Raw genomic sequence first — 288358 nt, 5'->3', positions numbered from 1 at the left:
TTCTTAGGCTAGTGTGGTTAGACACTCTTAACTATGCTGTAGAGAAGGGCCTTTTCTATAAAGAGAGAAATACAACCCTGAGTTTTAAAAGAATGTAAACTTAGAGAAAAATGTATCAATATGATACAAATGTTTCATGCAAATCCACAAGGGCGAGTGTGCGTGGAGATGTTTCTTAAAGTTATGTGATATTCACAAGATATATGCACAAGACATTGATCAAAACGCACAATTAAGTCGAAAATGTCCTCACATTTTATTTATTACATTCAGTGCCATGTTCCATTCAGCGCCATTGTATGCAGGGCAGATGTTCAGCAAACTCTGAGCTCTTCCGCATGTCTTGAAAGCATGGGAACATTTTTGTAAGCTGTTAGAATTTAAGGTTAATTTGTCAAAATCAGCTTCAATTTAGATACAGATGGAAGTAAGATATCTCTCAGTACTCACATCAACATTACTAAAAAAAAAAATCATTGATCTGGGTATACCAGAATTAATCCATCCTTGTCACCTTGACATCCATATCTGAAGAAAATTTCTTAACAGTTTTGAAAAATATAGAAGAAGACTTTGAAAGATGGGAACACATCATAAAAATTCAAGTTTTACGCAGAATCGACTTTACATGTTCAATGATACCACTTGCTCCCTGAGTGGTATATTAGAACAAGTTGGACTACTTTCTACAGCACTTTGTTTGCAATAGTGGTCAGCCCTTCAGTTAAAAAAAAGAATCAGATGGTGGGGTGAGCATGTTTGAATTGTAAATTATATCGTTCAGTTATTGGTTGGAGGATGATTGAATGACATCATGGAAAAGGATTGGATGGGAGATGGTGGCTCCAAAATGTTTGAGGGATTTTCTTATTATACACGTAAGTGTAAAGAAATATAATGTTATGAAGGATCCAGTCCTAAAGCCTATGCAACAAGTGTTGAGAGCAGTGGAGAGGTTCCTTCACCTTAAGTGTTTGGTTTAAACCATCTATTTTTGGGGTAACTACCATCTTGGAAACGGAGGATAATTTTTCACTAACAAGGCTTAGAAAAAAGGGTAACTCAAGATATTAATGGAGCAAGCACAATCCTCACCCTCCTCAAGAGGGTTAGGGTTAGGGTTCACTGTTCTGTTATTTCAGCGTAAGGTCAACCTGTAAGCCGACAGAGTGCCACAGGGACTAACGTAACAAAAACACACTATTTTAAATCAGATATGCTATGGTCCAAGAGGAATGGCATCATACACATAGGACAAATTGGTCTAACGGTATGAAGGCTTCGGTGAAAGATATAGCTAAGGTGGGACAAAGCCTAGAGTGGGATGTGGTTTAAAACAATGTAGCTGGTGCTTCAAAACCCCAAATCACAATAATATTTTTTTCTAATAAATGTAAACGTAAAGGTCTTTGTTAAGATCACACGTTGAATGTTTACACAAAAAAATGTGGAAAAGTTGATGACTAATCAAAACTAATCATTCTTTTGATAATAGACAATTTGACACACTATGTAATGAGGCCACACATGGGTGTATTTATGAGTTCTCTCGCCTCATAGCGAGATTCTCATGGGTTTGAGTGCAAGTCAGGGAGTCATTGTGCTGGTGTTTTCTCTGGGTTCTCTAGTTTCTGCCCAGAGTTCGAAAACATATATTTGAGGTTCATCGAGGACTCTGGATACCCAACATTTGTGAATGTGAGTATATGTGTGGTTGTCTGTCTCTCTGTGTTTGTGCTGTGATGGAGTGTGACCTGTCTAGGATGTGCCCTGAATTCAATAACGCATTATAGAAGATAGATGAACTTTGCCATAGTGGTTAGCACCATTAACTCACAGTTATTGGTTTGAACCTGCTGACCAATAGGGCCTTTGGTGTTTGCATATTGTTCTGCCTGTGACTTTCTCTGTGTGCCTTGGTTTTCCCCCTCAATCCCAAGATATGCTTGCTCGGTTATTCGGTTACTTTAAATGACCTGCAGATGTTAGTTAGCGTTTTCGTGATTACTTTGATAAATTTATCCTTGAACAGAATGATTTGATATTATCAATTGCATTGGAGCATGAATGCCATAAAAATGCACAATATTTAAATGTCACTGGCGCTGGAGCCACTGTCTCTTGACAAGATATCTTTGTTGGAGTACACAATTAAGAAATCTCCATGACTTATGTTTACTTAAACAATATTCTTGATAGTAGAAAAATACTAGTACAATAATCTCTTGATTACAAATTGGCTGGCCAATTACAAATTGGCCAGCATTGAGCATTGCATTAGTTATTATGAAAGTTGCGTAATGCCAGATCATTCATCAAATCTGCATGACAGTCAAATTTTAGTATCAGAGTAAAGCTTAGCAGGGGAAAAACATTTCTCCATGTAGTCAGGGCAAAGAGAATTAAAGTGCAAACCCACCTCAAATACAACATTTATAGTTATGTTAAAAGTTGCATCTCAGATCAATTGGAACTCAGTGAGATAGTGTGTATCTGGATAACATAAATGTGAACTCAACAAAAAAAGAGTGGTTGAAATTGGTTTGTTAGAAAGAAATAGAAAATTACTTTACTGATGGTGCACATTTGACTCTTTCAGCTGTCTGAACATGCTTCACATGATCAGTTAAGATCTCCATTGTAGGGTGCTATGTTAGGCAGCTTGGTGTTTACTTTCTTTCCTAAGGACATTGGGGGAAAAAACGACAGGGGACTCAAACATGACATGATCCACCATCTGAGCAAACGTCACCTAAGTGGGCTCCAAATTCCATGTCACAGTGGACCTTTCCTACAGCACACATGTTGAATTACCTCCTAATAACAGCACCACAAGTATCAGTCACAACATTTATGTGTCTCTTTTATTCATAATCAAAAATGTCCATAATATCTTCTTGATGAACAGCCAAAGAACTCAGCTATTGCTACTGTCACTATGAACAACGGCCAGATTCAGAAATCTGTAAAAATACTTTGTCAAAAAGTAATTTATAGAGGATAAATTGAAATCCTTCAGTATAGAGTTGATGTACAAGGAGGAAAAATGAGACGGCATTCACTGCAGCGAGAGACGAGTTTCATTAAAGCAGATTACTGTGAGAAGTGAATGTTGACTGAGGTCAGTCGTCTTCAATAAGCAGGCTGAAGAAAGACACTGAGGCTCTGTCTGTGTTGTGTGCCTCTAACTGTGGAGAGGTAGTTTGTGTGGATCATACCATCATGACTCATACTCACAAATATACCACTGGATCATTCATCTCCAAACTAAGTGCCATTTTAGTACACCCACTGTTTCTATTATTAATATGTCAGTCTCTATAATCGCTGTTTTTTCCCCTGTACATCCACGTCAGGGTAACTTTTTACTCTTTGTATTCCCCCTCTCAGCTCCCCTCTCTCCGTGAGTGGTTCGCTCCTCGCTCCAGCTGATCGGCCCAGGATCCCCGGTGCTTCTGTCCGTCGTCGCGTTTGACGGCTCGGGCGTCTTAACGTCGACCGAAAACTGTTCTAATTTTACGGAGTCAGTGGCCGCTCGTGTCGGCAAGCCGTTCATCTTTCACCGGAACCCTTACGGATTATTTCGTCCGGTTATTGACTGTGTATCTGTCAAAGCCAGGGGGATCTAAAAGGCAAACAGCGAGGCCCTCACTCCATCCACGGATTCACCTGCTACGCGGAGAGAGACCGACACGGGAGACCGACATGGGGGACACGGGGAGCGAGGGCAGCAAGCCCCCGAGTAACGTTAACGTTATACCCCCGCGCTGCCCCTGTGGCTTTTGGGGGTAAGCCAAAAAAAACCAACCCAAAACTAAACCCAACATCCTCGTTGTTTCTGCTTTGTAAAACGCTTTCTCTCTCCGGCGACGGCTAGCAGAGTCGGTAGCCACTAGCATTAGCAGCTCAAACAGGGATGAGCTGCTTCTCTTGTTATTACCCCCTCCCCATTGTTTTGTAGCATTAGCCGCTTGCTAACTCCCGTTGGCCTCGTTAACCCTCCCCCGTACCGGGAGGAAAGCAGGGTCGAGGTGCGGGATAAAACCCTCCAGGTAGCGTGGCAGGTGCGACAGCGAGTGTTTAAAACAGGGGAGCTAATGTGTTAAGTTCATACAGTAAGGCAGCTGGTTAAGAGATCTCTCAGCGAGCAGCTCCTTCACCAGCCGATCAATGCTGAGCACCAGATACGCTGCTCAGACTGAGCGCACGTTGACACAACATGTTTGTTTTTTTGTTTATTTTCTCAGCACATTGATCCCAATGAGATCATTGTATTTGTGATTGTGTTGGCGAAGGCCAAATAACTTTGTCCAGCCCAGCAAAGCCATACGAGTACCCCCCCCCCCCCACCCCCTCCCCATTTGATGGCATTTAGCATACCTTTAACTCGAGTTATGTACCAAAAATACAGAAAATCTATACATAAAGTTACCTGAAAGACTCAAAATAAAAAACCTATCTCGATTCTCCTGTCTGCATTTGTTTAATTTTAGTTTGATTTTGTATTTATTTGAGGATAGTTTTGGATTATATGTAATTACAATTAAAAATAAAACAATATTTAGAATAAAAAAAAATATATTTCCCAATATTAAGTAGTTTACATATTTTACGACTGGATTACATCATTATTTGCACTTTAACTTTAATTGTGCGTGAACATTTTTAGTTTATATGTTATGGGTTTGAAAATATTTGACAAAACACCAAAAACTGCTAGCTTTAAAACCTTAATTTTTCTTTTGTCCATCATTACGACAAAACCACATTTGGTCTTTAAAGTGCACAATTCACTCATTCGGTGTAGCTATTATGTATATTATTATTTTCGGGGCAGTCATTGCCTGGAGGTTACAGAAGAGAGTTTAACTTCAGAGACCTGTGGGTTCAAATCCCACTGTCTGCCTGAGTGCCTCCTTTGGCACCATGCCTCAGCAGCCCACTGCTACCAGCATGGCGAGACACGGTTAACTATGGATATGGAAGTAAATTCACAAGTATGCTTATTCTTGCTTGATTAATTTTTTTCCCCCCATTGTGATAAGCTTGGAAACAATATAGTACAATTAACACAAAGTGACTATTTTCTCTGAAGCAAACATGTTATTGGTATTATCCTGGGCTAAAAATATTCTAGCAGGTTCCTTATGTGACTTTTTGCACCACATTTTCATCCTTTTCAAGATCATGGCATTCAATTACACATTTTCACATTAACTTCAAGACACACATCTAATAATTAGCTTCTTGAAGATCTTTCAGTATCCTGCTGTGGCATCAGACACCATTTTGTTTTGGTTTTGTTTTGGCTTTATGGGGTGTAGTGTCATACAGTATTTGTAATTTGACCAAAATTGATTCTAGATGAAAGTTGGACATATTGATGTCTGAGCTCTTTGGTATGTTGGATTGATCATTGGTTTTGTTAGTCATGTACTGGGCGAAATGTAAGCTGACATTGATCACAGTGTGCATCAGTAACCACAGCAATATGAGTGCAGGATATGGTTCCCAGTCTGATATGTTGTCCACCCTTTTAGATCTTCTGTCTTTACACGGATGAGTTGCTTTAGAAATGCTTCAGGTGGAAGTAATACGGTTTCAAGGACACACACAAGACAAGTTGTCTCCTGATTTTCAGGTTCTCGCAGCCACAGCCAAAAATCAAGCATCCTTGAAATGTGAAGGTCAAGCTGAACTTTCCTTCTGTCCCCAAAAATGATCAAGTGGCCACACAGAGTGAAAGTATCCCACTGAAATGTGCCTCTTGATCACCCATCAATATATGTGCAGCTAAGAAAATGTTAATAGATTCAGGGGGAAAAAAGACTTCTCCACTCCATATTCTCCAGTCATATTCTTAAACATTTATCACAACATTTTTGTGCCACTCAAACTGAATCACCAAGCTGACCAACCTCCTTTTCCTGTCTCTTCTAATCAGATATTCTCATTAGTGACAGCAGTGGGCCAACTTTGAGATAGAAAAGTTGGGCGTACTCTTCTCACACTCCACTCAGCATAGCAATGCTGGAGTCTTCTCTGCATGTTATTTTCTCACCCTTCCTCATTCCTTTTTTTCCCCCCATAATTAATCCGTGGGTTTACCTCTGTTTTGAAAGGCAATAACGGGATGTGACTTGCTGTTTACTTGGTGTTGGTTTCCTCCCTCCCTGTGTCTCATTGACTTTCTTCAACTCCTCGCTTCTTCTTTTCAAACCCAAAATGACACGCTACAAGACTGACAGACAACCCTTAGGTTGACTGCAGCTGACCCTACATCTAGAAATGGGGGCAAAGGTGTGCAACGATGCGCCCCAAATAAATAGGACGTGACTGATCATAGCGACCATCACGCTTGATGCACAGACAGTAATGGCAAGGGCTGGAGAGGAAATGAGAGAAGCTTTCTCCGTGGAAAGCCAGAGCCATCTGTTGTGAAAGCGCTGTGCCACCAAATCAGCAAGGTGTCGGTGATCAACCCCATCACAACAATTTGATATCAAAGATCTTTATTTGTGCTCAGGAAATACAACGAAGCATATGGAAACGTTTGGAATAGCCCATTAAAACTGTGACTTAATGTAAAGAGCTGTTGCTGTTTCTAAACAGAGGAAATTGTTAATTATTTTCATTTCAGCAGCTATTTTGGGGACAATGATCACAGCAGTTTAATTGTTTGTCATCTTGACCGTAGAAGTGTTGTAATTGCTGTGTTCCAGCAGTTTGCAAATTGAGCCTATTTGTTTTATTATGTCAGGTTTTAAATACTTGCGTCTATCCTAATGCTATTGACAGAATCTGGCATTTGTGCTTCTCATAACCAGAACGAGACCATTTCTGATATATAGAAAATTTCCAAGCTACCGAAATGCAGAGGAATCAAATTCTTCCAGCAACGTTCCTCTCTGGGGGTTTGTAAAGAGGTCAAATTTATGACATTTATTAATGCAGGTCAAAACAGTATCGAGCAATTTGTTGACCACAAGGGACAGAAATTGGTCAAATCAGAGTTTTAATAACGTCTATATTTTGAACAAACATAGAGGTATGCACACCTCAAAAAAATCAGCTTGCCCAGTTGAAAGAAAAGCTATGTTGTAAGGTAGCACTTGTCTACCTTTGGAAATGCAGCCATTACACAGGAACTTTGAACCTGGCTCTATCAGTTCTTTAATTCTTCCATCCATCAGCTACTACTGCTTTATAAAAGTTGGACTTGATAGAAGAGATCCCAGCTGACTGGGTGAATGCGAGGTGCACTCTGGTCAGGCCACCGGTCCATCACAGGGCAAACACAACACAAAGAGACAAGAGACGGTCATGTCAGACTCGCGAACAACCACAAATACATATTTTGGACTGTGGGAAGAATCCAGAACACCCAGAGACAACCCACAGAGAACAAGCTGTAGTTTGGCCGACCATTGCCCGGGAACAATACGCAGACTACACTTGTGTTTGTTCACCAGCCAGCAGTGTAGAATGTGTTCTTGTCGTTTTGTTACAGGAATATTTTCAGTTGAGTGAACATGTTTGCTTGTTTGAGACTCTTTGCAATTTCACTGTTTACTGAATGAAAATGTGACACTTGGATGATTAGATTATAAAAGTCGTTCAATGCATTTGATGAATGTATATGGTTTGGACTATAACTTTTGTTTTGCCCTCTGAATATCTTCAATTAATTGTGAGTTACTGAAGCTCAAAACAGAAGTCACAATTGAGTACATTTATCCCTTTATTTAGACCACTGCGTATGCCTGGACAGTCTCATGCTGAAGCATTCTGGGATCCTCTGAATGATTTAAAACTAAGGCCTGATTCTCAATCCTCCTTGAATTTTTCCTTACCAAGCACCCAAATGAAAAATGAAGTCTCGCCCTGCGACTCGGGGCCATTGAAACACGTTGTTACATTATTTTTGTGCTGTGTGAGAAAGCACTCACACACTCTGGCATCTGCATATTATTATTGTTGGGTGTTTTTTTAAGCTTATGTGAACATTAGACAAATTAAATTGGATTTAAGTAACACTTGTCTTTCCTCTCTTCTCCCCAGGTCGAGCAAAACCAAGAATCTCTGCTCAAAATGCTTTGCAGGTAAATGAACATTGTGCTCTGTGTTTTGGTGGTGGGAGGGTCGAGGATTTGCTCCACTGTATCTCCTGACAAAAAGTCGAGAAAGACGTCAGCGGAGGTCAACTCTGGGATAAGAACGAGTGCTTGTTTCACCTTGAACTCTTTATTCCAGAGATTGTTATGGAATTCTTAAAAGCATAGCTTGCTCAAGCTTATTGTATGCCGTTATTGTATCCACCTGCAATTTACCTTAGTGACTGCTTATTAAAACAATCCAACTTAATGCCATTTGTTACCAATAAACTAACAATAGTAAAAACATTGCTTCAGCTCCACATCTCATGAACGTCCTTCCATGCACAGAGCAATCTTCCTTATTTATACATTCAATTTTGCCTAATTTTATGTATCAGTCTTTCTTTTTGAGCTGCTGAAGAAATTATTCCGTCTTGATTGCTTTTTCTCTTTGCTAAAATTTGGTATGAATCCATCTTCCTGTCTCACTCGGACTACAATCTGTCCAAATAAGTGTGATAAATTTGAAGAGGAAGCTCTGCTTCTTTTGGCTGCTCCCTTCAGAGGTGGCCATAGTGCATCCTCTGCCCCTATCTCACAGTACCCGCTGCCTCCCAACTATCTCGATGTCCTCCTTCACCACGTCCATAAATCTTCTTTTATGTCTCCCTCTTCTCCTGCCTGGCAGCGCCATCTCCATCATACTTTATCCAATATATCCTCTATCTCTCAGCACATGTCCAAACCATCTCCACTTGGCCTCCAGGTTCATTTTGACTTTACCCATCCCTCTGATCTGTTCATCTTTAATTTTATACATCCTGACCTCCCTGTTTTCATAAAAATTCAAAAATACTCCTCTGGAGCACTATTATCATTAAAAAAAAAAAAAAAAAAAAAAAAAATGCACTTCTATGCCACACTTCTTTGAGCTGCCACACGTTGGCTTCATGTACTAGAAACAATGATGGATCCATTAAGATATATATATACACTTTAAAATGTGGTGTGGCTTTTTTTCCCCCAGATATTCAGAAGAAGCAGCCAAATGATGATTGTGCTCCAAAGTCCTCTCCGAGCTCCAGCAGCAGTCAAGCAGACATCTTCTGTAATGAAACAAACAGCAGCATTAGTCAGATGTCAATGCCTAATGCATCAGAAGACCCTTTGCCTGCAGAGACTGGAGGGACATCTGTACCTGTTCAAGACGGTAAGACGGTGAAGCATGAAGGGTGGAGCGAAGAGTATTCCCCACTTATAAATGTAGAACTGGCAGAAAGTAATATGGTGTGCAATCTAGTGCTTACTGTACATGTTAAAATGTACATTTGTGATTGTTGTCAAAACTAGACACTTTTCGTGAAGTGCTTCTTACCATTGAAGTTTGCTACAAGCGTTTGCCAGCTGAAGCAGCAGCTGCAGTGCCCCTGCCAGGGCTATATTTGTCCTCATGGCACAGATAGAGAGAATGATCGGAAAGGGTATCTGTTCAGAAGTGAAGGTTTTAAGAGGACACCTACAATTGCCAGGGCATCAGTCATTGCTGGAAAGTGACAAGGTTATTTTTAGAGGTTGACTGAGGACAGGACAATAGAGTGGCCACCAAATGCATGTGGATACATGGATAAAACAAGCTTTCAGACTGACCTGATCCAACAGGGAATTTACTAAAATACTGAAGTGCATGATTGTCCATGCTTTGGCTGACTTTAAAAAAAAAAAAATTTTTATTCTAAGGTCGCACATCTATGGACTTTTAACTCAAACTGAACTCATGTTTACTTACTGATGTACCACTAGTTATCACAAATGCATGTCCATTCAAAGTATGACGAGACAAATAAGACAGCTGCTACATTATACAGGCTTTTTTTTTTTTTTATATGGTGAGCTTTGCTAAATTATCAGATCAACTTAATGCCAGCAAAGATCATCTTACTGCAGCAAGTATTCACCAGTATGGTTTTATCTAAATCTCTATTACAAATGATAAATTTCCGGACTATAAGTTGCTACATTTTTCACACGCTTTGAACGCTGCGGGTTAAATGACAACACAGCTCATCAGCTATCAGTTTTTACGGGTTCACGAACTTCATGCCACCGATACATGGGCGATGCGTTCAAGTACATCACGTAACTCTGAACTGCTGCGCTCCATGGCTACGCTCTGTGGCAGACCATTTGTTCTCAGGAAAATCTTCCACCTAAAAATCACAATCAGCAAAAAAACCGATAAAAGTACTTTATCAACAAAGATAAAATCCTCAGTGTTTGTGTATTTGTCAAGTGATTCTCTTGCTTTATCCCCCCCCCCCCCCCCCCCCCCCCCCTCTCCTCAGCCCCACTACAGAATCCCTGTTTAAAACTTGGTCAAAAAAAAGCAACAACAAACAAACAAAAAAAAGACCCGTAGTGAAATTCATGCCATGTTACAAAGTGGACACCTGCGGCTTATTGCGACCTATATGTGCAATTCTTTTTTCTTTTTAAATTTGGTGGGTGTGGCTTATTTATATTCAAGTGCGCACAATAGTCCGGACATTAAGATATAGAAATGTTTTACCATATTCAGGGTCGTAGTATTTAAAAAAAAAATTATAAAGTTCTCTAATGTTTTTATTACTCACTCTCCACTAAATTTTAAAACAATATCAGGAACAGGTGATTCATATAACACATTTAGTACAACTGTAATGTTTTGTTTTTTTCCCCCACAACCAGCCAGCCGTTGCCGGGCTGGCTTTAGAGTGGACACTGTGGGCTCCTCTTCACTGATATCTATCATGGTTGCTGCGTAGAGAAGAGAAAAAAAAATCACAGTATGATAAAGGATTTGTCACACTCTTGTCATGGTCTTTTCATCCTGCTACCCTGTGAAATATGGTACCTGTTTGGTAGCAGAGAGTCAGATTTTCACAATTCTAATCTCCGGGTGTTTCAGGATGACCAAGTACATCAATTCAACAAGATTTTCTTTCCAGCTGAATGGTTTCTACATTAATTTCTACATTACACAATACTACGGTTGTGAGTGCAGATTGTTTGTAGGTCCTTGCCTTGTTTTGGCGTTTTGTACAATTTAAACTCGTCTTCACTTATTTTAGATATTTAATATTTTTAGAGGAATACTATCTTGTAATGGAAACTACGGTCTTTCCACATTCTGTTTTATCATTGTCCTCTCTCATGTCCCCGCTTCCTTTCCTTTATTTTGCTGACCTCATCCGTCTTTTTTTCCAGGAGCATCTGGTACAGACAACGTCTTGAGCTCACTATCCACTCCCACAAAACGTTCATTTGAGTCAGGTATGTCTCAGCTGTCCTTCTTCAAGGTCTGTTGTGTGTTCTGCATTGCCGGCTTGTCATGCTCACTTAAAAGAGAACATACAAGCAGTCACGGGGCTGAATTGATCCTTAATGGTGAAGTTAATTGTTCTTCAAGGGAAACCAGTTGAGGAAAGGACATTGGCGATCAAGCAGAGCGTGTCTGCTGTAATGTGGGCATGTGAAGGCTGAGCAAATAGACCAAAGATGGCAAATATAAATAGAATCAATGTGAGAAAAACCTTAATGAAGAGAAAACTGTCGCTCTGTGGTTAGCATCATCACATCACGGCAAACAATTGCATTCTATAGATTAAAAAAAAAAAAGGCTTGAATAATGAAAGGGGAACCAGGTCACAGTCACGCTCTCAAGCCGAGCTCAAACATGTGCATGTATGGTGTAGAGCTGGTGTAATTGATTCATTCTGACTGAATGAGAAGTGAAAAATAACTGGAGAGTCTGACCGCGTGTGGATTTTCCTTCATTGTGCGTTCACCCTGAGGTGACACAACCTGTTGCTTGACTTGAGACAAGTGTGGCGCCAGGCACGGCTCGGCAAAAGTGCGTGAACACATTGATCTCTCGTCCAAACGCAGAGGCATCATTTGAGAGGACACCTGCACACTCGGCACCATTTAAACCTTTTGCTGTCAACTGTGCCCCCCAATCCCCCCCCATTTTTTGTTTACATTTAAATGTTTAACAACCATAAACATGACCTGGTTTCAAATGCTTTTCTTGCTTTAAAAAAAATATTTCCTACATACGTACTTATTTTAAATATGATTTTCATGTTTTATAGTTTTTCATTCCATGTCTACTATTTTGATTGTTTTATATATTTTCAAATACATTTGATTTAAAATATATGTATTTCTGACTTGCCCCCACATGAATCACAGCTCTCGGAAAACAAAAGGTGGTTAGAAGCAATAGTTTTCTGTTTTTTTCTTGTTTTTTTTTTAACATGTTATTGCACATACATAGACACAGAAGCAAAAAGAAAGGGATCGATGTAGCAGGCTGGGGGGAATCGGACAGCTAAGCTTGGCCTAGTTCTCAGAGATTTATTGAGCGCTGATCTGCATTTCGGCCGGGCCAGGGGAAAAAGTCTACAGGATTGATGAGAAAAGCCGAGTTGAAATTTTAGCCAACCAGCAGAAGCTCGCCACATACCCCTGCTGTCTTAGAGGCGAGGCTGCATGCAATGTGTTGCAGGAGAGCTATTTAATCTACCTTTATTTTACACAAAAAAGGGGTTTTGTCCCAGTGTGACGACATCCGCTTTCTACCACTAATGGCCCAGACTGAATCCGAGAAAACACTTCATGGTTTGACGTTTTCACTTCAAATTCTTATCAAAGCTGGAGCAGAGGCATTTATCCCTACTAAAAATGTATGTGCGTACACAAGGTGGCTTGTATACAACAAAAAAAGGTCTAATTTACAAAACCTTTCACATACACCGCCTGAAGTATTTCTATATACATCACAGGCTTCCTGAAAACATTCATTCGTAGATAACCATAATAATTTTGAGGCAGGCCCAAATTCATCCAAAGCACAACAACTTCATGGATTTTACTTGGTGGTCATTGCACCCAGTATATTCACTCTGAATAATGCATGTCAGACTTTCCTGGATTCATCTCCATTCTACACCCGAGCATCATCCGAACATGGTAACAGCTGCAGGGCATTCCACATCTGACCACGACTGTCAGCTCCAGTCTGGCCGCCTCTCTTATCCTATGTTGAGAAATGCGATGGGGGGGGTGGGGGGGGGGGGGTTGTTTGCCAGTTTTGAATGTTAGAATTCAAATGTGGACCGGATGGTGGGAAGTGCAGTCTTTCATCTCCCCCCCGTTTGCGTTGAAGACACTTAACCCTCCATGCTCCCTTTGTGAGCTCATGACATAAGACCATTACAGCTGAAAGTAGTATGCTCCTGTAAAGCTCACGGATAATTTTTTTTTTTCTTTTGTATTGAGCGCTTTTGCGTTGCATTATTTTTGGTCTGACTTGTGCTATATAAATAAAGATTGATTGATTAGATTAAAGTGGTAAAATGTGCCATATATACAGTATATACAGTACAGACCAAAAGTTTGGACACACCTTCTCATTCAAAGAGTTTTCTTTATTTTCATGACTATGAAAATTGTAGATTCACACTGAAGGCATCACAACTATGAATTAACACATGTGGAATTATATACTTAACAAAAAAGTGTGAAACAACTGAAAATATGTCTTATATTCTAGGTTCTTCAAAGTAGCCACCTTTTGCTTTGATTACTGCTTCGCACACTCTTGGCATTCTCTTGATGAGCTTCAAGAGGTCGTCACCTGAAATGGTCTACCAACAGTCTTAAAGGAGTTCCCAGACATGCTTAGCACTTGTTGGCCCTTTTGCCTTCACTCTGCGGTCCATCTCACCCCAAACATCTGGATTGGGTTGAGGTCCGGTGCCTGTGGAGGCCAGGTCATCTGGCGCAGCACCCCATCACTCTCCTTCTTGGTCAAATAGCCCTGACACAGCCTGGAGGTGTGTTTGAAGTCATTGTCCTGTTGAAAAATAAATGATGGTCCAACTAAATGGAAACCGGATGGAATAGCATGCTGCTGCAAGATGCTGTGGCGCCATGTTGGTTCAGTAGGCCTTCAATTTTGAATAAATCCCCAACAGTGTGACCAGCAAAGCCCCCCCACACCATCACACCTCCTCCTCCATGCTTCACGGTGGGAACCAGGCATGTAGAATCCATCGTTCACCTTTTCTGCGTCGCACAAAGACACAGTGATTGGAACCAAAGATCTCCAATCTGGACTCGTCAGACCAAAGCACAGATTTCCACTGGACTAATGTCCATTCCTTGTGTTCTTTAGCCCAAACAAGTCTCTTCTGCTTGTTGCCTGTCCTGAGCAGTGGTTTCCTAGCAGCTATTCTTCCATGAAGGCCTGATTCACACAGTCTGCTCTTAACAGTTGTTCTAGAGACGTGTCTGCTGCTAGAACTCTGTGTGGCATTGACCTGCTCTCTAATCTGAGCTGCTGTTAACCTGCCATTTCTGAGGCTGGTGACTCTGATGAACTTATCCTCCGCAGCAGAGGTGACTCTTGGTCTTCCTTTCCTGGGCCGGTCCTCATGTGAGCCAGTTTCTTTGTAGCATTTGATGGTTTTTGCGACTGCACTTGGAGACACTTTCCCAGTTTTCCCAGTTTTTCGGACTGACTGACCTTCATTTCTTAAAGTAACGATGGCCACTCGTTTTTCTTTAGTTAGCTGCTTTTTTCTTGCCATAATACAAATTCTAACAGTCTATTCAGTGGGACTATCAGCTGTGTGTCCACCTGACTTCTGCACAACACAACTTATGGTCCCAACCCCATTAATAAGGCAAGAAATCCCACTTATTAAACCTGACAGGGCTCACCTGTGAAGTGAGGACGATTTCAGGTGACGACCTCTTGAAGCTCATCAAGAGAATGCAGAGTGTGAAAGCAGTAATCGGAGCAAAAGGTGGCTACTTTGAAGAAACTAGAATATAAGGCGTATTTTCAGTTGTTTTACACTTTTTTGTTATGTACATATTTCCACATGTGTTAATTCATAGTTTTGATGCCTTCAGTGTGAATCTACAATGTCAATAGTCATGAAAATAAAGGAAACTCATTGAATGAGAAGGTGTGTCCAAACTTTTGGTCTGTACTGCATATATATATATATATATATTCAGTCCACGATCAGTACTGTATATGGCGTTTGTCGTTAATAGCCAACACCCCCCCCCCCCCTTCTTTTTTTGTGCTTATGCGTCTAAAGCCTCAGAGTCGGAAAGTGACGTTTCACCGGAGAAGCGAATGAGAGTGGGTGAGGACCAAGAGGGCGAGGAGTCTTCATCGTCATCATTGCCCGCTTCATCGCCATCCTCGTCTCGCAGTGGCTCCAAACAGCGGAGCCGCAAACGTTGCCATCGCTGCCAAACCAAACTGGAGCTGGTACAGCAAGAGCTGGGTTCCTGTCGCTGTGGTATGACCATACACCTCTCTACTTAACATCCATTAAGATCTGTGAGGAGAGACGCACTCACAGACTCACTCGCATGCTCGAGGAAATGCATCATTTAAACATTAGGTAGGATGTGATTATTACTTATGTTGCTTCCAGGCAAACATTGTAATATGTGACTATAGCAGGAGCCTCACAAAAACGCGATTTTGTATGATTTTCTTCCCATTGTTTTTAGAATCTTCCATCCAGCGCGGAGAAGTGTTACTATTACTTGTGCATGTGTTTATGTGTTGACGGAAACGTCGATGACGAGAGTGCTTTTGTGAGCCTTGAGGGACCGATGCAGAAAGTCTGAATGTTTCACATGGCACATAAAACATAAGCCAATTACCACCAACACTAATGCAGTTTAAACCAATACTTGGCTGGCTAATGAACTTGTTTGCATACAAATTAAAGTACTTAAAAAGTCACAGCTCTTCACTGCTTAAAGACCAATCTGCTTAAACCAATGCAATAATTTCTAAATTGGAAATTGACTTGCCTTTTTTTTTTTTTTCCACCAGGCACTGCTTAATGCATGAGCCATCCATCCTTAATAGTCCAATGCTTACTATGAAAACATGCTTTTTACAGGGGAAATGACGGCAATTATAGTGATTTCTAACTCTTGCAGTAATTGCAGATTACGTTGCTAATGGTTCTGCAGAACGCTCCACAGTTTAAAGCCAAGAAGGTCTGATAATGAGTTGAAAGCACGAATGCTTTTCAGATTGTAAATGAGGGAGAAAAGATCATTTCAGCGGGTAATGTGATCCATTGTTGTCACACACGGGGGACTTGCTGTCGCACAGAGCCTCTAATATTCTAAGTGTTAGTATAACACTGAATAAAGGTACATAGTTAGGAGTTGATCAAGTGCTCTACGTTTTCATTACGACCCAACAAAAACTATACCTATTCGCATCCACCTTGCTCAGATGTTCTGATTGAAGGTCACCTTTCCAACCACAAGTACAGTATTTTGAATCTTTGTTATGAATGTGCCTGTACGGCCATTGTTTTACTTTGTTCCAACTCAGAAGGATCAACCAGTGGATGTGAGCAGACTTGGGTCGCAAGGCCAAAGTTAATGATGTTGTGGGCTTAATGACCTCACTCGAAAATCAGAAAATAAGCTGTAACAAAGTAAGTAAACTATATTTTGGTTATGTACAGCACAATATAATGACCACTGGGCTGTAATGTGTTTGCCCTTGTACAGTAAGTGGCGAGAGCCACTGTTAATAAATGTTGTCACTTCAATAACTGGTATCTCGTTGACTCATCAGTCTTCTGAACCCGAGTCATAGTGGCTGTGTTAGGAGGGGCATCTGCCAGGAGGAAGAGGGGTCAAGGGCATTCCAAGGTCAGGTGGGAGGAGCAGGTTTAACCAGAACTAGTTGAGGAAAGAGGAATAAACTGTGGACACTGGTGGTATTACAAGACTATTTGAAGAGCAAACATCTGAGTGGTTCAGCAGAGTGGCACTGTTGGGAGCACAGGCATGTGTCGAGGTCACATTACGGCAATAAAAAAAAAAAAGACAGCTGTTGAATTCATTGTTTTTAAACTTTCTTTCTTTCATAATTTTTTTTTTTCCATGGAAGTACATTTCATGACTTCATAAAAAATGGTTCTACAGAACTTGTAAAAGATGGGGCCTTCTTATAATCAGTTGTCTGATAATTGGATATGATTAAGGCTTTGTTTTGTACAGCATGTGTGTGTTACCTTTTTCACGAAAAGTCTCAAGTCTCAATGAATCATCCAAATCATTCCTATTGATGTCTGAAAAATAATTTCATTCACCTTTTAGGTTAAAAAGAACTGTTCGACAGTGAGATTTGTTTTAAAAAAAAAGTGGTAAAGTGGTGTTCTCTGATAAGGAGTTTTGCGTTTCATGTTGCGCACCGTCCCCTCCATCTGCGCACTGTGATCGTATAGGTTTTAATTGCATGGCAACCAGATGTCAAACTGGGCTTTTAATCACCACTTATTGAACGCCAGTCGTGTTATTATGTGTAGTAATGAATGAATTTGAGACGATGAGGGCTAACGAGCTTCTCTGAGCCTAACGAGCCTCCAACAGAGGCAAGGTCTTTTGTTAGAAGTGCTTCAGTGCAGACAGAGAGTCAGTGAGAGAGATGAGTCGTCTGCTGAAAGGAGTCAAAAGAGGAGGCTATCTAACAGAATGCTACAAAAGGCCTCTATAAAGCCGCCACTGCACATATCGGCCCTTTTTAGCTGTTTAGTTATGTTATTTTTTGATTTTTTTTTAATAACTTTTTTTTGGCATCAAAAGATATTATCACCTACTGTGTGAATTAAAAAAAACAAACCAAAACAAACAAAAACAGTTTGTATCCTGTTACCCTTCTTTACAAGTAAAGTGAACCACAAATCATTGCGTTAATTGTTTTTTTATTTTTGTTTTGTTTTTTATGTTATGCATTAGCCATTATCTTAACTGGCTGCAGTGAATATAGATTGGACCCAGCAGGTTAATGACTCTGTCTCCCTCCGGCCCTGCAGGTTACGTCTTCTGTATGCTCCACCGTCTTCCTGAGCAACACGAGTGTCTGTTTGACCACCTGGGTCGCGGGCGTCAGGAGGCCGTGCTCAAGATGGTGAAGCTCGACCGCAAGGTGGGCCGCTCATGCCAGCGCATCGGGGAGGAGTGCTCTTGAGCTGCCGCCCCACTTTCCAGAAGAATCTCTGTGTTCAGATGGCGTCTCAGCACCAACAGGGATATGATTTTTTTTTTTTTGTCAATTTGATTTTTCAAGATTTTTGTGGGTTTTTTGGATACAAATCTTTGCCCTTTTCGTTTTAACTTATGCTAAAATTCCACTATTACCCACATCCTGGGCGTTTTCTGCTTCTGTTGGCTTGATCATATCCCTACTGCTAAGATGCCTTTTGCCGGGGGGGAAGAAAGAGCAAACCCAGGAATTATGGAACAATAAAGAGCAAAGGAAATACTCGATTTCTTCACTTTTTTTGCAAGCTCTTGATTACACAGGTCCGAATGGAGTAAGAATGAATAATAGCGACAAAAAGGAAAAATGCAACGCTTTATACAAATGTTTGTCTTGGAAGCCAGACTATACTCTTTACCTCAGAAAAGAAAAGGAAAAAAAAAAAAAATCATAAGAATGATTATGTGAAGGATAAGAATGAAACACTTATCCTTCATCTCCACTTGGGCTTTGGCGCTGTTTATAGACTGTGCTCCTTACCTCAGAATCAGAGCAGAGCTGCTTTGTACTCTGCGCCAAGCATGGACTTTGTGAAGCAAACAAGCTAGCCAGCCTCTGTTGAAGTCAGTGTCTTACCCCCAGGCCGTCCAACACTGATAATCCTAAACCTTTAGAAACACAAATAAACACCTGTTAATCATCCACCTCAGGATATCGGAGCTCGAGCTCTTCTCCTTCTCTGCGTCCTCCCACCAACTTGGATCCCTCTCTTCTGCTCTACGGGACACTATTGACTCCATTTTCTTTAAGATTGTCGTGAAGATATTTCTGGCTGTGTACGTTAATATTCAGATTTCTGCAGTGTGCCGAGCGCAGACGCACAAGTTGGTGGTGAAAACAGTGATGTGGTTGTCCTCGGATTACACACAGACTCGTCTTCAATGTTGGGATCTGACTGAAGAAGGCTTGCATTGTTGCATATTTTCTCTGTCTTCCTCTTTTTTGCCTGTCTTTATCTCCTTATTCTCTACAAACCTTCCACATGATGACATTTCCTCTTCACCCCCTCAGTCTAATTCAGTGTGGCTTTTGTGAGCTGGATGTAGACAAACATCAGGAAAACATTCACTGGACTTGAGGGCCGGCGTGCTTTTGATTTTGTGACTGGACCTGGAAAGCCTGTGTTGTCATACAGCACTGCACTTTCCTGCAAATACACACAGTCTGACTCTTGTGTTATTCCATGTGTTCAGCTGTCGTTCACACTGAGCACAAACAGGTCAAATCAGACATTGCTGTACACTTTGAGTTTGGACTGAAGCTGTAATAGCAAACTCAGAGGCTCCTGTTCAGGATTGTGATAGCTGTTCAGGCTCTCATAATGTTTTAGACATTTACTTCAATGATCCACATTTTAAAGTAAATGTTGGTGCCAGCTTTGAATCAACTCGATGTCTTTAGGGTTTCTTTCTTTTCTTCTTTCCCCAACATTATAATAACCCTGACAACATGCTTTGATTTCCACATAGCATGATGAGGCCACATGCATTTTTCTCCTCTTTCCTTTCACTTTACTTTTCTCATCTTTCCTTGTATTGATTGCTCTATTTCTTGCCCTCTGTCTCGCTTCCTCCCTCTTTGTTGTTATACTTTAGATGAGGGAATAAGGCTGGGGTGAGCAGAGTGCTGAAAGTCGAAATCAGCAGATAATTACCTTGAAGCATTTTCCTGATGGACTGTGGAAGGACTGAACAGAAAATGCATAATGAATGAATATTGTGTATCTTAAAGAAACCTTATTTAACCTCTTTTGTGTTTCAGACTTACTTACAATTAAGTGGAGAGCTGCGTTTTTGGTTGTAATGTGGTTGGAGAAATGGGACGCTGAATGTGGGAAATTCTATATTTTTGTTTCTCTTGCTTTTTGTTTTGCTTCCCCTTTGCAAGTTTTTGTTTCTTTTACTGAGAAAGAATAAACTGGATTAGAAAAAGTGCGAACATCTCTTTTGTATTTCATGACACGATGGATGAAAAGAAGCTTTTCGACAGCTTCGCAATCCCAATATTTTTCTTCTATCAAAGTTCTAAGAACGAAAGAATGCATGAAGTCAATGACGGCTCAAGCTCTTGGTGACAACTCAGTGGTTTATTTTATGTTAGCCAGAGATTCTTCCTTTCAGAGGACCATATTATTGTTCAAGGCTTGATCTGGGGACACTTATTCAAGCCGTCATGTCACTATTGCAGATTTTCTTTGCATTCTGAACAACAAACCAACCAAATGAAGAGCCAAAAAGTCAAAGGACTCGTCACCACCACTGACCGTACAACAGTGGGGGTCTTTTAGGGTGGATTTCACACTTGAAGGAATTCTGTATATATTATTGTTGTATGCGTTTCGAATAAATGAATACAAGAGTTGAGGCTGCAACATATTACTGAGTCACAACCTGTCAGTTATGCAGCAATATCAATATTTTTTTTTTTTACAATTCAGAAAACTGCTATAAATCCTCCCATTTACTTACCAAATGAGAGTGCATTGGTGTGTGTCAACATTTCTGCTAGTTAAAGAAAGTTTGACTATAAAATGCCTGGCATATTGGTGTTATGGCTATTTGCCTGTTCTTTTCTCATGCAGTCCAAAAACACAATTTTCTCCTTTTGCATGCTTGAGTGTCCAAAAACATGCATTTGAGGTTAATTGGTGCCCCCAAACTATCTATATTCACCCTGTGATGGACTGAAGACTTGACCTGGGCTGTTCGGCCGTTGCTCATAGTCAGCTGGGATCAGCTCCAGCACCCTGAATTAAATAAAGCGGTATAGAAGATGGATAGATCGAAACATGTAGCTATGATCAAAACCCATCTTCAAAAGATGAAGTCGGTCAGCCATCAGTCTGAGAGTTATGTTATCCTCCCCCCTCATCCAAACTGAGCCAAAAATATAAAAGTCAGCACATAAAAGTGAGTTAGAGGAGAGAAGTGTCTATACCCTCTCAGGTAGCTGGAACTTCAAACAGACCTACAGTGGATAACAGACAGCCTTTAGATTTCTTAAAACGCCCTGTTGTGTTTCTGTACGGTTCACATGTACTCTCTTGTCACTTTGTCAGATTTGGGGTCCGACCCCAAATCTGACAAAGTGACAGAGAAGATTTCTATTACTTTTAACACCTTAATATGAGCTTGTGTGTGTGTTTTAATTAAAAAAATGACCTTAACATATTGAACTTGCTAAATGATTCAGCTGAGACTCGGTATTATATGTACTGAAGTGAGTCACATGCTGACACACAATGTCTGCAGAGACCCTTCAATGTAGAGATTTAGACTTTTACCAACACCGTCGCATTCATTTTGGTTAAGAAATGCATATTCTTCAGCTTTGTATTCTTTACCATTTAGCTGGGGTGTATTGCTTTTATTTGTAATCTTTTAAGTCTCCCTTTGGCTTTCCAAAGCCGCCTCTTTTGTTTTGCTTGTCAGTGCCTATGCTTCCCTTTATGTTTTCCGTTGTCTTGATTATATCCTGACACCCAGGATGCAGCGCAGCGCCAGGATTGGGAGGCAACGAGGACCATGAGATCTGTGTTTGCTGGAGGCTGTCTAGTATTAGAGACGGATTTAAAGGATAAGATGTTGTGGCCGGTGGTAAGTAATCTCCTTACAGCTCAACAAACAAGGAAGCCTGTCTTTCTCTCTGCTTTCATTGGCTCCCATCAGCTGTACACACTATTCGTTTGCTAAGTATCGCCTTGTTGAATGCTCTGTCCTTTTTAGTTACCTCTCGGTCTCGCCTTTTCTGTCTTGACTACCTCTCTCTCTCTCTCTCTCTCTCTCTCTCTCTCTCTCTCTCTCTCTCTCTCAGGCACACGGCCATTTCCCGTCTAACGAATGAGGAAAGCGCTGACCTGTTTGTTCCAACTTCAAAGAGGAGACACTAGTTTGAGTCAAAGGTTGGAGAAAACTCGGATCTCAGATACACAGTAAATGCAATCGAGGATAACGATGTCCAAAGTGAGCACAGGATCACTTTCACTGCCTGATGCGTCACAGGCGGTTTTCCAGGCAAAGCCGGTCTTATCCGGTGTTAATGGTAAAGCCACTTATTTGTCCTGTTAAATTTGATGAACAGGCGTCAGTGTGAAAGCATGTCTGTAATTACATCTGATATATTGGAAATACTTCAGCACAGACGATGTGTCCTTCTCATTTAGCATGCAAATACATGATAGACACGAAGAACCGATGTCAGGTTAAGTCAATAAATTGTTATACATCCAGGGCAGGTCACCAGTCTCACAGAGCAAACACGGAGAGACACTGATAAAGACACATTTGGGCAATTTAAAGTCACCATATCACCTGAAATAGTGGAGTTCCCAGAGAAAATCTACATATGTATTATTAAAACATACCAACTTCACACAGAAAAGCCCCAGCGTCTCGCTGTGTTATAAACACTGCACGTGAGAATGCACATATCAAAAGCATGTAAAAATACAGAGTAAGGATTTCGGCAAGTTTGACAAGAACCTATTTATAATGGCTATGACTTTGGTCAGGGCTTCTCCAAACCGAAGGTTTTGTCAGCTGTTGTCTGTATCTTTTAAAACTTGTCAGAGTGACCAACAGTGATGGACCTGTAACGGGGTCTTGGGTGACCAAGGCTTATTGACACATGTGAAGAGTGAAGCATGAGATGCTGCTGTAGTTAAAATTGCTGCCAAAATTAAAGCTGCTTCTGATACAAATTCATCAAACTACACAATGTGTTGCAGTTTGTTTGATTTAACGAGCAAAGAAACCCCCAAACTCATACAATAAGCAGCTGATGTAAATAATCGCTATTTCACTTCACTATATTTTACTTGAGATGAAATTGAACCAATATGATATATTAATAAAATAATACTGTTAATTCAATTCAACTTTATTTATATAGCGCCAAATACAACAAAGTCATGTCAGGGCACTTTTACGGAGAAAGCCCAACAAATTCACATGAGCAAGGATAAGCGATTATGGAAAAGAAAGAAATCCAGTTGTTTTTTTTCCTGCAGATCAAGGCTCAGATATGTCTGTTACATTATATAATAAAGTTACATGATACAACTGTTTAATGACATGTGTAGCCTGTGTGTTACTCTAAATAAGAGTTAATCAACAATCAAATTAGAATTGTCTGTCTCGGATGTGAAAAAACCTGAGTATCTCAACCATAATTGTGGTTCCTGTGCAGTTTAAATCGATGCATTTTGAGCCAATTGGTGTATTGAAAACACCATTAGGTGTGAATTCGAGTGTGTGTGTTCAGTGTTTGCCCTGTGATGGACTAGTGACCAGACCAGAACCGGCCTTCTCCTATTGTTAGGTGGGATCGGTTCCAGCACCTATTCACCCTTGGATGGAAGAAGCAGTATAAAACATTTTGGGTTTTTTCTGGGGTTTTTTTGTGGTAAATTCACTATGAGCGTATCCCTGTTGGGCTGCAAAGCAAAAAAAAAAAAAGTTTGCAAATAGCACTTTGAAATCAGACTGTCATTCATTTTTTAGTAGTTGGCAGAGGTTGAAATCCAGGTGAAAGAAGGTGCAATATTTGACTCAAATGAATGGATGAATGTGTAACGTAATCTATGATTCCAACCGTAACAGCGTTGGGAAGGATGCCTGAACTCATCGTTATTTTATCATTGCTTTGAAGATAAATTAAGACCTACTAATATGAGTTAAGGTGAGTTATTAGTATGCATCATATGTTGAGGAATTATTTAATATTCCTCTAGTGTAAGTCCCTGAGACATGTAAGGTGTATCACCCCCGATACCATTGCTAATGACATTCATTACCACCAAAACCAGATTCAACCAGCAGAACCTTCAAGCTTCAAACCAGCATACTGGTGGCATTTGGTCGGCTTTCACAGGAAATTAGCAGCTGCAGTGGAAGAGTCAATCCCAATATAGCTATTACTGTCTGCTGAACATCTTTTTTTCAACCTGACCTTTAAGGGAGAAGCTGACTGCACACTTCTCTTCTGTCGCTCGCTGGCTTCAACTGAGTGAGGTGAAGAGTGAGTGGGTGACAATTTAATGAAGAATTTCCAAGCAATTTAGAAGTCCGTAATGCAGCGAGAGCCGCGACAAACGATGGCAAGCCAGAGCAGTCCTCACATAGAAGTGTTGCATTTTGAATTTCACAGATGCCCTATTCATATTTGATAAACACGACAATGTGAAACCATAAATAAATTAATACAGCAGATTTGTTGTTAATTTAGTGTGTACCACCCTACCGACTGCTGAAAATGGGAAAAAAAAAAAAAAAAAACTTGGTAAAACCTTCAGTTGTTCCATTATGCGCAGCAGGAGTCTGGCAAACTGTGTCAATTAATTTGTGTTAGTGTCACTTGTGGTCTAAGACTAAAAGTTTGAAGGCTACATTAGTCACTACTTGCATAAGTCACAGGAGGGGACAGGGGCAGCCTTGTTTTGACAAGAAGGGAGAGGAGTGATGCTGACGGAGTGCTTTTGAATGGTAAACCACTGACATAGACCACTTTTCAGTGACTGTTGCAACTTGATGGCTTCCATATCAGTGTGCAATTTTAATGCCAGTGAGACATTTTTATGTTATACTGCTGTAATTAATAATATGTTTAGTATCCCTTTCCTTGACATTTCTGACCAAAGAAATGCTTTTAAAATCACCGAAAATGTAGATTAGCGTTTGTTGTGTTTTGTTAAATGCTTGTGATTATGCCAAACAAGGCTGTAATTTGCCCAACTAATGCAGTGTCATGAAATGAATCGTATAGAAAACCTTCAACCTAATATATACTTTGCATTTTTGATTAGAGAGTAAACTGCACAAGCTCGATCACAACACAAGCAGGAGCACCAGCATCACAACATAATAAAAGGTACGGTTGTATGAACACGTATGATTACCTTCATCTTCAATTAACACATTTGCAAGGTGTTTAGTTTGATCACACTTATTGACTGGGCAGATTGGCAACAAACCAAAGCAAATTCGTTCAGATAATTGCGGATTGATTTCAAGACTTTGACTGAAGACTTTGCAATAAGCTCTGTGGGATTTTCTCTGCTCAACATCTGCTTTTCAGGTTTGCTCTGTCATATTGGCTTCGCATTATTGCTATTAAGCATTCTCTTTTCCGCCAAAAGCAGACATTGACTCTGAGATCAGCCAATGGCTTTAAATGTGCCGACAGAGACAGTCTTACCCAAGTACCCAAAGAGAAATGATTGTGCTGTGAATTTTACTCTCCACCCTGCTGGAAGAGGATAAGTTGAGAGTCATCTACAGCAGGTACATGTGTGTCCTGGAAGACCATTAATAATACAGCTGAAAAAGTTTTTTCAAGCTTTCACAGGAAGACTTTTGCTCTGTTATGGTTCAACAACAACCAACCACCTTTCCATTGTTTGCACTCCTACACCAAAGCACATGGATAACACTTTGGTCTTCTCAGACCCACAAATGGAGATCATCACAGAAAAGACAATGGTGTTTCCCACAACTGACCACAAATGATATCACACCACAGATGTAACCAAAACCTTTTCATGTTGTTTTTTCATTTAGTTTTTGACTTGTTCATGTCTATTCTCCCCATGGTCACCCTCATAAATCTTGATTTTAGATCTTTATTGATCTTTATGTTTATAGGTCATTCATTCTTTTGCATGTCTGTTTTTTTCATTCCAGACAGAAAGCAGAATAAGATGGCATCTACTACCTGGCCCCTAAAAGTGTGGTCATCATATGTGATGTGCCACCTCAAAGTCACTGTTATGGGACTGCTTTGCTTCTCAGTCCTGCTCAACTGCAAGCAAACTGGTGGTAAGTTTGAATTTTCATCCCTCTGTCTCTCTCTGTTTCTTCGGCCGGAAGACCGAAAGCGTGGAAGTTTGCGTCATTCCACCTTTTCCTCGTGCTGTGTGGAAAACCCACCAGGAACCTTTCTACTCAAAAAGCCCCCCCCCCAAAAAAGACAAAAATACAAAACAAACATACTTGCATTTCCTCCGAGAATCAAAGATTTCTGCTCAAAGAGATGTGGCATATGGCAGATCATCTTTGTCCTATTTTAAATATTATTTTCAGTTTACACATTTCCACAGGCAGAGGGACACACGAGTCAACCACGTAGGTAAAATATAACCACCGAAGTAAAATGTTAACATTGGATAACAAATTGTGTTTTATTGATGTGTTAATCACAAAATCTCTCTCTCTCTCTCTCTCTCTCTCTCTCTCTCTCTCTCTCTCTCTCTCTCTCTCTCTCTCTCTCTCTCTCTCTCTCTCTCTCTCTCTCTCTCTCCCCCTCTCTCTGTGGCCCCCTCTTTCACCCAGCTCTCGTCTCTTCCTTGGCAGGGGTGGAAACAAAATGATTGACAATGCTGGAGTACACCACCAGTCTATCTATTGCCATGGTGGTTCAGGGGTTCAACCACATGCCTCAGATCAAAGGTTTACAAATCTTGTTGGGGCAAGGCTCTGAACTTATTTTTGAAGAGCTTACCAAGTGAAAATGACTCGATGGGGCGCGTTGACAGAGCAGCAAACCTTGAAATGTTATTAGCTCTTATGAACATCAGTGTACTCTGTAACTATAATGGATCAAGAGTGTGGGTATGACGAATCGTTCTCTGCTGCGAGTAAAGTAAAGCAGTGCTGATTCAGTATTTGGAGAACACCTTGCTGTGAGGTTCTGGCAGGGCAGATATACAGCCATCCTGCTGTTTGCTGATTCTGACACAAGAATCCACATTCAACATCTTCAGAGAGCATGACAGACATTGGAAGTGAATGTGTGGCAGTGCAAACAGAAGTGCATCCAACGTTGGAAGACTCAATATTACTGGATGTCTCAAAAATAAGACTTGGGAAGGTAACTAAGTCAGTGACTGAAATATCTGATACTTGGCCATCTTTTCTTTTGAAATATGTATTTTTACTTTTATCACAACAGCAGCTATTTTAATCACGTTTTGCATTTGAACAAAAATATGGTTCATTTGTTTTAATGACCAGAAAATCTTTGGCTGACATTGGCCAGCATTAGAAAGTAATAAGTTATCATAACACAACCACTCATGACAGGAACCGCAGAAATCTGGATGCTACTTCAACCTAATAGTGCAGTTACAATTACTGACATTTGTAAGCTTGATTACTGCCGTCGTAGAGATGTTGTCATCCTGGTCCCGTCAGCTTTGAGCTTCACTTACCATTCCAGGAGCTTCCCGCTGCTGTCGACACATTGTTTATCTCGGTTGTCGTTCAGTCGATAATTTGTAACTTTAAAAAACAGGAAACAGGTGCCAGGCTCAGTTCTGCATGACTTCTAAAAACTTGATCCATTCATGGAAACGCTTTCCAGGAGAATATTTTTTACTTTGATCACAAATGATTAACTCACTATAACCCCCAAAAAGTAGTTATGTAGTAAGCTTTAATCTTGAGGGCTGCAGTGGCTCATTTGGTAGAGCGGGATGTGGTCCAATGGCAAGGTTGGAGTTCAGTCCCAATCCATATGTTGAAGTGCCTTTGAGCACAAAATTGAACCCCCGGTTTCACTCCCATGGGAGATTGAGCAACTTGCATTACTGTGTGTGAGTGGGTGAATGTGACTCGCAGTGTCACGTGTTTTAGGATCACTGGAGAAGGGGAAAAAGTGAAGTCCATTCATTTAACAACCTTTATTTGTCCAGGAAAATCTCACTGTGATCAAGAATTTCTTTTCCAAGAAGAGTCCTGGCCAAGAATGGAAGCAACACAAAAACAGCTCCAAAAGAACAGTCGTCCCAGCACAACCCGCACTCTTTTTATCAATAGAAAAATGCCAGATGTCTCTTGTACACAACCTTTTAAAATGGCCTTCAAAGCATTCAAAGAGACCGATTCATTCAGGTTCAAATCCTTCTCAAATTAATTTGAGTCTGACAGAGCAGAAAACAAATGTAAAGTAGTATGTGTTTACTGAACTACACCTACACCGTCTAGGTATTTTAAATGAGATATACATTATGTAAATGTGTTCTCTGTTTATAAAAACTAAAATCTGACGTAATTTATAAGAAGACACTCGCCTGATTTTGACCTAAGCAATGATTTAGTTTTCAACGTATTTGTTAAAATCTTTCCATTTGTGACTCAGTGAGCATTGACAGCTTGTAGAAACACAAAGTTAAACCACACTGGTGATTTGAGGGGTATTATCATTTCCTTTTCTTCAAAAATCTCCAAAATATGAATGATTCAAAGTCACCTGATGCACTTCAGATTCAAGATTATATCACTCTCAAAAGTATGTTCTCTTGGAAGTTTTTTTTTTTAAAGCATGCACATTTTTTTTTTTCCTGCACGTTAAAATGTGCTCCTATCACAGCAGGGTGCTGCCTCTGTCCAGCTGCCACACTGCTCCACTGTTAGCAGCAGTGCAGAGCAGCTGGGGAGGCCGCTCCTTAGATAACACCTGCTGCAGCAAGAGATAATGTTTCTCAGCCACTCGCTCAGCCGTGCGCTTGATACAATCCTGTGACCTTTGATACATTGATGTATGTATGGATGTATGTATAACATTTCTCAAGTGCTGAGAACACCTCCTCCACAGACGGACATACAGTGAGATGCCCTTTATTTGGAAGCTGATATCAAATAAAAGAGTCACTCAGGAGTGTCTGGCTTCTTTTCAAAAGGAAACTGCGAAAGCAACATCTCTCAGCATGGAATTCAAAATAAAGTCAAAGGTACCATGAAAGAAAACAAATACACTTTAATGGCACAAGTGGAGCCTGACCAGAGATCATCTTGAAGAATCATAACAGAATGAAGAAATGCAGTTTTTATTTTTTCAAATTCACACACAAAATAACATTTTGAGCTTTTAAATGTTTTCTTCTTTTATAATTTAATCTGACGAGTCTTACAAATGAAATTATCATCATGAAAATGTTTCAGAGTGCTTTAAATATTTAATATCTTATGTTATGAGGGTAAAAACATCTGACAGAACAGAGCAGAACAGCTGCGTGGCAGCAGACAGCACAGATGTGGGAGTTGAGTGTCTGGACTTCTGTGCAACGTTTCCATCTTCTCCTTCTACCTGTGTGTATTTTCTCCAGGTATTCACGTCTCTTCCACAACTCAGACCGATTGTCGTTGGGGGATAATAATGACTTGAACAAATGACTTGGTGATGAGCTTTGTGTCAGCCCTGGTGTGAACTGTTGACGCTGACATGGGCGCACGCTGCAGCTTGGCCAAGTGTTAACGCGAACAGGCTCCATCACTGTGACCCCGGCTTGGAAAAAGCGGGTAAAAGAAGAGATAGATAGACAGGAAAGTCAGGTCACACAAGTGTATAGATCACGTTCATAAAAAAAAAATCTGTTTTGAGATTAAGTATGCAGTACAACTGAGATCTGCTTATACCCTCTTCTAGTCACATATCATAGCCACAGTGAAGATTAATTTGAAAGTTGATAATGGCTATCTTCCAAACAGTACTAAAAACAAACAAAGAAACAAACACGAATAACCCTCCAGCTGCAGTTTGCTTTAGTCCTGTCGAAATGGAGTTATAATAGTCCAGTTTGGAGAAAATAAGTCTCTGGATTAATTATTTGTATTTTTTTGATTCACTGACAAACTATTGAAATACAGGGGATAATCTAATGTTTATTAGGTTCCTCTGTCACATTGTGTACTGACCTGACACTTGGTCACCCCCTGCCATTCTATGTTACAATTGAACACTGCTTCATGTTGGAGTTTATTGATAGTAAACTAATTCTAGACAAGCTAAAAACTCATTTAAATTGTAGACTGTTGATTTTAGGAATGCAGCCAACTAGTGACTGTGACAGGTGCAAGGTTAGGAAGACTGTGGAGCAGGCCCGGGTTTCATGCCAGATGAATGAGGATGAGAGAAAAGTGCCTTTGGAGAAATTGCAGAGATCGGACTGGTGGAAATGAATCAAACGACAATAAGTGTTTCTTTAGGTTTCTGGGCACAGTAGGACAAATGACACTAGCAGAAGACAGAAACCAGCACTGCAACATCAGGGATGCCGGCTGTTATTAAACGCTAAAGAGGAAGAATATGCTTCAGGCTGGATCAGGAAGCTTATGAGCTCCCACTCACAGGTACTCACAGAAACTGAGAGTAAAAGAAATGGAACTGAATCCAAGTATAGACTCATGCCAGTTTACATGAGCAGCAAATGTTATCCCCAGTAAGACGAGATGAAAGTAACAAATCAAACATACATGCAAGTACAATTTACCATAGTGTGATATTTTTTCTTGCAAATGTGTGTGTGTGTGTGTGTGTATGCGTGCGTGCGTGCGTGCGTGCGTGAAAAACCTTTAAACAAGTGTCACATAGTTTTTCCATTATTGTGATAGTTTCATCTAAATAACTGAACCAAATCAGCAAGCAAACCTTGGAATTGTCTATGAATAGATGTTTGTGAGTCGATATAAATCTAATGGCGATATCATCTCATTTGAATTGCAGATCCCTAAATTAGTCAGGCAAATCGTGTTGTGGCACATCTTGCAATTACAGAAGTGACAGTGATCCTTTCCCACAGCAATTCCCCTCAGCTTCTTTCTTTCTTTCTTTCTTTCTTTCTTTCTTTCTTTCTTTCAGTGCCAATTACTGTTAAACAGACATTTTACTTGTTCCTGTCAACCCAGAGTTGTGTAGTACTGCTTTAAGATCTGTGAGAAGCAACCAGCAGCAGTAGTAAAATGCCCTTTGCAAAACAAAATAACTCTTGTGTGATGGGATATTCTTTTTAGACATGCAAGACTCGAGAAAGGAGCCATCCCCATTACTCAATCCTTGAAAAGAAGAAGCCTCCAAAGGGCTGAATGAAATATGTGTTGTACACATACAAATGCAATAAGTGTGTAGCAAAAACAAAAATGGAAAGAATATAATGTAACTACAGGCTCACAACTTTTTTTCTGATGATTACCAAGATTCCAGAATCCCCTGAAAACGTCAGTGAATAGAATAGAATTGTACTGTGGAAGGAAACTGGAGTACATGGAGAAAATGCACACTTGCAATGAGACAAGAGCAAAAAGAGGGAACGTGTAGCACCTTATCATATAATCTCTCAGTCAATCAGTCAGCCAGTCACTCACTCACTCACTCACTCACTCACTCACTCACTCACTCACTCACTCACTCACTCACTCACTCACTCACTCACTCGTTATAGTTTCCAGTTGAGCATGGTCCGATTTGATTTGAAATGGGAACTCAAATTCTGTGATGAATCTCTGTGTATCAAATGTCTTTTTTTTTTTTCATTTAACCACTTATTTTGTATTTGTGTTTTGTATTGAAAATGTTTTTACCAGCTAAAACTAGAGTTTTTCTGTTTCCCACATAACTGCATTATTGCTATGTATAGAATATGCTACAGCACTGCAGCAAACATAGTTTCTCATGGCGTTAAGAGGTCAAGTTTATATATCTTTTTTTTCCGTTGTGGCTGATTACATACCTCCACTGTTGTCATTGAAATATTATCTGTTATTAGCTGCTTCCATCACTGTTTGAATGATGTTGCATTGTAAATAATAAGGAATTACTCAGACTTGATGAACAGGTACCATTTATGATCTTCCATCATTGTCAAAGCATCTTAAAGGTCTTTGAAAATATGATTTTTGTTTCTATTTCAGATTAGATTTGTTCGAACAATTGATGGAGCAAATCTTCCAGGGAATATTTTCATATGTACAGATCCAGCAGACACGAGGCAGTCAAATGTCAAATCGTTCAGTTGTACTAGAGTTGAAGCTGTGTTTTTAAAATGTGAGACAATAATGCTAACAACTGCACATATAATACAACCACATGATATATCTAATTAATTCTGTGCTGTGTTGTCCCTATAAACAGTTTGTATTGAAAACAAACATGAATAGAATATCCAAACACATATTTGTTGATTTTTCAGAATTACTTAATTATATCTATTTGCTGGGGGGATGGGAGGGATACACCATCCCTATCGTGCAACTACTCTTCCTTCTAATATTCACCAGCAGACCACACAAAATGTGTTTCTATGCATTTGACTCATCTTATTCATATTGAATGTTAGATATATATTGTATGCTAGCAGCAGCAGGTTGCTGTAGTGCAGTGCTTTTAGAGCAGTGGAGGGTTAATGGTCTTATATCAGGACTAATAAACTGTCAGCAGTGAGATTCTCTCTGCCCACAAATCCTGCCAGTCTGCCACAAGGCCACCAACCACACACACATACAAACTCAAAAATGTTAGAATCCACCCCCTTCTGTTTTCTTCATAAAATACACCGACAAAAGATTTCTCAAGTCAGGGTTTAATGAACTGTGCTGAAAATAAAATAAAGAATGCAATCTGATTAGTGATGCTACTTCATAAGAAAGTCAAACATTGACTTGTTAAAGATGTGTTTATTTTAAACCCAAATGAAAAAATACACTTCAATGTAATGTACGGGGTAATACATTTTATAAACAAGGTTATCTATTGGAATAATATGTGGAAACCCTTGATGTATTTTCTCAACAATTCATAATTTAATATCTCCTCACAGAAAAAAAACCGCCTTCCTGTACCCTAGAGGCAGAAACAATAACACTGCTTTCCATGAAAAGAAAGAAAAGTGTTTCATCAGCACACAGGAACCATTACTCTTCTCATCATCTGGTTATTTGCTTTCATATTTATAAGCTGTCATTTTGCTGCAATCACTCCATTATTCTGTCCATTTTTCTCTGGTGTGAGCACCAAATGTTTACCTTACACAATATCATGATTGCAATTGTTCATAATTACTTAGAAGTGTTGCTTTCCTTTGCAATTTGAAAGTGAGCAGAGAGACAGTAGGAGGTCGAAAGGGGGGAGGAGGAGGATGACGGTGAGAAGGGTCTGCGAGGAAGAGCTCAGCTCGTCTGTCAGGAAGCTCTGACAACACAATCTCTCTGACCGCTCCCTCCTCTCTCCTCGATTCCATTACCCATCCCGTGATAAAATTTCCCTATGACACCCAGCACCATCGGCTCTACAAGAGCCCGAGACAGCAACATAAATTTAATGTACCACTGTTGTATGGTGTCTAGCTGTTAATTGTATGCAATATCACATTACAGGCATCAGGTTCTAACAGTTTCCAGTGGCCCTGTGGTGTGTGTGAAGAGACGAGTGTGAGTGGGGAGGAAGTGGTGGAGAAAACGTATTTATCTGTGATATCAGACAACACAGAGCAGGTTGCGTTTCGCACAGGCAAGCAGTGCTCTTACTGTCTTGCCTGAGTGAGAAGATGATTTGTTTTTCCAAGGAAATCATAAACTGGGCTCATAAATTCTGAGCTGACATTAAATAAATAGCATTGAAAATAGTGTGGATCATAATGGAAAATAAAGGTTAAGCTGCACACGCAGACTCTATGTAATCAAGCAAAACATTCTCAAAGTATTGCAAACCTTTATTGATCCAGGGAAGGTTACAAAGCGTAGAACACCTCCTACACCTACATGCAATAAAACAACGGAGAGATTTGGAGTCGAACCACTGCTGCTGCTGTTTCCCCCCACAGAGGTAAATCTCCTCTTTGCTGATGGGACAGAGCAAACAGAGACGCTCCTCAAAAGCTGCAGGTAAACCAGCTGAGTATTAGCAATGTAGAAGTTTCTCATACCACAGCAGTTAGAATGAAGTTGATGTCTTCAAATAAAAGAATTAACTGTCCTTGAGGCGGAAGCCAATGCTAAAATTTGTGGAAGTTTGATTTGGTTAGTCAGCAATAAGACTAACAACACCAGGTTTTTAGATACTAATGAGAGTGTGGCTTTCTGCTAATGTGGATTCAAAACAACACATAGATAGTGTCATTGTTTGTTTCATATCCACGCTGGTGTTGTTTTGTAGTTGAGTTACCACACTGCTTATGAAAGCAAATACCTATGATTTGGTGACTGTCACAGTTTAAACTGTAGGGCTACTTAGGATTAGGCTGCTGATACATATTTTAACCTTTGACCTTCATTCTTTGTTGTATTTATATCTGACTCGCGCTTTTTTTTTAAATCACATTTTTACTATTACTGGTATTTATTTACCAAGAGATGTAGTTGTAATCTGTTGCTGCACTATTTATTTATTTATTTATTTATTTATTCATTTATTTATTTATTTGCACTGCTTGCTCTATGCAAACTTTTTATTGTCCCCTGGGGGACAAAAACAGTTTTCCATTGATTGATTGAGCGATTGGAGAAAAGGGGCAGGGCTTCTTGCCAATGTATCTTTATGCTCAGGAAAATTACAAAAATAGTGTAATATCTCTGCAGTAGTGTAATGATTGCAATGACAAGGTTTATTTATGATGTTTTTTGGTTCTGATACTTTTTTCACCTGAAGCGCCATTAGAGCGAGTTGGCCTGTGATTGGCAGGGAGTGGAGAAGGGGGCGGGTCAGGTGAGCGTACAGAGCCTGCATGAACTCTGCGTGTGTGTGTGCGTGTGTGTGTGTGTGTGTGCGTGTGTGTGTGTGAGTGTGTGTGTGTGTGTGTGTGTGTGTGTGTGTGTGTGTGTGTGTGTGTGCGTGTGCGTGTGTGTGTGTAGAGTAGAGGCCTGGTTCTGTTGAATAATAAAGTGGCTGTACAGACAAGAAACTTGTCCTGCTGGACACTACAATAGTAACGCACAGTGACTTGGAGAAGTAACTTTAATCTGATTACTGATTTGGAAATAGTAACGCGTTAGATTACTTGTTACTGACTGAAAAAAGTGGTCATATGAGAGCAGCACGTTACTAATTAATGCGTTTCCAGCATCACTGCTTGTCAGCTCTATGTTTTATGCTTTCTTGTCGTGATTGTGCTCCCCAGTAACTCTGCCCTTGTTTTAGGTGAGTCTTGTGAAACTCCACTCGATTTGACCCTCGCCTGTTTATTGACTCAGTTCGGCTCGCCCACTTGACTCTCTCTGCCTTTGTGTTTGGGGCCTGTGTCCTCTGACTGTCAAATCAAGTCTGGTGCAATGCCATTTGGGCATGAGCCATCAGTATCATTGTTTACTAAAATAACTGAGTCTGATATCCAGGGCACTCAGTAATCCATAATGACACAGTTACAATGGATTTTTGCATAATTCTTTCTGTCAGTTATGAAATAATGTTAAAACTTTGGTCAGCTGCCATTCCTTTGTTTTTAATAATGGTTAATACATATGGAGAACTCTCATTTCAGACAGATTTAATAGACTGGACATAGCATACCAAAGCACCTGGTTATATAAGATTCAGAAATTCACACTGCATGTCAGGGCAAAAAACCAAGCCCTGAAGTCTAAGAACTCCCTGTGGACCTCCACAATAAAATTGTGGTATGGTGCAGATTAGAGCGAGGGTATGAAACCATTTCTAAAGTGTGGGGTGTTCTCAGGACCACAGTGACCTCAATAAATGTGAAATGGAAAAAGTTTGCAACCAGCAGAACAGGACTCTTCATAGAGATGCTTGGCGAAACTGAGGAAGCGGGTGAATAGGATGACCTTTTAAGTAGCACTTTAATCATGCCTTTATGGTAGAGGAGTAGCCAAATGCCACACTGAGCAAAAGCCATGATAACCTGTTCGGAAATGTCCAAAAATATTATCTTGTGTGATGAGCAAAAAAAAGCATATCTCCAAATACTATATCTGGCATACACCAGGCAGTGCTTATCATCTGCCTGATGCCTTTAGTTCAGTGAAAAATGGTTATGGCAGCATCACACATAGAGGTGCTTCTCAGCTGCAAGGACATAGAGGCTGGTCAGATCTGAAGAGAGAATAAATGCAGCCAAATGTAGAGATGACCTGCTCCAGAAGTCATGCACCCTCAGACTGAGGTGATGATTCGCCCTTCAGCATGACTTAACACACACAGCCAAGACAACAGCAGGAATGACTTTAGGACAAGTCTGGAGCGACAGGAAAAGGCCACACATGCCAGTTTTATCCAATTAAAAATAAAGGGTATAATGAATGACAGGCTCTAACAACCTTTGGAAGTGACATATCAAACTTGTCTTTTGGTTTCATTAAGCAACAATTAAGAGTTTGTATGGATCGGTAATGTAGCTGTAACTAAGTAGACCTCTCTTTTTTTTTTGGGGGGGGGGGGGGGGGGGGGCAGTGTTGGCATAACAATTAGAAGAGGAGTTATTGCTCTCAGCCGTTTCACCGACATCTCAGGCTTCCAAGGCAAAAGTCCAATTCTTGACTCAGGTGCTAAAATATTACTACTTATTTAACAGCTGGTCTATTTTCATCCAACAAGGCTTTCTCCATCCTGTGCTTGTTATGCTTGTAACACTATTTGTCATAGTTATTTAATAGAAAAGTGTGTTACAAACACACCGAAGCCCGCAGCGTGATGAACCACACTTCTGGTGCACACTTCTGATTAACATAAGCCTGTTATGAGTTCTGGATGGACTTTTCAATTTTACTGCCCACTGAGGCGCCACTGGGCGATGTCTACTAGCTTTCTAGAGAATGCAAGTTTAAGGTTACCTTGGAAACTAAATGAGTGCCTGAAAAGGAAAGCAAGATTTCTACCTGCTGCTCGGACCTGCAAAGCTTTCTGCTTTTTTTTTTTCCATGAAGTCGTCTGACCATGTAGTCAGAAGGGCCTGAAAGACTGCTTTTAAACCCCAAATGGAAAACACCTGACAAGTCCTCTGCAGCCTTTTAACTTCAGTGGACAGTCAAGGCTTCTGTTTATACCGGCTAGACAGGAGTGAGGATGGCCAAGCAGAGAAGTTGCTGTTACATGTTATACTTGAATGCATGGTGCTCGAGAACAAAATGATTAGAGAACAGTGCAGTGTTCTGTCCCTGACCCAGCACTGTGACTGAGTCATTTGTAGAAAAAAATATGAATACAGTGAAAAATTCAACATGCTTGGATGCTCATAATGAAAGTGTGTTGATCTTCAGCTGGGAAAACAATGGCTTATTAGCTGATGCTGAAGTCTTTACCTTTGCAAGTACAACTGTAGATAAGCATACATTTTGACCTCGTTATGGTTGGCAATTATTTCTCATTATATATGATCAATTTAATGTCAGTCCAACCCTATTTCCACACAAGATGAGAGATTATGTGCAAAATGCTAATTAAAAACAGGATACAATGACTTGCAGGAACCCATAACATATTCCCTATAAAGCACAGACAACACATTAAATGTTGAAAATATTGGACTGTGTGTCATCCACAGCGTGAACATGCAAACTCAACACAGAAAGGCCCCAAGGTCAGAATAAAATCAAGGATATTCTCAACTTAAGGTGAAGACACTGACCACCATCAGGCTCAATGTTGAAAGTAACATATTGTATTACATCGTGAAAAAACATGCCGCAAAAAATTGGAAAGGGCAATATTCACCATTGCTAGTATTCCATCTTCTTTTAAAAAATAATCTGGAAACATTGGGATATTGAGATTACCAGTTGGAGTTAAGTTGCTGGAAGGTGTAAATGTGAGAGTGCTTGGTTGTCTCTTTATCTGTGATGACGACCTGGTCAGGATGTACACTAGATTTGCCTAAAGTCGGCTCATTCAGTTTCAATGCCCCACATCACTAAGGTGGATAAACAAATAGACAAGATTGATGGAACAACTTCAGTTTCATGAAAGGAAATTGTCTCATCTGATGTCTGATTCCGGCTGCCTTTCGTCTTTTTAGCTGCGTTCTCCTACTGCAAAGCCACGCTGTTGTGATTGATGCATATGGCAACATTGCCCCTGTCTTTTTAGTATATGGGGTTAAGGTATGAGATATTACACATATTCACCACAGAACTCACCAGATTCGGGAAATAAATGTAGGGATTTTGTAGAGATCGACTAAGAGCTGCCCAACAATTTTACTCTGAACAACAAATACATGGAAGGTTTGGCAGATCCTAAGAATGAGTAAGATTCACCCATCATCTGTTCAACACAAGGAGCTGCTGCTGATTTAAAACTGGATATTGTATTTAGTTGCAGACTGAGCAAGTGATACATACTATACCATCTTTGGAGACAAAATGACAAAAACGAGGCACCAAATCGAAATGTCAGAGCTTCCTTAATACCATCAAGTTACTGCCAAATTCAAAGCTGAGGTCTGAAGTGTGACCCAATAACCACCAATTGAAGGAAGCCAGCCTCCCACCCTCCAGCCTTCTGTCTTCCCCACATCCTCAGCTGAAGCCCAGCATTCATTTGCCCTCCTGAGGTCCCCCTGCAAAGCTCCCATCCTGTAACCAGCCTATTCCCAGATGGGCTTGACCTTTATTTCTGGCCTCCTGCCATCCACCTTGATTCCTCCACCTGTTGTCTTTCTGGTGAGGTCCCTCGCGCACCTGTTCCTCTGTCACCTGGATCTTTCTCATTCTGGTCCATGCCCAGTCTACTGTCTGCCACTTCTATCTCACTCTTTCTTGATTTCCTCAATAAGCACACCTCCCGTTCACGCGCACAATATTTACATCCCCAGTTTGCCCAACTCATTTCCCAAATTGTTGATAGTGATGTTGTTATTCTCGAGAAATTGTTTTTATACTTTGTGTATTTAATATCTGTGGTGACTTTGTTTCTGATCTTGCCTGTTTTTGAACTCTACCTTTGTTTACTCCTCATGTCTAGCAGCCTGCATAGTGCTACAGCCTTGTTTAATAACCTTTTGCAACACCAAATAAATCACTGTGAAACATTACCTGCAGGTTTCTACATCATAGTTCCAGGTCCTTGAACTGAACCTTGATTTGAACACATTTCTTTTTTGACTTTACTTAGCCTAACACTGTTGTCAAGGATTTATAGCATTTCTCTATTTTATTTCTATCATCTATTTTCACAATTTCCACCACATTGTTATTCATTGAATTCATTCATTTTATGAAGCTGCATTCACCTGTGTGATTGTTTGGTTAAAAAACAATAACAGTCAGAAAGAACATTTCTTTATTTTCATTAAATGGGTGTGTGTTGGTAAATCTGTGGTTCCTGCAGTATAATGCACTTAATCTGATCTGCTAATTAGCGATAACATAACAGATAGGCAGCTGATATTTTGCTTTGGTTCATTTCATTTTGGTAAATTTTGATACATTTCACTGCAACTTTGTCAGTAGTGTTGTGTTATAATTACCTTGCTAAATTAATTCAAGCTGTCACCTTCATTAAATTCATTATCAAGCAAATTATATTGTACTTAATTAAATTAAATAATATATAAACTAAAAGTAAATATTACAAAATAAAATCTTTACTCAAATAATGCTGAAGGACTCAACTCAGATAAATTTAACTTTTAAAACATTATTCAAGTTGTCTGGAACACTTTGTATGGCAATAATTTTAATTCTCCATTCCACCATATTTTCCCCCATAAATGACATAATAAAATCACCAGTATATTTGTTTGTCTGTCTGTATGCCTGTTAGCAAGATAATATCAAAACTACTGCACAGATTTTGTTGAAAAATTCCATAAAATTCTGGAGGTGATCCAGAAACTTCAGGTCCAGGTCAGCCTTTGGCATACATCAAAAATCTCTGATGGCTCTTGTTTTTAACTTTGCATCACTGTGTTTTATAGCTGCAGTAATAAAGTAATACTATAACATGCATGCCGGCATCCAAGATAAAATTCCATACAACGTGATGAATAACAAATATGCTCAGAAGTGTGAAAGGTGATATTTTACTATGGAAGTCACACAGAGTCCAAAAAAATTCTTGCAGGGGATGTATTGAATTGCAATATTGTAACTTTTGCCATTCATTTTCACACATGGTCCATGAGGCTCTTGTGAAATATGTATAATTCATAAATGTTTCCAAACTACAGAGTATTGACTTTCTGCAACAGTCTCAGCACAAATGCATGTTATATCTCACTTCCGACTCAACTGTTCTAAAAACTTTCATTTCTCAAAGTTCGTTGTGAAGATACAGACATACTTCTGGTCTGCGCCAGAACAAATTCAAGTTTGCTGATGAGGAACACTCTCCATGAAGCCAACGTGTATACAGTTCATCTCAAGTAAACAAGAATTTTGAGAGAAAAACATTATTTGTGTAAAAGCAACACTATATTTAGTATGTAATTTACCCAGCGGCCCACAATAGAGACGGGCAGATCAGGTTCATGGGCTCAACCGACTCCACCTCATTTATTGGTCACGGAGACAGAGACAAATACAGTTAAAGAAGACAATAGGTTATTCAAACCAACATCAGCCCCCTGGTGGATTCATGTCTTCTTCTCTCCAGATCTAAGTGAAGAGAGAGAAGCCACACTGTGATTGCTATTGGAAATTGAGACTCTCAGTTGATTCTCATCACTCTCTCATCGCTGATCAAAGCCTGAATGGGAAGGTCTCATCTGAGTCGTGCTTATTTGTTGTAGCGCTCAATTAAGACATGCTCGATACAGTTTCCTGGGTGGCTTGTATTCATATTATTCTTCCACCTATCATTTCTGTCAAAACCTGGTCTTGAGTTAGTGTGTTACTGTTTTTTGATTGTGCAATGAAAGCAAACCCATAAATCCTGCAGTATAAGCAAGGAATACCACTTTATGGTAAAATGGCAAATGGATTTCACTTACACTGCGCTTTATAGCTGCGCGAGCAGCCCCAAAGTGCTTTACATAGCTCATCACATTCCCCCATTCACACACATTCACACACCATTGGAGGCTGCAGCCGTGCAAAGCGCTGTCACTCCAGTGGGAGCAATTTTGGCTTCAGTGTCTTGCCCAAGGACACTTCAGTATGTAAGCATGCAGAGATGGCAGAGATGGGAATTGAACATGCAACCATTTGAGGTCTTGAAGTTTGAGGTCTTGAAAGACTGCTAAAAACTCAAAACCACAGACAGACTGGAAGCAAACAATACACATTTTGTGTCCTCAGTGAATATGTAGCTTCTTGGTATTGTGGCTTTGCAGTTGAAGTCTGTTGAAATTATACTGTATAACTAACTAATCAACAAATTATTAGTAACAAAAGTACATTGTGGTCTAAGCGATGTCTGTTATGTTTTCAGAAATGGGGGGGGGGGGGGGGGGGGGACACAAGAAGAAAGGAGTGAGTCAGCCTTTTTATTTCCCTTATTAACTAAGTCTAGCACACTAAATCATGAGCCAAACTCCTGGGGTAAGCTTAAAAAACTAATTTGGGGCTCCGGTGTGGAGAAGTATGACCACCCCTGGGCCATGTTATCAATCGTGAGATTAAAGTCAATGTTTCTAAACTGGTCAAATCTGATCCACCATGATCATGAGTGAGATATGTAATGAAAAACAAAAATCCATGTAATGAGAGCTGAAGGCTTGGGTTTAGAATTTAATAAGTAAAAAATATATATCATAAAACTGTTCTCCTCACTTGACCTCACTTCCAGTGTCAATTGCAGACTGGCCCAATATTAGATTTTTTTTATGATACCCTAAAAAAAAGAGTAGGCTTTCAAGAAGGACATTCATGCCTAACAGGCACTCTGGGCAAAGAGCCAGCAGCAGCTCGGACTATCTGGAAGATAACCCGCCTTTCTGTGAGGTAATTGACTGTGTGGATTACTATTGCAAGGATGCCATTGACTTGACTACCATCAATAGAGGCATTTTGAGAAAGTATGTCTCCACAAGTACACATACACACACGTGCACGCACGCATGCACGCATGCGCACGCACGCATGCGCACGCACACACACGCACGCACACACACGCACACGCACACACACACACACACACACACACACACACACACACACACACACACACACACACACACACACACACACACACACACACACACACACACACACAGGCAACTGCACATCTGAGAGATGGGAATGTGGGGACCTAGACAGTCTTTGTAGCGAATCATTATTTATTAATGCCTGAGTCAAATTCACACACAGTGTTTGATGTTGAAGCAGTCATGCCACTTTGGGGGCATGATGGCTGTTCAGGATGCTACTGAGCTGATAGAGCTAGTGGTTTATCTGTGAGGTCAAAGGATGAGAACCGCCAAGGCTCAGCACTGATGACTTTCTGTGTAAATTCTTCTTTGTGGACACTGTGCCCTTTAGCTGGCTTATCCCTGGATCTGCAGGCTGCCTGGTAAGGCTTTGTGTGAGTTTGAGAGTGCATGTGTGAATGGCGGCAGCACTGCACTGCATTGGATGGATGGAGGAATGTAAAGCTCATCAGAAAAATCAGTTTCTCTTCACTCTCTTTCTCATGCTCTTCTAGTTACGATGCAGGATGCAAAGGGCTGACCCTCAACATGCCACAGAACAAGGATTATCCCCTCAGGGGTTGGCCTCTCCAATTTACTGGCTTTTTCTTCTCCTTCTCTGCCCTGCTAACAGGCCTATGTGGGGATAGTGAGCATCACAATAGCATTGTAATTGAAAGGGAGTGAAGAGTGTTGACTGCTTGTTTGTTGTCAGTGAACAAGGGCAAGTGAGAGGGCATCAGAGACGAGGCAGGGTTGAGGGCATGAGCAAGAGCAGAGTGACTGTTTTATTAGCACAGACTCCTCTGCTGTCAGCGTGGGCTGAGAAAAGTAGGGATTTGATTTGAAGCTTGTGTAGTTTCTCCAAATATCTTTTATCCAGGCAAAAACAGACTCAATTCATGCTTAAAAGTAATAAACAGAGTTGTGGTTCTCTTCTAACATTTGTATAACAAGACTGATCCAATATACTGTACTTGTCCTTAGTTTCACAGTACAATATTTTGCAGTCAGGTGCAAAGTCATACACCAAGTTTATTCCCTGTGTGTTGCTCAAGCAGTGAAGAGTAAAGCAACAAATCCCCCCAAAATACGGGACATACATTTCCAATGATTTCCAAAACAGCGTTCTCCATGGCTGATCCATTTGAAGGAGAGCAGGTCATGACTGAAAGCACCAGTGACAGCTGCACTCAATAACAAAATACAAATTGCTTATAATGTCAAATCATTGTAATTTAGTTCACTCTACGTACCACAAACATTTCATTTAACACAGCTTAGTACAGTTTTCAGCCTGTTAGCCTCGGATCCCCGATATCCTCTGCAAGACCTCCTGGAGATGGTGTAGGTGCTGTTCCTGTGAGCCGCTGTACACAACCGTTACACAGCCATAACATTACTGTAAATACATTCCATTCAACTGGGTCAAACCATTTCAAACTCCACAGGTGACAAAAGGTAACATTAGTCAGTTAAAACTATATGCCATTTACTTAAAAGCCTCCCAAACAATGCCCATAACCATAAATTAAATAAAAGAAAGCTCATATTAACAAATAAACCTCTAGGCAAAACATCTAAATAATAAAAATAAACCTAAATAATAATGGCTTTGATTTATACAGTGCTTTTTTTCAAGCTGACTTAAAGTGCATATAGAGACCATTGCTCATTCACACCAGTTCCACCAGTGGTGGCAAGCTACATTATAGCCACAGCCGCCCTGCAGCATGCTGACATGGCAGTCATTTCGCACCAACGCCTCCTATGACGACCACAAACCGAACCGCAAAACCCTCCAGTTATTGGACGACCGAATGTACCACTGAGCTACCGTCACCCAATGCCCAATGCAACACCCCCAGCTTACTCTTCCTCCCCTTCTGGTCGGGAACTAAAGTTAAACTTAAACTTAAAAGTGTCTGCTCCCTGTGGGAATTTTTTGTGAAGACAGGCCTGAACACAAGAGTTAAAAGATTACACTAACACACCACAAAACATTAAGCACATGCACATCACCACCTGCAGGAATCAACTAGTCTCATATCACATATAATGCACAATGCTCAATCAATTAAATGTCATGTTGCCTCCACGTACTCGACTAGACCTGTGACAACAACAAAAGCTTCCAATAAATACTTTTAAAATGACAATCATATGCAATCTTTTATATGTGCAAAACTTAGCATTATCTTCTATGTGTAAAAGTGCTGCGAGCGTTCACGTGGGGAATGAATTGGCTGTTCCTTACGTTGCATTAAACCCATAATGCATAAAAAATATTCAAATACTGTATGTTCATGTGTAAAGCTGATTAATAGTCACGCATAGCAATTTATCACCTCTAAGTCATTGCAAAGATTGATGTGGGGAGCTCATCATGTGCCTGTCAGATCCAAATAGGCTTTTATGATATATTTGAATGCTATCTTGTATCCATTTTCTTCTTTTTGATATTTATTTTCTGACAATCAATGAACAGTGAACAGTTAGTATTACATGTGCTGTTTGATCTGGGAGCAGGCTGGCCTGAAACATGATAGAAGTGACAGCTGCAAGCTTTGCAAGTGTCGCAGTGGGATTTCCTTTACTGTTAAACGGAGTCATCTATCTGGCACTTTTTCTTTCCAATCTTTCAGCCCCAAAAGCACTGTACAGTATTAGTTGCATTTACTAATTCACATTTGGATTTGGCTGCAATGTATGGCGCTCAATGCATTCATTTGGTGAAATTGGGAATTCCATAGTGTCTTACTCAAGGATACTTTAACATACAGGTGGAAGATCGTACCTGCAACTTCCCGTTTAACAGACAAGATATATGACATGATCTATTATTATATATGATAGATGTTTTGTTGCAGCTGCTTCACCAAAAATGACAAAAGATGAATATATAATAATAAATTGAAAATATATATATATATATGTATATGTAGAAATTATAACTATGTGGTTACAGTATAAAACAAGCTGAAGGTTTACTGGATATATTGTTGAATGGTGTTAAATCCATCCATCCATCCATCCATCCATCCATCCATCCATCCATCCATCCATCCATCCATCCATCCATCCATCCATCCATCCATCCATCCAGGTCAGGGTCTCAGAGTGCTGGAGTCGATCCTGGCTAACTATGGGTGAGGGCAGACTATACCCTAAACAGGTCACAAGTCCACCAATAAATCAATTGTTAAATCAATAACCAGAATCAATTTTTTTTTTTTTTTTTTACATTTATAGGTTAAAGCTAAATCAAGAGTAGCATCATGTTGAGAGTTCATGGGACTAATGAAGAGTGCTGGGCTTATTTGTTTTCAAATTAGTGTTGGAACACCATTAAAAACCATTAATTAGGGACTTTATTATTAATTCATCACAATCAATTGCAATCAGATTGCATCAGAATGTTTTTCAGACCATATTGATTTGGGTAGATGAATGAGTCAATGAATAGACTTAAATATATTTACACAGCAAAATCATGTTTATTTATTCTGTGTTCTAATGACTCCCATTGGTGTGTGCGTCCATGCATGTGTGATGAACAGTGCAATGCACTTTGAGATAACTAACACAGTGAAAAAGTGCTCTGTATGTCCATATCTGATTTAAATCTAACATTTGAGAACAACCTTAACATCAGGTTGAATGACTATGATTGGCGTAATTAATCATTAATCACTTTCAACAAATATTCCTTTCTGTGATTCATTCATCATTCCTACTTCACATTCCACATGTTGTGCTCCTCCCTCCTGTTCTTTGCAGAGGATGTTATTCATTTAACAGTGACATTCTTCATTTGACATTCTTCAATACTGTATACACTGGGACAGTTCTCCAGCAAGTTGGTGAAAAACTCCAAGTATCACTAAACAAATTGCTTCTCAAATGGACTGCTGAAAAAGCTGTTGTTTTTTCCTTCACAAGTAAGGTGGGGATGTCAAGATTTAGGGTGTTATTCAATAACGTAATAACAAAAAGAGAAATTGGGAGATTGTCCACAGGTTCCGACAAGTACCAGACTCTTATAGAGAACAGGTAGCTGAGCAGTAAAGCAAAAAAAAATCCCATCTTTACCTATAGTCACAAACCTTTGGTCATGACTAAAGGAATATTATCATGTGTCAGGATTCTACAGAGGGTGGTGGAGATAGAGGGAGGAGATCAACCATCTGGTAGAGTTACTCTACTAGTTGAGGTGGTTCCGGCATCTGATTAGGATGCTTTGTGGTTGTGTCTCAATTAGAGTTGAAAAAGAGCAACAATCCCAATAGCAGAAGTTGTAATGGTTTTCTACAGTAGCTGTCCTATGAAGATTTTCTATTATATTGTCATATTCACCCCACACATAGTTGGATTGTTATGTAGGTTGTAAGTGGCTAACATCTCTGTGCAGCTATTTTAAGATTCAGGTAGAAGGAAACATTTCATAGTTTGGCCCAGATGCCATTTTCAACCGGATTCACAACTTGATTAAAAATGCTTCTTCTAAAAGACATCTCACGACTGCATTCATGGGCCAATTGGACACGCAACTGACCTAAAGATGAGTTAAACAAACACAGAAATTAGTCACTGAGTAATTGTAAATACAGCTTAGAAAGGAGGAAGAAAAGGATCCTCCAGCTGTTGTGTTGGAGTAGTTTGATCTTGCAAATTACCCTCTTCTAATAAATACTCAAATTTGGAGGAGTCAAGGAGAGAGTAAGGAGTGAGGGAGAGAAAAGACATTAGAGCTGGTTTCATACCACTGTTGCAGTAATGATAGTGTTTGCCGGTGGCCAAACACACAGAGAGCACTGTGTGTTAGCAGCTAAGAGAGGATAATAGCGCAGAGAATTATGAGACAGATCCTCGCAGTCTGTGTTCGAGTCAATTCCTTAGTCTTATTACACACTGCAGGGGGTGGGGGAGGAGAGAGAAACTGGGGAAAAGATTTAAACAAGTAATTCTGCATTACACGCATTAAAGTGTGACAGTAATTACTTATACCACTCAAACTGGTGCATTAGAACGGCAAGACACAAGGGGTTCAGTCACTTTCATCTCTTCCCCCTTTACCCAGCTTGTTTCCTTCCTTCCACCTCTGTCATTCCCTTCCTCTTCACTTCACATATTCCCTATTGCCCCTCCCTGCTGCCCATCTCACCTCGGTCTCCTCTCATCTCATCTCGTCGTGTCTTTCCTCTCTTCCTTATCAGGGCAGTTGCGGCTGCCTGGGTAATGAGGATCAGTGTTGTTTTAAACATGAAATGGTGAGGGGGCCCAGCGGGGCGGAATCAATAAGAGCCATTACTTCTCCTCTCTAATGATGCAGCCACCCCCTCCTTCTCTCTCCACACACAACACCCCTTGTCTCAGCCCATTTCTACTCGCCATCCGATATCGGATGGGAGGAGGTTATGAATTATCGAATCCCAAGGGCAATGTGCCTTGCCGCCAATTACCCAGTGAAAAATGACCCTTTCTTGGACATAAGTGTGTGTGTTTGTGCAGATGTGTGGGTCTGGGTTGGCTGGAGAGGAGAGTTTGACACGGACCAGCTGGTGTCATGCAGTGGTGGACAGCCATACCTCCTCTTTCTGTCTCTAAGTCACACACACACACACACACACACACACACACACACACACACACACACACACACACACACACACACACACACACACACACACACACACACACACACACACACACACACACACACACACACACACACACACACACACACACACACACACACACACACACGCACACACACGCACACACACAGAATGTGACTAATGATGGCCATTTCTTTCTCTGGTCGCTTTTTTGAAAGCTATGCGGGTACAACAAATGATCCATAGCTTTGGAAGACCAGAAAATTCCTGTGGTTATGGCATGCTAAGGATTTCTGGCTGCTGGGGGTCAGTTTTGGGTAACAAAACATTGCTCTCATGGGCAACAAGTTCAAGAGAAAACATCAGTCATGACACATCTATCTGTAATACACTGATCAGTGTGCTCATATGTTGAATCTTTTGCTGTTTTGCTCATTAAAAATAGTAGATTATACTTCATATCTTAAAAAAAAAACAACTACCCTCATGGATCACCAATTGAAGAAAGCTGCCAATGTGAGATAGTGTTAACACAACAATGGCGTATTTGATAAACCAACTAAGCAGTACCATTCATCTTCTATATTGCTTAGTCCTGTGCAGGATTGCAGGCTACTGGAGCCAATTTCAGTTAACTGTGGATGAAGGCAGGACACACCTTGGACAGGTTGTCAGTCCATCACAGGGCAGATAACCACACACACTCGCATTCACACCAAGGAGCAATATTGGGTAATCAGTTAATCTCACGTGCATATTTTGGGACTGTGGGACTAAACTGGAGTACCTTTTCCATTAATTCTTATAGTAAATGTCAAAGTGTTTGGATTCATTAACTTCACAAAGTCCAACCACACCTGAGCTCTGTTGTTGTTGCTCTGGACATTCCATGTCTTTAATGTCCCCTCCTGCTTCATAACAACAGATTGAATTTAATGGAGTGTTATCAGACCAATCGTGTGGCTTTCATTTGGATGAGAACACATGTCTAAATGCATAAACGCACAATGAATGAGTTCAGGATATTCCCTAGAGCTCTACCAGTACTTTGTATGTGTCAGTTTTAGTTGTCAGGACATCACTGCAGGAAATTAACAGAATTCCATCACAGAAAGGACCATCTTGGAGCAATTGCTCTGACTAAATATTTTCCTTAGGTCCCAAAACATGCTAAATAAATTAATTATGACCAATTTTTGCTACATTTCTGTTGTAACTGCAAGCTAAATTATACATGTTCATGTTAGGTGCTGCACAAAAACCTGCATGCAAACGGTCTGATATAGAAATCAGTAACAATAATTCCACACTAAAACTTATAGTATTTGCTACATTGTTTACTTATATTACATTGTGTAAATTTCACATTCCTGAATCTGTTTAGTTCATGCAGTTATTGAGTTTTTCTATTTTACTTTCTATTTATATTGATATTTGACAACTTAGTGAAGCAATGTATATGTGTGCTGCAGAGGATTGTTGCAGCAATGTTACCAGTTGTAAAGGTCAAGCTGAAATAATTCAACACTGAACAGATGTTGCCCATTCTGTGAAATATTATTGTGAATATATGTGGTGCAGTGAGCTCAGTAGGCTGATATCTCTCGAAGAGCATTCAAACATTTCTCAGTTGTGCACACCGATTAGGAGCAAGTGACTTCACTACCTGTTATCATGTCAAATGTGTTGGAGCAATGAGCTGTGGGAGTGGCAAAATGCGGTCACAAAATTGGGATCTTGACAAAACATGACAGGCTAAATGGAGAGCATGCTAAGCTAATGAAAGATAATGAAGTGTTGAGGGGAAAAGCACACGAAAAAACACACACCGGTAGTGTAAGGAATTAATGAGGCTCAGGTGGATACTATTGAGGACGGAAGCCGTAACCAGCAAGGGGAGGACACAGAGGCAGAATCACACCACTTCTGGAACAAAAAGAAGTAGGTAAGTAAATATAATAAAATGTAGTAATCAATATATTCAAGTAACGAAAAGGAAATAAATCACTCACACACACATGCACCCTGAAGAATGTACCATTTAAGTTGTGAAACATTTGCAAGATTTGTTTGAAGTATTGAAATGATCTTTAGGTATTCGTCATGGAAGGTGGGAGAATGTCGCCCTGTCATTTATAGAACTACATTCTCCCATTGTTATGCATTTTACTTAGAAATAGTACTTGATTCCAGTTAAATCTCTCTCATGGTACATTTGGTTAAATCTTGATGATTCTTGTGGTCATTTAATTGCAAGTTGGAATTCAAAATGTCTCTCTCACTAACGATTTTAATCAAACTTTTGATATTGTGCACATATTTGTGTTGCTGTGACACGTGAGCAGAGCTGTGAGTACTCTGGGGGTGAGTCTAATGACTGAGTCACACATTAAGTTCAGCTGCAATTCCACCAGTTAGTTGGAAGTCAAATGGTGTTGCACACTCTCTTCTTTGGTCTGTTTATGTTTATCAGTCATGATCAAAATTTGGTATTTTCAGCTGCAAGTAATCCAGTATTTTTTTTGTGGCAATATTGCAAAACAAAGCACAAGATGTGTTATTAAAAGAATCACATTTATGAACTTATGATGGTGAGAAGGAGCATTAACACAACAGCTGAGCTAAACTACAAACCATACAGACGTCAGCAAAACAAAAAGGTTTCAAAGTGTGCTCATGTTTTTCTCACAGCTGAACATCTTTGGTGTTAGAGTCAGTCGAATTACCTGTAAGTTTGTTCCCGATTCATGAGGCAGAGTTCTTTCAGTAATTGTAACGGCGGTCTTAGTTTTATTATGGGTGTCAGTTACCGGACCTTACTACTGACAATAGTGGCGTTAGCGTAATATGTTATTTTCTAAGTTAGAATATCAGACACCTCTGTCTAATTGTGCCATGGTCAACCACATAGGGGGGCTAATCTCTGAGAGACCAGTCCAGTTGTCATTGGTGGTCTACTTTCATGTCCGTTTATCATCAGCTATTGGTTACATGATAACTCGGTTGACAAAAGCCAAGGTGTTGTATAAAACTTTGCAAATAATGGATAGTTGCCTTGAGCTTCAACATGAAGGGAAATTAATACTGTCTAAGACTTTTTCAGTCTCGGTTATTCAGATTCAACAGCATTTATTGCACTCTCCACTTTGCTTGGCTGGTTTTCAGTGTGTTTATTTGTCAAATTGAGACACTTGTTATCACATAACTGTTTAACAAAGTTATATTGGCTTCTTTGGCCAAATTTATCTTGCGCGCACAAACACACACACACACACACACACACACACACACCCACGCACACCCACGCACACGCACACGCACACGCACACGCACACACACACACACACACACACACACACACACACACACACACACACACACACACACACACACACACACACACACAGCACAATACAATGAAATTATCGGCAGTCTCAAGTGTATCTTTTCTGTCCATTTAGCTGTTTCTATGTGGGAAAGTGCTTGGCGCTGATATACAGCACTTTGAGCTCTGATTGAATTACACTGATGGGAACATCAATTACAGAGCATGGTACCAGAAAAAAAAAAAACAGAAAGTCCCTCAGAGCACCATAGATCAGATTACAGTCTGCCTGTGGTACGCTGATGGGGTGCCAACATATTAGCCCTGGGAGATGTTTTTTTTTTTTTTTTTTTTTTTAATCGCAAAAGTTTACATTTATAATAAGCAAGTTTGTCACATGTACTTTTTATATGAACATTTTTATATCTATATATCAATATATTTATATATGTATATATGTGTCTATATATAATGAACAACCACAACTTTAAACCTGTCCCGCCCCACGACGCTCTGTGACAGAAAGTGCTGTGGCACTGTGCCTATACAGGGCTCTGACATGTGGCAAAGAGAGGAAGTACTTCCATCCTCTTCCCAAGATGGGCATGTGTGGGCGGAGTCAGTCCAGCTTACACAGACACAGCAGATTTTGAATACAGCTCGTATGATCCAACATTCAAATGGCACAAAATCTAGGAAAAGCTGGATTTGGGGCAAATACCTTTGAATACAATGTTTCTGGACCAACAAGACCCCTGTAAGTGTTGGAAAGGTGTATAATATGACCCCTTTAAATAAGAATAAATATGGGTGTAATTTGAATTGGCTGTGTGCTCGGGTCATACTTAAGGCATGAATTCAGTGAATCACAAGTAACTCCAGCCTACACTCCTTTCTGCAGTACAAACACAAGGTTATCTCTTTGGTGTACATTTTATTTATTTATTTTTTTAAGTTTTAGCAAGTTAAATTCATAAATCTGAGGTAGTTAACTTGAGTATGGGAACATTTGCCTGTTTTGATCAAAACTAAAATAAAAAAAAAATGCAAATACATGTACATTAGTTTACATACATGGATTTAATAACACTTATTAACAAACAATTCAAAATATATGACACTCATCAACTCACTTGTGACAAAGATACAAGCAAGTTAGACATAAACCCACAGAATACTGTACTCGCTGGGAATCAGGTGACATGGACTCCTGTAATGTGTGTCCTTGTCATGCTCATTGTGCAGCTTCACCAAGTAACTAAAAGGTGTGAAGTGAGTGTCTGTGATAATGTGCAGTGCTAAAGTTGTGAAATTGGCTTGCGTGTTCTTTTTGTCCATGTTCACTTCTTTGTTGGCGCTCTACACCCCTTGTAATTACCGCTTCTCTCAGAATCCCGCAGCAACTCTTGGGAAAAACATGGTTTCTTGTAGTGTGAGCGTGCGTGTGCATGTGCACGTGGGTGTGTGCGAGTGCGTGGCTCCCACCCAAGGTTGTTGCTACAACATGTTGTCTTTTGAGATTCATTGCCTTAAGCAGCAATGATGCACTCTCAGCGAGACATGCCAAGACTGCTGGCTGGAACTCAAATGAGGGGCAAAAAAGGATGAGGAAGGAAGAAAAGAGACTTGAGCCAGCTCCCATGATTTTGTTTACTCTCAATAAAAGATTCATTTGAAGCGAGAGTGCTCGGCAATTACCAAGTGTCTTGATTCTGTTTAGGAATGTCAGATGAAAATCCCCCAAATGTTTACTGCTGACTGTTGCCCAGAGATGATTGAAGTGCACAAATGTTATTCCCATGTTTCGCACTGAACAATCCATATAAAAAGTTTTCTCTTCTAAAAACTTTAATTTATGCCATCATGATACAGCCGCATAAACAAAAAATGATTTGGTTCAATAAACAAAAACTTCACTTTCGACACTTGTACAATATAAACACAAGTTTCGATTCTTTCTTTTTGCGCGTGCTGCCACAATCAATCTTTCAAACTCCACATTTATAGGCCAATAAGCTTAAAAGCCTGAAAAAAAACCCAGCCTGTTGCTGTCACACAGGTAACATTGCAGATGATTGATTCACTGATGCAAAAGAAATCATTTGGAAGATTTTGTCTCGAGAAACTTATTCCAAACTGTCATGTGGGATTAATTAACATTGCCTGTCTCAGCAGAATTAATCACTCTGTGCAGAAGCCATTCAGAGTTCTGCAGAAGAAAAAGCCCACTTTGAAGTTCAACATCAGAGACTTTGAGCGCCTGCAGATTAGACAGATGGACATTTGACTGGAGGGTTGCCGGTTCTAAAACGAAACAGTCTGGGAAAGTATTGGTGCCTCAGCAGAATGAGAAGTGTGTTTCACCCCAACAACTACTCATGATCGTCCAGCATAACTCTGAGAACTGCATATGTGGTCTGGCTGCTTGAAACAAACACGTCCATATATGAGCACTTCTGTTGCAGATAACACTGAACTGTGTGAAAACAAAAGCATCATTCATGGCAGAAATTCCAGATATGATAAGATGTTCTGACAATATCTTGGAAATGAAAACCATGAAGACCAATAAAATGATGGATGGAAGAACATTGAGCACTCTGAATGCTCGAGGAGGAAGCGGATGGAGTGATAAGCAAGAAATTATTTTGTGTTCACGTCTCAGCTGAACTCCCCTGAACTGTGGAGAGCCTTCCTGCTGCACAATGTGGTTCTCCAGTGGTACATTGGAGAAGGTGATGGAGAACATCACAAACAGATCTATAATCCTCTCAGACACTGACAGACAGTGACAGACAGTGTCTGAGAGGAAACTTCATTTGTATTTTGAAGGACCCCACCCATCCTAAACATCACCTCTCGTCTCTGCTGCCTTTCGAAAAGAGATGCTTAAATGCCTCAACAAATAAATAAAAGTAGCTGCTTCAGCAACCAAGGTGCCACAAACATCTCACTAAAGGGCTCCTCATTGAATAGTTCCACTGCTAGTGAGAGCCACTTTAATTTATTATGTTCTATTCATGTGTCCTTATATAAGCTTGGAAGGCTCAAACAAAATACTTTAAACATGAAAAAAAAAAAAAAAAAACATAATAGGAAATGCTATTCTTTTTTAAAATCCTATGTGAACTATCAAGGTATCATATTTGGGTTACTCATTCTTTTACATTAATTGTTAATGTTTGCAGGGGTTTGTGCTTTTAAATGAATCACTGCACCCTGTTTTTCTGTTTGTTTGTTTTTTCACAAATGTGCGTTCTAAACATTACAGCACACTTAAATAACCTTACAATCCACCCACATGGTATTTCAGGCAGACTAGAAACCAATGTGCAAACAGAAATTCATCTGAAATGCATCCTCAAGGTTAAAATGTGGGTTTATTTCTTTGTCAGACATAATTACCAGGATAAGCAGTCGGTCACATGAAAAAGATGAGAGAGAAGAAAAAGAAAAACTTGGTGGTTTGAAATCCATCTATTTATTAGACCACTTTATTCTTTTCAATATTTCAGTTTAGACAAACTAGCGGTGCCTTTATTCCTATGGCTTCTGCTGAAAATTATACATTTCCCATGAAAAATTTAAATTTTTCTCCCACTTCTATGTTGTCATCTGGCAAGACTAAATTGGGTAATCCAGTAATATTCTAATTTGTATTTTTGAAGACTCCAAAAGTTGCTTTCAGCAGCTGTATTGCATAATATTCGTTTCATCAATATAAAAGCTTATTCTTCTCTGTCTTCAGATAAGAGCAGGCTTTTTGATATCTGAAGTGTCTATTTCTCCATCCAGCTGCACATGGAGATGCAGCTTTACTGATAAACCAACACTCTTCGCAGGAAGACCAGAAATACAAGGGTCTCTAAGACACACTGTTTGCAGACCTCATCTCCATGTGCGCGCACGCAATACACACGCGCACGTGCGCCCCAGCAGCTGCGGATGAGCTGAAACGCGCCCTCCGGTGGCGGCGCTGGGAACACACCGCGTGAGCAAAAAGCGAGGAAAGTTGCGTGCGTGTGTGTGTGTTAGAAACTGTGAATGGTAGTGGTGGGTCGGGGCTGTTCAACAAGCTCACTGTTTTTTTTTTGCTGCTGTCATAAATAATTGGTCCACGCAGATGGGTGGTGATGTTAAGGGCGCCTCCATTAAGCTGGGAGGGAAAAGAAGAAGAAGAAAAAGAAAAAAAAGAAAAACTTTGGGAGCGCGTTCCTGACTTTTAAATTGGCACCAGCTATTTGGTGGCACCGGGGCTGGCAAACTCCACCTTGGAGTCGACAACAGAGAAAAACACACAAAAACCACTATTACCCCTTCGACATCCTGTGGCAACCCAGAGGGGCTTAACAGCTATTTTCAAAAAGTGAGTGAGTGATAGGCACGGAGTTGGAGAAGAATAAAGGAAACGGTGGTGGTCTTCTCGACAACCTGTTCAGCTCTCTCTCGCTCTCTCTCGCTCTCTCTCTCTCTCTCTCTCTCTCTCTCTCTCTCTCTCTCTCTCTCTCTCTCTCTCTCTCTCTCCCTCTCTCTCTCCTCACAGACAGGGGCGGTCGTTCTCAGTCTGCGCACATATTCTACTTGGCCAGCCTCACTTGGAGTCCACAGACACAGCCCTGATTGAACGAGCGGAGCGGAGGAGCTCATTTTCTGAGCGCATGAATGTGTTAGAAAGGCTCCACTGGACTGTCAACGGCCACAGCAAAGAGGGACAGACAGTAAAGCCATTCTAACAACGCATTTAAGACTAAATGTTTTATTAAATGGGGCGTCTGGGTGTATAGAATTTCCCCCACACCAGTGCTTGAGTTTGTTTTTTTTTGTTTTTTTCTTCTTCCAAGGGGAAAGTGCTTTTATCTCCATCTCTGGGAAGAGGGACTGTTTGGGATCGAGCAGCGGGGAGATTCTGCTGACTGCTTTCTCTGTGCGTAAAAGTTTAACACTCCGTGGAGATTATTTCAGAGGTTTGGGAGCGCGACAAAGTCCACATCTCACTCTCCGGGAATTGTAAACCCCCCCTTTATACGCCGAGTGGAGGAGGATATATAACTTTTCAACAGTTTATTTATTTTTTTTTTTATTTTTATTTTTTACGGAGAGGCACGGAGGCGGGCTGGTTCAGTGGAGAGCGGAGGCGTCGTCGGAGCTGAAGCCTGGAAGAGTGCGCGCCGCTCTCCGTGGCGCACTGACCCGAAGCACGGCACCTTGGAGACAAGGTACGACCCCGCGATCATGGGATTTCCACCGTCTTCGCGCGTAATTTCGTTAGACGAATTACACAGTTACTTCGAGGAAGCCCGAAGCTGAGAATAATTTCAGGTGTTAATTTCTTGACCCACAACAATAAGTTGATCATCCCCATCCCCGGCGCCAGTGAGATCGCACTTCAATGCCGGGGTTACTCCACTTAATGCACACAGGAAATGTTGTATTCCCCGCAAATGGCACCGTGACCAAACATGTAGAATTTTTTTTTTTTTAAACTTGGATAACTGCGAGCATTATAATGTAAGCTGTCAATACAGATGACTGAGTCATTACACTATGAGTCAGGCGTCTGAGGAAACCCCAGAAGAGAGGTTATTTAACCAGGTCGTCCGTTACTTTTGATTTGAATCTTAATCTTGCACAGAATAGACTTAATAACTGTGCACACCTGACAAATAATAAAAAAGAAAATAGGTGCTGCAAGGGATCATATTAATGAAAGTGCATTATCTCCTTTAAGGGCAGTGTCACTTATCGCCTCCTATGAGCAGAAACACCATCATATTGATCTGAAGGGAAAAGTGTTGTGCGTGTACATGTGGGCGTCTGGGGTCTAAAGTGCACGACCCTACTTGTTGTAGTTAAGCCTACCTGACAGCTACAGTCTAATTCTTAGTTTTTCCTCCTGTCTGGACTAAAAACAATCCTTAGTTGTTCCTCCTGTCTGGACTACACACCTGCCCTCCACTGCGCCTCAGCCAGGGAGAGAACAGATGAAGTTTAGTCACGCCAAAACAGCAGACACCGCCAATCCTGTCAATCTCGGATTCTCCAACACACAGGCTTCTTGTAAACTTCCGATAATCCACGATTGCCCTGACTGAATTACCCGCCCTTTAAATTGAGCGGTGCCGTCTGAATTGCTCGGTGGTTGTTTTCACTGGACGCACGGTAAAGTGATTCGTTGAGTCACGAAACAACAGTTTAAAGCAGGTTTAACCCTTCTTTTCCAGAAATCCCAGTGCTGTGCCTGTGTGTCACCAGTCTGTCTCCCACTCTTCAGGTAATGACGGCACGGAGCTGAACATGGAGTTTTTCTGGATTTTGTTATTTTCTAGTCTGTGTCCGCTTGCCTCTGGCCAAGGAGTTTACGGTAAGAATGGAGTATTTACTCATGCATTTCTAATTATTACATCAACCAATTTTTTTTTAATCAATACAGAATGACCTAGCTCTATGGCAGGAGTGACGGCAATTAGTTCAATTATTAGACTATAAGCTTAATTATAGTTCCTCTGTGTCCCATACTATCGGCCTTTCAGCACCAGACACAAATAGGAGGCGGTGTAATAACTGCTGTTTAAACCACTGCACGGAATGCTTCAGGGAGATGGACAGCAAATTATCTTGAAAGGGAGATATTACCTCTTAGAAGTCACAAGAGAAAGTCGGGAATACATCCAACAATGTAGTGAAGGGGAAACTCACATACTGTAAATCCATTTTAATTCCATTTTTATGCAGGAATAAATCTTTGCAGTCAAAATTATGCATTACAAGAAGTAGACTGAATGGGATTAGCCCTATATTACACAAAGTGTGATTATAGTTGGCCAAGGTTTACGATAAGAACCGAACAAAGGTCACACTTTGGCCAGGATTTAAGTTACCATTTTGTCTTGAAAGAACTAAATCAGCTGCACGGAAACACTTGCGTTTCAACAAGAGGATGAGAGGAAGAGCTCTCTGAGACGAAGCCCATCTTTGCTGGGTTGAACCGGACAATCAGCCTGTGCTTTTGAGGATAAGACTGAGATTTGTCCCTCCATACGACAGTCTCACTGTATTACAGAAGCAGAGTTTCTTCAGCTCCAGGCGTCTGGCCAGATATGCATCTTCCTGTCCCTTTGGGCAAGGCAAACACACAAACTGATCTGTCAGCTTTGATACTTTGATTCTGACATTTGAAGGCATGTGGCAGCCACTGAAAGCAAGGTCTGTTTAGTCATAGTAGCACATAGTGCTGTTGTCATCAGCAATCCCGCAGTTCTACTGTCACACTGAGAAATGCTGACAATCTGTCATTTGCTGAAACATATAGGTGCATGTTAAAGTCCCTGCTAACTAATATGGCTTGTACCTAATACCTCACATTGACACTGACATGTTGGTATTAGTGTAAACTGTAACCACTGGACACGGGCAGTTTTCAGATCCTGTATTTACCTTCTATATTATATTATATTATATTATATTTACCTTATAGACTTTAAATGCTGCATTGCAACTACCATTTAACTGATTCTTTTGGTCCGTCAAGCTTAAACATCTTGTTTATTTAAAAAAAAAAAAAAAGGAATTTTGGAACTGCACACAGAGCAGTGTCTTTCTTCACTCAGTGAGATGGGATGTATTTGCACAGGTGATTTGATCTGATTTTAGAATATGTTGCAAGAATTATTAAGATTTTCATTCCATCAAATATAAGCCTCGTTGCAACTTCAAATTCTTTCTTAAAAAAAATAAATTTCTTTGGTGAGACATTTTCCCAAACGTATTCGTTTGACTGAGAAAAGATTTGTCTTTTAGTGCCAGCTGCCACTTCATTAGTTTGGTAAGTTCCTTCCTAAATTATGGCTGTATGAAATAGTTATATATATATATATTTTTTTTCAGGACAATGTGACTGACATTAGACATGTGCATCTGTGCCTCAGGGGCTCTGTAACAAATATGCATGGGTTTGAAGCAGCTATGCAGTCAGTGGTCGCTGCTCTCTCCAGCATTGTAGGGCATTTGTCTCATCTGCTACAGCATCCTTTCAGTCACTGCTGAGGGAAGAATCCCAAGGGTTTGTGGGAATTGTACTTCCTTGCAGGCTCCCTGGTCCCCCGCGGATCGGGTGGTGATGATGCTCAGCTGTGCCTACCTATGTAACAACAGTTTGGTGTAGGTAAGTCATCATCACTAAAAAGAGTCATTCGGAAAGCGCGAATTGTTTCGCAATTCACACAGTTTCAGTAAACAACTCGAGCAGGGAAAATTGGGAAGGGAGCCAACGACTTTGGCACACCGTGTATGCAGATACGCATAAAATGGTTTCCGTCACTTTGGAATTGTTTAGCACTTGCTCTAGCAGACAGATGCGACTCACCGTCCGCCGGGAGCCCGACGGTGAAAGCATGCCTGATTGATGTCAGCGCTTTGGACGGTTGCGAGGTTCATTTACTGTAGCCTTCTCGGGGGTGTGTTGGGGTGTGTGTGTGTGTGTTTTTATCAGTTCACGCCTATGAATCTGTGTGTGCAAGTGTTTATGCATGTGTATGCGAGTGTGTGAAATGTGCCCGCGTGTGAGACCGCAGAGTGTGTGCGTAAGTGGGATGTGTGCAGACACGCGATTCTTCCCATTGCAACAGTTCGCTGGCTCAGCAGGGACTTGTGGATCAGTCGCTGTTTCTCTCGCAGCGGTGTAGTATTGATTGTGCGTCTCTGAATTCTGATAGGCTGTCAAAAAGCTTGTAACACCTGTCTGTCAAGTTGCAATTGGGCACTGTGGCACCAAGAAAATATAGGCGTGGAGGAGAAGACACACACAACACGATTTGTCACGTTCACAGGGTGATTAACCATGCAAGTCTAACAACATGACTTCAGATATGTCTCTTTTTTTTCTGGTCCCTTTCCTCTTTGTCAGTTTGTTTACTCTTGAGAATACATATGAATCTGTACACACTGATCACACACATACACACACACCCACCCTGACATGTAGTTATGGTTTTTTAAAATTCCATTTAATCAGGATATACTTTAATCCAAGGGGTATTACAAGCTTGATGTGGCATTCATGTGCATCCGCACTCGCCACACTTAAGGATTAGGGGGAGGTTCAGAAAATTTCGAGACACTCTCGCAGGATTTGACTCCTCGGCTGAAGGACTCAACACACACAGTGTACCAGAACTAGTGTCTCTCCGACTTCGTGGAACTACAAAGCATCAGAGGGTGTGAAGCAACAGAGTTCACAGAGACACCAAATTATTGATCGCTTGACAAAGTCACACAAAGCCATTAGCTGGTTGGAGCAGATGGAATCCAAACTGGATAAGCCTGCAATGTGATGCTTCATTATGTTCTTGTTAACAGGAAATTTAATGAACTTAAATCAATGATTTTGCTCAACAGTGCTTTTTTATGAGGTTTGAGCAAGCCCTCGCAGCAGCAAAGATGAGGCCTTGCCAGTGGCCATAGAACAAAGTACTACGAGAGATGCACAAAGTTAAAAAAAAAAAAAGTTTGATATCCTATAAATTGCTCACAAATTTAACATCACTTTGAAGATGTTGCCCAAGGAACAATGAAAGTCTTGGAAAACATTTCTCATTTTTTTTTTAATCTTCAAACAGTATTTCTTAATCTGCGATCATCACCACAGTAATGGGGACTAATTTACTCAAATACTCCGAAGTACACATTATTGTACTCGACTCAGGCGTTTCCCTCTTCAAGCCTTAACGACAGTTTAAAATGTTCTTCCTCCACTACATTTATCATCCATCCGCATCAGGCTGACACAATATGTATGTGGCTGCAATAGCCATCCCATGAAAGCAAAAGAGACCTGAGTACTTCTTCCTCCACTTGCCACAGTACATTAGCTTGCCATGGTGCATGGTTTGCATGTGGTGACCTAGAAAGGGATCATTCTAGGTTTAACTGGCCTGGCCACTTGCTCCCCTGTGACTTGAACTTCCTCCCCGCATGTCAGCACTTTTTCTGTTTGCGCGCATCTGTGTGTGTGTGTGTTTGTGTGTGTTTTGTCTCATGCAGCTGAGCTTATTTTTGATGTTGAATATTGCCCTTTTCTAATAAGCATCCATAATTTATTGGTGGCTTTGAGGCAATAGAGGAGAGGAGAAGGGGAGCAACAGTGATGAAAGGAGATTAAGCCTGAGATGATGATAATCTCATACCTCCCACAATTTGCAAACTGTGCTCCTCCTACACCCTGCCAGACCCCGCCCACCACCGCTGCCTCCACCACCCCAGCTGGAGCCAAAGCAACAAATCTAGCACGCACGCACGCACGCACACACACACACACACACACACACACACACACACACACACACACACACACACACACACACACACACACACACACACACACACACACACACACACACACACACACACACACACACACACACACACACAACCTTCCCAATTTACCTTGTGAATCCGATCTGCTCTGTCGATAATTGTTGGGTGACCTTTCTGTCCACCTTACTTTTAATTAAAAATCCTTTGGATTTAAATGGTCCTGCTTTTTCTAACCGTACAAATGAAAGGGATGGAACCAAATTTACTGAAATTTTAAAGTTGTAATAATGAAAAGTTCAGTAACTGCAAAGATGTAAACGACATCACATTCTCAAGCTCATCTTGAGTTTTTCAACTCATTGTTCTGGGATCTTTGTGTCTGTTGTCACTCATCTCTCTGTTCCCAGCATTTCTGAGATGATATATATATATATTTTTTTTTTTCTTTCTTTCTTTCTTTCTTTCTTTTTAGTTTGTGTGTTGTAGCATAGACCTTGCTGCTAATAATAAAAGGGTTATCCACTGAGAACATCCATATAATATAGTACACAACCTTCTGTGTACTGAGATGCTCACTCATCTGATTTTTTTTGGGCCCATGTGGCCCTTGATCCTCTCCTCTCCTCTCCTCTCCTCTCCTCTCCTCTCCTCTCCTCTCCTCTCCTCTCCTCTCCTCTCCTCTCCTCTTCGGCTCACTGGATATTAAAGCCTGACAACATTTCAATTAACCTACAGGTCAGCAGCAGAGCCATAGGCTTATAGCCACGGTGATATGTTGACTCTGGTTTACACCAGCTTTGCTACCTGGGGGTAAAGGATAAGAGCACTAAGACAATGTCGTGGGGGGTCTGATTTATCACCCTTCCTCCAACACGTTGCGCCCTCGGCCCAGGGTGGGCACGGGGCAGCAGGTAGAGCTCGCCAGCTTCGGACATGGAGGCCCTGAGTGAAGTGCCTCAATAGAAAGCGTGGTCAGGCAAGTCTTGTTTAGAAAGGTATACATCTGTGCTCACACTTGCTCATTTTAGTTATGTGTGCAGACAAACAATGTGAGGAGAGCAAGGACGGGACATGGTTTATACATAATTTTATAACAAACTCAGAAGAACAATCTGAAGCACACAAAATGGTTTTGGCCTTCAGAGAAAAATGTATTTGCATTGAAGATACATTAGATAATTAATATAATTCTCAAAGATGTTTAGCAATAAGAGTAAAAACACCTGGGTTCACTTGCAACCTTCTGTTTTGTTTTGTTTTGTTTTTTTTCTTCCGAGAGTTGTGTCCTGCTATTTGGCCATATATCCAATAAACTGCATGCCACTGAAGGCTCTGTACCAATTTTGGACCACCAGTTTCTAGTTTGTCCTGAAATAAGCAGATAAAGGTGCTTATTCATTTACTCTCACCTGAAATCAGATTCAACATATAAACTGCTATATTTGCTTTAAGGGGCAAATGCTGTTTATTATTTTTCTATAAACCCCTTTTGCAGGCACATAATTGTAAAACAACCTCTCTCACTATTGTTGGAATCGAAAATATATGATATGACAACATTATAGGACGAATAATGTGCATTCTATAGTTTAATTGATTGTATTATGTACATTCATTATCATTAAATACAAAAAAATAATTGAATGGTATCAGATAGGGACATTAAGGGTGAAATGTTGAGAACCACTACAGGGTGTAGCAATGTGTGTGGATTAGAATTTGGTGTTTCAACTGTTCATCCATTCTCTTTGATATTTATTTTTGTGTTCACAGGAATCTCATTTTGTCATATGAACAAGAGCCCATACAGTTTTTTTCCAAGCACAAATAGACATGCATTTGCAAGAAAAACAAAACAAAACATTGTTGCCTTTACCACGTGCTGAATTAATAGATCATTACCTTAAGTCTCACCCACTCTCATTTCTTTGAAGAGATGGTAATCAGTATCGCACACTGACAACAGTCAGCACACGCATGCACACGCTCGCACGCACGCACGCACGCACTAACACACACACACACACACACACACACACACACACACACACACACACACACACACACACACACACACACACACACACACACACACACACACACACACACACACACACACACACACACACACTTCTTTCAATAAGAGTGGTCCAGAGCTTAACAGGACGACGTGAGTGCCCTGTGGGTAGCAAAAACTGTCAGAGAAACTTCACTTTCCTGCTCTGTAGTCCTGTCACTCTGTCAGACATTATCAAGCACCTCTTACTGGCGGTGCTCCACACACACACACACACACACACACACACACACTCACACTCTCTATTTCAAAACTGAGAGCCTGTGAGGAAAAGCTTATTGGCATTTAAGTTTGTTTAATGATGATTTATTGTGTGTTTGATCTAAATGTCTCAGGAATTAAGAAACTGTAAGGGGTGTGTGTGTGTGTGTGTGTGTGTGTGTGTGTGTGTGTGTGTGTGTGTTGTCGCTGCGTGGACATGAGCGGGAGGAAACATTTGGCATCTAAGTTATTCATGAACGCGACAGGACGGTTGTGAACAGCGGTGAGAACATGGCTTACATCAGAGACCGTCTGCCTCCTCTTGCACATCTCTCGCACTGTCACTCTCTCTTCCGTCACTTCTCTCTCTCTCTTTCACTGTCGCCTCTTTTGTCGTCAACATTTGTCCTCAGTGCATTTTTGTTTCTTTGGCTTTAGACTTTAGACTGCTTTTATGAAATGGTTCATACTATTTAGTGTTGAAATCACAACATTTGTGAACACGTGTCCAAACTGTCCAAGTCCAAGTAATATAAGGAGATGCATTTCGGCCTTACACTGATACAGTTTAATATTTTTTTACTGATGTGGTTTTGTTATGCAAGATAGAATGTAGCTTGACACGTCCATACATGTCTACAATAACCAGTAAAATAGCTGTAATGCTGCAAGAAAATACTCAAACACATATACATTTCAGACAAACCTTTTTTTCTCTTCAGCAGAGCAATTTGCATGCAGCCATCTGTTACACAGTCGTTCAAATACATTATTCTACCAGGTGAAGTTCATGCACTCTGCTGAAGCAATGGCAGAAAATCCATGTTTTTAAAGTATACATATCCTGCACTTTAATTTATTCAATGAAGTGTTTGTCTTTTTTTTTCAAAGATTTTTGAGAAAACGTTTTTTTCGTTTTGTTTCTGTTATAACTATAAGTTTATGACATTCATGAACTAACTTTATGAAAATACTTAAACAACAATAAAGGAGGTGTATAAAGTCGAACTTGAATACTGTTTATTTTTATGGAGCCGTCATTTAATTTAAATTTCTTTGAGAGTGGGCCTGAACTAATCTGTTTTGTAGTTTTGAGATCGACTAAAATAAGTCCAGTTTGACAGCCAATAAAACCTCACTCAACAAAGCTGTTCTTGGGAGTTTTCGCACTGTGGGCTTATGGAAAAGTCCTGCTGGTGAAGATAATCGGTATCTCCGTGAAGCTTGTCAGCAGATTTGTGGGGTTTCCTCAGTCTGCAGTGTTCAGTCCCTATCAGACTTGGTCCACAAAAGAAAAAGCTTCACACCGACACCGGGGTCGCCAGACGCCATGTCTCACTGATGCATGTGGGGAGTAAAGGTTTGTTTTTGTTGGCCAATTGGCCAGACAATCGATCATACCTTAAATAATAGCAGAAGCTCCTGCTGGTTCTGATATTTGAAGCTATGAAAAATTGTTTGTTTTTTTTGCACTCAGGAGATGGAGCCAGAGAGGACACTCCCACACAGAAGGCATACGACATCTCCTGTTGACTGTGTATCATCTTTCATATCATTAATTAAACAATATCACAAATACAAAAGCACAAAATTCGAAAAAAAACAACAACCAAACGTTACAAGTCAACAACTGTTTTGTTTCTGAACTGACGCTGATACTTTGATCAAACTGTGCATCATAGTTCATTGTGTCCTGATCTGTTAGTGGCAAACTGGCTCCAATGATTACATTTGGTCTTTACCTCATTAATTTACATTTTCACTTATCTTTTTTTCATTGGCACGCTGTGTCCGACATCTCTTACTCATCTCCTCCGGGAGCTTTGAAGGATTTGAAACTCGCATGATAAAAATATTAGGTTATCACAGATTATGAGAGCATGCACAGTGAAATCTGTTTAGTCACTACAGGAAAACCCCAAACTCACTGGAAACGTTGGAATATCCTTAAGACAGATATCTTTAAAAGGAAGCCAGAAGCACACCCTCTGCTAAAACCACATTCTTTTACCCTTCCCTGTGTTATTCAGCAAACCCACCAAACAATAACAAAAGGGTTGCATTCGGTGGGGCTGGCCAAGGGAACTTTCTAATGGTGGGAAATGATCAACGCCGGAAATCTATCTTTTACTCCGACACACGTCGGGCCTCAATAATTCAGTGATGCATGCAACACTGGGATCTCGCCCTCTCCCTCTTTCTCTCTCGTTCTCACTCAGTGTCTCAAACTGACTCTCCCTCTGTGGAAAACCCCTCTCTTCCCCCTTGTCAGTTCATGGCAGTTTTAGTAAAAATTTCTGGCACTTTAAATGTTTGAAATTTTAACTTGCTGCTCTCACACCTTGCCGGTTCGTTTTTACCATGCGTCTCAGCCGGCTCAGAGGAGATGGGGGTATAATCTGTCGGAAATGTTGAAACCTTCCCATGTTCTCAGTGTAGCAATTTACCTGCCACCAGCTACGCATCCCAATCCCTCTCCTCCTCTGCTGCCTCGTTCATCCTGTCTTTACCCATCTGCTAAACTTTTATCTGTCAAAAAAGATGCCATCTTTCTCTCCTCCCTTTTTTGCTCCCCTCAGTGATTCTCCTTTTCCATCCTTATAGCTATCCCCAGCATGTCAAGTAAAATGTTACCATTCTGTGCTTTCCATCCTCTTTCCACCCTAATTCCTTCCCTTCATCCTAACCCTTTCAGCAGATGCAACTCTTTAATTCTCCTCATCACTTCTTTCCCTCGCTTCCTTGCCCTCTCCCTTCTCATCCTCTCTCCTCACTATTCCTCTCTTTCTTTACACCCAGCATCCTCTCCTCCAAAGCCCTGTCATCTTCTCACTATCATACTCTGATTCAGTGGCAAGCATCCACCCACCAGTCCACTTACTGCATATATAGGACATAGAGCACGCTGTCATTGCAAGCTGCATGTAGGCTTTCGGGAAGTGGGTGGATGGTTGACACCAGCGAGTAAGGAGACATCCCGGGCATGCAGCAACTGCTGAGAAAAGAGGGCAGAGGTTAAAAAATAGTGCATCAGAGAAAATATGGTTTGAATTTAATGCTGGGTAAGGGTGTGAATACTTAAAAAAAATCGGCAAAAGAGACAAATGACATTGATGTAACAGTTGGCTTGTTTGTAAAAAAACAAAACAAAACAAAAATCACAACAAAGAAAGAAAAACCTTGTAAAGCACGAATGGTTGTACCCTTGACATTAATTTCTGTTACTTAAATAGTCTAAACAGTAAAGTTACAAAATGTACATGCATCCACCACTGCTATGTTTACATGACCGATCTGCATTTACCTGATTTCTATAATCCTTATTACATAATCATTTCATACATAGACACTACTGTGGCTGCTTTTATTTCCTTTCAGATGTTCAGTCAGTCGTCCCTCTTGGTTGTTTCTGTGCTTCATTTTTCCCCCTTCCACAGTCCTGTCTCCTCGCTGCTCTTTCTGATTGAGTTTTTGGCATCGCTGTCTCTTTTCCTCCTGCTCTCTTTGTGCATTTTACTCGCGTCTTACCTTGTACCCGTTGCCAGCTTGTCTTTGTCCTCTACATCAAGTATTCCATCATTTTCCTTTCGAATTTGTCTGTCTGACAGACTTCCTGTGAACCACACCCTGCTGACCCTGTTCTGACCAAGACATTTTGTGACTTAAGACTTTAATCCTGTAGAAATTAAGGAATATATTTAAAATGTGCCACACCAGAGTACCTTTTATTAAATAGTGAAGTTGGGAATAGATAATCTGGTCAGATTGTATAGCTCAGAATCCAAAGTCATACTTATTCGGTTAATTAGAGACTCTCACTTGCCCTGAGGTGTAAGTAAGTGTGGGTGATTCCCTTTGTTGAACGTCGGCTGGGATTGGCTCCCACGGCCACCATACTAACTTGTCAAAATGGGGTGTAGAATGATAGTTTTTGTCAGAGGACTACGGACCACAAATTCACGAGAATCGTAGTATCTCAACTTCTGCTGCATCTGTGAAATCTATATGCAACAAAGCATAGGAGAAGAACTTTATGGTTTTACTTCTAATTGATTTTGAATTGAATGGTCTATTGTGAAACCGGCCCAGTGCAGCAGGATAAAACTTGTCAATTGACTGACTGGTCCATTGGGAGCTATGTGGATCCATGGGGTCCAATACAGAACAAATTCTTCTGACTAAGCAAAGTTAAAGCTGGTTCTGATTTGTGATTGAATGGTGTCACAATAAGCAGCAAATTTCAAGGTGAACACTGGCACAATATTTGGTAGGTGGTCATAATGTTGTAGCTGATCAGTGCATGATTTTGGCGTTTATGTTTTATCTAAAAGGATTTGTCATTCATCCGTGTTTTCCTACATGTCCGGAATAAATAATCTACAGCAGAGACCACTGCAGGCCGTCTGCAAATCATGCTGCAAAAGCTTTTATTGGTCTACCTTTCCTCTTTTGACATCATTTCTTTTTTCTATGTTGATGAAATTTTCGGAAAAAATTATTTGTTCAACTTTTATAGGCTTCAACCTCAATAGAATTCGATCAAATGTAATTTGCTGTCACAGCTGCAGAGACCAATGTGCCAGCTCATGTTTTCATAGTTTAACTGCAAAGCAATGCAGAACTGCAGATCCTCACGGCAGCGTAGACAGCTGATGTACAACTGTAAATTAACATTCGGGTTCAGTCCTCTTTGCTTAATCAAATTTTTCAAAGATGGTGATGATACTAGTCTTAATTTGTGCAGGTGTAAAATGGAGCTCAGGCGGTTTGCCATCCTGTGGAAAGTTATTCTGTGAGGACAGAAAACTAATGAGATCTGCTATTTCCAGGATCATGTATAAGAATATTATTTTGAACTCAATCACATCAATGCCGGTGGCTCTGTTAGGACTTGCTACCACCCATTGAAAAAATTTCTTCCCACAGCCTTCATTTATGGGATGAGTTACAGAGAGAAATAATAATGCATCAGGTAAATTCCACACTTTCATCCTTAGAAGTCAGCGATATTGACAGTGTCGTCTTTTGTCAGCTGATCTCACAAGTTCAGCCTCGATGCAGACAGAAGCAAAGACTTCACTGCAAATAGAGAGAGGCTAGCATTTTAGATATTTCAAAATTTGATTGTTTAAGGAAGAAATCTGTTCTATAATTTAAATCAATACAACAATGTTTAGGCAACAGCTGATCATTTCCGAAAATCTGCCAAAAATACAATTGAATTTTGACATTCTTGAAACGGCATAGACCTGACTCATGGAAGAAAGGGAAGAAGAAAAAAAGGACACATGGCCGAACAAAAGGCTCATTTTAAAAAACAGGGAGAGAGACTGTGAGAATGACATTGAAAAAGGCAGGGCCAGATACAGGGCAGCTAAAAGAAGAAAGGCTTCCCTAGAGACAGAGAGGTAGACTGGCAGGAGCTCAAACAATGAGACAGAAATGGAGGGAACAAATCACTGGGAGAGAGAAAGTGCTATGAGGGTAAGATCCAAACTTTATTTGCTTCAACTTAGACCAAAATATGAAAAAAAAAAAAAGTACTTTCACATTTGGTTCCTTTGTGTAGAATAATGTTTCAAAAGAAAACATCAATCAAAATGAAACAAACTTACCCTTAATTTATTGTTTTCAAATATCTTCAATCTTTTAATGTACATTTTTTATGGACACTAATAATATTTGTTGTCACAGCCAAGGTTCAGAATAACATGTTGCTATAATGCGACTACTGTTGGCGGCAACATGCCAACAACTGTTAAATACATTGGAGTTTGTATAAGGTTGTTTCTCATCACTTTTGTTGAAAAGCTGCCGTCTCTCTTCACACTGCTTCTTTTGGTAGCTTTAGCATTCACCATCATTTTCCTGCCTCTCCACAAAGCCTCAAAAGTGTTAACTTACCTTTTATAAAAGCTGTTTGCTGCATTTGCTTTGTTAGTATTTTATCTTCGTTAATTAATTTCGCTTTCACGACCAGGTGTTATGCTGAGTTTGGTTTTGCATGACTGCTGATAATTGTATCCTGCCTCCAGACATGCATGCAGTGGAGTGCTTGCAGTAGAAAATACTGGACGTCAATGGTGGCTGATTAACTCACACAGTTCAAAAATGACATGTGTTACCCACCATCTGACTTCCAACTAACTGATCAGTACTGAGAGCTCTCTTAATTTGTCACAGCAACACACATGCAAACTATTAAGACATCCTTTAGGAGAGAGAAAAATAACCATAAAATAAACGTGCAGGAGCTACTTTGCCAGGTAACTATTAATTTTATGATCAAGTAACCAGAAACATATGTGCGTTCTAAGACTAATACTTCTTCAAAGACATACCTGTATTCAAGTATTAATCCTAATAATTTGCCCTATACTGATTCCAATTAACTTAACCCCCCCCCAAAAAAAAAAAAAACAGAAAAAAAAAATACATGAAATCTCAGCTCTGATGATATCAAAAATAAGTAATAAGAATTCATCATTACTCTTCCTTTAATATTCAGTTCTGTTGCCTGGTTTTAGCCAAATTATTTAGAATGAATAGGTGTCAATGTCAAACCCGCATGTTGTTAAATGTGTTAAATTTCACAAAAAGCAAACCAATATATATATATATATATATATATATATATATATATATATATATATATATATATATATATATATATATATATAAAACACTCTCTGTGAAGCCTTCCGCTGCTTGTTGTTAGAATATAAATATTTTTCTGAACATCAACAGCCAATTCATGGTTTAGTCTCTGTGTCAGTAAGAGTCCAAAAGGATCAGTGTGACATCAGTTTAATCATTTCCTCCTAATCCACAAAGGCCTGTGGGGATCGTTGTGCAGATGTTTGACTGCCTCTCAAAATGTATAACCATGCAGACTGTATGCAAGTGTACAAGACAGCATGTGCTCTGGGAAAACCAAATAGATGCTTGTTTGGGATGTACATCATGTCATCATTGAATTTGTTGGATTATAACATATTAGAACGTTTTACAACCTGAAACAACCTGTTGTACATTGGTGATGACATCGTGTGGAGGAGAAAGTGCACAGTAGCCTTGTAACAATGTGTGTGATTCCAGTGTAGGGCCTCATTGATGCTTCTCATCTCTCACACCAGTTTGCTGTGTTACATGTGTGGAATATGTCTGTACAGGAAAATAATTGGAAATACTGGAGAACGAAATCGACCGTCATAATGACGTCAATAATACATTTTATTTTTCAGTGCCTTCTATGACATCCAATCATGAACATGTTAAATACTGGTTAATAAAGCTACTGTTCTTGTGAAACATATTTATTGATCAACATATAATTTTTTAAGTTGAATGCTTCATATTGGACAAGCGGTTGCAGAACAGAAGCAGCTGGAGGCAGGGGCTTCTGAGATTCACTGCATGATGGTGGGGTATTCACAGGTTCCAGCACAAATAATATATCATTGAGCGATGCTGGCATATTGCTGCTGCGGCTTCGATCAGATTCTCATCACTTCTATTTTCTGTCTGCAGATGCTTTCCTTCACATTATATAACCTAATAGGACAGACCCCCCCCCCCCGCCTCTTTTTTTTCATTATCTTACACTTTGTCAAATTTTAAAACAAACAAACACTTGGGAGTACATGTGTTCCAGGAAGCATAGATGAAACTAACTTATCCCATATAAACTGCTTACTTTTTTTTCCACATTATGATTACTCACAACAAGGTTTCTCCTGCACTGCATTCTTTTACAACTTTTGTTCCATCTTTGTATTCAAAGTCTTCACCCATTTCAACTTCATTCTTCATTCTTCCTTGTTTTTAATCTTTCTTCCTCGGCCTCTCTATTCTCGCCTGCAGCACCATGCAATGCAAACACAACCTGTACCGAGGGGAAGTGAATTATTGAAGCTGCTGCTGCCATTCCCTCTGTGCAGAAGTGGGCTGTAGAGGAAAGACAGAGGGAACAGAGAGGGGAATAAGGATGGATAAAAGAAATGGAGAGGATAGATTTGTAAGGATGAAGGTAGGAGGAGTTCAGGGCACAGAGATGCAGAGAAATCCAATATTGTTTACTTGGCTTTTATATGGCACAGTGTTGAAAATAGGAACAGAGACGTGATGGAGGGAGGTCAATTATGGAAATAATGTTCAAATGAATCTGTTTTAGATCTTCTTCTACACAGGGTTTGCCAGATATATTTATACAGGCCAAAATATGAGACAGCCTTTTGTTTTGTTTTATGGAAACGCTTGGTAAAGTGGGGCTGACGCTAGACGCCGTGACTCATTCAACATTATCTATCTTTGTCTGCGATACTGTTGCTGTCTGTGCCATTTTTTGACATTATGGGGATGGGCCCCATTTTTTTGTTGTGCACTTTCTCGTGTGTGTGTGTGTGTGTGTGTGTGTGTGTGTGTGTGTGTGTGTGTGTGTGTGTGTGTGTGTGTGTGTGTGTGTGTGTGCTTGTGTGCATGCTTGAAAAACCTTAACACTTTTAACAGGCGTTACAGTTTTTCCATTGTTGGGATATTTTAACCTAAATAACTGGGCAGAGTCAGCAAGAAAACCTTGGGTTTGTGTGTGTGTGTGAGAAATTCTGATGGGTAATATATATACAATTAGGTATTTTCCTTTGTTCTTCTTTTTACGTCACTATTTCTGCTCGTAGTTTCATTAAGAAGACTTTTTAGCAGAATGTGAGTGATACACAAATACAGGTTATTTGATTAAGGTCATGAAAAGAGAGGTCGATTTCATGTAAGTTAAAAAAAAAAACCCAACAACAACAAAAAAAAACCCTCCTTTTTTTCCATGTTATTGGTATTGGTGCACCCAAAGCCATCAGGTGTATCCTATACTATGTGCAGTATCTGCAGACTCAAATCTACCTGAAGTTGAGATGCATATTGCACCGTGTGGATAAACTTTCCATCTATTCGACATGGCATCATAGGTTTCTTAGCATTTTTAGATTTACAAATCAACATATATACACATGGACAATTCCAATGTAATTCTAAATGATGAGCTGGTGGATGTACTGTTTCGGAGTCTCCTGTTATTCACTGTGATCTCCTTTGGGTGTTGCTTCCTCCACAGGCCTGTACGTGCAAGGGGTGTGCAGCCTGAGAGGCGAAGCCCAGGGCAAGAAAATTTTATTAGACACTGGCTACATTGCTTTTTCATACTTTTTAAGCTTATTGCTTTTAAATTTAAATTAAATTAAAGGTGACTTAAATGGCTTTATGAACATTTTTTTTAATCAACTTTTTTCTTTCATCTTCTCTGTGGTGGCTGAACAGCAACAACAATTTTTATGAGAAAGAAATAGAAGTAGTCAAAAAATAGGATCCTGAAAGGATAGGGGGCATGTCTTCCATCCTCAGTGGAAATTACACTATTTTTGTAACCACAGATGAGAAACACCTTTGCACAGGAATCCCTGATTGCAGGGTGTGTCAGTGCAGCGTTACGCCAAGATTTTCTTTTGCATACAACTTGAACAAGTGAAGCTGGTGCCCATTTTTTATAGAGTATGTACCTCTCTCGCTGTAACATCCATGTCAAAGTAGTGATGTGAATAATGGCTGAGGTGAACCACAGAGTGGATCTGTGCGCAGCTCATGAATGCACCAGCATCCACTCTATTTTCTGCTGGTGGTGCCTGGACTTCAAATGCACAGGTGATGAAAATTTGCTGATGTGAAAGAGACCAATGGATCAAAAAAAAAATAAAATAGAAAAGAAAAGAAAGAAATCAACAAGAGCTGTTCATGTATGATGGAGAGTATCATATTGTGGTGATACGAATAGACTCCGGGGGCTATATTATGACACTGCAAGGGTTTGGTTTAATGTGTGAGCTGCGGAAGCATATACCAGCCTCAGTGCTCTTTTCTTTAGAGCCTTACACATTCAGACAGTAGCTGTGATGCGATCTTCTATCAGACTTCTGGGTTGGTAGGAAAACACAATTCTTCCTGCACTCATCTTTGTTTTCCCAGCTTGGATAGGAAAAAAAGATGTTTATATTTATATATATATATATATATATACATATATACAGATACACACACACACACACTGCCACAGAGGTCACTGACTTGAGCATTGAGGCCTTCCGATAACACAAACACGCTGCATAGACACTTTGAAATTATGCAGCCTAAAACGAAAATAACTGTTAATAACAAAGAGCTACTCAAAAGCGATTTCCACTTCATAACTTAATAATTGTGGCTGAAGGACATGACGAAGCTGTGCTATGACTCTAAATTTCCTTTTGAGCCATCGGAAGGTGGGATTTTCTTGCTGCTTAAAAACGGTATATTTAAGCTGCCGCTCTGAGACACTGATGACCTGACCAGCGGAGATCATATTGTCTCTCATTATGGCTGATCTTATTCCAGCAGTTTTAAAATTGTTGGGTGGACCTCCCATGGAGGGCACCAGAGAGCTGCAGGGAGTATAAAGACATCTGGATGTTGGGGGTCAAGAAATCCCATACCTCCCACATTAAAAAACCCCATAAAAAAACTAAACGTCTTCATTGTGAGCTGGTCAATTCTCCTGAAAACCAAAACTTTAATGATTTAGATTGCTTGACTATTTTCTCTTCATGATGAATGCAATGAATGCTTACATTGATTGATTGATTGATTGATTGATTGATTTATTGATATTAATTTCGAATGGACCGCATAATATGTGTAAATCTGAATTTATATGAATAAAGAGGAATAGGAAGAAGTATAAACTTATTCGGTCCAGTCCTACACCTTTATTGAAGTGAAGACACTGAAGTTGGAGTTGCTCGATGTTGTGAGGATACATTTTGAAAGTTTCTTCATTCTTCCAAAGCTTGTCCATTTCTACAAACCCTCTCATTGTGAATCCAGTGTCTTTCCAGACTGATAGTTCAATCATCGTCCTCTTCTCCCCTGAAATATTTTTTGATTATAGCAAATTGTACTGCTGATGAGTTTTTGTAGACAACTGATGCTTCTGAAAACGGTGCTTGATGATTTGATTGAACTGGGGGCTACTGATGAGGTGTGTGTGTGTGTGTGTGTGTGTGTGTGTGTGTGTGTGTGTGTGCGTGCGTGCGTGCGTGCGTGCGTGCGTGCGTGCGTGCGTGCGTGCGTGCGTGCGTGCGTGCGTGCGTGTGTGTGTAGGGGGTTCTTGTCCAGCTTCAACCTGTTATCAATGCAGTTTATGAATTCCAAAGCTTATCCACCGACGGTTTTCAAAAAGACCCTTTCAAATAGTCAGAAAGCTGGAATTTAAAACTCATAGTTGGTTTTGTTGGATGAATATTTTTTAAATTTTACAATGAAGAACTGGCAGCTTTTTATGAGATACAAAATGAAAAGGATGAAAATAAGGAGGATATGAATTTTCTTTTTTTTTAAATATATATATAATAATCTATTATTTGGAAAGAAAAAAATATGAAAACAAATCCACCAGAGAAGACGGTGAATGAATGAATGAATAAATTATTTTTTTATTTCAAATGTGTAAAAAAAAGAATCAAACAAAGTTAAAAAGAAATAAAACATCCAATGACCCTGAAGGGTGAAGATGAGGGACGCTTGTCCAAACTGCCATGAACTTTTTGCGATAACATAATTGCAGACACTTGACACAACATAAACACCTCCGGATTTGGGGCAAAGAAGAACAAATGCTATATGATTACATGGTGAACATAAAAAGATGTGATTTATGTTTTGGTTATTGAAAGCCTGCTGAGACTGAGAGCACAGTGCCCATAAGAGATATGCATGTTGCAAATGGTCACTGTCTTCCTCTCTGAAGATTCCCACTTCTCTAATTGCTACTTTTTGTTTGGCAGTAAGCTGTTTGAATCCATGCCCAAGAAAATATGTTTTTTTATTGCTGCCAAATTGAATTGAAAATTGTTGATGCAATATAAATGTGCCTCACCACAGTCCCGGCTATGTGCCAGAGTGTTGATGAATGTAGTTTGGCTCCGGTTAGGAACAGATACTACCTCTTCAGATGTTTGTGGGCATCCTGGGTCAACTTTAGGCATCAGTAGTTGTCCTTGAGCCTGACAACTGATTTCCAACAAAGTCTTGTATTAAAGCTCATAAAGCTAATTTAATATTTTAGTTGTGGAGACTGGGTGAAATGGGTGTCTTTATTGAAAGTCCTATTGATGTGTGATTGATTTATCATCTTTGTTATACAGTACACATCATACACATATGAGGGTCCATGGGCCCATGTTGTATCACATAGTCGGATACTGCTGAACATAATCTCTGTCTTTGGAGACATCACTCCTGGAGAAAGATCAATACAACACAATGCAATCACATCATTATTACCATTGTCAGTCACAGAGGAACTGTTGCAGCTGCATTTGTAGTGTTTTCATCTTGGTTCCTGGCTTGCTTTGTGGGCTTGTGAAAGTCAGTATCTATTTGTAGTAAAACGTGTGTGTTCAGTTCTGGAACGTGTTGGATTAATCTTCTCTTCTCCCCAGGCACCTTTCTGTTTTATCCTAGTTTTTTGAGCTGATATTATATCATGTGGTCTCAATGAGCCAAAGACACTTTGGTTGGTTGATATCCATGATGATGTCAATAACTACTAACCTGAGGTGGGGAGTAATGGAATACACCATTACTTTATTACTGTACAAAGTGTACAGTAACTGTAGATTGTTTTGCAGGTAACCATACTCATCTCTGCTGTTTCTACTGTAATGCCATTACTTTCATTCTGCACATTTGAAAACAAATATGTGAAACATTTGACTTACATCATCATAGCCGTCTCATTAGGAAAAGTCGAATTCATTGGGTTACAGTTTGTGATAAAGAGAAGCACAAGCAGGCACATGGACATACAACACTGAGTATCGAAGTCAAAGAAAGCTTGTACTTTAAAAAAAAATGTTTCAATGTCACAATGTTTTCAACAGCAATATACAGCTTATCTGTTTTCTTTTTGTTTAGAATGTGACTCAAAAGTGTGAGATATTTTCAATTATTCCCCCATCAACAAAATATGCCTCGAAAGCTGTCGTGTATTACAATTACTTTTTTACTTTTGCGCTTAAGTATATTTCCAAATCTGTACTTTCTTACTTTTGTGTGAGCACTTTTGATTTGACCATTTTTGCCCCCGCAAATTGATGTGATGCTTGTTTCATTAGACTGCTGTCACGTGCAAAGTTTTACTATATGTATATTTGCTTGTTTTTGCATATTTTGAATGCAGTGGTGTCAGTATGATTGCTTTTTTTTACCTGATTTGCACTCAAAATGGAACCAAAATAGATTCAGATCTGCAAGTTATAAATAGCTCATATTAATGCTTGTGATATGAAGAGGAGGTGGTTGGACCTCAACAGAGTCATGGAAACGTATTTAGCTAATTTTCAACTCTTATTTTCTCACATTTTGTTGAACGTGTGCAACTTTTGCACTATGCTAAAAAGATGTGACAACTGCAATGATGTGGCTGCGCTCATGGGGCCCAACATCAGAATTTAATGACACAACAAGCTTTTGTACTTCACACAGCAGCCACAACAGCTTGAAATGAGACAAAGAGAAGTTCAGTAGCCTGCCTGTGACACTCCCACTGTCTGTCATAATGAATTGTCTTTGAGGCTGAATTTTCACTTTTACTGTCTTATCACATAGCTCAAAGCTGAACTGGGACAGACGTGAAGCCAGCCACTAGCGGTGGGGGTGTTTGAGGGGTGGGGGAGTGTAAAGATGTCTTTACACAAGGGAGCTGATCACAGAGCAGCTATTATCAGAAGCAGCAGGGGGTGACAAGGTCATATGTACTGTCTTTATGGTGTCTTCAACACAACTAAGCACACTTTTAGGCTTGTGAGCACCTGCCTTTTTTTTTACCCTGATAACTCATTGGTAACATTTGTAAAATATATCTTAACACTGCTTTTGAATTCCTGCTTTCTGTACTTTTTTCTCATATATATAAAATCCACGCTTCATATTTATGTTACCTCATAAAATATTAGTTACAAATCTCAAAAGGCATGCAAGAGTAAAAGGTGCTTCACATATCACAGTAAATACAACACACTCTGTTGCTGAGCTCTGTTGTACTGTATTTAATGTGTGTCTCTTTCTGCCTGTCCCACACACAAAGACCCACTACCCGCGTTGTACTTATTGGCATATGTGGCATTTGACCACAGTGTTATCGCGGTTGTGAGGAATGGTCTGCACTCAAACCTGAAGTTTTGCCATTGATCCCAAACAATGTCTACAAAAGGGCAATGTCTGACTGTTTTCCAATCCAAAGTGCATAACTCATGTAAAGCAGACTAAAGTGGAGTGCAATTGTGCACAAATGTGGTCTTAAGTGGGTACTTTCCGTAAATATAACCGTATTTGTATCTCATTTTGTTTGCTATAGGTCTTGACATTCAAGCACATGTGGCTGTACTTCAGAGACTGACTTAACTGGAGCAATGTTGCTGGTCCTCTAGACTCTAGAGTCTAGAGGGCAGGAGGTATTTTGAATTATGGGACAAGGTTACAAATAGGTGCTAGGAAAGGTAAACTAAGGCCAAGGGTGAGGAATATATTTTAGGCAAATGTCTTTGAAAGTGCATAAAGGTCAATGAATGCACTCATGAATACATAGGTGTTGATTTTTAAAAACTTTTAGTTATTTTCAGAAACACTTTTGAAGAAACACACATGCAAGTCATATTTACGAATTATCCTCGGGACTTATTCCATAAACTATTAAATTACTTTTGATGCTCCAGGAGGAATGTTTTATAAGGAGAAAACATAGAGGCCATCCGGCACATTGATTTGGAGGATTGCACACACGCATGCACACATACATGACTGTGCAACAGGCATACACACACATTATTGAATGGGAGCAGGAAGGTGTTCTGTGGTCTGCTGTGGTTGTAATAGCCTCATTATTCACTGTGTGCCCTGCTTATACACTCGGCAAAGGGAGCAAAACCTGGAGCTATTATACACACATGCACTAATACACATACACTGAAATGCACAAATTGTTTTACGGCCCTTGCTTCACTTGCAGGTCGTTCTCTCTCCCAGACTCTCACAGCCAGCCAACGGCACAGAACCAGCAATATTTGTCCAATCGTAATCTGCCACCAGTTGCCTCTGCTCGCTAAAATTAATGTAATCCAGTGCAAGACCCCTTACAAAAAAGTTTTGTTTAAAGTAATTTTGTAGTGATATTAGATGATATTATTATATTATGATATACCGGTACTCACTGGCATTTCCACGAGTTTGCTCACCCAATTTTCATGCTGTGAAAAGCACAAACTCCAAACACAACAGCATCTGTACCTCATTGAAAATGATGTTCGGGAAACTAAATAAGTTACTAAACCAAATAATAAATCTTCTAATGCCACTTTTGTACTCCTAGCGTCACCATTGAGGGCTAAAGTGCTGCCCAATAAGTCCCACCCACTAATGAATGTCATGGTAGAAAGAACATCTGTGATATTTACTTCATATCTTTACACTGAACCAAAACAATAATATATTTTCCACTGACGGCTTTGAAGACATCAGAAAAAATGTGCTTCCTGAAGGACATCACAAAACAACTGCACAATAAGACTTTTCCTTGCTAAAGAGTTTGTGCAGTAGGCATACTGGCATATTGTAACTACAGTTAACAGAGAAAAATAAATCCTGGCTACTATGTTAAACTATCTCTGTTTGACTGGGCTGGAAGTCCCAGTACATCCTTGTGCTCCTTCTATGCTTATTCATAGCTGGGTTTTTAGTTGGAATATGCAGGTAGACTACAGTATTGTTGTATTCACTCTCTTCTTGCCTGTCCCCTTGCGTCCCCTGTAAGGTTTCACTTTATCCTTAGTGTGAGGTGGGTTCCCTTTTATGTTCTTTGGTTTTAAAATTTTTATGAAGACTTTGAGGTTTCCTCATTCTCATCTTTTTGACTGCGGTGTAAGTTGTTGCCTTTGGCCTCTATTACCTTACTATCCCATTGTGGCGCCATCCTCTCCTGGCATCCTCTTCTGCTCTTTGTAGTACACAACAATACCAGGTTCTTATTTGCTTATATCATGATAACCATAGATATTAGCGCTTGCAGTATATATTAAGTGGGTCATATTTCCTATTGCAAAATCAAACCTTGATGATCGTATTTCACCTGTGTACAGGATGGCCAGACAGAACTGGGCTAACCATTTCTCCCTGTTCTCAGACTTTATGCTTAGCTAAGCTTCTTTCTGTCAGAGAAGAGGAAGACATATAGGACAGTACTGACCTTCCATTTTTTGGGTGAAAAAACACATTTTCTATAATATTCCTTCAATGCTACAACCTAGTCCTTAATCACATCACTTCTGTAAAATATATGACTTTGAAGACTTCCATGCAGATTAACTAGCGTGAAAATAGAAGAACATAGAGCTCATGTTCCCCCACAGAAATAATAAAAAAAAAAAATATATATATATATATATATATAAATATATAAAACACCTGGGAATACCACTAAAGCTGTAAAATACAGATGCTGGTAAGACGGCTCCATTTTAGATCATGGGGAATGTTACAAGTACAAATTCCTGGGTACATGTAAGTTGAAGTTTTGATTAATCCATCTGTCAGCTGAATGATCTCCCTGTGTGAAAGTCATAAGCCTCTTGTCTGTGTGACTTTGATTTTCACAAGTCATGTTAATCGCCATGGCAACATATTCTGTTGCTACAGTGAATTAGTATGGTTCAAATGAAAAACTGTCTTCGGCCAAAGCATATGCACCTCCAATGCATCTCTCAGAAGTCCATTGGCATTGGAGCTGTTCAGTGATGTTATGGTCTCATGCACGGGTAGGGAGTTTTTCTCCAGTGATGACACGTTTTGTCATTGCTCTTCTGTCTCTTACCTCTTGCTGCTCCAGCAAACAACACTAGAGAAAATAGCACATAGTGTTGTAAAAGGACCTGAGAACAACTTCTTTTTCTCCATCATCATTGTCATCAGACAAGTCCAGTTTATTGTTCAGGGGTGCACACAAGAGTTCACTCTGCCAATGTCCATAGATGATCACTGGCATCAGGGGGATTGATTGGCAGAAATCCGCCACCAACTCTTTGGTTTTCCCTTCATTGAGCTGTAGGGAGTTCTGCTGCCACCAGTCTAGAAAATCCTGGGTTAGTTCTCGAACCTCGGTCGAACCTCGGATCCAAGAGGAACAATGCGGTTTTCGTCCTGGTCGTGGAACACTGGACCAGCTCTATACCCTCCACCAGGTGCTTGAGGGTTCGTGGGAGTTCGCCCAACCAGTCCACATGTGTTTTGTGGATCTGGAGAAGGCGTTCGACCGCGTCCCCCGAGATGTCCTGTGGGGGGTGCTCCGGGAGTACGGAGTCCGGGGTCCCTTGTTGAGGGCTGTTCGGTCCTTGTATTCCCGGAGCAGGAGTCTGGTTCGCATTGCCGGCAGTAAGTCGGACCTGTTTCCTGTGCACGTTGGCCTCCGGCAGGGGTGTCCTTTGTCACCGGTTCTGTTCATCATATATATGGACAGAATTTCTAGGCACAGCCGGGGGCCAGAGGGGGTCCGGTTTGGGGACCACAGAATCTCATCTCTGCTATTTGCGGATGATGTGGTTCTGTTGGCCCCATCAAGCCTGGATCTCCAGCGTGCACTGACACGGTTCGCAGCCGAGTGTGAAGCAGCTGGGATGAGGATCAGCACCTCTAAATCCGAGGCCATGGTTCTCGACCGGAAAAAGGTGGCTTGCCCCCTCCAGGTCGGTGGAGTGCCCTTGTCCCAGGTGGAGGAGTTCAAGTATCTTGGGGTCTTGTTCACGAGTGGGGGAAAGATGGAGCGTGAGATCGACAGGCGGATCGGTGCAGCGTCTGCAGTCATGCGGACGTTGTATCGGTCCGTCGTGGTGAAGAAGGAGCTGAGCCAAAAAGCGAAGCTCTCGATTTACCGGTCGATCTTCGTTCCTACCCTCACCTATGGTCATGAACTATGGGTCATGACCGAAAGAACGAGATCTCGGATACAAGCGGCTGAAATGAGCTTCCTCCGTAGGGTGGCTGGGCGTACCCTTAGAGATAGGGTGAGGAGCTCAGTCACCAGGGAGGAGCTCGGAGTAGAGCCGCTGCTCCTCCACATCGAGAGGAGCCAGCTGAGGTGGCTCGGGCATCTATTTCGGATGCCCCCCGGACGCCTCCCGAGGGAGGTGTTTCGGGCATGTCCCTCCGGTAGGAGGCCTCGGGGCAGACCCAGGACACGCTGGAGGGACTATGTCTCTCGGCTGGCCTGGGAACGCCTTGGGGTGCCACCGGAGGAGCTGGAGGAAGTGTCTGGGGCGAGGGAAGTCTGGGCAACTCTGCTCAGACTGCTGCCTCCGCGACCCGGCCCCGGATAAAGCGGTAGCCAATGGATGGATGGATGGATGGATAGTTCTCTGTACTCTCTGTCATCATCATGCAGAGTTCTAAAATTTTTTAAATCTGCAGTGTACAGGGTAAACATGAAATAGCTGTGGTGCTCCAAAGCACCATGTCTGAGACAATTCTTCATCCTCACCTCCTGTAGACAATTGGTGAGCTACTCCATAAACTAGCATATGAGAAGCTGGTCCACACCACTGACCTCCAGCTCGTCCCTCAGACTGAAAGGTGTTGAAAACTCTAGAGTCATTCCAGGCTCCTCCAGAAGAGGAAGAACTTGGTGCAACAAGAAGATAATGGCATCTATCATCCTGATGCCATTCTGGTAGGCAAGTTGCATTGTATCCAGTGATGAGCTCACCAGGCGGCAGAAATGGCCGAAGATGAGTTGGAGAGTCTACATCTGGAGGAATCTTAATGAAGCTTGAGCTGTTTAATTCCTATGGGTGTAGCTTTTTTTGGTAATGGTGCCACATAGGATGTTTTCCACAACTCCCTAGCTTCAGACTCAGTTTGAATATGTGCTTCACAATACTGCACAGCTGGTCGGGACTGGAGGAGTCTGGATGTGATGCTTTCAGGACCCGCTCAGAATCATAGAATCGTGTATTTTCTGGTATACCGTCTGTGAGGTTGTCAGTATCCTCCCTGTGCCGATTACAGACTTCTTCCCAACACAGTCATCTTAAAACAGTCTTTCAGAGCTGATTTAGTCTCTTTGGACTGTTTTCTTACTGTGCGGGCCACAGCTGGTTGCCTGTTCACTAAGGATGTTTCCACAGGTAGGAGATTCAGCAGGTTGTGGTCAGATCCCACTGGTAGGAGGTAGGGGTAATGAGTCATATGCCTCTTTGATGCTGGCATGAATAAAGTCCAATGTTTTTCTGTTTGGTGGGCCAAGTAACATACGGTGAGAATTTGGGCAGGGGAGAGGAAAGAGATGTATGATTGAAGGCTCCGGTTATAAGAGTGGGACTCTGTGGGTGCTGTATCTGCAGCCTGCTCACCGCTCAGTGCAAAGCACCAGCAACTGCATTAATACTATCAGCAGGAGGTTTACATACTGCCACCATATCCATATGATCCATATGTGAAAAATCCCTGAGCAGATATTCTGGCCTCCTGCCAACAGTTAGCAGTTCAATTTCTTTACAGCTCTTTAACAGAGGTGGGTCTGGGATGATGCCACTTGTTTCTCCCAAACACATTCAGCCCCTCCTTCTTTCCTCTTATGGCTCTCCCATGCCCCGTCCCCCTGTTTCACAGTAAATCCTTCCAGAGTGGTGTTAGTGTCCAGAGTTAATGAGTCCGGCCATGTCTCCGTAAACGCCATGTTGCTGCTGTTGCTTTGCTCGCTCTGATGCCGGGTCAGCCCTGTTAACCCATCCATCTTGTTGGGGAGAGACCTTACATTCCCTATAATAATGGACAGCAGAACGGATCTGGAGCAAAATCTCTTGCTTCGGCATAGAGCTTTGGCGCAGCCCCCTCTTCTTTTCCTCCTCAGAAGAGACTCTCTAGACACAGAGAGGGGAAAGAAGAAAAACACCCAAAAAACAACAGCTTTGGTCTTTTTTGTCCTGCAAAAGCAGGAAATTAACAAACAAAAGTGATGCCATCCATCCATCCATCCATCCATCCATCCATCCATCCATCCATCCATCCATCCATCCATATATTTTTGCCTCTTAATTTCCTGCTTTACCAGGACAAAAAAATGACACAACATGGCAGTAATGGAGGTGGTATTATAGCAGATTCTGTCATACATCTACAGCAGCCGTGGGCTGAACGCACAGTGGCCAGAGCTGGACAAATAAATGAAAAAAATCATGTTTACCAATGGTATTTACATCTGGACATGGAAAACGAAATGTGTTTTATACACCAGTGCGACTTACATACTTTTTTCCTCTTTATGAAATATCTTTTATCATACAATTTATACCTAGATGCAACTTATAGTCCAGATAATGTGGTATATATTGACAATATTTGTAATGTCACCAAAAAAAATGTGGACTTCTCAAATTTGGTTTGTTCTGGTGGGGAAAACAGTGATCCATTTACTAAAACGTGAGCTTTTCCACTCTATGCTGTAATCAAAACAAGCTAAACTTAAGTTTTTGGATTTTAGCCTCCTCAGACTACTTTAATTGTAAAGAAATCCAGTCTTGACCAGTTCTTTAAAAACATTGAACGGGGAAACATAAACATTGGTGAAAAAGCTGCTATGTGTCTTTTGTTAAGAAGGGCTGAAGAAAATGGTTTTAGCGATGAGTCTCAACATTAACTAATTAAATGACTTTTTATTATATTCTTAAGCATCTTTTTTTTGCAATGATTGCAAAATACCACATGTTCTTGTGGACCACTCATGTTTTAATATTTTCAACAAACAGCAAAATAGATTGAAGAATAATTTAATACCACTTTCTACATTTTTTTTACTCGTGCAGAAAAGTCTGACCTTTGAAAACAAGACATTCAGTACTGATACAACTGCAAAAAGCCCTTTGAAGATAGAAACCACTTTTGCAATAAAATTCAAAATACTAATATTTTCTTTGTTGGGGTCTGCCATCAGCATCCTTCAGACAGCTGCCGGATTCAGTTAACAGGCCTGTTTTCATTAATAGCATTTTAAAGTTAAAACAAAAATGGTTTTGTTGTTGTCACAGTTACTGAACATCTAAGTTCCTCTCTAAGACACTTGATGGTTTTGTCATTGTTGTCTTGACCTTATTCAACGTATCATCAGTTGGAACAGAGCAGCTCAGCTAATTAACACTCCAAAAGGGACTTAATCAGATGCCAGTGCTCTAATAAAAATGAAAGTCATTGGGAAAACGACAGGCTCCAAGGGGATTCAGGGAAGGATATTTGAAGACATGGGCAGTTATATGAGTGTGCGTGCGTGTGTGTGCGTGCGTGCGTGCGTGTGTGCGTGCGTGAGAGATAATTCATAACCAATATGTAATCTTTTGACCTATAGTATGGTAAAGATAGTCTGTCAACTAATAAATGAAGACCGGACAGTATCTGTAGGAGTTCTGAGTTTTCTGAGTTGTAAAAGATGTACGTCCTTGAGGTTTGAAGTCAGACAGAATGAGTTAATATTATAACCAGTGTGACAGGTTAATTACCAGTTTTAAAAATGTTATTATCACGATTAGATTTTTTTTTTCTTTATTTAATCCTGCAGGCAGTTCAGGAACTGCCACTGCAAGAGTAGCTATCTTGGATCCAAGAAATTACTTTTTTATTCACCAATGTTGCCACTGACAGGAAGGTTTAAAGTGACGTCATTCAGAGTTGTAAACGGCCAATTCCAAAATGACTGGAATGCAATGATAGCCACATAATGTACTTCAAGCAGATAATGTTTCAAATACCTTGTCTCACTCTTAGCTGCTCATATGAAAAATAAAATTTGTATCTTTTAGGATGTCCAAATACTTAAATCACAATGAACATCCTTCATTTTTACTTTAAAAGTATAGCAACACATGGCACTTTTTGTGTGCATTTAAATTTTATTGCTTCATATTGATGCACGAAATCCCAAGAAGCGGACTAATGCTGACTGATTTAAATGGCTACTAAAAAGACAGGCAGCTAATAGACCAGGTTGTTGTGGCCCCAAGCGGTGCTCAGAAGTGTGTTTATACCAAAATTGATGACCGTTCATCGAGACACAATGACCTCGACAATGGCAGCATTTTCCAGATGAGTTGGGAGAGAAACTGAGCTGAGAATGAGGTGATTACTGGGCAAAGAGAGAAAGACAGAGGGCCAGACTTAGTGAGAGGATGTGGAAGTGTAATGACTCTATAGGTTATGGCTCAATGCCTGCAAGGATTCTTGTCAAACCGGAAAATATATGCTTGAGTAAGTAGATTGTGCATGCATGTAATTATCTCTCTCCCCCCTTTTCTCTTTATGTGTGAATATTTAATCGTTTCATGGCGTGTTAAGCATGTGCTGTGAGTAAGTGTGTTTAAAAAGTAAAGCGATGGTAGCTGTGCTTCCTGTGTCATCTACTGACATGTGCTACCTGGACTTATACAAAAACAAGTGAGACTTTTAAAATGCTGAAAGCTATAAAATGGTTTCCACTTACTTTACAGTGGTAAAATGAATGCCATGATGCTATCTAATTTTTTTCTGTGAAAATACCTGAGATGTTCCCCCGAGACCATTTATAGTGTGAGCATTTCTATCTGCTGCTACTTTAGAACTGGCTCTATATTTCAACTACAGAAAAAAATAGCTCCTGCACCCCCCCCCCCCCCCCCCTCCCCACACCCCAACACCTCTCCTTCTTTCTCTCGCATCATATCTTTTTGTGTTTTAGTTTCTATCTTGTTGCATCCAACACTTTTCACCACCTTGTTACCTTCTTCTCTTCCATCTCTTCCTGTATTCTCAGCTCAGCGTACCTGTTGTGTACACTACCAGCCACCAGTAATGCATATTTATCGTCTTCAGCGGTCCTACCTCATCCAGCATGTGCGGCATGTGAAAGTAAATCTTCTCCTTCCCCAGGCTTACAAACAGCCTTGTCTACTGTCGCCAGCAACACAAACACCTATTATTTACTGAGTGATTTATTTATGAATTAAGTCTTTTAACTTTTTACTTACATCCATTTCCCAGGGAGGGAATGATGACATGTCTGATTAATTGTGAGCAGGGCTACACACACACACACACACACACACACACACACACACACACACACACACACACACACACACACACACACACACACACACACACACACACACACACACACACACACACACACACACACACACACACACCTGCTTTAAGAGACCCTTATTCACACGAGGATGCACACACGGAGCTGCTTTACCGAGGGAACACGCACAATGCCATCACAAATATGCATTCACTTGAAGGACAATGCCATTATTGCCTCAACCTTTTTCCAGGAGAGTGGGTTTTTCTCATGGGTACTGGCCTATCTGAATGTTTAATCTTGGAAAAAAAAGAGCTTACATGCAACTCACTTCTCTACTGAGACCATTGTGTGTGCGTGTTTACATTGCAGAAGCCAAGGTTGGGCTGTATAAAATGCGGAATAATTAGTGTGATATATGCTGCTTCAGCTGAACTTTCATAATAAGCAATTGTGTATGGCATTGTACGAACACAAGAGGCTTCAAACAAACATACCTTTCATGAGAAAACTTACATCAAATGTTAACCCATCACAACTTTGAATATCTAAAACTTTGTCATAGTCGAGAGAGGCATATTTGTTTTGTTGGATTAATTCCTGTTGTGACACAGTATCCTTTAACTGCTGGCAAGAACAGGACCAGAGGACATCTTTTATATTCATGCCATGTGATGAATGATTAAGTCAAAAGAGTAGTCTTTATATTTTGTTTGTTTGTTTATTTATTTATTTACACTGAATCGGTATACACACCCTCTGCAACACTGGCGGTATACTGTATTTCTGCATCTAGTTAAAGGAAGGTAGATCAAATAAATTTTTTTCTCACCATTGCTCTGTGGATTAACCTATGGAAACATACAAGAGGAGACTATAGTCACAGGTTCAGTTTATAGTTCAAGGTTAGCGCTTAGAGATTTTTAAATGAAAAGTTTATTATTAGTATCAAGGAGGTGGACAAGTGTTCATCAATTTCTTACTGCTATTTTGTGCAGATACCAACCAGCCCAACAAACTGCAGAACTACATAAGCCATTAGCAATGCTCTCCAGAGTGTCATTGAGAAGCATTCATTGATCCTTAGCACCCACTGGCAGGACAACATCATCTGTCATCTATGACTTCCAAACCAATACAAATCACTCTTAAAGAGTAAATCAGTTTTATAGGGTGGTTGTGCTCTGGCTGGGGTTTTGCTTAGGCATAAAGATTCTTATGATATACTGTAACTGAGACAAGAACAAATGTGTGTACTTTCTTACTCTGTATGGTTTTGTTTTTTGCCCGACTTGCTAGTGCCTTTCACTTCTTAACATATTAATGATAATTGATGTTGGGATTCTTACTCAATAAAAGCATCAAACGAGGCTTCATGACAGTATGATTTATGCAATTGGAAATATATTTAAAATCTTTATGCCTGTGACTGCAGCAACTTTTACACTAAATGTCATTTATGGTTTGGATTTATCTCTGTTACAGTCACAGTACATCAAGTATAGAAATCTTTGTTTGACTAAAATAATATTTAAACCCTAAGTTATTTCTTTAAGATTCTTTTCAATTGGAAGGAAAACTTAAACTGAGAAAAGGCCTCCCTCTTGACCCCAAGATATTCCTGCTGTTGATCAAAATTTCTCTCCAACCTTTGAGAAACACTCTTGCTTGGGTTCCTCATAAAAGTTCAGAACAGTTCAATATATTGTTTGTCAAATACATCTCAGAATTCCTTTTACTTGGGTACATTTGAGGACTTAACTCAACACAAACTGCCAGGAATAATTATTTCAAGTAGTATAGAATCAGAGAGCTGGTGCAGTTTAGTCACAAAGGTGGAAAATAAGAGCGACACGTTGAGGTAAATTCCCTTGGTTTTTGTTAAAAAATCTTATTACATTACATAGATTTACACACAAAGGGCTTAACCTTGAGCCAAAAGACACAGTATGTACTTAAACACAAGTGTGTTTGCACACACACACGCACGCACGCACGCACGCACGCACGCACACACCACACACACACACACACACACACTCACCCAAAGGAGTTGTGAGTGTCTGCACGTCTAAGTCTAAGTACAGGTGAACTCAACTTTCCTCCTTCAGGTTCCCTTTGGAATTTCATTACCTGTACTCGGTGCTTATTGATCCTGTTATATACACTAGGCCAAGCAGCTGCTAAATTATTCACTCTGGTTAAATAGAGCTGTTCCATTATTCAGAAGTGTGGCACAGTGTAATTAATATTGTAGAGATATGTGACAGGCCGGGTGGCATTTCACTCAGTGACAGCACATCGCTCGTTCTCCACTTACACTTTCCCGACTCTCTCCTTGTTTTTGTCATTGCTTTCTCTCTCGTTGTAGTGCCCTGTCTGCTCTTCTCCAGCCTCCTTTCACTCAACTTCTTCCAACTTCCATTTTTTGCACTCTTTGTTTCTGGACCTTCAGTTTACATCTTGTTTCTCTGGCTTTCCTTTGTTCCCCCTTTTAACTTATCTGTCTTCTTCATCACAATGTTTCTGCTATCGTTTCTTCCAATAGTAGTGTTTAAAAGTTTCTTGTGGGACTTAAGTAGTGTCTGGATGTGTGTGTGTGTGTGTGTGTGTGTGTGTGTGTGTGTGTGTGTGTGTGTGTGTGTGTGTGTGTGTGTGTGTGTGTGTGTGTGTGTGTGTGTGTGTGTGTGTGTGTGTGTGTGTGTGTGTGTGAGACAATGTGCAGTAGAACCTGTGAGGAGCGGACCTGATGAGAACAGACACCCTGTACTGGGTGTACATGTTGCTGTGCATGGACATATATTTAACACTGTTAGGACACCTTAATGAGTGGACAATCTGCCAAATGAGGACAACGGACAGGTTGGGGAAGCAGGGGAAAGGTCACAAAGAGTTAATACTGCAATAGATTTTTTTTATATCCTGAACTAAATCACTGCCAAGAGGCTCAGTCCCAATAAACACATCCACTTATTTTGTTAGTTTCTTAAGTTTAAGTTGAACTAGTGCTATGTGCCAGTTGGTAACAATGCAATTCTGCAAGAGGCACTTCAGGTGTGTCTTTCGTGAGTTGTGGGTGGACGTACACATCGATGTTGTCAGTCATAAAAAAGGAAATGTTCCCGCTTTCTTCATTCAGTCAATTAGTGAGAAAGAGGGAGCCATCTCTTGCTCTCGTCAACGTTCCTTCTCCACTCTTGTCAAATTTTTTGACAAAATAGGTGAGTGCAGACATCAAAAGGCTCTGTTATACCCCCGCCTTACTTTCTCACTTACACATACGCAACTTAACCTGAGGTAAACCACAGTGGTTCGTTGATGCACAAGGGTCTGACAGAAAATACCAGAATAGAGGTGAATGCATATTTATTATTTGATCATTTGCATGTATGAAAAAAGAATGGCCAGTGTGTCCAGACCAATTCCCCGAATTGTGTCTGTCCTAGTATTTATCAAGATTAGAGAAGGAGCACAGAAGATCTATTTGGATAAGCATATATTTTAGAAACGGATGTAATGGAAACATAATTTGGGGTCGGTGGGCCAGCCTGGAAATTGGCCTCAGTGAATGGAGGAATACACTCCTCCTCCTCTATAGCACATTTACCTTATATCACCACACCCCATTCAACTATAAGGCTTCGTGAGGCGGTGCCTGGAGTCAGGGGCTGAGGCTACTTAACTGTGGGCTGGACCTTCATCTCAGCCTTCCTCTCCTAGGAGCTCCGGGTCCTGTCCGGTTTGCCCGCCCCACTTATCTTTAGGTCTGCTCATCAGTTTGTTTATGTTTGGTAAGTGCTGCCCAGGCTTGTCAGGTTGTCCAACGGTTCTTGGTTGAAAGGTGTCTGCATCTGTGTGGTAGCTATAACTGTGATGTCATCAACGAGGGTATTGTCTGTTGACACCTTGATGATAGGAAATTACAATCGTCTACTCTGGAAGAAACAAATGCATGGACTGATTTCTCAGCATCACTCAAAGTGTTCCTTATTGTAGACAGTCTGAATCACAGTGCAATTCCAGCTGTGAAATCTCCAATAGATAAAATAGTCTATAAATGAGACAAGCAGCAGTATAACTACAGGACTATGGAGCTACCACTTGAAAGACGAACTGATACAATTACCATAATGTTACAGGACATTTGTCTTACTCCATTTAGCTCGTTTCAGTAGTTTTCTTTGTACGATCATTGTTAAACTGCTTCTTGGCTGTGTACTACACTGAAATGTAAAATTTTTGGTAATATGAGGATTAAATATGATTCAGTAGCCTTGTGGTTCTCTCTGCACGGATTCACACAATCTTTTATTTCATTACAGGCCTTTTGACTGATGCAGAGTGGCATTCAGTGTGATTTCTCCTTCAGAGAAGCATTTTCTCCTTCTCTATTTTGTAATTGGCAACTTTTGGAGAGCACAGTGTTAATTGCCTTCAATAAGCTTTCATGATAGTGTGCTTTTACATAATTTAGGTTTTAACCTAACCACAATTAACCAACTCTTGGACTTCATATCGGTAGCTATGATATTTTGTTGTGGTTTCTGGCCTTGTTTCATCAAATGCTCAAAAACAATCTGCATCTGACATGGTGGTGCACAGTAAATATAAACAGGTCCATAGTTTCTCTTGTCTTAAATCTCTTGTCTTTATATTGTAATTTTACTATTTCTGACTTCTTATTTCTACCATCGGTCCTCTTGTTGCCTTTCTCTGTCGCTTGTTATCACAACTTCTTCCTCAATTCCGTCAATCTGTTATTGCCTTACTCTGCACCCTCCTCAGAGGTCCTCAGGCTGACTGTTCTCAGCTGCTAGTTAATATTTAATTTGCTGTTAAATAACACATTGTTGATGACTCGCTGATGCATTTTGTTACAAGGGTGTGTTTTTTTTGTGGCTTATATTGCAAATCTGGGAAATGTAATTTTTTTTTTTCATCCTCTAAAAACGGCCTTGGGAAACATGTCGGAAATCTTTTAAAGCCACCGGGATCCTCCAGGCACCGATTCCCCGCAATGTTTGGGCTTATGAACCACAGTGTTAAAAAATACACGAGAACACAAGAAAAGTTGTTCTCCTGAAATACTTGGTGCTTTGCTTCTTTTGTTATTGCTCATAATACACATAATATTCTTACCATAAAGCCAGCATAAAAAGACACTCTTAGGGAGGGAAATTATGGTGAATAGACTCTGATAAATACAGTATGTGTGATGTGAAAGTCAATTTATTCCCATTTTAAAAATATCAGGAGAGAAAGGATGCAGAACATATTGTCACAGACTGTGACAGACCATGTGCACAGCATCATGCAGTCAATTAAGAAGCACAGATGTCCATTTTTTATTTGTGCTTTCACCCCCCCCCGGCTCTAAGCCTTGTTTGGATGTGCTAACTTATTCTGGCAATGAATTTTTCGGCTTGCGTTCCTGTCGGCTAAATCAGAATGTGATGCATCTTCAATTGAAGTAATCTGCTGGGACCTTTATACACCCCTAGTGTTAGTCTCTGTGTGCAAGATTGCAGGTTGGCTGTTATATATTACATCTAATATGTCATGGAGGACAGGGACATAATCACATATAAAAGATCTAATGTACCTGCAGCAGACAAAGACACTGAAAGGAATATTTTCTCAGAGTGTCAGACTTTCTTTCCTTGGATTCTTTTTACCCCCCCCTCCTCACACTTGCACACATTTATTCTTTCTGGAGTGATACGAGATATTACGAAATATATTGTGTTTTGCCAATTTTAACAGAGAAGAAGCTAAAACTCAGTTCCAAGGTGATTAAAAGCTTATTTCCTGACTTGGTTAAGGTAGCTGTGGCTTGGAAAGGGTGGATTGTGGTTAGTGCTCCTTCATCACAGTGGTTCAAGTCCACTGGAGGTCTTCCTGCAAGGAGTTTGCACGTTCTCTGGGAGTCCACAGTTGAAAAGCATGCGTCAAGGTTTTGCATTTGAGGAAAATTGAGTCTGGATGTTTATGGGTCTCTGTCTGTCTCCGTCTGTTTTCCCTGTGATGGACTGGTAACCTGTCCAAGCTCTTCACCCACGATCAGGTGTAATCAACTCCCCATTATACCATGACCCGCAATTGTTTTCAGTGTAGGATAGATTTGCTTGGATGAAATGTTCCAGCTCTCGATTCTTACAGGTTACTCATGCTTCGTGAGGGCTTATCACATGAAGAACAAATTAGGATTTTAGAAAAGACAGGAAATTAATCATGTTTTTGGTTCATGGAGGACAGGCTATCGGAGGACTTCCTTAATCTGTCAATTCCATTTTCATGTTATTGCTGTTTTATACCATGTTTTCTTCTACCATAACATCTATGTTAATTTGACATTTTGATTGACAAAGCTTGAGAAATGTAACAACTGTCTCTCTATAGAATCAGCATGTTATATTTTAATTATGTGTTAATGGCCAATAACATAATACATGCTGACAATGTAATAATTTTTGCTTTTTAAGTGTAATATATCCCATAAAAAATAAATTACCAAAGTTTTTAGAATATTTAATCCATTGTGGTAATAAAATGTTTCCTATAATATAATAAGTTATTAGATGATTGAAGTAAGAATCCTTGCAAAATGTAATAACTGCAGCCAATAAAGTAAGAATGCATCAAGACTGCATTTCTTGGAAATGAAAGCCATTTCCTGCAGGTTTTGTATAGTCTGCTTATAGAAAATAGGTATAGTGGATAGGCAAATTCTCATAAGCATTAACAACATCTCAATCGCTAGTGTAAAAAAAGATTTTACTTCCTCACTACATTATTGACTTTATTAACTTCATAATGACCAAAATTATTACGTTATTGGTTGTGGTTACATCATTTTGTCGGCATTGTGAGAAAAGTATTTCCATTTATGTCCCACTATGATGTTGCACAACGTTTATAACAGTGGCTTGCCAACTTTCAAGAAGGTTTCATGCTTTGTGCTGTTGTTTTTTGCCTTATTTATTACCAAGCAGGGCATTCCCTTCCTGGGTCGAATTTGATATTTGTACTGTACTTATGGGAACATAGACGTTGTACTGTGGTATTTTCAAAATGTCCGATTGACAATACATTTTATCTGTTTAAAAATTTTTTTATTACAGCTGCCGCATTGAGATGAGGGCTCAAATCATCCTATGAGCGCAGTGACTTCTATTTAGTCTTGTTAGTGCATTTTTATGCTAAAGCAACGTGGCACTTCCTAATGAATATTGCAGTTTTGTTTAATTTGTTTAAATTACCATCATTGCGGAGATATTAGTTCTCTGGAGAAACTGACTGTAGATTGGAAGAGTCATTTCAATAAGTGGCTGCATGAAAAAAAAAAAAAACTATTAACGACTATTGTGGAACATGAACTACATATACTACAACTACGCAGGGGGGCTATTTTAAATAACAGCAAAGCATCATATACTTTAGTTGCCATGATTTCACCTCAATCTGTTGGGGTCTGCTGTGTCATTGTCACTGCTGCAAAACTCAGTTTTGATCTTACTATACCATATTCTATTCTTTATCAACAAATACTAACCAAAAATATGAACAAACATAAAGGGGGACAAACACCACTTTTTTTTTTTTTTCCCAGTGACTTAAATTTGGCTTTCAAGCTAAAGCAATCAAGGTTATTCCCGCCAGCTTTCAGATTTTGGTGCACTGCTTATTGCTCCAATTCCATCTAAAGGCTCAAACACAGAGCCTAGAGTGGACATTTCACCCCAGCTGATGGTACTGCCTGCCACATGTGTACTGTTTCTTACAAAGTTTTGTGTTTTTAGTGATTCACAGCAGGTAAATCACAAAAATATAGTTAGAAATAGTGTCGATATGTATTGGGTGTGACATTTTATGTTTTTAAAGTACATTTTCTTATGTATTTTCCTCACCTTTTCCTTATTACAAAGAATTCAATTCACAAAGCACAATACATGTATTGTAACTTGTTTTTAAGGTAGTTCATAAGACAACTCACACTTGCAGTTATTCTTTAAAACTGCTCCTGCTCTCTGATTCGTCTCTGCCTTGTTTTGTCCACATAAACTCTGACATTGTTCATACTGGACATCATGCAAAAGAAGTGGGGCAACTATTTTTAGAAGAGTTATGTTTGCAGTGAATTATAAACCTCTCAGCCATGTGGTGATTTCAATAATACTCATACTTAGCTCAGTATAAGAGGAAGAATTTTCTCAAGCGCACTACATGCTAAGTTGTTTTCAGTTGATTTACTGATTTCTGGTTTAAAAAAAAAAATTGTTGTGAACATGCATTGAGTTTTTTCCTTTCTCTGCTCTCCTCCACACACACCTTCAGTAACTAATTATCACAGCTTGTCTTTGCCAAATACACCAGATGTTATCCTCCCGTACACCTTAACAGTCTCCCACCGTTCTCTTGCTCTGAATGATAAACAGTTTGGCATGTGTATAAACAGCATCACTTTACACGCTTGTCAAAAAATATCCTCTTCTTACATTAATGTTTTTAGCTCTTTAATTTACCAATAAATAAATATCAGGTAGAACAATTTGATTGGTTGTTTTGTTTAGCATTGGCTTAAAGTAGATGGCATGTGCATCTTCATTGCAGTCTGCACTACACTCATTTATATTCATATTCATTTCTAGCATCTTCCAGTTCGTCACCTTTCAGCTGTGTCACACAGTTACAAAGACAGTGTTACGACCCGGCTCTGCTAAGAGAAAGATGTAGATGTAGGAAGTAACAAACATGTGAGTGGGTAAAGTGTGGTCTGTATTGGTAGTTCTCAGGTTTACCAGACTCAAACAGAACCCCAAAGACTAGGGATGCTCGATATTGGCTTTTCTACCGATATCCGATATTCCGATATTGTCCAACTCTTAATTTCCGATACCGATATCACCGATACCGATATATGCTGGCTTTTTACATCAAAACTGTTAGGTAACAACAACATAAAATAACTCCTACTGTGGAATTAAGACATTATGCCCAATTTTATTGTGATGCCCCACTGGATGCATATGTGAATCAAACATGGCTTTCCAAATGTACACACTGAGAAAAATAAGAGAACAACAACTTAAATTCTGGAAAAAAGTGCCATATTTATTTAGTGTTAGAGAGAAACCTCAACAACAAACTCAACAACACCATAGACAATATTAAAAAAAAAAGGAAGAGGCATATCTGCAGTCCATTAGTTGTAAACAGTCAATGAATGAATAACTGGCCATAACTTGTCAAATAATATACTTAAACTGGGCTCAATCTCTTTTAAGAGTAACAAAATAGTGTAAATATAAACAAGAAAGGCACAGAAATGCTCACAAAATTAAAACAGCCCTCCTTTAAAGTGCAACAAAAACAAAGACTGAAGTTGACTCGTCCATATAACTGGTCTATTTCTTTTTCCCCATATCCTAATGTGTAAGAGGTAGATTTTTCTGTATGAATACAAGCATCTCAGCATTGTGCAATGTATGCGATTTTTCTTCTCTCAATGATGTGGGCAACAGTGCTGAACAGTATTTCACTGTCAACACTGGTGCAGGGTGCAGTCAGGTACTTGCGTGCAACACGAGCACCAGCAGGGAAGAGGGCCTGGTGGAGCCTCCAGTCCTCCACGGACATTTCATTCACGGGGCTTCTCCTTCTTAGCCACGAGTCCAGCGTGTTGTTAAACGTCATCAAGCGCGCGCCCATAAACGTTCCATGCTGCGTTCATGCAGACTCGGAAATTCCAATATCGGTTGTAAAAATCCGATACCGATATTTCCAAATGTTACATTTTTAAGTCAATATCGGCCGATAATATCGGCCCGCCGATATTATCGGACATCCCTACCAAAGACACAAAAATACAACAAAGGAGGGCCAAACTTGTAATGCCCAATAACTATACAATGTTTGACTTAATAACAAAAAGGCAGCTTCTTCTCCAGAAGGCCATGCACGAGAAGTTTCTACTAACCCCTATTCACTAAACAGGAGAGTGGCAAAAATGTAAATAATCAAAACTGCTGGGCAAAGGTTCAGGTTGACCAAAGTTCAACAAAGGCACAGATATATAAAGGTTATAGTGGAGCTGAGTTCAGAAGGTCACACAGCAATCGAAACACACACATAGGGTACGTCTGAAAGGTCCCTCCTTTCTCCTTATCTAAGGACTTTACCTTAACCCCGTGGATGATGTCACAGGGTCAAGGAAAGGTGTTAGAAGCCTTCTCAAAGGAGTTAGTGAAAGGCGATCACATTAGTCTGGCAGTCGGACTGCACTTTCACTTAGTGACATCGGAATAATGCGACGGCGGCGCAAGTAGTGACGTCTGCCGTGGTGGGGGAAAGAACTACAAGTTTCTGAAAATGGACTATAATAAACACATTTGGATCTTGGATTATTGATTTGGCAACTTACATGATCTACGTCGTTTTTCTGACATTCTGAGTTTCCCTGAATGCCGGGATGGGCAGGTATCTTTAAATGTTTTCGCCGCAAGGAATTGTGGGGCAGCATGAAGCGAAAGGATGCATCAGTGCTTCCTAAGCTAAAGGAGGCACTAAAGGAAGCAACAAGCCTCCTTTCCTTTGCTTATTGAGAATTCGGACGGTCCTTATCATGGCTGAAACACACAACTTCCGGGGTTAAGGAGAAGTCGATAGATAAGGAGACAGGAGGGACATTTCGGACGTACAACAAGGTTCTGTGTGTAGACTAAACACACACTTCCTGCTTCAACCGCCATGATGAGTCTGCCTGGGCTGGTTAAATCGCCTCAGCTGGTGGGCGGCACTGAACCAATCAGCAGTCATCCTCCAATCAGAGTACTTCACATCAATTACAGGAGGAGGGGAAGGCAGAGATGGTATCTCCTGTCAATCAGCACACTGTAACAAACACACGCACATGCACGCACACACACGCACACACACACACACACACACACACACACACACAGACACAGACAGAGGTGAAGGCGAGGCCATACAGCCTGTGGGATGTAACAACAGACTAAAAGATAAACTAAATGGAGTGGGCCTTCTTAAATCTGCGAGATGCATCATGTTAAAGAAAAATGTTATTTATGTGGCACGTCGCTGCATCTACAAACCATCAGATTGACTGTTGATAGGAAACAGTGCAACAGTGACCTTGAATTATCTTCCAGTAATGAAAAAAGAAATGTAAGACTGTACAGTATGAAAGAAATTTAATGTTATTCTCTTTTGATCTTGATGCAGGTTGCAATAGTATCCAAGATCCAATTCAATTCAATTTAACCAGCTAATTTTAACTAAAGTAAATCATTTTCAAATTGTGAGCTCAGTAAAAAAAAAAAAAGTGAGGTTTATTAGTTGCATGTTGTAAGAAATTATGCTTTGAAACAAAAAAAGAGAGGATGCAGAGATTTGAGGCACACTTGCTTATTGACTGAACAGAAATGAAAGGTAAATTAGCCAAGTACCTGCTCTGGAAATGTTATTACAGCAGAGCTTAAAATGAATTATGGTGAAGTCGAACTAGGAGATTTTTTCCTTCTTGGTTGCTTCGATGTATCCACAACTCTAAACATACATTAACTCACCTGCTGTTGGCTTTTCTGAGTGGTTCATTAATCGACTTCTGAAAGAAAGCGGTGTTATGTTGAGTTCTGCACGGCAGCCAAGCAGCGTATCCCCCTCATGGAATGGCTGTTTGCAGTTCATCATTCTGAACTTTATTAATGACTGATGAACTCGAACAGACCAAATTAACTGTATGAACCAAGATCGGGTTGCCAACGAGCTGATTTAACCTGAGTCACAGCAAGAATACATTGATAAATACATTTTCAAAGAATGTAGCTATATTCAAGAACATTTTGTCATTTAAATTTTCTATAGATAGATAGATAGATAGATAGATTGCGGTTGCAAGTTCGATTCCCATCTATGCCTGCCTACATGCCGAGTGTTCATGGGCAAGACACAACCCTGAACTGCCTGTGTGAATGCAGTGAGAGAGTGAGTGGTTGGTGGTGGTCAAAGGGGCCGATGGCGCAGATTGCCAGCCTCGCTTTCGTCAGTCTGCCCCAGGGCAGCTGTGGCTACATACGTAGTTTATCACCATCCAGTCTGGAGGGAATGAACAATGCAATGTAAAGCATCTTTGAGTGTCAAGAAAAGCGCTATTAAAAACCCAATGCATTATTATTATTATTATTATTATTATTATTATTATTATTATTATTGTTGTTGTTGTTGTTGTTGTTGTTGTTACAAGAAAAAAAAGAGTTAAAAAGCTACTGTCAATAGTGATGTAAAATGTACATTACAGAGGTTTGTTGTACAGTTGTTTGGCCACCGGGACAAACGGCCTCCTACACCTCTCAGCGCTGCAGCACGCGGAGAGGAGTCTGTCACTGCGGCGGCTTCTCTGAGCACCACAGTGTTGTGCAGGGGGTGGCCACTGTTCTTGAGAATGGCCTGCATCATGCTCCTCATCCTCTTCTCCACCAGCTCATCGACAGTGTTCACAGATGCCCACCCAATGGGTAGATGTGAGCGGCTAGGACTATAACGTGTTTTAAGAGAAAAATAACAACAACACGCATACAACCAAGCCACAACTGTGTGAATTGAGGACAAGAGAAACGGTACTTAGAGTTGGAAAGACAAATCGAAAAAGCAAGACGACAATGAAATCATGTCCTTCAGTGTGTTTATCACAACTCATATCAATAATTGACGAAAGTGCGACATATTTCAGGCTCACTTGATAGTGATGTGTTTGGCTCATGTGTGTGGAGACGAGCAGAGCGACATGAACTTACCTGAACCTTTCACAAAAGTTTTAAAAATCATCAAAATACCAAACATTAAAATATAAATACAGCCTGTTTTCATATATTTTGATTGAACTTTAAAAAAAATTCTCTTTAGTTTCTATGCTTCTTTGCTTTCCTTCCCTATTGCTGCTGAGCATGAAAAACTGCTCCCTCTCTGTCTCTGTCTCTCTTTCTTTTCACGGGGAGACTTGGCCCCACCTTAATCGTATGCCGGCACTTCATTAAATCTCAATAGCAGCTGAAAAAGGCCAGCGTGAAAGGAAGACTGACACATTAATGAAGTATTATTTATCAATGAGTCAAATAGCTCCTGCGGTTCAATGTGAAACCAATATCAATATCCAAAGTCTGGCTGTTTTGACAGGCTCATAAGGAGTTCCATTCGAGATGTGTAATAATTGCAGTCTTTCTTATTTTTTCACCCACTCTCCATGCGGCCATCATTAAGTCTTTGTCTGTGCCTGCTGTTAATGTTGTCTCCTTTTCACCTTTTCTCATTCTCCCTCGCTATGTGATGTACCCACTGCACTGGTTAGCATCACTTCCTTTCTTCCACTGTCTGTCTATCTGTGCTGCAGTCCACCTCAGGATTTCTCCAATGCTTTCTCTTTGTCTGTCTTTCACCCTTTTGCCATAAATTTCAACTTTCCAATTTCAGTCACTTTATTGGCATGACCGTTAAAACAGATGAAATGCATAATATTCTCCCTTCGCTCCCCATCATGTCTCTACTCTGCTTGTGAGGTTTCCCGTCCACACGCTCGCACTCCTGCCTGCTTCCTTACCTCCAGCTCTTACTCTGACCTTTTATTCAAGCGTTTCTTCTCGCTCTCTTCTTTATCGACATCCTTTCTTGGTACCTCCTTCCTTCCTGCCGCTTCACCTGGACTGACCGCTACGCATTGTCGGCTGCTCTGATGCAGTTTCCTTGGAAAGGCACGCACGTGCGCAGGCACGCACAGCCTCTCTCATGGTTCTAGCTTTATGAGACAATCTCATTGACCTAAAGCATCCTTTAGGTTTTAACGTCTCACCACTAACCTTCACCATCGTAAGTAATCGTTTGAATTTGTTTACACACCCTGATTCTAACCTTAAACAAACTGCATCGACACCTTAACTCTTAAATATATAAAACCTTTTGATGGGCCTTGAAAGACTAAGTGCATAAAGTTTTATGGCTCCACACATTATATTTGGAGTTGTGTAGGAATGCCTTTTGATCCTGATTATTTGGTACACTCATTCTCTGTATGAATTTTTTTTTGGGAGCTGAAACATGGTGATTAGGTCAGGTCGACAGATGACGTGAGACACACGACCCCCACACTGCACTGATTTGTCCTAACTTCTTTTCATTTTGCGTTTGCTCTCAATAATGCTCTATTTTTTTTGTTCTGTGGGAAATATCCTCTTCCTGCCCCCAGTCCTCGCCTCTCTTCTTTATTTCAGAGAGCAGATATATCCCCCTCCTTCTCCTCTTTCCCTCATCATGCACATTGTGCTCCAAATATGCAACATTCACTTGAATAACCATATGTTACACCCAAGGTGCTTTGCATATAACCAAAGAAAACAGCAAAACACACATAACACACTGTGAACACACACATGCAATAAGAGAAGTCAAACCTTCAAAGGAACTTCAAAACTTCAGCCGCTGTCAGTGGTCTTTTCTTGTGTTTCCTGTCTCTTCTGTCACTGAATAATCTGATATTTTCTGGTCTTAGCAGGTGTTTGTGTCACTTTAAAAGGCCATGGGGTTAACTGAAATGAAGTAAGAGCCAACTTATTCCCAAGTTACTTGGATTTCTTCAGTTTTACAATCATTCTATTTTTACTGTAAGTAATGTGGATTGTGATGGGACTGCTAGCATCATACAGGGCGACAGTCAAGAGAAGAGTGCACATTAGATAGCGGGGCTTCTCAGTTTCCCCATCAGGGTGCCCAATTAAGCTCAGTCTCAGACTATTAAAATATGTCAATGAGGATATATCCCGAAAGCCCCCTGTGGCGAGCTTAGTGTTTAAAAGGAGAAATACATGTCTGTGAGGCAGGTCAGGTTGAGACGTCCAAATGGTCAGGTTGAGACGTCCAAATGATACAGTGGGTTTAACATCAGAGCAACAACATTTCATGCAATTAAACTTTGGTTCAGCTAAGAGCAACTGTCACACACTTTAAGGAGTACCTTTACTTAGTGTGGATTTTATTCAATGTGGAGTTCCTACATGTGAGGAAAACAATAAGTTAATCACTTCAAGGTTAGTTGTTTGGTTTTTATACCCTGAGGCTGATGTCTATACCACTGCTGAGCTCCACAGAGAGAAGTGTATGTGTGGAGTGTTTTGGTATTTTTTGTTTGTTTTGTTTTGTTTTTTTTGGAGTGTGCATGAGCAGGGATCACTCGATTGCTATATCCAAACATTTTAAAGTCTAATCAAGGTACCAACATGTCTTGTTTTAACAATGATGCTTTGTTGAGTTTCAGATTAATGGAGATTGAAGATCTTGTTCAGTTACAGCTAAATTGCATCGACAACTTCAATATCCACAGTCACGCTAATCAATATTTTTTTAATACCTATTATATTTATGAAAAGCATGTTCCGACATGTTTTGGTCGATCTATTAATCTATCCATCAGTCATTTAATTTAGTTTTGGGTCAAAACAAAAGGTGAACAGCTTTCCTGCTAATGGAAAAAAAAAAAAAAAGTTTAAATGACCAAACAATAGAATTAATGACTTGAAAAATACTTTCTTCCAATACCAGTGAAACATCAGATGAACATCTGCAGTGAAATTCAGCATCATAGCATGCACACTATCCTCATAGGTTGTATAGTCAAAGTTGCACGTAGCAGAGAACACGTGTCTGCTACGGTGTTATTACAATATTACAGGCAGGTTTAAAGATAAACCACTTTACGCTGAGTTGCATTTATGTGCATGTCCTGTGGTAAAATGAGAGCCATTACCGGCTCTGCATTGACACCCAGCCTCAATCTGTTGCCGCTCCGTTGTTCGATTGTTAATACGCTCAGGTGCTTTTTGAACCTGTTGAATTAATGTAGCAGATACAAATGTGGCCATTTAGTTAGTGCAAAGCTTTTACCAGCATATCGACATGACTGCTAAATGACGCTCACATTATGCTAAAAGAATAAGTCTGACAAAATGAGAAAAAAACTCTCTTCTCTTCTCTTCTCTTCTCTTCTCTTCTCTTCTCTTCTCTTCTCTTCTCTTCTCTTCTCTTCTCGTCTCTTCTCTTCTCTTCTCTTCTCTTCTCTTCTCTTCTCTTCTCTTCTCTTCTCTTCTCTTCTCTTCTCAGTCCATCTATTCCAGCACAGCATATATTCGACAGGACAGGCTTTGTGAATGGTGCGCTAACAAAGAGAATGCCAGTCACACATTTCTCTTTACTTTCCCGTCTTCTCCATCCCCCCTCCCTCCCCCTCCTTCTTCTCCTCCCTTCTCTCTCACTCCTCTGTCTGTGCCAAAGATCTAAGCGGTTTTCATCTCTTTGTCCAAACTCACCCTCTCACTCTTCTCTCTATCTTTTCATCTTGAGAAAGTTCAAGTGCGGCAAACACACTCCTATTGAGGAGTACAAATCATGTTTGACCGCGCTCTACAAACCTCCAATCACTTCACATCACTCCAGTCCTCCACCGCAGTCACAACCCTGACTTCTCCACCTCTGGCTTTTTTGTCTTTGGTCTTTCTGCATCTTTCTGTCTACATGTAACCACTGTCCTTTTCAGAACATCATAAATGTGGCTGCTTATAGGCGAGACAGTGACCTCATATCCCTTTATCTTCCAGCATTATGTTTCCCTCTGCTTGCTTGAGTTGAATATATTGTTTTTTTTTTTTTTTATTGACTTGATTTTGGTAACTTCTTGGCCCCTCTGCAACAGTCCACATAGCTGGGGTGCAAAAAGATTTTGTAAATTGTAACAGGGTGAAGCCGTTCCCAGCAAAGGTATGAGATAATGTATTTAAAAAACTGTGGAGGAAACGTATTTTACTTTTTTGTTCTTCTGTCCTTCAATAGTTCAGTGAGTTCTTAATCATTAAAGAATGATGTTGAATGTCATACCACTGCACTTTCTGATATTTACTTTTATTTCATTCTGGCTGTCACTTTATTTAAATTTGTAAGTTTGTAATATGTGTTTCAACAGGTCTATCTTGTAAATGAGAATTTAAATAAAAGGACACACACACACACACACACACACACACACACACACACACGCACACACACACACACACACACACACACACACACACACACACACACACACACACACACACACACACACACACACACACACACACACACATATATATATATATATATGGAAATTCAATCAGAAAGTATGTTCAATCCACAAACATGTTGCTAAGAGACAACCATGCTAATCATTGCACTGCTGTGAAGCAGAGTCTGTTCGCTTTAAGTAGATCATTTTGTCATTGTTATGTCTTAAGGGCATTTTCTCCCCTTTCCTCTCTCATGGGTATTTTAATCCCATTATTTTTCTGAAGGCAGTTATTATATATTAAGCAGTTTGAGCCAAGCATTTAGTTTTTTTTTCACTATTTCCTTATTGAAATGCTCCTGCCCCGTCTATAAATAGGTCAGGTCTAACATTTAACATGCACTAAATTAAATTAAAAAGGAGGAACATTATAATATACTGAGTGAATGTGTGTTGTTTGGCCCCAACATGAATGCTATCAAATATCAGTGTTATCATAGATTCATACGATAGTTAATAAAAACAAAAAACAAACACAGGTAAACATGCACTTTGAATAAAAATACTTTGATTTTAATGGCATTTTTAAATAAATATCAAAGCTGGATGTTTTTTCTATGGATATTTGTGCAAATGAGGAAATAACATTAATTAGCACAAATGTTATGCAATGGTTTTCTTCACTCCAGATCTGATAGTAACTAACGGAAGAAAACTTATATGACACATTTTCAAAGCGCGTCAGAGAACATCTTGTGTCTTTTCTTGAGTGTCTCTTTTTGTGTTGACAGTAACTGACTTCAGTGATATTCCTGCAAGTAATTATCTTCCTTTGTAAGGCATCTTTTTTATTGTTGATTCAAGTGAGACCGGCCAGGAAGAGAATTATTTATAGGTACAGTTGATGATACATAAAACTTGTTCAAATGAGACACAAGACAGCTGAAACAAACTCAATTTGCCTTCATCTTTCTTCCGATCCAGACAGTCAAGATTTTTGATCAGTCAACGAATCTAGCAGCAATAACATATATATATATATATATATATATATATATATATATATATATATATATATATATATATATATATATATATATATATATATATATATATATATATATATATATATATATATATATATATACATATACATTTTATTGTTTTTTGTAAGTCTTTATTTGAGTGTGTTAACAGGCAAACAGCAATTTAGTGTTGATTGGAAGGATCAGAGAGGGAGCTGAAGGTTAGTCCTTTCATTTATAACAGCCATTAAATGGTCAGGTCAAAAGTTAAATCAATGTTCCTGATGCGTTTTGATATCTGGAGCTCCAATCGAGCCAAAATGAAAAGGACGAGGTCATGACATCAACCATTTGATCTCCCATCACCCTGTCTGCACTGAGGAATCCTGATAAAATGCTGAGGCAACGTGAGTCCCTAGGACTTTTAGTCATAAGCCTGTTTTTTTTTTCCTGTGTGTGTGTGTGTGTGTGTGTGTGTGTGTGTGTGTGTGTGTGTGTGTGTGTGTGTGTGTGTGTGTGTGTGTGTGTGTGTGTGTGTGTGAGAGTGTGTGTGTGAGAGTGTGTGTGTGAGAGAGAGTGTGTGTGTGTGTGTGTGTGTGTGTATGAGAGAGAGAAACAAGTGTTTCTCTGGGTCAAATGAACACTTCCCTCCATTGCAGTTAATCAATAAATTCTTTGACTTTTCTCGTGGCTACGCACTCTCCAGCACTCTTATCTCGCTTTTGCCTTGTAGTTTCCTTTTGCCATTCTGCTTGTGACGGCAGAGGAAGGGCCAAAGCATCTAAACGATCTCTGGTGAATGAAGCGAATTGAGACAGAGCTCATCTGCATGCATGAGCAACCCCCATAAAGTAACTACGCATATCAATCATGCTCTGCGTGGCTCTATGTTCGACAGGATTCATGACCTTCCGTGGGATTCCTCAGGCAAGATACAGTGTAACGTCCACAGAGATGCACACGCTCACGTATGCACACTCACATTTCACCAGCGTGTACGCATTCATTCACTCTTTCAACCACAATCACACACGCTGCTCAGCACTCCGTCAAGTTGTCAGTGTGGTTTGACACCGGCTCTCCTGTCTCATCATTAGTTTTACTGAGAGATGTCCTGTCCCCTCAACAAAAACAAACATGGCAGGCGCTGACAAATCAATTAATCAGGCAGGGCATTTGCCGATAGTTATATTTCACTTACAGCTAATGTGCATTGAGTGTCTCAGAAAAGTTTCCAATAATGCATGGGCAACACTTTCAATCAGCATCTCCCAGAAGAGTTTTGATCGATGGCTCATCAGATCTTGATAGATTGCCGTCAAAACAGCAGCCCTTTATGACTGATGATCAGCTTCTATACTCACTGAATTGATGCACTTTCAGCAGGACAAAACATTTGTCCAGTATTTGTGTTAATAACTTCCTCGAGAGTCTCTCTTTCTCCGTTTGGACCTTTGCTGTTTGCTTGGACTGCTGGGCTCTACAATACCTTACTGCCTTTCATATTGTGTTTCTGTGTTTATATACTACTGTAACCATAATGCTGAACCCTTTTATTGTATCTCAAAAATTCAGACACTAGCCGAAAGTGGAGTGTGCTCATGATGTTCAATCATCAGTAAGTTTCACTGCATGCCACCAAATTTATGTCACACAATCAAACCCCCTTCATTAATTTCAATGTTGAAAATTAAGAAGAAACACGTAAAAACCGACAGAAGTGTTTACAATTCCACATTGCATATTTAATGACACTGTTACAGCCAGAACATTGAAATCAGTCCAAACATAATAAATAGAACAATACTAGTAAAAGTGCTAACCAAATGAGCATGTTCCAGCTTAATTGTTGGAGGAGGATGTCCAGATTAAATCTATGCAGAGAAAAGGAGTAGAATGAAGCTGCATGCAGAATGGCATTGGCCTGGAATTGAACCCAGGTCTTCTGGCTCATTGCTTACATGTACATCACCCTGAAGAGAGATGTGTCTCCTCCAGTTCTATCATACAATGTGTATTTGGAAAGCACGTCTATAACAGAAGTTAAGTGCACCGTTACCATTAAGTCTGCAGGTATGTTAAAAAAGAGGGATAAAATGATTGAGCAAATTCATTCACTGACTAATTTAGTCCTTTTCAGTACTTTGTGCTGAATTGATCATAAAATGAGATCAGTAATGTGTGTTTTATGTTGCTAAGCAACAACACACCTAAGCAGTGGATGCAATGTACTATAGATACTCTGTGAATCCATTGTTACCAGTCCAAGTCTGGATTTTGTTATGCAGCAAATAAGCTGACAATTGTCATCCAATTGTAATCATGTGGATTAAATTACTGTGTTGACGTTGTGTGTTGTTAAGTTATTTCTCCTTGTCGTTCTTAATTATACCCAGTTCATCCTTGCGAGAGTAGACAGAAAGATTCTCTTGTTTGCATCATACTTTTGCTTTCCTTTTGGCAGTTTTTAGCCCGCAGTGCTTCGGGAGTGTTCCACCTTTCCAACCTCTTCTTACTCAGTCTCCTTTCTTTGACTTTCTCTCCCTTCATTTGACTGTATTATTACCATCCGCCTCTATGCTTTTCTCCCACAATAAGTGCTTTTACTCATTGATCCCTTCTCAGTTTCCTTCTCAAATCCCTCGTTTGCCTCTTCAAGCCTGCCTCCTTTTCTCATTCTCATTCATTCTGACTGTTTACTTCTGCGGCATTTCTATCTATCTTCACTTCCCTCACTGGTTTTACTGTTTCCGTTCAGTCTTTCCTCACCTGTATTTCACTGTTTGCAGTTCCCTTTGTTATTTTGTCTTCCTCTTATTTCACCCTTTCCTCCCGATCTTGCCTTTTCTTCTCCTCTCCTTTCTCTCCTCCTCCTCTTTCTCACTGCCTTTCTCTAGTCGATCAGACAGTTGAAGCAGCCAAGCTGCCGGAGGCGAGAGCAGACAGAGGAGCCGCTCTGTCCGACCTCCCTCCCTCTCCAGAGAGGCAAACTAATGCAGACACGCCAATAAGCTGTAAGGAGACAATTATTCACCATTTATATCAGCCCTCCGTCTTTCAGAGATGTGCAACACACCACTGGAACAAAGCTCCATTGAGCCCACGCTGTGTCTTTAGACTTTAATCTTTTCATCAGTTACATTTCCTTTGATTGATTGGTGGAGATTTGCGAAAGAGAAGCTGTTGTCCAGAGGTTACAGTTTGCTCGTTACTGAAAAGTAAACTAACTGGGGAACTGTTAGAGAAGGGGAAGAAAGATAAATAAGACATGATCTCCTCTCTTACGCCAACAGCTTTCAGTGTGCCCTTCAGCAAGGCACTTAACCCCCATCCACTCCACTGCATCCACTCCGAGTCCAGTATAAAGCCTGCATTTACACTGAGCAGCTCCCTTGTGTGAGAATGAATTTGAGGCAGCAGTATTATTGGAAAATACTTGTTCTGATTAAACTGTGGGTAAATGTGAAGTTTATACCTATAACTCAAATCGAATCAGTTAAAATCTCATATCCCATATTAGGTGGCTCACCGTTTAAACTCGACTCAAATTTACAACTTTTTTATCTGTCTTGGGATTTGTCGCCAAGTGTAATTGAACTTTCTTCAAATAATTTTTTTAAGCAAGTTTCCCAGCGATAGAAAGACACAAAAAATATGCACCCAGAAAAGATAATACATCTGTGCATATTGCAACAGCAGTGAAGAAATGTCTGTGGCATGGTGAATATAATTTGGGAATGGCTGTAGTGGCATGGTCGTTTTCAATCGGAAGGCTACAGGGTTGATTCAAGAGGTTATTGAAGCTGACTTCTGATTGGGAGTTCCCAGGTTTGAATCCCATGACTGAAATATCACCACTGTGGGTCCCCAGGACCCTTGACCCCCATCAGCTTCCTGGAGCGCTATAATGAGGCAGTCCCTCCCCATGTGAGAAATCGGATTAGTCAATGCCAAGGAAGAAATATAGATATTTTCCCAAGGGGATTGATAAAATGTGATTAGTTTAGTTTTGTCTTAATTTGTCTTTTGGAAAAATAATAGAGAGATTTGAGTAAATGATCAACTGCTCTGTTGCCGACCTTGTGGATTATAATTTAATATGGATTTCAATATAGTTTATTATCACCCATTGTCAAAATGCATGTGCTCAAGCCAGCCAACATTTACTTCAAATACATGGAGCTCAACAAAGACATACTGGCAGCGGAGAGTAAAGAATACCACAAATAGCCATGTGTTGTGGTTTTTTTTTTTTTTTTTTTTTTTTTTTTTTTTAAACATACCCATGCAGAAAATTAGGCTACAACAGCTGTGCAACAAAAAACAAAAGACTGGACGGATTTCTTATAGTTGTCAGAAACATTACAACGCAGATGCTTTGATTGGGCATAGGGTTTGTACATTTTCCAGGCTGGTTTTAAGCCAACTGTACTGGATCTACAGTCGATTTCCTTTACTACTTCTGGAGTAGGAGAAATGATCTCTTCTCGAGTTAAGCAGACATTTTTAAATGTATGTGGGTAGGAACACTGTGTCCTGACACCTGAAGCTATTAGCAACTCCAGCTTGTTCCATAAGAGAAAAACATGCAGGAACAGATTTAGATTTAGACCTTTTTATTTATATCTCGCCCCAGATTGTGCCAACCGTCGTTATGTCCAATTGCGTTGATGTTTAAGGTGAACAGGTCACCCACTTTCTTCCTGTCTGTTCAATAGTAACAGTTGTGGAGTGCAGTGAAGATTTGTTCTCCCCATGAATCGATGCTAATCACATCATCGTGCCGCCCTGTCCCCCCATGCCTCTCTCTGGGGTTTCATGCTCTTCTCTGGCCTTTTCCTCCTCACCCGCTGCTTCTCTCACTTGGTCCCCATCCCTCCCCTCTTCTCTCTTGTCTCCCCTCATCATAAGGGTGGTGAAGCCATCTGAGGCTACTCGCACGCAAGACCTCCATGAGGGTCAGCCCTGTGCGGACTCAGATATTGTTGTTGTCGTTTGCAGAAAGCTCACATCATTGCATCTATCGTCTATTATTTTTGCAGCAGCTTGCTGTGTCCACGGTGCTGTGGAGTGTGGAGTGAATTTGTTGAAGAATAATTTGATAAAGTCATTTAAACTTTTGCTGCGGATTATATTTATTGAGCAAATTAGATCAAAATAGTTTTTAAAACTTTTTGAACATCGTCAAATTGAAGTGGCTCGAAGACAGTAATATTTGACTTTATACAGTTGTTAAGTGTTGCCTCACATAAGTTGGTATGTTAGTGGCCTTCAATTGCCCTTTGAGTCTTCTCAGACTTTAACTCCGATCTTTAGGATCTCAATTCGCTCTGCAACAAACTTGACAGCTTCAACAAAGTTCTCAGTGCGAAGGCAGCTCTGGCCTGAGGTCAAAAGCGAGCAAACTTACCGCGATGCAGACTGTACTTTCAAGCTATAGCTTGGAATCACTTTCAGTGTAATGTCTGCATTCTATTTTAGCCTCTGCTGCATCGTCTCTACTTTCATTTATCACAACATCTGACGTGCTTGGATGTCATGTCGTACACATCTATGACTTCATTAGGTGCATTTCGTAATGTGAGACAAGCGATTAACTCATTAGATATTTATCACGCAGACAGTACATTAAAAACTTCATTTTCACACACAATAGCATCGAGTCACTAAAAATTCCACTTTTCAAAGACAGCTTAAATGGAAAAAAAATGCACATTTTCTGAAACATGCAGCACTGCATTTGCACACTGCAATCACGTTTAATAATCTTTCTGCTCATGCGTGGGTATGTGAATGGTTCCAAAGTAACTCTTATGCTGCTCACGCTTTTCAATTTACTTCTCCAGCAATGTCTATTTACTAAAGCATTATTCAGATAACATGTGCAGACACATTTCCTACCGAGGCCTCAAATACAGTTTGCAATTTTCGGCTGTTGGAGATGAAAGATTGGATCATGGGAGAATCGTTATCAAAATCTGTGGTCGTGGCTCTAATTGGCAAACAACGTCACGCCGTGGGCAAGGCTCCTGTGATCGATACTAGTCAGTGCCAGATATTTGGGGCGATCGTAGCTGCTGTTGCCTTTTTGTTTTTGTTTTATTTTTACATGGAGAGTGTTTTACAACTTTAAAGAGCAATTTCCACAGAAGACCATTGTTTTTAAACAATTTCTACTCATTTCAACCTTCCAGGACCTGACGTCCACATATATATGTACATTATTTTGGGACCACAATACTTCACTAGTTTGGGTCTTCGGAGGTTAAGACAACCTGCAGAGTGTGCCGGAGCAATGAAAGAAGGCAGTTTAAAGAAGCCTCAATGTATATAAAGTACTACTTTGCTGTGTTTGCATGTGTGGTTGTATGACAACAAACACATGCAAAGTGGCTGATTATGCAAACTACTGTGTTTCCATGCGTATGGCGATTGATTGACTGTGAAATTATTCTGGAACAAAAACTGAAAAATAACAGTCAATGGTTGCCAGGTGAACAGTGCCATGGTGTACATAGCTAATTTTTGCTGGAGCTTTAACTGTCTTTACTATGCAAGCAGTTATCAACTGAGAAAAATTTTAATTATGAGAAAGCAAAGACTGATGCAGTATATTAACTTTTTTAGCGAGACATGGCGGGTTGGTGGTGAACAAGTTGATTAATGCAGTTCTCAACTATGCAACATTCTGCTTTTTATTCACTAAAGGCTCTAACCAATGGCTCCAGCCTCCACTTGTACTGTCGGCTCCCTCAGTAAAAGGAATTTCCCACCCATGAATGAATGCCAACATTTCAATTCCCCAATACCTGTCAGACGGTGATATTTGTGTCACTCGGGCATATTTTATCAAAAGCTCTGTTAGTGTGATGCAGTAGTAATGTGAAACATTTATCTGATTTCTCAACACAGGCACTCGTATTATCCATGTACAAGGCAATGCCATTATTTTTCTTCTGTGGAGATGTTACTAAATATGTAATGTGTTTCTTCTCTCTCTCTCTGTGTGTGCACATCCATACATTAATTCACAGCTCCAGCCAACGCCCAGATCGTGCACTCAGGCGCAGCATGTAATGTCAAGGACGATAACATCAGCGAAAGAATCTACACTATAAAAGAAGGAGACACGCTAGTGCTTCAGTGTATTGTTAAAGGACACCCGCGACCACAGGTAAGCTCCTGCAACACCTGCCAAACAACATTTAATAATGCACAGCTTCATATGTATGTTCATAGACTTTTACTGGGCAAACAGATGTGACTCCTGGTCAAGTACACCTTGTGAGAGATGCTTCAAGTAGCTGAGACTCAGAGTTTGGTTACATACACATATATCAGTGCAAACGGAATTGGTGGGTAAATCTCTGAAATAATTCTATTTCATTCTCCATTCAGAGCTGCTTGTAGCTTTTTGCAGTTTGATCAATCACTTTTCAACAGTACTGACAACAATCTCAGTGTTCACTAATTATTTAGATCCCACCCACTTTTTCCATCTTGATGTGGTCTCAGTTTCAAGCCTGTTTTTTTATTTTTTTTTTTTATATATATATATATTTACATTAGCCCAAATTACATAACATGAATATGGCAAAGCCCAAGGTCTGATCAAGCTGCTGATGTTGTTATCATGCTCGAGCACCTCCTTAAATCTGGACAAATTAGCCTTTGTTTACAAAGTGCACCTGTTCTCACACAAGCACTTCAGGCCAAACACACTGGTGACTAAAAGTACTGCAGGCATTGTGGACATTGTGTATGATTGGCTTCAGTTACACAACATAATGTGAACTGGCAAGAACACTTCCATGGACATGTCCACTCTGATATCATGTTTTTAGTGCCATAGATTTTTGTATTTGTGTTACATTACATCCCTACCATGTCATACCCACATTATTACAACCAGCTGAACACTGATGTAGACTGGCTCGGTCCTCTGCCCATTGTGTTGTTGGTGGCATTACCAATTTATTTGTTTTTTCATTGTACATATGAATAGGGGCAGCACAATGAAGGCAAGATGTTTCTTAAATGTCAGGGGTTTATCTCCACAGCACAACTGGCCGGGCTAATGTGCTCTCTGCTGTAAACAGTTGCAATGACATCATTCGCCTGTAGCAAGGGAAATAAAAGCAGCTGCAATAATAATAATACGCAAGTGTGACACACAGATGATTGTATGTATACGGATAAGTAATTAATTAGCATATGAACAATCGCAGCATGAAATTATTTGGACTCCACTTCAGTGCACTGCTGATTTCAGTCTGTTCCTCTCAACACCATTAGAGAGCAGTGAAGAAGAAGAAGAGTTCAGCTCCTGCTCGTATAGAGTCATTAGTGAATATTTTTAATGTGGATACTTCCTTTAATTCCACTCAAGAAATATAGGCTACTCTAATATTGGTTTTTGCATACTGTATACATCTCTCTAGTTCTCTGTTGGTCTATCACTGGTGTGTGTGCACACACGCTACTTCTTACTCATCCAACACACAAGTGGATGAGGGTCAAGTCCAGTAAAAGCAGGACTCGGGTGTGTGTGTGTGCTGGTTTTTAGAGGTAGATGTAAAAATGAATTGAGGCGACTGTGGAGGGATTGCACGCGCACGTGTGCGTGTGTGTGTGTGTGTGTGTGTGTGTGTGTGTGTGTGTGTGTGTGTGTGTGTGTGTGTGTGTGTGTGTGTGTGTGTGTGTGTGTCTGTGTCTGTGTGTGTGTCTGTGTGCGCGTGTGTGTGTGAGGTGAGAAAAAGCAGTGTTCCTCAGGGGTGCATGTCCACTGGCATCACATCAGAATGAATAAAACAGGGCTTGTGTGTAGGCATAGTTGACTTCTGTTTGTGTCTGTGTGCACGTGTATGTGTGTGTGCATGTTTGAGAAGTTCCTTGATAATGCGATTTTGCTGATGCCAAATCATTTGTTTGACACTTCAATGTTTAATTACACCCTGAACCGTTGACTTCACCTGTCTACACACACTATTGGCATCATCTCTCTCTCTTATTAAACTCATCCTTCTCCATCCTTTTCACATATGTATTCACCCCCATTTCTCCCATTCACAACCCATGTGCGGAAAAACAAATACAACTTTAAATAGAACTTTGTTTTCACCAGTTCTAGAACAATGATCATTATACAAAACATACTCTGAAAAACACACACTACATGAGTTCATTCCCCTGGAGCTGTTCAAAGATGTAGGAAATTGCGTCAGTGATTGCTTGTTCTCCAGGTCGGAGGTGGGAGTGTATTTTGAATAATGATAACTTTTGGTCACATTGTCAGAATGTAAAATATATGATGCGTAAGCAAACAAGACTTACACTGCCGCTGGCAGAAAGACATTGGTTAAGTAAGTGCATGTGCTCATGCTTGTGTGTATGTGGGTGTGTGTATGTGTGGGTGTGTGTATGTGTGTGTGTGTTTGTGTATGTGCTTGTGAAGATGTGTTTTGTAGGCACACACTAACAAAAGAAGACAAACAGATAACATTTCAGCTCCACATTCATTTGGACTAAAAACATGAGCAGAAGTAATACATATCATTCAAATCAGGTCTGTATTCTGTGAGTGTCAATGGAATATGAAGCTTGCTTTACATTTCAATGAAGATATATTGTATTTTTTTCACCTTAAGGAAGTATTGGCCTTCAAGGATTGTTTATTTAACTAAATCAAGCTTGACGAAAGCAAAGATACCCAAACTAAAATTAACAAGTGTGCAAATCACAAAAGATGAAAGAACAATGCACCTTCGTGATATTCATCTTTTTTTTTTTTATCATCATAGCATTTCCAAACCAACAAGTCATGAGTTTATTTCCTATACGTATATAGTGATGTGCTGGATTCAGGTCTGTTGAATTGCAAGACCATTGATGGCACGCTGAATTACTATATGCACCGTGCTGCTGCTGCCACATGATTGGATTGTTACAAAAAACAAAGTGAACCCATACATATAAAATAGACACACTGGTGTTCATATTTATTAATTCATAAATATATTACTCTTCTTCAGTGTCTTCATAAATGCCACCAAGAGGCAGATAACCCGCAATAACAACAATGAGATCGTTAGGATTACAAGCCTGTGACAGTGGAAATAAACAGTGAGTGTGCTGACCTCTGTCCTGGTACTTTCTGCATGAGCAGCACACTGCAGCACTCTGCATTGGGTCCCATTGGGCTTACAGAGTTTCCACTGCACTTCACTGGCTGTATTGATAACCTGATCCTTGTCACCCCGACTTCTCCTTCATCCAGCCTCACATCTCCACATCCCTTCTTTTTCCTGCACTCAAGCAAACAGATTTTTTTTTAACATTGCATCCATTTGTGTTTTTTCTCCATCATTTGTTTTTTTTTGTTATTCTGAGTTACTGTAAGATGACATATCATAAACTATGTTTCTTCTGTCTGCATGTTTTTTGTTATCTTTTTTTTTACTTCTTCACAGATTTCTTCAGAGGTCTGAGTGACAGAAGTGTGGTTGTCAGTTTTTGTTGTTTTGGCAAAAGTGTAAAAAGTTCTTTCTTTTGGATGTATGTGGTACATCTAGTGGTTTGCATTTGAACTGTTTGGTGTTAGGTTCTTTAGGAAATTACCCAGCTTTAAACAGAAGAAAATAACATCACTTCGAGTGATACAAAATGTTGAAATTCTGACAAAATAGTTTTATGACAAAGCCATAGAAAGTAACATTATTTTATTAAAGAAATAGCATCTAATGTGCCCATCAGGATGCATGTTGGGAAAGTGTAACAAATTAAGAAAACAGCAGCTGGAAAATTCACTTTTTCTTGTGGGCGAAGATGGTCAGGATTGAACAGATCTTCCTCATTGAACTTGCACAGAAGCTTCATTAGCATGGATCTGAGACAAACATCTTGTTTACTTGAGACTGTAAAAACCCCCAAACCCAATGCAACTTGATGAAAAGATTATTATTATGAGCTACATTTTGAAAAATGGCTGACGTGACATTTTGTACAATGTTATTGTGATTATGAGCCAGACGAAGGGCAAGACAGACACAAGTTGTGGCGAATGCTGCATTGAGCTCTGCCTCACTGAGAAGTTTGTATTAGCCGCCAGGTGTTGGCAGACTTTTACAGTGTTGAAGTTTCATGGCGGCTCTGTTATCATTTATGGATGTGCTTTGTTCCAGCGTGGCTGTCCTCCTAATGCTCTCTGCAGACACTCTTCTGAGAAACAATATTCTGACAAATTTGTGCTGACGACATTTCATAACACATTTATTGATAAACACACTCACTGAGGAGAAGACCACACCGACTCTTTAAAAAACATTAGAGCTTTATCTTTTATTAATCAGATGAGCTGTTTCCTAGCAGTTCAGAATCTTTTATCTGTCTCTGGTTTCTGGCTTTGGGAGGGAGCGGCTCATGTCCCACATTTTGATGGGTCTATTTAAGATCATAGGAATATGATGTATGAGTTCTGATTGGCAGAAGGTTTTCCTGCATTTTCAGTCCAAACGCATTACGGGTGCAGACTTTTATAGTCTGTATTATTTTTTAATGCAGAGACCGTCATCTCCACAAAAACTTTCATATGAGCCATCGCGAGGTGTAATGATGAAGACTTTACTTCCACTTTTTGTGCTCTTCCTCTCTCTTGTCACCTCTCCCAGTAAAAAGGGGGGAATCCAATTTGGCCATGTGAGGCCAGACCAATAAACTGCTGCTTTACTCAGAATGAGTCTGATTGAGGATTTATCCAGTCCTTTATCAAGACTGATTGTTTACCTTTGCCTGAGCTAGATTGGATTGAAAAGGGAGCCCTCACCTTGATCCATACAGTGAAGAGAAAAATCTAATCATTTCTCTCACTTTCTGTCCTTTGTCTGTCTTTCTTCCTCTTTCTATCGCAGCCTTTACCTTCATATTATTTCTGTATCGGCTTCTTTTTCTTCTCCCACCATAAATAGTCTGCTTTTTGTTTCTTTCTCCTGTACACTTTTCTTTCATTCTTGTCTTTTTTATTTTCTCTTCCAAACTGATCTCTCACTCCTTCATCCTGTGCCCACCGACCTCTCCTAATTTCTCCATCCCCCTTTGTCTCTTTCTCTGTTTATTTTAGGCTTCCCTGCTCTATCTTCTCTTTACTTCACACCAGCTGCAGCAAACCATACATCAAGTCAGAAACACGGAGTTCACCTGAGGAGCAGTTGGGATTGGGAAAAGTGGATTTTGTGTGCATACGGCGTTGGTAGGAAGCAAAGTGCCGGTCCAAACTGACGCTAATGGATCATTTAAAAATGGCAGCAAAAAGATGGAAGTGATGACCACCTCCCGTATAGTCCTGCTGACGAACTTATTGATTATATGCCTGAGAACTGTAGAGAAAAAGAAAAAAAAAATCACTAAGAATGAAACCTTTATGTTGGAGGTCACCTACAAGACGTTTGTAGCATTGCTCAAGTTAACTCCAGGGACAGCAAGGCTTTTAGTTAACAAAGCACTGTAGTCTTACCAACAAAGCTTTCCTTGTTGCACGCGAGCGCACGCACACACACACACACACACACACACACACACACACACACACACACACACACACACACACACACACACACACACACACACACACACACACACACACACACACACACACACAGGCTCTCCTCGTTTCTTCAAGAACACAATAGGAGAGTAAATGGTTTTTCTGAAAGTGATTCCTACCTCCTTATTATTTATTCATGGGTCTGCTGGTCATTGCAACCTTGAGACTTGCATGAGTGTGTGTGTATGTGATGAATCCTATACAAGAAAAAAAAGAGGTGGATGGAGCTATAGATGAAAAAAGTGGAGAGGTTGAGAAAAGGAAGGAGTGGGGAAGAGGGAGGAATGGAGGGAGGGAGATGAGGCGCTGCGGTCTGGAATACGGGTTTGGATTTCCGTCCTTGAGGGGTGAGTGGAAGGCGATCGATAGTGAGGCTGAAAGCAAGGCTGATCGGGTGGCAGCATGAGGCTGCACAGGCACTCAGTGAGAACACGACCGAGACACAAACAAGGTCACTGTTTGACCCCTAGGAGGATGAAGAAAAAAACTAAACAGGAGAGGGGAATGAAAAGAGAAAGGATCAAGATGGAGATTTTCAAAATTAAAATGAATGATGCGTGATGAAAGAAATAAACATATACTGATTGAACAAAACATGCTCCATCTGAACATAAAACAATTAGTATAATTTATAGTGAGCCATGTTTTAGGAAAAGAAAGAAAAAATCTCAAAAGGGATTTTTTTGGGGGGGCTGGCTTTGAGGAGACTCCTTTTTAAACTGAAGAAAAAACCTTCAATAACATGCTTCAGAAAAGAAAAAAAACCCAAAAAACATCCATGTTGTTTTTTCCACAACCATATGGCGAGTTTATGAAACATGAATTTGTTTTTGAGTATAAAAAGAAGCAAAGGCTTGGACAATGGAAATATACGAAAGAAAAATGTTGATGAATGGCAGTGATGGGCTGAAAAAAAGTACAGACTGGCCACTCATGTAAGGTAAAGATGGGGTCAAGGCAGAATGAACGAGCTTGTGTTTCTTTGGGGTTTACTGTGCTCGCTGTTTGTTGTCCACTGGGCCACTGGAGTGTTTCCAAGACTCAAGACCAGATGACAACATATCTGTGAGTAGTTCCAGCAAAGCTCTTCAAGGAAGTTAAATGTTCAATGGAAGATACAGCAGGATGCAACATCTGCTTCGTTTCTATTGGCAGATCTGCATCTTGTGTACTTGTTTTGCTCCACAGAAAGACATTGTTCACTCGTCATTCCACGTTTTGGTGGGTTGGTTTGCTGCTAAAGAACCTACAGACATACAATCACAGCAGAAAGGTCAGTTGTGACATTCTACAAAACATTTAATTCTTTTTACTTAAGCTGCTTTTCTGCACTTCAGTGCATTTTGAAATCCTGTACACATCAGACTAATTGTACACGGGATCATGAGATCCACATTGCACAGACCGTAGGAGACATTAGTCGCATGCTGTGCTTCACTGTCATGTATAAAGGTGAGCCATTATTCCAGTGTCAAGTCTCTTTATCCTGAAATCAAGTTCCTCTATGTATTTTGCTGAATTTAACCTCGCTTCAACTCTGACTAGTCTCCCTGTCACTGCTACCAAAGAAATATGTCGGCATCATGCTGCCACCTCCATATTTCACTGAGCTGTATTAACCAGACAGTTATTTTCCTCACAGAGCAGAACAGATTAATTATTGTTTAAAAGTAAAAAAAACATAGCCTGTCTTTCTTTTCATTGAGAGTATCTTTATTTAGCTGTTGTACCTGATGAAGTCTTACTATCCCTGCAGCAAACTTGTAAAGATCTTAACCTACCTGATGAAGACCATTATTATTCACTTACTCATAACCAGAAAGTCATTAAAAGATCTGAACACCTCGAGTTGATGGGGTTTAAATAATTAACCAGACAATTTGCAACTTAGTAGACAAGATTTTTGTTGACCTATATGCGTGACTCTCAGTCAGACACCTTGTAATTGGAAACAGCAGGAGAAAAAAGTTTTGTGATGTTAAATTTTTGATTGTGAGCATAAGGCTTTTTTAAATTCTTATTATTGCAGATTTAAGTTTGTAATGCAACTTCCAAAGTACGATTCAGAATGAACTGTTCTTCTATTTTTTTGGCTATTTCTTACTGAAATTGTTGGTCTAAAAACCCTCACTAACAACTGGAGTGCAAATCATATCATTCGGAAGCCAACGGTTTGAATAGGCACTTTTAAAATCACTTTTTTTTTGTTTTCATTGGCTTTCAATCAACCTGCATTCGCAATGAGGGTTTTTATCACTTATCTTAATTATCACCGTACTTGAGTTTTTTCTCTGCTGTATTTTAAATTTGATATAATGTTCCTGATATATTTCCTCCTAAAGCCATGTGTATCTTTTTAAATCAAGTGCTTTTATGCCGTCAACTTGCTATCCCACTTTTGCCGCTGCAATTAAGCGTCTGGAACTTAATGACGTTCATGTGAAGTTTTGATGTTGATATTTAACTTTTGTTCAGGATTAAAACACATAAAGTGCCTTTTGTGTGAGCATGAACGGTGTGTCCTTGGCTACTCCAGGCAGACAGAAAGTCAACAAAGACCAAATCAAGTTTGATCTGAAAACAAAAACACTGGTGCTTGGTGATGATGTGTCTGGATGCACAATTTCTGAACTGGACTCTGCTATACCTCGTCTCTATGTTTGAGTGTCTCTGGAGTGTCTGCTACCGTGGTAACGGACTGTACTTTGTCGACAAACCCCTCTGTGAGACTAAAAATAATAAAGAAAAGGTCTAAATGTCTGTACTGTATGTCTGTGCTCACAAACTAAAATGGAGCAGTGGAAAGGAAGTAGACTATTAAAAAAGAAGGTTAGCAGAGAGAGTGAGAGAGAAATGAAAAGGTGCTTTATGTGGATTTTATGTATTTTTCTTAACCATATGTTGGGGAAAGTGACCATAATTGACAACCTCAGCAATCCATTAAGTCGTAAAATGCGAGGTTAATTATCTGCGATCCTTTGACTGTTTTTTGTTAGTCGAGGAAAATAATGACAGCACATGACACTACTGCTTTAAACTTCTCACGGTAACATAAACACTGTTGTGCTTTGTGTTCCGCTTTGGAAAATCTTTTCATTCAGTGCATCTGTTTGATGCGTCACATTAACATTTGTGAGAATTTGGAAAAATGTAACTGATATTTCCTCTGCGGTAAAAACTACTGTAAGTACCATTGTCATTTTTGTTTTGCAAATTACACATCGTATTTTGCACCACATAGTTCTTCAATGGTTGTCAGTCCCGCCTCAGAGCGAGCACATACTTGGTTCAAGTCCTGTGGAGTTTGTATGTTTGCCTCAGGGTACATTGTTTTTTATTTTTAATCTCAGTTCAAGTGTTTGAGGCGAATCGGGGACTCAAACTTGCCCATAAGTGAGTGTCTGTGTTTATCCTATGATGAACCAGTGATCTGATGGCTCAGTTTGTCTCCAGCACCATGTGACTCTCAGTGGGAGATAACATTTTGGGATATTATATTTTGTGATAGTTAACTTGAAAAATGTATTGGATTTGGTGACAGGATTGTTGAATATTTGACAAAAACCTGCAAAGACATAATTATGTAAATCTTTTAATGAATATCTACTATACGTGTGTGTGTGTGTGTGTGTGTGTGTGTGTGTGTGTGTGTGTGTGTGTGTGTGTGTGTGTGTGTGTGTGTGTGTGTGTGTGTGTGTGCGTGTGCGTGCGTGTCTGTGTTCTAGCACGCGATTGAATGGCTTGTCCTTGATAGTATTTAAGGATTATAAGAATTTCCAAATTTGTTAACGTGCCCTTAAATGTTTAAGATTCATCAATATTAATGTTTTGTTTCTGCAAGTACAAATATATAGTTTGTCAAGCATTTAGTTGAGAACTGGGATCATTTTTCTTGAGTGTTTTTGATGAGTTTTATAGATGAAAAGTATTCTAGCACAAACTTCTTTGCTTGTTGATTTAGTTGTCTGTACATTTATGACAACTGGTGCATTTAAAGGTCGGCTATCAAAGATGTGATATTTGGGCTGAGTTACTGTTTGATTGTTCTCTTCTTAGCCACAATGGCATTAGCTGTGTCAGAAACAACAACACAAAGCTGTAGTAGATACAGGCACATGTTTGTAGGTGCAACAAAAGAAGTACTTAATAACTAAATTATTATATTCAGATCCTTCATACAGTGAGGGACTTGAGTTAAACAGTTGTCTCCTTTAACTGGATACTAATGATGTAATCTGTACTTCTGTAGCATGCATTGTAACACTGTTACCTCTCTGCCTTTTTGCTTTTTTTTTTAAACTTCCCCTGTGTATTCCCCTCCTATTATTTCTCATTTCTCAGCAGCTTGGCATCATCATGCCACTCAGCAATGACATCACCATCTCTGCACCTACTCCCAAAAAAAGGAAAAGAGAAGGGGGCTCACATTTCTCTGTCTCATGCCCTGCTTGTGCTAATTAGCCGTTGCTTATTACAACTAATACATTTAACATGGGCAGAGCGTGTATGGTAGCGGCTGACACTGCGGCTGACACTGCAGCTGACGGCTGTTGACACGTTGGAAAGAGCAGCGTGTGTCTGCTGAGTATGTCTGCCCCCGTTTGTTCTGCTCTGACTCAACCAAATGATGGTCAAGCAAACGTTGGGAAAACCCCTTGAAACATTTCCAAAAGCATGAATTATTCATAGTTCTTTATACTTTAAAGACAGCTCAATAGTTTTTATGCAACTGTTGGCTTTTTGTCTCAAATAGTAGCTTATTTATTATAATTACAACTGAAATTGTCAACATCTTTATTCTTTTCAACATGATTATGTTATTGTGAATACTGATGATTCAATTGCTTCCTGTAATTTGGCCTCAAACCTGGTTTCATATTACCGAGGCAAAAAAAAAGAGCGATAAAGACATTCATATTGTGTGACAAGGTTAGATGGCGTGTTCAATATCAATGAGTCAGGTTTATTGAACTTTTTTCTCTGTGATGTTTGTGCTGAGACTGGGAGGAGGGACACACACACACACACACACACATCCATACACAGAAAAAACTGCAGCAAATCTCCAATTGTCCTATAGAGACAAGAGCTGATACAGTAAACAATATGCGTAAGAGCTTAGTAACAAGCTTATTAACATTAATCAAGTTATGCTTATGGTTCAAAGTATCCTTGTCAATTGCTTTGAGTTCCCACTGAGATCACATAATGAAAATGCCATTTAACTTTGATCCTCTCCACTTTCTTTGTGTTTTCTTGCAATGGTTCAGTTTATTTTTTATTTTCACATTGTTTTTAATTTTTGTTTTGCTTTATTACCAATGTCTCTTCTCTTTGTTATAACGTGACTTCTCTGCTTCACTCCTTTCCCGAATTTACAATTTTTCTGGTCTGACCCCCTTTTTTGTTTTCATATTTTCTGTTTTCTCTACACTTGTTTATTTCTTATAAACCTACCTACCTACCTTACCCTGCCTGTTGGACAGACAGGCAGGGTAAGTGCGCATCGATAGGTGAGTATCAAAGTAAAAGAGGAAGAGACAAAGCAGTTAAGACACGCAGACTTTACAACAGACACAAGAGAGGACCTGACATGATGTGACCTTAATTGTGCATAAATTAGCAAGATTTACATTACCAAGTGAAACTACAACATCCTTCACATGACACTGAATTCAGTTGCATATTTTAGTTTTTGCATATTGTGTGAGTTACTCTGGTAAAAAGTTTTTTGTTTTTTTTTGTTAAACCACAAGCTTATTTAAGTACTTCTGACAAAACTCTGAGGAGCTGGACATACAATCAACTGGACCAACAAAGAGTCATTTTACAAACCCCACCTTTAATCGCGTATTTTCAAGCTATACTGCTCTCTTGTTTTGTTTATTTATTGTAGTCATCTGGCACACATTTCCTCTGATGTTACGTCTTCTGAGTTTGGACACACATTATTGTACGTAACTCATTGTGTGTGTGTGTGTGTGTGTGTGTGTGTGTGTGTGTGTGTGTGTGTGTGTGTGTGTGTGTGTGTGTGTGTGTGTGTGTGGTGTGTGTGTGCGTGCGTGCGTGCCAAGTAGTATCCCCCGATAACAGGATTACCATCTTAAGCCTATTCACGGTAAGTGAGCCAGTTGGACAGATAAAGCACCGTATCGTCAACTCTGCTGGCGTTACATCAAGAAAAGAGTTAGTAAAATTGTAGTAGGCAGGAATAGAAGGCTCACTTAGAGCTATTGAGGGCAAATATAAGAGAGTCCAACTGTGTAATGCCACAGGAACCAGTCATGCTGGGGAGAGAGAAAAAAACCTTGCAAGGTAAACGTTGCTTCCCAAACAACAAAAGGTTGAACTTCTTATTTTTCTCTCTGGTTATGCTTTGTGTATTTGTGACAATTTTCTCATCTCATGGGAGAGATATTAATTATCTATTAATGTAGATTTGCAAACTTTGATTTTTATGTACTTTTAATTAGTAATTTAAGATAAGATCAGATTTGATGAATCCCATATGGAGAAATTCAGTCATCACAGCAGCGAAACATTGCGTAAATATTTAGAAACAGGCAAGATAGTTGCACCAAGAGCGTAGACAATGTACATATAAATAGATAATTGATTAAAAACATATCTATGCACATATATACATGGGGATACAAGAGGGGAAATATGAGGGAAAAGTGTTCAGTAGCATTAATAATATTTACAATATTTTTAGTGCAATAGCACCAGGACAGTGATAATTAAACTCAGTTCCTGCTGCTGAACAGACTCACAGCAGCGGGTATGAAGACCTGTGGTAGCTCCTTCCTAGATGGTGACTGCAGTAGTCTGCCACTGAAGGAGCTGGTTGTGAGACCTTGTCCCCGAAGGATTTAAGCTTTGCCCGGATCATCCGCTCACCCACCTCCTCTATAGTCTGCAGCGGGGTTTCCAGGACAGAACCTGCCCTTTTCACCAGTCTGTTCAGTCTCACTGTCCCTGACTGGAGCAGAGAAGTGCCAGCAGACCATTGCATAGAGAATAGCTGATGCTACCACAGTGTCATAAATTCTCTTTAACAGAGTCCTGCAGTCTCTGAAGGACATCAGACACCTCAGCAGGTAGTCGGCTTTGGCCCTTCTTTTACAGGGTGTCGAGGTTTAACATCACGGGTTAAAAAAGGATCAGATTAATTAGTTTTTTTTCCTACTGTGTCGCCTTAAAACTGAAAACATACTAAACCTGAACACCACAATGTGGAGCCCAAAATGCTGGACTCCTCTGTCTATTTGTTTTTAAGGCTGACAATATTACATGAATAAGCTTATTGTTGGATTGATGTTATGGCAGATTGAGGACTACATACTGAGCCTGATTTACTACTTATATAAAGCATGCCACATTGCACACTCGTGTTAACAGATTGTGGTTTCATTTTGCGTGTGGTTTGATCTGCGAATAGCACCATGAGCATTATGTATACAACCACTAATATCAGAATGACAATTTCACATGCATGAGGACCTACCCAAGATTCAGAAGGAAACAATATCACTGCTGTGTTATTTTTTGTATTTGGTAAAAAAAATTTTTTTTTGGGGGGGGGGGTCACCATGGATTGATTGAAAGAAGCTGAGCCCTCACAAGCACCATAATGTGGTACTGTGGATTCTTACGGATTAATGAAGAACATTATCGAACTTTATGAAAATAGATAACAATTTGGCTCAAAACAAAAATTGGGGTACAAAATATTTCATGATAAAGTCCACAAACTAAAATTGTGGCGAGACAGCTGAGAAAATGCCTCTCAGCACAAAAACAGCAAAGTGATTCACACTTCATTTTCCAACCTGGTTAAGTCTCGTGTTTTTCAGACTATTTACCATTTTTATATGTGAAAATTTTTAGTAGAGCAGATGCTCAGGAAAGGTTAGGGTAAGGAAATGAACTACATGGGGACGTGTGTGCGGACGTCTTTGGGAAAAATGTTGCCTGAATAAGGTTTTTTTTTTTTTTTTTTTTTTTGCAGATTCACAATTCAGTTTTGAGCATATGTGTTTTTATTAATACAAGATCATCATTTTCAATTTATTTGTATGAGTGTGCTTTATTTCACCATCTGACTATGTCTGACAGCTGTGCTGGATAATGAAGGGCAAAGATGTAAGAACCATTGCACCCTCCTTCTCCAAGGCCAACTAACATTTTTTAGGGCCTTTCATGTATTGTTGTGTATCGTTGACACTTTCTGGTTTGGACAGCAGGGCAAAGGGGTCTGACAGCCATCGGACCATGTCTGCCTGATGCCGTTGATCCTATGTGATGTGTCACTCCAAGACAGACTTGGGCTGAGAGACAGACCAGGAGAGGGAGGGATAGGCTGTGCATGCAACAGACGGAGACGGGGAGGATGGAAGGTAGATGAAAGAGGTGAACAGCAAGCAGACTTGTAGATGGAAAAGGGGGAAGAGAGAGAGAGAGAAAGTTGTGAACTCCACACAAAGGGAGCAAGAGGATGGAGGAATGCAAATTTCTGCAGGCCACTCACCTGTCAGTATAGTTGGGAGACATTCGTTTTCTCTTTTCTTTTCTTTTCTTTTCTTTTCTTTTCTTTTTAAAAACATGTAATGTTTAGTTGTTTTTATTTTACAATGTGTTACGGACGTGGTCATTCAGCTCCACTTGCATTTAGGAGCCTGAACATTGATAATATCTAGTAATATGTGCTCTGAACATTATAAGCTCCATAAAAATGTGTTTTATCGCAAGGGGGTATACACCTAATAAAGTGGCACCTGGTGTTGTCAAAATATCCAGCTGTGTTGTTGAGTACAATGCATTGAGTCTGACTGGAGCTGCTCTGAAAATGTTGACCTGCTCCTCGTAGAGCAACATGGTCGACAAAGACAATGAAGCTGTTTATTTGATTCCTATAATGATCTGGACATCACAATGTATTCAGTAACAAAAAACATCTGCTGCTGTATGGGCATGGATGGAGAGGCTCGCTGCTGATTCTACCAAAATACTCCAGTGAGAACCTTCAAATGTGTTCATCAGTATTTACTGATAGAAGAGGCACAAGTACTTCAATATAAATTCAACACCAAATGTGCTCTAATCTGTGTGAGTTTGTGATAAGGTTTGTAAAGGATCTCCAGTCATTGTTGACATTTCCTACCAAGTTTGTTCTTGTGTGTTCATATTGCAAAGTTTAATGGTGGGGATTTCATTCTTTTATAGGTTAAGTGACAAATGTATCTGGTGAATATCCACATATAGGAAGGGAGAATTATGGAAAGGGGAAAAGAGATTTCTGTGAAGGAGGATTTAAAGGAAAACAAGATATTATATTAGTAAATGAATCTGTTTTGAGTACATTTATTTTTTTAATTCACTGATATGATTTTTGGAAGTTCAGAGAGCGTGGTCTGCCACTGTGACCCAAAACGGGCTAAGTGGAAAAGAAGATGGATGGACTGATGCCATTTGACTTACATTATTAACCTAAATCCCAGAGGACTCTGTGAAAAGGCAGGTTACAGCCTGGACATGTCACCAGACTTCAAGGTGTTTAAGCCCTAATAAAGTAGTTTGATAAGTGAGCTATTATGTATTTGGTTTGTGTATTTCTTACTTTTTGCACGTTTATCAGATGTTGCTCAAAAGAACAGTAAATCATGTGTTCTGACTTTCACATGTCACAAGGTTCAAGGGAGAAATCATCATTGTTTTCCAATTATTGCGCACAAGGATCAGACACATGAGCGATAATGGAGTATTTACCAGTCCATCGAGTTGTGGCTGGCTCCAGCAACTCAGTCTCCTGAAAAACAAAAAAATAAAACAGAGAGTGATCCTCGCAATCCTTCCTCATTGCTCTGACAAAGATCTTCTTTTCTCTGTGCTGTTTCTGTTCTCCTCTTGAAACATCTGTGTCCTAGACAGCATACAGATCCCCAGCTGAATACAGAAACAGCGAACAAAACCTGCTGCTTTTCATGTCGAGCAGGATCCCAGGGGACACCAAGACGTCCCCTCGCATTACACTTCTAACAAATTGTAAGAGGCATTATTACAAAAGTGTCTTACTCAACAAATGTATCTTTATCTCCCAGCGTGTGTGTGCGTGTCTGTGTGTGTGCGTGCGTGTGTGCGTGCGTGCCGGTGGGAAAGAAAGTCTGGGGGAATTAATGTGTGTTTAGGTGCATCATTGAATAAGTATTTCGACCCAAGATGTAATGACAAGCATGTGTTTGGCTTTCCTGTACTTTGTAAAGAAATAAAAGACGAGGTATAGGAAGGCATTCAGCCTGGGATAAGATGAAGGAGAGAAAAGAGAGACTGAAGGAGATATCCAGACAAATCCGTCAGGACCTAAGAATAAAGATAAAAAAAAAAAAAGAAAAAGCACCGTCACACGTCTATTGATGGCAGGAAGAAGAAAGGGGTGTGGAGGTAGAGTGAAAGAGGTCAAAGAAAGAGAGCGCAGGTGATGGTTTTAAGCTGCTGGTGTCACAGGCAGATAAAGGCTCCTCTGCCGGCTGGCTGTCATCTGCATCACACACAATATCCCCTTTATTCGCTATATCACCTCTCTCTATTTTGCTTTATCTGCCACCCTGGTGGAGCAACTCCCAGTGTGATGTACTTTTTCCCTCCCCATCACACAGCTGCCAGCAATACTCTATATATCATTCCCTCTCATTTTTTCCTCTTGCTCTCACAGAGTGGGAAAAAAATAGACCTCTCTTATACATGCAGGTTTTTTTGTTGTTGTTGTTTTTTTTAAATACAGAAATACCTGCTGCATTCGTCATCAGCTCTCGCTACATTTACTTGCAGATCTTGTGACCTTATCCAAGAATATACCACAGTGTATAGTATGGCAACATCACATTGCTTCCATGTCCAGTGACTTCATGTCCTATTTTGAGGGTAGGCCATCAAGATGATTTCATGTACATACTGACTCCATGTTGTCATACACTTAGGAAAGCAACAGATTCTAAAGCTGCTTTTAACTCAAATGTAGAATTACAACTCTTCCTTTTATCCAAAGCCCTTATCATACAATGCTCTCATTAGAAACTTGAGCCAAATCTTACTGTTCCTAAACTATAATCCTATGGATTCACTCTAAAATGCTCTCTTTTTAAAGCCGCAGCAAACATAATGTCCATAATTCGTAAGATTTTCCACTCATCTTTTAATCCATGAATAGGAAAGGATAAAAGCAGTCAAACACAGATGCACACTTCATACTCACTTTCGCCCTCTCCCTGTTTGTGTCTCCCGCAAAGCTACACACACACACACACACACTGAACAGGAGTCACTAAACCATGGAGAGACAGGGTTCGGTTCATTGCTCACCTTGGCTGGTCTGATCAATGGCAGGCTGCCTCCTCCAAATCCCTCCTACAAACAGAGCTGAATAAACAGGCAGAAAGAATTTACACAGCCCCCGATAATCCGCTAATCCATATAACCTGCTTTCTAATCAACACACATATACAGATGCACGCACACTCACGTGCACGCAGCAGTGATTGAGTGCAATGATACGGTAGACGTATCCAGGAACACAGGCAGATGAGTGCCCATGAAACCTGAGATGCACACAAACATTTGCATTTTTGCATACACACACACACACACACACACACACACACAGTTATCAGTGACTTTTGCCTATTATCCTCTGTGACCTCCTCAGTGGAACACGGTTGATAGTCTCATTGAAGTTGATAACAGACAGACGGGTTAATAGGGATTAATGGACTGTACACACAAAGTTGTTTCACACACACACACACACACACACACACACACACACACACACACACACACACACACACACACACACACACACACACACACACACACACAGAACAGAATAATATTCCAATGCTGATGACTTTTTAGGCTTTCATGTATCTCTGAAAGTGTGTGTGTGTGTGTGTGTGTGTGTGTGTGTGTGTGTGTGTGTGTGTGTGTGTGTGTGTGTGTGTGTGTGTGTGTGTGTGTGTGTGTGTGTGTGTGTGTGTGTGTTGGTAAATTTGATTTGTGTGGAAGTATCGTGTTGCTGTCGGCTGGGCAGCGTTCCCATGGCTTGATGGGCTAATTGAAGCGTGAAAAAGCCGTATAGAGTTTGTCAAAACTCTTAATAGTGTAAGCGTCAGGGATACCATGAGTACAGCACTTAGTGTCATTAACTTCCACTCTGTGGAGGAGACAGAAAGATAACGACATTCATAATTTTGATCAGTTCAAATTCAGACAATTTAATCACTTGCTTAGTGAAATTAAGACTCTTCCTGCCCCTCTTTCTAATGCACTTCCTCTTAATCTTTGTGTCATCTAATTTTCTTCATGCAGCAGACATGTGTTTCATCAGCTCACAGCCACTTTACAGTAATTTATGATAGAAAATATTTTCATACAAGATGACTACGGATGGACTTGAATGTGGGGTGGGGTGCACTGCAGGTTAGTGCAGTCTTCTCACGGATTAAATCAATCCACTGTCTAATAGTACTGTTTAATATGGAGTTTGCATCTCTGCTTGTTTTTTTTGTTTTTTTCACTTGTGCAGGTCCCCCTCAGTTACTGTGGTGCTCTACCACAATGTAAAAACATGAGCTGAAGTTGCCTCAATATCTGCGAAAAACAGGATACACATTGATCATGTTGTCATTTTATGTGTAAATCAAACATAAAAGACAGACAATCATGCACACATACAGGCAATTTAGAGTACAATAAAAAAAAAGTTCAATGTGGAATGACACAGGCAAGCTCAGATAAAATCCATTCATCTAAAGGGAGAATGTAAAAAGTCTGGACAGAAAGAGATCCCAAGTCCAGAATAATAGTTATTTAAAAAATAATGAAACAGGTGAAAGAAAAAGAGTACTGTGTAACCCTATACACACTTTATATTTCACCTGTTTTGTCTAGACACAAGCCCCCAATCAACCCAAGACTGCATATAGCTGTTCCAGAGTTATTCATGCTGCATGGGTGCAGTTCAGTGTGAGATTCTCCTTTTGTAAGAATGTTATGTTGATTTTGCTTAATTTGTTCTTTGGACATTTTTCTTTAAATCTTGTTAAACCTTTGGTAAGCCCCATAATCAGGGTGCAGCCTGCGGTCAGCAGCTTGCCAAAATAAGGGTTATACTTAAAGCTCTCAATTAGAAAAGGCAGTGAGTCATTGCTTTACATCTCATTACTACTTCTCAGTGTCAGTGGCCAAGCGTACCTTGTTGCATTTTGTATGACAACAATTATGTTGTCTTAATAGTTCCTCACGCGAGCTTTTTATGTAGATATGCCGACATTTGGTCCATTTTTGCTGATGGAATTAATAAAGGAAAATGCCTTTTACCTTTTCACAACTTTTCACACTCAACAAATCCTGTCCTGCAGTGCACATTCACAGACAGCTTCTTTGTCTTTTTCTCTCCTTCATCCCTCACAGGTGCGGTGGACAAAGACAGCAGGCAGTGCTTCAGACAAGTTCCAGGAAACATCCATCTACAATGAAACACTACGCATCGAGGGCATCCAGAGGGTGCAGGGGGGTCGCTACTACTGCAAGGCCGACAACGGGGTGGGGGTGGCTGCCATCAAGTCCATCCGTGTAGATGTGCAGTGTAAGTTGGCAGGGAGAAGGAGAGAGAAAGAAATAAAACTCCTTCCACTTCTAGACTTCTAGATGACTTTCACAACGGCCATTCCCACTGTTAGAGAAGGCCAAGATGGGCTGAGATGAAAAGATTGCAAGAGGAAAGATGAAAGACTGATTGGATGAATGATGCGATTTCAGGTGGGAATGGTTTCCAAGAGTATCTGATGAATTACAGTGGAGAAGCATGACGGGAGGATTAGGGGTGCGGAGGGATGTACCCAATAGAACTGTTTATTAAGAGGGGGTATAGATAAGGCACAACAAATTATAAACTAACTTTAATTAAAGGGTAAAAAATTAGTTTTGTTTATTCAATTGAAAACATGTGATTGCTAGTTTCCTCCACCAATTATGGTAATTGTGTAAGAGGTCGGATACTCTTGGTAAAAGTGAAATCTGTTGGACATATTGAGAGTTTGTTAACAGTTAGTCCAGGCAGTACGAGCTCCCTAACACACTGCTTCTCAACGTATTCACAATGGTCCCTACATTATTGTATGGAGAACCATTAACACCCGTAAATTCTTCAATTTAGATTTGTGACCTCTCTAAATGGACACTGTGAACAAAATTATAGTGCAACTTATCTACAGTTTGATAAGTCAGAGATTCCTTTTCCCTTTCAAAAATGATTTGATATGTCTCTGTAATATGACTCATCAAAATGGGTATTGTTTTTAACATAGAAAGATGCTCCTTTTTATTGAAAATCATTTTTATCCTGGGCAGGCACCAGTACTTTCCCAGATAGTCATTGTCACAGGTTAAACACTTGATTCTGAAGTGTCTGTCTATGACACAGTGATTTGATGGAAATGAAAAAGAAATCTATCTCCTGGCATTCGTGGAGAGAGGCAAGAAGTGACTCACAAGGCTGTGTAATACTAGATCGGCTTGTTTGTGCTGCTGCTGTAACTGATTAAATAGCCTGAATATGTCAAGATAAGACACCGTTTCTTGACCTTGCTTCAAGTTCTATCCTCATTCTTGTGAAAAAGTTTTTAAAAATGTGCTCTCATGTAGTCAAGGATAACATTTCAGAAAATTCCTTCAGGTGAGTTTTCGAGTTGCAGGTTAACAGATTAACAATGCTACCAATTATTAGAAAACATCAGTGACAGTGAAGCTAAAAATCGCAATTAAATTAGATTTCACAACAGTACCATGACTATCTTTATATGTTACTTGATTTTGGTATATAATCTTGACAAATTTTAATTGTACCCACATTTCCTACCACGTGAGAGTTGAGAAGCAGCATTGTGTTGTAGGGGTCCCGTGCTGCTGCTTGTTTCACTGCCCCACTGTCCCTGTGAGTCAGCGGCCATGTCATGGAAATCGGCTAATTCACATGCAACCTCATGCTCACCCCATCAATACCATTATACGCTTTTATTTCATTGCCAGTACCCCAAAGTCCTTACCCATTTGTTTCCACTGCTTATTGTGTAAATAGAGCTTTCCCTCATTGATTCAATCATTGTAATGGTGCGTTTATAGACTAATAGAAAAAGGCTGCTTTCCGAAGGGCCCTAAACATCAATTACATGCATTTAATTTAGTAGATTCATCTCTTAGCTTTTTTTTTTTCTTTGTGCAAAGTACAATACTATGGCCTATATCATTTAGCATCAAATCTCTAGAGCTTTTTTTTAACTATACATACCCAATCTTACAGAGATTTACAGGCATGCACACAGCCACAGGCGTGCCCGACGCTTTTCCCCAAAGAATTTGTCACACACACACACACACACACACACACACACACACACACACACACACACACACACACACACACACACACACACACACACACACACACACACACACAAACACACACACACACACACACACACACACACACACACACCACCCTGCATCAGCCCTTAGTGGAGCAGTCGCACCCTCCTCCTCCTGTCCCTCCACCCTTTCTGATGATAGTGTTAGTTCTCCCCAGGCGCTAGCTTGGCCTCTGCAGGGGAGCTGGTAATTGCAGGGAGCCTTGGTAGTAAACAGGTTGCATTGTGAGTGTAGTTGTGACAGGAGCTCTGTGAAGCTAACCAGCTCTGACGGCCAATGCTTGTTCAATTCCCCTTCCCCCATGCTGTGTTAGACCCAGCGGCGATCAGCCATGCTTCCTACACTGGGCGACTTTAGTGTTAGAACGATGTAACAATTAGCCCATGCTACTGGGTAGAAACGAGAGAGGGCGAGAGAGAAATAGATGAAAGTGAAAGGGTGGATGAATTGGTGAGTGGAATGGGAGGGTGGGGGGGATTTCCAGGCAAAAAGAGGCAGAGAAGCACCAACCACCTTTGGCTTAGGCTTCGTTTACATGACAACGAATACAAGTGTATAGGCAAAACTTCCGACAACTTCTGACACTGGTGTGCAGATCCACTGTATCCATGAAGGGCTTATACAGATTCCCAAGGTGGAACAGTTCTTTCTCGGTCGCAATTCCCCCCGGCACAGACTGCCAGAGGCGATGGAGTGTTGTTACTGCGCGTGCGCATATCTCCTCTATTCCCCTCCCGTTGTAAATAGTTCTTTCTGCTCATGTGCCAGTAAACAAACATGGCAGCCGCTGTAGTGGTATGACTCGCAGTGCATATTCTAGCTTTGTAGTCCATATTGGTAATTTTATAGTTGAGACTCAACCCTAATAGCATCTGATTCATCATTTGTCAATACAGATGTAGGGTTCTCTCGATTTTATTCACGTTTATAGCATATTCATCTCTGCACACAAGTCTGTGTGGTTTCATTACAAAAACAAGTGACATCACCCTCCCGCAGCAGCTGGGTCTGCTGCTGCAATGTAAATGCACTTTTTTATGGATTATGTGTTGTCACACGAAACGTTGTCATGTAAGCGGGACCTTAGTGGTAACATGATAATGAAGCTTAAAAATCTCCTGTCAGTGCTCTTTTTATTGAATACGCAACACTGCCAATACTCGAGTGTATCATGTACATTATTATAATAATGATCAAACTATTCGTTGACCTGTTGAAACAAGGTTGGGCTGATTTATCAGCCAGAGAATCTTATTGACTATAAAACACCCCTCTCAGTAATTGGCTTTGTCATAATCATTTAGAGGACACAGAAAATATTTGCCTCACTAAAACTGAAAAGCTGCTCATGTAGTGTCATACATTGTTTGTCATTTTTAAACACCCCTTTCAGTATCAGCCTGAAATCAGATTATGACTAAATATTTTCTGTTTGTCTCCTAGAATGTACTCTTTTTTTTATTTTTTTTTTATCTGCATTGTGCCCCATAGTTCTCACAGAGAATGGTATGGTCATTTTTAGCATTCAAGCATTATGTAATTTGATGATTTAAAATCCTACACAACTGTCTTTTCAAGATTTGTTTGGAGCCTAGTCTCAAAAAATAAAACAAAAAAAATTAGATAGACCATCCAAATTGTGAGAGAAAGATAGAAAGATATGTGTAGCTCTAACAAGCATAAGCATGGGCAGTGTGTGGAAGAAAAATGATGAAAAGGATGTTTCACTTTAACACCATCACACAGTGAGAGGGGGGAAAATATTATACACAGTGAGTGTGAACGCTGACCTGAATGCTGTCTATTGGATGTGTAGGTCAGACCATATCTAAGGAGCTCTTGACCTTTTCAGGATAAACTGAACAGCAAGCTTGGAGAAAAAGCCGAGGTAATGGTGATAGATTGCAGCTGAATAGATTGTAGTATTAAATTGGTGAAATTTTCACCCAAGGAGGGAAGGAGAAGTAAAAGAAATATAAGGCAGATGGATAGGGAGGCTAAAAGACAAATGAAGACACCGAAAGGGAGAAATAGAATCTGAGGAGGGAAATGAGAGGGAAGGAGCGACATACATAATAAGGTAGACGCACTCATGCTTTACCATTTGGACGCATCCAACAGACCTGTTATTGGACGAGAGGTTAGAACATGCTGTTATCTGCATCAGGCTCTCCTTGTCTCCTATTTTACAATCACACTATTTCCTTTGTCTGTTTCCATGTTTCACCTTATAAAAAAAAGAGAATAGAATGACAAAAAAAACTATACTTTTGATCCTATTTTTATTTTTCCTATCTTTAAAAAATGTTATGGCCTTTGTCTGTGAAATACATACTTATGCACCAGCACATGATAAAACTGTACATGTCTGAATGCATAAGAAGTGAGTCAGCTGGAGTCTTTTTTTCTCTCTGCGGTAAGGCTCAGTCAAACAGAGCAGTGGTTTTACTGGAGGTTATTTATCCTGTATGTTGGTTATCTCTGCTCCAACGCAGATGTCGGCGGGCATCCACAAAGACGCCTGCACTTCACACATTTGCATGCAGCATACATATGTTAAAGATTTACAGCACATGTACAGTATGAACATGCACATCATATCACACTCCTATCACCACTTTTGCAGGTATACAGTGGGCTTGACAGCACACACAGCCAAACCTCAACATGTGAGAGGCAGTGGGAAATTATTATTTTTTTAATATATATATACATATATATAGTGCACTTACGAGACCATTACCCGACTAATTATAGGTTAATTTAATTATATGGGTTTTGTTTTTTCTATGCAATATAAAAGCTTAGCTATTTCTCTTCTTTTTACTAATTCCCCCTCTCCCATTTCCACTGAAAGAACACACAGGAACCTTTTCATTGATCTACTGCCACTCAGATTGACTTCTCCTGTGCCGGCCACCCAGCTATCTCCCATCCACCCCTCGGCCATTATAGCTGACGTCCTCGTCACACCTCAATCACTCCCATCCACCAGCCGACCAATGACCTGGCACGCTAACCGCTGAGACAGTGGGACAGTGAGCAGGCGGGTTTAACTTTGAGTAGCCTCTACTGATGGGATGGACTTGGTTCAGAAACCCAACTGGTGAGATTTTGGTGGTTATCATAAAAAAAATTAGTTGATAAACAATAAAAGTGGGTGTTTCAGCTCGGATCACAGCTCATAGTCCTCTGTGGATTTAACATTCTCTCCAGGACAGAACAAGGTAAGTGGAAAATTGATGGGGGGCAATCAAAGTGATGATGACAATACTGATGTTAATCACTGTGATGATTATATTAATGATATTGGCAGTGTTGTGACAGCTTGAATGATGAATGATTCAAAGGCGCAGGTGTGTTCTTGCTTGACTGGTTTAAACTTGTCGGCTACGCCTTGCTTTTGTGATGCTCTTAATCTGGTCATCATGCTCATGGTGACCAAATGAATGCTTTGTTCATTTTTTGGGTGAAATGTGTCTTTTCCTGAGCTCTCCATCTTTATTGCTACATGCTGCACATTTGCAGGAGAGAAAAAAAAAAACAACAAATCATGCTTCTCGTTTAATATACACAGTCAGGTTTGCTGAGCTATATTTCTATAGTTTGGTTTGAATTTGACATGAGTATCCAACAACTTGATCAATAACTACAACAATTTCATGGTGTTTTTCATTTGGTTGCAATATAAAAGACTTGAAGTGTATCAATGCAGTTATTTTAGCTGATGTTTTCCAGGCATCTGAAGAATCAATAGTGTAATAAAATAGACACAGTAAACTAGGAATATCCACCAAGGTTTACAGTTATTGTAAGAAATGTGAAATGAAGTGAATTTTAACAAGAGTGTTAGAAAACCAAAAGGAAAATATAACTCTTTCAGCGACTCTGACTTTTCACTGAAATAGACACTAACCTGCCGTGGCACTGTCAGTAATGACTGCAAGTGAATGAAGTACAAAACCATGAATCTCCAAACGTACACAAGCTCTTTCACAGCCTTGGCAGTTATCACCCGAACTGTCACTTGGCTAAGGGAGTCAGTAGAAGAATGTGTAATCTATTATTCCACCACTGTGGCTTCAGAAAGAGTCTCAGTTCAGCAGTACAAGTACTCTGAAATATGTGTTTTTGACAGCAGCAAGCACACGTGCACATTTTCTCACCATAAACAGCAGGCTATGCATGGAGTTAATTTTGTCCATTTGTGGGCCAAACTGCCACGAGAAACTGTGCTTCAGGGTGACACAAAACCCATCTGAAACGATAGAAATGGGCAACATGACACTGCCGGTGAAAATTGTGATGCATTCATGCATGCACAGAATTTATTAAGAGACAAGGCAACAGCAGTAGTTAATCCGATATTCAAAGGAAAGAAACAGAAACAGGTAGTTTAAAAGAAGCTTTGACCTTTCAGTGGGACTGAAGTTGAAGCCACGGGGGGAATCACTGGGACACTGCGCCACTGTCTGAGTCACACAGCATGGCTAATGCTCACACAAAGTTTTTTTTTCCCCACTCTGCCCAGTGTCACTTTCACATTTTCTGTGGATTTCATGTATTTTTCACTTTCTATCTTTCTGTTTTTCCGTGGCCCTTTGTAACCCCCTCAGTGAGTTCCCTCTCATTCTCTTTAAGTGTGTATTTCTGCTTGTGTATGCGACATTGTGATATCCTCAGCCTGTTTGTGTTTTCTGAATTTAGAGGCCACTTCTCTGTAGAATTAACTTTTGCAACATCATTCTGTATGTTTAATCCCTTGCCTGCTTTCATTATTCTGTCCCCCTTGTGAAGAAGTGACAATTGGTCTGGGCAGTTTTTGAAGTGACAGTTGGATAGATAATTCATTGTTGATTTTGCAAAATATATTCTATTCCACATAGTGAAGTCCAGTACTTTTAGAAATGTGCACTACTGGGGCCAGACTGGTTCCTCTAAGAAACCTTTATTGCCCTGAACAAGAACCTCACACAAACGTACATTGGTTATCTAAGGTTAATTTCCATTGCTGGTTTATGTCTCTTCTTTTGTGAGTGCAACCGTTGCCCTGTGTTGATGACTGTGATGAAGAGACAGGGGGAAAAAAAAAAGTTGGCCTCTTTTGGTACAGTTTGCCGAAAAGTCGTAAAAAGTCAATTTTGAGACTTGCTGTGTGTTTGAAGTTCCATGCGGCTGGTTGAATGTGCACCATCTGATACAACTGTGGCATTTGTGGTTTGTTTTGAATGTTGAATCTTTGAATCTTTGGTTGTGGTCTCTTGATGTCGTATGGAATGCATTACACAAATACATCAAATAGACATAAAGTTGATGGTTTCTTCGTATGATCGATGCACAGTGCACAGACACACATCTCTTTTTATATTTATCTGTGCTCTACAATCACACTGTGTATTTTAGACCACTTTATAGCAAAGTGAGTGTTCATATTTGGTCTTTGTGTAAATTATATCATGCACTCACTTTTGAGCATGTATCGACATGAACTGATAAAACATTGTTGTAAACCTCTTTGCCGAAGTAATAGATTAGAGATGTGACACTTTACGAGCTGCATGTCATTTTGCTGACACACACACACACACACACACACACACACACACACACACACACACACACACACAGACACACACACACACACACACACACATACATGGAGGGAACATGCAAACTCCACACAGAAAAGACCAGCCACTCGGGAATTTTCTTAATGAAAATATATAATTGGATGTTTTCACTGGTAAAATATTGGGAGGAGCTAACAAACTAATTCAACTCATCCTTACAGTGCTCAAAAGCAATTACACTGTTTATGATTTTGTCTGTACGTAACATGTTTCATATGACGTAACATTTATTACGTAACATACGTAACATTTATTCATATGAACTGCAGTGTCCACACTCACAAGTCATGGGTATTACATCTCATTTTATGCTTGTGCACAATTGGCTCTTTATCCAGTCTTGCAAAATTGTCTTTCAAGTAGCTCTGCCTCTGAAAGAGTACCCCAATAATGCACGCAAACTGAATGTGCAATCATTAGTGTTAGCACGTATAGTCTCTATTTGGGATCTTAGTAAATCAGACCCTTAGTCTTCGGAATTCCGCAGAAATTCATCTCCATGCTGTGATTTTAGCTATAGTTCCTTCCACACGGCATCACTCCACCTTAAAATCCAGTATATATTTAGTCCAGCAACAAGCAATGCAAAGAAATAAGGTCTTTCTTATAGCAATGTTCCCTTTTATTGCTGCCATATGTGAAAACATCTGCTCATGTTATAACATTACTTTAAATGTGGTTACATTTAATAGGTTTAGAGATATAAATTGTTCACTTCATTGTTGGTGAGTGGTGTCAACACATTCCCAAACTTCTTCATCAGTGGTGTAACATGTTTTCATGTTTTGTCTAAACTGATTTACCATCATGACAAAGCAGTAATCTTGTTTCAAACATTTTTATTATTGTCAAACACCAACTACAGTGTTTTAGTCAACATTAGATATACCTAACATATAATGAAATGCACATGTATATGTTACTTTTTTCCTCCTAACATTTGGGTAACATAAACATGTATATTTGTCGAAACAAACACTTTATTTAGAACATTTCAATCATCTGCCCAAGCTGAAAAGTTTGCATTTTCTAGACAGTGTGTAATGAAGAGAACCACAGAGACTCAGGGGTTACCAGTGTCACTGCACTGCACCAGAGTTATAGATTTGAACCAAAATGCAGCACTTGTGTTCTCCTCATGGCCCTCCCGATGATGGTCCACAGTTATGGAGGTTAAGTGAAGTGGATACTCACAGATGCCAATGATGAAATGGACCTGAAAGAGTAAAGAGCGGAGGGAGACGCAGAGTTTGAAAATTTTTAAAAATGCCCTTAAGATGAGTGGGTGCACTTCTTTTTACATGGATACGCGATTATTTGCCTCAGAACACTTGAGATACATCTCAGTGTTATGTCTTTACAGTGCAGAAGGACATAAGAGACAATGAGTAGAGCTGAATGACTGCTGCTCTGTCGACATAGCGATTGTGTTTGGGAACTTTTTGTATAATTCATCCTTTGACAATTTCAGAATAACATTAACTAACAAAACAGTCCATGAAGGTTGCACACGGGTGGGTTGTTTTTTTTTCTTCTTTTAAATGCGATAACTCAATTTAAAATATAAAAAATATCTAACGTCCATGTTAAATACAGTGAAAATGCTGTTATTTTACATGTGCCCTCGTGTATTGATCTTGCAGGGGTTTTTGTTTGTTCTTTGCGGGTTTGATTTGCCTTGAAGGTCCTTCACAATAAAAGAAAATTGGGTTTTCCTTGTTTTCATCATAGATTATTATTATTGATTTGTTTCAGTTTTGGGAAAGATGTCGTTTCATTCTAGTACAGTTTTACAGAATTATATACAAAATGTCGAATGTGAATGCAAACATATCTTGCTGCAGCTCAGACCAGTGTCGAGACTTGATATTGAAACTGACAATTACATCTCAGGAAGACAGTGTTTCATGGGAAGTGGAAGTAACTGGTGGAAGTAGTGAGGAGTTGTAGGGGGAATACCAACAGGTTAGTGGCTGGGTGTAGGAGTGAAGTAACCGATGTAAAATTAAACTTTGGTGGTATTTGATTCACAGATGAGTAATAGAAGTGGACCACAAAACACCAAAGAAGTATAATGAATTTAGAAGAAAAGTTACTAGATAAACACACACACACACACACAAAGAAAAATATTCAATTTAATTGTCTCTGGTGGTATTTTTGGTAGTTTTATTTATTTTAATTAGCACTTCTACATGAAGTTTATTTCGACAAACTTTTGAAAAGTACAAACGCATAACATTTGTCCAATAGCCAATTTAAGCCTGTTAATGCATATTTTCATACTCAGACTGGGCATAACTTTTCAAACTATTCTAACCCATTCATTTATATGTTAAAAGTAGCTGAAGTATGTTTGTATGATGATATATATGTGAATAACATAAAAAGAATGGTGAATTAAACAAGGCAAACCTTGTTTTCAGTGGAAATTATTCCTCTTCCATTCTGTATTAGACATATCTGGATGTTAGACCTTGTTTTTTGTTTTTTTGTTTTTTTTTTAAAGATCTATGTCCAGATGAAAGCGGCATCCACAGTTGAATAGTGAGAGAGAACATCTGCATTGTGATGCCCACATTGTGAGCTGTCAGAAATCTGGGGCAGTCAGTACCAAAGGCTACATGCTTCAAAGTAAAATTGTTCCACTTAAATGATATATGGTGCTTCTGTTCAGTAGCTCAGTGAGTTTAATATGGTGCTAACACTGTCAAGGTTAGAGGTCCTGGTCCCAGTGGGCCGTCTGCCAAAAATGTAAGCACTCGTATAGCTGGACGGCACTTTGGATTAAAACATCTGCATTAAGTGGAGTTCTGTATGCTGAGTGCGTTGTTAAAACTCAAAGTATTTATGCTTCGATATAAATATATCACACATCTCTCCAGTATATCAAGGATGTTGCAAGCATTGATTATTACTTGAAACAGCACAGAGGCAAAAGTTAGAGTTACAAAATAGGGTTAGAAGAATAGATGCATTACTTCTTTAACCGATACAGAAAAATAACTGTCAAAGCATTTTGGTTTATTCAGTCCGCTGTCTCCTTAATGCTTTGTTTGAGTTGCCCAGCGGTTGATAATACATGAACAGCTTCAAATGGCTGCCAGTAGGATACCGTTGAAGTTTAGCCAGGAGGTGCAAAATCTGAAGGAGGAACAGTCTCAATACAACACCACAAAACGAGACGGAGTCTTTTTTATGGTTTCCTCTGGCATCCAAGGTTTATGAGAGGTGTCGTCACCCTGTTGATAAAACGTGTTTCAACTTTTTGGTTTAAACCACATGAAAGATACCGCAGTAGTTGCGGTGATTCATATGTTCACTGGTCTGCAAATGAGTTTTTACATACAGAATCCCACATTGACAATAAAAATGATATCTAAGGTTATTTTGAGGTACTTTTCTGTTGCCTCCTGACAAACCAATGACCCTGTAGTTTCTGGTGAGCAGTCAGTTGATGGTGTCAAACAATATATTCATCTCAACACTGCAATTGATAACAACTTGACCTTTGACCCACACGTTCTTAATTTTATTTCACAAACATTTGAATGAAAATGTTTTGTTTCATTGTTATTTTTAGTCTGAGCTCACTTATATACTGTTTTGGGTCAATCAGCATTTTAATAAAATGAAGACCTCTGAGAAGATGCAGTCCTGACTGATCGCTGTCATCTGATTTTCAAGAAGATTAGTTGTTTTCCATCAGGCTGCAGATTATGCAATAATATATTACCAACAAGTCAGAAAACATTTGAATTCTTACTGTTATCTGCCTTTTCGACAATACAGTGTGAGCTTTGTTTGTTTGTTTTTTTTTTATTTCTGTATAATTGGTTTTCTTGCAATTCATTTATTATTGTTGATATTTGATACGACCATTCAAAAAATAGACATATCCAATAGCTATATTATCTTAACATACTTAACATAACCGCAGATCCTCCCTTCCTTCAGTATTAGCAGGTAGAATATGGAGTGATAGACGTGCTCGTTGGCCCTCTTTTCTACTCTTTCTGTGCATTTAATAGATTCTCATTATCACTATCTCACCTCCAGTCAAATTAAATAATTTGGTTCACAATATGAAATAAAAATACACCTGCATCACTCGCCGTTCTCATTTAATCTTTGTAACAAGAAGAATATGATGATTATCAACTCCACTGCTCCCACATTATCATCAGATCATTGTCAGATCCACTTGAAAACTAATACGAGGGAGTGTTGGGGTATATTTCAGACTCAATCACACATATTTCCACACTGTCTTCCAAATAGATGGGCTTGACTCATATGTTTGCGCAAGTCTTTGTGTGCAGGTCCTGGTTTATGAGCAAATGGGGCTGCATGTTTAATAATGTGTCTCAGAAAGACACACATTTGTTCAGTCTGATCTCGTAAGTGAGTGTGTGTTTGACAGTGTGTATGTAAACCAGCTCCAGGAGAGCTTTTGTTGTGGGGTTAAAAAAAGAAAAACCCATACACCTCTCTTTCTATCAAATCTAATTTAATTCTGCACTGCACAGTATTCTTTGACTCAACGGGCATAAGATGTTCCACAGATATACGAATGCAGAGAGGTATGAAAAGGTAGGAAGGAGCTATTGTCCTGATCTTCATGAATACATATTTTTTATTAAGCTCATCTTTCTAATATTTAATGTTCTTTGGGCTTTAATATTCAGTTTCAAGGTTTTCCTTATATTTGTCTTCTCGCAAAGCTCATCATTTATCCTGCTGTTTACTTGACCAGCTGTGCCTCTTGTGTTAGCATGGTTCAGTGCACAGCACAAAGCAGATTAAAAAACAAAAACATAATTCTTGCCAATTAGTTTACAGTTGACTTGTAATGAAGCTATTGACAGAAATTAATACAGCTTGTGTGTCGTGATGACCACCTGCAACATCCAATAAAAAAATTTAAATGAATTCAAGAATGCTTGAAACAAAATTAACGCAGCTATGTTAACCAACAGAGACTGACCAAATTCAGAAATCTTTAACTTGAGAGTTCGTAAGTGACAAATATCTTTTTTAGGTCAGCTGTTAAAACATGTTTATGTAATGATCGCATACATGTCTACCATATATTTGAGATTCCACTTGCAAAATATATCAGCTTGTATATGGATTTTTAAGAACAGAATTTCTCATGTTTCATAACAGAAATAAATTTTTTTGTAAAGCAAAACACTGAGGGTGGTTTCATACCTGCTAGTAACCAAGGTCTTCATTTAGTGCAAATATGTAAACTCATTCATTGTAGTGAGGATGGTCTGCTTTGACACTGACTTTGCCGCTCTAGTCCAAATGACATACCAGCTGGCAGAGCGACATGTTCTCATGACAGTGTCCTGGTCATGTGGTTGAGATGAGATTTGTGAATCACTTTAAAGTGCATAGCACTTTTTGATACATTCCAGTTCAGGTCTCATGGGTCAAATTGGGTCTGCGAAGTCCAAGTTACCTCGTAATACAGTGTATATTAAATAAATTCAAAAAAGCATAATCTAATCACAACAGGGGAAGGAGATCCCGGCCAAAACTAACAAAAATTTGAGCAAATCCAGCTCTTTCTCTCTAAACCTAAAAAATCCTGACGAAGTCGACCAGGAAACCAAAGCCCAAAAACAGGACAACCGGAGACCTCCAGTCCAGGATAAAGGAAGAAAACTAAAGCAAACTGAGAGGGACAAAAATAAGCTGCTGTAGCCAAAGACTACCCCCAGGAAGACAGTGCCAGGGAGAGCCCCCCACCCGATCTCCACGCCTCATCTCATTAACTCCTGATTGCCATTTGTCTGCAGGCTGTAAACCCGTGAAAAACAGAAAGAGGGAGGAGGAAAGAGAAAGCAGTAACCAAGACGTGGGTAGTGCCCCTGCAAGGAGCACACGCCAACAATGGACCACACGTCATAATTCAGTTCACACTTCTTTGGTGTTTTTTGCTGCCGTGTTTGACGAGGTGTCTGGAGTGCCTTTCTATGAGGCATTTACTGAACACAGCATAACTGTTCTTGTGAGTTGTTGGTAGTTGTGTGTTAATACATTTATTGATTTATTCTCACTTTGGCCATTTGTTGTTAAACACCTTCACCATGTCTAATTATATTTTTAGACATCATGCATACCTCGTGAGACTACTGGAGCCTTTTTAGTCGAATCTTGTGAAGCACGCAGGACAGTTGAAGCACAATCTGCAGATGATGATGGAGCCTCACTGAGAGAACCACTTCAGGTTGGTCCTGGTGAGGTGGGCGTGAGTGAGTTGTTAAAATCGATGCTGCCACTGCACATTCCTGAACCTCAACTCAGTCAACCTAACAACGTCATGTAGAAAAGCATCCCACCCAAACAGTGATGCCAGTTGTGTCACTCTTACCTAATTTCATTACTACATAACTGTTCTCTTCAGGCATGTTGGCTGGAAAACTCATTTCCCAAATGATACAGTGAAGCTGCTCGTCCATAATGTGAGATTACTGAGGCATGACCGCAAAACAGTGTGAAAAAGCTCACATGCTTACAAGCACAATTAAGGCAGAAAAGGGTTTAATTTGACCTAAAGTCGCTCCTGAAGACGCAGCAGTGCATTGCATTGTAATTCCCACAATGGAGAAAGTAGACATTTCCTATGTTTCACATTGAAATTAATTAATTAACACTTTGCTACAGTATAAACTGCTAATGGAAGCTTGCTGACCTTGAAGTTATTTTTCATCCTGAGAAGGCAGATACAGTCTTCTCCTGGGTGTGTTTATTGAAAAAAATCTTCTGTATTATGCGAAGCAAGCTCGTGTTTGTGTCTTTTGGGATTGAGTTCAAGAAGTTTTATGTAATGAACTAGCTAAAAACTCTGAGTCTAAGTACTGGATAATTATTTTATTGAATACTTTTGCATGTTTTCTCTTTTGTTCTCCCCTTAACATACGCAAGTTGCATGCTTAACTAAATATCTTAAATTTCTGGAAAAAGACAATAATTTTATATTTATGGATGTCATTTTGTGACGTTAAGTCTTGTATACCCTTTTTGAGTTTGACTTGTCCAAAAACATAGATGGACAATCATCATGATATCTCTTTACTGAGATAATATTCTGAATTTGTCAAATTTCAAGACTTTAAGAAGACTATGTTGTGACACCTTATACCTCCTTAGACCTGCAGGATGGATGGATGGATGGATGGATGGATGGATGGATGGATGGATGGATATACATATGCAATCTGGGATGGTGTATTTATTATTAGTTGCCACTTTATCTTTGGTAAATTCCATGCACATATTGTTAGCAGGAAAAAGAGCCAGACAGTTAACTAAAAACCATATTTTCTAATGGCGTACATGGATCCTGCACATGTTTACAGACTGCTAATTCAGATCCAGTGGAGGGAAGCATTCAAATATATTGTTGCGCCCACATTTATAACATCCATGTCGCACAGTGTGTCAGATGATGAATCTTTAAGATCACTTCAATCACAGTCTGAGGGTCAATTTGACCTCAAACGTTGACTTTCAGTAATTTAGTCAAATTCAATATCATATTGTGTCCATCAATCACAGTAGTTGTAGTAATCATCAAAACAGCTTGATTAGATGTTAGAAGCAGCAAATTACAAAACTCCCGGGTTTCCAAATACCTGCAATTTTAGTTTCCAGGTATAAATATGAAGGTAATACATGGTTGCAGAAAAGAAATTATGACATAGCACCTTCAAAGTTGCAGCCTGGTTAAGTCTTTCTTGGTAATTGGTAGCAGGTGTAGATGTGTTCAAAAGTCAAGAGAGATGATTCTAAAAATGGATACTATGATTTATCTGGGGGTGGGAGTGTTGAATGTGTCAAGCTAACCATGTGTTTTGCATTTACATTGATATAATATTCATGGGTCTGCTGCACAGATTTAAAAAAAAAAAAAAACCTAAAACGTTTTAACATGGAGAACATAGACTGAAACCCGACATCTTCCAACAGAATGTGCTCTTTTATGCTCGCCCTGCTCATTGGTCCCCAGTTACCTTTGAACAGACAAACTGTAACGTGTAAAATCTGTCACTAATGGATTAGCATGCTTCAGACAGCCACCTTGGTCTAATTATTTCTTCCTGCTGCCAGATTCTGTGTGTGAGCGCACAAAGGTCGAGAGGGAGGATGAGATTGAGTCTTTTGCAGAACCTTTGCCTTCAAGCAAAAAGCATTTTTGACAGTCTGACATGTGCATACCCTGACATGTGTGTCAGTGTCACCTTGATGGAAGAACATACGCAGAGACACTAAGGAAGCCCCAACAGCAGATAATGGCTTCTCTGTGTCCATAGAAATATGAATCAAGCCAAACAGGGAAAAGCACTTAAATGCTTCCTACAATTCCTCTTGATCACAAAAAAGAAGCATAGCTTCTTTTTTTTCTTTTTTTCGAGAAATAAGAAAAATGTCAAACCATGTAACTAAGCATGTTCTACTCTATCTATGGCTAAAGTAGGAATTTCTGTCATGTTACAGATACAAAAACATGTAAAAGAGTTATAGCTATTGTACTTTAAAGTTTCTCTGGAGAGAAACATTTAGTTAAATTCTTGCTGTGTAAAATATTCAGCAGAGACAATGTCTGCAAAAGAGGAAGCTTTTACTTAGATAATGCCATACTCAGTCTGCAGAAACGTCTACACAAAGGAGGCCAATGTTGTATTTCCTGCCAACATTTTACATCCAATATACTCCTAGCTCCTTTATTTTGTTTTCATTAAATGTTTTCTTGATCAATATTATTCCAACACTAATGGTCTCTATTTTGTATCGAATGTGAAGTCACAGGTTATGCTGCGTTTTAATGGCATAATGGTCTATTGTATTGTGACATGACAATAGAGATTTTTCTTCTTCTTTTTTTTGCTCAATAGGGAGCTACATAATTTCTGGTCTCTGTTTTAATCCTCAGAAGGCAGCAATTCTTACTGTTTCAAATTGGCTAACATTGAATTTGCAGCTCACATAAAGCTGTGCTTTCAAATTAGTGTGATTTGCATAATGGGGCTGCTATAGGTCAAACTTTTAAAGGTATGTATTTGATTTTCAACCTCATTTCCATGGAGGCTGCATGCTAATCTCAGGTTAGACTCTTTAATGAACTCTCTTATTTGTTAATTTCCTATAGTCATTTTTTAGGGAGCTGCATGTTTTTTTATCAGTCCATTAAGCACTCAACGTACCTAACTGTACATTTGCACGCCACTTTAGTACACTGAAGAAACTTTTAGTTTGTTTATTGTGGCCGGTAGCTTAAAGTGCTGTTGTGTTCTCTTTTGAGCACCCTGAAAGAATGAAGTTGCATTAAAGTCCTGCAGGTGAAGTGCTTTGCAAGCAGCCTTTAACGACACACGCTGAGCCCGCACATGTCCATTGCTCTGTCCTTTCAATACATTATTCAGCTAATTTTGACACAAACTTATAGCCTCACCAGCTTCTCGTTGGTGAAAATTCAGTGTCATTCTGTCTGAGAGAATTTTCATGGATTCATGTTTTGGATTCATTTGAGAATTGCTCCACATCTGACACTGTTCCTTGTTTTGTCTATGACCCAGCAACAACAAAAAAAGATGGATTTTTCAATGCCTTCTTGTCCCAGTTTAAATGGTGGAGAGGACAATCTAAAATGTTAAATACAAAGAAATGGTCTCTTAACAGCACTGCTTTAAGATGCTGTTATTGTAACTACAGCTGATGCTATATCACTCTTGTCAGTATTGAACTGTATTGATTCACCTCTCACAGACTGGGTGTGAGCAGCTTGGAAAACAGCCCGTGACATTCATGGAGACACTGCTGTAATTAGGTTGGTGCCATTTCCTCAATGAACAGTGTGACATAAAGTGTTAACGGTCACACCACGTTATATTAAGAAAATTATATGGTAAACCCTTTGCGTCACCTAGTGAGTGAAAATGTCTTCAGCGATAACAGTGTTATTAGTAATCACTGTACTGCATGTAGAATACTACTATATATCTATACTACTGTATCGATATCCTTGTTCAAGGGCCTTGTCTTTCAACCTGTGTCCTTATTTCTTCTTTGTAGCCTGAGCTATAGAGATACTCTTCCTTAAAACGTTGTCCTTGGAGTTAAATAAGCACTCACACAGTATTGCTCTGCTCCTTTTTTTTTTTAAAGTGCACATCTGCAATCAGCTCCAACGCGGCTTGCAAAGATTTTCTATGCTCCAAGTTAACTTTTCCTCTTCACACTCACTGTGCTCCTGTTAGCTCATGAAACTTCTGCCCTCAGATATCTGTCCATGCTTGCATGCAATAAGCACGCTGTTGTTGTAAACACCCCGAGGAGCTAAGTACCTGGTTCCATCTTTGGCCTGAAAGACTTCAACGCCTCTCCATCTTTATCTCTTTGGTGTTCCATGTTGAATTTGCTAGACTCCTTCTTGCAGGACTTCAATGAGCTGTAGCACCATGAAATAAAAACCTCTACCAGCCACATCAAAATATCTCAAACAGTACAATACAAAAGTGATAAGTATGGTTTTGACTAGTGATATATGCATCCATTGTCGTTAAGTGCATTTGGGCTGTTTCAAGGGGCGTACCTTAACATAAGCAATTTCCTGGTTCAATCTTGAGCCTTTGGGGCCTTTGCCCACGGACTTTGCATGCGCCCTATTTCTATGTGTTGGTTTCCTTTGGGTACTCTGTTTTCTCCAAGGAACTAAATATAGGGTAGGTGGTGACAAAGGATTACCCTGCTTTCCCATGAATTTACCTGGGATTGGCTCCATTGCCCAGTGACGCTAAGCTGGATAAAAGAACATAAAATATTTGATGGTTTCAGTCTTCATCTCAATGCAGAGGTCAAGGTAAAATGGCCACTATGTGCCTGCATGGGAAAAGTCAATGAGAGTAATTAACAATATCTAACAGTGCAAGCATGTAAACATGCCTTTGATGACACAAATTGAAGAAAATGGCATTTTCCTGACATAGCAAGATGTGTTCTTCACACTCTAACCATGATCTTTTCACGAGGATCATCCCCTAATTTAGTTTTGGGGTTTTTTTTGGGGGGGGGGGGGCAATCCAAGCATAGGAATCCAACAGGTAAAGTGATATGCTTCTCTGGCACGTCTCAGATTTGTCAATCAGAAAGAATTTTAATGCAGGAGACAAATATTTATGAAAGTTTAATGGTCTTTGTCCCTGACCTGAACTGAGTTTAATGGCATATTTATTTGATGTCTATAAATAATTTTCCAGGTCTCAATGAAAAAGATAGGAAGAGATAAAAGACACCTTCTATTGTATTCTACAGTCTAAATATTAATTTTTAAAGTTTTATTTGACCTTTGTTTATACAGGTAAACTCATTGACACACAAGTTGTCATTTTCAAGAGGGCCCGTTAAAAAACACAGAACACAGCATCTTATTTTATTATTGGGGGGTAAAAACTGCATAACAGCAATATTTAAGGTTATGTTGACACCAACCTGATCAGAGGTCCCCAATTAGTGTGACTCGAGAAGTTTCATAGTTTGCTTGCAAATCAGCTGTTTTGTTTTTTTTGTCAAGCCAGATGGATGAACAGATGGAGGTGATGAGCACAAACCACAATCAGCCTGCCATTACTTTCCAGCCATATGCTTAATATGACACGTTACAATTACGCTGCCATAATAGAGTCTCATTTATCCACATTTCAGGCCCCATCTAGCTGTGTCAGAATAGCAGTATGTACAGAGATATTTGACATTACAATCTGTTTTTTTTTCCATCTTAACAGCTGAACAAAATGTAAAGATACTTTAAGGTGAATTTAGTTCTTTAAAAGTGAAAGACTTCGCTGTGTCTAAAGTGTATTTAGCCCTCATTAATAATGTACCTTTCAAAATTTTTAAATTGCTTATGCTGTTCAATATAAGTTCCTGCAATTTGTTTTCAGTTCAGATACAATAAAATGAGAACAACGAAGAGCCTATTTATGATATTTTGTGAGGATTGATGTTTATATTAAATGATAATAATAATAATAATAATAATAGTATAACATATGTGCCTTTAGTGATTGGTTAATGTTATGAGGTTTGTTCGCAGAATTAACCACACTGTATGCATCCACCGTGTGGCTAGCACTGCAATCTCCCTCATTTCCTTAGCTGAGGTACCTGGTGGTAGAGTGAGATAAGTCACTGATACCATGGAACATGGTATCATGACAGTTTGGGGTCACTTTTGTCCCTTCATCGAGCTAATACACCACACTTAGCTCCTTTAGGAATACAGCAATGTCAACGTTTTATGAAACATTGGATTGAGACAAAAGTACATTGTTGAAGGAAATGTAAAGAACTATGTAAAGCAAGGACGTCAGAAGGAAGGAAGAGGGGGGAAAAAAAGGCAGGTTTGAGAAGAGTCGGGGGCAGGATTCAAGGAGAATCTTCAGCTCCAGAGTGGTGAAACTGACACCAAAGACAGCCGAATTGTAATATGTCTGAAAAATCATACAAGCCAATGTAAGGTTTCAAGCATCATACCTTAGCTGTAGATAACATAAATGGTCAGAAGGAATGTGTATTTTATTTGGCCAATTTCTCATCTGCAGTCAAGTAAGGTGAGGCTTTCATATCATTTTGCAGGGTAGAGACAAGATAAGAAAACTGTGTTTTGCAGATCAGAAAGGCTGACTGTCAGACAATGATAGAGTGTTGGGGAGAGGTAGAGTGACATAAAGGAATATATCAGCCAGAGATATTCTGACAGACAGAAATAGTCATATGTAAATGTATTAAATCCAATGATATAGAATACTGAAAGACTGAAAATACTGTATTTACTTCTTGAAATTTGTCAATTTTTTACTTTTACTTTTACTCTCATTGACACAGAAACCATCAATCATAGAGTGCACAGACACACACACACGCACACGCACACGCACGCACGCACGCACGCACGCACGCACACACACACACACACACACACACACACAGACAGTGTGAAGAACAGTTTAGTTTTAAGCTGTCCTGCCCACCATGAGCAGATAAGACCACTCCACTTGTTCGCATTGTTTGGCACCCTTATCTAAACTGCGGGTGTGTGTTTCTCTTCCCTGTTTGTTTTTTCATCCTTTATTTATTGACTCCCTCTTCTCTATGAAGGTTATACAATGCAGTGCAGGCTTGAAATTATCTTGACCTTACCATTGGCTCTTGTATCCCACACATATATTTTTTCTCCAGGAAAATAGCCATTACACTGGAATGAAGCATAAATCTAGTGTTTATAGTGGGGGTTTTTGTGATGTTGTCAACATCACACAAAGACAGGTAAAGGAACTGTAAGAAAGACGTACCGGTATATGTAATGGAAGAGTTGTAATTATGTGTATGTGATGGATTAGTGGTTGTACTTCACAGCAACAATATACGTTTGAGTCCTGTCGGGTGGTGTTTCAGCATGGAGTGTGCATATTGTTCCCATGTTTAGTGGGTGTTTTTATTTGAGTTCCCAAGCTTTCTTCCAAAAAAAGTAGTAAACATGTTCATTATAAATTGCCCGTAGGTGGCAAATGTGTGTGTGTGAGATCCTCCGGCACACTGTGTTTGCCCAGTGATGGACTGTTGGGCTGACCACAGTGTCAGATCATAGACTTCACCCATCGTCAGCTGCCCTCATCTCCAGAATTGACCTGAATTGGATAAAGCAATATTGAAGATGGATGGAAGTAGAGCATTGCAAAGGTCTGTGAAGCATAACGTTGTTTTGCAACCAAACATGCCTTGAGATGCATCGGGGGGGTTATTTCGGTTTTTCCATGAGTTCATACAGAGTTGTTGCATTTACTTTAATTCACAACAATAACATGTGCATATATAATTTCTTATTTGGCATAACCCCTCAGTTTTTTTTTCCGTTAAAAAAAAAAAATTAGATTACACTCTGCACCCTGTCCCTTGTTGGTCTCCACTTTGTCAGTCAGAGATTGTGCCATTGATTTTTGCAAAGAGGACATCAGGATTGGATGTCGTGCTGAAGGCCATCTCTAAATCTAGTTCAAATGTGATAAAATGGGCATTACCACGACACTGCAGTAATTAAGATATCCAGCTGTCTTTTCAATATTCTCCAGTCAATATAGCTGATCAAATTGCAGCTGGTCCCTTTTCACTCAGCCGTCATCAATTTGACAGTATTCATGGTCCCTCTGGGCCAATTATTGACACTATGATGGAGGAGCATGATGAGGGAAAAGGCTCTAATTTCAGTATGCAAGGTTGAGAGAAAGTTTAATTCTTGTCATACATTATAATTGTTTAAGGCAGCCACGGGTCCATGGTTCTTCAGATTGTAGTTTCCTTACATAGCTATTAACAATAAATCCTGCACATATGGCTAAATTCCCTGCCGGTAGCTAATTTCAGTGAGTGGATCTTCCGCCTGACGCCTGAACCTGCTAGATTACATGGAAATGTGCCGCTATAAACTAAACAACTGACAGCGAATCTTTTATTTCATTTCCTTTAATATTTTTTACTCCCCTTTCAGGTAGGACGGCTGCTCAAATTAGCGAGTTTCCCACAGCCAAAGTCCCCGCCGAGCAGCATCTGTATTCATCAACGCCATGAGGCCAGACCAATTCTAATATTATTTTATGGCCGTGGCATTTTTCATCCCGCCATTCTCCAATAACTTCCAACTTTTATGGCTTTGTTCTTCCCTTCTTCTTCCTTGCTCCTGCATACCTTCTGCTCACTCGTATCTACTTAATTCTACATCTCTATTGCTCTCTAACCTGCATGACTTCACAATTGACACATCATATAGGTTTTGACCCTTTTTCTCCTCTCCTATTATGCTTCCTTTGTTTTTCTACTTTTTTCTCCTCTCCCATTTTCTTTCTTTTCTTTTTTTTTTTTTTTTATATATGTTTTTTTCATTTATGACCAGCTGCAGCAGCCTGGGTAATGAAGGCTGTGTTGTAAAGTATGGGATGTGCCTTGAGGCAGGCTCACACGTCCATATCGGCAGATAGAAAAAAAAAATTGAAATAGGATAGAAACAGAAGGGCCGAGGCTGGATGATTAGAAGGCCATGAAACATGAAAAAGATCCAAGATTAGAAAAAGTATGAAAGGAAAATGGATTGGCAATGCTATTATGAGGATGGTTTTCATTTGTTGTTCATCTACTGTAAACTCACTGTAATTTAATTAGGAAAGGAGCAGGACAATGGAAAAATCTAACAAAAGATCAATACATCTTCAATACAGAAAATACAACAATACAGTATTGACATCACCTGAGAGAACATTTAGGCATTAATTGATCTGTTTAGTGTTGTAGGTCGAAGACATTTCTGTCAGTTCGAGGAAAGATACAGTTTGGAAAGAAAATATGCAGAAAGAGTGATGAGATTTTAATGAACGATGACTGAGAAAGATGTACTGTTTTGGAAATGTAAGCTTTGACTGTAAAATGTACATTAATTTTAGTTCAGCAAAAACAAATACATACATACATACGTACACACACACACACACACACACACACACACACACACACACACACACACACACACACACACACACATTGTAAACCAGATCATACCTGGACATATACTGGAGCTCATCAAATAAAAAATACACCACATTAACTGTTTTGTATAGCTATCAGCATGGGGAAGAGTCTCTGTAGAAAACATAGGGAGAAATAGCTGAGAAACACAAACTAAAGAAAATGTAAAGAAAGGAGTTAAGAAGCCAGAAAAGAGGGTCAGCAAAAGTGTGAACTGCATGGGTGCACCACGACAGACTCAAGGTGTTAATTTTCTTTTGGCGTGGGCTAACTCAGCACTTTTTGGGTGCAGGCGAGAGTATCACACAAATCAGTCCGGAGAGTAGGTGATAACCATCACAGCCACAGGCAGGTGTGGGTATTTACTCTCAAATCATTGGCTAATAAGCTATGTGAAGGGTTTCAGTGTGGGTATTTTCCAAACGACCACTTGCATCTTAACACGTAAAAACAAAGTTTGAGTTTAGGGAATATTCTGACCGTTTGACTCCACTGGCGACTCGATTTTGTCCTATTTGTCTGGTCAATCACACTTATATTTCGTTATCATTTTCTTGTCATAGTCTTATAGGTAGTATTGTCTGTTATACAACAGTGAGTTGTAATAAAAGGATGCAGATATTCACGGTCATGTTTAACCCTTTACATCGTTGCACTTCACAACAATCTCAAATGTTAATATTATATCTCTTTTTTGCTTACAGAATTCTAATGTCATGGCCATTTTGTTTTACTTTTTTTTTTTTTTTTTTAAGGGGGGGGAGGGGGGGGGGTCCATAGTGATAGAAATGTGGGCTACATTATTCAATGGAACAGAACAGTGAATTATGGGGAAGGCTCTGTGCCAGACTCGTGAGTCCAGGTTCTGTAATCACGAGTAGACCACGTTAGATCACTTTTTCGGCTGATTGTCAGCTACTTTATAAAACTACCAAGTCCCAGGAGAATATGGACTGGGAGTCATGCTACTATGGAGGCTGCCATTGTTGTTGTTGTCCATCTACTCGACCATGTGCAGGACAACTATTTACTACAGTTGCGGTGTGCATGTACAGTAGCAGTGTTTCAAGGAAATTGCATTTTTTGTGGCTCCAAGTGCCAAAAATGCAACTAAAGTTTTCTTTTTTCACTTGAAAATGTTTAAATGAGTCCTCCTTCTCCTGGAAACGTATTGATATGCAAGCTTACACTTTGCAGTATTGCCAGTAGCCATGGGGGCAGTGATTAGATTCCAAGCTATTAAACAAAAACTAAACGTTTTAAGAGCAGCCTAATAATGACTAGAGATATTTGACTTTCTCTCAGACCAATGATGCCTTCAATGCTGACTTCCCACTTCATTTGTCTGGAAACAAACTCTGGTCTTTTTTTTTCCTTTGGTATATGGCCAGTATGTTGATCCTCTCTGGTGGATTAAATGCCAAACCCTCATTCCAATGCATGGGATGTATGGAAGTAAAGGCAGTGACATTTACACCCTGTGGAGCAAACATATCTGTCCTCACGCAAAAGTATAAACAAATCCTAATAAAGAAACTTTTGAGAAAAAAACAACAACTTTTGTTTGCCTCATACTTACAACCGAATCACAGCTTTATCCACAGCAGTTCCTCTTGATTTGTATACCCAAATTTGTGATGTATTTACATGAAATTATAATAGCAAAGGACAAACAAAGTATAAATTGAGCAAGGAAGCTCATGTGTGCATGAACATTGCAATCCACTCAACTTAAGAATCTCATTGTCTATCATTTAATCAGACACAATCACCAGTCATAAATTCATTTTATGTTCTGGCATTTTCCTAGAGACTTTATTTCTCTGGCACGAGCATCCACAACTGAGCTCATAATATCAAATATACTGTCATAAACTGACATTTCTTAACCTTTATCCTCATGAAAGTTACACTGGCCATGTGTAAATCCCCTCACATTCAGAGTAAATACAGGGTTTGAGGGCCATATGATTGAAAGACACAATGAGACTGACTGTTATCCCTGAAGGCCCTCTAATGGTCTATTTGACCTGAGCAGAAACTACTCTCATCAAAAGCAATATCCAATATAAATGAAAGTTACATATCAAGTTGAAGTTAGATAGCATAGCACATCATTTATTATGGTCATTTAAACTCAAGTGTACATTTCAAGGATTTTAAAGTGAGTTATTGAAGATGAATTGAGTTATCAAGTGAGGTTTTGTCTTGCATGAAGTCTTCTTGTAACAATTTGTTATCCAGTGAACCTTTGACCTCCCACCAGCTATTAAAAGGTGGAAATCAGGCAATTTGCTCATCCAGGTCAATGACCTTTGCAATGCTATAAAAGTATTGCACATATAGTCATTATTAAGAAAAGAAAAATGTGGTAAGGACTTACACAACTGCTAGATCCGTGTTTATCAGAACAACAATAAAATCAGTCTCCGCGGGCTATTCACTGCAATATTTACCAAGCTGCCATTATGATTTTCAGTAACTCAGCTATAAGAGCAGATTGGTTATAATGAACTATCTGGTAAATCGTAAACATGATAAATGTAGACCATTTGAAACTGCTTACGTTATGAAGGAACCCACATACATTATAAATGTGTGGGGACACTAACTGGAATATGGGTTAATGGATATAGCAAGTGGAAGATAAACTGCAGCCAAAGAGAGGCCGAGGATGTGGTCACTCAACAAAGAAAGAGCCCATCAACTGACTGAAAGTTCAGAACAGTCATGTGTCCTTATTCACTTATTATAGCAACCTTTGCAACTTTGTGAGGCCAGCTTATGGCTGTGGTAAAACTAGTAAGAACAAAACACACCACATGAACTTTGCTTTTAGTATCCACATAAACTCTGCAATAGTATTTCTTTAATGTGTTTTTTGAAGAGCATGGAGATGTGAAAGTTTAGTCCTCCACAGTGTGGGTTTTCCTTACACAGCATACATGGCATTTCTCTGCAGCCTTTATCATGTTATGTTTTGTTTTAATTACTTCCATATAGCAAACAATCACTTCTTCTTTATAAGGTCATGTTCCTGCCTTGTCCCAACCAAAGTTCCAAAGACAAAAATCGCACTAGGTTTGTGCTGATTGATTTCTTTTAGCCGTTTTCAGTTGTTTGTTTACATGAGAATGACATTGTTTTGCCCTGATTTATTACACATAAATCAATGTTTTTGAGGCAAACTGTTCATTGTCTCAGTGTAATCAGGGAAAATGCAAGTTTTCTGAAATGCGCAGTTTTGTGATCATTTTCAGAACATTGCTACCTGAATGTAAAACCTTTGTGAAAATGACAGTGTCCAATCAATTGTTGTTGTGTAAATAGGGCTGTACAGATCAGGTCTGCCACTAGAAAAACCTATAAATATGAACAGTTGAGTTTGCAAAGAAGTAAAAGTGCACTCAGCAAAAACTCCAAGTGAAAACTTAAATCTTCAAGGACTGAATTCAGACGTTTGTGAAATAGTGTCAGAGATGGCAGCCTATGGATGGATGCATCAGTCCACAGTATTGAAATGCTTCTGTCTCAGAAGAGAGACACCAGAGATTCCAACATGAATACAAGTCTCTTTTAGTTTTTTTCAAATAAATCCATACCTTTAGCTTACGACTACTCACTTTAATCAGCCAACTTTAATTTAAAGGTCTATAGTGCCTATACACACCAGAGCATGCACGCACTGCCCATGAATACCAATCAGATCAGTTATTGGCCCCCTGTACAGGGTACCGATATGAAGATACGAGTGAAGACCAATGATTAGTCCACACTCAGCTTCTTTTCATTTCACATGTATTCTCTCACAGCACAACAATGCTGTGTGGTGAGCTCAATGTTAGTAATTATTTTGTACATTAATCATGATGAACTGTTAGTGGGAAAAACTTGGAACATAGTACTTTAAATGTCACTTTCTGTTTGTGTTGGTCCATGCTGCGTTTAGACTCTGATTGAACTTTAATTAAACTGCGCCACAGTACACATACCTTTCAAATAGACTCGGCCCATTTCATTGTTGGCACCATGAGTGGACGGCAGCATTCACACTTTGTCAAATACACTGCAGTGAGGCATCATTCCGACACAATGTGACAAGCGTGAACCCACGAAGGCAGGTGGTAGAACTTCAATGCCCTACATTATCTTGGACGTCTATCTGTTGTTATTTAGGTATTATCTCACGTTCTTCTAATATTCATGAAACATCAAAAGTGAAGTTCAGCCAGAGTACCACTTTTGTATCTGAGCAGGATTCCACAGATGTGGCTTTGAGTTGTTTTAATAAAGCCACTGTGTGAATTACCCCTGAGTGTAGCATTCGTCCCGTAACACAACACAATAAAACCCATGCAATTTAATATTTTGGGGAGCTGCAACAGCCTATATTACGAGGTATGTGTCTATATATGTTCTCCATAAATATTATTGCTGTTTTCCATAGTGCCCTGCATGCCATAGACTTTATTACAAATACAGCAAACCAAAGGGTTGGGCAGCATATTTACCTGGACACTGCATCCACAGAAGTGTGGCATTGTGGTATGTTGTTGTCCGTCCTTTCTTTAGGAAACAGCTGCAGGTTAATGCTAATGCTACATCTGTTAAATCTGCCTTTATGACAGTCGCACTGTCATCCTTGAAGTCCCTCTCCCATACCATGACCCAAGGGTCCTCTAAACACAGTGGGAGTAGGAGGGGCATCCTTTATCCACTCTGCTCCCCACATATAACTTCAGAAGGCTCTTACAGGGACACAGAAGGACTTTCTTGTTTCTGCCCTTGGGCATTGTAGCAGAGGAACTGAGATTCATGTGTTGTTTTGGCCCTCAGGAATTTGTGTGTTTGTTGCTGAGTGCAGAGTTGTGTGCAGACTAATACATGTCTTGGAAGTGCGTGTGCATGCTATTGCATAACTGTTTGTGTGTCATTGAGCAACTTCTCTCCTGTGTTTTCACATGTGTGTTATTTCAACCCAGAGGCTGAGTGAACTTTGCCTTTGTGTCCCTTAACACCCTACTTTGCTGTCACCACTGCTGTACAGCCACTGTCGCATTCCCAGTAAATAACCGTGCCTATATTAGTCTTTTTATGGCCTAAAATAATAGAGTTACAGCATCATGAATGTTTAATACGTTTTCCCAGGCTCTCTGCTGACAAAGGCATAATTAAAGCTTGTACGTAACACGCTGGCTCAACGAAATCGCACCATTTTCAGCAGATTCATAGGTGTTTGGTTGGAAAAACACTCACTGTGTAATTCTTCTTAACAAATGTTCCCGTTCCTCGCAAGTAAATTTAACAATACAAGATGCACACAGGATGCAATGTAGGTAGATTGTATTATTCTTTGCTCTTTTTGTAATTATAGAAAAAAAAATACTTTAAAATAATCTCTTCCATAAAACATCTGAAGGTATTTCATGCTTTGAGGAACGACAAAAATCTGGAAAAAATCGCTGTCATTCATTCCACAGTCAAATTTATTTAAATGTTTATACTTGTGTAAACCCTGTTTCTCTATCATCTCTCCTGGTCTTATCATTTTCTAATGCTTCACTGGAAATTTTCCTTAGCTTGAATAATTAGTTCATGAAAGTGGTGGTGATTGTAGGAATGCACAGTGATATAGTGGTGAGCACTTTGAGGTCACCGTGACAAAAACACCAGTTTGATTCCATGCTTGAGGGCCTTTTCCAGCAGATTTTGCAAGTTGCTCATATGCATGTGAGTTTTATGCAGATTCATGCCATTTTTCCTCCCAGAGTCATATAGCATGTATATGAGACCAGAGATTCTTCTAATTGGACCATAGGTGTGGATGTGAATATGTGTGGCTTTCGCTCTCTTGTTTGTTGGATGGATGGATGGATTGATGGATGGATGGATGGATGGATGGAGTTAAGCATGAGCATCACAATGATGAAAAAACAATTTGCTTTTGCTGTTCCTTCCAGACAGGTCTGATTATTTTCGATCTGCTGAGCTCTTCAACCACATCACCCATGGTCTGCTACATTTGGCTCCAGTCTCTGAGAAAGCATATAGGGATAATAATTGCCAGCTTCAGTTTTGCATTACTTCACTCATGTCAATGGGTACCATTTGTAGACTCAACCATTAGAGTCAACAAAGGAAAACTAGAAACACATAGTGAACATCTGATTATTTATGCAGATTTTGTTCAGTTGTTTTATCTGAAGACGTCCATCTGTCAGTTCCACATAGCTGATTGCACGTATCTTCACAACTATTGAAATATAATTGAATTAGGATTAATTAGTGTAAAATGATTACTGTAGTGTAATTACCACATTCCTGAAGCTTCTTCTATGGGCATTGGTAATCAACAAAGACTGATAGAGAAGAAACAGATGCAACATTAAAAACTATGATTTTTGTTATTACACCAACAAACTGAGCAGGGAAATTCAGTCAAAATCAATCTTTACTTCTGAACGTAGGAATTTTAAACACAGGCAATGTTCTTGTTATTTTAAAATGTGGGCCTCGTGCATGTTTTATGCCATCTTTAAGGCGATGTCTATGAGCAGAATCCTGAATAATTGACGAGATGCGAAGCTGGATCAAACAGCAAGTCTGCCTCTGTTTGTGCCTCTCTGTATGCACAGACTTTTCTCTGTGCACGTTTCTGTATGCATCCGTCAGTGTTCGCAAGTGGGGTCGATCATCTATAAGGATGTGTTTTCAGTCTGTGTGTGTGTGTGTGTGTGTGTGTGCACGCAAGAGATAAAACGACTGGGTTGTTTTTATTTTTCGGTTTGTGGTGTGATAATCACCTACTAATGTATACTGAAATATTACAGTCTGTTGTCTCACTGTTTTTAGCTGACAGTTGTTTTCTCTCTGACAAACAATATTTCATATCTGATTTTAGCTCTCATGCCATTATTTAATTACACACAAAGAGACATCTCTTGTCAGAAAAGTTCCATATATCTTCCGTGCTTTATTGACATAGTTTCGATGACTGAGCTGCTTAAATTGCATATCTTCAAGGCAAGACAAAATATATGATGTTCTGAAACAACCTACAATTTGAAGTTATAATCTGTTGATCCATGGGAATCAAATTCAGAATTTCTATACAGAACCAGAATTATTTTAGATCAAATGTACTATGTAAATTAGCATTCCATTTAAAAAAACGGATCTCATTGTTAAGCTACGTTTAAATAAAACCACCAACATGCTATAGTTTTGCAGGTAGCATTCCTTTCAGTCAAACGGACCATAAACAAGTTTGCAGTCGTGACTTATTTCACCCAGTGAATGAGAAACTAACAGAGTTTGAAGATAAATCGATTTGCAATACTGGAGGGCTTACACTGAAAGCAGGATGTGGAATCATGTGCACATGTCACAGAGGGCCAATATCATAGTGCAAAGCATTATGAGATTGATCCATTGCATGAAGTGCATAATATTTCTGATGCATATAAACCAATGTGATGATTTCAACCAATGATTATATAAAAGAGATCATTTGATCTCAATCACAAAGAATTCAATCACAAAAAAGGAGAAAAGGAGAAAAACAAGGAGAACAAGGAGCAAGGAGAAAATAAAAAATAAAAGTGACCATGGAAACAGTTAATGTCTCAACAAAGCATCTCCATTCAGTGAACTTCAGCTCTCTGGTACACACTTTCTCTATTTTGGAGAAAACCACCAACTGTTAATGAGTATCTCAGTAGACCAGGATTACTTAGATTAGCTTGAATGGCGGCAGCAACAACAATATTACGTCCCTTCTTCCCTGTTATGATGCTCGGTTTTAACTTCATCCAGTCCTCTTGAGACACACAATCACATTGAAACCTGCGTCCATGTTTTCGCACAGCACAAAGAAACTGGAGAAAATCTGTTTGTATATAGACTTATCCACATGTCTACAGACTGATATAAATACAGTTTCTGTCCACTTGTCTGGACACATATTTGCAGTGTAGACCAATTGTGACCAATAAGAGCACCAAGTACAAATACCTGTGAGTGACAACATTCAGTGTTTTCTAAATTGTACACACTGATTAACTAAAAATAGTAAATAAAATACAGTGAAATAACATTTCATTTTCCAAGGTGTGACTTCCAGTTATTAGAAAACACAAAGCTTGACACCGTTATACTGTATTTGCTCACAGAGCTGCTTCACACAGCTATTGTCTGGTACATTGTTGATTGTCTGAGCAGCATCAGCTGCAAGGAGTAAATGAAGAAAAGCACAGTAAAAGTTATTTTAAACATCATCACAAGCTGACCAAACAGTTAAAAAACAAATATCACCTGTATTTTTTTAGCCTTGGTTTAACAGGCTTAGTTGACAATGTTAGTAGTGTTGACAATACTTCATTGTATTCAGTGTGATTAAAAAAATGTATGGTGTTGCGATGTGACACGTATGAAGGCAACAACACGTCCTCTGGCCTGACACCAGTCACATCCTTTGGAGTGGTTTGATCTAAGTATAATGGCATGATAGACCCAAGACAAACAAAGTTTGCTTGGAGGTGGACTGTGACTTTTTTTTCACGGGCTCTGATCTCACTTGTGTGCTGGTTTGGATGGCAGCTATCAAACCTGCACACACCGACTATACAAACACAACCATTGGGCCAAGTTTCTTTTAATCAAACCAGAAAAGAGTTGCTATGCCATTAAAAAAGAAGAAAGAAAAACTGCTCTTGCGTCAAGTGTCAATATATACTTTTTGGAAGTCACTGAACCCCAGGTTACTCACATTGGTGTGTGCATTCATGTTTATGAATGAGTGACGGTTACTGATCATGTAAAACCTTCTGAGATGGATCAAATGGTAAAAATTTGCAGTTAAAATAAAAGTTTGCTCATCTGAGGAAACTGTATTTGTGGCTCTGCTGAAGGTGGAAAACATTGTTTGTGTCCAGATGCTCAGATTGAAATGGTTAAAGCACTGAGAAACAAGTTTCTATTGATTGCATGCAGACACATTGTGATGTGCCCCCGCCACAAACAGTGAAGTGCTTAATTAACCGCAAAAGGTTTTTAAAGCGCTCATCAAAAACTGCAGTTCACTCACGACAAGATCAGCCGTCAGCATTAAAACCACATACTGAAACATATTCACAGCCTTGTAGCTTAAATGTGCTGCGATTCAGATCTGGTAGATAATTGTGGGTCAAAAATACAAACAGCGTACCTGTTTGTTTTTTTGTTTGTTTCATCAACTCATTATTATTTTGCAGAAACACAATTTTTTTCCAATGTGACCTTCAGTGGTTTATAGCAATTACAGTTCTGTTTTATTGAGGATAATACTCTTGCTGTTCTACGCCATACAATAGGTACTGAACCTATTACTCTCGCCATCACATCCACTCACCTGACCACACACACACACACACACACACACACACACACACACACACACACACACACACACACACACACACACACACACACACACACGCACGCACACACACACACACACACACACACACACACACACACACACACACACACACACACACACACACACACACATGCACACACACACACACATGCACTGCACGTCCTCCGTTGCACACTCACACTCAATTGAACCTGTCATCTTCTCTTTGGTCCCCTAATGGCCGTCTACTCCTGGAGAGCTATTAGAGTACAGGACATGTTATTGGAAATCAAAGAGGATTTGGAGTCCAGGGTGTCCTCCTGCAGGGGAAAGTACCCAGCAGAGGTCAACTTCTTGCAGAAACACACTCGGTCAACTCTGACCGGCAGGATGGATTGCTTCTGGGTAAACCTCTGATTCCATCATTTGCCATGGTTGGTTTAGTTATTTCAAAGGATGGGGGGATAAGTCACTATTGAATTTTGGATTTATAAAACATTCATGCATGCAGCTTTATTGTTAAACTTGATGATCTCCTCAATTAAGTTGTATCTGTATATCCTATTAACATTGGGTTAAACCTTAAAAACATACATACATGATTATACAGATATAATCTATCTTAATTGTTCATTGTGGTTGTTGTGCCAATAAAGTGTAATTTATCTCAGTCCTCTAAAAACAAAATTTGTACAGGAGTATGGCTTTCTTATAGGTTTACACCATTAAAGCTTTAACGACGGGCATCTTTCGAGGAATACCAAAATTGCAATACTTGATGAAATTTACTATTTGCCCACAAAATCTTTAGGGGACACCTCCAATGAGTTTGTTTATTTTGAAGCACAGTTATTATCAAGAAAAAAATTGGTGCCCAAGGAATTTGGAATAAAAAGAAGAGAAATACTTTTCTCTCTGCTGGTTTTAATTATGAAAAAACAAATGTCATTAGCAGGGAGCTGCTCCAACAGGATCTGGTAACCTGATCAAAACTGTAGAAAATGCGACGTTGAAACTCCCTTTTGAAATTATATATGTAAACTACATAAGACTGTGCTCAAGAGTTGTATTTTTCTTTTGGCTTTTTTTTAGTACTGTAGATTTTGCACTGTAATAGTGTACACTGGACTGATACACAAATTGGATTTTCATCCATCCATCTTCTATATTACACTTTAATAAGCAGTTCAGTACACACTAGTCCATCACAGACCAAACACAGAGAGAAAATGACACACCTGCACACCCTTTCAACCTGACAAGGAATTTTGAGTGGCCGATCAATGTCAAATTAATGATTTTTGTAATCATGATACCCAGAGCGGAGCCACAAAAGAAGAAGGAACACTTTTTTTTAACATTTCATGTTTCAGGATTAGATCCAGATTTAGTCATATGCTCCTGTCCACACTTAGGGCCACTCTAAATCTATACCAATCTGTGTGTCAGCACTACTGACTGGTGTCTTAACACAAAACAATCCAAGACCTCCAGAGTAGCTTGGAATTTGAAAGTGCAAATGTACATTAGAAGCCGTGGATAAACAAAAGCAGCGCGATGCAATTGATCTAAGCTGTTTGCAAAGGCAGGGCTATGGGGAAATCAGAGGCTTCATTAAAGTTTCATATTGTATTTCTGTACACTTGCAGATTCATCTCATGTCTCTGTTTACTTAAAAGCCCAAACTGAGTAAAGTTAGACTCACCCAGGGAGTTAACAGTACAACAGCGTGAACGATACGGATGTTGTGTAAAAAAACAATCTATTTAAGTTTGGCTAATGTTTTATAAATGAACTCAGTAAACAGATATGGAAAATATACCAATAGAAATGTCTTTTTTTTATTTTAATGGTACATTCACATAATGACTAAGCCATCTTTGAAGATTTTACTTTTACTTAAGCCATGTGCTGCACCTTTTATTTGGAGAATCTACCTGTTTATGTCTGCTTCTCCACATGTCTGTCACTTTGCACAATCTTCACATTTCAACAGTGTCATGAAATAAACATGTTGACCACATAAGCTACACATAGTTTGTTTATAACACACATTATCTTCTTTACCTGTTCTGTCCAATAACAAAATAAAGATAACATTTGTTGTACATGTTTCTTCCCTGAAACTTCCTCTGGCCAATCTATAAAGAGCCCAAGAGGTTATTTGACAACTGAGAGATATCATTTATCCAGTGAGTTTTGAACCAACCGCTGGGTCTCCTACCAGGTTGCAGAGCCTGGTATGATCTCTGACTGAAGCCAACCAAAGGGCATCTTAATGAGAAGCCTGTAGTACTTTTAATGGCCCCTCAACATTCAGGTTCTACTCCGATTTCCCCCTGAGAGCTCCCCTTCCGTCTCTGCTCTCTGTTACCGTGAGTTATAACCATGTGTAGATGTTCCTCTTGGAGCTACTTGTTTCTAAAGTTTTAATCTTTCGGTCAATGCTTGAAATTTCATGGCCAGAGGTGAGAGTAAGGATGGAGACTGACCAGTTTTCCTTTTCTCTCAGCTTCCTTCCTTTACCACAGTAGTCTGTAACAGCAACTACATTACTTTTGCCCATGGACAGTCTCACACTTTTTTCTCCCAGTACTTTAAATAAGATTCAGAAACACTAGGGTAGTTTCTCTCCACCTGTGTGAAAGTGACATGCTCCTGCCTTGGCCTGAACCAACCAACCATTCCAGTTCATACTGGCTGCTTCATCCTATACACAGGGGACTCAAACTCAGGTCTGGGAGCGCCATAGCCCTGCATGTATTCCATATCTCCCTTCTTTAACCTCAATATCATGATGGTGCCATCGCCACGCTCAGCCAAAAACCTGATTACGAGCTGCTCATTACAATCACCCATGCTGAAGCAGAGAGACATGAAAACATGCAGGACGGCGGCCGTCAAGGATCAGAGTTTGACACATGTGATATGCAGCATACTTTATATAGCATTCCCATAACCTTGTGTGTTGCCATGCTGAGCCTGCAGACATATACACGATTATTTGTTTGCTCTTCCATGATGTCAAAGTCAGATTCTTCTGTATAAAGAAAAAAGTTTTATTGGATTTAAATCTGCTTTTTGAGTCAAGTGGACTCATTGTCATGCTTGAGCTTTGTGACGTGGTGCATTATCACATGGGCACAGTCAGCAAGTATACTCAGGTCAGCTTTGGTTATCAAATGAAGCTCAATTAATACTAAGATGGCCAAAGTATGCCACGGATACCTGATACCATGATCAATGTGTTGGAAAGTCAGTGAAGGTACTCTACATAGCTTTGTTGTAACAATTTAAATTGGTATTGCTTTCCTGTTATCTGCAAAAAGTTTGGCGATTCTCCTCTGATCTCCACCATCAATGAAGTATTTTGGTGCATTTCTGCTGCTCACTAGATATTTTCTCTTTTTCAGACTATAAATTATGAATCCAAGAAATGGTTGTGCATAAAAATCCCAGTAGATGAGGAATAATAATTCCCTTTTCCAGGTTACAGTGGTATAGCCACAATACAATGCTCCAGAGAAGAAATGGGGTTAAGGGACCCACAATGGTGACCCTTCCTGCTGTGTGATTCATACCATCAAACCCAAGAATCAGGCTCCACTTCTTTAACCACTAAGCCACCACTGTGCATATCACTGAGACACTCAACCGGGATTTTACCAACACTTTAGTGACTTAAATCAACTGATTTCCTCATGTTCATGCTTGTTAAACATCTCTGAATATACAAACACACGCACACACACATTCTGTTTGGCGTTTGCATATTTTTCCAATAATTTCTGCCACAGTAAAAAAACATACATTTGAGGTGCGTGCGTGCGTGCGTGCGTGCGTGCGTGCGTGTGTGCGTGCGTGCGTGTCTTTGGTGCTTTGGCTTCTGCCTACTCCTCACAGTAACAACACACACAGAGACAAGCATAAACATAAGATTTTTCTTTTAGAGAGAAATCCCTAATCACACAAACAATTAAAGAAAAATAAAATTCCCCCTTCCTGTAAAATATACAGTAGATTCAAGGAACTGAATTAGCTACACTCATATTTGACCTCTTTTCTGTAGCTTGCACTGAGCCTGTTTGCTAAGGTGAGACTGGTTATGTGGGACAGTAGCAGCAAAGAGGGAAAAATGGAGGTAAGTGAGAAGAAGTGCGATAAATGGAAAGGCGGGGAAATGGAGGAAACCATGGTGTTGGTACAAATTGTTTCCGGAGTGTTTGAAGTTTGCAACAGTCCAATTAGCCTGCAAAAATAAAAAGTCAGGATTACACACACACACACGCACACACACACGTAACAACTCTGTACTGTGAAAGATAGAGGCATACAGAGGGCATGGAGGATGGGTGGGCTTGTGATGTGGAGTAAAAGTGGCAGTGAGTTTTGGAGAGATGGCAGAAACCAGGGGAGAGCCGCCTCCGTGCTCGTGACAGCGGCTGGAATCCTATCCACTGGAGGAAAAGGAAGACGACACTCCTATGAAGGAAATGCACGGGAAAGCGAGGCGAGTGGGGGCAAACAGATAAAAATGACAGAAAAAATCCACAGATGCAGCATGTGCAGGAGTCTCAGCAGGCGAAGGAAACGGCAAAACGCACAGATTGTTTGGACATTTGCTCGTTAGACGCAATGATAAATAGATGAATGTTTGGGCAGTTTTGGCCAGTGTGGGTGGACAATCCAATCCACAAACTATACTTGTTTGCCTTTATTCACAGCTGTGTTCCAGTTACCAAATCCTATGACTGCCACACTTAATATGTCTATTTTTCTTTCACAGAAATGAAGAAAAAATAACAAAATATAACTACACAGTATGCAAAATGGTGTTTTTTCAAAACTGTCTCTTGTGGTTGGATTGTATTTATGCACAAGGTGCAATATGCGCCATTGGTTATTTTTTTTTCTTAGATTTATTTATTGTGTAATATCCCCCAGTAACAATATCAAAGGCTTCATAACCTTTGATATATATTTTCTTTCTTTCCTTGTGTTTTTTGCAGACCTTGACACACCAGTTCTGACGGTGCACCAGACCATCAGCGATGTACGCGGCAGTTACTACCAGGAAAAGACGGTGTTCCTGCGCTGCACCGTCAACTCCAACCCTCCTGCAAGATTCATCTGGAAACGTGGGAATATGCTCATCGAGCAGAGCAAGGACAATGGAGTGGACATCTACGAGCCTCTTTACACTCAGGTACACATGAGCACATCCACAGCACAGACACACTGGCAAGGATTCAGTCACTCCCAGCTGTGCTTCACTCAAACTCGCTCATCTTGATTGTTATTGTCCTCACGCTGGAAATTTTACTCCATAATGGATTAAAATATCTTTGTTACTGAGTTTTAGAACAGACAGGTAGATACAGATAGAACAAGAGAAAAATTGATATTTTACCCCAACAAGGAGAATGATTTTTTTAACGTGATTTAGTTGACCAGTTGAGCTTATTGTTTGAGTTTTGTGAGATAATGCAACATTTGTGGAAAGCACCCTGAAGCTACACTATTTATTTTGTTGAAAATGAAATGTCGATATAAGCAAAACTGCATTGATCTCACCTTTGTATTGGTTGTCCTTGCTTGTTCAATATGTACACCTCTTCATTACATCCTTTACCTGTTGTGGTGTTTAACCATAACGTCTCTACTCCTCTTCTCTGCTTTCAAGGTTTCTCCTGGTACTCTAGTGTCTGCTGAATCTGCAATATCTCTTGTGCTGTCAGTTGGTTGAGGAATTAATTGTTGTTGGATGGACAAAGATTGTTTGGGTTTTTTTGTTACAGTTAAATATATACATTTCACAGTAATGGGTTCAGTGTTACAGTTAATGAGGATTTTTACAAAGAGTCCTTCAGGTTTTGACATCAGGTAGCCATCAGAAACCAACAGATGATCCAGTCAGTCAGGGTGTACTGGGGGAGCAAAATGGCCTGTGAGTAAACAAAATGACCACAAAAACAGTCCCTAAGCCTGATCCCCAAGCCAATCACACAATAGCTGCACGAGTACAACTCTTCCCTTTTCTTTTGTGCATTTATATCAAAGCATCAGTCAGCCACAAAGGAGAGCCCCTGGAGTTCAATTAACCAGCCAGCTGAGCTCTTCCCAGCACTGCCTTAGACACTGTTAGTCCATTGAATACTGTATCAGAGACAAAGTCCCAAACTGATTAATCATCAGCAATGTTAAAAAAAAAAATTATGTTGCCGCTTTTTTGTGTCCAAAATGGCATGTGTTTCTACACAAGAGGCACATGGGGCATGAGGAAAGATAAATTGATTTATTTTCTGATCTGACATTTAGGGTAGTTCCATTCTGATGATTTCATACAAATCATCATTCATATGATTCCATATGTAGATCAATGCGTCAGTTTATAATCAGGGCATGTCAAACGAACAGTGTGTGTGCCCGTGGGTGTGTACATGTATGTGTTCATGTCGATGTGTGTGTGTCTTTGACCTTGTTTATCACACTGTAGCTCATCAAAAATTTAAGTGACTTTTTACACAAGAACCCAGTTCTGAGGAGACCAGAATAAAACCTCAGAGTTTCCTCGCTGATAAAACCTTGCGGTTAATGCACATGGAATTGTGGTCATATTAGATAACTGTTCAGACGTTGTTGGACTGTTTCAGCATGATGTTGCTGTGGGTGTTTTTTTTGTCCTCACCAGGGTGAGACCAAGGTGCTCAAGCTGAAAAACTTAAGACCAAAGGACTTCGCTGATTACACCTGCCAGGTGTCTGTTCGCAATGTGTGTAACATCGAAGATAAGTCGGTCACCTTCAGGCTCACGAATGCTACAAGTAAGTTTTTGTGTTGTGTTTTTTTGTTGGGGGGGGGGGGGGGGTGGTTCTATCTTTTTCACCAATGACAAACAATCACAAGAACATGTACATGACCTCACCGTGTTAAGATTTGAAAACCTTGGTTCTGAATTTCTTTTTTGATATTCACACTCTTTCTCTTTCTTTGATACTCTCATCTCATTTAACTGTTCGCTGCATGCTCACAGTGTCTCAGCCCGGGAATCCCTTACCCTCCTTCTCACACTGTTAATACGTATGCAATCTTTACTTGTGCAGGAAATAGCATTTTCCTTTCATCTTCTCACTTCTTTCAGTATGACTCTCTCTCTCTGCCCATTTTTTCCCTGCTTTTTTTTCCCCCAGCAATTGACTCACCACGAGAATTCACTCGGTTTCTCCATCCTCTCGCTTGCCTCCCAGCATGCCATATTGTCTATCTGTCTTGTTTTTCTGTTGCTGAGAGCTCATCTCAGGGCCGTCAGCTGTAATTCAGTTGTCACACTCCCTGTTATCTCCAATTCACTCTGCACCACTCTGTCCATCTCTGTGCCACTGCCCAGCAACTCTGTTACTTACGACAACAGTGTTGGCGTTGACAAGCCTGTCAGGTTTGTTACGGTCAGAGTGATATACCACAAGGGAAAGATCCATGCTTGTGCAGCCACACTAACATTTCTATTCTACTCAGTTTGGTTTTCCTCTTGTGTTTGTTTGTCCCAGCCTCATTTTCTAAGTGACAGCCGGCTCCTGTTTGTAGCCTATTAGTCAATCTTGTTAAACAAATAAGCACTTTATAGCAGTTTATGGGAATATTTTTGGAGCCTGTTAATGAGTTATATTTGATTCATTTCAGTAAATTGACTGTATTAATTTGACAGCAAGGTCCTTGTTGAATTTAATGAAGCTTCCCACAAAACAAGAGTGCAGAATTTTCTTTTGTCTTAATGTTCAATAGCTGTTTGAAGATAAGAGGACTGTTTAGGGCTTCTTGTCTTAATCTCTCTCACGGTCAGAAAGGGCACTGCAGCAAATGTGAAGAAAGCAAACTTATGATGGAATTATCTAAGAAGAGGCTGCCTGAAAAGCTGAACGTAGTGTTAATAAATTTGAAATGTGTGACCATAAAAGGCTAGTACTTAAAGTATTCTTAACTAATACTTCACCTCCCACTAAGGTAGATGAAGAGGTGGAACAACCTGCTGGTCGTCACTAAGACACGAAGCTAAAGCAGGACAAAAGCTATTTCACTTGTGATCAAAGATATATTAATCTGCTGGCACTTCTAAAGCAAAGTAATTAAAATGTTGTTGGTTGTTTAATACAACTGATTAAAAAGCAAAGCATGTCTAGAATTTCAGAAAGCATTCAGGAAGATAACATCAGAGCCAACACATAGTCTGGCGTCTGTTTGTTTCCTATCCATTGAAAATTAAGTTGATATCAATTTTACACCCAAATAACAACAGTCTATTATTTCTGTGAACTGTGCTTGTCTCCTTTAACATAAAGCTGCCCATGAGCCAGGCATGAAACCGTATCAGCTTTGAGGGTAATGTACTTCTGGATTTTGGCAGTTAGTGAAAACTACATCATCTTTCTGAAAAGGAAAAGGAAAAGACATGGAAGATAACTGTTCAGATTACATTTAATGATGATGTAGTCATCTAAGTCTTTGTGTTCCTTGATTGGAAGTTTTTGGTGTAAATTCAATGAAAATTTAAAACAAGAAATGTGGACGTCTCTGCCATGGCCATTTCATTGCTTTTGTCAGGGTCCAGAAAACAGATGAATAAGCTCATCATTGGATACATCAATCAATAGGTTGGTGAAATAAAGCTTGACAGGAGCAATTTGTTTTCTCACTACATTTTTTGAACAGCAGTCACCTTTTTTCTGCAATTAATATATACAGTATAACAAGTGTCAGAACCTTTATGATATAGCTTTATAATTACAAAAACCAAGTATATGTCACTTCAGTGGTAACAGGTTGTGATTTATGCCCGTAACTTTGCTCAAAATAACATTGAAGTAACTTATTTGTGCAAGTGAGTATTTTTCTTACGTGTAAATGGCATCAGCTTTGCTTCTGGCATCTTGGCGCTCTCTGGAGACTCATACTTAGCATTCGTTTTTGGTTGTTGTTTTTCTACAATTGGAAGGTTTTCCAATCTCTTAGTTACTTGTGGAAGCACCGTATGACACAGTGGGTCCAGGCAAATAGAGAGTTTTTCACATGTGCAGTACATGTTTCAATAAGTACGTAGTTGAAAATGATTCACAAACTTCCTCATAAAGAAGATGTTATTGATTGACAGAGAAAAGTGAAATCTGAAGTGAAATGAAGGTGGGACAGACAAAAAACACAAGGAGCTAAGCGTCTGATGAAAATAGGCAAACAGCGAAAGCAAGTTTGGCTGTGATACTGCAAAGGAAAAGAAAAGAACGAGACAGAAAATGAGAGATGGCCATGGCTTGCTGAAGTGCCCTGGAAAACAGAGTGATGCTAATGAATCAGCCTCGGGTGAACAGACAAGCAATTAATTACTGCAGACAACACATTGGACCAGAAATGATAAATGGTGGGTTATGATAATAATCATAAAAAAAACATTAGAAAATAATCAAACTGAAGCAAGAATTAAAAAAAAAAAAAAAAAAAGGATTTCAGTTCAGTTGGGAGGGAGAAAAAAAAAACAGTGAAATACTTTTTGAAAAAAAAAAACGCAACATTTTAGCAAAGTTGAAATCAACTGGTTAGGAAAAACAAACAGGTCTTGAGGCTCCTGTTGTGTGTTATAGGTGTTCTTCACTCTCATTGCCCTCCTTCTTCACTCTCCTTCTTTGTTGCGCTCCCATGGCTGAGATCAATTGTATCCCCCACAGTGCAGTCAACACACAGAAAGACACACACAGACACACAACAACGAGTGCTGGCATCAGGACATCAGGCTGTTTTGGCACTTGCCAAAACAGCCAATCTGTCTGGACCTCACAGCTTGATGGAAAACACACTGCTTAGTCTGCCTGTGAGTGTTTATCAGACACACACACACACACACACACACACACACACACACACACACACACACACACACACACACACACACACAGCCAAACTGAAAGTATGTTGAGCAAAAAACATGGAAGGTTGTTTATATGTTATTGCACAGTCGTCTCTACTCATAACCTGACAGATAAGTAATGGGATGAATATCAGTCAAGAATTAGAGCAACTCAAATGTATGCTTTCTGATTACATATGCATATTTTCAGAAATAAAGTAAAAGACAGCCAGGTAAGGTGGAGGAGAGCTACCCCCTTTTATTCCATTTAAGCCTAGAGTGATTGACACTCCGCCATCAACTGGACTGGACAAAGAACATCAAAATATTGTATTTTAAAGGCCAAATAAAGCAAAATTTACCATTGTTGCTCATCAAATGTTTAACTTACTGTGATATCTTGTAACCAGGACCCACACTTAGTAGGACATGTTGATTAATATTGCACGCTGGGAAATACCTTGAACTCTTTCTGATCTCTGCAGTTTTAAAAGAAAAGGGTCAGTTGACACTTAATTAACAGTACCTCTATTTAAGAACCAGGGACACTTTGCAGCTTATTGTAGGTTTTCCTAATTCAGAGTATGGAGATTTGCAATTGTCAGACTCATTTGAGAATTGAATTGTTTACCCTTTCTCAGACAAAAGTAAAATAGTGACATTCCATGCTACTTTACACATTACCATTGGAAATACATACTCTACAATGTTGGGATAACTTCACAAGAGACAAAATAAATGACATGAAATTAAAATTAAAGGTACATAATGTTGTTAAAAAAAAATAAGACACATTTAAACATGGTGATATCATCTCAAAGATTACATTGAAACGGGCAGAGTGACAGACCAGGAAAAAATGATTTACAACAGAGATACAGAACAGAGAAATACACAGGGGGCATCGACAGGAGGGGTAAAAAAAAACAGATGGCCGTACAGACAGATATTGTAAAAATAGGAAAACAAACAGTTGAGTTGCTTTGTTGTTTTTATCCTCTATAATATTTATCTAATGAGCATATTTTGTTATTCCCCTCTGAGCTGCGTGTTTGTCCTTGTGCTGTCAGTCACTGCGTAGATTAGATTCACCCAACTAGGTCACCCCATCATTGCTGATTCACCACACTGGGACAAGGGGATTGATTGATTTTTATATCATAATCCCAGCATGGGATTTGAGTCCGAGGTTCCTGCCGTCCAGTAACTGTCGGCAGCAACCAAATCCTCTTCCCTTGCCTCTCATAAAAACGAACATCGGGGCAGTGCTCCGGAGCCCGGCGTGTTATTTAAAGTGGTGGCATAGCGTGGTGGAGGGGCTAATGGAACAACAGCAGAATATGCAGAAGGATGGAGTAAGCAGAAGCATTGCAGTGACTTACAACACAGCTGAATGAAATGAAAAGAAATGTGTGAGGAAGTGAGCATGATTAAAAAAAAAAGAAAAGAAATCACACATCAGTTGTAATGTCACGCCTTGTAAACTCCTGCTTTTTTAATTTTCAAAGTTCTGAAAGTCATTTTTTTAATTCATATCTTCTCATCATAATGTGACACTTAATTTTACCCCAGAACGAAAAGAAAGGAGACAGGGAAATTTATTTCAGCAAGATCATTTGAATGTAATAGCTTTTGCCATAAGGTAAATTATTAATGCCACCCAAAATGTTTTCTAGGAGTGAGCTAAACCAAAGGTCTAGGTATTTATAATTAAATCATAAAACTTGCATGTATAATCACTGTAGTGAAATGGGAAGGTGAGTAAAAGTCCCGCCACAAGAGAAAAAAAAAAAAAGCTAAGATGTAACTTCCTTTTTGTTTTTTTTACTTTCACACAAACAATTGTGACTTCATTTAAATAATTTTTATGGAATATATTACCAGTCTTTCCTACTGGAATCACAAAGACACGCTGTGATTTACAATCTGTTGACAGCCATTGAGCCGATAGAGTTAACCAGTAAAAGTGAAATATGGGCGGGTTTATTCAATCTTTTATTGATTATTGTAACACTTACTACAGTATGCCTTTACAATAATATGACAGTAGTACCAGTGTGTAGTATATATGATTAGATCAATAGGTGGCAAATCCTAAGGCGTATGAATTGTCACTTGAACAGTTGAAGAGCAATGGGCAATCTGCAATAATCCTTTGTAGAGTAAAACCTCTGCCAGGACATTGCACTGCATCTGTGCAGGCATTTTTATGTAAGGCTGTAATCCATGTCTGTGAGGGGTTATGTGAAAGACAGAGAGTATGATGAAAAATAGATGGAGAGACAAGTCACACACATCATCTAAACAGAAAGGGATGATTTAAAGCTGTTGCATGCCCATACATTTCAATACTCACGGTTTGTTTAGTTCTCATTATCATAATTTGGTTATTTCCCTACAAATGCGAACTGATCGTGCGTGTCTTAGCTGCGTGCACGTGGTCCTCTTACAGGAATTATTTCACAGCTGTGTTCGTAAACTTCTCTGACATTTCTTCATCAGCTTCAGATCCAGTCGAGTCAGGGGATCGCGGTGGGGATATACAGCTACACCACAGGAGAGAATCAATTTGCTTGTAAGGCTGCTTTGATCATTTTTTGTGAGGTCATTGGCTGGAGTGGTAAGAGCCTCAAGATTTTTCTTCTGGGCTCCCTGAGTTTGACCTTTGCAGTCTTGAAACAGAATGCTTTAATTACTGAAGAATGTGTGAAAGTGCAGACAGCACATTTACAATCTTCACGTCACTGAAAATCATATTCTTCACATATAAACACCCCTGTACGAACACGTAGGATAAAAGCATTTTGGGACGCACTTGACCACCAGATTGTTTTAAATTTTTACTTAGAACCTAATTCTGAAGGCCAAATCTCTCAATGGCAGTGCACTATCAATTACCAACTGGTAGCCATTTATTTTTTGTCTTTCTGTTATGGGTAACGCATGATTTGAGATTGGGAGAATGGTTGAATGTCAGACTTTGTAGAATTTTACATCTTTTAAGTTTCATTCTTCTTTTTTTATTCATGTACATTACTCTTCAAATTTTGGTTAGACTGCCCGCTCAATTGTTTAATGTAACCTGCAACTATTGTGACTTTCATGGTTCTATGTGGAATATTTTCACATCCACTGCTTTCTATCCATCAATATTCCTCCCCGCAAATTAAAGGGAACAAAACATCCTTTGAAATGTCTAATCTTCTACCAAGTGTGTCTCATATAAAACCTGCACTGGTTGAAACCGGTCCACTGTTTAACTTAGTGGTCTTCTAAACAAATGATTCCCATTGCCATTATTGTTTTTCTTTTCCACTTGCACTTGTGCAGTTCATGTCAACATGTCATTAACATTTGAAGATTTTCCAGCAGCTGTAAAACTGAATATTATTCCCAGATAAGCTGCACAGCTGAAGGCCAGAGCGCCGGGTCGGTCACAGTGCAATGCACTTACTTAAGGGTTCATCTCCTCACCTTGCTTCAGGGTATCTTGTCAGCGGTAATAACCACCAATCCTCCATTTTCCGGATCACACCTGGAACATTTCGTCCTGTCGGTTGCTGGGATCAACAGCAAAGATGCTGTTGCTTGTCAATCTTCCAGCCCTTAGGCCAACCTGCAGCGCCGCTATACTTTGGATTGACATGACGATGACAAGCGCCGCTCTACAACACACAAACATCTCATGTCAGTAGATGCCTGCGTCTGAAACTTTTAGATTTAATTCCCAGCCAACGTCCTCTCTCTCATATCACCTCTGCCTTAACCTTATAGATAAATCATGCCTGGCACAGGTAACACAGTATGATAGTGACAGAGGAATCAAATCATATACAGAACAACATGTGGAGAGAAGGACGCATGAGGCCCAGGTATGGAGACAGCGACAAGGAGCGGTAAAAAGACGGATATTGAAGATACTGTGGCAACAAACTGGCATAAAGAAAAGGAAAAGAGAAAGTGCGAGGATGGAGGAGAGACGCATTTGTTACCTGGTTGTAAACCGCTGTGCTGCACATAAATCCCATTACTTTGGGAAGAGCGCTGGCTGATCCCACCGTTGCCATCACCCACGCATCCCCGGGAAATTGAAGCTATAATTCTCAAATCCTCACTTCCTCCCCCTTCCTTCACTCTCTCCTTTTCTCTTCTTCCCAGAATGTTTCTCTTCTCTGTTTTTTACTTAGGGATTACTTGTTTAATTGTTGTCTTGTTACCCTTTTCACTAATCAGTAGTAGAGCCTTTAGATATATGCAAGAAAAAGCACATGATTTATGTAGTAGGGATCCAACGAAGGTGAAACTCCTTTAAAGTCCCCATGCTTCACCTTGTGAAGGTATTTTTTTTTGGTTTTTGGGTTTGTGGTGAGTATGCAGATGCTTCTTTTCAAACTATCCTTGATGTCTTTGATGTGATGCGTGCTGTTAATGAACACACAGCTGTTCAGTTATTCAGATGCTATTCTTCAGTGAATCGGAATACAATTATTTATTATTTATTTTCAAGTAGCAGCCTAGTCATTTTATCCTCCGCTTGCAAAACAATGACCACATTAACAAAAACCACCATGATCTCAGTTTTTCTTGCTTTTTCAAAGAATAAGCACAAACTGATGCAAATTATCCATATATTCTGTACATATTGATTTAAAGACAATGAGGCTGCTCTTGCACAGGCAGAGACTCCACTCAGATACATGTATAAAACATATACACGTTCCGACATTTACTCACAGGCATTCTACTGTGTCTCTAACTCGTATTTCTTTTAAATATGTGTTACCATTGCTTCCAGAAAAAAAAGAGCCTCATCCAAACTCTCTTTGGCACATGGCACTTTTAATGCTGTAATAAATTATACCAACATACAGGGCTTTGCTTATTTCACTGTATATTTAACAAACATATAAATAACCATGTAAAACACTTTCCATCGTGGTTTGTTCAATGTCGGGAAAGCTTTACGGCCCCACAGAGGTTTACTTTGCTGGTACTCTGATTTGATACAATGGGAGGAGACAGTGCTATTTATGTGCTGATTGCAGCTGTTATAGCAGTGAATTTTTATGGCAGCTTTGGAGTCATCACGAGCAAAGTTAGCTTAGGAGCTATCCCATTAATGCACTTGCTTCCGTGTGCATATTTGTCACATGTTAGGTGTGTGTGTGTGTGTGTGTGTGTGTGTGTGTGTGTGTGTGTGTGTGTGTGTGTGTGTGTGTGTGTGTGTGTGTGTGTGTGTGTGTGTGTTTGCATTTCATCGTGCAGGTTCTTGTATTAGTAGAAGCCTGATGTGTAAACTAGTTTGTTGAGCCTCTGCAAGCCTTTTTCATTATGGCGATTGCAATCTGTTAAAAAAGAGATTAAATGAGAGGATGTACTGTGGAGAGTCTATTAGAGGAATGAATTGGTTCCTCTACTGCATTGGTTCAGTCGCTCACAGAGGATTAACTCTCTTTCAGGTTGATAAAAGTCTGAATTCCCCTCATTCTTGTCCTCTCGAAACCCATTAAAGGGAAAAAAAACATGTCAGCAGTGTGCACCTGAAGCTTATACTTTCTTCTTTTTTTTTTTTCAATGTACAGCATGTTTCACATCAAACACACTTTAAGGGACAACTCAGGCAACACAGGCATGAACCAATGTAGCTGCATAGTTCAATATTGGTGTACATTTTGGGGTTTTGAGGCGGTGGAGTCCATCTCCGTACGGGTCACAGCTGTTAAGCAAAAGTGGGCCCAACATAAGTGGTCACAACACTTTTGTTGTGACCAAAAGTCACAACAATAATCTGTACGACAGTTACAGGTGGTAAAACATGTACAGTCCATAATATCTATACTACTGTCAAAATCATGAAATCTATGTAATCTCAAATGATCTCAATAATCTGACTTCAGATACGTTTTCTGTGTGCAAACCACTCACACTGTTAAACTAAAATACTCATTTATATATGAAGGTTGTCAGAACAACCCCAAACTGATCCGTTTGCCCTTGGACAAGTCAAACTGCAACAAATCGGATTAACTATTTGCTCAAGGGCACATCAGTGGTAAACAAAAATCAGTAATGAATATTGCATTATAAATCGCTTCAATATTTACTTTTCGATACAAAGATAATACAGCAATACCATTTATTTATTTATTCACTCAATGGATTTTCTTTTGGATTAAACATGTTTGCAGGTTTGTAACGTAGCAACAATTAATTATCGTGAACCATTAACAAATGCATTTTACAACATTTCATGACCTTCTGTTTGGTTAGTTTTATTTTATTTTATTTGCTGAGCCACTGAAAAATATTAATATCACAACACATTACTGTCCATCAGTGATTGGTTATAGATCTTAGATATAAGATGCTGCTCGGTGCCTCAGGTCAGCTGACCGGCTGCTCCTGGGGGTACCGAGGTCCAAACGGAAGCTCAGAGGGGAAAGAGCCTTTTCCACTGCCGGTCCTAACCTCTGGAATGCCCTCCTCCTTCCTGTTAGACAAGCCCCCTCACTGTCCATTTTTAAAACTCGTCTTAAAACACATTTTTATTCTTTGGCTTTTACCTCAGTGTGAGACTCTGGTCTGGTTTTAGTGCCTTCGTTTATTTTTTTTGTTGTTTTAACCTTTTATGTTTTGTTTATTGTTTTAACATCTTATTGTTTTTATTGTTTTAATGTTTTTATTTTGCGACTTATATTTTTATTTACAATGTACAGCACTTTGTTTCAGCTGCGGCTGCTTAAAAGCGCTTTATAAGTAAAGTTGATTGATTGATTGATTGATAAGAAACATACATCAAGTTACCGTAATTTCCAGATGATAAGCCGCTACTTTTTCCGCACACTTTGAACCCTGCAGCTTATAAAATGACATGGCTAATTTATGGGTCTTTATGGGATACAGGCTTCATGTTGCCAGATTCTACATCCGCATACTAAATATATATGGACATATACTAGATGTATGATAAAATATATATATCAATTAGAAATAATATGTAAAAGTACATTGTACTCCAAAATATTTTGTTGTGTTGTTGTTTGAATTGTTCTATATTTGCTGTGTGTAGGAATTTCCAGCACTAAGAAAGACAGATTTGTGGGAATTGATGAAAATATGAGCAATCCCCACAGTTCTGCAGTGAAATTCCTACCCTGTTACAATGTGGACACCTGCGGCTTAAGTGTCGTCTATATATGTAATTCTTTTTCCTTTTTAAATTTTGCGGGTGCGGCTTATATCCAGGTGTGCTCAATAGTCCAGAAAATACGGTATATCAAGCTCAAAAATAACATTTATTGTTTGCTCTTTTTGAGTCAAACGTTTTTAATAGAACTGTCTCTTTCTTTTTGTCCTCTTATCTTGACCTGTTGGCAAAAAGGTGGACTTAAAATTGCACAATTGTAGACACATTCTAACAAGAGAACTGTACAATACAACTTCAGATCAGTAACTTGCGGCCAGTACAGCGGCTGCTGTAACAGGGCCAACTGCTTTACCCCCGAGTTTCTTCACTGCTGATGAAGGACTGGAAACCTTTTCTCTTTTATTGCACCAAAAAGAGTATTGCAGCCTCTCCAGGGATTTAAACCAGCAACATTTTGGTCACAAACTCATTTTCTTCCGACGTTACCCTCCTGTCACCCCATTTACACCCTTTGGCAAGATATGCAAAAGCCTATTACATGATATTGCAGATTGAATTGCCACCTTCTTGATCTGGGATCATTTCAAATCCTTCAGTAGTTCTCAGTTCTTTAGATTGAATTTAACATCATGACCATATGAAGCAGGTATTTCACCATCATTAGACTATGCGGTGAGCCATATTTAGTGTTCCACAAAAATAAATAAATAAATAAAGCAGTGTTGGCCCTATGGAGTTATTAAGATCACAGAAAGCACTTTAATAAGACATATAATCAGCTGCAGTTACTCAATTTTTTTTTTTTTTAAACAAAATACATTTAAAACATCTAAATTTATAAGCATAGTAAAACTCATATTTGAGAAAAAAATCCTTTTAAATAAAAGGTTTCAGTTAATTGTAGTGTTCTTGCTTGCTCCAGTTGTGAGATACAGAAGTGCTGCACCTAAGATGAGCATAAGTGGTTGTTATAATGCTGCTGCTCTGCACAGTGCGGCTGAGGTCGGGGAAAAAATTTATCAATAAATAATCCTCCTGTTAGGGGTAAACATGTCTCCTCTCAGAACTATACATAGCCAATCAGCTAAGGTTCGTCGACTGTGTGTTCAGGCTGGTAACAGTTGAGATACTCAATGTTTTCTGAGGAAGAAAAAAAAGCTGAAGTTCAAGAAGCCCTGTGTTACATCAATTAACACTTAAAATGCAGAAAAATCTTAGAACAAGTAAGTAAAATATGTTATTGAGTTTCCTGTTACAGATGGTAAATGGCCACTTATGTGGCATGTTTCCGTTCCAGCCATAAAATCAACTTTTTAAAAAAGTCTCAATAGTCGTCTCTGGTAGTGGTGCAAACAGAAAGCATGTTTTGGTGTCATCTGTGTTGTTTGTTAGACCTTCTTTTACATAATAGATTTTTTTTTTCCCCCAGTTTGCTTTTTGTCCCTCTTCTGCTTTTATTTCTTTCCTTCCATTTAGTTGTGTAATGCACCATGGCGGATGCAGGAAGCTCACCCCCACTGCCAGCACTCTGCCCCTTTTTTGTGTGTTTGTTTGTTTGGTTTTTTTTTAAGCTGCTGAGGCCCAATCGATCTCTGTCTCTGGCAACAAGATCTTTTGTAGCCTTTTGCACTTGCATTTTGGGTCATCCCATGCTTTTTTTTTTCTGTTGGGTCAGATGCAGGAAATGGACGCAGTGGCCGAGGGACGATGTGAGCGGGGAAATGGGGACATGAAATACCATTTCTATACTAATTAGTGTGTGCTGAGAATGTGCTAGAAAGTCAACCAGTGATGCACAACGATTAACGTCACTCACTCAATGTGAGAAAATATGCTCTGCCACATATTTAATTTTAATGGTACACTCCAATGAATTTGCTTTAAGAACAAACTTGAAAAGAGGCACTGTTTGTTGAATTGTTCTGACTTGTTTTGTTGGCGCTGACATTGTGAAATGTTGAAGTGGAATACTGACACTCTCATAAACAGCCAAAACCAATTGTATTTGTCAGTCAGTCTGTCTGTCTGTCTGTCTCTCTGTCTATCTATACATCAAGTAGCCTAGTTTGTGAAAAACTAATTTATTATAATTGTCACATGAAAGCATTACTTATGATCTGAAACCAAATCCAATCAGGTCAGTTTGACTTGGACATATGGCTTGGAAGACATTGGCTTCATCAGTTCATGCTGGTCACTTGCCTCGGCTAGTCCAGTTGACCTAATTCAATTTATTTTCAGATGCCTCGTACCTGAACAAATTCTACCCTGACTGCAGTGTTTGAGGCCCAGTGTGCCAGACATGTTTGACTAATTCATTTCTGAAGACTCGATTTATATCATGTGTACACCTACTATATGCACACAGTATAGAACATTTTAAGTAGCAATTTTCAGGTGAATTTAATCCATATTGTTATTTAAAAGTCAGTAACAACCCCATTGAATATTTTTTTTTTTTTGTATTTTCAAGAGTCAGGCCAGACAGCGGGGCAGCGAGTGCCACGATCATCTCACAGTGAGAAAATTAGTTAACAGCCTAGAAATTGCACTTTCTCTAAAAGTAACTGTCGTTGTACTACTTCAGTATATATTCCCCATTCTTCTTATACCTCTGTTCTCAAACCATACACAGGAAGAGTCCAAGAACATGGACATCAGTTTATTTCTCTTCCATGTTTCTCACAGAGAAAGTGATTTCCTCCTCTGTCCCTTTTGTCCCCTGTGTCTCTCCCCCGCAGGTCCCCCAATGATCCGGCTGTCAGTCAATGACACGGTGGTGGTGGATCCTGGGCAGGATGTGCCCCTGAGCTGTGATGTGACTGCCGGGTTTCCCACGCCCAACGTGACATGGTCGCGTTACCCCGGTCTTCTCCCCCTCAGTGCACAAGTTCGAGGGTCGAAACTGATTCTGCGGGCTGTCACACCAGCGGATGCAGGCTTCTATAACTGCTCGGCTGTCAACAACGTCGGCAACCCGGCTCGCAAGAACGTCAATCTGGTGGTCAGGAGTAAGTAGCATGTGTTTGTTCACAGGGGAAGGACGGATGGCAGTCAGGGGGTTTATTGGTGTTTTTAGATAACATATTTGAATGCTTGCTTCAAGGTAGTACAAAGTGCTGCAGTTTTCTTCTGAGTAGAAATACATGCACTTATTAGAATATCATAATACTTATTAAAATGAACAGATGGACAGTGGCTTTCAGACATTTACATTATTTGTTTTGGTATTAAAAAAAAAAACGGAAAAAACTCCTCCAATATCCTAGTTTTTATAAAAGAGTGAATAAAGTAAATTGATGCACATTTTAGGTGTTGTACTGATCAAAAAGCCTTTTGCTGTCTTTATTCTAAATCCAGCAGTAGAAGTATCCAGATATTTTCTTTTTTTTTCTTGAAACATAAATAGCTAAGCTTTGGACTTTTTGTACAAGGTCACAAAAGATTTAACAAATTATTGTCATTTAGTGTTTGTTTTAACTCAGAACCATTTGACGCGTTCATCATTTTTTATTGTTGAGGGTGCAATACATAAACTATCATGAGTTTGTACATTCAACCATTCACTTATTTAAAATGTCTTTAAAGAACACTCATACACTGGCCAAAAGAATGATTCTATTTTTTGAATATCAGATATTATTCAAAATACAGTATGAAAGCTTAGACTATTTTTCTATCGGAAATAGAATAATGTATTTTCGTTTCATAGCAGCTTCATTAAGTGTTGAGGCAGCCCCATTACTGTGTGTTTATGTGTGTTATATATAATATGTCCTGGCAGAAGGCAGTTGATCCATCATTACAGAAAGCAGATGTGAATCTTGTCAGAATGGGCGGTTTAAGTATTGCTCTTTTTGTAATTTCCCTGCCGTTAAAGCAAGAGCCATCTATATTCCCTTCCCTCTGGCTATTTTTAGCCCCTTTAATCATCTTTACTCACTTCAATTAGTTAGACCGGAGTGGAAGCAATTAGCGACAGTCTCTTCTGTTAGTTAACACTGTAGAGAAAGCATGCGGGATGGTTTTCTTCTGTTAGCTTAATGGGCCTGAACACATTGTCACACTAGCACAGGTGGCGAGACGCTGAAGGAGACACACAGTGGCAGTCAGTACAGAGGAGCCTGCAGGTAGGCAGGAGACACGTGTGCATGAATGCCGACCCCCATCTCTTTGTCTCTCGCACAAATGTAGTGAAGTTGCAGGTTAATGCTGGCCTTATGGTCACTCTCTCATATTCATGGCTCCGCCCAAGTATCTTGTTAACAAGCTTGATCATAGTCTGAATCAAGCTTCCCTCTCCTCGGTGTCTTGGTGGGAAAGTCGAGCTGTTTTGTATTCAACACGGAAATCTATTGGGGAAACTCTGCCTTTGAAACTGAAAATTAAATGTGACAGTGTGAGAGTTACTCTTTGTCCTTGATTTTGCTTCCTTCCCCCCCTTGTTATTTTATTCTGTATCGGGCTCCTTTTGTCTAACACTCCCTCACAATTTGCTTCTACCTCTATTTTTCACTCTCATTTTCTTCTCCAATATATTTTTATTTTGGGTTTCTGTTTGTCATACTATCCCCTCCTTAAGTCATTCAATGTTGCACAACTTCCTCTCCGAATTTTCCATCTTGTTTTTCTCTATGTGAACATATGTATATATTAAGTTCTTTTATCTTCTGGTCTGCCTAAAGGTCTGTACATGCTCTACTAGAACACAGCTATTTATTCCCTAACTCTGGGCTGAACAATCGCTTTCTTGTCTAGGTTTGGAAGTTCTACAACTACCATGTAATTGGTCAGAAAGTGTTCACGGTTAATGTGGATGTATGAGCATGCCACCTATACACACACACACACACACACACACACACACACACACACACACACACACACACACACACACACACACACACACACACACACACACACACACATACCTCCCTGGATGCTACACTTGAGTTTCTTCTGGAGTATGAAAAGGCCAGCAGGCAGAATGTCCAAGGCCATTTATTTTTCTACTTGTTTCACAGCAGCAGGCAAAACACAGCAAGCAAGTAGCAAGCAAGTAGCAAGTAACAAGCGGCGAGCAGGGGGGCCATTAGTGAGCTTCCTCACGTGTTATTCCATTGTGAAGGGATTTGAGGTTGTTATCAATGATTTGGACCAAAAATCAGCCCCTATGGAGGTCTGCTTCTGGAAGGGCCCCATTAGGGGGGTTCCAACAAATGTCCCTGGCTGCAGACAGTTAAAGCAAAGGGATTCCATCATATGGATCAATGTGAGCCCTCTAAGAGCCTTCTTCAAGTTCAAGTCGGAAAACAATTGTTTACCTTGTCGACCCCGTCACAAAGCCTCAGCCTCAGAACTAACATTGTTCTCCTATTGTCCACAGTGTCAGAATGAACAGATTTCTCTGTTCTTTCTTTCTATCTTAAAAAGCACCACTGTAAGGTTTATATGTTGTTCATATAAAATTGTTCATAGTTTTTTTTATTTTTTTTATTAGCATAGGGTTGACAAATAACAAAAATGTCCATTTAAGTTTTAGGGTTTTATAATAAAACTTAAATCTTAGAGTGAGTGTGTGTGTGTGTGTGTGTGTGTGTGTGTGCGTGCGTGCGTGCGTGCGTGCGTGCGTGCGTGCGTGCGTGCGTGTGTGTGTGTGTGTGTGTATCATCACATTTATGTTGTTATCATAATAATAATAATAATAATAATAACAATTATCATATTATATAATCATTGTGTGTTTCACATAAGCACATTTCTTAATATAAAAAAGACCTAAATTGCAAAGAAAAGGCACCTGTGGTGTGTGAAGCTCCTGAAGGAGTATTTTTTATTCTGTCATTTTTTTTTTCTGTCTTCACGGTTATTTTCATCAGTCTGTATCCTTATGTGTTTTGTCCTCATGGTTTCCTGTGTTTATGTACACTAAACTAAATTAATCATACTTTATGTTTCTTGTCCTTTCCTTGTCCTGTATTTTAATATGGGCAACTCTAAATAACTAAAGTAAAGTAATCATATTTAATTAATCCCCTTGGAGAAAGGTGTTCTTGTCTTCCAAAACCTGGACAAAACTTTTTTCCCCCCTTCATTTGGTGTTCAACAACTACTGTGTGGCCGTGGTTCAAGTAAAAACTAAATGCCAGTTTTAGTTTTCCAACTCCTCTGTTCTGTCCAAGCACTGTTCTGTACTGGACTTCTTCATGAAGTATAAACCTCCCTGCCCAAAGCTAACATTGTCCATGGTGCCTTGATAAAATGAGCAAATGTTAACTCCCCTCTCCCCGCATGTTGTCCTCAGTCTTGTTAGTTGACAGTTTGCCTCTTTACATCATGGCTTTGTTCTCACTTCTCGTTGTTCTGTGTTCAAGCCTCTTGTTACCCCTTATTTGATCCTCTTGTATTGATTTTGGAGTCTGTCTTTTCCTTTCTGTCATCTGGACTTTAACTTCATCTTCATTAAAGGTCACTTTTCTTTTATTCATCCACATCTGTGTCTGTGGCAGTGATGATGGTGTTTAGCAGTTGAACATAATATGCATTATGTCTGACAAGTTGCACAAAGTACAAATTCTCATCTCTGAACTTGTCAGTATTTAAGTATTTACTGAAGCCTATGGTGATGTTATAGTTCTCTACATTTGTATTTTTGTGTCATACATTTGGATTAATTTTCTTCTTTGGGTTTATGTGAATGGACACTTTTGTCTGCATCAAGACAGATTGAATGCTTGTTGAAATCTGTCTGAATGTCTTATTGGATGAACATATTTTTTTTCAATGATTATATGCTATGTAGTATGCTTGGCTGTCTTATGCGTAACAATATGAATATTTCAGTGAAGACAGAGTAGGAATATGTGATTAAAAGCATTTCTTTGTATACTGGAACTGATTTTGAAAAAATTAGCATTCGAATCAAATCATCTCAGAGACAGGATAAGTAGGTCATTAAAAAATGTGTTTTATCAGTTTTTCAAGTTTATTTTGTAACAGTGCTTCATGCAGTCATATGTTTAACCCCCCCCCTCTTTTTTTTCTCTCCACACACACAGCAATGAGCAATCTGACTTTCCAGATCACCCCGGACTCCAACAAGGACAGTGAGACTATCCAAATGCGTCGAGACCTCAAGCTGTCGTGTCACGTTGATGCCACCCCACAGGACAAAGTCAACTACACCTGGTACAAGAACGGTGCGCCGGTCTTCAACACGGACAGCCTGATCCTACTGCGCAGTGACCCAGATATGGCTCCCGGCACCAGCAGCTTGGAGATCGTGGACATGAAGTTCAGAGACTTGGCCACCTACAGCTGTGTGGCAAACTTTCCAAGCAGCAGGGTGCCAGAGCTCCGGGTGGACATCAACATCTCTCAGAACAGTGGTAAGATGTTCTGTTGCTTATTTCTGAAATATGTCACAGATATTATCACAACATCAGAAGCAAGTGTCAACTGTAAAAAACATACATTACTTTACCGAGTAAATTGCACAGAGCCATGAACTTAATTTTTATTTCTTTCCTCCACTAACAAGTGGCCTGCGGTATTCAGTATGCTGGAAAAATATCACACGGCACTGAAACACAACTACTGTATCCAGACGAGCAGTTAATTTATTCATACTGTTCATATAATGAGAACAACCATAGAACAGTGCCTTAGTCCACTGTGCCACATGAAAATGGTCAGATATACTGGGCACTTTGGGGAACACATTGGTATGCAGCGCAGAGCCTACTAAGTTTATATTTGTGAATTGCAAATACAAACAGATCATTAACATGTTTTTTTTTATTCAAATGAGTTTAACATTTAATAAAAATATATGAACTGTATTATAGTCATTTCAATGCTCATCATGTCCTTTGCTCCCAGTGTGCCTCTGTATGCACTCTTGCCCTGCTGTCCCTCAGCAGAGTATTGAGGGATGTAAAGTATGTTTCATGTGTGGAGGCTCGTGTGTGGATAACCATAATGTTAGCACTTAATACTAAGCTGTGATCTCCTTTAATATCCCCATGTTTCATTTAAACTGTGCGATTGTCCAATAAAATCAGTCTTGTTAATGTCGGCTTCTGTCATACCAGTTTATTCTCCATCTGTCTGCTATCCGCTTTGTCTGTCCGCACCGTCGGAAACTGTGGTGCTATGCCCACTGCCTGACTCGTTACTTCTTTTCATTTCAGTGTACTTAAGCATAGACTTTGCTACCTACAACATTTAAGGCGGTCATAAAATATTGCAAGTGATTTTAACTGAGCTTACAGGCCTCTGAACAAGACTAAACCACATACTGCACATCTGTTGTGGAAATGTCACAATTTGTCATAGTTTGCCAGCCTTTTAAAATCACCTACTATCACTTCAATGGAAGTGCAGTTTATCTTACCTATGCTGAGTAAACCTGAGGGCGAGCGACATTGACAACTGTTTCAGACGTAATTATTCATATGATTCTGCTAATTACTCATTAATTTACTAATGTCACTAATGTCAATCAGGCTAAAAGTATCATTCAGGCCTTTTTAAAGCTTAAAAAGTCTGATGATTTCTTCTTGGTAAAGCTGGTCCTCTTTTCATCTTTCTGCTCCTATTTGGGAGTCGTTTTCAGGCTACATTATATTCTACTTTTTTTTTTATTTTTTATTTTTGGAAGCATATAAATATAATAAAGATATTAATTATATATTGTTGGTTTTCCTTTTGTACAAGTGAATCTTATCTTGATGCCCATGTTTCATTCAAACTGTGCAATTGTCCAATAAAATCAGTCCTGTTAATGTCTTGTTACTATGTCTCTCTGCCTGTCTTTGCAGTCTCTCCTCCCATGCTGGCGGTTCCTCCGGGAGGTCAAGTTGTCAGTGTTCGAGAGGGAGGAACTACCGAGCTGCTGTGTCTAGTAGTCGATGGCAAACCACGGCCACCTATACTGTGGTCACGGGCAGACAAGGACCTTCTCATGCCATCTGGAAAGACCATGGTGGAAACACCCGACGGTCGATTGAGGCTGAAGAATGTGAGCCGGGACATGATGGGAGTGTATCGCTGTCAAACAGCTCCATACAATGGCCTAAACATCAAGCGCAGAGAGGCACAGGTTCAGCTTAATGTGCTCTGTAAGTGTGGAAACTTTTCTTTTTTTCTTTCTTTTTTTACCTCGATCCTCTACATAAAACACTTTGTAATGGCCAGGCATCGGACATTGAAAGTAATCGAAAAACAACTTGAAGTGCAGTTTATTGTGAGTAAATCAATATTTTCAAATACTGTTATAAGAGCATCTTGTGAACTATTAAGATAAGACACGATTAAATTAAACTTTAATGATTTGAGGGCCACAGCAGTGGAAGCAAAGAGTAGTTAAAATATTTATTCTCCTTGTAGTAGAAAAGAAATTGCATTATAAATAACAATAAAACGCAATTGTAATATATCAAATTAAATGGCTCATGAGAGGATCATTGTCAGTAAAAGATTCCCATTGAAAGGGCTGCAATAGGATTTTTTGGGGTCAAATGTTTTTTAAAGGAAATGTTATAACAGGCTAAATACTGAATTCATAGAGGCGTGGAAAGCTGAGCTGTCAGAGCTCCATTACATTACTTAAAGTTAAATTGATTAAAGTACTTTCCATGTGCTCCACCCCCACTAATGACATATTACTCTCACATTGGGCAAAACTATACTCCTACAAAAGAGACAAGCAATGTATGGTAGTGTAAAGAATGCAAATGGAAAGAGAGTAAAGGACACTGAAGACACTCAGATTGCTTAAAAGCTGTTTTCTCTCAACCTCTACCAATGTGGCCACTCCACAGAGATCTATCATTCTAAATCCTCCAGTTTCATAAGTCTTTGCAGCAGGAGGAACACTTGATAATTACTTTTTCATCCCATGAGGTCGCTTACTTTCACTTCTGAAACACTTGAGTTGTTGCATCATTCACCACTGTGATCACCTCACATTCCCATGTATAAATGCTGTTTCATTTTCTTTCAAGTAGCAGTTGGCAGTGGTGTTGTGACTTCATCAAGTAAAGAGGTGGTTCTAATGTTTTATCTAACCAAGTTACACTCATAAGAGGGACAAAGAACAACCTCTCAATAAAATGCAAGCAATGCACTATCACTCTGCAACCACTGTCATATTGAGACATCTCAGTAACATAAATGCATTTGTGAACACTGTGAAATACTCAGTTCTACAGACATAGTTAATAATGTGTAGAGTATATATTATAGACCACTTAAGGTAAGTATAATTGTAATTCTCTAAGTGAATTAAGCAATTGTACAGCAAGTATTCACCCTCACAAAATCTAAAAATATTTATAAAATGAATGAGCTCCACGTAAAGTGTACAATGAAGTAGTTTCTCACTCAACTCCTCTCTACTCTCCTCCCCCTGCAAGACAAATTTCCCCGGCCTGCTAATGCAGGCAGGGTGGAAGGGCAACGCTTCGTCCGCACTGGCCAACTCTGATTAATGGACCAGGTGGCCACCCCACTATGGACAGAGAGGGAAACAGAGCGATGAGACAGATACATGAGCAGGACGGAGACTGAGACTGAGAGAAATGGGGTTAAGAGAGAGTGTGAAACTGAGGAACAGAGCGAGGGATTGTGGAAAGCAGAGGAGGTGGGCATGAGGAGGTGCAAATATAGAAGAGAGAAACTGGTTAGCTGAGAGAGAAATAACATAAAGGAGAACATATTGCTGTTTAGCTGCAGCCAAAAAAGTGTGGATAAACACATCCTTCCTTCCTTGTTGTGCCTGACCCTCACATTTGTTTATTCTATCAGGTTTGTTTTTGCCTCTTTCATTTATCACTGTTGATCAATGAGAGAGGAAAAAAGGGATAATTTTTTATCCCTGTGATAATTAAGTGAGTACAGATTCTTTCTTTTCCCACTTCCTCGTTCGCCGTGTCTTATTTCTTCAGGAGCCCAGTCCCAGTTCTTCCCTCCTGGAGAGGTGGTTGTTCTTCCTCATTGCCATTCTCATCATCATCAATCAGCTAACTGCTGGCCATGAGAGAATCCCTCCCTCTGTCTTGTCATTCCCTTTCTGCATCCTGCATTCTCTCATTCTCTCCCCACCTCCCATACTCAATCACTTGCTTCTCTTTCTTTCACGCCACACTTTTCTCATCATTCGTCTTCCTCATTGTCTTTTTCTTTAAGAGCTGTTTTGCCTCCCCCTCCTCTATCCCACCTTGCTCCCCGTACACGCCACTCGTCTCCTGCACTCTCATGTAAATTGATTTTCTCTTTTTGTACTGTAACAGTTTGCCTTGGTCAGTGTTGCATTCCTGGATGGAATCCATTTTCCATTTAGTATGACAGATAGCGATGGCGTGTTTACATGGATTACATGGATTATGGTCCACTGAATATGAAACATGGTCGTGTGGTGCTGCGAGACCAATATGATGAACAAATAAGAGAGACTCTAGACAAGAAAGTACTCACAACAACTGGAGAGGTTGAAATCTACTGCCCAGGAACATTTGTGATAGTTAGAATAAATGCATACAGTCATGTAAGGGTTTGTAAGGCCTTGTATACAATTTTACAGGGCACGGAAGGATTTATCAACTGCTAAAGTAGCTTATAGTTTACTTTTTTCCATCTCTCTTATAACACCTTTGCTTCACAGTTTGTATATTTTTCTTTCACCTTGTCATTTGTTTCCAAAGTCAGTCATCAGTATGCACATGTGGGTCTGTAAGTAGGGGCAAGGTATATGACCATACACTAATACATCTATAGGATTACAAGGTGACCTTTGACTACTGACTCATCCCTCAGCTCTATCAGATGGCTGTGGTTGAATGAGGTGGCTGCACAGTATGTCCAGGAGGTCGGTGAGACGTAACAAATATTCAACACAATACTGTAATAAAAATTGTGGGAGAATGGCAAAGAGAAAAAAAAAATGAGACTCTGGACTGAAAACAGCCTGGCTACAAAAGCTGAGAAGTTAAATGCAGTGGAGGTTTCCAGTCTCTTTAGCATTCAGGTGCTCACCCATGTAACTCTGACTGGAGTACAAGCACAGAATGATAAACTGATTCCAAAAATGAGTTTGACACCGTATACCTGTATATAGCTGAAAATAAAAAATTAAAATTAATCGATAAAACATACAATTTCATACTGTGTGAAGATAGAGATATTTTCCAAGCTCTAGATTCCTCAAATATGTATAGATTATCTTTTAGAAGGTTACAACATTTAAGCTTTTATTAACTCAGCCTGTGTAAAATGAGATAGCGGTTGCTTCCTAAAGCTTATTAAAAGGACCTATTCCCCAGTTAATGCAGGTAATTTAAAGTGAGAAAAGAAAGGACCCCAGAAGATCAATGAGAATGGCGTTTGCAGAAACTGGACGAGCAAGCAGATGCAAAATGCTTCAAAACAACAGAAAAGGAAAGAAAAACAGCAGCTATATCCCCCCCCAAATCCCCCCCATCATCTTCAAATGCACTTTGCATGATTTGAAACCTGGTCATATGCTGTAAGATGATGACAACTGGCAGGTAAAAATGACAGAACAATTGATGACATTAATCTAAACCTAAAACCTTGACAAAGTTATTTTTATTTCTCCATTTGTAAATGGTGTTTGGGACATGCATTTGTGGGATGGGCAGCAGATCTGAGTCTTCGGGTTCATTCTCTCTGCCAATGCCAAAACACTTTTCCTTGCTGACGACTTATGTTGGGTATTTCTAGGTGTATTGGCTGATCGAAGTCGAAGAAAAAATTTTGTGACTTGACAAGCAGGGGCCAGAATACCATGTGGAAGAAATACAGTATACAGAGCCGCAAAAGACCAGCAGTTGTCATACCAACACGGTGGCACAAGAAGTACTTCCAAGCTGAACCCAGAACTGTTCTATTGGGTTGAGCTTAATACTCAACGGAGGCTATACCGACAACGCTGTATTACATTGGTAGAGAAGATGTAGAACTTTTTTGTGGGCACAATCCTCAAACTCAGCTCTACTGTGCATCTGATGAATTCATGTTCATCTCGATTGTGGCATGATTTAAAGGGAAAGTAATCTATTCAGTGGCACAATATATACAGCCAAGAAGCAATGCTAAAATCAAAAAATTAAACTTCTATTGAACACAATTTCCTGCATAGTCGATTGTTGCCGTCATGGTTTAGCTTTGGAAAAATAAAAAGTTGCACTTCATCTTGTTGTTATACAGCCTTTTCTGAAAACCATAAAGTTATTCCCTCTTTAAATACTGTTCTTTAATTTAAAAGAGAAAAGAAAATAATAATTTCAGCAGACAGGGCTTGAACTTTTTTGTCTGATGTGTTGAAAATACAATGCACTTTGTAGAGTTCACACCAAAGTTATTGAATGTCAAATGTATTATTTATGGAAATAATTTTCAGTAGTTGAGGAGACAATTATGTGACATCACAGTTTGCCTTTTGAGTTAGTTGTATGATCTCAAGTCAAAGCCATGAACACATTCGAAATACATGAGAAGCCTATGGCTGCGCCGTTGATGAGCTCAACGTGCCTCAGTGTGGGCGGAGTCAATGTTGACGTGGGTTGGGTATGTAGGAGATGTGCTTGTTTTTAGTGATGCATTCAGATGCATCACATAAGCAACACACAATCCAGTCAACTCCTGCAGTTAAAACTGGACCAACATGGCGGCTCAGACACAAACTTTTTCTTTCATTACTGAAAGAGTTCAGTGAAATGTATTTCTGAAAACATTGGAAGTCAGAAATAAGCCATGCATTTGAAAAGTTACAACCGAAAAAAATGCTTTTTCGGCAGGAGTGGCTGACGTCACTGCCCAACTTTTCTTCTTGTTCTTATGGGTTCTAATGGGAATAAGATAAATAAAATAAGATAAATTAGTATCTCCATTTCACTCTCTGGTCCGTAAATGCCACAGACATTAGACTCCGCCCACATTCCTAACGTTTGTCCCAATGTTTGCTCCGCTCCGCAGTCAGGGTTTATTGAAATACATTGTGCATTTAAGACTTTTTTTTTTCCCAAGTTGATGATATTAGTTGCTGAGCTCGTCCACAGCTGTACATTACTTTGCATCTGTGTGAGTACATCTTCATACTAAAACTGTACCAATCTCTATGTAGAGCACATTGTACACTTGCTATCTTGAAGTATGTCATACAATCCATATTTCAATGCTTTGAAGCACCCTTTAAAGGTACAGTCATCCTGCCATCTATGTTTGATCGCACAGGTTTCATAAGCATCTCCACTATCAGTCTCTCAGATGCTTCATTATATATAAAACACAGTGAGAGTGTGCCTCCCCTCTCCTGCTTCAAACTGTACACAATCTGGCCGACTGTCATTTGATCTCATCCTAGTGGAGCTTATTTTGTATCCCTATCTGTCTAAATTACATGTATAACATCAATCACACCGTAATTACACATCTGTGTCTGATAAACTTGATTCATAAGGGGCTCTAGTCATGCTGCCTCACCTCTGGGGGCCTGAATGCAAGATCTCATCACTGTTAGTACGGCGGTGCCACTATTAGCATCTTGTCTATTATCTACATGATTAGCCAGAGGTGAACTAGTCTGCTGGAGATTCGTGGCAGAGTAATTTGGTGGTGTTGTGTCTTGGCTGACCCCAGGGCAACAGTACCTTGTCAGTCATTAACCACATAACTACACATCGCTGCTGACAGGTTAATTACAACTGGTTAGAATAGGTTAGTGGGAACGATAGGATTGTGCCTTTTAGTGCTGGATCCCCGGTGGCAGTAACAGTTGTTTTGTGTCAGATGATTTGTCAAAACCTGTGTTTTCTGATGCTCCAAGGAAAGCTGTGCTGCAGAGAAAAAGATCAGTAGCAAGAGAAATGGGACTTTGATGATAGTGATGTATGAGGGCCACCATTGCAATCCATTTGGCATCGTCGATCTGTCTCAAACTTTGTCTCTAAGCCTAAAACCTCTTAACAAATGTATTACTTCACTTTAACTATGCCCTTCTCTTATGATAGAGAAGGGCATAGAAGTTTTTAGATTGGAGACCAATTGGAAATAATAGATTTTACATGGATTTACCTCACTGCTTTGCATAATCAAGGAGTCCCTAATGTACAATGACCATATATGGGGTTTTACAGAAGTCGATAAAGTGGTAAAAATATAGTTAAACATTTACAGAGCTGCCCCAGCAGAGAGGAACAGAGCAACATAATGGATATTTGATTTGACACTGACTCACGGCAGAGTATTGTTGTCCCTGCTAAATAATATATCACTGACAGTATTTTTTAACTAAATAGGGAAACAGCCTTTCATTTTTTTAATTGAATTGAATTTACACAATTTCACATATATAACTCATGATTTTGATATGTGCAATGAATTAGCAACATCATGTCAATTGCCTTTAGAATTGATCAAATAAATGTATTGATGAGATCTTTCAAGGTCAGTTCAGATGGAGTGACAGTGGAGAAGACAATGGAGCTGTTTACTAACAATAATTTATCTCCTGGTTTGAATCTGATGCCATGTGAGGCCTTTCCCCGTGGAGTTTGCTTGCTTTTCCTGTTCTTCATGTTATCCCCCCCCCCCCCCCCCCCCCCCCCCAAGATGCCCAGCTTCCTCCCACAGTTAAACAAATGGTCATCTAAATAGCTTGTAGTTGTGAGTGTGAGTTCTTTTTCCTGCCTACTACAACCATTATGTACATCATTTGGTTACACAACATCAGTTCATGGCAAAAGTGACAAGAGTACGAACAACTCTTGCATAAAAAAACATTATACATAACGTGCAATTTTCCCACATTTGTGAGGTCAATAATTGTATTAATGCTTTAGAATATCAACTGAAAGGTTTGAAATAATTATCTTTGATTTTATGGTCATTCAATATAATTAAATGTGGGTTTTCTGTGTTGGCTGCTAAAAACCATATTTTAAATGGCCAACTTATATTATGATTTTTTTACACAGTAAAGTATTGATAGAAACATTACATAAATATCTTCTTAACAGCATTTAACACAGTCCAAAAAGAAGTAATTCAGTGGAATAAAGGTCACACGTGTGTGTTGCCTCCACAGTCCCTCCCACTTTGGACCCAGTCTTTCAGGACGTACGCTCCAGGAACTATCAGACAGTGACTCTGAGGTGTGCCATCCTACGGTGGAACCCGCCTCGCCTTACAGATGTCCGCTGGTTCCGAAATGGAGACGCAATCCGGATGCCCATGCCGGACTTGAAGGAGACACCGGAGCTGAAGTTCAAGCTCGAACCTGCCAACAACGGCACTTATGAGTGCCGGGTCAGCAATATCGCAGGGACCTCAACATGCACATTTAATGTGTCGGGTAACTGAAAACAAATCAGCTTTTGGTTTTATACCCCTTTGTGTTAAAGTGTTAACTTGTTCATTTGTTTATCACCTAACCAATCTTCTATTCATATGTGACTTAGAGAAGGTATTTTATGGTTTTACTTTGTGTCTGAATTTCTTTCATCTCTTTCTTACAGCACAACCTTACAATGCTGAGTTTTACTTTGATACACCAAATCCAGTTCGGATTCAGAAAGGAAATAACTATTCCTACAACCTGCAATGGACACAGAGAGATCCTGAAGCTACGGACCCTATCATTGGCTACAGGATTTATGTCCAAAAGGTAAACTACTCCTTCTCACACACAGCGCACATTCTGTGCGCTGTATGCATTCAGACACACACACACAAACCTCTGTGTACTGTACTCATGCTTTGATGTAATTCATGTAGTCAGGATAACAGGCAGGTACATGGTTGGACAAACAGGGACTCACTGACATTGTTTATTGAATACTCAAGAGACTGACATTGATCAGTCTGGCTTAAACCAAGGCAAATGTTGGTCACCTCTCGTTTGTGACAATCACCTTGACTGAGCGTCCTCACAGCCTATATAGACATGAACCCACAGACACCCCAGTCTATATGTAGTGAAGCTTGCATGCTAAGTAAACATGGGCTGTCTCAGCTATGGAGTGTCAGGCATGTGTAATCAATCAATGCAAACCTGAACTGAATCAACAAAACCTCTCCTTTCCTCGTGCTTCACTGAATTGCTTCTATTAGTTGAGCTTATACTTAATCTTGTTAACATTGTCAGTCACTTAACAATGTTCACAGAAATCTTAAAAGATATTCAAGATAATTGAAAGAAAACAAACATTTAAAAAAATTGATAAAGCACAATTTATTTACAATTTTATCAAGATTTTATCAGATTTCAGATGTTGTCTGATGTCTGAAATTTCCATACTGATTAAAATGTTTGTTTTTTCATCAACTCTTTGGAATTTTATTTTTTTGTTAACTCTTCTATTTAGTTATTTCTTCGTTCGTTTTATTCTCTTATCTGAGACAATAGTCAAATCTCTTTCAATAGTTTGCTCACATCATCTACTTGTAATAAATAGGAGCATTATGGTTAACTTTATAGGGCCGAAGTGAGACGTAAAGATGAGCGGTCGTCTTTTTAAGGGCTGCACCTGTGATTACAGGAGGTTACAGAGCCTCACGTCATCCAAACTTTCTGCAAGCAGTCCATTTTCTGACTGAGTATGAGTGCCATTTTTCATGTTCAGCCACAAATGTGTGACAAGCGTGTCAGTCTATATATTTTATTATTTAATTATTTTTCATACTTTAGCTTGCATGTGACTTCATTTTCACAATCCTGTGAGGATTAACTTGGAATAAAAAACATCCACCTAAGATTTTGAACCTGACAACAATGTAGGCAAACCTATACTTCTATAGTATGTGATTAATATTGTCATGTGACATTTATTTGAATTTCTTGGGCCTCCTACAAGAGAGCAACCGCAGGCCACCAACTCTTAAATTTTTTGCATCTATTCATAGATTACTGGGCATGAGTCAGAAGACAGAAAGGACAATAGTGAATTATACACAACTGGCTGGGGGTGCATGTGTGTGAGACAGACACTGAATGTGAGGGGATGCAGGGTCTGCCAGCTTGCTTTTGTGCGGATGAATAGCTAATTCCCCTCCTACTTTAGGATTTGGCTGCTTACCTTATTAAGTAAGACTCTTCAGGGACACAGAAAATGAGCACGGGTCTTCTCATGATGCACATTAGATTGCATGCTGACGCTCTGTAGAAAGTTTCCCTCTCTCTCTCTTTTGTTCAGCCTTTCCATCCTGTTCTCCTCTCTCTTGCTGCGTGCTTTTATGTATCCTTATTTATCCCCCCTCCACACTTTTCCTATTCTCACTTGTCTTCATCTTACTTTACTGATTTTCTTCCCTCTCTATATATCTATCTGGTTTTCAATTTCCATTTTCCTGCTGTGAGTTACTGTCATATAAGTGCAAACCTTACTGTACTTAATGTTGGCTGAACCACAGTGACAGAAATAGCTCTGATAAATACTTGCTACAGGTTGCTATCCAGACAGTGTTAAAATAATAAGTGGGTATTAAGTGGCAGTTTAGAAACACTTAAATGTTATTAAAGCTGAATTTAATTTCAGGGATTTTACCTGCAAGTTTTATATGTGCATAAGAGCACTTCCAGAAAAAGACAGGAAATGGAAGAGAGTGAGTGAGGAAACCAAAGAGTGTCAGAGAGAAGTACTGTGCAAATTAAAGAAAAACACAAAAATCTCACTGGTCCTCTCGACTATTAAATAGAGTATGAGGACGCTAGAATGTAATACCATCTCAATTTCACAACCCATCTATTTCTGTTGCATTTTCTTCAGCTCATCCTTTTAACACTTTAACACTCTATCTTTTTAGCACATTGAAAATGATGTTGGGGTAGGGCATATGGAGGAGTCTCGGGGGAGAATTACAGACACAGAGGGGGATTGGAAAAGACTGATCAGTTCATCTCGAGCAGTGCTCTCGAATGTAGATCTGACACATGTCTTCAACTTTGGCCCATTTGCTTCAACTTGCATTTTATGTTTTTCTCATGTAAGTTTATGCACATTTATTGGGCTTCATGCCTTCATGTACGCATATATAACGGTTGACCTGCTTGTACAGAGTTTTCCCATTAGCGTGTATGCGTGTGTGTGTGTGTGTGTGTGTGTGTGTCTGTGTCTGTGTCTGTCTGTGTGTGTTTTACATGGCTTGTACTATGGTTCATTGGCAGGCTGTGAAAACCCTGTTGACACTTCTTGATTTAGTTTCTTTTTCCCTGTGGGGTGTTTCCCTGTGCAGGAATGAACTGTTTATTTGTTTTTTTAAATGAAGCTGTCTGAACACCGCTTTACTCATCACAGCTCAACCTCAACCCTGACATTCTTTTTAAATGAGTACTTTGATTTGTGAGCGATAATTAATATCATATTCATCAAGTTACTTTACCTCTCTTACAATAAGAGGTAATTTATTAACCAATTTGTTTGCATTTTTTTTTTTTTTGCAAGCTCAGGTTTCTTTGTCTTATTCGCTAATAATTTATTAATGCAGCAGTCCTCTATGATGCAGTTAATGCTTGCATAAAGTAGTAATGAATCACTTCTAAATAAATTATTTAAAAAAATAGCTTGTATGTATAATTAAGTCTTATAAATCTTAAATTATCTGCAGGACTTTTGTTCTGATGGGGTCAGTTCGTGTTTCATAACAGATGCTAAAATTGCATGTAGAAGTGCAACTTAAACAATGTTGGTGGCAAAACTGGGGCAGTTAGCCATTGACTATATGTTTTATTATGAGTGTACAATGAGTCACTGGGAGGACCATGCGTGGTGTAAGTGTGAGTTTGGAGTTCAACATTAAATATAAACCTGTTCTTTATAGTTTCAAGGATTCAAGGATTCAAGGATTCAAGGATTCTTTATTGTCATATCAAAAAAAAATGATACGAAATTTGGACTCAGGTCCCAGTAAGCCAGTAATCAAAATATATAGAGCGTAAAAATATATACATATACAAGAGCAGAAATGTAAAGTGTAAAGTGTTTGTAGTGCAGGAAGATGAGGGAGTCTACGGAACATGGCTCGAGTTCACTAGTCTCACAGCTTCAAGGAAGAAGCTGTTCCTGAGCCTGGTGGTTTTGCTCCGAATGCTCCTCAGCTGCTTTCCTGAGGGGAGGGGCTGAAACAGTCCATGTGCTGGGTGGGTGGAGTTTAAAAAACATGAATGGATTTGACCTGGCCTTCTGGTAGAATAGAATAGAATAGAATGGAATGGAATGGAATGGAATAGAATAGAAATATTTAATTAATACCAGAGGGAAATTATTGTATATAATGTGAGTTTAATCAGTATGAGTGAGGAAGTAATTTTACTACAACTCCCTCTGCAAGTGGTAATGATACTAGAATTTGATGCAGTCATAGTTGCTTCAGTTCATCTCATAATAACAGGAATACGTATTCTGCACTCATCAAATTGGGAAAACTACCATGTATAAAGATCTCTGCAAAGAGCAGCCGGTTGTCTTCAGCTCTCTTGAAGGTGACCCTAGTGCCACGTAAAAGATCCCCACCTATGCGGACCACATAGCTCTATTTCTTACAAAATTCTGTCAGTCAACTAACCTTTCACTAAACTAGTCCACTTTCTTCATGTCATCATGTTGAGGTTATTTAATTTAAAGAAAGTGTTTGTTTTGTATACTGTCAACATGCAAGTATCAAAAGCCCTTTAAATCTGCTGATAAAGGACAGATGTAAAATAAATAATATAACTTCTATAACATAGTGCGAGCTCAGTCTTTTGACAAAATTAATCATTTCATAACATGCATATTTTACCAAATTAAAAATAAATGGCTCCAAATTGTCAAATTCTTTCTGTAGACAAACAGAAGAGTGGACAAGTTCACTGCAGTGCATCTATTTGGAAAAAAAAAACATATTTTTAAAACAACTCACAATGCATCTAGTTTTATGGTAAACATCAAATAATTGAAAGAGTGGTTCAAAAGTAATGTCTGCCTTACTGTTCACTATGTCTCTTTATCTAAGATTCACTTGTTTCGTGTATATCTTTAACTTCAGCCCCAAACTCCTACAGACATGTGTTCCCTTTGTATGTCTATCTCTTTGTCTGATGTTCTTTTCTTTTCCTCTTCCTCGTATCTCTATACACCTGTAAATCACATTAGTAAAGCTTACTTATAAAGGTATTTTTTTTTCTTTCTTACCCAATAGTTTGAATCTTGCACTTAAGCATTTGAGTTTCATTTCATTCACTGCACCTACATCAAGGTGCATCGTTCTATTTTTGTCCACCATCTCATAGTCTCAAGAATTGCCCTCGTAATCCGTCTCTCTATGGCTTAGGTAATAGTTAGAAATGGGCATTTTCTTACTGAACCTTTTCAGTTGCTTTTATTTCTAATAAACAATATGTTGGATTTGCAAAATTTTGAAATAATAATTTCATGTATATGTTTAATTATTTAGTCTGTAGCAATAAAAGACTTAAAACATGCAGATAGAATGTATATATCCCACAGCTCCATCATACAAATTGTAAGTCTGGACTATTGACACAACAGAGAACAAACATTAAAGAATAAACTCAAGTATGCTTGTATTTTTTATACTTTTTTCTGTATTTATCTAATTTCTCTTCTTTTGAATCAAACCATCATGTCTGAATACACCTGTGCTCTGTCTCTGGCTATGAAGCTGTGTGTCCTCTATGACTGTAGTTTTGCAACTTGCAGTTGATCATAACAATCACAGCAAGCTTTTTCCCTGCATTCAGCCAGTCTAAACACAGCCACACACAGCACTGCAATGCAAACACACATCCCATATTATCATATATATGAGAGATTAAAAATATTCATGATAAATTAGAGTTGTACATTAAATCAAATATATGAATAATTTATATCTATAACCAGCTCAAGCATGCAGATATATTTGGATATTCATGCACAAGGCTACGAAGAGAACACCCTCACCGTATTTCTGATTCACACATGCACAATATCAGTAAATTGTTAAATTAGTCACGAAAGAGATTCCTTAATAGAGGATAAAAGAAAAATTAATCCTGCATTCCCCTTTGTTATAAGGAACTATTTTCTCTTGTGCTGCCAATTTATATCGCTCTCACATAGGCATTACGCTGTGTTTTCTTGTGACTGCTCTGCTGCTCTCACCCCGTTTTACACGTTCGTCATCGTGATGTGTCTATGCTGACAATCTGATGCGATGGAGACACAGCTGAAAACACTGACAGCAATCCTTAAATGCATCCATGTGGCAAAGAGGCAAACACACACACACGCACACACACACACACACACACACACACACACACACACACACACACACACACACACACACACACACACACACACACACACACACACACACACACACACACACACACACGTCAAACGCATTGGATGGACTTTGATATCACTCTATCAACCAACCAGCACTTTGCCTCTTTAAATATGTCACTCACTCACTCCTGTCACTTTGACTCTCGCCTTCTGTTGCCCTCTCTGTACATGCCCAGCATCTTTCTTACTCTCCCTCGGCCCCTTTTTCTGTCACTTGGACACATGCACACACACAGGCTGACCTGCTGCAGGGAAGTAGAGAGAGGCAGATAGGCAGTGGACCCAGCATAGTGGCAGCAAGTTTTTTCTGAGTCACACTTTAGCACTTAATTGGTCAGGTATCTGCTTCTGGTTAAAACAGTGCATTTTTATTTCTGTTTATACTCTTGTCCAGTTATTCTTTGTTTTTGTGGGAGTATTTTTAGTTTGTTTTTCCATTTCTTATGTCACCCACTCACACATACAAGCCAAAACAAGTGTATGAGATGTGTTCATAAACAAGTACACTGGGTCCGGCAGGGTCACTCGTGTGCCACGTGTGAGCAGTTGGGACATCGAACATTACGCTGGATGCATCACAGGCTGAATTGAACGCTTTTTTGTGACAATATAAGTGTTGATCTCATAGGTGTTACATACCACAGTGACCTGTGTGTTTATGTGTATGTCACAACAGCGTGACATATAACTGTCACTGCTGTTTGTAGGCGAAAGCCTGTGCTCTCAGGGAATGCTGGGTAATGTAGTTGACTGGATAAAGTCAGTGTTCGAAGACACACAGTCGCCATCCTCCTGATTGAAACACAATATTGGTGACATGGATGGAGTTCTTTCCAGTTTCACCACTTCCTCTCTGTTCCTCGCTTTTCTGGGCAAGCTGCCGATCTCATGGCCCCACTGGTTTGAGTCTTTTGAAACTTTTATCGTCACCGACAGGTTAGCCAATGCTCATGTTGACCTGTTCTGCACCCTGGGTTTCTCCATCACTGACAACCTGGGTGCTACCATCTTGACAGTGACCATGCCATGGCAGCAGCACTGGCCATGGCTTTTCACTGGGCTGGGCTGCCTCACTGCCTTCAACCACCAGCCGCTCATCGACCCAGCTATGAAAACAGTCATCAAACCGCTACATAGGCCACCCCTCACCCTGCATGATGATGTCACTGTTGAGCTGCAGAAACTGATGGATGCTAGCATCATCGAAAGAGTCGACACCTCGCCCTGGATCTCAAATCTGGTGGTGGCAAAGAAGAAGACAGGCGGCGAGGACTGCAACAATGAATCGATAAAATCAATTAAATTCGATTATTAAAAGTGTTGGCAACGAATTTCATTATGGATTCGTTGTATCGCGTGATTTATGCGTCACTCGGCCAGTGTTCACTCTCTGAGTAACATAAAAGTTGCGGCGCAGCACTCAAGCTAACCGGCTCGCTGGACTGTATGTGTCCCTGAAGTAAATTAAATCTTATTTAATAATTATCTTGTATACATCTTATATACATGTGCATATATGTAGATATATTGTATACATTTTTGAATTGGTTCAGTTATGTACTTTTAGATAATCCTAACATATTTGATGTTTGGTTCGTTCAATATCAACTGGTCCTACATTTTGAAAGGTTGTTTTCTTTAACCAATTCATCGATCAATTGAAAAATAATCGACCGATTAATTGATTAATCAATTGTTAGTTGCAGCCCTACATGTGGACTCCGCCCTTGTGTCGACTTCAGACAGGCAAACAAAGCGGTGGACCCAGACAGATACCCACTACCCACAGTGGAGGAGCTGTCAGCGACCCACATGGCGTTCTTTCTTTACACCCGGATGCCCTTCGGAACATTTGTCACATACCACCTGTAATTTGCCTGGATGCCACTGGGGTGTTCCATCGTGAACAGTTACAATGCATAGAAATGCTGTAATAGAAATGCATACCATTTCCAGCCTCACCGACAACCTGCCTTCCCTCCTCCTTCAACTATCTGCTGGATGTACCTTTATGCAGCTTCTTGTTGCTGTGGTGGAGAACAGAGTCCATAGCAGGCTACTTGATTTGCAGACGGTAACAAGCAAGGCTGGATTACAGTGTTACTACACACGGGCAGTACTGATTCAAATCATCACTGCCCGTTTGTAGTAACAGGGGAACAGTGATTGAAATCTTTTGACTTTTTTTTGACAAAAGTCAGAATATTTTGATTCCATCCCATGATTACATGGACACTCATGAAAACAGAAAAAATGTGTTCAAAGCTCATGCTCCTCGATCTTAACTATAAATATAACTCATATCTTCCTGCTAACACACACCCAATGAATATTGGATGAGGATAGCTTTACTTTCCTGCCATATTCCACATAATTATGCATCTGGTGCACAAGCAGTTTGTAAATGTTTATACGGCTGAATGTGTATGTAAGTTGGTGTTAAAAGGCCATGATTTATTTTACTACATAACGGCTACCATGTAAAGTATTATGTAGTCTTTGACAACATTTGTCATAGTCGGTTTTGCAGGATACGGTGTTGTTCAACAAAAATATAATTTTAAGGAAAACTCCAAAACATAAAAACTGTTTTGTATTATTATTAGTAGTATTATTGTTATTATTATTATTATTATTATTATTATTATTATTATTATTTGTATTATTATTATTATTATTATTATTATTATTATTATTATTATTATTATTATTATTATTATTATTATTATTATTATTATTATTATTCATCCAATCAGTGTAAAACAGTCACTGAGTCTCTGGTTGACATAATTAGAACTCATATGGTTTTTTTTTGTTTTGTTTTTAAATAGCACCAAGCATATTTACAAAGATTTACAAAGGCCACTTGGTGATTTTGGATAGAAAATATTGCTAAAGAAGTCCCATAAATGTGTAGGCCTATTACAGAGAGGATGGAGGAAGCCTAAACAGCCAAATTCATCCCAATAACCAATAACTACTACTACTACTACTACTACTACTACTACTACTACTACTACTACTACTACTAATAATAATAATAATAATAATAATAATATAATCCCTTAATTTTTCATAACTGCAGTGGTGCAGCCATATTACAGCTCCCCGGGGAGCTGATGGGGATTAAAGTTCTTGCTCAAGGACCTAACCTCACAAACTTACAAATTCCCACACTCAAACCCATCATTAACTACAATGCCACCACTGTCACATGAAATAATCTATTCTTATGGAATGTATCATTATATTATTTATATGAAAAGTGACAGTCTATGGAAGCTGAAACAATTATAAAAAGTAAGGAAAAACTAAAAGACAGACGATGATTCGTCTGTTGTTGGAGGGAAGAGACGGCTCTTCTTACAATTATATGTAAACAGCCAGAACGGCAGTGAGAAGAGGATAGTGAACAGCCATTAGTAACAGGGGTTCTAGTGACCAAGACAGGATGTGATTGCAAGAATGTTGCCAGGCAAATACTTGGAGGCATCGGATTGTAGCTGCCACAAGGAACTTGCACAGTAATTGGAGTTGTACCAAACTGTTGGCAGTAGTCACGGTGGTCTCGTCAATAAAAATGATCAGTCTACATGAGTGTGAATTCACATTGGTGTGTTGAGATCCAATGGGACCAGCACACCTTGACTAGGGTGTCAGAGGACAGGAGGGAAAGCTGAGCAGAGATGTCAAAGCATACAGCACCGCGGCAATTATTGTGAAAGTTATGAAATGCATCATCGCGTCTGTGACTCTTTTCATTGGAGGAGCTCAGTTGAAGTGAAATAGCAGGTATGCTATGCTTTTTATAAATCATTGCATCTATCAATCGAGAGTACATATGTATCATTAATCAAAAGAAACTTTATGACATGACCAGTTCATCAGTGATCTGAATCCACCAACGATGACAGAAAATGTGCTGGTGAGCACATTATGTGCTCAAAGCTCTGATTGTTGGCTTTTTAAGGAATATGTAGACACACACACACGCACGCACACACACACACACACACACACACACACACACACACACACACACACACACACACACACACACACACACACACACACACACACACACACACACACACACACACGCACACACACACACACACACACACACACACACACACACACACACACACACACACACGCACACACCTCTTCTGCATGTGCTATCTGATAATGGCATGCTGTGGGTGTACTAAGTTGTTATGCTGGAGTGGCTGACCTAATGCATTAGATTGAGCTCACTGTCAGGTCTTTAAGTAGCTGGGATCAGAGGCAGATACACAGCTAATGGATCCTTTTCTCTGTGGGTGGAATAACACAGCGATAGCTCTATTAAATGTGCAGACAAGAAAAAAATCAGAAGGAACTACATTTTTTTCACTGTCACCCCCCCTCCGATATATAACATTCTGTGTTTAATTTGAGTAAGGTCCATAGCATAGTTTTAAGCAAATGCATAAAAACAATATTTCATATGTGTAATTAACCTAACCATCAATGAATCTTACAATAGAAATTATATAATTTGATATGTGCATAATTAACAACCTTCTTTTTCGAGAGACATAGACTCAGTAGACAATGGGGCCTCTGTGGAACCCGGTGCATCAATGAGCTGAGGTTTGATGATGGTTTTCATTACTAAGAAACCTTTTGGTAGAGACTGACAACTGTAAATGGGTAAAAAAAATTTAGTTTTGTACAGCCACCCCATCCCAGTCAGTTGTTATAATGTTACTGCCTATGGACAACCCTTCAACCATGTTGTTGAATTTTTTTCCTTCTTGTTCACATAGAATTGCTGAGCATATATTCATTGTTGCTGTCAGATCAAATCAAATTGCAGTGAAAACCCTCCAGATAGGAAATAAGCTGGAGTGGTTAATTGGGGCGGTGGGGGTGAACATTTTTGAATCAAACAAAATTGGAAAAATCTGAGTTGATGGAAAAGAAAGTAAAAAAAAACCAAGAGTATAGTAGCAGATACATAAGATATGCTTTGCAGTTATGGCATCTCAGTGTGTGTATTTTATTCTTTTTACCTCTCAGTCTGATATTGACAGTTCTCAATTTTTACTGTATGTCCCATGTTTCTTTGTTCACCTGTGTAAATTCAGAACAAGCAGAACGTGCTGTCAGACCAGATCAATCTCAAGGGGAAGGAGCCAGAGAAAGGCGTGCTGCTGTCCCACACAATATCAGGCCTGAGAATCCCTCTGTCCTACGAGGTCCAACTGGCCCCCATCACAACCTACAGCAGAGGGGAGTACATCAGTCGAATCATCCAGTACTCTGAACGTGAGTCCAATTTGAAATCCTTTCTCCGATATCATTTCTGTCTGTGCTGTTTTATTACAATTTATAAAGAGCATTGATAAAGTAATGGTTTAATGTAGTAATCAGTGCTATCCGTGTTTCATTTCTTTACAGCATACACCTACCCACGACCTTCAGGTGAGCATTAACCAAAGTCCTCTGCTCTTCCAGGTTTTCTAATCTCAACTTGCTGTAACCACCTGATTGATGACATGGTGGTGAAATTAGGAAGGCAAGTTGAATTTTGATGAGAGATACGTTAGTATGTTTGCTACAAAGTGTCAGCACAAGTTTACCATGGCAAAGTTTCCCTGGCCTTTGTAATCCTGTCAAAAATGATGAAGCAGAAGGTGAACTGTGAAGTTTCCATGAACGGTCACAACTGGCTATGACCACATATTATGACCCTGGTCTTAGTTGTTCTGTACGATGGCTGAAAACACACATGACCAAACTGCAGTGCATCTTACCTCAAATGAGATGTGTCGTTTTTGTGTTCAGCCACCCCCGTCTTTCTTTTCTACAGTCATTTTTCTTTGCATGAGCGGTCGTTCTTTCTCTGGCGCGCACCATTCAGTTTGCAGCCCTCCTTCTTTCTCACTCAGTTGCATCTTGTCTATTTTCTTCATTAAGAGAGACACAGCATTTTTTTGGCAGGAGTGGCAGTTGGCTCCATCAGGGTGAAGCAATTAAAACAACAGCAGATTGGAACAGGCTGCGAGAACAACAGTGAAAATTGAAAGAAGCGCACGTAGTGGGGCAGGGTGTGAATAGTAATAGATTAGCACACTGAAACAAAGAGCTATCCTCCTGGGGAGCTCGAGCCATATGCATCTGCAGCGAGCTGTGCACGTGGCCAGGAAGGTTTCACTTGTGCTGTCAGCTTGGACAGTTTTAGATGGGTGATGTTACGCTCTCTTGGCTTGATTTTCATTTGTTTAGTGAATCTCTGAAAAAGGCAGGAGCCTCCAGATGGGCTAATGAAAGTGACAACTCCATGGAGAGCTCTTCCTTTATCTTGCCTAACAAGAGACGTCAGCTTCAAGAATGACAAAACTAAAGGCCTTTTGCAGAATTTTTTTTTTTTAATCTTTAAAATATTTGTCATCATATTTGTAAAGCAGCCAGTAAAGGCAATATGTGAACCACTGCTTCAAAGCATGTCACCTCATTGCAAAATGTACATGACAGCAGTATTTCTTGCATACAATGTCACAGCATGTCACACTGTGTGAGACAGGTCTAAGGAAATATTGGTCTCAGTCTCTGTCTAACTGTCAATGAATGTACTGTAGAACATTGTAAAGCAAAAAGGAAATAGTATACAATATCAAAGGAACATCATCCGTTTTGACATCCATTTGCACTATTGGTTCAAAAAGCCTTTGGCTGTATTGTATTGTATTGTCTGTGATTGGTTGGCTCAAAGAAAGAGTCACACTGTGAGAGCCTGTTCCTTGAGATCATTTAGACTCTCTGAAACCTGCAGGCAGCAGCTTGTTTTTACCTCCCAACTCTCAGTATCATTGAGACATGCTTACAAATGATCTCCCTTCAATTGAGTACATGTAAACATTTCTAAATTATATGTGTGCAATGCTACCACGGAACAATAATATTCACTTGAACTTTTCCCTATCAAGACATTAGCGACCAGATCACTAAGATCATTGATTCTTACATCAGTGGATACTTGCACTCTAGAGATTATTGAACAAAGAAGTATTTCTGGAGCAAAAGTAGTTTTTAAATGATGGGTCCGATTTACCTTTTAACACAGTTTAGAGTGGAAAACAATTTGAGCTTTTTTATTTTGTTTTTTTCGACCGATCACTCATTGATGCCTTAAAACATATCCTCCAGGGAGAGTTATACATTACAACATGCTAATATGTGGGATTTCAGGTTATACCCTGACTCCCACACTGTGCCCATCAATTTGACATTAATTGGCCTTCCGTCTGGTTTAAATTGCACATTGGCAACAATGTAGGTCTATAATGGCCTTTACATTTATTTTCAAGAAAGGTGGGCACAAAAAAAGGGAAATATAGGTTATGTCACTTGCAACTTGTAAAGTAACATGTCACCTGCTGTGACATGTTATTGACGCCGTCTGTTTTGCTTTCTTCTCCACGCACGTACCTCAGACCATGTATGTGGTTTTGAGGATGAGCGAATTTGTGGGTTCTCTCAGGACCGAAGTGACATATTCGACTGGACGAGACAAAATCACCTGACACAGAATCCCAAACGATCTGCCAACACCGGCCCAGAGACGGATCGCAGTGGAACCAAGGAGGGTGAGAAACCGATCAGAGCCATGTAGGGGAATTTAGAAGAGTTTAAAAAAGAAATATTGTAGCTTGTATAAAGTGTGTGGAGCTTAAAATGAAAACATTACTTAACCAGACAATATACTTAAAAGCATTTTTTTTTTTTTTTTGGTAACTGTCCCACAGCAATATAAAGTAACACACAAACTATATTAAAGCATCGAGTCTAGACTTATATTTCCAGTACCTGTACATACTAAATGCTTCTATGCTTCTGGAGTCAATGTGTGCTGTTTGTCAATGTCAAAGATTATATGACAAGTAACGGCATGTGGAAATATTTCTGACACAATTCCCTCCATGCCTTTGTAAAATTATTGAAATTAAAACTTTCACTTCCATATATTCACAGTTCCCCGAATGTGTAAATATTCCAATATTTTTGTTCTGGACTAGACTTTACTGTTAATGAAAAATGTCTTCATTGTGACTTTGCTGATTTGCTTTTGTATTGTCTTGTTGCAGGCTACTACATGTACATTGAAGCATCACGCCCACGTGTTCAGGGGGACAAGGCACGTTTACTGTCTCCTCTTTTCAATGTGTCCTCAATCAGGGGACCCAAGGGCTCCGGCAGAGTCCCGTACTGCGTCTCCTTCTACTATCATATGAAGGGCAAACACATTGGTGAGTGCTACATCAAAAAACATTAACACACCCACCTACACGCGCACCACGCATACACAGCATCTTCTACCTTGTGAGAGCTTTTCACAGGAACACAGGGGCTCACGTGGACACACAGTCGAGAGCACACCGACATTTGCTATCAGGGTTCTTATATCACCTGGCTTCTGTCAAAAGCTGAGCCCTTTGCTCGACCCCTCGCTTGTAGAGCCCATCAGACACAACTTTGTGGTATTCGTGTGCGTGCATGCGTGCAAACTATCTTTGTACAGGAGAAGGGGGCTTGAGGGTGGCTGGAGGGGAAGGCAGTAGGGTGGCGTGTTACAAAAGTTCTTGCTCGTCCGTCTCTGCTTGATCCTCAGGGTGTGTGCATTTGAGTGTGCTCTGAGGTGCTTGAAAGGGGCAGTGGGTGTGTGATTTATGGCGGTGGCAAGACACAATCAGTCATTTGGGGGAGCTGTTCATCATAATATGCTCTGTCACACAGCTAGAATGCATACATCTAAAATTCTACACACCTGCACACACGGCATGTGCACACATACACAACCAAACAGACGCATTCACAGATAGTTTCCCCACCACAAAAGAAAACAAAAAAAACAAGCAAAACTAGCAAATGCATACAGGCACGCCCACATATGCAATCTTGATTTATGTTTCCACAGCACAAGCATACCGTACATGTTCCAGTGTAACATTTGTTCCCATGGTCACTTCACTTGTCTCCCAAAGGGGTGTATTTTATAAGATATATATATATATATATATATATATATATATATATATATATATATATATATATATATAAACAGAGCCACAAACAAATAGCACACATGTTGATGCTTTATCTTATTTCTCTATTCTATTCTGTGTTCTCTGTCTTCTTTCTTTATTCAGAAAAGCCAAATTCAATTTTAAAAATGTCTTTATATAACAGAGACAGCCTTTAGTGAGGCAATGAACCCCAACTTTCTTGTTTCAAGGTGAAAGCCTCTTGCACTGCAGCTCCGTCACTATCGGTGTGTCCGTGTATGGATGTGATTTATTGTGTAAGGCACTTTCAAACTGCTAAAGTGTTGAGGTTTAAGTGCAACCCCTTTACGTTTGTATGTATATGACATTCCAATGAGGAGAGGTCAGGTGAGTAATGGATGGACATTAATCGAATTTTGAGTTTGGAAATCAGGCTCTCGTGACAATCAAAGAGAGACCCCACCACAGGGTCTGGTCGGTGTTGAGCAGTACATATCTCAAGGTGGTGTTTGGGAGGAGGTTTCTTGTGCTCAAGCTGTATTAAAGTAAAATAAAAAGCATTGTTGAATTTTAAAGAGAGAGCGGATTGGCTCCATATTTGTATGTATAAAGATAACTGTACGCAGAGTAACGATGAACAGATAAGGTGTCAGTCAGGTGTGACAAAGTTGCGGTGACTAATAAGATAGAGTAGCAGGAAAAATGCTGCCAAGTCAGAATGTACATGGACAGGTCATCATCAGACCTACACATAAGGAGTCTTCAAGCCTTCACTATCTTTATCAATGAAACATTTTTGCATGTCATACAATATAATAATCCTCAATGAGAAGCTATTTGAAGCAGACACTGCAACAATTCCTTCACTTTGCCATTTGGCCAAATGTGTTGTAGATGGTTTACAACCAAAGCAATGTAGTAAGACAGAGCAACATCAGACACAGGGCGCTCGGGGGAGATTAGTAATCTGTTCTCCAGCTCTACTACAAGCTACCTCTCAATTTCTCAGCGTTGTTCTACTAGTCGGTTCCAATTTGTTGTTCCTTTAATTGCCTCACTTTGCCAGAGCTAACACTCTTGCCGGAGAGACACAGTGTGACTCTTAATGACGAGACAAGATGAGGAAAAGACTGAAGAGGTCAGCGAGAGGAAAGATGTGAGGAGAGAAGCGAGGGGAGGATGAGGGTCAGTCATCCTTGGGAAAGAGGGACCAAGGAGGATGTAGGATAAAGAAATAAAGTGAAGAAAAGGGAAGCATGACCAAAAATACCTTAAAATAAAGAGATAAAGTAAAAAAAAGAGTGTTAGGTTTCCAGAAGAGGCCATCAACCTGGTGATGTTCAAAGGTAGAGGGAGCATGCTGAAGTAGTGTGGCTTGTTTTCATGTACTTGAATGTGTAGCGTTAATGTCCTATAGAGTGGTCAAAGAGCTATATGTGTTGTAACGCGTTCATGCACTTTTACGAAGAACAATTTTTAGAACTGTTGTTCAAATGTTCCCCTTTTACTGACCCTCGTCTAGGTTAGCTCTTCTATAATCCTACGAGTGAGAAAATGTAAAAGAGGTGTTGTTTGAAGGTTTGCAAAACAAGGAAAAACTGCCAAATGCTATTTGCCTTGACTTTGGGTTTTAGGCGTGGAGTACGGCTGCACCATGTTAAAAGAACTCCCCTGGTGAGGTGTTTTGTGGTTCATCTTAATATGTTCTTTTTGGGTTTGCTGGCAGTAACAATAAACAACATCTAATTAGTTTTCTTTAGCATTGCTGGATATTTTAGACTGGCTCAGGTTTGCAGAGTGCCACTGGCAAGCTTACTTGGAATTACAGGATTATTTTCAGTTCAGAGTGATGGCAGCCGAATTACAGTTCGGGGTTCTATGAGAATGCATGTCTTGTATAGTATTTAAACACTTTTATCAAGTCAAACTTTAAAAAAGTTTGATATGAATGCTTAGAGTAAAAGTTTCTTATAGTATAATGTTATCCATCCAACCATGCATATTCTTTATTACTTTTCCTTATTTATGATTGTTAGATGCTGAAACAGTTTCACACATATTAGCAATTAAAAGACATCTAACCTCAAACATATAGCTTTTGTACCATGGGAGGAAACTTGATAAACCAGAGAAAACTACATTTAAAAATGAACAGGGAGAACATACAAACCTTACACCACAGTGCAGCCCTGTAAATGCCATATTTATATAATTCAAAAATGCAGTACATCTTTCATTATGAAATCCAAAAGTTGTGTGTCATTAATTAATGTTGTTGGAAAATTATGAAACCTGTCTAAAATATGTTGCTTTGTGACTAAAGCAGTTGTCAGAGTGTAGTTTTAGGCTTACATCAAAACAGAAGACACAATTCACTTAATTTAGACGTACAAGTTGTGGGACCAATAAGAACCAATTACCATTTATTTTTAGTAATAAAAAGAGAAGCCCACACATTTCTGTGTATCTCTGTCACTCCGTATGTATGCATCTATGTCTTCCTCACTCATAATACTAGAGACAAGTAGCCCTAAGGCCTGTACTATGAACTGTGATAAACACATCATGGATCTGTTTCCTGGGTTAACTTATCCAGACAGGCGCAATCCTGATAATTGTTACTACAAAGCAGGTTATGAACTCGCCAGTTCAACCCAGACCTACGTGTGTGCGTTCACATTAAATTGGCGGAGTTTGCAGCGTCTGACCAATCACACACGGAAAAAAAACTCTGCAGCGCAGTTTACAGATTACTGAAGGAGCAGTTAGTCTCTGATAAAATGAAGAATTAAAACACATCCACCAGGCTAAAAGCAACACTGCTGCCACATCTAAATTCAGAACATTCCTGACTTGTTAATGCATGACTTTGTGAGATTGCATGATTTTAATTCATTGGACAATATAAACAGACAGCGCTGTGATCATAGCAAAAATGTGTCGGGCTGAACTTCCTCACTGCTCTTCTTTTAGTTTGGATTTTCCATCCAGTTGTTTTGAGGCCGAGTTTCTCTTGTGTGAATGTTTTGTGTTGGAATATTAATTCATCACCGCGACAACACAAGTAGTTATGTGTCCCATAAATTCATGTTGCTGTAATTCTGTCAGGTGTGATCTTTATCACAGGCCCCCACTGAGTTGGATAAAGCAGTAATGAAGAAGGTTTGGCTAAATTAATTGTTTTCTCTATTATGTTTATTTGACCTTTTTCACATGTAAAGTTTAGACTTCTTTTGAAACATAAAGACAGGGACTCTGAGCATCATTGTCGTAGAAATGGACCCCCACAATGCTACAAAAGGTCTGCGTTTTCACTTGAAAATCTTGCCGTGTAAAAAGGCCCCACAAGATTTCCAGAACGAGTGTTGAAGACGTCTGGGCAGGAGTCTCACCTTTTCTGTGACCCAGTAGAGCGGGTAACACTATAGTTTGTTTGTCCAAGTTTGAAGAGCATTAACTTGCATGCACATGCACATGCACATGCACACAACAGAATGATTAATTGACATATTGAAGCATATTCTTGAGGTAGTACAATATATAGCACAGGTAATGGCCCCCCTACTTGTGTATTAGCTTAAGAGACTGGTGGTTGGTTAATGTTCCAATTAGAAGCTGGCTGGAGATCATTAAAAAGATGAATGATTCCCTCAGAGACCTAAGAGAGAAACACAAGCAACTTATTTAGATCATTTCCCCAATGGTTCCCCAATAATGTGTTATTTATTGTATATAGCAAGTAATCATCCCATCGTATATATTTCTTGTCTTGCTACTTCACTCCATTTTCTAACCTCTACTCTAGCTGGGTGACATTTTCTTTTTAATCTTCAGTCCTTTTTCTTCCTGCCACTTTGAAATAAAACTGCCCAGTGGACTGTCACTGTAGGGCCCATGACATTGTATATTCCCAAGGGACTTCACACATTCACACAACTTTCACCTAAATGTCATGCACCTACAGTCTCTGACCTTAAAGGACCCATATTTCACTATATTTCGTGTTTCACAGTCCATCCTATGCTCATGTGGGATAATAATTTGGGTGATACAGTATACAACACTTAAACTTGTGAAATTATAGCTATTTCTTAGATGGAGCTGATGTCACCTCTCATGAAACGGGTGGTTCTCAGCTCCTCTGCTTCCTTCGCCTGCACGGAGACTACAGCCCAGCCCACAGCCGCTTCCTCCCACCCCCTCGGTGACGTAGCCAGCAGCTCACGCTCGCTTGGTAGTAATGTACTTACAGAACTCGGCGCCTCGTTAGCATCTTTTATTGTGTGAATAGCACCAGGTTTCAAGATGAGCTTCTGAGTAAGTCCAGTTTCAAAGTACCCATAGTTCTGGAAGCAGTCTTTGGTGAAGTGTTGCTCCCAAACAAACAGATTCTTTGCGGAAAAGAAAAAGAATTCCAGCCACATTCGCCACTGTGCTTCTTCTTTCAGCAAGCCAAATAGTGTGGACACATACTTGCATCCAAAAACACATTTTCTCCAAGTGGACATGATGCCGAAAACAGTTATCGACAGCAACAAACACAGCAGCGTTCAATGTAAAGCGAGCATGGACTGAGGTAGCGCGCAGAGAAGAGGCTGTGCGCGCTCCTTGGCACATTCGTGGGCGTGTCTTGTTTTGGTTTCTCCGCATGTCAATCTTCCTGGAGGCGGGGCTTCTCTGCTGTGTGCCGCGTCATCAAATTGAATCAACGCGTTGAGCTCCCCCACCAGATAGAACAGAGAAAGATCGCTGTGAACTCAAGCTTGAGGAAATCAATGAAAAAAACACTTTGGGGGTGTATATGAACCCCAAATAGCACTTTTATGATGTTTAAAGCACAGAAAAGTCGATTTAGTATAATATGGGACCTTTAAGATTTCTGCATAGTATATGCAATTGTTCCCATCACTGATCAAAATGAACATTTCAAATTTTATTTAAAGTGGTGTAATGTTGGGCAGCATGTAAAATAATGTTATTGACTGCAGTTTTTGCAATTGTAAAATAAAATGACTAAAAATGTGTTGCCATGTGTAACATAACTGCACAACTTGCAGTGAAGAAATTATCACACACACACACACACACACACACACACACACACACACACACACACACACACACACACACACACACACACACACACACACACACACACATAACAATTGATTATAAAATATTGGTTTTCTGTGTTAGGTAATTTGAAATAATTATGATTGTAAAAATGGCCACTTGTTTCTTTTGTGACTGTAAATAATCTATTATATTTTATATTTACATTATATTTATATTTGTAAGTACATGGGATTCTATCATTAGTTGTCCACTTTTCTTTGAGGGTAAAGAAGTGTGTTCAAATCACCATAAAACTAATCACTAGCATGTACACTGATGGTTTCTAATGGTGTGTGTGTGTGTGTGTGTGTGTGTGTGTGTGTGTGTGTGTGTGTGTGTGCGTGTGTGTGCGCGTCCTTTTCCCAGGGACTCTGAATGTTCTGTTGAGAGTAAGAAGCATTGCCTCTGTGGACACAGTGATCTGGACAAAGTCTGGTCATCAAGGTCCAGACTGGAAGAAAGCTTTCTTTGACATCAGCCCGAGTGGACCCTTTCAGGTAGGTGCTTTGTTGTTGTTTTTTTTAAATAGTCCAAGATAGTAACAGTTTCTCACAGTATTGCATCACTCAATATTCAAGACAGCAGAGGACAAAGCCCTGGTACTTTTGTTTCCATCGAGATAATATTCACCACCTGATGCCCTTCTGTCCCCTCTGTGATGTTACCGGCAAATTACAACCTGGCCTTGAGATATTACCTGCTTATTTGTTGAGCAGCAGACTTGTAGCATGCTCTGTAGTGTTAACATGATGCTGAAAGAACTCTCCCCTGATCGTTCTTCAAGACGTGCCAACCCTATGGTCAGGTTCACTTTGGGTTGCTAAAAGAATAAGACAAAGAAAAAAATATATATTTGTTTTTTTCCCCACATTCCCTGTGTTGTTGCAGCCATATACTTTCTACCATGCATTTCCCAAGAGGAAGCCCTCCACTGCATGTGAGACAGACCAAGGAGCTCTATATCCTGTTTTCACCGAAACAGGGCATTTACTTCAAGAATTAGTTGTTGGATTTTGTTTCGGTTTCAATTAATTCTTCTCCTCACATTATTCAGTGACATTTAAACTCAACAGAACCAGAGGAAGTTCTCAAAATAAAAATAAAAATAATAATGGGTTGACAGAAGTTTCACTTGAAATTACTTTGGAAAGCAGCAATGCTGGATGTTAATACATCTTCAAACCTCATGTTGCTGTCCAAAATAACCGGACTTTGCTGCAGTGGGTGTAAAGGTTAGAGAGGCAGTGCAAGCTCTGTTTTGGCAAGCACCTGTTAGCGCCCCTGCCAGTTTCTGGGTTTCTGCAGGTGTTCACATTCTTAGACTATTTGCAATGTTAGAGTTGGTACTCTGGAATCAATATGGTATCTCAGTATTATTTATCAGGCTATACAAATGCTTTCAAAACACATGACTTACAAAGGCAGTGGAAGGTATTATTTATATAAAATAAGCCAGAGACTTTATGTGAGTGGCATTAGTGTATTTGTCATTTATGAAATAAATGTGGATACAGAATTTTGACATTTTAGCACTGAGGGGAGTATTGATAAATGAGGGCCTCTGAGTGAACGTTCAGCTCGTTTTCTGCTGAATGTCAGCAGTGAGCCAATCCACACAGTGACCGGACTATTATCCCCATTTACAATGTTTAGCAAACAAGGTTTTCTACAAATATCTGGAAAAGCAAAATATCACACTGTGTGATCACTTCCAAAAGTAATGAGAAAACTCTGAAAGGTACTGTTTAAACATTATATTTATCTGGCATCAACAGCAGCACCAGATTTGTTTCTTAAGCCATTTGGTCAAATGTTACATTGTTTGTTAGTACCAATAGATTATCCATTTGTCTATTTTCTTATTTAGCATCGACCACAGTCCAGATAATGTCAGTGTTGGTGAAAGCACCATGGCTTTTAATGAAGCAGGTGAAAACCAACCATTGTGGAAACCAAATAGCTACAATATAATCATGTGTGTGTGTCATATTTGCTTCTAGTATGACAGTTACAAATGTAAATCTATTTCAAAATGTATCCCACCATAGAGACTCATGCCTGAGTATCTATTAAAACTCAGGTAAAGCTCAAGTGGTGCAGTCTTCATGCTTCAAGTTGCATAATCAGTGTACCTTCTTCACGCTTCTCAGAACTTTAAAGTTAAACTTAACTCTATGCATCGCGTCAGTAGTGGGAGAAAATAGTCTGGGAGATAGGCGAGAAGAAACGCCTCTGTTTGAACACTGTCTGTTGACACATCACTGAGGTCCCTTTGGCTCCTTGGCAGCTGCGCTTGTAGTTAGCTTTCCCTGTTGGCATGTGTAAACTAGATGACTCAGTTTTCCTTTCTGAGTGGACACGATGCTCCCTCTCTCACTCCTTTTGCCAACCTTTCCTACTCAACATGTCTGGTTGTGTGTGTGTGTGTGTGTGTGTGTGTGTGTGTGTGTGTGTGTGTGTGTGTGTGTGTGTGTGTGTGTGTGTGTGTGTGTGTGTGTGTGTGTGTGTGTGTGTGCGTGTGTGTGTGTGTGTGTGTGTGTGTCCTTGTCTACCTCAAAGGGTTTATAACCCAGCAGATAGGGAGGAGAGGTGCTGAAAATTATGATAGTTTAGTTTCCTTTTGTGTGTGTTTCGCTCTTTTTTTTTCTTTGTCTCTCGTTCTCTTTCTCTCTGGCCCAGTGCAGAGACAATAAACCACCTGAGTCGATTCTTGCCCTGGTCCACCTTACACTCCCCTCTCTTAGGGCTCGTGACTAATGGCACTAAAATCAACAATCTCTGAAAAGAAAGTCTTTTAACTACCCAACAATTTGTACCCACTACTCCCCACACGGTTTATACCTTCACTTTACATGTGTCGGTGTACATTGTTTTGAACGCGCACACACACACACCCACACACACACACACACACACACACACACACACACACACACACACACACACACACACACACACACACACACACACACACACACACACACACACACAGATAAACAATTTTTTTTAAACATACTCTTACACACCAGTCTCCTATCCCCTGCAGCAATTAGCTATGACAGGTCAATTAACAGGCTTATTTATGAGCAAGGGATGCCTGCTAGTTGTGTTGTAATGATTCCAGATATTCTCTGTACGTGCATGGGGGAAATTGAATTCAAGATGAATGTGGGCTGAAGGCCTTTGCTGGGGGCTGCATTTGCTCTTCATTAACTATGCCTATGTGATACCTTTTTTTAACCCCACTGAGAGGGAACTTACTGTAACAGGGGTCTTACTTTTTGTGCTCAGGCCGTGATGGTGGACAGTGTAGACTTCACTGCATTTGCATGTCAACAAGTTACTCAGACAATTTAAGTTTGAAACTGCTAAACAGACTCATTGAAAATAGACTCATTGCACTGAGTGAACAGGATAATCAACATGTTTTCATATAAGCTTTATTTGCTATAAGCTAGCAACACATAAATGTGTCTTTCTTTCCTGACAATCTGATTTCTTAATTGCTTCGAGCATAATTAAACCATATGTTAACATACTATTTCTCATAAATATTATCAAGTCTATTTTAAACTGATACATCAAAACACATTTTGTATTGAAATTGTGTTGAAACTGTACAATTACAGCAAAAATCCAGTGTCAATTGTATGAATACAATTTACACAGTATAAAAGCAATAACATAATAACATTCTATTAACTGTACATTATTACAGATCACATCAAATTAGCGCTGCCACTTGAAAATGTGTTATTTGCACATTTATAGTTGTTGTTTTTTTCAACTTCATTTGATAAAAAATAGTGGTCTGCTTGGGTCTGTCAGCAACACTGTTACCTGCTGGCTGAATGCTTCACCTGGAGGTGGTTGGAGGCAGTAATTAAAGGGTCCCTGAAATAATTCTATTAAAATACACCAGTATTCAGCATTATTTTTCCCCCTTTCGAATGATATATGACACACCAATGACAATCACACCACTATCTTGCTCTTGAGCGCCGAACGTCTAAAAATGCCTTTAAATCTCCCGCCCTGTGAATCTGACCTAGTTTTCCCAACTTGCCGTAGTTTTGCGCTGTGACGTATGAGGAGTTATTTACTTCCGCCCACAACAGCTGATCGTAGTGTCTTGTTTACATGTGCTCTGCATTATCGCGTTATTTAGCAGTTTTTTAGAGTCATGCCTAAGCGTTGTGTTGCGGCTGGGTGTTCCCAAATGCCCAGTCCGTCTGTAAGTGTCCATAAATTCCCAAAAGATGAAACTTTGAGGAGATTATGGACAAAACAAGTGCAGCGCACTCGCTCCAACTGGACACCAACAGAGGCCTCCTATCTCTGCAGTCAACATTTCACGGATGACTGTTATGAAACAGCACCCGCAATCCGAGAGTCACTTGGTTTTGATGTGAAGAGGAAACGTATCCTGAAACCTGGTTCTGTCCCCACCATTTTTAAACGGCTTTTTAACGGATTTTTAAACCCAACCTTCAGTAAGTCTTTTTAAAACCTGCTAAAACTTAAGACAAATAGACCAATAAACTTTGCAAAACACCCACTCTGACACAAGGGTAAATACCCGGTCACACACAATATGTGCACACGGGTAAATACCCGGTCACGCACAATATGTGCACACGGGTAAATACCCGGTCACGCACAATATGTGCACACGGGTAAATACCCGGTCACGCACAATATGTGCACACGGGTAAATACCCGGTCACGCACAATATGTGCACACGGGTAAATACCCGGTCACACACAATATGTACTCACGGCTCAAACATGTATGGTTGAACGCCTTGATTTTCTTCTAATTCTTCCTCCGATGATTCCTCTCCTTCATCTTCGTCCAAAACCAACGATACGTCACTTAAATCTTCGCTAACATCGCTCCTAGGTGCTTCTGTATCGCCAAACCCCTCCATTCTTCAATCAGCTGATGTTGTTTTGGCTGGGACATATAACCCCTCGTACGTCATATCCGGTCTAGCTCAGGCGGCTCACATTTATGGCCCGCAAATATACCGTCGTCTGCTGCATCATGTAAAGTCAATTAAAAGGGTCGGAATTCGGACTTTTATCTGGGAATGTTATATACCTTTCGAAAGCATATTTATTCTTCTTTCTAAAGATGAAATCTGAAAAACATTTCAGTTACCCTTTAAAACTCAGATTACTTCTGTGAGGTTTAAATTCAAAGTTATATAAGTTGTACACTTCCTGAAACTGACAAGTCAGCCATATTTTTTGGCACCAGATGAGTAACACAAGTGTGTATATAAAGTGCCCATCACGGATTCCAAAAGTTTGAATGCTTTTGAATGCCGGTGATTGCCAGTGACACCATATCCAGAAGAAGCATCTCTATATTGGAAAAAAGGAAATTGGTACCTTCACTTTACAGACGATTGATACATATTGGCAAAAGTTGTTGCCATACCATTCAATATGGTGTGATTTTCAGGGAAGGTAATGTGTTTTGCCTTCAGTGTTTAATATGTTGTCTGTGTTTTACAGTCAATATAGTGTAGCTTTATTAGATTCGAAAATATATGGTTGGAGCTGTAGCTATAGATGCTACTTATCACTCAAAAACATCCTCTTTTTAACATGATTACAAGGAAAAAATTTGTTTTATTTGTCACACATATTTCAAGCATCATTTCTCTTGAACTAACTTGTGATTTCTCAATTGGTAAATACAACAAATGGAAAATAAAAGACTATCAGTCGCTGGAGCAAATGTCGAATTTACAAAAATTCAATTCAATTCAAGGGCCTTATGGCAAATGGGGGAGCTGTGGCATTGCTAGTGAAACGGGTTGTCCTCCAATGTGGATACTAGTGGTTTAATCCCCATGTCTACTTGAATAAATCAAAGCATCCTTGAAAAAGGCACTTAAGTTGCTCCCAATGTGTGGGAGTGCTTTGCATGACAGCCTTTCCGGCTGCTTAAAACTGGTGAAAACAAAGTCAACTATTTGGGAAATTTAAGTTAAGCCATCGGAGGTGAAAAGTACTGCTTTTTCCTTTCAGTATGGTGTTTAGCGCAAGCAATCTAATTGTTCCCGACATTGTAGTGTGCCCGGTAATTAAAAAGGAATTACACAGTCAAGCATAAGACAAAACGTGTTTGTGAGAGAGCAAAGTAAGGGGTAGTTCAAGTTAGACAAAGTGTGTGTGAACAAGAGGGAATGAGTTGTGAGAGTTTGTGTGTTTATGTCATCAATAAAGCACTTAATGCAGCTTAAATATTCATACCCCCATTTGTATCGTGACTCGGGTAAAGGTAGGTGAAACAGGATAGATGAATGAGGAAGGATTCATGCCAGACAGAGCCGTCGCCTTGGTAACTAAAGGTTTGCCTCAGTTTTGGCCTTTTTCTCTCATCTCTCTCTTCGTTTTTTACTTGTGTCCATGCATGTCTAGTTTTTTTTTCCCGCTCCACAATATCAACTGGAAAAACTGAATTTGTATAGTTTTTTTGAGAAAATGATCACAATCCATCATATTCGGGTGTCCTTGGTGATCAATGTATTTTTGTCAACTCCATCATGGAATGTCACCCTCAGTCATGCTTCGTCAAGGTCGAGTAGCCCACAGTGTTCATGTGAGTGTTTTGTCTCACTAGAGTATCATCTTCTGGTGATTGCACACAATTTCAAATACCTGTTGATGGTTCTGAAAATAAAAAATAAAAATGACACCTGCACCCTGTATTATTTAATGCCTGGAAACAATCATTTTAAGATATTGCAAACTGTTATACACATTGGCACACAGGCTCACAATCCTGAAATTAGGCATTGCAGTGTATTGTGTTGTTATTTACCCTTAATTTGGTGGCATGATTCAAATGCAGGGCTGTTATGCTGCTAAAGTGGTTGACATCCTGTTGTCACAACAGGAATATTGTGGTTCAAATCCAAGCTTGGGAAGTTTAAATGTTCTTCCTATGCATGCATAGATTCATTCCAGTCTATCTCTGGTTTCCTTCCACAGTTATGAATTATGCAATTGTGGAAGAGTGAGTGTGTATGATTGTCTCTGCTTTGTGATAGACTGGTGTCAGAGGTGTACCCTCCCCTGCACCCACAGTCAGCTGGGATTAGCTCCAGCACCCCACAAGTCTAAATCAGATCAAATGGTCAAAATGGATGAATGGATAAATACATTTGCGTGCAGTCAAAACATTTATAACCTTTATCAACTTTACAAGCTACATGAAGAGATATTATCAACCTACTCAACCCAAGCCTGTATACATGCAAACCACAGCTCTTTTACAAATAAAGCTGTTAAATGGGGAGCGCATGAAGGCTTGATCCAAGCGAACTTCTTGCTACTTGCCATTTTCTATCAAACTTTTGTAAAGCCAGGTGGAATAAACTGGGAACAAATTACTCTTCACCTGTCTGTATCATTGAGTTGTGCTACTGCCTTCCAAACTCCTACTTCTGCCTCTTCTAACATGAAGGCTGGATTACCAACAGAGGTGACAAAGGTGTGAAAATGCTCCAGGTAATTCAATAATGCATGCATTTAACTAGTTGCACAACATCTAAAATGTGCTGTTTCATATCGTTATCGCTTGTATTGACTCATATCAGATTACTTCAAAACAGTTGCACATATTGGTATACGTCGAATGGTCGTAAGAAAACTGTAAAAGATATTTGTTCTTTATTGTCCCACAATAAGGTCGGATACACAGAGGTTTAATATACAAACAGGCATACCATCAAGTGAAAATATAGATATACAAAGGGCGTAGATGACAGTTAAACTAAATAATGAGACTGAAGTCCAAACACATGAAGGTACAACAATGTTTCATGCAAAAAGGCATAATTTTCACATTTTGGTTTGAGAAAAGTTGTGCCTTTATATGGAAATGTTACGGAAAACGATGCATTTCCACACTGCAAAGTAAAGGTACAGTAAGTTCCACATTTTTCTGTCCACATGGAGATGGAGTTTGACCATTTTGAAAAGTTCTAAATTGGACACAATTTTCAAATTGTTGCCTTTTCAGTGGCTCCAAGCACTGTTGTCATCTCAACTCAACACGCAAAATGCAATGAAAGTTTTCACTTCAAAATGTTGTGTAAACAGAGCCTAAAGGAGATTACAAAATATTATACAAAATAGGAAAAGAGACCATGCGTGATGAGACCTGACATAAAAACCCCAAGACAGAAGTCAAAAATGCCCCAAAAGCAAAGAGTATCTTATGACACTGAAACTAGCGTTTGATGTGAAGAGAAAGTTTTCTATTCCTCAGTGGTAATAAAATGGCTCATAAGTTAGCAGGAAGGCTTCTTGTGTTTTCAATCAACTGATAACTTCAATAAGCAACTCATGGTTAAAATGCTACTCAATCAGTGTGAACCCCCCCCCCCCCCCCCCCCCCCCCTTGCTCATGTTGTCCTGTAAAACACTGTGTCTTTAACTATTCTTTATCTACCTCTCTGTGTCATAGAAGAGCTGGTTTCCTCACACTCAATATTAATGATTGAGCTGTCTGCTCTTGAACAATGGGAATTACACTATCAAGTGATGTTGTCGCAATCTGCTATTTTGCTTCTAAGTTGAAATTGCAAGGAATGCCCCTATTAAGTTTATTCAGCTGAATTTGCTATCAGCTCGCTGCTTCAGACGCTCCTGGCAGTGACATGCTTGAAGGAGAAGATGACTATTAAAGGTAATTTGTGGATTGTGTTTTTGGCTACTGGGATCGAGTTGAGCTCTGCTGAGCTTTTTAGAAGCATGTGACGCAAGAACTAGCAGCCTTTCGCAACTGAACAGTATCGAGACAATAGTCAATTTCTAGTGCATATTTGCAGTCCAACGCGAGTGCACTTCAAGCACTGGTCAGGTGCATTTGTTGTATAAGGGTAGAGGTTGAGACAACTGCAGGCGATATGAGTCTTTTCCCAATTGCATGACTGAGGAACTGACTTTCAAACATTTTTTATAAAGCTCTCTCATATTTTGGACTGTGTCTATTGTTATGCAGACATTTGCAGTTCGGACATTGAACACGTTTATTTACAGGCATACATTTTGTTAAACTATTTGACAGTATGTTGAAAAATATATGTACTAAATGTTTTTTGGTTTGTTTTGTTTTTCATGGGTTTTTTCAGTTTTCTGTCTAATGGGTCATTGCTGATCAGTATGACTAGCAATCATATAAACTGTACTATTTGTATTGTGCTGTACTACTGAAGTGGACAGCTACTTAAACAGTTTAATTTTAGATGCAATGATTAAGAAAGATGTCATTTAGTTAAGAAACTACAAGAAAATAGTTGTAATTCTTAAAATGTGAAAAATTATTGTAAAGTATGCATTTTACAAATTACAACTTGATCAGATATTCTCTCTTCACTACGCAAGGTGGAAAGAAATCTCCTGACTATATCAATATATTGTGTATATCCCAGCATCATTTTGTTGTTGCTATAAACTGTGAAGTGGTCAGTAGTCCGTGTGTGTGTGTGTGTGTGTGTGTGTGTGTGTGTGTGTGTGTGTGTGTGTGTGTGTGTGTGTGTGTGTGTGTGTGTGTGTGTGTGTGTGTGTTACAGAAGTTGTTCCCATAAATGTAATTTACAAAAATATAAACAGGAAGAGCCGTACTGTGTCCATCATCTGTTACTCTCATATTTCCCCCTTTGAACTCTTGTCTGATTTTCTAATTCACTTTATTCCCCTGGGTTGGTTTTTAAAGTGGATGTTATTTGGTTCCACCGAGTGCCGGAGTTTACTGTAGACCGACGCTTGTTTCATTTCTGCTGAGAGCATGTCCACGGAGAACACAAACTTTCTAGCTCTGTGCACAGCTAACTGACTGCACACACCGCAGGCCTTTGAGGTGCTGCCACTCATCTCTGCAGTTTGTGTCTCTTTGTGCTCTATCCTGCAAAACTAATGATATCTTTAAGAACACTTTTCCTTCTCGCCTATCTGAAACAAGAGCTGTTGCCCCAACTTTGGCCAGCATTATGACAAATCTTTTATTTGAAACAATTGTGGAATAAAACAATAGATAAGTCTTCAAATTGTTTCCCATTGGCCGTGATTGCTACTATCTACATAAGTTATAAATATCTTTATAAGTATATATATATGTTGTAAATTCATGAAATGCAAATGGACACTTTAGAAGACAGTGTTTCCTCAACATTAATATTAGAGTGGCTATCATTCTTAAATCCTTACCGCCATTCCTTAAAATTTCTCTTTTTTTGTTTTCTTTAATTGACACAAATACACCAATGCTGCAAGTCTATTTTAAATGTTTTGCTATTTACTTGATCTAATTTTATTATTGTATAGTAATTAAAAAAAAAAAAATATATATATATATATATATTCATACAATTTCATTCAATTGAGGTCAAAAATATTTGTTGGTAAAAAAGTTGGTAAAATACATACATATAAACCAATACCTTCGCCCAAGTTTCGTTGGCAAATGCAACCAGGCCAATTGAATAAGCCCCTTTATGTTGTCTATTATTAAAATATTCTGATTCCTGTCATCTGTTGTTGCTGTTTCGACCACAACAATATATCTGCCACATGCCTGTATGATTTTTTTCAGTTTGGTCGTGGATGCATATCGAGACAAGCTTATCATGCATTTAAAAAACCAATTGAGTGACAAAAAAGGTAACATGTTGTAGTAGATATTTGTGTCCCCATTCGCTCCTCTGTCGATTACCCAGAGGCCATCTGTGTTCCTCATAGTGTTTGGTACCTGGGGGGCTTGTTGGAAACCAGGCCAACTCTCTCTCTCTCTCTCTCTCTCTCTCTCTCTCTCTCTCTCTCTCTGTCTCTGTCTCTGTCTCTGTCTCTGTCTCTGTCTCTGTCTCTGTCTCTGTCTCTGTCTCTGTCTCTGTCTGTCTCTGTCTCTGTCTCTCTCTCTCTCTCTCTCTCTCTCTCTCTCTCTCTCTCTCTCTCTCTCTCTCTCTCTCTGTCTCTCTCTCTCTCTCTCTCTCTCTCTCTCTCTCTCTCTCTCTCTGTCCCCTCTGGCATGTGGATAGCACATCAATAGGAACATTAAAGGTTACAAGGCTCGACGAAATGACACACTCACAACTTCAACTTGACACTTTACTGTACAACCTTTGATCCTGCAGTGACACACACACACACACACACACACACACACACACACTACTACTACCCCAGTCATCCTCCGCATCATACAGAAAGCAGTGGGATTAAAACAACTGTAATTTTAGAAACATTGTCAACTCCATATTCTAAAAGAGCTTGTTGTATTTGAAGCACTTTTAATTATGATGTCAATTCTATGTCACTGCACTGCTGTCTGGTGTGCACTTCTGTTTGTTGTGTATAACTTCCATCAGTTACTAATTATTGTCTCTTAACTATACAATAATCTGTTGTCTTGATTCATGCAGGCACATTTGCAGGTGTATAGGCGTGTGTGTGTATATCTCTTTGTCAGTTGAGGTGTGTTTGGGTGCACTTGTAAAAATGTAATCCTAACACATGCTAGTTTGTCCTATTAGCGATGCAAATAACCAACATGACTGCAGGAGGACTGCACAGAAATGAGAACAAGATGTTTACCAGACAGTGAAGAAACAGCATTGTGGCTTTTTTAAATTAGAGTGTCATGGCCTTTTAACCAATTAGCCTCTTCTCTCCACTACCCCTGAAATCCCTCCCCCAGCTATCACATCTGCTTGGTAAATCAAATAACCCCTTTGCACAAATGAGCTGTGCAGCCGAATCCATCCAGCTTGAACTGCTGGACTTCTTTTCTTTGTCCCTCAACATGGCCCAATCAGCTTCAAGGTTCGCCCAATTATTTTATTTATTCATTCAAAGAAGATCTCTCATTCCGGGACTAAATTGGAAAGTAAATGGGAAAAAGATGGTAGTGCTCTTGTATTTCTCTCATCTTTATGAATGTAATTGAATTGGCTCTCTTTTTCAAAGAACAGAGACAAAAACTGAAAGAAATCGGTTCAGGGTACTTGTATACACACTCTGAGTATGGGGTTTAGCCATCACACAAATACACATATGTTGCACAGCTGTAATATACCAAGGAAAGAAATGTTCAAACATTTTCTCGTTGGATCGAGACTTCAGAGGTTAGTCTAACTGGGAAAGGACATTTTACACAGTATTTTTCTGTTCCCCTTTAACTTGGATTTTCATGATTACGTTGCAGAGTTGAATTGGACAAATTTCTTCTCATGCACGCTGGTGTGCTGCTCCATGTCTTAGGCAAAGAATAGGTTATTGGTATCTGCCCCATGAATTACTGTTTGATACTTCAACTTGACATTGCTGTTACGCACTAACAGCACAACACTTGCAGATTAAAACACAAGCAATGGACTGCCTCTGCTGTGAGAGATGGTGTTTGTGCCACCTCTCCACCCTTTCATTTACTTGGAGCATGTATGGGGATAGGTCGGGCTTTTTTCCTTGGAAGGTCACAAACGGGTTAATTGAACCCTCTCTTGCACAGGCTTGAAATGTTTACACACAAATTGATGGCAGCCCTGCTCTGTTAATACTTTTAACAGCAGAATGTCGGCATAAACAGATGGAGTTTCTAAAGTGAGGTCAGTCATGCATATGTGCCACCCCTCTATGTTTGCACCTGCTCACTCTCTTGTTAACCTGTAGGTACAGCCATGGTAAACTAGCAGAATTCAAGCAGTGTTCCCATCAACATGGCAGTCAAACCGATCTTAACACTTGCTCTATTTTCTGGTATTTTGGAATATATTAAAGGTTAAATGCATTGCTCAAGGGCTGTTTGGCAGATGGGGCCAACGATATCCCTGCAATTTCTGGCCTGTGCACGGAAAGGATTTCTGTAGAAACTACTCAATAAATCAAATAAAACAATATTAGCAGGGCATTGAATGTCCCTCAGACATGATTACACAGCCTGCACTTTGGTGATCATATTTTAAATGAAAGATTTTAAAGCCACAGTGTCTGCAGTAAAAGGAAAAAAAAAAAAAGCCAAGAACAACTACATTTGGAAGAATAGCTTCTGTTGTTATTTTGGACCAACAAAGTTTCCTTGTTTACTTGTGTTTTCCCCCTCCTCAGATGGCAGACAGAATACGCTTGGTTTTGATTAGCTGGGTGCGATGGGCTTTTGGTGCCTCAGTACACCACAGTAATTAGGCTGTCAGTCAAAACCAGATGGCTGGTGGCTAAAATGGAGAACTTTTCAGATGAGTCTCCGGTTTTTCTCCTGTGATTCAGGGCTAAGGAAATGCAAGTTATAACGTCTTACAGTAACACCTGAGGATACTGCTGCCTGTAAAATATTTCTGTGATTGATACATGTGATACATTTTAACTTGAATGTGGGTGTGGGGCTTCAAATGGAAATATAATATTTAAACAAAAATCGCAATTATCAAAAGTTGTAAAACACTCAACTTGTTTTATGTATACAGTATGTTAAACTAATGTACATGTAATTCTATGAACCGACAGGGAGCCTCTTCAGACAGGGTGCAGTTTGCATCTGACATACTCATCCAATGTTTGTTGATGTCTGTGCTTGTTTCCAAAACAGATTGTGTTTGAAGGAATTCGAGGCCCAAGCTTTGAGGGGGACATTGCGATCGATGACGTATCCATCACCATAGGAAAATGCAAACAAGAAAACACTGTAGCCAACGCAGGTAAGACAGGTAAGGTAGAATGTGACTGTGTGTGTGTGTGTGTGTGTGTGTGTGTGTGTGTGTGTGTGTGTGTGTGTGTGTGTGTGTGTGTGTGTGTGTGTGTGTGTGTGTGTGTGTGTGTGTGTGTGTGTTTAGTCAAACCAATTGCGACCAATAGATATTGCCAAAGTCCTTAAATTTGTTTGGAGATCATTTTTCAGAATGCCAATAAAGCACTTATTAAGAAGCTGTATTGAGCTGAACTGAAATATATCAGTTCGGCAGCAGTAGACAAGGGAATTGGTATGAAGATCATGTTTCAAGAAATTCATGAAATGGGAAACTAAGTATATTTGGTGTTTGAGAAGTATAGGAATCTAAAGCAATATCATTGTCTTTGTGGGGGCTATATGGAGACAAGTCATGACAACTCTATTCCACATAACCTATTTTTTATTTAGCCTTTATTTAGTCAGGAGAACCACATTGAGATTAATAATCTCTTTCTCCCTGTGTGTCCTGGAGAGCTGGGGAGGCGGAGGGTCTTGCTCAGGGCTCTATCAACATGATTAAAATATTTGAATTTGTATATAATGGCACACTTCTCTTCATAGTATTTTAAATAGATAGCAAGGTATCGCTGAAACAAAGTGTGTGACAAAAACAACATGAAGAAGAAAAGCAAGAGCCCTAGAAAACGATGAAAACACTGAGATCAAGTTTCTTCAACCCCATAATCTCACCGACTTCTTAGTATCACCCAGCCTGATCTGTTGTCCCTAACTGATCTGTTAACAGTAAACCAGACAGACTTTCTCTAAATGTAAGTACAATCTGAGTTAGTTAGATTAGTTTGATGTGATGAATTATATATCCGTTGCTCAACCCACAACCAAGTCTCTAATGGCGTCGCCATCTGTGTAGTTTGCAATATCATCCACCACTGAACCCTTAATGTGTGTGTATATATATATATATATATATATATATATATATATATATATATATATATATATATATATATATATATATATACACATATATAATACTTATATTAATTATAATTGGGTTTATTAATACAACAGACATTATGATTCAAAAGGAACATTGTGATAAAACTTAAAGACAATTTTATTTATTGGTGCAACCAAAAATAGTGTTGCAAGTGTGACTCAGAATGAGGATAAACTGAGAGGTATGAATAGTCAGAATTCAAACATGAATATTTGTGGCAACAGTTGATGCCACATGATTTCACATTCTCATACATTTCAATGTTTATAATCGAATGGTTTATTTATGAAATTACAATACCTAAAATTTGTTTTAGATAAGTTTTGACTTCAGATGGAGAATTGCGCACAATTCATTTGACATGACTCCTGTGTAGGGACAAAAGAGCTATTGGTTTATTTCAAAAGTTCTTCTCACAATATCAGTGTTTTGACATTCATACGACAATAATGAGGATGAGCTGACAACCTCAGTTTGATTTCCTCTCCTCGTCACCAGTTCATTGTATTGCAGCAGCTGACCAGTGAATGGGGTAGGAGTAAAATTACTAACAATCAGATTGAATGTGATGAATATATATATATTGCGAAAAATGCCTTTCAAAAAGTGAATCATTAAAGTCTATTGAAATTGATTCCAACGATGTGTACAAAACCAGTCTTCTATAATCATAAGGAGGATCGCATAACAACACAACAACCACATCAAGGCTCACATCTCAATTAGTACCATTTTCAAATCCAAACGGGACTTAAACTTCATCAGACAGCATTTCTTCTTTATCTTTTGTTATCGTTACCATGACAATCAAGGATTGTCTCGATCTCTCCTGTCGTCTACATGCTGTGCTGTTTAGGTTGCAAATCAGACACCCAGGCATTTTGGGATTCAAACGGATGGCTCACCCATAAGGTTTCAATATAAGCGAATGTGATGGAGTCTGCGTCATCTCATTAAATTCTCCGATATTGTAGAGGAAATAGTAAAGCCATTGAAACAGCATAAAACAGACCACACGCATGCACGCACACTACTGAATTATTAACAACCTTCTTTTACTTTTTAAAACCATTCAGTATGAGGCGTCTGTGTACGGGTGTGCTTATGACTCTTTGCTTGGATGTGTAGTGCAATCTCACACACATGTACATGTTACAACGCTGGGGGATGAAGTGAATAATGGATGAAGGTATAAACAGGAAAAGGAAGGCACTGGAGCTCTCTGAGCATGCGTGTGTGTGTGTGTGTGTGTGTGTGTGTGTGTGTGTGTGTGTGTGTGTGTGTGTGTGTGTGTGTGTGTGTGTGTGTGTGTGTGTGTGTGTGTGTGTGTGTGTGTGTGTGTGTGTGTGTGTGTGTGCCCTGCAGGTTTTGTGCAGGCAAAGGCATACATTGCAGACAGATGGGTAATTATCAAGCAGGCAACTAAAGAGTCTTTGCTCCAGTTAAAAAAAAAAAATCAAAAAAACATAATGCATCTTCAGTACAGATTTGACTGCAAAGGTAAAATGAGGATCAGTGAAAAATTAAATGATTCTTTCTTTTGTGAGTTTTTTTTAATCCCCTTTAGGAAATATGAAATAAAGTGAAAGTGCAAGTGACATTAAAGCTTACTGGCAGTGAGGTTTAAGTCCGTATTTGCAGAAAAAAAAAATGTGTCAAGGTAGTTTTTAATAAACTGGGTTCATTTCAGTTAGAGAGCTTTAGTAAAGGTAGGTACATATGTTTACCACTGTTGCTGGGCTACAGTGTCAACAAATATAGACAGATACATAGATAGAGAAAGAGGAATGGAGTGAGAGGGAGCAGGATGATACTAAGCCTGAGGGCACTTCACAAATGAGAGTTTGCTGCTGCTCCTTGCACCTCACAGGATGTGGAGGGAGTCAGTCAGCTCGGCAGCATCGCCCAGCTGATTCATCACACTTGTGTTTCTTCACACATACCAAGTGAATACGCACTTTCATATGTGCCTGTGCATCCACCCTCAAATGGCATCACTGGATATATATATTGTATATGTAGTAACCCGTACACATTTCGAGCGCACAACTGACTGCTGCAGTATCGCTCACATGTGAATTTTCTTCAGGTTAAATATGCACACACTCAGGGGACTGGTATGCTAAATGAAGGATGATTGCCTTTGACAAATGGAGTGTAACTCCACTTGCACAATTCGCAGAGCTCCACCTTGCTCAGATGTGTGTTTGCAGGAAACGATAAGAGGCGATGGAAGGTGAGCCTGTCTCTCACTGTTCTCCCTTTATTCTGAATATTAAGTCCTGGCAACCAAAGAAACATTTATATGAAATATGTTAGTGTGCTAGTACCTGAATTTTATTGTGATTTCTAAGGTTCCAATGAAGGTGATTGTGCAACAGGATAATACGTCTCTCAGAACAAAAAGGCTTCAGAGAAGTTGTGCTACATCTAATTCATTTCAGTTTATATTTTATAACACTGTCTCTCAAAATCAATTTTGATTGACTTCTCAAGTGCCATATATTATCATTTTAAGTGCCCTCTACAGGAACTACATGTCCGCACCAGAATGACAGAATAGGTAATTTAATCAATGCGGGTGTACTGGATGTCTGTTGTCATGGTAACAGTGATACACATGGTTGATATTTTCAAAGTACTGAAATAATCTTTTTGCATCCAACATCATGACCATATTGGAAATCAGTTCAAACACCATTTAAAACTTACATGTATTGTCTTTGGTCTTGAAATAGTATATTTCTAGAAATGGGATCTCTGACATAATCTCATTTTATTCATTCCAGTGACATACTAATGTATTAAATATGTTGTTTGACTACAATCATCAGAAGATTACGGTGTAGTAGATTGTTTTGATATTTGTCTGAAAGATCAATCAACCAATCGCTTTCTTTTCGTGGTCATACAAATACAACAACATTCTGTTGAAGCAACACAACCCAGCATCGTAGGTTGTCGTCAGAAAAAAATGAAAGAAAATGTAGAAAGAGTAAAATAATTAAATACGCATCAAAGAACAAGGTTGGTGATACATGACTGAGGTTAATGCAAGGTTAAGGTGAGAGTCAAAGTTGGTCAGTTTGTAATAGTGAAGGTAAAGGTGAAGGGCAGGGGCGTGCAATATGTCAAAGTGCAGGCCCCACAAAGACAGAAACACACGCGGGTGTGTGTGTGCACGCATGCATGCGTGCATGCTGCATACATATCCAGTTTTTATCATAAATATTGATTTTTAGCCTGGAGGATGGCCCCAATGATATGAAATTATATTGATCTCTTTAATACAATACCTGCTTTTTAATATAAGAAGCTGTTTTTGAGCAGCTTCCATTTGTAATTTTTGCATGAACACAGAGTACACTGTGTGTATTTCAAAGAAGAAAACAAATGTTTTTTGTTTTTTTCTGTACCACTCCTGCATGGCAGTGCAAGATTTTACCTTAAAAGAAAACAATGGGAACTTCTAGATCAGCTCATGTATGCAGCTGGCAATTGTTTTCATCTGTAAATGGGCCCTCAACTGTTGAACTGCAAAACATAAATACACATAGATGTGTAGCTTCCTTGTGCATAAACAATCACAATCTGCAGGGGGAAACAAAACAAAAAAAAACAAAAAACAATCCATCACATAATGGTGATGACATCAATTGTAACTTCTTTTTCTCATTAAAATCTCAAAGCTGTCATGACAATGTGTGGGATTTCAATGGAGAACCTCTCTGTTTCTCTTGTTTACTTATCCGCCCCCTCATCCATGGCCCTATCTGTCTTCTTATCCTTCTTTCTTCCACTCAACCTATCCTCCCTTCACTGACAGTCTTTCTTTTCTCCACATGAAACCATAAAACAATGATATTTTTTCCCTGCAGTTTCCTTCTCTTCTTTCAAGACTGGAAACATGTTGTGATATAGTTCAATGATTCTTCTTGTTAAGAAGCTCTCCACAACACAAAGACTTCATTTTATTGCTTATGTGCTGCTTCAGGGTGAAAGACAATCTCAGACCTAAAAACTATTTATTAGGTATGTTTTAAAAATTGTGATGGGCTCATCAATTTTAACTCGCCATGTAAGATTGTACTCTGGAGTTTTATTGAAAGATAGAAACAAGAATGTGAGGATTTATTGAGAAGATGAACACCATTATATATTATGGAATACAATTTACTGGGAAGGGCAAAACAAATTTATGCTTTTTTTAAGCATTTGTTTCAGATTTTTGGGATTGTGCTTTAACACCCTGTTTTTACATCATATACACTATTAAATGCTTTGGTCCTACATCGGCATGAGTTATTAGGTAAAGGAAATTTCAGATATTAGATATATAAAACATACAAATATTGCCTGACCGTCATTAATTTATCATAGTTTCTTTGTATGAAAGATGAAAATTACCAAATACAGTCACTTTCCCAATGAAGTGTTACACTGATATTTGGATCAGGGAAGAAATAAAGACATTAAATAATGAAAAAGGAAAAGTGCAATGTATACAGCTATTAGGCTTTTTTCATATTTGAGGCTTTGCATTCTTCTTGGTATAATAGAAGTCTGCCCTAACAATTTATTTAAATTCAGTGTTTCATATTGGTCTTAATCTTAACGATTGAGTAACGATTGAGGCAACGTGGTTGATAAAAAATAAAACTTGTGTCCCAAAAGCAGAAGTTATATAATAAGTATGCAGGAGACATGACGGACAAGAGTCCAACCCATATATTCCTATCTCATCACTCCAGACATGGAGCTTTGCACCCACATAGTAGTTGTTATGTTGACCACCAGGTCTTGCACAATTTCCACACAAGCACAATGGGGAAAAAAAACACTGATAGTGGCAATTTAAAACATCTTCAATCATGGAATCTAAATGAATCCACCCATCAGCAGGTTCATAAGCTTTGACCACATGTGTTACATTCCCAGTTCAAGGACTAGCACTATGAGAAGTAATCAGTGCATTCAATACAAAGTCTGAGATGGTCAAAGGTGTTTTACAGTGTATTGTCAATATGCTTTCACTAATATGACTATTTCTCTCTGATTGTTTCCACAGTTCTGATTGGAGGGTCACACTCCCTGCCATTGGCCAGTTGGCTGACCTTTGGCCTCTCCTGCTTCCTCTCAATACTCTACAGATGATGAGCGCCATCTCCGCCTGTCTATGCTGACAGACACTGCCCTGATATGCGCTATTTGGCTCCTCTCACTCTCTCTACCCCTCTCCTTGTCCTCCCCCTCTGCATCACTGTTCTCTACACATGTCTTTTTAGCCCACATTCATTTTATCTTTCTTGCTTCAATTGAAAAAAAACATTATATCTTTGGCTAGATCTCTATCCCCTGCCTTCTTTGAAGATCCACCTCACCTGAGTCTGTCTGTATAACCAAGTGATGTTCATGTTGTATTTAAGGTTAACATGCTTAATGGTCTTTGGCGTCAAACCTGACATTTTCTTCTTTGTCACTTGATTAGATTCACTTTATCCCCATCACCTTGTCACCTCTCCCACTCCTTTCATAAACCTTCTTCATACAAGTGTGCACCCTCTGTGTACCTTCACCCCTCTTGGACCACTTTCCCCTACGGCCACTCTGAATCCCCAGACACACCAAAGTGTCGGACACTCTACCAAAGATGACAAAGGACCTGAGGGAATATAATGAGGGAAAAGGGGTTCCACGAAGAACGTGAAAGTGAGAGAGAATGTGGTGGAAAAAAAAATCTAACTTTTGTCCACACACTGTCTCCCTCCTGTCCCAGCTTTTGGTATTACAGGCGCTCTTGAATGACAAAGACAAATGGGAAAAAAAAAAAAAGAACTGCTGAATGAACAAACAAATGAATGGCTGAGGGAAGGGCAAACCAGAAACAGAGGATAAAGAAGGGTGCCCTTCGTAGCCTCTCTGCTTACCACAAGAGACGAACCTCAGTGCGGATTATACGTGTACATTTATCTATATATATATATAAATATTAAATATGACAAAGTTTAAACTGAAACACAACTAGGACAGCGGAGAACTTTACAAAGTGAAATTAAAGAAGCACAACATTTATACAAACTCTGTTGTTCCTTTGGGTTTTATTCTACTTATGTGATGTTCCAATTTGTCAGACCTATTCAATGTTTTTGATAATTTGATTTGTTTTTTGTTTGTTATGTTTTGTTATGGCGTCAATCATGTCAAGGGCAATGGGTAATAAAGTATGATATAAATATTTATAAGAGGCAAAGAAAAATTATTTGTGATCCAGAAATGTATTTGAGCACACGGGAAGACATGTAAAGATGACTCAAACTATCGTGAACAAGCTCAACCTTTACACACACGCACACACACACACACACACACACACACACACACACACACACACACACACACACACACACACACACACACACACACACACACACTCCGCTCTTTCATACACATCCAATTATTTCACATCTTTATCAGCTGGATCAGCGATCACAGAGCATCTAGAATTGCCTCCGATGTAAAGAAAATGATGGGGTGGTGTGAGGACTTGAATGTCATGTATGGATTTCCTGTACACCATTGAGTAAGAGGAGAGGATTGTCCGGTGTGCAGTGTGGATGGCATTTCAGATCCCATGTCATGGTTTTATTAATGTTGAATGTCTGTGTAAAAAGTTGTCATAACCTCATAGATATGATTGTTAAAGTTAAGCAATACTCATATCTGCATATCTATATGTTCATTTTGAATTGCATTTCAAAAAAAGAGTTCTGTAATCGCACTACCCACCATGTAAAACAACTTATCATACTGGGTATTTTTCATCTTTATCTAATTTATAATCATCAATGTACTCACATTTCATGTCAGTAGCAGAGTTTGAGCTGCAGCAATATTAATTTTGTTGAGTGTTTGGATTTTGCTGCATCATGCCTCAGTTAGCTTACCTACAATGCCACATGGACTCACAGTCATTTCAATTTATTTGAGTATTGTGATCCCTCTCATTGCCATGTGTATAATATGTGAAACAGTATAGCCAACACTATATGATTTGCAGGTTTTGTCTGTGCCATTTCACTTTAGGTTAACCATTGCACCTGTTTGCATTTTTAATGTTGTTGTTTTCCGTTTTGCTTTATTGTGATTGGTATCAATAGTATTATCATTTTAATACCATAACATAAATTATGTGCCTATTTGACTTGCACAATTTGCTGTGAGTGGCAGTATCCATGCTTGCACAGGATGTTTGTGGAAGTCCAGAGTGTAAAATTGCTGCAGGGTAGTGGAAAGCATGTTGGGAAAATCTGTGGACTGCAATAGCCAATGGTTTACTGTGTAATCATGAAGTCCCTTCAAAATCCGCTGCAAGGAAAGCTTCAATGTTTCAGAAATGCTCCTTGTATTGTTGCTTTATTTCTACATATATAAACTTTCATCGATGAGTGCACTTGACGTTACCTGAATGATCCAAACTATTTACGGCCATTTTGAGTCACAAGATTTCTTAGCTTTCTTAGCTTCAATGGGCCTAAATATCGACACAGATAAAGTATTCTGAAAACCTGGTATTTTCTCCTAAAAAGGTCAAGGTGTTCAGTAATCATGCTTACTGTCAAACATCCCTTATTTTTCCTCACATCCCAATAGCATTAAACAGGAGAAAATTGATCACTGTGTTAAACACGCATGTGTAAATTGATAATGTGCATCTTAAGAAACATTACCTTTAGCATTTCTTATATTTTTATCAAGCACATGCACAAATATCAACTTTTGTTTAGTATTGGATGGCACTTATAATACATGTTTAAAGGGGAAAAGGCTTTCTTTATGATGAAATTATGTCAAAACATAATCCAAACAACATGCAAGGCTGATATGTAATAATAACAGATTAACCAATGTGTGTGTGTTGTTGTTTTTTTTACTAAACTCAGCACCATATTTCAATACAGAGAAAATAGTAGGTCACTACTATTGAGCCCTTACTTTTGTATGATGGAGCGACACAATGTGCTGGAAGTGTAATTTCACTTTAAATGCTCTTAAGCATGTGCAACAACTCAGCATTTACATGAGAAGCAGTGAGAAGTTAAGGCGCTCCATATATCTTGTGTTTACCAAAGGAATTTTTTTTTAATCATATCACTTGATCTTTATTATATTTAGCATACTCTAACAGACACTTCTGCTCCGTTTGCTGCAATCTGCCAATAAAATCTGAATTAGCAAAAAAATAAAAAAAATTGTATCAGGAAACATTTTTGTCCGATGTAACAACACACCATAACTGCATGGTGCTTTTGTGAATATTCTGCACTTCCAGACGTTTTGAAAACAATGGTTCAGAATTATTAGTGTAATTTATGATTGATGGGCAATTTGATTATCCTTCATCTCATAAGTCAAAACAACATAAAATCAAATTTTGTGAATTCCTAAGTGACATCCTCTCTTTTTTTATGTTTTTCTTCTTGCAGTTTTGTAACACCGATGCTATCTTACAATATGATTGTCCAAATGTAAACACTGTCAATAGTACATTGAATAGACTGAGGGCACATTCACACTTAAGTCTGATTAAATCAGTTCCAGTTATGAACTATTTAGATAATGTCAAATCAAAGACAAGACAACTATTTTAATATTTACCAATTGAAATAATGATTAATGATTTCAACATTTTGATTTTCTCTGATCAAGCAGGTGATTAGTATGCCAAGACTAGTCTTTTCGTACGACCTATTCATTCCCCCCATCCCCACCTGACACCCCGCAATGGGTTAAACCTGTGACGCTGTGAAACACCAGCGCTCAATAGTCTTCACAAAAATCTCATAATTCTTGAATCTCGTTTGCGTCCATGGAAGTCATTTTCACTTTCTGTTGACAGCATGTCCATTCATCTTTCACTTCTCACACACGCACACACACAGTGCAAGTAAATAATAACACCTAGAATGACAAACCGACTGTTAATCTCCCACCACCTACTGTAGACCGTCTTCATATAATCCGTGTTTGTGTGTGTGTGTGTGTTGGGGGGGGTCAAAGTCATGTTGAAAGGCCGTACTCTCTCCCCTTTAACAAGCTGCCAGTATTCTGAGCAACTGGGTGGTGGTTTTCTTATTGGCTACCGTGAAAGAATGAGGCATACATTCAAAAGTTCTTTTCATGAAGAAGGGGAGATCATGTGGAACCAGGCTGTGTCTGAATGATGAATCACTCCCTGTAATGTTAGATGAAACATGAGTGGTACAGTCTTAGTTTGTAGTGGAAAAGATCCTTCAGGTATGTAAACCGTGACCCTTGACTGGTTTCCTTAACCTTAATTTCATGTCATAGTTTCATTTCTTTTTTAAAAAGAAACCAACAGCAAATCAATTATGATAAATAGGTCCAGTAATAACTCAATACCAGTGGACCTTCTGATCAACAATGTGTGGTCTTCCATGTCAGCCAAAACAAAAAAAAAAAGAAACTTCAAAGTAGAAAGCCTTAAAATCTGAAGAATCACTTTCTTTGTATGACTCATTTGACTCTTACAACCCCACTGTGACATGCATTGTCTTGGGAGGCTTTGTGAGTCTTGGGAACCAGTGTATACTGATAGTGGTGACACACATGCTGGCTGTCACATTTTACAACATACAGCAGTCAATGTATTGATCGATTTTAGAACAAAACATGTGAAACGCACCTTTAATGGGAAAAAGACGGTGAAAGGTAGCAAACAGTGCTGCGTGTTGTATATCTGTCATGTACCGATGTATTTTAGAGGAAAAATATATTTGAAATATGACTCTGAAAGGTATAAATAAACAATAATGAAACAAATAGGTGTATTTAGCATCATTTGTTGGTACTGTGGCTCTTAGCCAAAAAAAGGTGCGAAATACCCCCTAGAGAAAACTTGCTCTTGATCGGAGCAGTGAATGATCTTGAGGAGAGTTTCCAGGGAGAGAAGCTGAACCAATCTCTGAAGGACACCTGAACCTCCAACGCCAAGGTCGAGATCTGAAGATTTGTTTTCCAGTGCTCCAAGCTGCTGTCTGACACCTTTGTATCCTATTTCTCCTCCAGCAAGCGGGTTCTTATCACAGACATCCTTGACATGTTTGGTCAGCTTGAGTTCAACACAATCTGGACGATGTGTTCAAAGCCTTGAACACTTTGAGACGACTGGGTGTCAATGTGTATTTCTTTCTCAGTGTCAGCCCAGTTATGGATTAGTGACCTGTACACGATTCCAAACCTGCACAATCGTGGCATGAAAATGGAGAAATCATAGCACTTTCAAGCAGCCTTTAAGTCCCAACAAAAAGCTGTTTTACTAACCAGCTGCAACGTCTGTATTTAGCAGTCAGGTCAGAAAGTGGCAACAAAACTTTCATCTCAGTCTTGGCAAGCAAACAATGAGTGGGGCGGATGGGCATCACCGTGGCCTTTTGTAAACATCAGGTGTTAAAAACACAGGTATGTTTTAAAATCTCATGTTCAACCAGTATTTCTTCATAGCAGAAAATCAGTTTGAGTATAATTCTGATACTATGAGAACACTATATGGCAATGTATGGCCCCCGAACAATGCTACAGTACCAATGAAAAACCTCCGTTACTACCATGCTTGATTAATGACATGAGGAGAATGTCACCAACAAAGCAAAATCTCAAGAAAAGAATAATATGAAGTAATACACTTCTGAAACAAAGGCTAGTAAGAGAAATCAAATCCATATTTTGTAAAATTGTAGTGGTTCTGTATTCAATCAGTTCGGAGCATTAAGGAGCATCTGGGGGTTCAGTGTCTTGATCAAGAACACTTTGACATTTGGACCGATGGGAGATCGAACCTGCAACCTTCCTATAGAGAGATGGCCTGCTTTACCAACTGATCATGCAATTGAGCAGGTTTGTAGCCTTACAGTTAAACCTTAACAACAAGAAAATGTTGACTCAAAAACAAAATGATTTTAAGGAGTTTTTTTTCCAGCAATAACAAGAAACTAAACAGTCCAAGCTTCCCCGTATATTTTATGAGAGTAACTCCACTGCAAAGTGGATCCAGGAAGATGTACTCAGGCAGAGTGGAGAGACCATTTTCCTTCGTGGAAAATACATCAAAACAGCAGGAGGCTAATTACAGCCATGTCACAGGTGCCTAAAAATACTAATTACTGCGTACACTTTATCACTCATGATGTGTGATTAATACACCAACATGTTTGAGCTACTTAACCAATAAGTACAGTACACACAGAACTCATACATTCAAGGGAGTATATGTAAAGCCCCACCAATAATGTAGCAATTTTGTCTTCTTTTAAGATTTGCTGCCACTGAACTGCTGTAACAAAGCTTGCCTGCATGTTAAAAAAAAAACTTTTTGGAAATGGATTCCATCCTGAATGTTATTTTCCATGTGTTATCTTATTTATTACATTTAAGCTACTATTTGAATGACTAAATAAACCTATGTGTTTGCTCACTGGTGACAGAGCTGTTAGGGCTGCCAGGTCATGAGTGCCTGATTTGTAAGGGATGTGTAAAAGTGCAACCAAGTGACACAAATGGTTTTCACCCATCTATCAGCACCTCGGTCTAGGATGTCACCACAAATTTATACTTTGACAGCGCATGCAGTAATCAGATCTCATTTACACTCCAAGGGCGGGTGATTATCATTGCACTTCACCGACCTTATCACTGTCTGTGGATGTGTTTTGCAAATTCTTCTCAATTTAGTGTTTTTCTTCTGCTATTGTTATAGAGTAGAATATACCATTGACTCAGTTTTATGGGAAGTGTAACTGATCCGTTTGCTCAACTTTCTCAATTGTGAAGTCAGAGATGTAGAGATAGTAGTCTAATTAATGTGTGCTTTCTACTTTGAGCTGCCTCTTATTGAAGTGCGAGTTGGGTAGGTTGAGGCAGAACGGTTCACCTTCGTTTGTTGTGTGCGACACTGAGTAGGTGTGATTTCTTCCTGAGTCTGTGACTGCAGTTGTCTCAGATTGGCTTGAGGTATGGAGATGTTCTTTGATACTCTGCCCACCATGTTCAAAGATTATCCAAGGCTTATTACTGATAGCTTGGAGGTTTGCACTTGAGATTTCCTGTAACAAAGAAGGACATGCCTGGAATCAGTGTGCATAGGTTTTGTTGTATTAAAGGAAGTGAACGTGAATCACATTGCCTTTGTATTATTGCTCCGTGGAAGTGGTGGGATCTTTTCAACAGATCCCCTCCTCACTGCTAAATTATTTTTTATCACTGAGGGGACAAGCGGAATTTATCTCCCTCTCACAGTAATCAAAAGCTACTTGAACAGCAGATTGGACAAAAACACATTAAATAAATCCATTTGAATATCGAATGAAAGGAAAAGATTCCAATTCACACACATTAAAAGTTGAACTCATCTGATTAGAATCACACACTAAGTGACAAATTCTTCAGACTTACAATGAGATTTCACTTCCATGGGTAGGCTTTTATATAAAGGCCCTCAACTGCAACATACTGGTTGTACTCATTATTTAAGAAGAAAAAAAAAGTTATTATCTCAATTTATTTTCACGATTTTATTCACAAAACATTAATTTCTAGGGGAAAAAAATGTTTACTGTAAAAGAAACAGAACCTCAATTATCTGCTTTCATCAGAAATCACAGCATCTCATTTTATATTTTTTGCAGATGTCACATGCTGTTTCTCCTATTACATAAATGTTATTGCACATAATGACTATTAGGAGGTCAAAATATGTAAAATTGTTCGTGGCGCATAAGACACATTTGGGCAACAGCCTTTCAATATGTCAAATTCAGAATTAGACAAGAGAGAGAATAAAACAAATAATACAATCTGAAATATGCAAAAAATATAAAAATAAATTTTAAAACAATATCCCTATTCACTGGTATGGGGAATATTTTAGATTAGAGGCGTTCTGTGGGTTGATCCTCTACATGTCTGCTATCAGGAAAATAAAAGAAAGCTCTTGTGTGTGTCCTCCACATTAGAAGGGGCAGTTGTGCAGATATGATAGCTGATCATTATTGCACTGTTAATTAGGGATTACTCAACAAGGCAGACTATAAAACAAACACCATGTACTTGTCATTACCATGTTTTAACATGGCGTCCATGGAAGCAGTGTTTCTGTTCAAATTAGGTGAGGGGACAAAATTACTAGACATAAGTCAAAACATTTAATCAAAATAAATATAAAAAGTAAACATTCAAAAACTGCAGCATCAAAAAATTATATTTTGAAAATATAGGGTCCACAGGCACAGAACAAATCAGAGGAAATAAAATGAAATACTGTTATCTGTGTTCAGTGGCGCCATCAGGATTGAATTTCATAGTACGCAGTAATCTTTCCAAGGCAATAACAATGTATCAATACAGAAACATGTATTACACACCCTTTAAGCTCAATATGTTTTCAATATAGTATAACAAGTTTATGCAATACCTAACTGTTTTTACTTTAAGTTCTTGACAAGTAATTCCAACACAACTAAGTGTATGGAAGTGCAACATAATTGATTTTCTTCTCAAAATATATACTGTCTTTCATTTTGTTACATCGCTGAGTATTATTTTGATACAGATCGAATGGTGGAGTAGTACCACTCTCATCTTATAGCAAAAAGGTCATGGCTTTGAACTAAAACCAGGTTTTTGTGTGTTTATGTGTGTGTGGTTGTCTGTCTCTTTCTCGAGGGCCTAAAATAAAAAAATAAAAACTTTTTCAAATGCCTTCTTCAGCTCTCTCCTGTCTTTGCGCAGGAGAAAGCCCGAGCTTCTCATGGATGAAAGCTCCACTTTAAACACATACTTCACATGTGCATTGCTCTCAACGGAGTGATAAACGTACAGAGAAAACATTCTGTAATGCTTGAGGAGTGAATTCCATTTGTTTGATATTCAGCCACGGGAGATCTTATAAGCTTTTTTCTAGACACTCTGCGTACAGAAGGAAGAAAAAAAGTTCTACATCCTCACGGTTGTCCTCTTTACATTATTCATCAAACGCTGCTCTTCTGTGACTGCTTTAAATGCGTCCTCAGTGGCAGAAATCCGAAGGTAAAATGTTGAATTGTTCTGATAAATATTTCAGGGTCTCATGAGAACGATTTACTATAAAGGACACCAAATGATCTGAATATCTAACAAAGGTCACATCTTTCATGACTCTTTAACACAGTATATTTGACGGTTTGAATTCAGCAATGTTGGACAGTATATGTTATCTCGTTTTATCATTTCCAGAGTTTGACTCTAAAATTATATAGTTTTTTATGAGATCACAGAAAATGTGTAAAACCACAGAGATATTGAGAGTGTAATAATAATAATAATAATAATTATTATTATTATTATTATTATTATAAAAATAGGAATCTTAATGGGGAGCATACACATGTGCTGTCTATACCTAGCACATGTCAAAAGAGTACATGTAACAAGCGTTTTGACGGTGTATGACCTTTACTCTAAAATGATAAATAAGTGTGATAAGCTTAATAATGATAATTAATAAATTATGACAAATAATTAGAAGGAAAGCTTTCTGGCATCTAGAATTGTTGATAATAACCTATCCTTCCATCTGCATGCCAGCAGACTATGGACAGAGTCAGGTTTCCAATTCATCCAGAACTGATGACATAAATGTATTTTTTTGGTTCATAACTGTGGAGATACAACATGTCGACAATCTGACTTTTTTTTTTTAGACCAAACTTTTCTTTTTAAAGCTTGGCTTCACAGAGGATGCCACATTTTTGGACTGTTTGGAAAAGACTGTTTTGCTGTACCTGTTATACTAAGGTGACGCCAACAAAAACAACTTTGAAATATGTGGCGCTCTGTAAAATGTGCCAAGACATTTGGTGAGGACATCTATGCCCCCTCAAGATGAATCGGAACAATTTAATGATCTTTTCACTCTTCAACTTGTGCCAACTTCTGCTTCTTTCCTTTGGCTCTTGTACAAATAGATCCAACAACTTTACCTTAGCTCTATCTTAGCGTAGTGCTGACAGGAAATACTACTATCAATGTTAGACATGGCAGTTATACATTACATCTTGCCTATACAGATGGATATTGTCAGCTTACCCTACCAGTGTTAGCTGTGTTACACCGTTTTCCAAATTCCTGATGTTCTGAAATGAAGCTGAAGACAGCTGTTGGTTTTGACTGTGAATACTTATTATGTGCTAATTTTTCTTATTAAGTTCACTTATGATTTCGTCATTTTTATTTCCCATATGTAATTCAAATTTGTAAGAGCAAGGTAAAAATCAAAATCAGACTATCAGTGTAATTTATTTTTGGAAAAGGCCAGGTACTGAGGGGTTTTAATCATGTTTGCTGGCATCTCGCTGGAATCACAGTGACTCACATCGCTGTAATAATCACAGTTATTGATTGGTCTGTGCCGTAGAGGCAAGGTCAAACAGGAACTGACTAAGAACAACTGAGACAAAAATGGCTGCAGTATAGGAAAAAGGTTGAGTCACATTTAGATGTGAAAGATAAAAACATCAGCATAATCCTGTGTCAATCCCACAAAAAACATAATAAATGGACATTGTTGTGCTCAATGACTTTCAACAATAAAAAAAAAAGTATATCGTATATTTTAAATTAGGTAAATATTTGTAAATGCTGATAGTGTTGTGGCTGGCTCATTCAAACACAGTAGACATAATGGAGAATACTAACTGGAGAAGGTTACAAGGAAACAATGAGATTTTCTTTAATATATGAAATATAAGCTTAAAATATGGAATATAAGTTTTATTCAAATTGATGAGCCCCATCACATGTTCATCTTGGCGTAAATGAAAGAGTAAAATACAAATTAGGGTAAATAACTTTTCTAAGCACTGATTATGAGCATACATGTCTTATTTGTGGAATGTTTTTTAGGGCTGATATCATGTTTAGGTTACGGTCTAGGTTACGGTTTAAAGAGTTACTGTTATGGTTTGTTGGAGTTAGAAGGTAGGAAACGGATTGTACCGCTGAGAAGGATCCACAAACAGCCCGTTTTCCCTCTCATCTCACACTGTGAAACACATCCACGTTGTTCAATGGTTTATTCTTTCTGTAAACCACATATTCCCATTGAGAGAAAGTCTTAAAAAATATTGGCTCACTATTGCCTGTAGCGACTCCACATCTGAGAGAAAATCAGCTATTAGAACTTAATTTTGAAAGGCTTTTTAAAGGCTACTACAGATTTTAGGGGATGCACTGGAAGAGTTGACTTAATTAGATTCAACTGCATTGAAGTATTCTCAACAGGGATGATGATCAATGTTCTATTAATGACAAATATATAAAAAAAAAGGTTTGATCACATGCCGAGTTATTTGACAGTGAGTGTTTTATGTGGATTTTAAGAGTTAAGAGCTTCTTCAGCAGCAGCTTGAGAAGGATTAAAAGCAATTTTTGAACTTCAGTATACTGGGGAAAATTGTGACAATAAAATAACACGAATGGAAATGATTCAATGTGAGTCACATCAACGTATCAAGTCACCATTAAACAGTGACTGAGTAACATAGATCAGATCCAACATATTCAGTATATGTAGAGAATATATATGCCTGATCAGCATTTCACTGTCACCACCTCAGCAAAGTTGACACTATATTTACAAAGCTGCTATAAGTGAATAATCTAATGATTTTCCCCCCCTCTAGTCCCTACAGCCCAAAATAAATTGTGATACTATGGAGTTTATGTGTAAGAAATTGAGAACATGTATGATTGTTGGGGGGAAAAAAAATGTAATCTGAAAATTTAGCAGAACAATAAAAAGAAAGAAAAAGCAAAAAGGATTTCTAACTAAATCAAAGTTGTGGGAAAAGGCCAGTAACATAAGAAATTCAGTAACAATCAATAAGAGAAAAAAATACATATAAAGTAAGAAACATTAGAAATTATATTTGTAGTTGGAAATATATTAGGTTTTTTTTTTATTCATCCGTGTTACTGACAATGGATTGCTCTTCTCTTTTTCCATGAATGTTTCATACACTGAGCTAATTGTGGCAAATAGTTAGTCAATTATTAGCAACTTTTAAAACAACCTATAGCTACTTTTCTGCCTGAGGAGTTGGGGACACTGATAATATCTGCCCCTGATTTTAATGATCATGTCTGTAAAAAGGAGCATGTTTATCAGAGGGAGCAAGGGGCAGCTGTGACACTTCTGCAGAGTTGTTGTAGTTTATTGCTAACCTTGTGCAGATTTTGCCCAGCACTTTGATTGTCTTTCTGACAAGCATAATATGAGTAATACAGCCATTGGTTTTACTACTGGCCAATTAGTCTGATATCCTCTCACACCAAATCTCACGCTTATCTGCTCCTGTGTTTGCACAGACTCTGCACAAATGTGCTAACACACACACTGACTCACAAACAGCTGTGATCAGTACAAACTGGGTCGTCTGCCTCAGCATGGATCGGATAGAGAACACTACTAAGTATGTTTGCTCTCCACTGGTGCTGAATTCTAGATAACAGTTAATACAATCACCAATGTGACTGGCTTATCTCTCTGTTCCGTTATTGAAAAGTTGCTATAAAAGTTACACAGTTCAACTTTAGTTTAAACTCTTCATTTGATCACCAGAACAGAAAATACTATAAAACTGATTTATCACTAAATCATCATGCATACAGCCAGATTTATGATATGAAAAGCCTTCCTGGCTTAAATTTATGGGTTTTAATTTGCTGTTTTTCTGAGTGTTGCTCAGTTCCCTGGTGGGTTCTGGGTTGTCGTTCTTCCAGTTCGCCTCGTGCTACCATTGATTCGTTTGCTTCCCTGTTCTTCATTTTGTGTTTTCTTGAGCTTTCATAGGTGGGAAGTCCACTTTCAGGTTATGGCACAGGTTTGGATTTGCAATTGCGAGAGGCATTGTAATAAACTGGCATTTTTCAACATTGCTCAAATATCTGCAGACTTTTGCATCCACTGAGGATTCAGAAACACAATTCTCCCTGTGCTAGCAGTTTAAATATTGGGAATGAGCAGACTGCTCCTCATGAGGGGGAACTTTCACAATCTTCTTAGTCATCAAATGCAAATGGTAAAACACGCTGTGTGCTCTTCTTTCATTAGAGAACCAAAACTATTTGTTGCTGTTCTTGGACCGAGACAAAAATGACTTTGTTGGCAGAACATCCACAAAAAAACATTTGTTTTGGAAATGAAGTCCTCACTTTATTGCCTCCGTCCTCCCTGTGGCACTAGGAACCAGCTTATTTAGTTTTCTGAGCTGGATGGCTTGTCCAAATTTATTGAGGGAAATTGTGAGGAGGGAAAAAGAGAGCTGGAGGCTGATATTAAAAAGATCATTCTCACCTGAAACACAGGAGTATGTTTAAAAATAACAATAAATCTATAAACTGAGAAGAGTACCTGTAAAGCTACAATATTTATTGTTGGCTTTCTCTGTAGCCTGAGTCAAAATGTATTTGTGACTTGTTCTGTCCCGGTCAATACCTGTTTTTGTAATTAAAACTGGCCGAAATATTAGATTTATGATTTAGCCCTCCAGTCAGTCAGTTGATGACCTATTTAACAAATACTAAATGATCACAAAAGTTATCTGGTTGATTGTAGGATTGAATAAACAGGCCAACACACTGGTCTTCAAGGATTTACTGGTACAGCTCAGTGATTTGTCTGCCCGTGATTTATAACTCTTGAATGTAATTGAAAAGCATGCAGTTCACCCACATCAGCTGATTTACAAAACCTTTTCTATAACCTGGAGGTTTTTACACAAACAATCATCAGGTCAACATTTCTGTTTCTGTGTTTTTGACATTCATCTTAGTCTACAGATGTACTGACAATGCCATAAACAAAAAGCCTTTAGATTGATTCCAATTTAGGTTTATTTTTTAAATTCAATATACTGCATTTATACCTTATTGAAATGCATTTCTCTACGTGTATCCAACTTTGTATATTGTTTACCTTAAATACATATATTAGCAGCAGAAGACTGATGCAGTGTAGCACCTGGGGAGCTTCTCTCCAACCACAGACTCGGTCCTCTAAGCTCTTGGCCAAGGTTTACCAGGGGTCAAGCACAGGTGCAATAGTTAGCATAACCCAGAGTAATCATCAGTAAAACCTTAGTCAAAATCTACGGGTGCACGAGATCCACCCACGCAAAGAAGCCACGCCACCAGCTGGTAAAAGTGTCACCTGCATGCTCACCTTATTTTTCTTATTTCTTTATTTAAAAGGGGACAGTGCAATTTCATAAAACACATGGTTACACATAGTTATAAAAGCCAGAACTATCCAGAAGGCTAGTTTTCATCTGTGGTCCCCTGGCCATGATGTAAAAAGGCAATAGAATACATCTACAATAAAAATAGGCAAACAGTAAAATACAAATGCAAACACTTGCTGTACAATTAAGAAAATACAACATCACAACATAACATAACCTAAATACAAACATGGATATCAATGAATGTAATAAATGAAAGGTAGTTTCAGTGGAAAGAAGCAAAGAAACCATAGCTCTGTAATGAAAATCGATGCACTGTTTTCATGACACATCAAAACAAAAGACATTTAAATAAAAAATAGTAATCAGTGAAATTGTGTTTGGTTTTCACATAATAACTGGATTAGTTTGGTGAAGTTGAGTATAAAGCACTGTTTCGTAAAAGTTTATCGTTTCCGAATCAAATGGGTAATTACTTTTGATATCCATATTGTAACGTCACAGGAATTATGAAAGAAAACCAGGGACATTTTCAATGTGTTGTGCATTGTTTAATATTGAAAAGTTGAACAAAGTGTACTCCTAAATCAGTTTACACTTCCCACCTCTCACTGTCACTGCTCTAAAAGAAATAAAGCAAAGTTTAAGCTTCATATTTTCCAGTGAGGAAACACATGGGAGACGTCACTGTGGTTATGTTCACTTCTTTTTCTGAAATATCCCGGTCGCCTCTGAATTCATGCCTCAGTATAAGAGCAACAGAGGCAGTAGTAAGTGAATGATTTCTTCCTAAAGAGCATTTTTATGCTTTTTTGCCTGCTGATACTGGAGCACAGAAAATCTCCACCAGCAATTGAAAAGCAAGACTTGCAGACTGTGCAGTGGACCATTGTGTCATTTTGGCTTTGGACACAGGGGCATAGAAATGGAAATTCTTCCTGGATTTTGTGAGTAAAATGGCATTTGTGCTTCTGTGACAGAGTCATACTTCTCATCTACTCTTACTCCCTCTCCGTGTCTCACTTCTTATCTTCTTAAATTCATCCACCTTCAGTGCTTTTCCTAACCCTGCTTCACTTCTTTCCCACACTTTACCTTTGTGCACTACTCTTTCACTCCTTCCCATCTCACCATTAATTTATTATTGTTTGCCCTTCTGTACTCTCCCCCTCCTCCCTTCCTTGCCTCATCGCGCTCACTCTTTATACTCTCATATTCTACAACAGGGCAAAATAAAATTAATTAGACTTTAATTTCAGGTAAACAGACACATTGTATGTTACAATCAACACGGTATCAAATACAATGCTTGCTTTCACTGCAGCTTTCCCACACACCCAGGCATAGTGCCAGTTCAGAAAATACACAAGTTCACACACAACTAACAATACGACTGCCAGCATTGTCATGCCAAAAATGCTTCCGCCTTGAACAAAAAAATTTATAATTATTAAAAGTTTATGGAATTGCCAATAATAATAAGAAATCTAATATAATTTTTAAAAAAATCCAAAAATGTATTTTAATATATATATATATATATATATATATATATATATATATATAATGTTTTTCACTAAAGATGTTGGAAAGAAACAGCCACAATTGTATAGCATCAACATTTCTTTGAAAGCAAATAAATAAGGCCGATAGCATGAATTTGTTATCTAGTCATTAGAATTGACCATTCTGTAAATATTTCAATAAATTAGAAGCAGTTTCTAGCACTAAAGCAAGTGCAGACATTTCTCAACAGAACACATTTCTTCAGCCATGGCCAGTCAGGACAAGTCGTTCTAGGTTTCAAGCGTAACACCAGAGACATTTTCATCTTCAGGCGGTGCTTCAACCAGGGAGGTGTCCCCCAAATCTGGGGCTCTTTACAGGGACATAGGGCATCTGGTGAACCTTTGAGGTTGACCAAAACAATTGTGATTATAGTTTTGGTTCTGAATAGCTTGTGTTTATGGAATGTGATTCAAATAACGCTGGTTTATGGAGCATAACACAGGTATGCTTGTGAAAATAGATAGTGTGATGCCAAACAAGTTTTCACTGAAATGCATGAAGTGTGTCCACAACCTTCATTTTGAGAAATACATCATTTCAAACAGGGAGCAGCAAATCACAAGATATACCAACTTCAACCAATTAGGATACAATGATGAACTGCTCCATTCAACTACAGCCCAAAAAATAAACCACAAGGCAGTGAGCTGGTAAAGTGTCTTTCACTGCATGGCTGATTGTGTTGTGTGTGCGTTTTTGTTTTTTGTTTTTTGCATCCTTGCATGTGGATTTCATTTCTAGTCAGTGACAGCAGATGGGATTTGCAGGCAAAGTGTTAAGCACAAATCAAACCACGTGAAAATGTGCTGTAAACTCATGTGTGTTATTAGGAACTCTTTCGTCAATAAAACTGAACACATAATAGGCGGTCGGAGAGGTTTCTAATCATGCATGTCTATGTTTGTTGACTGATGTGTCTGGTGCTGAGAAAATTATTCATTATTTGTTGTTGTTATTGTTGTTGTTGTTGTTATGGCAACCTCATTGACCAGAGAATATTGAACTGGTGCATCATGTTGCAAGGTTGCCGTCCGTTTTTGTCCTTTGATGGACATGTCACGGGTTCAGGGAGCCTCCAGCCTTCGTCCACAGCCAGCAGGGCTCACCGCCAGCGCCTCACTGAGGTGGATCAAGATGTGAAGTTTTGTGATGGGAGTCACAAAGTAATAAATGTACAAATGGCATATTTTCAGACGTTTCTTAGTTCATTTGACTCAATATAATGGTAAGTATGTAGATACTGGAAAAAGTAGCATAGTATACAAAGCAAACATTTGGAAGCAGATTAATTGTATTTTCTTTTGTTTTTGTTTCGTTGGATTCATTGATTCACCTGTCAAATCTCAAGGTTTGTGATGTAAAATAGAAAAGAACAAAATATTGTAGAGGTATTTGCTGAATTAGTGTCACTATGAAGCACATTGGGTGGTTGGATGGCAAAGTGTGTTTTCACTTGTTGTAGAAAGCTGCATTGGCAGGGAGCTAATGAACAGTAGAGAACTCAGCTGGGCTTAGTTCCTTTGGCAAAGTGAGAAGGAGTCCAAACGCACGCACGCACGCACGCACGCACGCACGCACGCACACACACACACACACACACACACACACACACACACACACATACACACCACACGCACGCACGCACGCACGCACGCACACAGCTGTGTGAGGTCCGAGGAGGAAAAGCACAGATGAAAGGTTCAAGGAGGAAATTTTAAATTAAAAAAAAAACAACCCTCGTCCGGCACTTTAATTTGCAGGCTGATGAAACAAAACCCTGTGTAATGAATTGGAAATAGTATCATCCACAAAGGAACACGTCCGTAAATATAGCTGAGGCCCGAGGTGAGCAGTGCAGAGAAAGTAGAGCTGATCTGCTGACCGGCCTGCTGGACTTTAAATGAGATGTGGAATCAACAACATCACAGCCCTCCTCTACACCAACATGTACACCTTTGTATGGATACTTGGTATCATGCTGTTTTTCAACTTTCAATTTTGTTCAAAAATCTGCTGTGAACATCGACAACTGAAGCAAAGCCAGAAAAGGTGTGGAGATGAATTAACAGCAAAGACAATCAGGTGTTCGGTGGATCTTATAAGGGAGCAACTGTTGCGACATATTCCTGGACATGCGAGACAAGAGGATGATTTTTTAACATTCAATTAATTTTCAAATTTAATTTGGTTTCTTTCTTCTTGCTTGTTGAAAGGAGTGTACTGGAGGAGTACACACTAAAACCCTTGTCCACCTGTGTCCCAAAAAAACAGGAAAAGTATAAACTGAAAGATTAGGTGTGACAGCCCGGCCAAACAAACAAACAAACAAACAAACAGGTGCGGTACTGGGCCAACCCTGTACAGGGCCGTAGAAGCTACTCCCGACCCCAGGATAAGCCAAAAAAAAAAAAAAAAACCAGACTCGGCTCACATCAAAATAAAAGCAAAAACAGGACGGCCAGTCCAGCCAAGCCAAAAAATTGACTACTACTACAAGCTGTAACAACAACGCTGTTCAATTGTCAACCCTGAATGGTATTTAGTTGTGAATTGTGTCAAAAAGTGAGGTGGCAACACTTTTGGCAGTGACACTAAAGTATTGTAAAAATGAAACAGTTTTAATGACTGAAGTTTCAATAACTTTGTTCACTGTCATACATGAAAGCAATTACTGAGCTGCTCATTGAGCTCAATAAATCTTAGCTGATGTACAATTAAAAGAGCTCACTGCATGTTGGTAGTTTAAAACAGATGTGTTTTTGTTGCATTTCATTGTCATTGCTTCTATCAGGAAGTGGCGTTCTGCTGAAGAAAGTGCTACTCACTTACAGGACAGCAGTTGAAAGTACCAGACTTTATTATTGACTTAACCAACTGATTTTGACAAATTATGTACTTTTCCCATTAAGTGATGAGTGGGGAGGTATTTTTGACCCAGACCACATTAAATAAATCTGCTGGACTGCTGTTTTCATCAGCGTGACGTCCCTAAAATCAGGAACATGTTGGGTCAGTGCGACGTGGATAAATTATTCCCTGCATTTGTTACTTCTAGACTAGACAATTTTACGGTAGTTATTATCAGGGCAATAGCTCTTGTAAAATGTCTCCTAATGATTTTAAACGCTGTAATAGCACAAGTACGAGAGATCACATGTCAACAATGTTTGTTCTTTGCTGGCTTCTAATGAAATCTAGAATATGATTTAAAAAATAAATTCAATATGTTAAAGGTTTTAACAGCCAGGCTCTGGTATACAGTGGCTTGCAAAAGTATTCAAACCTCTTACATTTTCCAACACAATACCACCACAAATGTAAATGTGCTTGACAGGGATTGTATATGATAGACTGAAATGAACAAATTAATGTTGGTGATGGGAGAAAAGAGGAAAGACCTTGGCTCAAAGTGTGAACCGGGGAAATGAGAGGAAAGACGAGAGAATCAAGATCATTTTGATATAGATACTCTTGTATATATTAATATACATATGTGAGAGCACAAGAGGATGAAACACAATCCTTTTATTCCTCTGTGGCTCAATTTTCTTGGCCATGAGGGCCAGTTTGTAAAATTATATTCATTTGTTAAAAGATTTGCATTCCTCAAGCAAAGCTCTTTCTCCAGGAATTCATTTGTAAATCCTTCCTCTCATTCAAAGTCCTTCATTAGGGGACAAAATAGAATTTGGTGGGTGAACTCTGGTTTGTATTCCGTCAGCTCTAATTAAATTTGTTCTGGTAATACAAAAGAAAAAGAAAGCATCAATAATAACAGCAAACAAACAAGTGGGGTGCATGCATAAAACAAGATGAACAAATCTGCTTTGGGGCTGATTGTGTTCAGATGTGCTTGATAATAAAAAAAAAAAGATGAATACAGCTCTGCGTGCTGAAAATGAGAAAATGAAGAGGTTTGATTCAAGTTTATTGGGTTTTGATACAGTTTTCCAACCTTTTAACAAAAGAAACGGTACAGAATATTCTAGCAGGACAACCACATATTTGGAATTTTTGTTGCCATTCTGTTGTTTTTCTTTCAAGGAAAGCACAATTTTGAAGGTTTGTATTCTATCAACACAGAGCAGTTCATCCAAAGCTCCAGTGACTGTTATAATGTGGTACATTTTTCCCAGATTACTGTTGAAGGTTCTGAAAACAAAACCAAAAAACAACATACTGACCACTTTAAAAAAATCCATTCTTGTGGGATATTACTTGAACAACCTTGTTTATAGGTCTCTCAGTGCTCAGTCACAGCTGGTTTTAAAGCTTTGAGCTTTCATCAGTATAAGAAAGAAGGCTCCATTATTCAATCAAGGACTCTACTAAAATAAATCATTTGACAATAATTTATGGTTGGGCAGAAGCTTCTGTGGTCATAAATATATCCATAACTGTGTGCAATTTTGACAGAAACTGCGTCAGGAAAGGTTTCCAATTGGCTGACTGGAGGCCGAAGTCACATTTCTGAAATCAACAAGTAACTGTAAGACGTGTTCGTGGCTGAGCTTCAATAAATAATCCATACTAATGCCACACTTGCATTTAAATTATATTGTGATATGTATATGTAAATAGATCACTTGAAAATATGTTAAAGTTGTTCTGTTAGTTTATCATACTTTTATCATTGGTATTTCTTATTATGGCTATATCATAAAGCAAATGTGTATCACATAGCATAAAATAAGTCTAGTTTTGATTTATAATATACAAAGTGTTAAATTACAGACTACTACTACTACTACTACTACTACTACTACTACTAATACTAATACTAATACTACTACTACTAATAATAATAATAATAATAGTACATTGTTTAACATTTTTGATTCCATCTGTCATGCACCTAACATATTAAAAGGTTTTATGGATTTGACTAAAATACGTCTGGATAATAAAACCAAACACTTTTTAATGTCTGTATATCACTTTATAAGTTAGAATTTGTTATGAATTCCAACTATTCGTCAGTCTTTTTATGGGCTTGTCAAACAATCAAAAACATACTTGTGCTTTTGTTGGAGCAATTAACATTGTCGACAAAGACAGTTGATTAACCTAAGGAAAAGCTGGTGAACAGATGTTTTATTGGCCAATGAAACCCAAATGTATGTATATATTTTACAAAATGTCACTTACATTTTAAGTAAGAAAATAGTTCTTCCAACGGAAAAGACCTTGAACAAGTCACCACACACACTCACTTGGCACCAAACAGCAATTTCAGATTTAGCAAGTAACCTCAAATGTATGTTTGAAGAAAGAACATGCAAACTCTACATAGAACGGTTGTCCAAGCAATGGGCATGGGCTTCTGGGATATCAAAGATGGCGATGTAGCAGCTCCAGCAAAATTATCAACATTTGATTCAGCACGAAAAAAAGCCAGACTTTATCAAAGAAAAAGTATTCAAGCAATCTCAAATGTTGAGATCTTGGGAGATCAAGTGTACAAACGGAACCTTGCTTTTGGGAATCTTTGGGCATTTCCAAGATGCTGAGATGTCAACAAACCCGGGTATATTTTGATATAAATGCTGAAAATACGCGTTTGCCTCAGTGTAATGAAGAAATTCATTCAGAAAGGTATTGACAACGTATAAGAGATGCACAGCAAGAACTAAAACTGGCTCCGCAATTTCTCATTTTTCCCATGTGGATCCTGGTAGATTAACTTCAAAACCTATAAAATCGCCCTGGCATATGCACAGACACAATAAGCAAGCAAGCACAAACAGAAAATTGCCATTTTTTACACATCTGCAATTTCAGCACGCTTTAGACAGCATGAAAATGGAGCCCTTCACTGGCTTTCTTTTCTTTATTTTCTCTGTTACTTTAAGACTCCAAATAAGCTTCAGTACTCCGACACAACTAACAGAGACTTCATTTGAGCTCATGCTGACAAATCTTAACTCAAGTCAACCTGAGAAAGCCTCTGCAAGACCTGTGCACCGTGGGATTCATTTGATCTTACTCTACATCTTGCTGGTGGACATGAGAAAGAGAAAGTGGTCTCTATTAGGTTGAAGCAGAAAATGAAGAGAGCTCGGACTCACACCATGCTCAGTCAGTAAGTACACACAGAGGCACAGTGGAGGAAGAAGAGGGAGAGGAAAAGTGAGGAAAGTGTATTTGTGTGCAAGAGAAAGCAAGTCGAGACAGTATTGTATAATGCATATATAGTTATAATGCAGAATGCAATGATAAAATTTGACAACAATGAAATCATGAAAGGATCCAAGATGCTTAAAATGACCTTGATGCAAAAATACTCAACAACAATCTGCAGACCAAAAGACACTGTAATACATACCAATATCAGACTCACAATATCACTGCTGCCGTATGTGTAGCATGTTTATCATAAGTGCAAGCATCTTATAGAACAGAACAGAACAGAATAGATAAGATAGCTTTTCATTTTATACAATGGTACCACATTTAAAAAGAGCATCCACACACATCACAAAATCAATAAATATCTATAAATAACAGTTAAACAGTAAAAAAGTAGGAATAAATGCATGTTTGGCAATAAGTACTTTTAGGTTAAGTTTTGTTAGCTCAGGGTAAGAAACTATTTTGTGTTTGTTTTGTATCTTGAGCTTCTGTAATGTCTTACCGAGGGCAGGAGAGTGAAGAGTTCATGGTCCAGGTCTATACTGTCTTTCTATTGGCCTTCATGAGACAGTGTGCTTTAATGAGGCATTCCACAGGAGAAAGGTGCTATTGTCTCTCCATGTTGTCTTCATGAATCTGGATGGAAAATGGAGATAGTTTGGCTGCAGCACCTTGTTTTTTCTATGCTGTCTGTTGTTTAGATCCAGACTGTTTAATTGAATTATTATCCTAAAGTGATGTCGACATTTAAAAAGCAGCTATTTACCGACACATACTATGGATCCTGAGGTTCAATTGTGTTTGTTTGTTTGTTTGTTTCTTTTACTGCTCTCAATATAGGTCAGACTTCTATAAAACCTGATAGCATGAACACAATGACTTGTCATCTTGGAATGCTGTGTCTATGCATTGCAATTAGAGCTTGACAGCAAAAACATTATCGGATGAGGTACAAGAGAAGCCACATGAAGTTATGGCGGCAACATTTTCGGTAAGGTTATTAATGCTTGCTCTCACTGCTTTAAGATAATGCAAAAATGCTACGCTGACAAACAGTGGTTAAGAATAATCTTCCACAGATGTTGTAGGTTTTTGTTATTCGATAAAGACAGCCTGTTCATCTAGAGCTTCCTCATTGCTGTACATTCCCTCCCATCCCAAGTTTCCCCTTGCTTAAACCTTACATTATTTCTCCCCCTAAGCCTCCTTATGACTTTCTTTTCCTTTCTTTCCCTCCCCCTTTCATCTGCTTCCACACTATACGAGCTAATCAGGCTCTAATCTCACTTTTAATTCTCTTCCTATTAACCTCTTGATATCGTTTGTTTTACCATTACCCCTCCACACACACGTTTAAATTGCCTTCTGAGCTAAATTGCGGTTTATTTCCACATCGTGACAGAGATATGCTGAGTTAATTACAGGGCACAAATGAACATCACAGCAATGGGAGGAAGCAAAAGGAGAAAATGAATGTGCATGTAGAAAAGTCTCCCACTGCCACCACACACTGCTGCAACACATTTTTTTTGCCCAACACAAAAATTGGTCCCTTTAATCAAATTACCTGTCAAACATATTGTTTTGTGCACGTTCGTCATTTGCTAAATGTACAAGTGTAACCATGACGGTAACGTTATCATTATCTATTTCAGCCGCAACTTGGATCTTTTCTAAAACAAAATGGCATTTTGTAATCTAAACCAAGAATTTCTATAGAGTGACGATAGTATCAAGGTGTCAAACCACATTACAACCTTTTTTTATTGTTGGAATGCCACACTTCTGTTTCTTAAAATATTAAAAAATTAAAAAATGTATAATAATAATAATAGTAATAGTAATAATAATGTTGGGCTGTTGAGAATGATACATTAAAAAGCATGACTTGTTTTAATTCGACACATCCGATGAGTCTTTACATGTAGGGCCTGATCTACTAAAGGTAGTATATGAAAAGTTGAGCATGTGGAAGGTGAAGCATCTGACAGACGTGCTAATTAACACATGCTTCATTTATTGTGTTTGACTTCATGGAAAATTGTGTGTGTACCAGATCGTGCAGTCTACTCATACGGGTACATGCCAATAGGTTAATGTGCAATGAGCAATGTGATTTAATACGTCTGAAAATGTTTTGGCTGTTTATAATCAAATCTGTGTTGAACATGTTGGACAAGCAGTTGAAATCAGCTGAGCCTTTAGCAGAGACGCTGGTGTTATATTGGCAGGAGGGAGTGAAACCTGAAGTTGTGACTTTTTGATTTACTGTGTTCAACTCCATGGTGTCACATTTTTTTCATTTGAATATCTGTTTGCATGGAAGATGTTAATAGATTTTTATGTATAATACCCAATTGTTAATTGATTTTAAATCATTTTTATTAGTTTTGTACATGATATGGTAAATGCTACACCATGACATACTGCTGAGTGTTTTACCTGAATGTGTATTTTATATCTGGATGTCTGTGCATGTCATAGCCTCAAGGCTATATAGAGTATGTTTTCTTTTCTTTCTCTGTGAACATTATATTTGCAAAACAGTAAAAACACACAAAAAAAACCCTGGTGTATTAAAGTGGGCATTTCATTCTCCAAGCTCAAATAACCAGCATAATACAGGGAAAATTAAAACAGCCATGGTGGGACTACCACAAAAGGAAAGAGGCTCCTACTACTGTATATATTTGTGCCGCAGGGGACCTATATTCAAGATTCCTTTCTTCAGCTAAATCAAAATTTTTACAGATGTACAGTGTTGGTCAATAAAAGATGCATACTTTATGTGGCCATACAACACATTTTTCATACTCATTCATGTTTTCTTTTGAATAAGCCGAGGCTGCTGCCTCCCATCCTTCAAAAATGGAATACCAGGTTTTTCTCAGAGGATATTATTTAAAATCTGGAGCCTAATATATGTGCTCACTCATCCTTCTCTTGGCACTTTACCAATTCAGTAGTAGATGGTTGAGCATTCAAGGGGTTAACACGAGTATTCTGTAATTTTCTCTTCTCTGTAATACTCTCTTCTCATCTCCATGCAAGACCTGGGAAAGGACATAATTAGACTACTGATAGCAGCAGTGGGTGCAGTGACAAGATATTTATTAACCTCATATGATGAAAAACTGACAGTTTTCAAGGGGGTATTATTCTTACTCTTTAAGCTGGAGATTAGCCGCATATCAGAAGCTTGATATGTCCAACAGCAGCCAGATACTTGGGAAGGACTATTCGCCCTCTTGTCGCCTGGGGAAAACCATCTACCTTATTTTCATTTCCAATGACTACTGTTAGAGGAGGAAGGCAGGACTTGAGGGGAACAAGAGGCTTAATTGGCTGAGCTGATGGCAACACACTTAAAGTTAGAAGTGCATGAGGCATAGATTGTAGACCTGGGCCAGTTCCCAGGTGAGCGCTGCTGGAGGAGCTTTATAAGTCTCAGAGCAATTTACTGTGAATGGAGAGTGGAATATAAAAAAGGGGGTGAGAGCAGAAGAGTATTGATAAAGAGTGGCTTACCATGTTTTCTGTGATCTATTTGCTTAAAACTTCTATAGGCTGCTTACAAATCCCCCCCCCCCCCCCCCCTTTTCCTTCTTACCATATAGCCAAACTACTGAACTGAAGAGAATTAGACAACCAGACTGTAAGAGACGACCCTCAGAAGTCTGTCTAAGACTGCTTTCCTTCTTCTGCCTTTCTTTGTTATTTTTGACTGTGCTCATAAAACTATACCATACGGACAGACACACATATACAGAGAGACAGAGGGAGAGAGAGGGAGAGAGAGAGAGAGAGAGAGAGAGAGAGAGAGAGAGAGAGAGAGAGAGACTAATGCAACCTGCCTTTGCTAAAGCTTAGCAAATTAATAAATAACCACCAATGAAATTAGCTGTTAGTTAAATTGCTTTAAGAAAATAATTATGGACAGAGTAATCATTTCAAGCTTACGACATTATTACTCCAGCTATATGCTTCGTGTTGTATTCACCAAATCGAGTTTTAATGACCCGGGCACTTCTATGCAGTAATAACACATTCCACTTGATACTATAGAATAAACAAGTCCTATTAAAACAAGACAGGAACTACATCTTAATAGGTTTTCTATTCATACCAGCCTTTCTCATAACAATAGTGCTAGCTTTTTAATTAAAGGAAACAAACATTAAAGTCATACTTATCATCTGTTCCCTATATTAGTATTTTAACTTTGAAGAGTCAGAGTATGCAAATATAGCATAATGCTGCTCACACAAAGCATTGCTGTTATTGATCCGTGTGCATAAGAGGAAAACACACATTAAATCTGATAATGTGGCAGGACGAAGGATGAGGCAGAGCTGACCCTTGGAACACGTCTTTATTGTAGCGAAAACAGAACTGCACTGGCACAGCCCACGAAAGCCCCAGTGCGGGAGAGCCCAAACCCCGCCCCTCTACCCAGAGTCCTTTGGGGTGAGAGGCCTGGCTCCTAGCAACCGCCACAATAATTACAAAGAAGAATCAGTCAATCTTCTGTAGCTATAATAACAGTGTGAACAATGCCTGCAGCATGTTTGTATAATATCTTTACAATGTTTGTACTATGTTGGCATGATATGGGCATAACGTCTGTTCACAATGTAATAGTTGTTATTGAATTTGTACCATTTGTTGTGAGGTGACTGTGATAACCACATAATCGTCAAATCCGAAAAAAAATATTTTTCTATGAAGTCATGCGTGACAAAATCCAAAATGATTCATACTTTATTATAGGCATTTTACCCTTTGTCAACAAGAAGGAAAGAAAAAAAGAAAATAAATCGTCAATTGATGTCAAGTTATAGAAGTATTAATTGTGGCCTTTGCATTTCAATTTATCAATGGACTTAATATTAAGTATTATTTGAACTATTATTATTGAATATGTGATATTGCTGTCAATACAAAGGTCAAACAAAGAGAATGTTGAACAGTAAAATTCTGACTTATCCCGAGTTTGCCAGGCCTTCAACAAGAGCATTGTATAATCACAACTCATGCAAACTTGTACTTCCTGGTGTACTTTTATCTGTGCTCCATTGAGAGCACGCTCACATATTATGTGTGTGTCTATAGCTGAGCAGAAAACTTCAACAGGACGTATCATGTCATCATAACATCACAGGTGGAAGATGAAACCCAGCCACCAATCTAACACATTTACAATTTTTTTTTTTTTTAAACATTGAATTGTAATTGTTATATTCCAATATGTATTTATTTGTTTGTGAATTTGCTTGTTTAAGATTCTAATTATATCCAACCTGTAATTGTTTCCAGCTTTAATTTGGTCGTTTTTAACAAGAAACATTTGTTGGAAATTGAGAAAATTATTGGAATTTGGCACCAAAAAATCCCCAAAACAAAACAGAAAAACACAATCTAGGAGAACATCATTTTAAATAGAATATTTTGAGAAAACTAGGAGAGATTAAAAAATTATTTTGAGGGCTAAAAGTAGGTACAACAAAGAAAATATCTTGTGATAAACTCCACAAGCAAAGGTTTTGAGAGCCAGCTGAATAAATACTTCTTGTCACATTAAAAGCATCTCTAGCTGAACTGATTTGATCTTTTCAAAAGCATTAAAAACAGAAACAATCGTAAACAACACAAGCACGATTTGTCGTCACATTATGCTGTGTGCATTAATCTATTCGCATGAACTCATCCCACGTGGCCGATATTCCATATTCATGAAGGTTAATATGCTATTGGCATATCCATCCATCTGTCCAACCATCAATCTTCCAAACCTTTTTATCCCTTTGAAGAGTGTGTGATGCTGGAACCAATCGCAACTGACTACCGACGGAGGCAAGGTACACCCCTGGACTGGTCACCACTCCATGCAAACAGTCCATCCCGTTTGTAGATCAGCTTCTACTGTATATATGTATTTGCACAACATTGGGCGTCTGCTTGTTTTTATATGGACAACAATCATATGCTGTTTGTCACTCCCATTGACACAACATTCAGCTGGATAGATTTTAGGTAGTAAATTGCTTTACTGAGCGAGTAACCCGTTTCCCCAGTCAGCGGGGATATGTAACCCTGTGTTAAACTACTCTGATGGATCAGTGAAGCTCAACACCTAAATAATCAATAAAGCAGGTGTTGTATCTTGTGCATCAAGAAAACCTCTGAACAAGGACTCAGTCAGTGTCTTGTCACAGTTTATTGAACAGTCAGGAATGTTGGTAAATAATTATATTTAGGGACCAAGCCCGGAGGACCAGGGCCCCAAAGGAGGCCTGAACTGGATGCCAGGACCCTGTCGTTTTTGTAATGTTTCTTAATATTATTATTCTTTTTGGCTCCTGACATGTCATTGAGCCCAAATTTGACACTTGCAAAAAAATTTTTTTTTACAGTATTGCTGCATATTTTTACTATATACTTTTACCATCAAAAATTTTGACATACACTGATTTTTTGTTGTTGCATTGTTATGGAAAATGGGCTAATGTCTGACAAATACACGCTCATCCTGCATCAATAAAATACAGATTGTGTCAATTTTTAGACGTGCTCAACTTTGTTGTGTGGGACTACATAAAAACCTTGCCTAACCATGTATGCACTGTCTCCCAATTACTGGGAGCCTTATTAAAAAAAAAAAAAATTCACAGTACAAAGGAGCTGCTGTGTTTTTTCCCCCCTTCTATCGTGAAGCAAAACGGTGAAAAGTTAGCGTCAGAAGGAGTGTTTTGCTGGTGTGTTTGTTAAGCATGTCCTGGAGCTGTAAGGAGCAGTGTATTGGGAAAACTGTGCATTATGGAAGAAGTGAGGGGGGGAAGTAGCAAAAAGGAGGGAGGAAGATCTTTGATGAGGCCCCGGGAGTGTCTCTAATGAGAAGCGATGTGAGGGAGCTGTTTCTTTCTTGCATCGCAAACAGAGCTGTACCACACTGTTATAATCAAGCCAAAGACATAACCAACGGTCGTAATTAAAAATCACAAAATCACCATTTCTGACTCATGCCTTCAGAAACACAAACTCCAGCAGGGGAAGTAATGCTATCAAAGGCTTGTTTTGACAGTGGGATTCAGACTGTATCAAGCAAGTGAGATGAAGCAATTTACTCTGTGATGAGTCATATTATCAGCTATCAGGAAGACCAACAACATTATATGTGATGCATCACACTGAATAGTGGGTATGGGTTGTTTCAACTTGCTCCATTGATCACTGAATGGATGCTTATTCTCTAAACCCCAGTCAGTTATTGCATGCTTGCAGTTCTATCACAGGAGTGTTTGTTACTTCACTGACACCCCCATCATCATGAGATAGAAAAGCTCCAAAGCCCATGAGGTCGAACAAGATTATTTCCAAAAACCAACATAGATAATGAAGCCAGTTGTGACTGCACATACAATCAAGTGGGGGTTTTATTTGGAGGTAATGGTTGAAACTCGCAGGACAACCATCAATGCAACACACCACAAATCAGTGAAGTCACATGAGTGAGCACATGGAAATCTATTCTTCCCTGAGAGACAACAGCCCGTCAAGAGTTTTCTGAATGAACCTCAGACACTGACTAGCAAAATTATTTTGCCAATGAAGACAAAGTTGAACAACAAATAGTGTGTGGAAGTAAAAAGACACCGAGCATAGCCTCATTAATGCTGTTGCGACAGTGACAAGCTGAGCTGTGGACAAGCCATTGCACTGGGGGGAGGGTTTTCTGCCCTGCTCGAGGGGCAAGAAGCTTAAAGACTGATAAGGGAAATCTAGAGCAATAATGAGCGTGAAAAAGACAAGAGTGCTGGGATTAATGTTGACATTTCAGCAACACAAAGATTAAATTTTATCGGTCAAGGAAATTTGGGATTGGCCTCACAGAAAACTCTGACAGTCCAAGAGTAGCCCAGCTGGAGTTTGGGCGTGAACCCAATGAAACGTCTCTGGTGGGATTTGAAACATGGCTTTGCACGAACGCTGCCCATTCAACCTGGGTTTGATTCAACAGCCCTGCAAAGGGAGGATGGGAGGAATCTCCAAAGGAAATGTGTGCCAAGCTTGCTAGAGCCTTTGTCAGTCATGATGAGGTTAAAAAAAGGTTCTAAAAAAAGGAACAAAAGAAAAAACAAAACAATGCTGTTTAGCTGTCGATGTTGAATTATTATTTTAATTGTTGAGAAATAGGTGATTGTGAATGCAAATCTAATCAATACTCCAATTTATGTAAAAAAATGTAATAATATATAAAGGTACACTGTATATAAAGGGGGGCAACTACAGTATCGTGGATCAACCTTTAAGCAGACAGCAGCTGCTTACCGGTACTCTCATATTTTCTTGATGTCTCTCAAGCAGTGTGTTTCTGCCCACACATCGTACATCAGAGGCAAATCATTTTCCATTCGACTGCACTCGTGTGTGTGTGTGTGTGTGTGTGTGTGTGTGTGTGTGTGTGTGTGTTTGTCTTTTTTCTATACTGGTGAAAATCCGATTACATTGACCCATCAACACTGGACAGTGCGGATACAATTGGTTACATGAATGTAAGTCAATGTAATTTCAATGTGTGACTGTGACTATTTACAAATATTCAAAGACATTATCAGTTGTGACAATGTCCATTACTCGCTGTGTTTTGAAGTTTTCAATTGATTTCAGTTTAAGCAGGTAATTATCTGTCTTACAGTCATTGCTGTAATGATCCTTATCTTATCCCTGTTAATTCACAATCTCAAAATATTGAAACCAGAGCAAAAGGAAGTATGCATTTTAATTTCAGTGCAGTACTTTTTTCTTATCCTCTGCAAATAAAGCTGTCGTGCAGGACATATTCATTCAAAGTCAGCCATTATCCAAAGAATTTGCTTGAGTTACTGCTTTTCTCATTCTAAGGGAAATGCTTGAAATTTATGGCCATCTAACAACTTTGAAAATACAAGCCAGCTAAGCATTTGACTGTACCAGACAGAGCTGTTAAAAAGACTGAGGGAAACAAAACAAAACAAAACAAAACAAAACAAAACAAAACAAAACAAAACAAAACAAAACAAAACAAAACAAAACAAAACAAAACAAAACCCAATGGCATTCACGCAGGCCAAGATGTGAAAGTGAACCGATTGGTGGCTTAACAAAGCAGCGAGTCCATTGTTTGGAAATGTCTGGAGGTTAAAAGCACTTTTGTTAATGCTTAGGCAGCATTACACTGTCACCAAAGCTATAAGGATATGAATAATGCAAAAAGTGAATTAGAGTGACATATGATATTTGCTCAATGGTTATTTGCTGCATAGTATGATTTTCTCATTACCAGGATCCCCTTTTTATCACAACAGTTCAACAGTTATATTATGCTAATGGTTATTAGGAAAGCAGGAAGAATAATATGCTCCATTATGTTGTCACTATTGTATATTGTATATTGAATACACTGCTGGCGAGAATGCAGTAAGCTTATGGAGGGTGAGCTGTTAAAATGAAAAGGAAATTTATATCTAAGTGTGAACAATATTTTGTAATAATCATGACCAGGATGAAAAACAATGGATTAAATATACAGAAATAAATGTCAAATATAGGTAAAGACTTAAAATCAGGAAACATGTTCAATCAGACTCACGTTTCAGGTCATGTCTCTTCTGGGAGCTGCTAATTAAAAATCAATGCTTTAATGCAGCTTCATTGGCACACTCCATTTCACAAGCCACGTGCAGGTAGTTTCTCTCAATTTTTAATTACACTTTGCATGCTAATATGCAAAATAAACCAAACATTTACCAGCAGAGACACCTTTTCATTTCACGGTGGGGTGAGCTCTTGTGTTTATAAAACAAGTGAGTGTGTCTGCCAAAGCATTCAACAAGGGTGATGTGTGTCTCTTTAGCATCAGAGCTTAATTAGCTACTTACTAAATCTGAAAATATCTTGCAGCTGACAAAAGTTTGTTTTCATTTAAAAGGTTACTGCTGTTTGTAATGTATTCACCTAGAATGGCACAGATTTAGAAAGAGTAACAAACACACCAGCTGAGAGATGAGGAATACATCAGTTTAAGTTGGTTGCTTTATCACAAGTGAAGTGACAGCGTCAAAGCCACATTGTGACAGTAAGTCCATACAAATAAACACACTGATGATAGCAGGAGTTGTGTGGCCGAGGAAGCAACAGGCTCGTGATATGAAATGAAATGATTTCAGATCTTTCAGCAGATTTGAGCCAAATATAGCTCAAGCCCGTTTTGAATTGGATATAAAACTTTTCTTTAAACTAGGGAGCGTCATTAAAATAGTCAAATGCTTAAAAATTGCAGTTGTTTGCATTTAAAAAGAAAAAAAAAAGAAAAATCTCCTTTTCCAGGTTTTGTCAAATATATGGAAGTAACATTCCACTTTGGACCAAAATAGAGATGTTTATATTGTTTAGAGGTAAGCACAAATCAAAATCAAATCATGTGGCACTTGAGCTAGAATAGCTTGACACTCTTGCTTTATAGCATCTGTAACGCAACGATGTAGACGTAATGAAACTAAATGTAACACCTGAAGCTGAGACAACAGTAAAAACAAAAACATATTGAGCAATGAAGTATAGAGGACATGTTTGTATTTATTGAAATATATTCTAACAACAAATAGGAACTGTGTCTGCAAAGCTGTTATTCTTAGTGTTCACCATGGGGAGGCTTGTGTTTGGACTCACAGCAGGACAGGACAGATCCACCATAATTACAACTCATGAAACCACCCTGAGCATTCTGCCATAAGATATATAACTATGTGCTACACTTTCACAATGTCCAACACATTTTAACGTCAACATGGTGCCGAAAACACATTTCTTAAATGTCATGTTTTTTACCAGTTTAATTACATGATGCAACTTCTGCATTGGCTTTAAGATTGTTTTTCTTATATTGGAGGATGGTTTTGGATACAAAGTCTGCATAATACATGTTTTTAGCCACAATCTTATTTTTCCACACTATGCCAGTATTTCAGATATAAGGATGAGCTTGATAGCAACAAAGAGTGGAGCATGTGGGTCGCGGATGATCCAGTCTGTTGATAGTGTCGTTTAGAAGAAAAAATATGTATACTTCTTCCGACACATTGTGAATCCATATTTCTGTGCAAGTTAAGACTAGCATTTGATTACATTCACCAGCCGCTTCATAAAAAATGAATGAGGGTGAAGATAGTTTTCTAGTTTATGTAACAAAATTTTAGGCGACAACTTGGGGAGATACTTTTAACGGCCTCCTTCAGGCAGGCCTACTTCCTGCACAATAGCTGTATCATCGCTACGTTGACTGAGTCGTCAGCACCGTGTGGGTCACTTCCATGACTGATTCCCTCATTAAAGTTACATCTGTTGTTCGAAGGAAGATGCTCTATAATAATGTCAGCAGTTTTTGAAAGAAACTGATTACAAGAACAAATCAGCAGAGTTAAACACCAGACAGCACCAGGAAGGTCCTATAAGAGTATCATTTATTATTAAGGACTGGTAATGCATCAAAGGTACTGTGGATATGGCCAAATGTTAATGTTACTTACAGCGGGACATCTCTCATGTTGCTGTCAGGAGGATTGAATCACATCCAGGATCAGTGACCAAGCATCTTCTCCAGTAAACAAGAGTCTTTCTGAATAGCGACAGATAATCTCTTTAGTGTAACAAAAAAAAAAGAAAAGACAAAAGAATCTCATAATAATTTTGTGTTGTCAAAGAAGATTTAAAACGAGCCCCTCAAGAAAGGTAACCTCATCTTACCTTTGACCAGTAAGAGCCCGGCTATTTTTATGTCTGTAAAAATAAACACTAAATAATGGTGTATATTTTTGTGTTTTCTGACCAATATATTTTTGTTTCATTTGATAAACTTCAATCATTCATGGATTATGAATCAATTGTGTATGTGTTGACAAGTTGACTGCTGTCTAAATTAAATTAGCAATGTAACGTAGATGTGACATTTATGTAGTTTCCCATTATCAAGTAAACAAGTCGCTGGTATCCTCTGGGAGAGCAAGCAAATTTAACAGACTTCTTAAAAAACCTACTGAGACCCTTAAAACGAATGAGGTTTCCCAATCAATAAACCGCTGGCAAACAGTAAAGCTACATTCATTAAAGCCTTTATAAAACACATACTTCTTCATGGGGAACATAAGGTCCTCCATTAAGCTTGATTAATACATTAACTTTGTGCTAGTTTTAAATGGCCTGTCTTAGATAAACATACTGATAATGATAACCCATACGCTTAAAGCAAAGAAACAAATGGTGCCTTAAGAGGGCTGCTGGCAATACCTGAAGTAACAGTTTCATCTGAGCTGCAGGCAGCTGCATGGGGAAAGAAAAACAACAACTCAAAACACACATTTAAATACCTCTGCATTCATGCAGATCCTGTTCGTTCTAGAAATATGGCTGTCATCTAAAGTGAACATGTCTTCTATCCACGAGCCTGAATTAGTGTTTCAAACTGTGAAATATAAATGTGACAGGTACCAATCATCTAAAAACTTCCACGAAGTCCTCTCTTTTAAACTTGTGATGGATTTTATTATTGTAACTTTTGCTGTAAAGAAGTGACTTTAGTATTTATACATTTAAACTTATAGTTCTTTATAACACGATGATTCAAATGGAATTATTTGACACAAAGTGTTTATCTTTACATCTGCGCATAGACTATGATAGGATAATTGTAATGATGGAATAACCAATATCACTGAAAATTACCGATGTATGCATTTAAGTTTAATAAATGATTAGCATTTTGAACATTGAAATATTTAAACACCACCAGTTTCCAATATTCATAGAAAGAAACAGCCCAATACATTTTAAAATATGTATTTAGCTAAATGTTGAATTATCCAATACTGCAGGAAGATATCTGAAATAAAGTTCACAACAATATTCCACACTTTCAACATTTTATCATTTGTTAACACTTGTCCTTGTTTAACAATTTAACAATACTATGTTGTGATGGTCTGACTGCTGTGCTGTCTTCTTAATTACCCTTCGGGGATGAGCACAGTTCTTATGATTGTTATTGACGGCTGCAAATTTCCATCAAATGTGAAATTGACACAATCCTACCAGTATGTGTTGAACTCACATTTACTGTATTTTCCGCACTATAGAGCGCACCTGAATGTAAGCCGCACCTGCAAAATTTAACAAAAAAACAAAAACAAAGCCCCATATATAAGCCGTACTTGACAATAAGCCGCAGGTGTCCACGTTGTAATAGGGCGAGAATTTCACTGCAGGAACATGGGGATTGCTCATATTTTTATAAATTCTCACAAATCTGTCTTTGATAGTGCTGGAAATTCCTGCACACAGTGCTGTGTTGTGCGGGTCTGCTGCAAAGCCCGCAGACAGACAGAGAGACACAGAAAGACAGATACATAATCACCAAGCATTTTATCTCTGTTGTTAAGGTGTTTTATCGGTTATTTGCCGATTGTGATTCTGAGAAGGAAGGTTTCTCAGCCACGGAGTCCAGTGAGGTAGTTTACGTGATGCACCTTTAACGCAACATTCACGGCCATCAGCTGCTGGAGCTCCGGACCACAGCAGCACAAGACGAACTCACAAAGAGCAGAAATGTCACTTTTGAATCAAGTCTTGGAGAAGCAGAGGCACTAAAAACAGCATGTATCTACATGCGGAAGTAGAATCTGGCGGCATGAAGCCTGTTAACCCGTAAAAATCCATAAATTAGCTGCATCGTGTTATAAGCCGCAGGGTTCAAAGCGTTAGAAAAAAGTAGCTTATTGTCCAGAAAAAAACGGTAATTTAACCAGGATTCAGGAATAATGTTGTCCCCTCCAGTATATATGTGAAAACAGAATCTACTGTCAAAGTGCAAATTAATCATCCTACACTGTGAAGGTCAAACAGTCAAAGATAAACAAAACTATTATGATTCCAGTACTTTTACACTCGTTCTGGACATTTTCTTGCTGGTGTCTCTGGACTCCTTGGGTTTTTCAGTCTGCATTACATCAGCCATAAAGTTGACTCTGTAGGGGCTGATGCTTTCTTTCTCAGTTTTTAGATCTTGAAAATGTTTAAATGTTTAAACCAAATGCAATCCGTGCAATGCAATTCCTTCTTCCAGAAGATGAAACAAGCTCACCTCACTCTGTCAACCACAGAAACCAGGTGACCAACAAGTTGTGAAGGTGGGAGAGTACATGATAAACTGATAAGCTGATCTACAAGTAAAGCAATTTACTACCTAAAATCTATCCAGCTGAATGGACAGACTGTCGACTGTCCACAAAAGAACGTGAGCTGTACCTTAAAGGACTCTGTGGTTGGGAGGGGGCACCCCCCTCCCAACCAAATAAATGTATGTACGTATGTCTGTATATATGTAGATATGTATGTCTGTGTGTGTATGTGTATGCTTGGTGTGTGTATCTGTGTGGGTGTGTATGTATGTTTGTGTGTGTGTATGCGTATGCTTGGGTGTGAGTGTGTGGGTGGGCTGGGATTAGGTGATGGGGTGGGTGGCTGTCCTCCGGCCGGGCCTGGCTGGGCCTTCACTCTTCCTGGTCTGGGGGGGGGGGGGGCTGGTCTGGGGCTCGGCGGCTGGGGCCTTCTCTTTCCCGCCGGGGGTTGGGGGGATGGTGGGGGGATGGCCCCCGGGGGTGCGGCGGGCTCCGCTGTCGGGGCCGGGGGGGCTCCCTGCCCGCGTGGCCTGGGGGCGCTGCGCTGGCCGGTCCCGGCTTGGCGGCTCGGTCGGGGCCCGGGGCTCTGCACCCTTTATCCTTCTCCTGTGGGCCCCTCTGGCCTGGGGGGGGTCCTCTCTCCGCGCTCCGTCTGGTGCCTTCCGGGTTGGGGCGTGGCTCTCCGGGGGGGTTTGTCGGGGCCTCCCTGGATCCGGTGGGTCGTTGGGTGCCGGAGTGGCGGCGTCCGGCCCTGGTGGCCTTGGGCTCCGGGGTGGTGCTGCGGCCCCCCCCACAACAGTTCCATTCACATCCAGAGGACAAACCACACACACACACACACACACACACACACACACACACACACACACACACACACACACACACACTCCTCATTGACGAGATTGTTCTGTTAATTATCAAAACCAAGTTGTTGTTCGCTTTTGTTGTTGTTGTGTTTGTTTGTTTGTTTTATTTATTTATTTATTTTTGTTCTATGTCTTTTTTGTTTTTGCTTTTGTTATAATTGTTGTCATTATTTAGGTCTTTTGCTCTGTTGTTGCTCAGGCTGGTCTTAATCTCATGGCAGTTGGAAAATATTTAGATCACTGTGGTTAATGTATTATCAAAAAAAAAAAAAAAAAAAAATGTATGTAGCACTAACAAGGGTATTGTATGTATTTTGTATTTTGTATTTTGTATTTATTTTGTTTCACCAAGCCTTTCTCTGTCTCTCCTCTCCTCTCCTCTCCTCTATCCTCTCACCCCAACCGGTCCGCAGAATGCCGCCACCTCTGAGTCTGGTTTCTGCAAAGGTTTCTCCTTGTTGAGGGAGTTTTTCCTTTCTACAGTCGCAAACACACCTGCTTGCTCATGTGGATATGTTGGGCTTTTCTATTTTCTCTATAACAGCAAATTGGAATGACTGTAAAGTATTTAAAAAATAAATAAATAAATAAAAAAATAAATAAAAAAAAAGGACTCTGTGGAGATCTTCTCCTGTCCATGCTGAATCTGGAAGGAGATACTCCCTGCAGAAGTAGAGATTGAGTGCATTAAGCAATAATTGTTTCAGAAAGTTATTTCAAGTTGTGACGTCGAACTGGCAAGTTTTTAGGCCAGATGGCCTTTCTGCTGCATCCCAGATTCAAACCCACACACACTCAAGGTTCAGCCTTAACCTCGTCATCTTATCATCTTTTTGTTATCTATTTATTCTGATTCTGAATAGTATGCATCCACAAACAGTGAAGTGAATGTGAACTTAATAAAGTACCCACAAAACACTATCTGCATTCTTGAATTTTTACATTTTGTGAGACATCCTGGTAGAATTCTATCACTGTGCCACAGTGTCAACAAACAGTGGACCTTCCGTTTTCAAATGAAAATACGGTCACATCTTCTGCTGTGCTGTAAAATCGTTACAATAACTGTCACGCTCAAAAACAAATGTATCTGCTTCTAACTAATCACAACAGATTTTATGTATTCAATCAAAAAATGTCAACATCTATAAGTTAACTAAATCGGATGCAGCGTACATGAATAACAAGAACAAATGTGGAATCTACTTTAGTTGCAACAGGACTAAACATTCCAGTGAATGTGCTTGGCAACATTAAATACGAATTCAGGACAGGATGGAGATATTTAGATGACTCTAAAACACCAAATGCTTGAAGAAAAGCAACAAGGTCCAAATATTATTAAAGCATGTTGATTTAATGTTCTTTGTTGCTTTCACCATATGCTCTTACTCTGCATTCTCTGTCCTTGTAGTCTTTTCTTGCTCTGCTTTTCAATAACAAGGCCAAGTGGACCTTGTGCAGGAGCTTTACTGTAATGTCTAGTAAGATATTGCACTGGTGCTGTGTTTTACAATATTCTCCATGCTGATGGTCAGAATCATTTAAATATCTACAATATCAATGTGCCTCAGCATTTATAACAACAAAACTAGTGCTGTCAATTGATTTACTGTAAAAAAAACAACAACTAATTCATTACACAATTTTTTCTACTTTAGACTGAAGCATGTAATGCATATCTATTCATGGGAAACCATGACATTAATGTGGACTCAACACACAGAAACTAAAGCAAAAACTAAATTAAAGACTATTCTTATAAACTTATGTTTAGCTTTGAGTGAATGCTGTTCTAGATAGACAGATAGACAGATAGACAGATAGATAGATAGATAGATAGATAGATAGATAGATAGATAGATAGATAGATAGATAGATAGATAGATAGATAGATAGATAGATAGATAGATAGATAGATAGATAGATAGATAGATAGATAGATAGATCTAACAAAACACGGACATAAATCTGCAGTCTTTTTTAAAGTGAAACATTCTGCCTTAAGATTATTTCAATGTTGGTATTCTGTTGAAAAAGAAGTATAAAAAAATGGGATGAAACAAAACGATGTTAATTGCACTACATTTTTTTTTGAACAAGTTAAATGTTTTGAATTAATCAATTAAATTAACACTTTATTAATGACGGCACCAAAATAAAACACACATTGATGTGTCAATGGATGCATCACTTTCCTGAGGAACACTTTAATAAAGTGTTGCTCAGCTAAGCAATAACTCCATATTCACTTTGAAGGTCAGCATTTTCCCTCTGTGCAGCTCTCTTTGAACTCCACCATCAAAAAAGTACATCAGTATGGGTGACAGATGCCTAAATCGAAATGATCCTGGTAACAAGGGCAACAACACTTGTGAGCAAAAACAGCTGTGCTTGAACGATAACTGAGCCACACTGTAGCAGGAAGCGCCACGCTAAAATCCTCTGACTTCCTGTCTAAGTTTGACACCTGAAGAACGGAGAGAAGAGAGATGACATCCGACCCTGTCATCCGAGCTTCACAGAGTAAAACAGCTTGTGAAAGTGAGGAATGACATAAAGAATCCACCGACATGAATATGCCCGCGCACACAGTGGCATGCTGTACATGTATGCATGTGAATCATCAACCTGCTTTTAGAGGGCTTATCCTCATTTTTAGAAGTAAGGAGGGGCCCAAATCCTCCGAAATCCAGACAGACAGGAAGGACAGGCCAACCTGCAAAAATGCACAGCTGATGTGACAGCAGAAAATACCTCTAATAAATGTCAAAAAGGTGCATATTATTAAGTCCCAACCTTTAAACAGTAACCTTTAGAGGACAGAAGGAGAAACCGTATTGGTACCAACCTCCACTTAAAAAGCAGTATCCTCGTTTGTAAACGTATGATTGTCACTGAAAGACTTAAGCATCTTAACATCAATGGTAATACATTGGACAAATTCAGATAATGAAAATTGCCTGAATGACATTTTCTGACAATGTAACAGGATCTGATGCGTGATGCAGTATAAGTTAAAGGAGTAAAGTAGGATTGATCTTATTCATACCTTGATTTGTAACACCAGAAGTACTTTCCAGTAGTTCTCAAAAAGATTTGGTTTGTTGTTCTATAAAGTACTGCAACTAAAGTAAAGTGGTCTATATACAGTAGACCGACTTTTATCTCCATAACTAATTTTAAAGACACGTCCGTAATGTCTTTACCAGATGAATTCTTAGAGAGCCGTCGTTCCTAACAGGTCTGGCTTTGGGCTCCTCGGTCCTTCATCGAAGGCAAACCCATACTCAACTCAAGAAATATGTTTAACTTTTCAAATTCATTGAATTCATCAATTAAAATAAGGTGTTGTTTGAGTCTGACACCATGAAACAGAATTTGACAGTGTGCCAGCACAGAAAACAAACAAACACTGAACAGCAAATAGGGATGTAAAGAGCTTAAATAAATGCAAAATAAAACAAATAATCATGGACACTTTTCTAATAGTCTCAATCGTATGCACAAATATGATAATAAATTAATCTTTACAAATGTAATTTTCAAATATAGGTCCAAGAGAGGATTCCTCCGTTTCTGCACCAACTCCTCGTTGCAAAACACAGAGATATTTCTGTCTTCTGTTGTCCTTAATATAATGAACTGTATATCTATCATTATGTTTTGTACATGTGATTCATCAGGCTCAATCAACAAATAAATAAAAATAAGTGTCTTCCCCACAAAGTGAAATAACAATTGTCTGTTATATTGAGGGTTTTTTGTTTGTTTTTGTTTTTTTATTGGCACACACACACACACACACACACACACACACACACACACACACACACACACACACACACACACACACACACACACACACACACACTCACTCACTCACACACACACACGCACACACACACGGGAAGAACATGCAAAACTCCACAGAGAAAGAAAGGCCTTAGGATTTGAACCCACGAGAGCGCTAACCACTGCGCCACCGTGCAGCCATAAATTCAACACATAGAGGAGAGGTGAGTAATCCAAAGCCCACCGTTTGGACGAGAAGTTGACTTTTCTTTCCAGCTGAGCTCAGCCGGCCAGCAGTGTGAACGATCTGGACAGCAACAAACAAGAATATCAGCAGGACTGTACGCTCAAAGATGTCTACAATGCCTCAGAGATGAGAGTCATGATGAAAATGGACCAACCAGTAAGCCACGATTGTCATCGCAAGAGAGCAATGGTGCGAACATTTCCAAAATCTCCTCCAGGAGTTAAAATCAAACTGCAGTACTACATACATGAAGAGTTTTCATAATTCCTATTTCCATTTCCCCCCCCCCTGTACTATCAGTTCAGCGCTAAGCTTCATTTCCTCCCATTTAGCCGTGAAACAACCTCTGCCTATGAACCTGAATCTGTCAAGTTTTATGTGGGTTTTTTTTTTCTTCAGGTTATTTTCTTGTGATGTATGGCTGCTGCTACCATGGGACTCACAGTGTTTCACAGCATGTTTACCTTTCTGCTCTGCAGTGCAGCCTGTGTAACTGTTACCCCGATAGCAGGTAGCACTGTTTGGGGATTTGGAGGGGGGGGGAGACGACTCTCCACAAGCTAAGATCACATGTGCACATGTATGCACATGTACAGTATGTATGGAGACAGACATACCAATAAGAGTCTGTGTGGTGCATCAATGTTTTGTGTGGTTACGACAATGATAGATGCTGCAGAGAAGGAAATACATACAGTTGGCTTGTGTAAGACGGCCTGCACATGCACGTAAATCAGACTGCAGCCAGGAGCTGAATTTGCCCTGACAACAATTTATGTGACCTTGTATAAGTAGTGCACATACTGGAGGCAACACAATATTCACAATAACACAAATACATTTTTTCAACATAAAGAAACTTGAAGTCAAACAAAAACACATTTCTTTCTTTCTTTCTTTCATTGATTGAGATATATAGTTTTGGTTGTTTGAATTGATCACATACAAGGTATTATCATCTCTTAATCTTATCTCCCACCAACTTCTCAACATCAAATCCAGGTTCTTCCTTAACTTCCTCAAACTAAACAGTGACAAAACAGGCTCTCCTCATTGGCTCCAAGTGCACCCTCACTAAAGCTCACAGTTTTTCACCTCGTATGGAAGGTGTTAACAAACAAAATGTTAATGTTGTTATTCTTATTCTTATTTTTATTCTTATTCTTATTATTAAGAATAGAGTAAAAAAAAACAAAGGCTTTCAACACTGTGACGTAGTCGATTCTAGCTGACAGACAAAAGCAGGGTACATCTTGTATTGGTCACTGGCCCATCAACGAGCAACCTCCATCGTGTCTAAAATAAACGCTAGTCACAGGTGGCAGAGATGTACCAGAAAGGTCCAGTTGTGGTTTATGTGTGGAAGATGTGCTGCCTGTCGAGCAAGTTAAGCTGAGGGCTACAATTTATTCTTTGTATTTCCAAATACTAGTTAAAAATGGTGACATGGGTCTTCTCAGACCATACTTAATATGCAGACACCAAAACAATCTGCAAAAAAAAAAAAAAGGACTCTGTAATAAAGACAAGTTTTAAAGATGAATGGACAACTTCCAAAAATATTAACCGCAGAAGTATTCTTACCACAAAGAAGATTTCAAGTAGAGTACTTTTTAAAACTGAAGAAGACAAATATTAATAGATTAACACAAAAGGCGAACCTTGCCGAACAATTTATGAGCGCATCAGCAGTGATTGCCGAGAGCTTCATGACTCAAGTCCCCGTGATACTGCAGCATGAAGAGATACCAACACAGCAAAACCTTCATGGTTATATACTCACAAAACATGCACACACAAGGCCTCGGTGCTTTAAACTAGTAATCCACGACCAACAGTCATGACACTGTAATGCCAGAACAACAAGCATCTTTTTAGTGCTGTATTGTTCCCCCGCCTTCTTCAGTGCTGGCCAACAGCTCCGCCACTTCCACGCATCGCTGTCTGCACGTGTCTTTCTGCATGCTGTGCACCTTCATCTCCTCGCATGTGCAAACTCATTCCAACGCTAATAGCACTGTAACTGTGGATGCACACCCACAAATGTGACATTTAATAGTCACTCTCTAGCTCACAAACACATGCATACATACAACACTCTCCTACACAGAGCCATGCTGTGTGTTAAGCGGCAGGACCCAGATGGCAGCCACCTGGAGTGCGTTGATGGGCTCCTGCGATGGCTTCGGACAGGATATGGACACACACACAGATGGTGACCCACTGCGAGTGGATGGGAGATGGACGTGCTGACTATTGATTTGCTCAGATCAATGATTCACAACCTGGTCATCTGACAATGGGGGAGGTGCTCACACTGTGCTGGCACATTGAATTCACACATTTGGCACACATCATGGCGTCTACGCATGAGTAAAGTCAACTAAGTTCTAATCCAAACTATCGTTTCAGTAAATATTTACAAAGCCAGACAAGAAGCTCTCACTTTGATTGGCTTTTATTCTGCTTTTATGTTAGTAGCTTTAGTTACATCAACACTCTGCTGCTATTCTGAGAGAATATCCAGGGTAAGTTGTTTCACTAGGGTTTTATCAAATATCATCTGGACTTTTAAAGTTGCGTGTGGGGAAAGCTGAAGGATGAATACAGTGTTGGTGTCAATGCTATGTGGAAATACATGGGAGTAGAGAGGAGACAATAGAAATTGTAGGGTGACACTGTTACTTCCAGATATGTTCAACATTTTGGCAGTTCCACTTGAAAATACAAAATTTGCGTTCAGACTATCAAATCTGCACACAGAACATACTGTATATACAGCAGAGTACATGCACATTGGATTATTTGTGCACAACTTAATTGTATGTTAATATTTATACTAATATAAAAAGGAGAAATTGTAGGTTCACTGTACAATGTAGACACTGAAATATAAAATGTAAACAGAATAAATAGATGAAAAATGCATGTCTAATGCACAGTATGGAACATGTATATTATATGTATTAATTCTCCCATCTCATAACATATCAGTGGAGGTTGTGTGTTTTGCAAGCTAGCCGGTCACAACCGGATATGTAGAAAGTGATGTTAAATAGCTGCAGCAGTGAAAATAAAAATCAATGAAATTCTTCTGCCATGATAAGAAGCATAAATGATAGCTCTACTTGCTTACTTACATGGCAGTGGATTCATCCACACATTTGTATTGGGAAAAATTCATGTTGGATGGTCACAGTTCAGATTATATTATTCGATCAACTATAATGATGTGAAAATATGTAATAATATTTTTACACATTTTTCACTTAAGCTGATAAAATATGTTGTTTGCTGTCTGTTAAGTTTATTGTGTAGTTTGAAAGTAGTTGCCTGCACAGTTTCTTCTATTGATCAACTTATGAAAAGGTTCAACTCTATTTTTGCGATGTATTCAATCTAAACAGGTTCAGGGTGTTTATGCAGAAAATAAATGTTGGTCACGCATATAAATCTGTGTCCATAATGTCAATTAGTAAACTATTGCTGTTACTTTGTTTGAGGGGCTGTAGTCGTTTCTACTGCTGCTGTTTGAGTTGCAGAGATTAAAAGCAATATTTTATGGAACGAATACATTTTATAACTTGAATAATGCCAATTTAAAAAAATGTCCTCCAGCCGTGGTACCATAAGGTTGAGTGGTCTTAAAATGCCTTTTTCACTTGTGTTTAAATGCAGGTAGGAGTGGGTTGAGCCATTTTATCGCTTCTTGTGGAGTACAGTACAATGAAGTCAGCAGTTAAAAGGCTGACCTTTTATGATCTGAGACATGTAGTGGGCAAACCCTCAGCATTAGGGCCAGTAATTTCTTTTCATCCTCTTCTCATTGCTATTCATATGTCAACTGAAAGCATTTCAATGCCACAGTGAGCTTTTCTGCTTCAGGTATGCATTTTTCATGTAGTCACAAAGACCAAGACATCCAATGTACTGTGCTTATGTTTGTACAGACATCAAAGTCCTAAAGTGACACCATGAAGCAGAACAAACTTTGATTTTACACAATAATGGCATAAGCATTAAACCATCTTCTACATATACATACTCAATACCTGGTAATATGTGAAAGTTCACGACCCCTCCAATCCCCTGTGAGTAAACCTCTTTTTATCCCAGAGTATTCAAGAATGTTAAAACGTTAAAGTCACAGTGGGAGAAAATGATGGGACGGATATGTTAATTCGCACAGGCAATTAATGCTGAACACCCCAGAAGCCATTTAAGTTTCTTGGTTTATTAATTATGCACTTTGTACATACTAAAATATCCTCCTATACTAAAAAAATGAGCTAATTAGTACCCTGAAAAATGTGTAATTTTTCTTCTTAAGACCTTTAAATAGGACAAGCGGTGCAAATAAAGTGTGTGAAACCAAGCCAAGTTATCTTTTAACCTTGTTGTCATCCCTCTCTCATCGCTCATTCCTACATCTTACCTTGCTTTCATGGCGGTATAAACCTCCTTTAAAAGCATGCTCAGGCATTTTAAGAGTTTATTATTAATGTGCTTGCACAATGTGCTCTTCAGATTGTCAGCGTTAATCAGGAGACTTCCATCCTTCTTTTCAGAGGAGAAGGAGGCGAACACACAGAGCTTCCTTGTCAGGTGTTGAATTACTTCGTCCCTGTGCCTATTTACCGCCTCCAAAGTAGACCCGCTGTCACGGTTACCTTTGGAGCACCTCATTATTCATAAGGGTCATCCTGGGATCTGAGGGAAAGCTAAAAGAAACCGGCAGGTTACAAAAGTGCTTGTCAAGTTCACTGTCAGATTTCAGTGCCTTTGCTACTCAAGATTATCAAGGCTCTCATTGAATTTCAAATATGTTTTTATTCACTAGACCAGTGGTTCCCAACCTTTTTTGACCAGTGTACCCCTTGAGCTGGTTTCCATGTGAAAAGTACCCCCTCTCTCGTGTGTGATTATTCGCCTTAATGTGTACTTATATTTAACCCTTTGTCTTTCTATCTATCCAACTGCTCATTTAAATAAAACAATGATTGTGAGTGTAAAAACATACCTTTTAATGAGACACTTGCGCTTGCTTGTCTTTCATAAGTCTTTCATAATTCCTTTTTTCACTGGGCTCCCCTGTGCCTGCGTCCGAGGCGACGGTAGCAGTAGCGGTAGCTGGACGTTTACTCCTGCCTAGCCATGCATCCATGTTTACAGTCGGTATGCAGCTAGAGTTAGCTAGCTTCGCGAATCGTGCGCGCCCGCAGCAAGAACGTGAACCTTTTTTTTTTTTTTTTAAAGCGCGCCACTTTATAGTCTTTTCATATTATGTGCATTGTAGTGTTACAATCACTGTGGACGAACTGCTACTCATGGAAAATAAACGTATGGCCTTACTAAAATTCATGATATAATACAATATAATATAGTATAATTTTTTTTTTGTGTGTGTGGATACTGTAGGCTAATTTATAATCTTTCTGCGTACCCCCTGCAATACCCTCGCGTACCCCTAGGGGTCCGTGTACCCCCGGTTGGGAATCACTGCACTAGACTATAGCATATAGCTCTGTAGCATAATAATAAAATTTTTAAAAAGGACTGCACAACTAGATTGTACAAAAATTTGGATGATCCAATATTTGTTATTCTGACGGGCCGGTAGGAGCACCTAACATGTGTAGAAGCTTTTACCTGTCCTGGATAAAAGCAGCACAGCTGACAAACTAAATGATGATGTAATAGTAAGTGAATACTTTTGTAAAAGGGCTATGTATTTTTCTTGCGATGGAAGTCTAATGTTGTGTCTGCTGCATGTTTAAGTTTTGGATGACAGGTTGTTGCTCACACAGTATCTACTGTCTCTACTAGCGGGACACACCGAGGATCGAGTCTGACAGACGCACAAATAACACACACAACTAGATCAGATGTGCATCGCATAAAATACTGGCAGAAATGTATGCTAATGAATAAACATCATGCAGACTTACTATGTCGGAAAAGGTTTTCTTTGTTTGATTTCAAGAGTATTTTTTTCTATTTTGCTCAAGACTGGGCCGATTTGCGCCACCCTTTCAGAGATGCTGCTGTTATTCTGCAGAGAGGGCTCAGACTACATAACTCCCGCATATAGTCATTTTACTGTCAAGCCCTTCTGTATGTATTATATTGAGTTTATCTTCTACACTGCATTATCCTGTTCAGGGTCGTGGATTGCTGGAGCTATTCTCAGCTAACTATGGAAAGCAAACACAAAGATGCAGACAACCACACACACACACACACACACACACACATTACATTTACACTGATGGGTCACCAATTCAGCTTACACGGATATTTGTTGGTCTGTGGTAAGAAATTGGAGAAACCAAGCACACGAGGAGAATGTGCGAACTCCACACAGAAAGGTCTGGCTGCTATTTGAATCTTTTAGAGTATTTCGATTCTATTCTATTCTATTCTATTCTATTGTAATGTAATGTGGTTATCATATTAATGTGAAGCATCCTACTCATTGTGACAAGATAAACTAGGCACACTTATGACCGAATCTAACTGTTTAATGAGTTTTCCTCACGAAAATGCAATTCTGAGAAATTCTATCAGAACCTGGACTGCTGGGATGAGTATATACTTATGGATTAATTTGCTCAATATGATTTGCAATGCCTAAAAGCAGTTTTGTTATACATGATTTCTGTATTTTGTCTGTATTCCACTTCATCTTGATCTTCTTCCACACAATTTGTGAGAAATCAGCTTTTACTATGTTTTTTCATGTGTCAAATTTAGTTTTTCTTGTAATTGTCCTTTTTTTTTACTTCCTCCATGTTATCAAACTTTCATTTATTCCCCATACAATATTTGCAGTTTGTATGCAGGCAGTAACACACAAAAGCATAATTGAATAGCTGTGCTCTCAATCACACTATAATTGTTGGCTACCTGCAGAAATAAACACAAACCAAAGGTGTAATTTGTTTGCATGAACACACACACAGCCTGTTTTGTTCCCAGATTTTGGTCGATGACTCCACATCTGGCATGAATCACTGTTCTATTGAATGCATCATGGTTATGTAAATTGTTGAGAAAATTGAGTCAAAAGTAACTATCACATAAGCTTATGGGAGGGCTACCCTCTGCTACTAGTAGTCAATGTGAGGAAAAAGAGTTGAAATCACATGGTTGTAGGATGGGTTTTGGATGAATGTACTGGAACTGTATACTCTAGAGTCATGATGAATCCCCTAAATCTGGAGCCCTCCTCATAGATGACAATGACAAATATCCAAAGCTAGTTTCTTTTATTTTTTTCTTTCATGTTTCTAATCTGGGGTCCATTGTTCTAAACCTGCCTCAGAAACTTGTATGTCTTAAGAAACTGGGTTAGTAGTCCACATGGATTTGGTCCAGGTCCATTTCAAAGCCTCGGATGAATTTCACCTGCATTTAACATTGCAATTTCTTACATTTGGAGCCATAAAGGCAACACTGGAAATTCTAGTCCAACTTAAGGGTTATAAAACACCTGCTGGCAAAGCTAAAAATGCTTTTCTAGCATCCCTTCAGCGGCACTTATGTGACTCCTCTAGGACTTATACACCTCCTTTCTTTCTTATCTGATTAATTTAGAACAGAGACATGTTGCAAAAGGCACTTGGGCAATTGTGAACAAAACTGCTCAGAGCAGTGTCATTCACAACACAGTCATCCACAAAGGAGCCACAAAGGAAGGGATGATAACTGGCTTGGTTTCATACTTTCAATCCAAGTTTTCTTTTGGAACACCAGGAACAGTACATCTGTTGGATCAATCTTTGTTTAGCATGTGTACAATTTACAAAAGAAAGGCTAATTGGTATTGACTTTAATTTTTGTATTACCCACTAAAACACTATTCAGGTCAAAACAGGTTCATAAATCAATGTGTAGCATAATTGTTTAATGTAATAAACCCTCTTTTTTTTCCAGTTTGAATCACAGTCATATTTCAGGAAATCATAATCCTGCAAAAGGCACAGCCAATATAGCAAAAAATACAAGACTGTGCAGACTGACATCGATAGATACCCAATACTGGCAGTTGACCATCCATGAAATTATGTAGGGTGTGCACATGCCAAAGGAAAAAGGGAAGAAATCCCTCATTACAGTGAAATATTGCTATGCAGCGTTTTTAGGTCTGAGCATCATGTAAAACCCTTCTCTGATCGACGTACCAACAAGCACAAGTGATGGTGTTAATGACAGAGACGAAAGCGAGGACTCACTCGCAGGCTAATAAGTCAGATCCAGCTGTTACTGTGGATCTTCTACATGGACGTGTAAATTCATCTGAAATCACAAAACCAGTGAGTGTCTTTTTATAGATCTGCATCTGGCACATCAGCTGCAGTTTGACATCACTCACTCAGTGAGTGACGGCTGCGTAAATCTCAATTAATGAACTCTAAGATCATAGACATTAAACATTTTGGTCACATGTTCTCATTAACTTTTGATCTCTGGTTTATCTAAAAGTCATCATTGTTCATGAAAGATGGAGAGTTGATTGATATGTGTTGCTTTTCTACAATTACACTGACTTAGTGTCTATTATTACAGATTGTTGAACGATACAGTCAACGTCAGATCGTTTTTCCTCAAAGTAAGATTGCCATCAAATTTAGTTTTGAGGTTTTAGCTGATTCCTCAAATAAAGTAGCAATTTACTGTGTGTAATGTGTGTTTGATCAGATCGCTTTTCTACTGTCAAATTCCTAATGTTTGTCATACAAGCACAGTCAAATGACCATCAGCAGTTGCTTTTTGGGGTTAGCAAGTATTCATAATTTAAACAGTGTCTTCTATAACTTTGCAACAGCTATAATTAAATATACATGATATAACTACTGAAGACAATTGGATTGCATGGCAGTGTTGTGATTAGCACTCTTGCTCACAGTGAGAAAACCTCTGCTTTGAGTCCAGGTTTAGGGGCCTTTTCGTGCATGTTCTGTATGTGTGAATGCAGGTTTTCTGCAGGTACTTTGTTTTCCTCCCACAGTCCAAAAATATGCATTTCAGTGACTGTCATTGAGTGACTGTGACAAAATGACAGTGAATTGCCTGTAAGATGTGGATATAAATGTGTTGGTGCTGTCAGGGTTTGCACTGCAGCCTGTCCATGATGTACTCTCCTTTCACCCATTGCAAGTTGGATTTTGGCTGCAAGACCTGTGAAGCTACATTTCTGTGGTGTCTAAATAGGATGGAGAACACCAGCAACACTACTAAGGTAAATTATAAATTAATCCGTCCATGACCAAAAAGACAGTCTGTATTATTTTCGTACCATAAGGTAGAGAGCAGGACCAGTGTCAGCACTCTGGGAACCTCATACAAGCATTGTGTGGTGGTATAACACAAACTTTATAATCAATAGTTATTTTCATTGTCAATATCAAAGGACTTCATTCTTATAATGTCTTCAGAAGATGGAATATCCACTGAGCCAGCTCCAATATGTAAACTATTACTTAAATAATTGTTAAATTAAAAACTCACATTGATTGTTAAGTAAATGTAAAATATAGATATTTTGTTTAAAATCCACAGTAAATAAAGATGGTAATGGAAGTTTGTTGATATGTGTGGTATAATTTTCGTTTTTAAATGTTGTATTTATTTGTTTCAGTTACAGATCGATATCATTAGCCCATATTCATTGTGAACCTACATCCAGGTGGAATATAAAAATAAAAAAAGAGAGAGAGATAAAGCTACCTTCTCCCTTTTTGTGCTATGGGAGTTTTTATTTGCTGCCCCTTCTGTGGTCCAAAAAGGTCATTGAGTCCTGTTTACCGACGTGATGATCCATAATGCATGGTTTGTATCGTTTACTTGAGGGACTCCCTGTGCCCCTCACCACTTCCCATGCTGTGTGTGACAAAGAAGTCGGGGGAGGAAGGATATAATCAAGTGTCAGGTCAGTCCTTGGGAGAACTACATGCATACATATAAGTGCAGTGTGAACAAGTGCACACACACATTTGTGAACTCACCAGAGGAAAGAGACACTTCAGGGTATAAAAATGTCCCGTGTGTTTAATGTCGTGTTTTGATAGGAAGCTAATTTCACAGCCTCACCAGAAGGAACACACTGAATCAAAACATGTCAACACAATTAAAGGATCTTCACCTTAGGGCAGGAATTAGTAAAGAGGTCAGGTGCCTCTCCAGATCCTCATATGGACCGCTCAGGTGTTGCCTCAGCATGTGACCAGAGCACGAGGTCTCAACTCCAGCCTGTTTGGGTAAAACTGAATATTTCGGTGTACATGCATGCATATGTGTAATTATGTGTGCATGCTGGCTGCATGTGTCCAAGTGTCAGGGGACCAAGTCACCTGCTGATGAAGAAATCGAGACAGAGAATCTGCCTATGGTCGCAAGCTGCCCTCTTACCCCAGGAGGCTTTCTTTCCAGTCTGTCATATTGGCT

At 39.3% G+C, this 288358-nt stretch overlaps 2 protein-coding genes across 4 annotated transcripts; both read left to right on the top strand.

Annotated features, from left to right (window-relative positions):
* Window positions 1-3446: 3446 nt before the first annotated feature.
* LOC308131922 (AN1-type zinc finger protein 3 homolog) lies at window positions 3447-20174 on the top strand. 3 transcript variants are annotated; one of them, XM_080498824.1, is made up of 7 exons: window positions 3447-3788; window positions 8062-8102; window positions 9124-9306; window positions 11340-11405; window positions 15251-15457; window positions 16525-16627; window positions 18014-18154. In XM_080498824.1, exons 1-6 carry the CDS (start codon window positions 3706-3708, stop codon window positions 16587-16589), a joined length of 645 nt encoding a protein of 214 aa, XP_080354950.1. In that variant the 5' UTR covers window positions 3447-3705; the 3' UTR covers window positions 16590-16627; window positions 18014-18154. The 3 variants fall into 3 exon arrangements, with proteins under 3 accessions (XP_080354950.1, XP_080354949.1, XP_080354948.1); XM_080498823.1 differs by having other exon boundaries at window positions 16522-16627; XM_080498822.1 differs by lacking the exon at window positions 16525-16627 and having other exon boundaries at window positions 18014-20174.
* Window positions 20175-57262: 37088 nt separating this feature from the next.
* On the top strand, window positions 57263-236958 carry mdga1 (MAM domain containing glycosylphosphatidylinositol anchor 1; the record flags this gene model as incomplete). The annotated part of the gene is made up of 17 exons (XM_080500476.1): window positions 57263-57329; window positions 111891-112030; window positions 130922-131096; window positions 168556-168752; window positions 170238-170370; window positions 183327-183596; window positions 187644-187973; window positions 189408-189707; window positions 196694-196960; window positions 197124-197272; window positions 208070-208250; window positions 208383-208406; window positions 210419-210571; window positions 211070-211231; window positions 217469-217599; window positions 230703-230811; window positions 236873-236958. 17 exons carry the CDS (start codon window positions 57263-57265, stop codon window positions 236956-236958), a joined length of 2874 nt encoding a protein of 957 aa, XP_080356602.1.
* Between the last annotated feature and the right edge of the window lie 51400 nt (window positions 236959-288358).

The sequence above is a fragment of the Blennius ocellaris genome (assembly GCF_963422515.1).
Source record: "Blennius ocellaris genome assembly, chromosome: 1".
Lineage (NCBI taxonomy): Eukaryota > Metazoa > Chordata > Actinopteri > Blenniiformes > Blenniidae > Blennius > Blennius ocellaris.
The sequence above is the reverse complement of the archived record's forward strand: the minus strand, read 5'-3'. Positions and strand labels throughout refer to the sequence as shown.

Excerpts from the sequence above, each read along its gene's own strand:
- LOC308131922 (XM_080498822.1), top strand. The coding sequence starts at position 3,706 with ATGGGGGACACGGGGAGCGAGGGCAGCAAGCCCCCGAGTAACGTTAAC. Across the intron at positions 11,406-15,250 it reads AAAACGTTCATTTGAGTCAG|CCTCAGAGTCGGAAAGTGAC; the intron begins GTATGTCTCAGC and ends ATGCGTCTAAAG. Across the intron at positions 15,458-18,013 it reads GCTGGGTTCCTGTCGCTGTG|GTTACGTCTTCTGTATGCTC; the intron begins GTATGACCATAC and ends CCGGCCCTGCAG.